This window comes from Urocampus carinirostris, chromosome 7, assembly GCF_059441175.1.
Source record: "Urocampus carinirostris isolate Australia breed hairy pipefish chromosome 7, RoL_Ucar_1.0, whole genome shotgun sequence".
NCBI classification, from domain to species: domain Eukaryota; kingdom Metazoa; phylum Chordata; class Actinopteri; order Syngnathiformes; family Syngnathidae; genus Urocampus; species Urocampus carinirostris.
Genome location: NC_142355.1, coordinates 35,996,760 through 36,221,407, shown reverse-complemented (window position 1 = coordinate 36,221,407; position 224,648 = coordinate 35,996,760). Strand labels below are relative to the sequence as shown.

At 42.2% G+C, this 224,648-nt stretch overlaps 14 protein-coding genes and 1 long non-coding RNA gene across 20 annotated transcripts in view; 11 read left to right on the top strand and 4 right to left on the bottom strand.

Annotated features, from left to right (window-relative positions):
- Window positions 1–4,018: 4,018 nt before the first annotated feature.
- On the top strand, window positions 4,019–23,063 carry dus2 (dihydrouridine synthase 2). Its single transcript, XM_088340757.1, has 15 exons — window positions 4,019–4,141; window positions 4,982–5,112; window positions 5,187–5,232; window positions 6,434–6,525; window positions 7,410–7,453; window positions 7,519–7,579; window positions 9,557–9,604; window positions 9,678–9,743; window positions 12,156–12,313; window positions 13,262–13,430; window positions 13,497–13,618; window positions 15,412–15,558; window positions 15,624–15,711; window positions 15,785–15,858; window positions 22,667–23,063. The coding sequence occupies exons 2-15, from the start codon at window positions 4,996–4,998 to the stop codon at window positions 22,869–22,871; spliced, it is 1,437 nt and encodes a 478-aa protein (XP_088196883.1). The 5' UTR covers window positions 4,019–4,141; window positions 4,982–4,995; the 3' UTR covers window positions 22,872–23,063.
- A 3,715-nt stretch (window positions 23,064–26,778) lies between these two features.
- On the bottom strand, window positions 26,779–29,392 carry pdcd2l (programmed cell death 2-like). The gene is made up of 2 exons (XM_088340758.1): window positions 28,877–29,392; window positions 26,779–27,503 (listed from the first exon to the last, which is right to left on the bottom strand). Exons 1-2 carry the CDS (start codon window positions 29,310–29,312, stop codon window positions 26,899–26,901), a joined length of 1,041 nt encoding a protein of 346 aa, XP_088196884.1. The 5' UTR covers window positions 29,313–29,392; the 3' UTR covers window positions 26,779–26,898.
- A 1,941-nt stretch (window positions 29,393–31,333) lies between these two features.
- immp2l (inner mitochondrial membrane peptidase subunit 2) lies at window positions 31,334–36,631 on the bottom strand. Of its 3 annotated transcripts, none has more exons than XM_088340753.1 (6): window positions 36,449–36,631; window positions 34,554–34,723; window positions 34,381–34,478; window positions 32,896–32,961; window positions 32,705–32,807; window positions 31,334–32,613 (listed from the first exon to the last, which is right to left on the bottom strand). In XM_088340753.1, exons 2-6 carry the CDS (start codon window positions 34,686–34,688, stop codon window positions 32,479–32,481), a joined length of 537 nt encoding a protein of 178 aa, XP_088196879.1. In that variant the 5' UTR covers window positions 34,689–34,723; window positions 36,449–36,631; the 3' UTR covers window positions 31,334–32,478. The 3 variants fall into 3 exon arrangements, with proteins under 3 accessions (XP_088196879.1, XP_088196880.1, XP_088196881.1); XM_088340754.1 differs by lacking the exon at window positions 36,449–36,631 and adding an exon at window positions 36,232–36,382; XM_088340755.1 differs by lacking the exon at window positions 36,449–36,631 and adding an exon at window positions 36,042–36,155.
- znf277 (zinc finger protein 277) lies at window positions 36,621–52,561 on the top strand. 2 transcript variants are annotated; one of them, XM_088340751.1, is made up of 12 exons: window positions 36,621–36,745; window positions 39,732–39,954; window positions 43,888–43,976; window positions 44,048–44,130; window positions 44,210–44,301; window positions 45,948–46,058; window positions 46,119–46,251; window positions 47,455–47,522; window positions 47,593–47,689; window positions 48,427–48,469; window positions 48,546–48,720; window positions 51,392–52,561. In XM_088340751.1, the coding sequence occupies exons 1-12, from the start codon at window positions 36,718–36,720 to the stop codon at window positions 51,573–51,575; spliced, it is 1,326 nt and encodes a 441-aa protein (XP_088196877.1). In that variant the 5' UTR covers window positions 36,621–36,717; the 3' UTR covers window positions 51,576–52,561. The 2 variants fall into 2 exon arrangements, with proteins under 2 accessions (XP_088196877.1, XP_088196878.1); XM_088340752.1 differs by lacking the exons at window positions 36,621–36,745; window positions 39,732–39,954 and adding an exon at window positions 42,682–43,632 and having other exon boundaries at window positions 43,775–43,976.
- An 87-nt stretch (window positions 52,562–52,648) lies between these two features.
- Window positions 52,649–91,559, top strand: ankrd27 (ankyrin repeat domain 27 (VPS9 domain)). Of its 2 annotated transcripts, XM_088340748.1 has the most exons (28): window positions 52,649–52,797; window positions 56,431–56,583; window positions 59,839–59,952; window positions 60,017–60,325; window positions 61,389–61,448; window positions 61,624–61,677; window positions 61,742–61,807; window positions 61,924–62,000; window positions 62,066–62,187; window positions 63,044–63,122; window positions 66,583–66,715; window positions 66,784–66,858; window positions 66,920–67,044; window positions 68,102–68,184; window positions 70,422–70,537; window positions 70,671–70,763; window positions 71,979–72,179; window positions 76,230–76,283; window positions 76,371–76,469; window positions 76,543–76,587; window positions 77,913–78,020; window positions 81,142–81,336; window positions 83,797–83,916; window positions 84,029–84,202; window positions 85,517–85,610; window positions 88,180–88,243; window positions 88,343–88,403; window positions 90,245–91,559. In XM_088340748.1, the coding sequence occupies exons 2-28, from the start codon at window positions 56,482–56,484 to the stop codon at window positions 90,740–90,742; spliced, it is 3,321 nt and encodes a 1,106-aa protein (XP_088196874.1). In that variant the 5' UTR covers window positions 52,649–52,797; window positions 56,431–56,481; the 3' UTR covers window positions 90,743–91,559. The 2 variants fall into 2 exon arrangements, with proteins under 2 accessions (XP_088196874.1, XP_088196875.1); XM_088340749.1 differs by lacking the exon at window positions 88,180–88,243 and having other exon boundaries at window positions 90,245–90,387.
- A 183-nt stretch (window positions 91,560–91,742) lies between these two features.
- tmed6 (transmembrane p24 trafficking protein 6) lies at window positions 91,743–98,313 on the top strand. The gene is made up of 4 exons (XM_088340750.1): window positions 91,743–92,821; window positions 92,895–93,021; window positions 93,890–94,041; window positions 97,182–98,313. Exons 1-4 carry the CDS (start codon window positions 92,606–92,608, stop codon window positions 97,407–97,409), a joined length of 723 nt encoding a protein of 240 aa, XP_088196876.1. The 5' UTR covers window positions 91,743–92,605; the 3' UTR covers window positions 97,410–98,313.
- A 3,835-nt stretch (window positions 98,314–102,148) lies between these two features.
- On the top strand, window positions 102,149–105,822 carry LOC148363168 (uncharacterized; the record flags this gene model as incomplete). The annotated part of the gene is made up of 3 exons (XM_088340611.1): window positions 102,149–103,984; window positions 105,099–105,375; window positions 105,476–105,822. Coding segments are annotated over exons 1-3 (2,460 nt in total), but the record flags the coding sequence as incomplete, so codon positions are not given.
- A 5-nt stretch (window positions 105,823–105,827) lies between these two features.
- LOC148363167 (receptor-type tyrosine-protein phosphatase beta-like) lies at window positions 105,828–110,608 on the top strand (the record flags this gene model as incomplete). The annotated part of the gene is made up of 8 exons (XM_088340610.1): window positions 105,828–106,077; window positions 106,260–106,526; window positions 106,596–106,859; window positions 106,927–107,190; window positions 107,256–107,519; window positions 108,157–108,420; window positions 108,483–108,773; window positions 110,340–110,608. Coding segments are annotated over 8 exons (2,133 nt in total), but the record flags the coding sequence as incomplete, so codon positions are not given.
- A 3,128-nt stretch (window positions 110,609–113,736) lies between these two features.
- LOC148363166 (receptor-type tyrosine-protein phosphatase beta-like) lies at window positions 113,737–123,960 on the top strand. The gene is made up of 8 exons (XM_088340609.1): window positions 113,737–114,058; window positions 116,985–117,266; window positions 118,513–118,791; window positions 120,075–120,233; window positions 120,291–120,516; window positions 122,235–122,338; window positions 122,420–122,519; window positions 123,793–123,960. The coding sequence occupies exons 1-8, from the start codon at window positions 113,737–113,739 to the stop codon at window positions 123,926–123,928; spliced, it is 1,608 nt and encodes a 535-aa protein (XP_088196735.1). The 3' UTR covers window positions 123,929–123,960.
- Window positions 123,961–126,192: 2,232 nt separating this feature from the next.
- LOC148363165 (uncharacterized) lies at window positions 126,193–128,500 on the bottom strand. Its single transcript, XR_015850962.1, has 2 exons — window positions 128,289–128,500; window positions 126,193–126,502 (listed from the first exon to the last, which is right to left on the bottom strand). It is a non-coding gene; the product is annotated as an uncharacterized LOC148363165 (long non-coding RNA).
- A 4,978-nt stretch (window positions 128,501–133,478) lies between these two features.
- On the top strand, window positions 133,479–143,473 carry LOC148363164 (fibroblast growth factor receptor substrate 2-like). The gene is made up of 6 exons (XM_088340746.1): window positions 133,479–133,952; window positions 136,371–136,459; window positions 137,219–137,315; window positions 137,400–137,586; window positions 139,667–139,804; window positions 142,278–143,473. The coding sequence occupies exons 3-6, from the start codon at window positions 137,247–137,249 to the stop codon at window positions 143,336–143,338; spliced, it is 1,455 nt and encodes a 484-aa protein (XP_088196872.1). The 5' UTR covers window positions 133,479–133,952; window positions 136,371–136,459; window positions 137,219–137,246; the 3' UTR covers window positions 143,339–143,473.
- Window positions 143,474–146,457: 2,984 nt separating this feature from the next.
- On the top strand, window positions 146,458–167,953 carry nt5dc3 (5'-nucleotidase domain containing 3). The gene is made up of 14 exons (XM_088340745.1): window positions 146,458–146,723; window positions 149,904–150,088; window positions 151,991–152,065; window positions 152,147–152,202; window positions 154,374–154,464; window positions 154,538–154,675; window positions 159,375–159,435; window positions 159,517–159,619; window positions 160,464–160,565; window positions 160,670–160,751; window positions 160,816–160,902; window positions 164,294–164,434; window positions 164,533–164,597; window positions 165,441–167,953. Exons 1-14 carry the CDS (start codon window positions 146,528–146,530, stop codon window positions 165,682–165,684), a joined length of 1,626 nt encoding a protein of 541 aa, XP_088196871.1. The 5' UTR covers window positions 146,458–146,527; the 3' UTR covers window positions 165,685–167,953.
- A 6,420-nt stretch (window positions 167,954–174,373) lies between these two features.
- On the top strand, window positions 174,374–184,287 carry parietopsin. Its single transcript, XM_088339376.1, has 4 exons — window positions 174,374–174,707; window positions 176,104–176,432; window positions 178,509–178,754; window positions 183,999–184,287. Exons 1-4 carry the CDS (start codon window positions 174,374–174,376, stop codon window positions 184,152–184,154), a joined length of 1,065 nt encoding a protein of 354 aa, XP_088195502.1. The 3' UTR covers window positions 184,155–184,287.
- On the top strand, window positions 184,186–191,721 carry LOC148363161 (dopamine receptor D2; the record flags this gene model as incomplete). Its single annotated transcript, XM_088340608.1, has 5 exons — window positions 184,186–184,265; window positions 187,086–187,458; window positions 188,186–188,673; window positions 189,147–189,450; window positions 191,578–191,721. Coding segments are annotated over 5 exons (1,389 nt in total), but the record flags the coding sequence as incomplete, so codon positions are not given.
- A 3,370-nt stretch (window positions 191,722–195,091) lies between these two features.
- Window positions 195,092–224,648, bottom strand: part of kcnd2 (potassium voltage-gated channel, Shal-related subfamily, member 2) — a 90,960-nt gene continuing 61,403 nt past the window's right edge. Inside the window, exons 3-7 of one of the 2 annotated variants that reach the window (XM_088340743.1) lie at window positions 211,238–211,400; window positions 210,500–210,598; window positions 208,333–208,431; window positions 201,264–201,487; window positions 195,092–197,750 (exon numbers count right to left, since the gene is read on the bottom strand). In XM_088340743.1, the coding sequence (XP_088196869.1) occupies window positions 197,573–197,750; window positions 201,264–201,487; window positions 208,333–208,431; window positions 210,500–210,598; window positions 211,238–211,400 (763 nt within the window). In that variant the 3' untranslated portion in view covers window positions 195,092–197,572. The remainder of the gene's footprint in view (window positions 197,751–201,263; window positions 201,488–208,332; window positions 208,432–210,499; window positions 210,599–211,237; window positions 211,401–224,648) is intronic. The other variant, XM_088340744.1, reaches the window with a different exon arrangement.

Genomic DNA, 224,648 nt, shown 5'->3' with positions numbered 1-224,648 from the left:
ATTGGTCAAGTCATGTTTATTTGTATAGCCCTTAATCACAAAGAGTCTTAAAGGGCTGCACAGACCACAGATTATTGCAAACCATAGACTGTTATGACACCATCTCCTGATCTAAAACCTACACGAGGGCAAGGAAAAACTCAAAACCTCAGCATGAGAAAAATGAAGAAACCTTGAGAAGGGAACGCTCATGAGGTAATCCCCCTTCCAGGATGACCAGGCTGCATTGGATGTCGCAATAACAATTAATACACAGATGTTGTCATCATAAAATATAGGTTATTCATATGTTATAGAATAGTAGTGTGTTTTAAGCTTAGATGTAAACATTTCCCCTGAGGTTGCGGATGTCCAAATTGAATATAATCCGTGAATAAGGTGGTAGGAAAAGAGTAATTTACATATTTACAGGTGTAGAGCATATATTTCGATGCATTTTTTAAATTATCAAGTAAATTGAAAAACGTTTTTTTTATTATTTTTTATGTCATAGAATATTTTTTCTATATGTCAAAAACTTCAATATTCGAATAAATATGGGGGAAATTAAAAATCAGATTCATTGATTTATCGAAAAAACAATTGACCGATTAATCAATAATGAAATGAATTGTTGTTGCAGCCCTTGTCCACAGAGTCAAAGGCAGCACTGAGATCCGGCAGCAGCAACAGGGATGACACGCCAGAGTCCATTGCCAGGAGATCATTGGTCACTTTAACCAGGGCTGTCTCTGTAGAGTGATTAGGCCTGAATCCTGACTGCATAAATTCAAAAAGATTATTCACAGATATAAAATAATTTAGCTGCCTTGTCGAAACTTTTTCAAGTAGAAAGAAACGGAAGGGTTGACACAATTACATGGGCTTTCCGGTTCAAGGTTGGGTCTTTTATGTGTAGGTTTAGCAAGCAGCGGACAAAGCTGCTGGAACAACACCTGAGGCCAGGGAAATGTTGATCTTTCAAACTGAAGGTCCAAGGACCCCGAAAATATCTTTAATCAGCTAAAACGGACGTGTGTCATGAACCAGAGCTGGATCAGGACCCAAACGCGTGATGTTCTCACACAAGCCTTTCATTTTACGGGAAATGGGGTGTCATGCACGTTAGGCAGCGGTCTGGCGTTGAAAGACAGGACCTTAAATAACCTTAATGTCAAACTGAATAAAACGACAGTAACCAAACCAGAGCCAGAGACCGACGAGATCGATACTAACTGCCCGAGTAGATATCAGACAGATGGGGTCGATACCGGACAGGATGGACAGACAGGATTGACAATGAAACAGGATATCAAAAATAAACAGGACAAACAAGACAGGAACGAAAACTGGAGAGAATAATAAACGGGAAAAAAATAGACGGGAACCAAACTGGCAATCGATAATAAATAGGACAACAACAAACGGGAACAATACCGGACAGGAAATACCAACAGGAAACCGGACTGAGTCAGAACCCACGTCTTGCGGGACAGAGGTTTGTTGGAGGACTGACAAAGGAAGAGTGAGAGCACTGAGCTTTAACAGACGGAAAGCCAATCTGTTAATGACCCGCAGCTGGCGCCACATGGGTGGGGCCAATTGCGTGCCATGGCAACCGTGACAAAGTGGGTCGAACAGGCTAGTCATCGGTTTGGCCGGAATCCCCTGCTGTGTACGATTGTCAGGTGACAAATCACTGAAATGCGAAAAAAATAATAATCGTTGAGCCACCATTTTCTAGAGCTTATATATGTGACATCCTTACATAGTCTTGTATCTTCTTATTAAAGAAGACCATAAAGCCGTGAGCAGAATGGGTAGAATTGTCTGAAATAATCTGCTGCCGTTAGCGATGGTGTCGATAAAGATTTTTGACTTATTTTTTTGGAGGAGTTACATATTTGCAAATATTGTTTGTTTTATTTAAGTATAAAAAAAGGTTAAAATTGTTATTTTTACATAGTATTGTTTTCTTTGTAGATTTATATATATTTTAATTCATGTTTTCTATGTTTTTCAGTGTCAAGAATTAAGTATTGATTTTGTTTTATTTTCCCCGTTTTTAACTCATTCATAATTAATACATAATAAATGGTAACATATGGATTAAACAGCAAAACAACATTAAAAGCCATTTGGGAACCGAAAGAGACGACTCTTTTTAGTGAGCCAAGCCGAAAAAGCCGGTTCTCTAAAAAGAGTCGGAATTTCCATCTGTACAACGGACCGTTAGAGTTACATTTGATTGATTAACTCACTTTAAATAGTTTACTTATGATATTTATTTTATTATATTGATTACTTTTTTTGTCCTTCAAGTATCGGATAAATATCTTGCTGGTGAGGTGCAATAAATATGAAAAGGTTCCATAACACAACTACCTGTTTGTTCTCTGTTCAACTGACTCGAATACTGCCCATAAAATTTCAAACGCTTCGACACACAACTTCTTTTTAAAGTAACGGAAATAGTTACTTTTTCTGGTAACTAGTTACTTTTACTATAGAGTAACTCAGTTACTTTTTGAAAGAAGTAATGAGGAACTACTACTAATTACCTTTTTAAATTAACGTGCCCAAAATTGGCTAACAGTAGCAAAAACAGTGAGCCTTAGCCTGTAGCAAGTGACTAACATTACTGCAGCTAACAAAAACAGTAGAGGCGAGGCATACCAAGTGGCTAAGCTGAGTGGCTAGAGAATGAAACAGTAGAGGGAGTAAGTGTCAGGTTGTTCGCTTGCATGACCAGCTGTGGAAGGACAAAAAGAGCAATATTCACACAGAGCAGCTAAAGATTGCAGCAAGCCATAGCCTGGTGATAAGTGACTAACATGAGTGGTTAGAGAATGAAACAATGGAAAATATGGCACCTCATGCCGAGATCACCGAAACAGATGTCTCCTTGTGTGACAAGATGTGAAATGACGAAGAAAGCATTGCTTACACAGAGCAGCTAAGAATTGTGGCTAGCGGCAAGCCATAGCCTGATGACAAGTGACTAACATGAGTGGTTAGAGAATGAAACAGTGGAAAATACAGCACTTCATCCCACGATCACAGAAATAGACATTTATTTGTGTGACAAGATGTGGAAGGATGAAGAAAGTATTACTTGCACACAGCAGCAAAGAATTGTGGCTAGCGGTGAGCCCTAGCCAGATGACAAGTGACCAACATGAGTGGTTAGAGAAGGAAACAGAGGAAAATATGGCACCACTTGTTGCGATCACCGAAATAGACGTTTCCTTGTGTGACAGGATGTGGAAGGACGAAGCAAGCTTTATATACACAGAGAAGCTCACAATAGCTTATAGTGGCAACCTGTACCCTGCAGCTAAATGGCTAACATGAGCGACTAGAGAAGGAAACAGTGGGGAAAATGGCAGCTATCAGCTAGTTTACAGCACGTGCCCGTTCAGTTTTTTTGGTTTGAACAAATTTATTGACACTAATAACAGAAAACAATCATGACAATCTCAACAGCAATTAAGCACATTCACAATATTATATTCCAATATGACGTTTTTAACAGCAAACACAATGTGAGGTTTGAACAACCCTTCTCAAAAATCTTATTAGCACTAAAATCACCACTGGGACGAGCTAGCTTTGCAAAAATTTTGTTCATGCTTCCATAGGAATTAAATGGCAGCTAAATACGTCGGAGACTTCAAGTTGTGTCATATATTTACATTTTCTTGTACTATGAGTCATGTTTATGAGATAGCACGTGTACTTTTGCTTATTATTTGAATCGATCGTCTTTTTAAAACAAGGATAATTAATTATTTTTGCACCGCTAGGGGTCACTACTTAACACACACTGGAGCTCTCAGAACCTCTGAAAACAATACCTCAAACCAACGTCGAACAAAGTGCATACAAATGTATTTTAAACATTTCCCATTGTGTTTGGAGTAATTCATACTCAACACAAATGCCAAATACATTGATTCAACACATTTAATTAATTGATCTGGTCCGATTATTTGAAAAGTTATCGCCCCAACTGTTTTTTTATGGAAAGTATTTCCCAGTGGCCACGCCCAGGCCCATGGCGTCACCCAACCAGGAAGTAAAGTCGCACGCGTCAGAAAGCTACACGAGGGCACCGTTCCACTTGGGTGTGATTTAACATTTTTTTTCCTTATAAATGTCGGTGAGTCTATATATCATCACATGCATTACTTTCTCTACGTGTGGGTGTGTCTCTTATCTATTTTATTTTTGCTAGCATTCCTGTACGACGAGCTAAAACAAACTCAAGTGCCTCAACTTAAGACTTATTGGACGCAGTAGTGTCTTTTTTTTCTCTTATTTTGTTTTCATTTCTTAACGTTATCGTATGCAGATCCAAACTTTTAATGTTGCCTTCGTAATTACATCCCTGCCTATAAAAATTTTATTTTCCCTATTCAGTACTCAAAAGTTGCGGTGCGTTCATGGACCATCAGGACATGGTTTGGAGCAAAGTAAACTTAGTCGGACATTCCATGTTCAATATTTACGTTCAATGTCTACAAAATGCTCTCCTAAATTGGTGCTATTGTCGTTTTTTGACTGTTAATGGCAGCTACAGTTGATCCCCATGATATTACATTAATCCGGGATATTAAATACTAGATAGTATTGCGGACTCGTAAATCACACGTAATTCTGAAATTGATGTAAAAAGATAATGGCATTTGGGGTGCAAGTTCAGCCAGTGCAATTAGGCATCTCCATGATGCAGTGATGCAAACCAATTGTAGACCAGCATCTTATATGATGTCAACCAATAGCAGGCAGGCAGATAAATCTTAGAGACGTAAGTCGTCATATGCACCAACACCACAAAGTTTAAAGTTTTTTGGGGCATGCAAAATAATTTGTTGTTCACGTTGAAAATGCCATCAAGAGGAGCTGGAAAAACGGTTTGTTCCAGAGTGTAAAGTGAAAATGGAGTAAGGCGGGACATCCACATCCTTGTAATAGGGTTTTGATGTACCGCTGCGTTCAGGGACCCATGCGGGCATGGCGGGCAGGCTGAGCTTCGCTAACATCACCGCATTGGCCCCCATGGTGCGGGTGGGCACGCTACCCATGAGGTTACTGGCCTTGGACTACGGGGCTGACGTGGTCTACTGTGAGGTGAGACGCGGGGTCAGAAGAAGTATTTAACTTGGTGTTGGGCTTCATCGTCAATTCTTGTTCTGGTCCTGCAGGAGCTGATTGACATCAAGATGGCGCAGTGTCACCGGGTGGAGAACGGTTAGTACACCAATACCAGCGACTGTCAGTGATTTTCCACGAGCACCGCATGTTTTAAAGCTTCTTCAGACTATGGATTTGGTGGCCCAATGTCAGAAATAATTAATAGTCGGGATTTCTATCCGCTAAAGAGAAAAAAGCCAATTCATCTTTGCATTGATTTCATCTCTTTGCTAAGCCTCTTGTTTTGAAATATGTTAAAAAGGAGTGGGTTATTGCTAAAAAATATATCTATTTGGTCAGACTTGATGTTAAGTGGCCAACATTTTAATCTCTCAGGAGAATCTATTCAGAAGGCCCGTAAAAATTGCAAGAAGAGGCTTTATTTTCACAGAGCAGCTCACAATAACAATACCGGCGAGACCTAGCCTGCAGCCAAGTGTCAAACATGAGTGGCTAGAGAGGGAAACAGTGCTGTAATCTCAGGACTCTGAGGCATTTGCATGACCTTTTGAAACGAGTTTTATTTACATGGAGCAGCTAACAACAACATAGCCCACGGCCAAGTGGCTAGAGAAGGATACAGTGCTGGAATCTCGGGACTCTGAGGCATTTGCATGAGCATTTGCAACAAACTTCATTTACATGGAGCAGCTAACAACCACATAGCCCACAGCCAAGTGGCTTGAGAAGAAACCTGTGAAAAAGTGGTAGTTGCATGAATCACTGGATTCCCCAACATTTTCATCCATAAGCAGCTATAAAAGGCAAGTGACACTGAGATACGAAGCAAAAGCAGCTACGAATAGAGGCGAGCTGTAGACTGGAGCTAAGTGGCTTACATAAGTGGCTAGAGAAGGAAATGGGGGGGAGGTTGTACCAAGCGTTGGAACTTAAGGATCTTGCGATGTTTGCTTGCGTGACCCGCCAACGAAAGTTAAAGTAAGCTTTATTTACACAGAGCAGCTGACAATAACAATGGCATTGAGGCCATAGCCTGCAGCTAAGTGGTTAGAGAAAGAAACAGTCGAAATAAACCACCAATTACCAAAATCTCGGGACTCTGCGTCATTCCCTTTGCGTAACCAGCTGTTGAAGGATGAAGCAAGCTTTACTTACATGGAACAACAACAAAAAATGCGACCAGTCAAGTGGTAAAAGCTAAGCTAAGAGAAGCTACATTCACAAAAACCTCCTTCGAGCTTCCGTTGTAGCAAGATGGCCACCAAACGTGTCAATTTGGTCTCCAATATAATTACAGAGCTTCTTCAGACGGTGGATTTTGTGGCCCCGGACGACCGCGTCATGTTCAGGACCTGCGAGAAGGAAAAGCAGAAAGTCGTCTTCCAGATGGTGCGTTCACAAGCATGTGCACGAGAGCGCTCATTGGATAATTATTCATTTTTTCTTACGTTTTGCATGAAGTCGATTTAATGACGTGGCAAATGATAAGGAAACGTACACAGTGAAAACATTACTGTTGATTTGTACATTTCAATAAAAATGCCCTCTTAAGAAGCACTTGGGCACACTGCTCGATCAGTAAAGACATAAAACCATCTATAAACATCGGTTCATTGTTAGGGACAGGCAAATAAATAATAAATAATTATCAAGTAAACATTTTTATCCCTGTAAACCAAAAAGCAGCTCATTAGCAGTAGAACTTAAATGAATACTATGAATAGAAATATGATGTACAGTTTGTGAATTACATTCAGTATTCAACTGTAAAGTATGTAACATAAGTACCATATTTTCCGGATTGAGGGAGAGCGAGATTGTGAGAGAGTGCTTATATTTTAAGACAAATTTCAACTCTACCCCTTAAAATCACTCTCCCTCCCGCTGTTACTTAGGAGTGTTGAAGTCAAGTTGGACCGTCATTTATGTCCTAAAGAATGGTTTCAAAATGAGGTGCGAGCAAAGTTCTTTAGTGAAAATGTCACAAAATACTGCAAACAAGAAGATTGCCTTGGGCGCAGGCAGTGCGAGGAGAGAAGAGAGTGCGGTCTGCTTGTAGGTCCGCCCATCCTTACCGCTCACCCAAATTGGTCTGGGTTCTTTACTGGCATTTTTGGGTGTTTTACAGGTTCTTGTGTGGGTTTTCATCATAAAGTGTCTCAATGGTGAACATAGGAAAAAGGATTCTGTAGCGACATACAGCCAAAACTGTGTCTGTTGGCTTTTTGACTGTAAACTGTAAATCAATTGAAATTTGCGTGGTTGTGTGGCAGGGAACGTCCGACCCGGAGCGGGCGCTCAGTGTGGCACGACTGGTGTGAGTTTTCGCCCTTTGTCTTGGTAAAAGCATCCAAATTTAAGCTAACTGGTGCACTCCTTTAGGGAAAAGGACGTGGCGGCCATTGACGTCAACATGGGCTGCCCCAAAGAATATTCCACAAAGGTAGGACTATTGGTTCAAAAAATAAGGAATAAAACACATGCACTATCTTATAAACATGATTTAAGGTTTCAAAATGACACAAGCAGACCTTTTTTGCTACTGTCTCTTAGCTAATGTCGTTTGGCACAGTGGTGCTTTTAGTACCTAATGGTCACTTACTGCACACAGCTAATTCCAACTCCCATTATTCGTGCATTTTCCACTTGTTTCCCCACTGTTTCCTTCTCCAGCCACCCATGTGAGCCACTTGACCACAGATTGTTACTCAATGATACTCGCTATTGTTAATGTAATGTTAGCTTTTCTGGCTTCTTCATTCAGTATCATTCGCTTTCCACAGATGCTCGTTCAAGTGAACATTGTTGAGTTCTGTCATTCAAGTCATTTTCAAGTCATTTTTATTTGTATAGCCCTTAATCACAATTAGTCTCTAAGGGCTTCACAAGTTATTACATATAAGAGGTTTAGGTTATTCGTATGCTATAGAGTAAAAGTGAGTTTTAAGCTTAGATTTAAACATTTCCACTGAGGTCGCAGATCGGATCTCAGGGGGAAGAGCATTCCACAACACCGGTGCCCGGATGGAGAACGCTCTCGAACCAGCGGAACACTTCTTGGCTCTTGGGATCACCAGAAGACCGGCGCTCTCGGAACGAAGGCTTCGGGCCGGGACATAGGGGGAGATCAGATTTGAAAGATATGAGGGGGAAAGTCCATGTATGATTTTGTATAGTAGTAGGAGAACCTTAAAATCGCATCTTAGGCTAACAGGGAGCCAATGCAGGTTAGCCAAAATTGGAGTGATGTGATCGTACTTTTTTGTCCTTGTTAGGCATCTGTTGCTCCCCCCCAATGTTTCGTTCTCTAGCCACTCAACGTTGGCCACTTGGCTGCAGGCTGTGACCCGCCACTAACTGTTTTTGTAAACTGTTCTGTGTCAATAAAATTTGCTTCATTAGGTGCCACGCGCCTTCCACGGCATAGCCCTGTTTGTGATGTGCACAGAGTGCCGTCATTCCAGCATAGTCTGCTTTTTTTTAACCACAGTTTCTTTCTCTGGCCATTCATGATAGCCTCTTGGCTGCAGGCTATGGATTGCCACAATTGTGTTTTTTAGCTGCTCCCGTTTCATCAGTCGGTGTCATTCGCCTTACACAGCTGTTCATGCAAGCAAACGTAGCTGGGGTCCGTCATTCAGGCATCTGTCGCTTTTTATCCACTGTTTCCTTCTCCCGCCATTCATGTTAGACACTTGGTTGCAGGTTATGGCTCTCTAATAACTTAATATTAGCTGATCTGTGTAAATAAAGCTTGCTTCGTCATAAAGTGTCACTTGCCTTCCACAGCTGAGCCCTGCATGTGATGTTTAGAGTTCTGCACTCCAGCATCTTCCGTTTTTTCAGTTTCCTTTTCTAGCCACTCACGTTAGCTACTCTGCTGTGGGCTGTGGTGCACTGCTATTGTAGTTAGCTGTACCCGCTTCAACTTTTAGTGTTACTCACCGTCCCTGCCTACTTAAGCGGCGAACATCATTGACTTCCGTGATCCAACCTTTTTACGGTTTCCTTTTTTAGCTATTCTCATCACTGAGTTCCATGATACACAATCCCGCTGCTTCATAAATACTTTCTTTTACTGGCCTTTTTATAAGCTTCTTCTGCTGAAGTTAGCTGCTTAAAAAGCTCTGACCAACTCGAGCTATTGGCTCTTTTCAGTTGCTCTGGGTTGGCTCAAACTTTTGTCGTAGCTTTCATGTTCTTTCACTGGCTAGATTTAAAAAAATATGAGACTTAGCTTGCAATTTTTGCTAAGTGGTCTTATACGGGCTTCCATACTGTCTACAACAACCTCTAGTGGTGAGTCATTACTCACCAAAAAATATTTCTGATATAAAAAATTTTTTAATTACTAAACGTGAGCCAAATTATATTCAGTTCTGATGAGATGATGATTAAAGTCAGGCCCTTTGCTCTTTAGGGCGGGATGGGCGCGGCTCTCCTCTCCAACCCCGACAAGATCGAAGCTGTGAGTTTCGCAGATGATCTGGTGCTGCCCGTCTTGACTGAGACTTTTTTTATAGCCGTGTGTTTGCCCCCAGATCCTCAGGACTTTGGTAGCCGGCGTGTCCCTTCCCGTCACCTGCAAGATTCGGATCCTGCCCTCGGTGAGCCGTATTAGATTTTGAATTTGTCTATATTGTCAGTTATATCAACGTTGTTAAAACATTGTATGCAACAAGATTAGATGTACACTCCAGGGTAATCAAGTCATGTTTATTTGTATAGACCTTAATCACAAAGAGTCTCAAAGGGCTGCACAGACCACAAATTATTGCATACTACAGACTAGTATTACCATCCCCTATCTGAAACCTACATGAAGGCGAGGGAAAACTAAAAAAGCTGAATATGACGTAAATGAAGAAATCTTGAGAAGGGACTGCACATGAGGTCATCCTCCTCCAGGATGACCGGGCCAAAATGGATGTTGTCATAACAATTAATACACAGATATTTTCAACATAAAATTTGCAACATATAACAAAGACTTTGAAAAGAAAAAGATCAAATAATAAAAGGACAAAAAAACAACAACCTAGTGCTTAGAAAAACTGGCCTACTTTATAATAATAATAATAGTGCAATGAAGAAGTATCATGTTTGTAACAATAGTTTATTTTTTTTTTTACCTTTTTTGCCATAGTATATATTTTTTCACTGATTAATTTGGCAACAATAAAGAGCGCCTTAAACCCAAAGTTGTTCACAGTTTAGTGTGTTCATTTAGGGTCTGTTTCTGAGCATGTTTATCCTAGTTTTGAGGCACCTTAGGCCTCAACCAACAAGTTAAAGAGGTGGTGGTCGGGGAGAGAACTGTCTTTTATGTTAATGTTCCTGCTACAGTATCGAGAGCTGGCAATGTCTTCAAGACGAGGCAGAGAGCTGATGTTCTTTTGGGCTGTGTTGATTACTCTCTGTATCTTTTTCCTGTCTGCTGCTCTGTTCCCAGCACACCACACGGTCATGCCATATGCCAGAATGCTTTCCACTGTGGCTTTGTAGAAGTACACCAAAGTGTTTAGTTCCAGGTTATTCCTCCTGAGGAGTCTCTGCTCTGCCTTCCCCACCACAGCCCTTGTGTTGGCACAGCAGGATAGGTCGTTGGAGATGTTCACGCCCAGCAGTTTGAAGTTGTGGACTCTCTCCACACATTTTCCGTTAATGATGAGTGGGGCTGGGTTTTTGAGTGCCCTCCTGAAGTCAAGCATAACTTCCTTTGATTTTGTGGTGTAAAGTATCTCCACCTTAGCGTTTCCACCTCCTTCCTGTATGCCTTCTTATCCCTGTCAGAGACGAGGTGGTGTCGTCAGCGAACTTTACAATCGTGTTTGTGGGGTGGGTTGGTGAACAGTCCGAGGTATACAGAGTGAATAGGAGAGGGTTCCGCACACATCCCTGGGGGGACCTGGTGCTCAGCGCCAGGGTGCGAGAAACGTGGCAGCCCAGTTGCACAGCCTGCTGGCGGTATGAGAGGAATTCCACTATCCAGCTGCAGATCGAGGAGTAGATTACCAGGTTTTAATTATTATACAATTTAGAGTTAATTACCAAGTCGCGTAATCACAGAGATACGTTTTTATAAGTCAGTTGCTTTGAGCGAAGGTTGAATTTTTTTGTTGCGGTTATGTTATGAAATATCTTTAGAAAAGAAACTCAATTTGTGGCTTAACAGGTTGAAACGTTATATCTAATGAGATTAAACATGCAACTACACCTGTAGACTATGAAGAGAAAAATAAAACATTGTCAGGATAAATGGGCAAAAATATTTACAAAGTAGTGCTTAGAGAGACTGGCCGAAGTTAGAATAGTGCATCGTAACAGTAGTGCAATAATATTTAGCAATCACAAAAATTCCCGAATATGTTTTCACGGTTTTTGGGCGCTTGTTTAAGCGGGTGATGGCCCTGGGGAAGAATATTGATCATGTATATGTGAGCCATGTATATTTGGGATGTTTGGTTGCGTTCTAAGGGATGGGCAGTGCACCTGTATGATGCGGCAGGGGTAAACCAGTGAAAGCTGTCGGGCCCTGCTGTTGAACAGAAGAGTGTGTTGTGTCACCCTGACCCGAGTGACATGGCTCCATTCTTGTGTGCTGTTTCATCTGGAGGGACGAAAGCATGACCAACTTGGATGCCGAGGTGCTTCACTTGTTTGGGCATTTGGGTTGGCCATGGTCCAAAAATGTTTGTGTGTTTTTTTGCTATTTTTTTCCCTTTTTTATTTTCTTTGTTATTGTATTTGTTTGTCTTTCTGTCGGTCACCCCTCTTGAGGGATATGACCAAGGTAGATAGATAGAGAAATAAATATGTGAGCTATTTTTAGATCTAGTCCGCTAGCTTCTCAGGTGGTACTTATGGGCTACCTCGGGTCCACGTGGCAAATGTCAGGGACCCTTGCGCTAGGATTTGAGTTTTTCCTTCCGTCCTTGAAAAACCACAAATTTGTGTTTGCGACGGGTGACTGCTATGTTAGAATTAGCATCTCATTTCCAGCGTCTCCTTTTTCCTAGCTAGAGGACACGCTGACTCTGGCACGTAGGATCGAGAAGACGGGTGTGGCTGCCATCGCCGTGCATGGCAGGTTCAAGGACGAGCGTCCTCGCCATCCGGTGCACGTGGACTACATCAGAGCAGTTTCTCAGGCTGTGTCCGTCCCAGTCATTGCCAAGTAAGAACAAAGATACAGTGAAAAGAAAAAACATGTTTGCAACCTATGTGTGACATTTGTAGGGTTAGCCAACAATTCCAATGCCCCAAATAGATATTATTTTAATCAGAATAAGATTAATTCAGCTATCAAATTTCTGTCAACTGATATATATATATATATATATATATATTTTTTTTTTTTTTTATCAAATACTTTTTACTGTTTTTCGTGATTTTCAGAATATTTCTTATTGTCGTTATTCTGAAAAGCTGAAAAAAAATCCGAGATAAAACTAAGAAAAGAGGACAAATGTTTTATTGGTATTATTGAATAACCTATTTCCACTTTTTTAACTACCGTATTTTCTGCACTATAAGGTGCACCGGATAATATAAGGCCCACACCCTTAAAATAGTCTTTTGTCATATATTTCCCTTACAAAAGGCGCACCAAACTATAAGGCACTACAATAGGATTGTTGTCAAAACAGTTAGAAAGGTCGGTCAAACTTAATTAAACCCTCTGCTTTCCGATGGCCCTGACTGTTGAGCACGTACAGACATAATGTCTGTATCATGTCACCAGTCACTAAAATACGTCATGCCACATATAATTGGAAAGCTTAAAATCTTGGGATTCAACACATGCCCATTTCAAATTGTATTCATAAAAGAAACAAAATTTTTATTTGCCACAGAAATTGTTGACGTGAACATTCTTTCAAAATTATTTTTAAAAAGGTGCTTATAATTTATATATGTTAATCACTCATTGCTTCTATCCAAGGCAGATGTTTCAGTAGTTGGCTGATCCCTTTTGAACCTTTCTAATAAGTACAACCTAGTAATAAAATGTTCTTCTCTTCGAAATGCATGGTACTTGACATATTGGTAAAAAAAAAAAAAAAGTATCTCTCAGCTTCAAAAAGCTCAACGACCCCTAGGCTTAACACCGGTTTTCTTTCAGCGGGGGCTCCCTGGACCTAGTGAAAACCCACGCCGACATCCAGGCCTTCAAGGAGGCCACGGGCGCCTCCTCCGTCATGTTGGCTCGAGCTGCCATGTGGAACCCGTCTGTTTTTCGCCGCGCCGGCGAGCTTCCCCTCCGTGACGTCATGATCCAGTACCTCAAATACGTGAGCGCTCGAGTATTAGGGGCCAATGGTGCGTTCGGAGGCATCACGTGAGCTTTGCACGTGCAGGCGCTGCGCTACGACAACCACGCCTTCAACAGCAAGTACTGCCTTTGCCAGATGCTGCGCGACAAAGTGGAATCGCCGATGGGGAAGAAACTGCAGGCCGCGCAGAGCAACCAGGAAATCAGGTAAACGCAAACCGGCATGCGGTGAGCAGGTAGAAACGACATAATACCTGGAGGAGGAGATTGGTTACATTTCATTACTCCATATAGAAAATAATCCTGTTTTCTTGGCACGTTATTATTTTTAAGTCATCATGTTTATTTGAGACACCCTTAATCACAAGTACTCTCAAAGGGCTGCACAGATTATTGCCAACTACAGACTATTATGACACCATCCCCTGATCTAAAACCTACATGAGGGCAAGGAAAAACTCAAAAACCTCAACATGAGGTAAATAAAGAAACCTTAAGAAGGGACTGCACATGAGGTAATCCCCCTTCCAGTATGACCAGGCTGCAACGGATGTTGCAATAAATGTTAATGGTCTGCATTTATATCGCACAATTTAAGTCAAGGAAGACCTCTCAAAGCGCTTTACAATGTGCTTCACACTTACCCATTCACACAACAATATCAGCGTCAGCCCTGCAAGGCAACTACCTGCTTATCCGGTGCATTCGGGATTCAATGTCTTGCCCAAAGACACTTCGAGGAGGAGCTGGGAATCGAAACTGCGACCTCTTGCTCCCAGGATGAGCGCTTTACCTCCTGAGCTACTGCCGACCAAAGGTCTTCTCTGGACTTCCCAGCACCAAAGCGAAGGCAATCATGATTAATAGTTAGCAGCCCCCAAGAGGATACAATTGTTGCAAGATAACAAATACTACACAGATATTGTCAACATAATATATAGGTTATTCATAAACCATAGAATAGAAGTGTAGAAATTCAAACTTTGCGGTGTTCGTGCATATGTCAAGTTATAAATTACATTATTTTGCGTGCCCAAAAACTAACATGGGCATGCCAACATGGGTTGGTCGATGTCATACAAGATGCTGCTTTGCTATTGGTTCGTGTCACGGCTTCATGGAAATGCCTTTATGCTATTGATTGAACCCTCTCCAATAATGCTTCATTTTCTCTACCAAATTCAAGTCAGAATCTTGTCTTATGTTTGAAAATTAGTTTATCTGTTGGTCACAAAACTTTCAGTGATGCTTTGTAGGTTTACGGGATTTTACACACATTATCAATCAGGCGTCTTAAAACATTTTTAAGCTAAGAGCTACTTTTTCACCAAGAGCACTTGTCTTGGGATCAAGAGGTCGCAGGTTTGATTCACGGCTCCTCCTTGTTATACGTCAGTGTCTTTGGGCAAGACACTGAATCCCTAATGCCCCCAATAAGCAGGTAGGCGCTTTGCATGGCTGACTCCCTATTGGTGTGAGTGTGTGTTTGAATGGGTACGTGAGAAGCACATTGTAAAAGCGCTTTGAGAGGTCTTCATTGATTTGAAAAGCGCTATAGAAATGCAGACCATTTACCATTGAATTGGTTCACAGGGCATCCAGTCTTATATGCATATCTGAAATAACACCTTATCATGTTATCAATATGTTGTTATCGGGTAAACTATTTGAAGTAAGGTTAAATAGACACAGTGAACCACACAATTTTTTATTTATTTTTTCAATAGAAAATCACAATTACCCAGCACTGGCTTGCTGTTTTCAGAATAGGTCTGTGGGCACCTCAACTATTATATAAGGGCATGATCGGGCAAAATGTTTTAGGCTATCCAGAATTCCAGATGCCAATTAGTGTCCTGCTAACATTTGTGCTCGCTTTCTGATGTCTACAGAAGAAAATATTTTCTTTATTTTGGGACTCATTTAAAACTTAAAACAGCAAATGGTGTTTTCTGCGAACAAAAACATCAAAAAAGGATGGTTGTTTGTGCGTTTTTCAGCGAGGCTTACGATCTGGAGGACTTGTGGAAGGAAACGCAGACCGAGCTGGAGGCTCGCCGCCGCGCCCTGCAGAGCTCCGATTGCCACGGTGACGACTTCATCACCATGGACGGGGACGTCACCACCATGGCACTCAAGTTTCAACGGTACCGTTGCACGAAATATCAAAAAATAATGGATAAATGAGAAGGTCACTGGACTTGTGGGACAGACGTGAATACCCGCCCCAGCTGACGCCAAAGATGTTCCTTCTGGAGTGGAGCAGACGGCAAAAGATGCAGCAGCCCACCTATCAAACGGTAAGACCCCCTCGCCCCCAAGCCGCCTTTTTTTGAATCCTCCAGGTCATTTTACCAGCACCTCTGTGTTCAGGTGCAGCGAGCGCAGGACCGAGCTTTCCAGTCCACAGTCACAGTGCAAGACAAGAAGTTCAGATCCTCGCTCTGGTCAGGGCCAAAACGCACATCCCATATGTTGCACAATTTCAGCTCAGAGAACCGTATTCTTTTGTAACACACACTTTTTTGTACCCCAAAAAAGAATTCAAAGTTTGGATGCGTGTTACACCCAAGGTTTTATGATAATACAGTACCGTAATAGGAAATGATTCATCAGCCGAGAAATATCGCTGACTGCATGTGCACATTTAATGCAACTGGATACTAACTGTCCCTGTGGTGAGGGGGCCTCTCCTTGTGAGAGGTAAGAGAATACTCCCACCATGGTCCACTGTGTGTCGTAAGAGGCGACTAAAGTGGAGGGAGCGAGGGGATTGGGGATCCTCTCCTCTCTATCTCTACTCCCTAAGGGCCCGGTCACACAGCCGTTTGCGTCTGAATCATGGCCAGAAATTTCTGCTTGTGAAGCAGACGCTGTTGGACGCTTTGAGATCGCCATACAGACGAGATACAGCAGTGCTTTACACGCGGTCGGAAATTCACACGCGGTTGGCAGTGCGAAAAAGTTTTGCGCTGCTCAAAACTTAAGGGCCCGGTCACCTAGCCTTTCACGGGGGTATCGAGGCTGAATCACGGCCAGAAAGTTTTGACCGTGAAGCAGACTATGTTGAACGCTTTGAGACTGCCATATAGACGAGATACAGCAGTGCTTTACACGCGGTCAGAAATTCACACGCGGTTGGCCGCGCGAAAAAGTTTTGCGCTGCTCAAAACTTTGAGCACGTGTTAACCGCGGGCGGCACTCGAGGTAATGACGCGGAAATGACGCGGAACGACGTGCTCTGGCCGCGGCCAGGGCGTGGTTACACATTTGTAGGACGGGAAATTTCACCGGGTAATCGTGGGTGGAGCACGGTCATAGCATGTTCTGCGCCTGTATCGCGGTGTTATTACGTGAAATTAGCGTGTTACGCGTGTGACGGTCAAACGCCTTTCTCCGCGTATATACAGCACCATTTGCCGAGCACACGTCAGTTGTGCTCGAGACGTCAAGGGGTGGACATGGATCCCCGTCACCGTAGTGACCTCGTCTTAATCCATTTTTATTTCTTGACATTTTTCATTTCATAACAAGATAATAAAATAAAAATGAAAAACGATTACAATAATAACATATTGGCTTCTTCGGTGCCAAAGCTTGAAATCTTGATCTTCACGGGACTGTGTCTTGAGCGGTTATGATTTCTACAGCCCGGTGTTATGCCGAGAAACTACAACCACTTTTACCTCGTTTTATCTTACTTTTAGGGAATGTAATGGCGAACATATAACCAAATCCACTTCGTCTTGCATTTGTTGGGAATGTAATACAACATAAACCATTCCGTTTTTGTTGTGAACGTAATCGAACGGTAATGGCACACCGTATATAAATCACTTTTGAGAACTGTTATGCACTCTACCGTAAAGCTTATTATGCAGAAATAAGCTTTATGGTAGAGTGTATAACAGTTTCAATATGAGCGATTTGAATAGAAAAAGGCAAAATAAACATGTTACCTGCTCAAAAGTGATTTGTATACGGCGTGCATTACCGTTCGATTACATTCACAACAAATACAAAGACGGAATGGTTTGAGTTGTATTACATTCCCAACAAATGCAAGACGAAGTGGTTTTGGTTATATGTTTGCCATTAAATTCCCTAAAAGTGATATAAAAGTTAGATAAAACGAGGTAAAGGTGGTTGTAGTAGCGAGGGGATGCAAATCTCGGCAAGGATGCATTTCTCGGCATAATGCCAGCTCGGCAGCTTTTATACCCGTGGTACACACGAGGAAATGACGCGATGAGGAAGCGGAACAGTCGCCGGCGTCTGTTTTGCGGGCATACCACCGATGAACAGCAGGTTGGCCAATTTTGCGCATTTTCCATCGCGGGCAACCACGGGCAAAAAAAAACCGCAAAATTTTACCCGCGATACAGTCGCAAACGGCTGTGTGACCGGGCCCTTAGAGACAGCAAGGCAAAAAAAAGGGGGTCGGGAGACCGAAAGGTCTCGCAAACCCTAGTAATAGGGTCACTAAATGTGAGAGGATGTGGAAGTAAAGCGACTGAGTGGAAGAAAGAGGAGATCGGAAGGATGATAACTAAAAGGATGGTTGACGTGTTAGCCTTGAGTGAAACAAAGATGAAAGGAAAGAGTTAATTACAGCTTTGAGGTATGTATGAATGAATGAATGAATGAATGAATGGTAGAAGGTCTGGAGTTACGGGTGGACACGCTAGAGAAGGAGTGGCTGTGCTTGTGAGTGAGAAAGCAAAGGAAAAACTGGTTTAGTGGAAAGGGATATCTTCCAGATTGATGTGGGTGAGGTTGAAGTGGGGTGTAGAAGTATGGATGTTTATAAGTGCATATGGACCTGGTTCAGGAAGAAGCGCTGAGGAGAGAGGAGTTCTGGAAGGACTTGTCTGAATGTGTGGCAAGTGCGAAAGAAGGATGGAAAGTGGTAACACTAGGTGACCTGAATGCTAGAGTGGGTGATGAAACGGTTGAGAATGTGATTGGTAGATATGGAGTACCAGGAAGAAATGAGAGTGGGAAGAAATTGATTGAGTTATGTGTGGAAAATGAGTTGGTGATTGTAAATACATTGTTTAAAAAGAGGGACGTAAATAAGTATACCTTTGTCAGAGTGGATAGTGGCAAGATGGTGGACAGAGCACTGATGGATTATGTAGTGGTTAAGAAAGGGATGTTAAGTAGATTGTTGGATGTGCATGTTTAGAGAGGTGAAATTAGTGGAATGTCTGATAATTTTTATGTGGAAGGAAAACTGAGAATAGATGGATCGTGGAGGGCTGGTTATAAGAAGAGTTTGAGGGAAGAGGTGAAAATGTCAGAGTTGAATAAGGCAGAAAAGGAAAGAGAGTTTAAAGAGAGGATAAGGGAAGAGTATGAACGGATTAGTAGAAGAGAAATGGAGGGTGTGGAAATTGAATGGAAGTGGTTTAAAGAGGCAGAGTTGAGGAGTGCAAAAGAAGTGTGTGGAATGAGAAAAGTTGGTCGAAGTATTAGGAAAGGAAGTGAATGGTGGCATGATGAGGTATCAGAGGCTGTGACAGAAAAGAGAAGTGCCTTTGAGGAGTGGCTGAACGATAAGTGTGGCGATGCGTATGAAAGATATAAAGTGAAGAAAAGGTTGGTAAAAGCGGCAGTGGAAGCAGCGAAAAGGGAAGCAAATGATGAATGGTGTCAAAAGATAGGAATGAACTTTGAGGAAAGGAGAAAAAGTGTTCTGGGTAGAAGTGATAAGAGTAAGAAACAGTGAGTCTGAAAAGGAAGAGAAAGTGAAAGATAAGGATGGTAGATTGCTTGTTTGCGGTAGTGCAGTCAGGACAAGATGGGAAGAGTATTTTGAGGAGTTGCTAATGGAGAGAAGTGAGAGTCTAGGCGATCGATGGTATGGAGAGAATGCCCGTGTTGGGTGATTTAAATGTGAAGCCTGTGGAAACATGGGAGGTGCAAGAGGCAGTGAAATAAATGAAAGGGGGGAAGGCACCTGTTGGATGGTTGTACTGCTGAATGCCTGAAAAAAGGTGGCACAGCTATGATTGACTGGTTAGCACGCTTTTTGAATGTATGCTTTTTAAGTGGTGTGGTTCCTGTTGATTGGTGTAGTGCATGTGTGGTGCCATTGTATAAGGGTAAAGGTGATAAGTATGAATGTAGCAATTCGAGAGGCATCAGTTTGTTGTCCGGGTAAGCTGTATGGAAGAGTCTTGATTAAGAGAGTGAGAGAAAGAACGAATGAAGTGGTGATGGAGGAGCAGAGTGGTTTCAGGAAAGGAAGAGGATGTGTGGATCAGGTGTTTGCAGTACGACAGGTGTGTGAGAAATATTTTGCAAAAGGTAAGGTTGTTTATTTGGTTTTCATGGACTTGGATAAGGCGTATGACAGAGTTGATAGCGAGGCGTTGTGGCAAGTGATGGTGATGTATGGAGTGGGTGGAAAGTTGTTGGAAGCATTGAAGAGTTTTTATATGAACAGCAGAGCATGTGTAAGAGTAGGGAGTGAGACAAGTGAGTGGTTCCCTGTGTTGACTGGTGTGAGACAGGGGTCTGTGATGTCACCATGGCTGTTTAATGTCTACATGGATGGGGTGGTGATAGATGTGAATGCAAGAGTATTTGGCAGAGGTGTAGAGATGATGGACAACAGTGGAACAGTGTGGCAGGTAAGTCAGTTGTTGTTTGCAGATGACACAGCGCTTGTGGCTGATTCTGAGGAAACATTGAGAAGGTTGGTAACGGAGTTTGGAAGAGTATGTGATAGGCGTAAGTTATGTGATAATGTTGGGAAGATTAAGGTGATGAAGTGTTCACGTGGTGGAGTGGGCGTGACGTTAGAAATCAGGTTGCATGGACGGGTGCTGGAAGAAGTTGAAAGCTTTAGGTACTTGGGTTGTGATGTGGCTGCAGTCGGTGGAATGGAGTGCGAGGTATTGCACAGAGTGAATCAAGGAAGCAAGGTTTTGGGTGCTCTGAGGAGAGTGGTGAACAACAAGAGTACTAGTATGGATATTAAAAGGGGACTGTATGAGAGTGATTGTGCTGACTGTGTTGTATGGTGCAGAGACTTGGAGCCTGAACGCAGACTTAAGAAGGAAATTGTATGTTTTTGAGATGAAGTGTTTGAGGACTATGTTAGGAGTGACAAGATTGGATATATTAAGAAATGAAATTGTGAGAGACAGAACTGGAGCAGTCGTGGAACTGAGGAAGCGTGTTGATAAGAGTACTCTGTTGGTTTGGACACATGGAGAGGATGGATGAGGAGCGAATGTTGAAGAGGATCTACAGAGCAGAAGTCAATGGAAGGAGACCAAGAGGAAGGCCGCGATTGACGTGGATGGATGGTTTTATGAGTGAACTGCAGGAAAGCTATCTAAATATAGTGGAAGCTAGAGCTCTTGCTGTTGATAGGAATGAGAGTAGAGGTGTTGTAAAATGATAGTGGGATGTTTAGACGCGTTTTAAGGGCACCCGTATGATGCGGCAGGGGTAAACCAGTGAAAGCTGTCGGGCCCTGCTGTTGAACAAAAGAGTGTGTTGTGTCACCCTGACCCGAGTGACATGGCCGCTTTCTGGTGTCCTGTTTCATTTGGAGGGACGAAAGCATGACCGACTTAGGTGCCGAGGTGCCTAACTTGTTTGAGTGTTTGGGCAATTGGGTTGGCCATGATAGGATACTAACTGGGATTCTTAATAGACCTCTAGGGTTAGAGATTACATAGGAAAAGGTTTTAGCCTTGATTTCATCACACTATTTACTCACGATACCACATTGTTTAATATGTGTGGCCAATATTAAAATTATTAATAGACAACAAAAACAACGGACACAATGACAAAATAAAATGCTCATGGTAATTGTTTAATTTATTTATACTGTAAGTCCATTTCAGTGTCAGTAAATGATTGTAATCACCCCTCTTGAGGGATATGACCCAGGTAGATAGATAGATTAGTGGGGAAAATGCAGAAAAAGCTGTTTTCAGGGTCACATAGTGCGGAAAATGCCGTAATGAATGGCAGAAAAAAATCTGATGTTGCTGTCATATTTTGGGGAAAATCCCATTGAGGACTAAAAAATGTATTATTGATGTGCTTTAGTGGGGAAAACATCTTAAAGAGGGATCTGTTTGCATAAAGTGGGGAAAATGTCGTAAAGCGAATCCCCAAAAATCTGTTGATGTCATCCAGTGGGGAAAAATGCTGATACGAGAGACTAAAAAACAATTGTTTTGTGGTTAAGTGGCAGAAATGGCCCCCTAACATCTGTTGTCATCGAGTTGAGAAAATGCTGTAGAGACTCAGTTAGTGTTATTTGGTCATCAAAATGCCCCAAAGAGGAGCCGAAAATAATCTATTCATCTATTTATCTACCTTGGTCGTATCCCTCAAGAGGGGTGACCGTCAGAAAGACAAACACATACAAAAACAAATAAAGTAAAAAAGGGAAAAAGTAGCAAAAAACACACACAAAAATGTTTGGACCACTTCCAACCCAAATGCCCAAATGCCCAAACAAGTTATGCATCTCGGCATCCAAGTCGGTCATGCTTTCGTCCCTCCAGATGAAACGGGACACAAGAAAGCGGCCATGTCACTCGGGTCACGGTAACACAACACACTCTTCTGTTCAACAGCAGGGCCCGGCAGCTTTCACTGGTTTACCCCTGCCGCATCATAGAGGTGCCCTGCCCATCCCTTAGAACGCGTCTAAACATCCCAATATCCTTTCACAATCATTCCTATCACCAACAAGAACTCTAGCTTCAGCTATATTTAGACCTCTTTCCTGCAGTGCACTGATAACACCATCCATCCATTTCAATAGCGGCCTTCCTCTTGGTCTCCTTCCATTGACTTCTGCTCTGTAGATCCTCTTCAACATTCCCTCCTCATCCATCCTCTCCATGTGTCCAAACCAACCGAGTACCCTCTTATCCACACGCTTGCTCAGTTCCACTACTACTCCAGTTCTGTCTCTCGCAATTTTATTTCTCAGTCTATCCAATCTTGTCACTCCTAACATACTCCTCAAACACTTCATCTCAAAAACATTTAATTTCCTTCTCATCTGGATGTGGTTGAGTGGGGAAAACACCTTAAAGGGACTGATAAACCATCTTATTCAACACATAATAAGGTGGGGCTGCCAAATTCCGGGCTTCTATTGTTAATAGGACACGTTGACAGAAAAGTCAAATTCGATGACAAAAAGATATTTCGTTGTTACCATTTCTTCAAGGGCATCATTCTAAAAGTGTCACCTCCTTCCCGCCTCAGGGAGAAGTCCAAGAAGTTTGCAGAGCAAGCATCGGCCGTGGTTTGTCTTCGCGTTCTGGGAATCGTGGACGAGCGCCTGGGCCAGGAGAACCAGAGCCGAGAGAACCAAAATGGTACGCCAAAAAGAAAGACTGAAGACGAGGGAGAAGGGCGTGTGGAGAAACGCAGCAAGCAATCTGTGGATGGCAACTTGGAGGTCTCTTGATCGTGACTTATGATTATCTTCTAATGAAAACCAAGAGAAACGTATTCTGTTTTGATCTTGTGAAGGATCGTGTGAGCTCATACGATGCTCTTTGATTTTATTGCAACTTTGAGTTGAGCGTTGGCTTTTGTTTGTGTAACTGGCATGGCAAATTGATTATATGATATCAATATTTTTATTTCAACGTCAAAATGTCTCTGTGTCTTTTGTTTCCTTGAAATATTGGATCCTCTTATGGTTCAGATCCTACCTCTCGGGACGCACTGTGTTAAATATGGTGAAATCATCTGAGACATTTAGTGTTACATGTGGTGTTCTGCAGGGTTCAGTACTTGGCCCCCTTCTTTTCAGCATTTTCATGCTTCCAGTAGGTGATATTATTCGCAAGTATAATATCAGTTTCCATTGCTATGCAGATGGCACTCAACTATATCTTCCGGTGGAGGAATCTGCCACACTAAACTGGAAATTTGGAGGCCTTCCTCACTGAGATAAAAGAATGAATGTCACTCAACTTCTTGCGCCTTAACTCTGAAAAGACCGAAATGCTAGTTATTGGTCCACCTAAATTCCGTGACTTCTTCTCAAAAACGGCTCTGAACATTGACAAATGTAATATCACCCAGAGTGACTCAGTCAAAAATGTAGATGTCATATTTCAAACACCCGTGAAGAATATTACTAGAACAGCTTTTTTCCATCTTCGCAACATTGCTAAAATTCACCCTATGCTGTCTCAGATGCGGAAATTATAATTCATGCGTTTGTTACTTCCCGTCTCGATTACTGTAATGTACTACTCATCGGTCTTCCCAAGTCCAAAATCAAGAGCCTTCAGCTGGTACAAATAAACATGACTTGATCGTTGTCTTGCAAATATTCTCATGAAGTGTTGTATTCAATCAAGTCCTCCCTTACATTTAGTCTTGCTCATGAAAAGGGATTCACTCCACAAATTTTGACTTGGGACTCGCACAGCTCAGCCACTTGACAATACATTTTCATGAAACCAACAGACTAGTGCTGCACCGAATTATCAGCGCTTAAAATGCATTATCGGTTTTGACTCTTAAGAAAAGATGCAAAGAATAAAAGTATCCCAAAAGAAAGTTGTCATGACATTAAGCAGTGTCTGAAACTCAGCAGTGTTCTCGTTTGCCTGCGTCCAGGACGCATCATTTTTGCTGGGGACGCATAGTGTCAAATCAACGTGCATCCCCGGGACGCAACTTTTTTGACACAAAATTACCAGATTATTTTTTTTTTAAGAAAGATTTACCGCACTCAACTTTTCGTCAGGCAGACATTGTTGTTTTGGTCTCGTGGTTGGAGTTTTCCTCTGCACGCCGATCTCGGCAAACGAGATCTCGTTGCTTGGAGATTACGTCATTGTTGTGGTGGTTGTCGTTGAATGAAAGATAAGTATGCCTGCAAAAAAACAGTATAAGGTGCAAATCAACACAAAATTGGTAATTTTTTCAGTGTCAGTAATAAGTCTAAACACAATGCAGAAAGTGATAACAACGGCAATAATTCTGGCACGAAAAAACGGAGAAATTCTTCAGAAGATCGCGAATGCAAGGAAAACGTGCGTTGAAGCGAACGATTCGAAGAAAGAAAAGAATACTCCGAGCAAGAAAAGGACTTTTCTGCCAAAATGGACTAAATTGTATTCCTGGTTACGCTATGAGGAGGATGATAATGGAGGTTACATGTTCGGTGATGCGTGTACCCTGCGTGACTAAAGACTGGATTGCAAGGATCATTTCACAATACGAAATTTCAGAAAAGCACATTGGATCGGCACAACGACAATGAAAACCACAAATTAGCGATGGAAATTCCGTTGCTGCAGGAAGAGAGAGGCAAGTATGAACGGATACGACATCAAAAAGATTTGACCATGCTTTCACTGCTGAAAATAATTAAGTGGATGGCAGTATTTTGTATAATGTACAATATTGTGAACTGAAAAATCTGAAGTGATAACTGCTTTGTATTACCAATTAACTGTGATGATTAAAACGGAATGATAATATAGATTTACATATTTCAGCAATATTATTTTGTATAATTTACAATATTGTGAACTAAAAATCTTGAAGTGATAACTGATATGTATTACCAATAAACTGATGATTAAAACTAAATAAATATATAGATTTATATATTTGTCGCCGATTTACAATTTCAACCTCGATAACACTAAATTTTGGGGACCCATAGGTCTCTGTTGGGACCCATAGATTTTTAAGCATGCGAGTCCCCGGGACCAATCACTTTTCAGAGGTAAAATGAACACTAAAACTCATGACAAAAGGTTACCAGACACCAGGGCAGACAACTCTGAAAAGTTGCCTGCCCCATTTTTTCTCAACTTGGAACACAATAAGACAATGAATCGCAAAAAAAGCCATCATTGCTAAGTATTAAGGATGATAATCAAAATGTATAACAGAACAATTTAAAATTAAGTTCATTATAAATCTACTTATAACATTCATTGCATGTATATGACATCACTCTTTTCCATCTGCCATCATGTTTACTCATCTTCATTCATGCAATGTTTGCTACAAGCCACGTGAACTCCTCTTTCCACGATGCTTTTAATTTACGTTTACGTTTTGTGGCGTCATAAATTTTGTTAGCTTCTTTTGAATCTTCTGATGCTGAGGTTTTGGCTTGATTCCTAACCACTTCTTTATTCTTCTTGTGTTCTCTGTGCATCTACTTTGGAAAATGATATGCAAATGCACGACCTTATAACGCTCGGGAAAGTCGGGAAGCACCAAGTTATTCAATGCAGGCTTCTGATCAGCTGCCGTGTATGCAAATTGTCAAACCGAACCGAAATTCCTACATTTCCAAAACGAACAAAAATTTTGAAATCGGAATAAAGCAAACGTTTGATTTGGAAAAAAATAACTTTCCATTTTTTTTACCCTTGAAAAAGTAGTCGACCACCCGGGCGGATACGTTGTCAGTTGTGCGCCTGATGTAAAAGATGCACATCCCGGGCGGCCGGGCAGACATTATTTCAGACACTGCATTAAGTCAGAAAATGAAGAGACCTTTAAGCTGGCCGTAAATGGAGGCAGTCAATCACCCCACCCCATGTTTAATTTTGAGAATTTTTCCCCTTTTTTGAAATAAAAGCAAAAATAAAATCAGAAAATTGGGAGGGAAAATTCTTAAAAAAAAAAAGTGATTCAACCAAACAAAATGGAAAACAAAAATATTTGTTTATAAAAGTGGATATGAATGTGGCCATTGGCGAAATATGAAAATTGTATTTTTTATGTTATTAAAAATTGGGGGAAAATTCTAGAAAACAATTTTAAAATTTGTTTTGAGAAATGGGAAAAGAATGGCATAACATTTTTTTTTTAAAACAAAATGGACCATTTAACAGAAAATGTTGAATTGCGGTGATCTTAACCATTTTAATTCAGGTTTCCAATATAAAGAGGTAGAAACAAATTCTGAAATGCAATTTATAAACACCAAATACTGAATTGTGGAAGTCCATTATTTTTTCTGTTTTTCAAAGTTAAAAATAGGGAAAAAAGGGCAGCACAGCGGCGCGCGCGTGTGCGGCAGTTCTAAGGTCATGATCGAACTTCCTGTGTAGAGTTTGCATGTTCTCCCGGTGCTTGCACGGGTTTCTTCCAGGCATTCCGGTTTCCTCCCAAGTTCCAAATACATGCATGTCAGGTTAATTGGCCGGTTCAAATTGCCCCTGGGTGCGAATGAGCGAGGGAATGGTTGTCTGTCCCTGCGTGCCCTGCGACTGGCTGGCAACCGTTTCAGGGTGTCCCCTGCCCACGGCCCGAAGATAGCTGGGATGTACTCCAGCACCCCGTGACCCGTGAGTATGTAGAGAAATGGGAAATTGCATTAAAAACAAGGGATTACAGTATTTTATTTTTTCGACCCCAAATTTTATTTCAGTGCATCCCTCAAACAACTAGAAACCTCACAAGTCCTGAGCGAAAGCAGAGTCTTATTTCCAAGGGTCTCCCCTTCACTTGAAGAGACCGTGGTCCGGGTCCATCTGGACGAAGCAGAACTCTGGAACCGGCCTCTTTTCCGAAGCAGTCCAGCAGCTCCCAACGCAGGTGTAGACCAGAACAGTCCCGAAATCCGGCAGCGAGTGCTCACCGTCGTCTTTCCAGCTCAACAGAGTGAGCAAGGCCGGCATGAGCTGAAACTCGAAAGACCTCGGACCCCCGCAGGAGCCGCACTCCCCCGCCGGCTGTCGAGTATCGCACGCCGGTTCCGAGATGAAGAGCGGCCGCCCGCCGCGACAGTAGCGCAGGATCTGCCCCGGACACGCAGCGATCCCCTTCCGGAACCTGAAGAAGGATCGGTCGCCGTGGCGCGCTCGACTCTCCTCGTACTCCTCTGCGTCATGGTTTTGGTGGTCCGTATGTCCGGCGACCGCTCCTTCTCTCTGCTCGTAGTCCTTCAGCAGCTGCTCGGCGTGGGACCGGTCTTCCTGGTCTTCGCAGCTCCATGCGTCTTGCTCGGACAGCACGCTTATGAAGAACGGACGCAGGACGGGGACGTCCGACGGGGGCTCCATCAGGTGGAGGGCGTCCAATTGGTTGCTGACCACATCCTCTGGGACTGGGAGGACATTATTTGATTTAGCGGGGAATACAACAGTACATCCTAAGGTAATGGTGTCACTAGCTTTCAAAATTTCCACTATCCAAAAAACCAATCTGTTTCTTTCTCCCCTTGTTATGACATTTTCCCCACCATAAGATAAAGTATTTCACATACCCAAAAACTTAGCAATCTTTCTACATATACGGGCGAGATACACCATAAAAGATGCTGGTCTTCGTCATGAAAATGATATGCTTTTGGCTGAACTACTACTCACAATGCTTTTCTCTTCAGTTCAGAATCTTGTGTTCTGTTATAACACACCAAGTGGCTCGATACTATACGGTTTTTTTTGCGGGAATTTTAACTGTAGGTCCACGGCTTGCAGATATGCTAAAGGGAGAAGCAAAAATCAAACCATGGAAACGAAGCCGGCGATTATCAAGAAATACGAAGAAGGCACTTGTATTGCTACCCCCTCTCGCAAAGTCTTTTGGTTCAGTCCAGAATTTTGTGTGCTTTGTAAAAAAAATTAGGTATCTTCTGTACTTCGATCAAATTCTTTTTTTGGTACTGTATTAGCTATGGGTCCAAGGCAGTGATGCTAAAAGAAGCAAAAACACAATTATCAAAACGTAGTCTGCAATTGGCAAAAAAGACAAAGTGCGCGCATCACTACCCTCACCAACAATTCCCTTTCTCTTGGTTTGGTTCAGAATTTATTTAGCTATGCATTCCAAGATTTGAAGTGATACTAAAGGGAGAAGCATAAACAACCATGGAAAGGAGGCTTACAATTATCAAACTACTAAGAAGGCATACACATAGTTAACTTCAATAAGTTACATGGCCGTAACCAATTGATGAGCAGGAGTATTACAAAAAAATGTGATGAAAGCACGGAAATAATCTAAGGGCATGACAATATTATAGAATGAAAGTAATAAAATCGGTTTTATCTTTCATATGCTGTCTACTCTGCCGTGTGCATCCACCAGCTACCCTACTTGCCCAGTTCAGGTCATGCCACTCGAAAAGTAAATAAGTATTCGATTTTCCTTTACATGTGTTCCAAAAACATGCATTTCAGGTGAATTGGCTGGTCCAAATTGACCCTAGGTGTGACTGAGCGAATGAGTTGTCTGTCCCTGTGTGCCCTGCGATTGGCTGGCAACCAGTTCCGGGTGTCCCCTGCCCACTGCCCGGAGATGGCTGGGATGGGCTCCAGCCCCCCTGCGACCCTAATGAGGATAAGCGGTACGGCTAATGAGATGAGATGACTTTAGGTGTCTATCCCCGGCTGTACGACTAATTCACCTCGAGACCACCACCCCAGAACCGATTTAAGACGTGTCCCGGGGGTATACGGTAGGTTGTAGTCTGGTTACCGTTGAGTTGGACAGGAATTGGCTCGGCAACGATCTCCTTCGCCTGCACGTTTTCCTCGTCTAGTCCCCAATCGTCGGCCGAGTCACACCAGTCAGTTGCCGACAAAGACTCATCCTTTGCCGGCTTGGCCTTGCCGCCGAGCTCCGGGCCCTGCAGGCCCTGCGAGCGCAGCACCGCCCAGCTCTCCGGCTGCCCCGCGCACCCCGCAGCGGGGCAAGCGAACACCTGAAGGCAGCGGTGGAAGTGCGCTGCCTCTAGGGGGCAGTATATCTGCACCACGTGCGCCAGCGAGGCCGAGCAGTGGCCACAGCTGGGCCACGTTAGCCGCACGCCCGGTACCGTGTCAGGAAGGCCGCCTACTTTGTTGGTGGTGAAGGAGGTTCGGTACCGGCGCTCATCCAGCTCCCCGTCGCTGACGCCCAGTAGGGTCGACATTTTATGGCCGCTCGCATTATACTCGTCAACAGCCTTTTGCGCAGGCGCACACTTACACTTCTTCTTCGTGTAAGGCTTAGCCTTGCTAAATGTTAACTGACGCCCTCTACCGTTCACTTTCGTCATTGCTTACGTGTTTGTGGCGTGCCGGGCCCGGAAACCCTTACTAATAGAAAATATGTATAAAAACAGTTCAATTAAGATTCCCAGTTCCCTCACTCAACCCAACTGAGGTGTTAGGAGTCATTAGGTGACCAAACCCCCCCAATTCCAACCCATAATGCTGAACGCCGAGCAGGGAGGCAACGGGTACCAATGTTTTAAGTCTTCGGTACGACTCGGCCAAGGCTTGAACCACAACCTCCCATATTTAAGAATAAATGATGCAATAATATTACATCCATATAAAATACCATTATAAATACACATGTGGAAAAAAAAAATTACCTTTGGTTCTACGTGACTTAAGATGGTTCATTGGAGTAGCTGGTGGATGCAGAGTGAGGAAGAGACAATGGCTTGAAAACAAAACGGATTAAAAGTTTCCACTAGTGAAAATTGTCATACCCTTAAAATATTTCCTAGCTTTAATTGCGACGTCATTTTTAATACGATTGGCGAGTGGTTATGGCCATATTCCTTTGCGAGGATAATGGCGCGTATGTCTACTTCGTTTTTGGTACTCGCAAGCTTCGTTTTCCTGGTCACAGAGTAAGTGAGCTAAGCGGCTGCTTAGGGCCTCGCAACCATTAGAGGGCCCCCGAGAGTGGTTAACTTTTTGGTGCCATCATTGTCCCCATTGGCACTGAGTGGCCACTCAAAAATACTACACAATAACTACAAAACTAAATATCAAATATAGTGCTTAAAAACAGGGACCACATATATTATTTTGCTTTCATCCTGAAAATAAAAAATAGCATAGAATTATTATGAAAATACTACTACAGTAAATCTGTATTACAAAATACTACTACAGAATGATTAACTCCAAAAATACTACAAAAATAATACTACAGTAATATAAAAAATACTAAAGCAATATGACAAAAATACTACTTTGGAAATATTAAAAAAATTCTCCAAAATACAATTAAAATACTGCTTTGAAATACTGAAAAACTAAAAAACTAAAACTACAACAGAAATGTTATCACAAAAATACCAAAACAAGAGGTTTACAAAAGTAATACTGCAAATTACACCTATAGCGATACTACAAAAATTCTATGGAAATATCACAAAAAAACTACAAAAATACCAGAAATTATAGATATACAATAAAAAATCTCATGTGGAAATTCTCAAAAATACAACAAAGTCCAAAAATACTAAAAAGAAAAACTACAGTAATACTACAATCAAAACTACTGTAAAACAAAAATACTACCAAAATACGACAGATATACAAAAAAAACTTTCAAATTACATTAAAAGTACTACATAAATACAAAAAAATACTACTATGGAAATACTGCATACAAATTACTGCAGAATAGTACAAAAATAAAACTACAGTAACACTACAGAAAACTGCAGAACTGCAATAAAAATATGAATGAAATAAATTAAATAATATGAATAAAATATAATAATTATATTAATTGAAATGATTTAAAAAACATACAGTAAAACTTCAAAACTAAATGACAAATGAAGTGTTTAAAACCCAAAATACTATTTTGCTCTAATTGTCGTTTCCAAACTAACTTGATAAAACTAATCTATTTCAAAACAAGTATAACATATCACATGCCTCCCCCGATTCCAAATAGTTGCCCATCACTGGAGTAGAAAATGGAATGAGTTCTAGTAGGTATGCAAATTTGTAAGTAATGGGGGGCGCCAAATATAATTTTGTTTAGGGCCCCATTAAGGCTTGGGCTGGTCCTGCCTGGTTTCCATGTTTTTGCTTCTCCGTTTAGCATCACCGCAAGCCTTGGACCCATAGCAAATACAGATGAAAACAATTCAGTAATTCTTAAAAAGCAAATAAATTCTCAAATGAAGAGATAAAGGAATTGTGGAAAGTATTTCAGTATTTAACAATGATGTGATGGAAAACAATAGCAGATAAGCATTTTAAAAGGCATCGAGAAATTCCAAACAGGCATGAAATGATTTGCATTTATACAGCGCTTTTTAAGTCAATGACTTCCCAAAGCGCTTTACAATGTGCTTCATATTTCCCAATAGCGGCCGTGCAGCCATGCAAGGCACTAACCTGCTTATTGGGGGCATTAGGGGTTCAGTGTCTTACCCAAGGAAACTTCGACATGTAACACGGAGGATTCGAACCTGCAATCTCTTGATCCACAGACGAGCGCTCTACCTCCTGAGCTAATGCCGCCCCCATACGTGCAAACACCCCAAAGTTAGAATTGTATATGTTCTTGGTCACACAAAAAAATCTTGTCATTGTTGTGTAGTAGGGGAGTTGTTGTAAGGAGGTGTCTTTTAAATCTTAGGTCTTCACTTTAAAGTTAAAATGCCATAAGGTGAGGTTGTTGTAAAATTTTAGCCATACAAAATACTTTGTTGAGGATATGGCATACTGTAGTGGGGAAAATTCTGGAAAGAGGGGCCGAATAAACATCTCATGCAATAAGGCGGGGGTGCTATATCGCGGGGTCTTCTCAAGATAATAGTTCACAGTAAATTAACACATCAAAGATTGTATTCATTATGTTGTGATAACTCCACTCTCTCCCAAAATATATATTACTTTCGAAAATATTTTCGTGAAAAATTCGGGCACAATTTGACATTTTCATTCAACTTCATTCATTATCGACAAGTGAAGTTAGGTGCTTTAAAAACAGATCAAATGCGTTTCATACATATGAGTAGAAACAGATGACAGCGATAGATGCAACATTTTCATCTTATAGATGTTTGTGATTTGTGCACCTGTCCACACAACCGCGGTATGTCATTTTTGTAAATTGTGACTCTTAAAAACGCAACTCAACATCCATGTCTACCCTCACTCTATTCAAACTCATGCTCCTACTTTTGCTGTTTTGGGTCAGCAATACGCACCCATCCTGTTAGCAGTTTCATGACGTGGTGATGCAAACAAATGCATCAATTTAAAATAAAGACTTGATTTGAATCGCCTGATGATCCTCCTGCCAGCAGGAGGCGCTCAACGTACACGATGCATTCACCGGTCCTCATCATCATCGCCGCTTGTGAAGAGCGGCGCTCGGTTTTCCGGTAGACGGGCTCGGATGCGCTGCCAGCGTTTTGGCGGCCAGATGATGTGCGAGGCTCGGCCGTGCAGGAGAGATATCGACACCTTCGAGATTTTACATAAAGAACTTTATTCCTGCTTTGGTGCAGTACCATGCCCCGCCACAGTAGGAACGGTGGCAGCACTGAGCTCTTACCGGGCCAAAGGTGTTGCTGTCCAGACTGTGGCCGTGGTGGTCCCCCTCGATCCACAAGTGACCGTCTGGAACGCGCACGTGTCGTTTCTTGTAGCTTAGCGTCCTGCATTGCGAAAAAATTTGTCAACTAATAAAAAATTTTTCATTGGGGTGTTGATTGTAGATGGAGTTTCATCGATTTTCCCATCTACCTGATGAAGTCTCCCTCCAGTCCGATGACACGTTTGATGATCTTCTGCTCGGGATTTCGCGGAGACCTGAGTGTTTTGGATTAATTTCAGCATTTGTGTTGAAAAAGAAAACAAGAGCATACTTTATACAACTACTGTATAGTAGACATCAGAGTACACAACTTTAATCCGTTCAGAGATGGGGATCATATGGTGAAATTGTTCTATGGCTGCTGATAACATTCTACGGTAAATAGCTAAAGCGTATATACAGTAATTAAAATAGTAACAATAGTCTACAGTAAATACTGCTAGAAAATGTAATATAAGCGTATATGTACTATATATACATGTAATGAAAAACCTCATTTTATTGACCTTTGGTGTGACTTGACTTAAGATGGTACATTGAAATAGCAAATGGATGCAGAGGGGGAGGAGATAGCAGGTTAAAACTAACAGATTTTAAAATTTCGATTTACAAAGATTGACTTTCCCTCAGAAATATTTATTGGCTTTAATCCTCCCTTTATTTTGGTAATCGTACTGATCGTCAATTGGTTACCGAACATTCCTTAGTGAGAGTAACGATGCAAGTGTTTTCTTTGTATTTCTTGAAAAACACTAGCTTCATTTCTATAGTTATGATTTTGCTTTTCCCTATAGCATCACTGCATGCATGGGACCGATATCAAATGGATACAATACAAAAAATACAGTATTACATCACCAATGTAAAAAGTCATAATAAAGAACACAAGATTCTGAACTGAAGAGAAAAGCATTGTGGGTTGGGAGTTCAGCTAATGACATATTGACATATTAGCATTTTCATGATGTGGGAATGCAAACAAATAGCAGACATGTTTTCTAGAGACCACTCTCGGCATGGGTTTGAATTTGAAGTTTTAGGCCATGCGAAATAACGTGCTGCCAATGTTGTATTGTGGGGCAAATGCCAAAAAGGGGTTGAAAAAGAACATCGTATTCTACATTAAGTGGAAACGCCGTAAGGCGGGTTTACTGTATACATTAATATAATATTTTGGCTACACTTTCTCAGGCCATCAGTCGCACTCAAACGTGTATCAAATGGTATGTGTGGCCTGAGTGTCACTACATTGCTTAGCTTTTATTTTGACGTTTTACCCTTTGGACAGGAATTTATGGCGATGTTGCCTTCTTATGTATGCTGTTATGTATTCTACAAGATAGCATATAACCTTTTTACAGTCTTGTTCCACGGACAGACTGAGGAGATCATTTCTTCCTCATGCCATGAAGATCTTTAACTCCACCCACACTAAACCCCACCCCTGCATTTGCATATTACCCTATTTTTATTACAGTGTGTATTTTCCGTAGCACTATTTAAATACTCTACAGCAAAACGTTGTATTGGGTATTTTTGTATTCTATATCTTATTTTATTATTTACTGGAAGTGTGAATTTCCCTACGGGGGATGAATAAAGTATCGATCTATCAATCTATCTAATAGCCTCACATGATGGAAACAATGTCGCCTCTCTCCACTTGGTAGTTCCTGACACTCCAGCGGTTCAGCAGAACCACATCAGAATTTCCTTCCGGGTTCAGGAACGGCTGTATCAAAACAAAAAACAAATGCACATTCATTTCCCCCGGGTGTGTCGTTTTGGCATTTTCCTCCCTGGTTACCTGCATGGACGCGCCCTCCACCCTGGCCACGTACGCCAAGCGGTCCAGGACGGTGACCGTGACGGGCACGGCCACAAAGAAGCCACTGACGAAAGCCCGCAAGCAACGCCCTCCTCGCGTGGCACCTTGTGCCATGCCCACCTTACAGATGGCAGCAGGCAGACAGGTAGCTAAGGGGGAATAAGCACAGATAATGACCTCACTGTTGGCAGGTTTGTAATGATTTGGCCTGTCCGGTATTAAAAAACCCTGTTCTTGCTTTGGCATTTCCAAATTTCCTAGCTAAAAGCACTCGTGCACACCTTAGCCAGTTTGAATCAGTTAGGATCATTGGACCTCACATTGGCACAAAGGTGAGGTTGAGTCGCACCCACACGTTGGTGGGCGGTTAAGACTATCTCTTCTCTGCTTCCCCTCATTTCTGCCGTTATCCATTCTTCACTTTTCGCCGGTACTGTCCACTGTCATGCCCGTTCTGAAAAAGCCCAGTTCAGACCCTGACAACTTCAATAACCTCTGCTCTATCTCCTTCATACCATTGTTATCCAAAATCCTTGAAAAGGTAGACTCCTTCTAACCATATGCTCATCTCATTACCCCATATTTATTCAAACCCTTTCAGTCCTGTTTCCGTCCGTGCCACAGCACTGAAACTGCACTTATCAAGATCACCAACGACCTCCTCATTGCAGTAGATTCTGCTTTACTTTCCATTCTCATCCTCCTCGACCCACGTGCCACCTTTGACTGGGAGGTCGCTGGTTCGCGCCTCGACCGAGACATACCTAATTGGTGTAATGGCGGCGCCCTCTGGCTGCGGCTGCACCGACTCGCTACAACGGGTCAGGTGTATCGACATTTCGTTCTATGTACATTGTTACAAAGAATGACAATACAAAGGAAATTATTATTATTATTATTATTATTATTGACGTTTCCCATTCCTCTAAGCATACTGTATAATGCTGCAGCGGGGCTTTAAACTAAGACAAGAAAGTTTGATCACATGACCCCGATTTTAGCTAACCTGCATTGGCTCCCTGTTAGCATAAGATGTGATTCAAGGTTCTTCTGGCAGTATACAAAATCATGCATGGACTTGCTCCCTCATATCTTTCAGATTTACTTTCCCCCTATGTTCTGGTCCGGAGCCTTCGCTCTGAAAATACTGGTCTACTAGTGATCCCAAGGGCCAAGAAGAGATCCGCAGGTTCGTGAGCGTTCTCCATTCGGGCCCGGTGCTGTGGAATGCTCTTCCCAATGAGATTCGATCTGCAACCTCAGTGGAAATGTTTAAATCTAAGCTTAAAACACTCTTTTGTCCTATAGCATATGAATAACCTATATTTTATGTTGATAATATCTGTGTATTATTTGCCCTCATGTAGGTTTTAGATCAAAGGATGGTGTCATAATAGTCTGTGCAGCCCTTTGAGACGCTTTGTGATTAATGGCTAGACCAATAAATATGACTTTACTTTGCCTAACCTGATAAGCGATGTTAGAAATGAACATCAAACTGGTGAGGTGATCAGACCTAAAAAAGTAGCTCTCCGCTTCAAAGAAACGAGGAACCCTTGGTCCAAAATAATGATAGAAGGCGGCAGAAAATAACAATTGTAATCATAAAAGATTATTTTTGTCCTATAATGTCAAAGTCAAGCAGCACTATACTTACGCAAGGCACGAGCCAATCCTAAAAAAAGACAACAAGCCACGTGGCTAACAAGAGACAAATGCAATGAAATAAACAGATCGAATAATCGAAAACAGATAGTTCGCTGTACGTTGATCGAGTTTGCCAGAGGAAAAAAAATCTGGGGGCGTAAAAGTTATTTTGAGTAGAACTAAATTGATGTTAATGCTAATATGAAATGATCTGCATTTATACTCACCAGCATAAACTCGATTTCTGATGCCGCAGGGAAATTTTACTCTCGTTGCTAAAACGGAACTGTTTTTATATTTTAATTAAAAAAGAAAGTCGTACAAGCGTTAAAAGAAACCAATTTTTATCACTCGTGACATTTCGTCCATCAAACCTTCGTTCATGACGTCACAAATGCTTCGCGGGATTTCTGTCCTCTGATTGGTCAAGCTGCTGCATGTCGTGCCCCCCAATTGGTTAATTCACCTAGACTTTTGAACCATGTGATATGACAAGATGGCTACCAGCGACAGTGGCGACCAAGGTGTGTTTTGTTTCTACTTTTTCGAATTATTTTAAATGTTTTCGTGTGTTTTGTATCATGTCGGCTTTAATAGGAATTAAGCCAATTTTTGAGGGAGTTGACAATTCAAAATATCGAATCATTTCTAAATGCCTTTTTTTGACGTATCGGTTGCTATGAATTAACGTCAGTATTTGTGCAGCCTAAGTATTGCATCCATCCATCCAATCCATTATCTGCACCACTTATCCTGAGTAGGGTCGTGGGGGTGCTGGAGCCCATCCCAGCTATCTTCAGGTAGTGGGCAGGGACAGCCAGTCACAGGGCACACAGAGACAGACAACTCACTCGCTTATTCACACCTGGGGACAATTTTGACCAGCCAATTAACCCGAAACTTATGCAAGCACGGGGAGAACATGCAAACTACGCACAGGGAAGTTCGATCTCATGACCCCAGAACTGTGCCGCACACGCGCTAACCACTGCTCCGCCGTGCTGCCCAAGTATTCATTTATTTTAAATGGTACCCGACCTCTCTCTTAAAAACAGCAATATCTTCTGAAATTGTTATCACACAGACCTGAAACCTGAAGAGTTAAATCAAGTTGAATAACATTTTTTTTTTTAAATAAATTAAAAGTATTATTGGACGGTCTGCAGAGCCTGCAAGTATCGGTTCTTTTACATCAATTTTACATAATATTTCGAGGTTAAAAAATTTGGTGGTCTAGTGAATTTAATTTAAAAACTGTTGTCATGGATTACAATTGAGTGTATTGGGTTCACAATGAACGTGGGAAAAAAAAACAATACGATAGAAAATAAATATTTAAAAAGTAGAGGTTATTGTGGCCTGGGCAAAGTTGTAAATGCATCATAAATAGCAGCAACATTTTGCAAAATAAAAGAATAAAAAAACTGGGAATATACATTTTTTTAACACATAGGTAAGTCTTGTGTGCTTTTTAAAAAAAAAACATTTTGATGGCCTGGTTTATGTTGGTATTGCTTTTCACTGAAAAACAACGGCGACCATATGAAGAGGGTGCTGTATCCAAGTCCGATCATGAGACTTCTCTAGCTACAGGCAACCATTGAAACAAGTACTATCTGTTCCACGTGGGGAAGAAACCCTAAAACCCCTACCCCCCAAAATCAGCCTGGAGAGGGATGGGTGCCTCCAGGCAGTATTTGCCCAAAACACACCACAGGAAGTGGTGACTCCACAACCTTAGTATTCACGGGATCCGTGAACTGTGAAGCATCAGCCAGAAGGCAGCACGTCAAAGAACATTTTCTTACATCAATATTTTGCATATTTTCCATGTTGTGCAGATTTTTCCACTTCCAAATTATTGAATCCATACCCCATTCCTTTCTTCAGTGACTGATACCAATGCCTCTCCATCCATATTTTTCATTTGATCCAGTCCAATATATAATGAATCATTATATTAATGTCTTCCACACTTCAATTCTTTTTCATCCTTGATCTCCTTACCACATTGTTGATGCCTTACCCTAGTGCGTCTCAATTATTTTCTGTCACGCACCCACTCGGAAAAGGAAAACGTCTCGCGTCCCCCCAAAAACGCAAGAATCTTATCAGTGTGATTTCTTATAATGTTGTTAATTGACAGCTTACTTTTTTGGCTTAATGCTGTGCACTGCCAACATTTTTAAACATAGCAAACACAACGGTATTTTTTCGTCTCACATGGCTGTCGTAGATGGCTACATATGCTTCGTTAAATGTCCTTGTCTTACCTTTTAGAAAACTCATTCTCTCCGCCTATCTTCTCATTCGTGTTAAATATTATTTAATGTATTGACTGGAGGGTTTGCAACACTTTGTGCCTACACATCATACTCATTCTCTCGGCTTTGTATGTACAAAGCGCGGCTGCTTTACCACCGAGCGCACGCTCGATGAGAGCGCCACTGCCCCCTAATGTAGTGGAAGTGCAATGCACCTTATTCTAGGACAGTAAAAAATAAAAAGGTTCCCGATATCAAAGGCAAAGCTTCACCCCACTTTTTGAGAACAACTTCTGTACCCTAATTCATTATTGATTCTTCTAAATTCATTTTTTTCAATAGCTTTACTATTTTAAATGTATTCAAATGTCACAAAGTTTGTTCTTTAACAAAAACATGAACGCCTTTAGTGTTGCAATATTGTATGATGTGATTAAGGATCAGTGAACCATTTCTTAAGGTTTTCATTCCAGTAAAAGTCCATCCATCCATCCATCATCTGCACCGCTTATCCTCAGTAGGGTCGCGTGGGTGCTGGAGCCCATCCCAGCCATCTTCGGGCAGTGGGCAGGGGACACCCTGAACTGGTTGCCAGCCAGTCGCAGGGCACACAGGGACAGACAATTCGCTCGCTCATTCACACCTAGGGACAATTTGGACCGGCTAATTAACCTGACATGCATGTTTTTAGAATGTGGGAGGAAACCAGAGTGCCCGGAGGAAACGAGGAGAACATGCAAACTCCACACAGTTAAAGTTGTTGTATATCAATCAATTTTTTTATTCATTTTTTCCGCATCCCATTTCAATTTTGACGCCTTACCCCAATCTATTATTGATTCGGTTGAATACACTCTTCAAAAACTTAAATAGTTTTTGATGGATTTGAACCATTCCTTCACGTTTTCATCCTAAATCAATCTTATTCACATAACCCCAATTCATTTTAACACTCCGTTTCATTCTTGATGCCTTACCCCATTCTTTTTTCCACTCTCTCTTATTTAATATTCAATAACGTTCCCATCGTTGGATGGATTCAAATTATTCCTCCAACAATTTCATCTATTTTTTTGTATTTACCAAAACATTGGGTACAGTGGGTATTAGCACGTCACACTGGGTATTTGTATATTGTATTCCTTTTGCCTTATTATTGTATTGTTCTCAGCGAAGGGATGCTGCTGGAAATGTGAATTTCCCTGCGGGGATGAATAAAGTATATCTATCTATCTATCATTTTCAGGCTTGGAGCGCATCCTGGAGCCGCTGTGCTTCCCAGAGCAGCCTCCAGTTCCTCATCTTGACAAGCCTGATCCGCATCCTCCTGGTCTGATCGATGCGACGCTGCCTTGTCTCTTTTGCTCTGAGGGGCATCCCCTCGCGCAGCAGGACCTTCTCCTCAAACATCTCCTGATCAAGCACAAGTTGGTCATCGCTGATGTCAAACTCATCGCGGACCTTCCAAAGTAAGTCTCATCATTGAAAGGGCTATTTGTCATTTATTTAAATCCCAAGTGTGTAATATTCAGTGTTGGGAATAACACCGTCATTGACGAGGCTATTACGTAATGGCGCTATTTTTTAGTAACTGGGTAATCCAACTTTTTTCCGCATTTACAGCGTAGTTTACCGTTACTGACGGCTAAAAGCGGTGCATCACTTTGGCTGTAGAACACAAACCTGACTGTGTTCAGCGGCGCAGTTTTCCACTCTCCTCCCAGATGTTCACGCCACGTCTTTTAGGATTAAGTCATCATTTAAAATAGCGACGACCATATAGTTTGATTGCGATTACAAATATATTATTTACGAATGTGCTGAAAGAAAAGGCCAAATGGTGACTGCGGCGGCAACCGACTCGTGTCGTTCCTGAATGAAACATCTCTGTAAGCTTTCTCATGGAAGTAAACGAAGGGAGACGGACGACTCCCCACAAATAGACAGCTGGTCCCTCCGAGAGGTCTTTTTTCTTTTGAGGATGGTCAATGTGCATTTTTGGGGGATTCTGTATCGTTGACTTTATATTTGTTTAGCATAAAAAGTTTAAATTTCTTTTGTGTTTTATTTTTTTTTTGTAGATTTTTAAATATTTTGATTTTATTTCCTGTGTTTTCCAGTGTTAAAGTGCTAATATAAAATGTAAAGTTTGTCATGCCTATCTTTTTTGAATTGTGAGAGACAGAACTGGAGTAGTAGTGGAACTGAGCAAGCGTGTGGATAAGAGAGTACTCTGTTGGTTTGGACACATGGAGAGGATGGATGAGGAGTGAATGTTGAAGAGGATCTACAGAGCAGAAGTAAATGGAAGGAGACCAACAGGAAGGCCGCGATTGACGCGGATGGACGGTGTTATGAGTGCACTGCAGGAAAGATGTCTAAATGTAGTGGAAGCTAGAGTTCTTGTTGGTGATAGGAATGAGTGGAGAGGTGTAAAAGGATAGTGGGATGCTTAGATGCGTTCTATGGGTTTGGCAGGGCACCTGTATGATGCAGCAGGGGTAAACCAGTGAAAGCTGTCGGGCCATGCTGTTGAACAGAAGAGTGAGTTGTGTCACCCTGACCCGAGTGACATGGCCGCTTTCTTGTGTCTCGTTTCATCTGGAGGGACGAAAGCATGACCAACTTGGGTGCAGAGGTGCTTAACTTGTTTGGGCATTTGGGTTGGCAATGGTCCAAATTTTTTTTATGTATTTTTTGCTACTTTTTCCCCATTGTTTTTAATTTTCTTTGTTTTTGTATGTGTTTGTCTTGCTGTCGGTCACCCCTCTCGAGGGATATGACCAGGCTAGATAGATGTATAGATCGATAGATTTTTTCCCTTTTTTCATTTCCTTTGCCCCTTTTAAGTCACTTGGTGTATGTTATATAATTGTTAACGTAAGGTTAAAGCAACAAAAACAACCCGAAGAGCCGTTTGGGGCCCGAAAAAGTTGGTTCATTTTACTGAGCCGAGCTTAAAAATCCGGTTATCTAAAAAGACCTTCCGAATTCATATCCCTACAAATAAAGGCAGTGCTTTGTATTTGCTCAGAACATTTCTAATTCTTTAACATACAACTACTTAGTTTAAAATGATCGGAATTTGTTACTTTCCCTGGTAACTAGTTTAAATATAGAGTTATTCAGTTACTAACCCGGTTACTCATTGGAAGAAATGGTGAATAACTATAATTAACGCCACTAGACCCACTACATCACACTGTATTGTCTAATGCGAACGAAAACCAGTGCTAATGAGCACAGCATAGCAGCAAGTTGCCAGACAAACATGGCTGCTACTTTTACGTAGGGATTCTGCAATGTAAGAGAAATTCAAATATCAAATCAGAGGTTTTTGTAAAGCACTTTTCAGTCCTAAATTGCATCTCAAACTTCTGTATAAAACTATTGAGCATACAGCAAGACAGGAAGCTGTTTATAATCCCTAATAACATTGAATTAGCTGAAAATACCTGGAGCGTCTGAAAAGAGCCAATTGCTGGAGTTGGTCTGAGTTGAACGTGGCTAACTTTAGGAAGCAGGAGGAGCTACCGAAAGGCGTGACCTGCTGTGAATGGCGAGTGAGTCTGAAAGACGTAGCAAGCTTTATTTATACAGAGCTGCTAAAGATAGCAATAGCAGTTAGCAGTGAGCCATAGCCTGCAGCCAGGTGGTTAATGTGTGGCCAGAGATGAAAACATTGGTAAAAGAAGCTGCCGTAAGTGTCCTGTAGGTGCTAAAAGCACCACCAGGACAATCTATTTTGGTCATTCAGGCTTTCGTAATAGTAAGATGACCGGCAAACATGTCACTTTCTTCAAGTTGTGTCATATTAACACTCCACTTATTGAAACATAAATATTTTGTTTGTTTGTTGTACATGATTCAATTGTTTGTTTGTTTGTACATGATTCAGATTGAATCGTTTCTTGTACATGATTCAATTGTTTGTTTGTTTGTACATGATTCAAATTGAATCGTTTCTCCGGCGCCGTCACGAATGGCAGCCACTCCAGCAGCTCCCGTGTTATTTTCGATTGTTCTCAGTTATTTTCGATTGTTCTCAGCTTAGGGATGCTGCTGGAAAAGTGAATTTCCCTTCGGGGATGAATAAAGTATCTATCTATCTATCTATCTATCTATCTATCTATCTATATATTACAGATTTCTGAATCTAAAATCATGCTATTAGATCATACATGTGTGACAGGGTGTGCCATCGACGATGGCTAAAGCAGCCCCACCACGTTGTTGGGTTTGATGAATGGTAAATACTAGGTGGAATGCAGATATTGGTCTTTTTATTTACAACTGGAAATACAGTGTGACAAACATGCAGGGTTGGATGAGTTTGTCTTCTTATGCTAGCTTTGTCACAACTGTTTCAGTGTGTCACTTCCACCATCATTTAATATTACACATATCACTCCGTTACACATGTGTTTTGCTCATATTTGAATACAATAATGTGTCATTTAAATGAACAAAGTATTTTTACTCCACTAGGGCTCATACAAAATGGCAAAGTGTAAAGAAGTCTGAATGTCTTATCATAAATTCGGGGAAATAGACATGTTAAAACAATTGAATTCTTATTAGTTGAATTCATAGCAAGTTAGTCAAACTAGGAATTTGATATCAATTCATTTAATTGGCCCTAATCAATGACCTGATGTGTATTTATACTGTCATAACATTGTTTTGGCGCTCAACAATCCGTGTTCCGACACGTTTTTAAGTTATGTCCAGAGTTCAGAGAGATATTTGGATGAAGAAACAAGAACTGAAGTGAGCAGTTCAGCTGAGTATTGTATTCCAAAATTAAAAAAATAAACAGAATATTCTGGGCGTATTAACGGGGCAAACAATACAAGCATCGACAAAATGGCTGACCATTGTTTTTTATAGGAAAGGGACGTGGACTGATGAAAATGAAATTAAACTGAAAAGGGATTTGCCAGACCAGGTAAGGAAGTCCAAGCTTCACAAGAGACCTCTGTGAAGACTGGATGTAACTGGATTTGGGCATTTTATGTGGGGGGAACTTTTTTTTTTTTAATTTAAAATTTATTTTTTGTTGTTTTATTTTATTTAAATACATTCCTCCCAAAAAATGCAACATTTTTTCCTTCTTAGTTATGCATTTTTTTTCGACTGGTGCAATTCGTCACGAATGGCAGCCACTCCAGCAGCTCCCGTGTTATTTTCGATTGTTCTCGATTGTTCTCAGCTCAGGGATGCTGCTGGAAATGTGAATTTCCCTTCGGGGATGAACAAAGTATCTATCTATCTATCTATCTATCTATTTATAATCCAGAGCGATTTATAGTCTGAAAAAGACAGCAAATGCGATGATATTTTAATAATCATAGCGACTGTATGCAGCCAGGTGTAAGTTGCAATGTTGCTAATGACGGCAGGTACCTGCTGTACTGGAAAGGCCGATTCTTGGAGCAGCCACTCACCGATTTCTGCAGCGAGATCAAGACCAATTCTACTGGGCCCGTCGGTGAGTCCTGGTGGGTGGGGCTTCTCATGCACGTGGGTGCATTTTCACTTAAACGTCCGATGACCCTTCAGAGAAACAAGAGCGCTACTTCCTGCTGTGCGACATGCTTCCTGAAGACCGCTCCCTTCGAGAGAAGCTCCAGCACAAGCGTCTGGTGAGAATCCCCACCACCTGATGGCGCACCCGAGCATCTGATCTTCCGATCGCCGACCACGCCCTTTTTGTGTCCTCAGGAGGAGGTTCTAGAACAACAGCAGCGGGAACGAGAAGATCGAAGCTTCCGACGCACCTGCATGTTCTGCAACGAGGAGTTCAGCGGCAACAGGTAAGGCCAAATTTCTCATTTGAAGATAGGTTGGATCTCCTTTGAAATTGGACAGTGTTAAGTACGGATTATGTGGATTAGAGAAACCAATTTAGAAAAACATTTTGCCTCAGTGTCTTCAAAATTTAAATATACAGTAGACCATGGCATACGACATGAATCCGTTCTGAGATCTCATCTCATCAGGTGCACCGCTTATCCTCAGTAGGGTCGCGGGGGTGCCAGAACCCATCCCAGCAATCATCGGGCAGTGGGCAGGGGACACCCCGAACTGGTTGCCAGCCAATCGCAGGGCCAACAGGGACAAACAACACGCTCACTCATTGACACCTAGGGACAATTTGGACCGGCCAATCCACCTGAAATGCATGTCTTTGGAATGTGGGAGGAAACCGGAGGAAACCCACGCAAGCACGGGGAGAACAAACAAACTCCGCACAGTAAGTCCGGTAGCTGGATTTGAACCCACACAGGAGGTTCCCAAGACCTTAGAACTGTGCCGCACACGCGCTAACCACTGTGCCGCTGTGGTGCCCCCTAAAGACAGCTGTGGTGCCCGCGGACTCTGAAATAGCTCACCGGTGCTGGTTCAGTGTGATTTTCTCGTACATTTTTTTGGGGTGGTTGAGTCTATTTAACCCTATCTACCTACCTTGGTCATAACCCTTAAGAGGGGTGACCTTAAACAATGTATTTCCAATCACCAACTCATTTTCCACTCATAACTCCCATCAATTTCTTCCCACTGTCATTTCTTCCCAGTACTCCATATCACATTTTCAACCATTCCATCACCCACTCTAGCATTCAGGTCACCTAGTATTACCACTTTCCACCCTTTTTTCGCACTTGCCACACAGACAGACAAATCCTTCCAGAACTCCTCTCTCACTTCTCAGCACTTCTTTCTGAACCAGGTCCATATGCACTTATAAACATCCATACTTCTACACCATACTTTCACCTCACCCACATCAATCTGGAAGATATCTCTTTCCACTCCACCAGTTTTTCCTTTGCTTTCTCACCCACAAGCACAGCACTCCTCCGCTAGCATGTCCACCCGCAACTCCAGACTTTCTACCATACATACCTCCAGGCTGTAATTCACACTTTCATCTTTGTTTCACTCAAGGCTAACACATCAACCTTCCTTTTAGTTATCATCCTTCCGAGCTCCTCTTTCTTCTACTCAGTCGCTTTACTTCCACATCCTCTCACATTTATGACCCTATAACTAGGGTTTGCGAGACCTTTCGGTCTCCCGCCCCCCTTTCTTTGCCTTGCTGTCTCTTAGGGAGTAGAGACAGAGAGGAGAGGATCCCCAGTCCACTCGCTCCCTCCACTTTAGTTGCCTCTTACGACACGCAGCGGACCACGGTGGGAGAATTCTTTTACCTCTCACGAGGAGAGGGCCCCTCACCACAGGGCACAACATTTTTAACCCTACTTCCAATAAATAATATGGTAATAACATGAAAAGTTTTTTTTTAAACTCTTATCAAATAGAGTACCCTTTGCACTAAACTGTGACATAAAGTAGCTTTCAGCATGAGACAGGTTGGAGATCCCTGGTGTAGTGGTTGAGTAATATTCTGGACTATCGTGTTTGCATATTGTGTAATGTGATGATGTGGTGTGTCCAGGTGCCATCTCCTCAACCACATGGCCCACGAGCATGCCTTCAGCATCGGGCTTCCCGATAATATAGTGTACTGCGATGAACTCCTGGACACGCTGCAGAGCAAAGTGGACAAGTGCGTGTTTGGGTCGGCTCAGGCGGACCACGTGGCGCTCTAACTGTGGTTCTCCTTCAGCTTGCAGTGTTTGTACTGCGAGAAGACGTTCAAGGACAAGATAACGCTGAAGGACCACATGAGGAAGAAAGCACACCGCCGGATCAATGCCTCCAACCGCCAATATGACCGATTTTACATCATCAACTATCTTGTAGGTTGAGCAAATTTTAATTATAATGAACAACTTGAGAAAATGACACCTTTTTACTAATAGGGAAGCCTGAATAACAATTTTGCTAATAAGCTCGTGCGGGTGGTTTCTTTTTAGCACTTTACTGCACATGGATGAACCCCAAATGTCATTCAAACAGTTTCCACTTTTTTGCCCACTGTTTCCTTCTTTTGCCAATCGTGTTAGCCACACGGCTGCAGAGAATGCCTCACTGCTATTGTTATAGTCATCGCCTTCCACAGTTGCTCATGAAAGCAAACGCCGCTGAATACCATGACATAGGCATATTTGCCTTTTTCCATTGTTTCCTTCTTTAGCCCGTCCTGTGAGCTTCTCAGCTACAGGGTATGGCTCGCCATTAGCTGCTATTGTTATTGTTAGCTGCTTCTGTTTTGTTTTTCAGTGCCACTTGCCTTCCACAGCTGCTTATGCAAAAACATCGCTTAGCTCTGGATTCAGGCATCTGGCACCATTTTCCACTGTTGCCTTCTCTAGTCACTCATGTTAGCTACTTGGTTGCAGGTTAAACTTGGCTGCTAGCCACTACTGTTAATGTTAGCTAGTCTGTATGAATCTTAGATTGTTCTTCAGTGCCACTCACCTTCCACTGCTGCCCATTCAATTTAGTCCCTTCTCCTGCTAGGCGCCAAAGTTAGCATCTTACGCCACTCCTGACCAACAGATATTGTCTCTTTTCAGCCTCTCCACGTGTATCCATCTTATTCGCTCTTTAGTTGTCGCTTGTAGGGATTACCACCAGCTTTTATGTGTTATGTGTGTTGTTGCTCGCTTGAACTGAACTTTACCAACGCAAGAAAATATAGAATTTTGCCAAGTATTATCCTTTGGGCTACCATAGTGTGTCTTAGATTGCACGGGCTCCATTTTAAGCTACAATGACCTCTATTGGTGAATTATTACACAGTGTCACTTCAAAGCAATATGTTCATCAGGTTTATAAAACTATCAATAAAAATGTTGCCCAATGCGATTTTTGCTATCGTTCAAAACCTATTGGTAAAGAAAAAATTATTTTACACACGATCCATATCAGGAATGCTTGGCCCAAAAACTGAAATGTGCGTGCTACCTGTATGGTTGCGCCTCTTAAGTTGAGATAGTGCATCAATGAAAGGTTCCTTCCATCGCAGAGTAATGGGTGACTTCTCTGTCCGTCTACAGGAGCTGGGGAAGACGTGGGAGGAAGTGCAGAGCGAGGACGACCGTGAGCTGTTGGACAACAAGGACGAGTAAGAATTAGAAGTATCTTTATTGTCATTGACATGGCGGCTTTACCTGATGCCGTTTTTTTCTCTGCAGCGATTGGTCCGACTGGCACGCTTGCCCCGTTTCTGCCGTCTGCTTGTTCTGTGAGCGCTGTTGTGACGGCATGGACGCCATCTACGCTCATATGAAGGTAAACCGTAGTAAGGATCGCAAAGTGAAATTACTGTAAAGCGGGGGAAAAAAAATCTATGGTCATTCTACCCGAGATAAAGTCATTACAAGAATGAGGTGGTATATTGTCCTTACTTCTAATGTGTAATATATGTGTATATGATTGAATTGAATTATAAATCTACATGTACAGGTAAAAACGTTTTATTTTTTATTTTTGGTGTGACGTGGCTTAAGCTGGTTGAGAGGAGTAACTGGTGGATGCATAGGAGGAAGGAGTCAACAGATTCATTTTAACATTTTGAACCTTCCACTTGCGATGATTGCCCTGCCTTTAGAATATATCCTTGTTAAAGTCGCCTCTTTATTTATAATAGTAGTCCGGATCGTCGATTAGTGTTGGCCTTGCTACTTTTATAAGGGTAACGATGCATGTGCCTTTTTCGTATTCCTCGATAAACAAGCTATGTTTCCATGGTTATCGTGTTTTTGTTTCTCCCTTTAGCATCACTGCAAGCCATGGACCCATAGTGAATTGATAGAGTACAAAAACAGTATTGGGACTCATAAAATCACTTGATTCTGAACTGAATAAAGAGAAAGGCATTGTGGGAGGTAGTTCAGCATTTTCATGATGAAAGTCAAACGTAAGGTGGGATCACCATATGCTGGGAGTCTACGGCAACAAGTTTTTTTTCTTGTTCTGAGTTGACTTGAACAAATTGCCAACACGTTCCTTTTGTCGGTCTGTCCTAGGAAAAGCATGACTTTGATCTTCAGCATTTGAGGGAGGATCTCAGTAAGTGGACAGTGACATCGAAGGCTACCTTCCCTCAGTCTTGTGTCCCAATGTTCTCCCTCCTTCCCATGCACAGACCTGAAGTTCTACCAGCAGGTGAAACTAGTCAACTTCATCCGGCGTCAAATCCATCAGAACCGCTGCCACGCCTGCCAGGACAAATTCGGCTCTCGGGCCGACGTCCTGCGACACCTGCGGGAGCGCCGACACGCCATGGCGCTGCCGCCTGCTCACACCTGGAACCAACCGCAGTGAGTCTAAACAAAAACTGATGTAGTGTTTCCCTTATCATAGGAAGAACGCTGGCAGGCTGCTGGGGTTTAATTAGTCCTGCCAGAGTCTCCTGAACTTTATTATTAGAAAATAAGATTTAGAGACTGATATTCAAAACTGTAATTTACCAAGTCACGGATATCATAGTATTGCATTTAATTATCGTATTTTCTGGACTAAAAGGTGCACCTAAAAACCCAAATTTGGCTAGATGATTGTTAGAGAATGGAAAAAACAAAGTCTTTCGACAAAGTACTATAAACATTATTTTATGTGATTGAATAAATATTAAATTGCAGCTTTATTGATGCACTGGTGTAGAAGTGAAGAGACTGTTTAACCAGGAAGCACCATGCCAGTCAATGTTTCTGGCATCCTGATTGAAAATAGTGTGACTAATGAGATAAGCTCTCCAGCATTTTCATATGTCATACATACCACTGGTGGTCTATTGGTAAAGTATGGGTGCTCTCACCGCCACTACTCAGGTTCACATACAATGTTTCGCAAATTTGGTCAGCAATTCCTTTCGACTGATCAATCTTTGCAATAACATGTACCGTAAGTGTATAAAGAGCCAAACGGTTATACACAATTGCTCACGGTAGCACTTACTGTCGTCTCAATTTCATGCGCCTTATAGTCTGGTGTGCCTAATGTTTGAAAAATATATGCGAACATACTTTTAGCTCGGTATGGTTTGTTGTGTGGAAAATATGCTAAATTTATCTCACACGTTTACTTTCCGATACAATACCTTCAAACGTTACAGCATCGGAACAACGCTAGTTATTTTTTGTCTATTAAGACGACGTGCATTAAACTGTTTTGTTTATCGTGCTTTAAGGTTGTGACCTGCTTGCTTCATCATTGCCTTTTACAACTAGTTTTATGATTCCATCATTTATAAGAGGACACATTCATTATGGATCTAGCTTCTTGAATTTGCTCCAAAAATGCATTTGAATTTAAAGTGTACAACATTTCCTTCCTTTTGAGAATGTCCCAGGAACCTTCTAGACCAGGGGTCAGCAACCTTTTTCGATGTGGAGTGCCACTTTCAAAATGTCCTTGTAAATCAGTGCGCCACACCAAGATCAATGACTCGCACACATTTTTTTTTTTCATATCCGAAAGACCTGTAATTTTTCACTAGTCCGAATATACAACATGAATAGACATTGAAATTGTATAACTGACCAATTTATCTTCCACTATTCTTATCCAACAAGAAACTAAAAAAATAATGTGAGTAACATGTGGAGAGGCCTGAAGACATCCATGACTTCAACTTTTTACCACAAGAATCAACCAGAATCAACCATTTTTCATCAACAATGAACTACAATCAAAAACAAGTGCTATGGACAGCTACCATACCATCCATCAATGAAATCTTATTGCAGAAAATATCATAACTTGAAATAACAGCAACAAGGCAAAAGGCTACTTGAAAAGAAGTGCAACAGAAATAACAGCTGATTTGGTCAGATATTAATGGTTTTCCGTGCTTTGCAGTAAGGTCTAAAGGGTCTTTGTTTGCCGTACATGGACACAGCGCGTTTTAATGTCTACGCCTTAAATTAACATTTCGTCTCGTAATGACGTATAACACTTGATGTGAGAGGTACAACGCTCTCGACGCATAACGCATAAACAGCACAGTCATTTTTTGCTCGAGCCCCCAGTCGTCAGTCAAAGAACGAGATTTTTTCGCTAAAGGAGCTGTCATTATCCATTCGTTTATCGTGCGCCAGTGTTTCTGTTGCTGGGTCAAAACGCTGATTTCTCCTGTTCTGCGAGTCGCCGTGCAGATGCACACGGAGCAGAAGAGGAGGGGCACTACCGTAAAGCCTCTAAACAACACGGCACGCAACTAAAAATGTCTAAATTTCAGGTAAAAATGCGCATTTAAAAAAAATAATCATTATTATTTTGCCGTGCACTCGCGTGCCACTGGTTAACCCTTCGTGTGACACTGCTGGCCCGCGTGTCATAGGTTGCGGACCCTTCTTCTAGACCATGGATGTCAAGCTCAGTTTGACTCTGGGGCCAGATCTAGACCTTGAGTTTGCAGGCGTGCCGAATCAGTACTATGTCAACTCCAAGTATTCAGCTTTGTTTTTTAGTACTATGCTTTATCATTAAGCTTATATTAGTAGCCTATATTATAATCGCAAATGATGAAGAATGTTTTCTAAGCAGAGCACATTTATTGGAAACATTGGGAAAAAAAAAAGGATTTTCACATGTTTGGCATTGAACGGTTCATTTTAACAGTTGAGCATTTGTAGTTTTACACCTGAACCAACTCACTACACTTTACTAACTTGAGTTTGCATTAACTGTCGCCCTGGTTTGTAATAAATGAAAAATAAATACAAAATACAAGTTTTAGCTGCGCAGGACGTCAGCTTTTACACATTTATTCCCTCTAGTGGCTAGAGGGAATATTTGGTTTGTTCATACCTGTATTTAAACAAAAATCAAAAGTTTTGATTGAACTGACCCAGAGACTCGCTTCTTCTTTTGATATACTCAGAAATTTATGGCGGGCTGGATTAAATCATCCAGTGCCCCAAAACATGTTATAGAAACACTGAGTTGGAAAAAAATGTAATTCTACTTGATGTTCCGTGCTGCGCCCAGGTACTACTTCCCCACCTACGAGAACGACGCCCTGCTGTGCACGCTGCCCGATAGCGACGGGGAGGAAAGCCCGGCGTTAACAGCGGAGGAGGGGGACGTCCCCGTCATCGCAGAGGACGTTTTGGATGCCAGGACTGTCAAACAGGGCAGCGTCCTCCGGAACTTGCTCAAAAACGCCTCGTGAGCCTTTGAACGTTGTCACGTCGGACGACATCATCCATCCATCCATCCATCCATTATCTGCACCTCTTATCGTCAGTAGGGTCGCGGGGGTGCTGGAGCGACACCATCCATAAACGCTTTTTTTGTCGCACAAATTTGAGCCTGGTAAATAAATACACAATTGTCATTTTTTTGCCAACCTCTTTAAAGCTGAAAGTCACTGGTTTGCACAAAGGAGGACCTGTTTGACATATATTTCTAAAATAATATTTCTAAAATAACATCCAATCATGTTATTAATATGTTATTGTGATGCTATTACCAGGTTGTAATATTAAGGAGTTGGGTTTAAATAGGTTCAGTCGACCACCAAAGGTTAGAAATATTTCCTAGGAAATCACAATGACCCATCACATAGCTACTTTTGGAACTGGTCCGCAGGCTCCTTAGCTGTTCTTATGGGACGTGAAAGAGAGAGAGGAGCGACCAGTCACGGCGATTGTAAACAAAGCTATTGGGAACGAAGAAAAGAATAAAAAGAAATGAAGCTCCAGCACCCCCGCGACCCTGCTGAGGATAAGCAGTGCAAAAAATGGATGGATGGAAGCTCCTGCACACCGGACTTCATGATAGTCCCCTATAGTTTGCAACATAAAAATGCTTTTAAATAAGATTGCAATCCTTCAGTGTAATTCTCTCTTTTTTTTTTTTTTTACAAAATGTACCTGTAATGGATTACGTCTTTTTTATGTAACTCCAATGGAATACAATTACATTTTTTTTGGTATCCTGATTACGTAACACCGTTACATGGATTGCATTTCTCCCCAAGCCTGCTTATTGACCAGTGTGCCTTATATATGAAAAATAGATCACAAAAGGCTTTTCTTGGGGAGGCGCCTTATGATTTGGTGGAGAGTGTTATACTGCATATTCTCTCCTGTAACTCCGACGAGTAAATTTGTTGAGTGTGTTTAATTGCCAATAAAAATATTCGAAGAGAAATAATTACAAGGGGTTTCTTTTCAAACCGGCGAAGTCCCTTAGTTGCCACGCACGCCGAGAGAGGGCGCGAGTGCTCCTGTAGTTTGACATGTTTTCATGGCGACTCCTGGGCGGGACAATGGCGGCTGTCACCCGAACCAAGCGGCGCCGCCACGGGACTGCCTGCGAGCTGTTCGCCGCTTTTAGGCTGCGAGCTGGCGTGTGACCTCCCGGAGGACTGCGGGACGCGGCCCAAGAAGGTAAAAAACGAGTGCCACATGTTTTACTTCCCTCCTTGGTCACATTTAGCTCCGCTAGCAGCTTATGCTAACGTCAGCTGTTCTTTTTGTTTTGCTTCCTGTTCGGGATGGTTGAGTCCCAGCAACGACCCACAACCTGTCGAATTTCGTGTCATCCAAATTAAGATTAGTTGAGATTATTATTTTACGAAGAGTTGCAAATCGTTTTCCGTCGTTTTTATACCAACTCTTAACCTCCCCCCATTTTACTGTTTTAAGAAAACCCCTTCCATCCATTATTTGCACCGCTTATCCTCAGTAGGGTCACGGGGGTGCTGGAGTACATCCCAGCTATCTTCGGGCCGTGGGCAGGGGGACACCCTGAACTGGTTGCCAACCAGTTGCAGGGCACACGGGGACAGACAATTCACTCGCTCATTCACACCTAGGGACGATTTGGACCGTCCATTTTACCTGACATGCATGTTTTTGGAATGTGGGAGGAAACCGGAGTACCCGGAAGAAACCCACGCAAGCACGGGGAGAATTTGAGAATTTGAAGAATTTAATTTCTCTTTTAATTTGATCTCTGCACTATTGTTACTTACAGTGTTATTACTTACAGTGTTATTGTTTACAATATTATGGTACTGTGTACCTGACTTGTTAACCTGACTGCCCATCTTGCACATCTGGTTAGCGTCTCTTCTTGCACTATCGGCACTATGGTAAATAACACAATACAGCTTTATTTATATCTGTACACTGAAGGACACTGAGGGAAACTGTGGGAGTCAGATCCATCGACATTTCGTTCTGTATACACGTGTACTAGAATGACAATAAAGTAGATCTGAATCTGAATCTGAATCTGAACATGCAAATTCCACACAGGAGGTCCGATCTGATGACCTCAGAACTGTGCCGCACACGCGCTAACCAGTGCACGGCCGTGCTGCCCACCTTCTAAGAAAACTCGAGTCATAGAAAAAGGGATCTGTGAGGCCGCGTATTATAAAGCGACCCTTAGTGATGTAAAAATACCTAATTGAATTTAAAACACCATTGATTCATACAAATAGCAAAAACACTTGTACAGTCTTCCGTACATGATTTTTCATTCAGTAATTTCTTAATACTGTGTATGTATGACAATAGGGTACCTTCCGCTTTTCCCACGGTTTCCTTCTCTAGCCACTCATGTAAGCTGCTTGGATGCAGGCCATGGCTCGATGCTGCTGTTTGCGGCTTCTGCTTCGTCTTTTAAGTGTCACTCGCCTTCCACAGCTGAGCCATGCATTTCATGATCGCCTAGGTTTGTTATTCAGGCACCTTCCTCTTATTCCACCGTTTCCTTCTCTAGCCTCTCACGTCACTGTTGCACAATTCAGGATCCCGTTCAAATTCTGGTCTGCTCTTGCAAACTTTTACTGGCTTTTTAAATATCTTGACCCACTTGCTGCTAAATTTAGCCACTTACACCAGCTCTGACCAACTCCAGATGTTAGCTCTTTGCAGCCGCCCAGGCTGTATACAGCTTGTTCATCCTTTTTGTTGTCGTTCATGGAGATTGACAGCATCTTTTATGTCCTGTCGCTGGCTGAATGAATGACTATTGTTTTCTTAGTTTTCTAATCTGACCTTCTGTTTTCATTGCACTTTTAAGGGACCGTGTGTAATATTTAGTGCCTCCTAGTGGTAAAAAAAACTTTAATTCAGTAAAAAAATATAATCTGAATAATCTTTTATATAGGAGCCATATCCCCCTAGTGGGAGGTGGCTAGGGTCAAGAACACATTCCTGACTCTTTTCTGGGAGTTTGATACAGAAGAGGGGATTCCCAGCCCCCTCGCTCAACCCAACTGATGTGTTGGGAGTCATTGGGTGACAACACCCCCCCAATTTCAACCTCTAATGCCGAGCGCCAAGCAGGGAGGCAATGAGTACCAATGTTGTAAGTCTTAGGTATGACTCGGCCGAGGCTTGAACCAGCAACCTCCTAGTCTCGGAGCGGGCTCCCTACTTCCAAGGCCACTGAGCTGGTATAATCTGAATACCAGGCAAAAAAAAACTTGAACTATTATACAAATGTTAGTAACTGAACAAAAACGTGAAAGACATCTCGGGATATGTTGGGACACTATCTCACTCCAACTGAACAAAACCTGGAAGGAAGACAAAACTCTAACTGCCCTTTTATCAGAGGTCAAGTCATGTTTATTTGTATACGATTAATCACAAGGAATCTCAAAGGGCTGCACAGACCAAGGGATTATTGCAAACTACAGACTATTATGACACCATCCCCTGATCTAAAACCTACATGAGGGCAGGGAAAAACTCAAAACCTCAGAATGAAGAAAATGAAGAAACCTTGAGAAGGGTTCCCATATGTCTTTTTTTTTTTAATTCTCTTATACTTTAGTACGGATTCAGTTTTTTGCTGAGGTTCACTAAAAACAAGTTTATAGACAAATACTATTTATAGTCAGGGGGAAAGAGGGTTTGGTTTTGAGGTTTTTTTTTCTTCTAGGGGAGCATGACAGAAAATGAATGAGAAGCATTGCTTTACTCAACGATGACTAATATTTTCCCGTGAACTAAAATGAACGACACAATCTGTTTCTGAGAGGCACTACACTTTCATTTTAAGGTGGGGGTCGTAATTGGGCCCCAGGCTTCAAGTGTATTACCCCTGCCTATGTACAAAATTCCACTGAAGCCACCCAGATACAGAAGATGATACTACAGAAAGTACAGCACATTACATTAAAATGTTTAGTAAATATATCAAAGGAGCTGTACGGAATTTGCAACTTTTTTTTACTCTCTGCCGCCATCTCCTGGCTTTAAGCCATAATCCCAGCATCAGTCAGCTCATTCATGATGCGCGTGCAAGTATGTGGATTTCTTAAAATTTTCTTAGATGCTTTTCTGGGGTTTGGGTTGGCGTTTGAACTCTACCTTCTCGAAGCAGGTTTTTTCTTTCACCATTTTCATACTGCACTGACAAAAAATAATATAAAATTTGCGGGTACAGGCAATAAGTCACTTTCCAGTACTCCCTCCCAGCATCCATTCCTCAAACCGAACGTGTTCCGCCCTGAACAGCTGTGATTAAAGTAATACGAAAGCAAGAACTAAATTGCGCATTGTTATAACATATACCGGTAACTAAAAGACATTTTTTTTTTAACTTTCAACTTTTTAAGGGCACCTCAAATGACGCACCCCGCCTTAAATAAGGTTCTGTAAACGTGTTAAAGATTCTCAACTTTGAGTTTCAAAGGGTCCAAAAGCCAAAATGCAAACACATTTGTTTACAATAACTACAAAACGAGTCGCATCAAATTCAATTTTGGAAGCTTCCGATGTGGTCACCCAGAGCTCACGTGGCGTTTACTGACAACGTGGTCATTCCAGCGCGTCCTGTCACGAGGGGAGGGGACATTCTTGGCCTGGCTTGGGGGGCTCGTCACAAGGACTGGAGGGGGTGTCACGTGACATCGCTCCCATCCCGTCGCCTCTCACTTTTAGGCCACTTCCTGTTTGCTTGCTTCCTCTTTGTGGCAAGTTGAGAAAATTGTGTGTTTCCTTTCAAATAGCTTTGTTTTATGCTCATTTTAGGTGTTTCATTTCTTCTTTTTTTCCTAGGCAAGCAAACTCAACCCCACGTGGATCGGCACCCCCTGGTGGCCACCGCCCATGGCAGGCTACGATGAGAATATTGCCAGGAATGCCTTCTTCGTGGCTTTGCAGAAGCTGAGACCGGACCTCTGCGAGCGTGTGGCCCAGCTGCACGGCATTGTAAGAAAATTTTGTCCTGCACAATCAAGTTCCATGTAGTCAAGTCAAGTCATGTTTATTTGTATAGCCCTTAATCACAAGAAATCTCAAAGGGCTGTACAGACTACTATTACACAATCCCCTGATCTAAAACCAACACAAGGGCAAGGAAAAATGCAAAACTCTCAGCATGAGAAGAATGAACAGACCGTACACAGTCATCATCCACACGAAATATAGGTAATAACAGAAAATCCGGTTGACAGCTTCCTGAGGTCAACCTCATTCTTATTAAAGTTCGTTTTTAAGCCTAGATTTAAAAACTTCCTCTAAGGTTGGAGATCGACACAGCACCAGGGCCCAAATGGAGAACAGTCCCTGAATTTGCAGATTTCTTCTTGGCTCTTGGAATCACTAGTAGGCCAGCGTTCTCCAAGCAGGAAAATAGGGGAAAATTAAAGCTATTAGGGGGCAAGTCTATGCAATAATTGTTATGCAGGTTTCTTGGGTTATTTTTATGTTCAGCAATAACCTTAGAGAAATAGGTGATTTGGGTGGGGCAAGAGCTGCTTTATAATTTTGTAAGCTGTCAAACCAGGTCTGTTGGAAAACCTGGTTGGGGGCTGTCATGGCAACCTTTGATGCGCACATGGGAGATAAAGTCCTTGCACCCTACATGCAAAATAACAAATATTGCGCCCCAGTGTTCTCAGATAACTCAGCCACTGTGAATAATTGAATTAAAGCATAGTATTTAATTTACATATTCTGACATTGCACAACGGAATCCTGACCTAATGTCTAATGCGCTACAGTTTTTACATCTATAGGAAATAAGATCTATTTTTGGGATGTAGTGTGGAGACACGAGCTAGTTATGCTACTACTTATGAAGGAAATCAAAATATATATTCTAATTATTAAGAGGTAGAGATGAGATGCAACCAAGTTATGGTACTATCCATCCATCCATTATCTTCACCACTTATCCCCAGTAGGGTCGTGGGGGTGCTGGAGCCTATCCCAGCCGTCCTTGGGCAGTGGGCAGGGGACACCCTGAACTGGTTGCCAGCCAGTCGCAGGGCACACAGAGACAGACAACTCACTCGCTCATTCACACCTAGGAACAATTTGTACCGGCCAATTAACCTGACATGCATGTTTTGGAAATGTGGGAGGAAACTCAAAGAAATCCCACTCAAGCATGGGAAGAACCTGCAAACTCCACACAGGAGGTTCGATCTCATGACCTCAGAACTGTGCCACACATGCGCTAACCACTGCCCCGCCGTGCTGCCTTATGGTACTACTTTTGTGGAAAATAAAATGTGTTGGAATTAGGGGAGGTAGAGAGGAGACACGACTAAGTAGTGCTAGTATTTTAAGAGAAAACCAAAATATATCGTAACGAGAAACATAAATGCTTTGAGTCCATCTAACATTTAGTGTTGGCTAGTTCAATATTAGTGTGGGGTCACGTGATTAGTTATCGTCTTTATTTCGGTCAGCATTTAACTATTAGCTCAAAAATAATTTGTGTATCCCTACTTTTTTTCTATGCATAATGACCAAGGAATCCGTCATTTTGCCCATATACAAAATACCTGAGCTCAAGTATACCCCAAGCCTTCAGGACCGGAAGAATCCACCCCGAGCCTGAGAAGAGAAGGCAAGGTTCAGGTTGAATAGGCAGGTGTTCTACCACTAAGGGAAGCATCCTATTAGCAAGGTTAATTTGCGACAATAATTTGTTCCAATTTCCCTTTGGTCTTCAAAGACGGCAGCTGATCTATCTGGCTACTTATATCTAATCAAATTAGGTGTAGTGGACGCGAGGCTGGGATATGATCCAAACCCGACTCGCTTTGGGCGCCACTTGAAAGATTGTGTGGGGATGTCGCATCCCATGATCCAGAAAGCCGCGCTCTGTGTCACCAGACGATGAGAGTCCCTGCCATTGATGGCTCATTGCGATCTACTTTGAAATGCTCGTTTGGAAAAAGGCGTTTTTGTTAAATGGGGACTTCCACAACGGCATTCATAAGTCACATAAGCGGATTTTATCGATCTCACTGACTTTGTTTCCATGCAGGCAGTAATCAATTGGAAAGGGAATATTGGATTTCTGGAGCAACTTAAATGAATCATTTATTTGCCTGGACTAGAGATAAACCAATAACACTTTATACGTGGCGTTTGCAAGTATTTCAAAGGCAACGAAGTAGCGACGTCATTTCACAAATAGATGTTATTTACGCATTTATGTTTCTACATTAAGAAAAGGATGATTTCATTAATGTCACTCACCAAATAAAGAACTGTGTTTGTTTTCTCTGCGCTCATTAATTTAGTCATTGATGCCTTTTGTCAGTTTACAAGATGTGGTCGTACGTGGCTTGTCAGAAGCATGGACTTGCACTATATGTGGATGGATACAACTGTGAACTTACACTATATTAGTGTGGAAGCATCTATGGAATAATACATGGATATGAAACATACATGGATGAATACAACTGTGGACTTACACTATTTATCCATGGATACAACTGTGGCATTCACCATATATGTATGAATACAATTGTGGAATTACACTATACCCAGGATACGCTGGAGGGACTACGCCCTATTGGATGAGTAAGATGAAGTGGTTCGGGTTAAGGACGTCTGGGCTCCCCTGCTAGTGCTGCTGCCCTGCGACTCAAACCCGGATAAACAAAAATGATGGACAGAAAGGCACAATATATGGATGGATACAACTGTATAATTATTGCCATTGGGTCAGAAAATAAAACCAAAATGTTCTAGAGAAATCAACCAATATCTATTTTTAGTGAGTAAACCAGAGTTGCAGTGAATCTTTCGCCTCTGCACTGCAAGTCCCACAGTATTTAGGGGTATAAAAACATCCCTGGTGAAGGAAACTGCAGTGCACGCAAGTAATCGGAAAATGAAACGGCTAACCCAACCATTGCTTTCTTAAAACCTGCCCTTCATTAAATTTCCTGCACGTTTACATGGTATTACATAATGTAATACTGGCAATATGCCTGTTTCCAATTGGATTATTGCCACTGTCAGTTTTTTTTTCCTCTGAGTTTGTGTTTACGTTTAGTTGTGCTAGCAGGGATAGCATACTTTGTGCTTTTCCTCGTTGGTGCTGCCATAAACAGCTACCAAGCTAGGTGCTAGCAAACCAGTAACATCATGTCAGGCTCGGACATTTGGAACTGTAAAGTCGATAAACTCCTTCTGGGGTTGTTGCTACTTGTGCAGGTCCTGGTTCCTTGCTGTGAAAGTCTGGAGGGCAGCGTGGTGTCGGAACTTCTCTTTGACAGCTACGTGCTTCTGCCAACTGAGGACGGCGGCTACAAGGCAGCAGATGGGAAGGTCAGCTTTTTCTTATTGCGTGCAAAATTGGAACCACCAGATAAACCCTCAGCATTTTTTGCAGGAGGCCAGGATCCAAGACCAGAAGGTCCTATTAGGCTCCGGCCTGCCGCCCCCAGTCTCCATCCCCATCTTGTTTGAGGAGACCTTTTACAATGCCAGGGAGGAAAGCTACAGTGTTTTATGCGTGGCCAGGCCCGTCGAGTCGCCAGCACCGGCCTCCACTGGGGCACTTAGGGTGCCGTGCTACCTGAGAAGCTTGGAGGAGGCCAAGGAGCTACTGGGCCGTCACAGCCACAAGCTGGACAAACTGGTGGCAAACTTCAGCCAATCTTTCAAGGAGCACGACAGGAAGGGCCTCCGGCACAACATAGTAGGACACGGCCACTCCTCGGTCTTAAGACCTTATATTCTTAGCCTTGTGGAAATCTCAGGAACCTTTTTTTAAAAAATTTTTTTAGCAAAAAAACGGTTCAAATATAATGATGTGTGACAAGTAATCATGCACACCCAAAAAATCTTATTGCACTGACACAACAAAAACAATAAATGCATTTTAGTGCTGCTAATGCTAATTCAGCTAGCGTCACAGCCCTGGCAGCTAATACCAGCTCAGCACCACTCCATGAGTGCTGTTCAGACTAGCGCCGCTGAAGCTTGCAGCTCTTTCATAATATTAAACCTTTTAAAATTATATACACAGTCGAGGCGGGTTGTCCCAGCCATCTGACGTTTTCCCTTTACGGCGTGAAATACGACTTTTTTTTCAGTGGTTCTTTAAAGCACTTTTCCACTGTACAACATACCCCCAAAATATAGTTCGCATGCCTAAAAATGTAAGTAAAATGCTTGTCTGCTATTGATTTGCATTATGAAAATGCCAAAATACTATTGGCTGAACTACCTCCCACAATGCCTTCCTTTCTATTCAGAATTTTGTGTGCTTTGTATAGACTTTGCGTCTCGGTGATACAATTATTTGTACTGTTTTCTCACTTTTGCAGTAATTCTTAAAGGAGAAGCAAAAGCATGATGATAATGAAAACAAAGCTTGGGATTATAATACGAAGAAGGCACACGGATCGCTACCCTCATAATGTACAAGGTTAATGCACATAAGTAGTGCAGTGATACCTTAACACACTAAATAACTGAGAACCAATGAGTCCGTTATCGGCCTCCCAAAGCATCCAAGTCAACCCTAAAACACATATTCCTGATCACTGAAAAAAATTCAAATTGTAATTTAACATAAAAATACCTTAATGAGATAAATAAGATTATAATAAAGTGACTTAAAAGTTTCAGTTTGCAAAAATCTGTTCATTCCATTGTGCATCTATTGCCAAATTTATTGCTAGTCATTGCATTGTGAGATATCAGTTATAGATATTGTTTAAGGCATTGTCCTCCTGATATTGTGTTTGTGACTGCAGGATTCTTTGCACGGCCTCTATGTGCGCTGTCTTCAATGTGTGCTCCGGGATGCCCGCTTGGTGAGTACTGGGGGAAAAATTTTGATTTTCGCACCGTCTCTTTTGATTTTGTAATCTTAGAAATGACGTGAAGCTATCCGACCGTCGTCTTGCTGACCGTATTTTGTCTAGTTTTCTGGACATATTGTGTTCTTCACGTTCCATGAGGTGTTAAGGATGTTCATTCTGTGTTTAGAAGGTGCTGGCCAAGCAGGATGTCCAAATGTGTCTTCTGAAACAAGCAGTGGAGGTAACCAGGAAATACAATCCACCAAGTGGGGCGTGTGACACAAACACTCTTCTTGCGTCTTCAGGTTTACGTCCATCACGGCATCCACTCGCTGATCTTCAACTTTGTGGGCATGCTGGAAGCCAGCCATGTGAGCGGAGTCTTACATGATTGAATAAATGAACGAATGAATGTTTTTTATTGCTACTATGCGATATACAATGCCTCCAAGACGGCAGTCAGATGTTTTGTCCATGTGTCCTCTAGGACGCCGCCTTCAACAAGACTACCAGGAGTCTTCAGGAGCTGCAGCACAAAGACCTCGGCGTCAAAAAGCAGTTTAGGTTGGATTCGGGTGCTTCGACAGGCACTTTGATCTTTCGAATGTGATTCCGACGTTTTTCTTCAGCATCAACTTACCGGGCGCCAAACGAGAACTGAGTCGGCTGAACCAGCAGACGTCACCGCTGCTCAAGCTTCTCTGCCTGCGCAAAGTGGCCCTGACTGCTGTCCACACGCAGTCTTCTGCAGGTAGCGTAGCGCCAGGCGGTGGCAAAAGCGCATGACCTCATGTGTAATAAACATGCATATGATTGAATAACGTGAAAAATATACATGTTAAGGAAAATTTAAAATTTGCTTTACCTTTTCTGTGATATGACTGGAACTGGTACTGTGGAGTTAACCATTGAATGTAGAGGGAGGAGTATAAGTCGTGCTAAAAATTAAACTGATTTAAACCCTTACACTTGTGAGGATTTTTATGCACTTAGATTATTTCCTTGCTTTAATGGCCTCCTATTTTCAATAATAGCCCTGATTGTCAATTGGTAACCAGCCATGCAACTTAGCAAGGGTAGCTATTATCGTGCTCGCTCTGCATTTCTTGGGAATCCCAAGCTGTGATTCCATGGTTATCATGTTTTTGCTTCTGCAAGCATTGTGACCATAGCGACTACATATCTTAGAAAAAGTGCAATATTGTTTCGTGCTAACTCACAGTCTTTACAAAGCACACAAAATTCTGGACTGTTGTAAAGAGGGAAAGGGAGCATAGTTGGATGGAGTTTAGCCAGTAACATATCTGAATCTTTATTACGACATGGTGCAAACTAAAAGAGAACCAGCATTTCATTTTACGTTGACCAATAGCATGCCTCATAGAGACAAAACTCATCAAACGCACAATCCCCGCATCGTTTTTGTTTTTCGGCACCCAAAATAATGTATCAGTAATGTCGTACAGTTTGAGAAAACGGCGTAAAGAGAGGCAGAAAAAAGTATATTATTCCATAAAGTGAAACAACGCAAGACGTATCACGGAGGTCAACTGTAGTATTGTTCCTATTGTACTTCCAAGAAGTCAATTCCTGCTGCTGTTTTGCAGTCAGCATGGAAACCGTCTGCGCTGATGACCTGCTGTCCGTCATCCTCTACCTGCTGGTCAAGATGGAAATCCCCAACTGGTAAGCGAGCAGAACACTGGAAGCACACACGTAAAAATAAACAAAAAACGTCATCTCTTTTTTCCCTATTTTCAAAAAATCATACGAGATGAGAGCCGATGGGTGGCTGGAAGTTCCTCTCAGATTTCTTTCCTCTCGCTTGAAAATCTTAAATCTCACACTTAATACACATTGCATCTGGAATGAATGCACTTCGGGGTCCATACGGACAGATAGAAAGCAATTATTATTGTGTAAACGCAAACTCAATCTGGAACTGATGCAGACCGTTGCGGTTCCTTTGCAGTCTGCATCAAGCTTCCTTTTTTTCCAAACATCGCATGTGACCTTTCAAGAAACTACACAAAGCTGGCATAAGTCAGACATCAATTGGAAAGGGATATCCACAATATGTCAAAAAAAAAGCTAGGATCTAAAAAAACTAACTGCATTGCTTGACATCAGTCGGAAATTGAAAAGTGGAAAAAACAAACTCCAATAAATTCAATTTGATAAGATTGCATGATTTTAAACCCAAAACGTACTTAACCAAATTCCCAGAAATAATATCCAGAAAGTGTTTTAGTGAACGGATAGAACCCTATTGTTTACAGGAAGTGTGAACCCGCCTCCATTTGTTTTTTTAAGTGTCAAGAACCAGAAGAGGATCAGGACCCAATCGCGTGACGTTCTCAAACAAGCCTTTATTTTACAGGAAATGGGGAGTCATGCACATTAGGCAGCCGGTCTGGCTTGGAAAGACAGGAAGCCAGAGACCGACGAGATCGATTCCAATTGCCCGAGTTGATATTGCACAGATGGGGTCGATACCGGACAGGACGGGACAGGACAGACAGACAGGATATCGAAAATAAACAGGACAAACAAGACGGGAATGAAAACTGGAGAGAATAATAAACGGGACAAAAATAGACAGGAACGAAACTGGAAACCGATGATGAACAGGAAAAAAATAAACGGGAACAATACCAACATGAAAACAGGACCGAGTCAGAACCCACGTCTTGCGGGCCAGAGGTTCGTTTACGGGCTAACAAAGGAAGCAAGAGAGTGCTGAGCTTAATATAGACAGAAAGCCAATCTCTCAATGAGCCGCTGCTGGTGCCACACGGGCGGGGCCGATTGGGCACCATGGCATCCGTGACACACACGGGCGCGGCCAATTGGGCGCCATGGCAACCATGACATTAAGTGGATTAAACCATCCAAGCAGGGGGGTACATGTTAATAGAAGTGAAAAAAATCAAAAATATTGATTAAAAAGCTTACCCAAATAGTTTTACATGTACTCTCGGATAGTGCTGGTGTAAAAAAAATTAAAAATATTGTTTGACATACTTGTTATACATAAAGAAATTAAATTAAGAGGATTAAATTATACAAACAGGGGTAAAACGTCACAAGCAAAAACTCTCCCTTACAAAAATGCATCAGGAAGCTCACACAATTTATTCAACTTGCACTTGCCTATTTGTGTGCAATCATTTTAAAATGCTGTTTGACATAATTGTTAAACATGGAGAAATTAAATCTTTGGGTCGTATTCGTGGAAATCCCCTCCACCCCTTGTGATCTTGTTGGTTTTTTCTTATTTTACGTATTGTTTCATTTTTCAAACACACCAGGAGTGGATAAATACCAGAAGGGCTTGGGAGTAATTTGTTGACCACACATATGTCATAGCCCTTTACAAATAAGTGTTTTTATTTTTAATAACTATTTTAAGAGGAACAATCTATTTAAGCAGAGTAGGAATAAATGTAACCGGGGAAAATATTTTCATATAAAAATACATCTCACAAAAAAGGTTTTGTTTGGTTTATCATGTGTGCAGTGTTCACTTTCAAAATGTTTTTAGTTTCATCGTGTTATTTTCGATTGTTCTCAGTTATTTTCGATTGTTCTCAGCTTAGGGATGCTGCTGGAAAAGTGAATTCCCCTTCGGGGATGAATAAAGTATCTATCTATCTATCTATCTATCTATCTATCTATCTATCTATCTATCTATCTATCTATCTATCTATCTATCTATCTATCTATCTATCTATCTATCTATCTATCTATCTATCTATCTATCTATCTATCTATCTATCTATCTATCTATCTATAACACCAAGCTAAACCATCAAAGGACTATGACCACAGTAATTGTAGATTTAATGCTTTTTTTGAATGGTGAAAACTGCAAAGTACATTAGCAGTGTCTGAAACTCGTGACAAAAAGTTACCGGACACCAGGGCAGACAACTCTGAAAAGTTGCCTGCCCAGCCATAAAGTTGCCTGCCCCACGACTAATCCCGAAAAAAAACATTATTGCAAAGTATTAAGGATTGATAATTAGAATGTATAACAGAACAACTCTTTAAAATTACGTTTATTATCAATCTATGTATATGACATCGCTGTATTCCATATGCCATCAGTATTTACTCATCTTCATTCATGCAATGTTTGCGTTGCGTCGTCTGCTACATGCCACATGAACTCCTCACGATACTTTTAATGTACGTTTACGTTTTGTCGCATCATAAATTTTGTCCGCTTCTTTTGAATTTTCTTCAGGGGCTGAGGTTTTGGCTTGATTCCTAAACACTTCTCAATTTTTCTTATGTTTTCTGTGCGTCTACTTTGGAAAATTATATGCAAATGCGCGACCTTATAACGCTCGGGGAAAGTCCGGAAGCACGAAGTTCTTCAATGCAGGCTTCTGATCGGCTGCCGTGTATGCAAATTGCCAAACGAACTGAAATTCCTAAATTTCCAAACCGAATGATGATTTCAAAATCGGAATAAAGCAAACGTTTGATTTGGAAAAAAAATCTTTTAATTTCTTTTTTTTTTTTCTTTAAAAAGTTGTCGGCCATCCGGGCGGAGACGTTTTGTAAGTTGTACGCCCGACGTAAAAGATACACCCCCCAGGCGTCCAGGTAGACGTTATTTCAGACACTGACATTAGAATGCACTGAATCATGTGCCAATTCATGACAATAAAGTACATAAACTGAACATCTGTCAAAACTATTACAAGATAATATTGTTTATACATCATATAAACACTTTCAGAAACGAATGGCCTTGCTTTGTTCTTCTTTCAACATGAATGGAGACGGATTAGAATTTGCACTTGTTATCTCAGCCTGTGTGTAAATACTGATGACAACTAGATCAAAGAACAGGAAGTAACACTGAAAACTCTGGAATACTATTACCCGGAAGTAGTATTATTTCACTTTAATCTTCCACTTAAACACAGTAACTTATTTATCCTACAAAAACGGTTGTTGTAAGGACAACAAAATGTTATTTGAAAGAAATTACCGGTTAAGTCTTGAATTCATTTTTTTTTTTTTTTTTAACAATTGCTCCGTGATGCTCCTTTTTCCCAATGCAGATTTCAAGACTTTGATATCGTCTCTAAAAAGCCATTTGGAAGAAGGTTTATTCTCAATGTATTTGCAGGATGGCCAACCTGAGCTACATGAAGAACTTCTGCTTCAGCCAGTCTAGCAAAGACGAGCTGAGCTACTTTCTGAGCACTTTCGAGGCGGCTGTGGAGTACATCAAGCTGGGGAAGCTGCATCATGCCCTCGCTGTGAGTCCGCTGCGCTACCTTCTGCTCGCTTGCCCCTATCGATAAACGCTCTGACATGTTGTGTTCAGGATCCCGTCGACAGCAAGGTGCAAATGAACGCCGACGTTCCCGGTGCTTCTACGCCAGTCAGCCGTTTGTTCCAGGTCCGCGAATACAATTTGCTCCAAAAATCAGCCTGCATCGCTAACAAGCCTATACCTGCAGCACATCGCCAACGGCAACCTGGCAGAGGTGGAGCTTCTACTGAGTCGAGACCAGAACCAAGAGGATGTGCGGATGCCATGTCACCCTTTGTGTTCGTGTGACCTCTGTGATATTCAACTTCCCGGGTTAGTTTTGCACTTTCTTGCTGCTTCCTCTTCATTTCCTCAAGTTGAATTCTTAATAGTCAAGTCATATTGGGTATTTTTGTATTCTATATCTTTGATTTTATTATTCTATTTTTCAACACAAGGATACTGCTGGAAGTGTGAATTTCCTTACGGGGATGAATAAAGTATCTATGTATCTATCTATCTAGCTAGACATCTATCTATCTAGACATCTATCTACAGTGGGACCTCGCTACTTCGCGGTTCCACGTTCGCGGGTTCAGAGCTTTTCAGGTCTAAAAAAAAAAATAATAATAAAATAAAATAATTAAAAAATATATATATAATAATATATATATATAATAATATACATATATATATATATATATATATATATTATTTTTTTAGCATTTTTGAAGGGGCGTCGCTACTTCGTGGATTTTCACTTTTCGCGGGGGGGGTTTTGGTCCCCATTAACCGCGATAACCGAGGGATTACTGTCTTCGTTTGTATGTATTTAATCACAAGAGTGGCAAGTCCAAGCAAACCTTTGTACATTAGCAACAGAATTTTCAAATCACATCTTAAACTTACAGGGGAGCCAGTGCAAATCAGCTTGAATCGGGGTAATATGATCAAACTTTCGTTTCATAGTCAAATGCACCTGCTGCAAACTTGATAGATATCGGGAGACCAGAGAGCAACAAACGCATTATTTATCATCTCCACATTAGACTGAGACAGCCGCAATCTAATCTTCATAATGTTGCTTGAGGTTTTCCTTCAGACCTGGTCTGATAGCTTGCTTATTTTAAAGCAGCTGAGTCCACTGCTACAGCTTGCTGCACATAAACATAACCCCAAATACTTGTTTGACACTGTAGCGTCTCCCACGCAACAGCAGGTTAATTCAGATGGCTCTACCCATTCATCTCATGACCTTGTGGTCCTCTTTAATACAAAGATTTACCTCATCCGGGAAGAGATTTGTAATAACCATTATGTAAATATGTCATTGAATATAATTGAATTATTGTGCCAGGTGTATTTGAGCCCAAAACACTTGTGTTCCCAGGAAACTGAATGACCCGTCGGTGGTGACAGCCTCATCCAGAGATGAGCGAGGATACACGCCTCTGCACGTGGCTGCTGTCTGGGGTCAGCACCACATCCTGTCACTTATTTGTGTTTGCATGTGGCCAGTATAGTACAGTTGACCCTGCAATACAGCGCCTCCTCCTTTCAATATCACTTTACAGTGTGAATAAGAAGTGAATTTTAGTCCCTCTTTACGGCATTTTCCCCACCATACGACATCAAAATCAAATAATTTCTCGTGCCCAAAACCTTACAAATTTCAAACTCTGTTGTGTTTGTGACTGCGAGTTAAGTCTTAATACTGGTCGAATGATTATTGGGCGGGTCGATTAGCGGCACCGATATTTGGGAAATTGACGGATATCGGTTTCGGCATATATTTAGCTTATAAAGCCATTTATTAAGCGCAACACTGAGCGACAGCCGGGTAGAACTTTTCTCTTCCTCTCCTGACTTATGTCTCAGATGCTACCCACCTCGCGCCTTCTGATTGGATATGCAACCGGGGCCGTAGCCACTGCCGGCAGTCGCTGACTGGAGCGAGAGTGGGGGCTGTCGCTAATATTTTTCATATTTGTAAATATTTTTTCACATTCGCATTTACTGTCTTTTATGTCTCCCCAACCCCATTTGTGACTACCCTTGAGTGAAGCAGACAAAACCGGTGTTTCACTCCCCTTCACGTGAATGCGTACTCGTGTTTTCCTATGCTTCTCAGCGCTGCTCTTCTGATAAAACGAGTGTTGCAATCATAGTTTGTACAATGCGTTTATTAAGAAATATTGATTAACATGATTGAAACAAAAAAAGCTATCATTTTCTATATAATGAGTTTATTAAGATATATTCCTGCGAATGTCACCAACACTGGAGGTGACCCAATGCAGCTAAACGCTAAAATATTTACGACCTCGACGAGTTGTACACAAGTAGGCTTTATAAATCATGTTTATAGTGTGCTTCTGTAGCCTTATTGTGAAGCATGTTTATTGTACAGTACTGATCGCTGTAACCAGAGAACCATTGTGAGTGTGACTCTGGTTTAATTGGATTTCTCAGTGTAAACAAATGTTTGAATTGAATTTAAAATCTGACCATCTATCTAGTTTTTGCAAAGTAAGACACACTTCAAACATATTGTGTTGTGTAGTTTTGGGGGACTACAGAGGTGCTTTTATAGCAAATGAATATCAGCTCCAAATATAGGTTATTGGCCTCCTGTTAACACTATTAATAGATATCGTATCGGCCCTGAAAAAACCCATATCTGTCCATCCTTAGTCTCTAATATGGTCTTCTGCTATTGCTCTACATTGTATAAAATGCTGGTTTGCTTTTGGCTTTGGTTACGGCGTCATGAAAATACTGATATCCTATTGGCTGAACTGCTTCAATCAATGCCTTTCTCTTATTTCAGTTCAGCATTTCAGACAGTTATGCTAAAAGGAGAAGGAAAAACGTGATCTCCATGAAAACAAAGCTTGCAATTATCAAGAAATACAAAGGCACACAAATGGCTACCCTTCCTAAGTTGCATGGGCGTAACCAATCGATGATTGCAAGATATGATCCAAAATTAGGAAGTGATTAAAGCAAAGAAATCTTCTAAGGGCATGACAATCCTCGCAAGTTATATTAATTCTATTAGTAATCCGCCTTCCCTCTCGCATCTACATCCATCTGCTACGTTACTGTACAAGCTCAAGCCTTGTCACAACAAAGGTCAATACAATTGAATTTTTCCTTCACAATTGTATTCATCCATCTATCTATCCTTTTTTTGCACCCCTTATCCTCACCAGGTTTGCGGGGGTGCTAGAGGCCATCCCAGCCATCTTCAGGCAGTGGGCAGGGGACACCCTGACTGTTTGCCAGCTAGTCGCTGTGCTCACAGAGACAGACAACTCAAATTTGACTGCCAATCAACCTAAAATGCATGTCTTTGGAATATGAGTGGAAACCGGATTGCCCGGAGGAAACCCACGCAGGCGCAGGGAGAACATGCAAACTCCGCACGGGGAGGCTGAGCACTAACCACCCAGCCGCCATGCCCATTCATATTTATTTATAATATTATTTGATCATATAGACTTATTTTAATGTCTTGGGTACCAGGGGTTCGCAGCTAATTAGCATATGTTTCTATTCCCCACCATGCAAGTTTCACTTTACAGTCCCCTCAGAATAGATATGCCGTATTCCAGGGGTCTACTGTACTTTTGTAAATTAAGTTATGATGTTTACATTTTGTTCCCTTTTTACCTTTGCTTTTCTTTGGTCCGCTTGCATTTTTTCAGGCCAGGCGCAGCTGATCGACCTCCTGGTGTCCAAAGGGGCGCCAGTGGACGCCACAGATTATCACGCCCTCACGCCGCTTCACCTGGCATGTCGAAAGGGATACCAGGGAGTCACGGTACTATACAGAGTTTCTCGCTAATTCCCACCACTGAGCATTACAGTAGCAATCATGGATTCATTTCAAATTAGAATTTTCCTCTTGGTAATTCTTGTTTTACCACAAATAATATTTTTTTTTGCAACGGCAGTTGCTACTATTGCACCACAAGGCCGATGCAGACACTCAAGACAACAACGGAAACACGCCACTGCACCTGGCGTGCATGTACGGCCATGAAGATGTGAGTAACCTTGAGTTCTAAATATTATAAACATATTACTCTCCTCAGGTGTAGTTCCAGCCGCTTTTAAGTCCGCTGTTATTAAACCTACACTGAAACGAGCTAACCTTGATCCAGAAAGCTTTTGTAATCAGAGACCTGTGTCAAACCTACCGTTTCTTTCTAAAGTACTTGAAAAAGTTGTGGCACAGCAGCTGAATGATTTTATATCCGAGAACAATCTTTTCGAATCTATGCAATCAGGATTAAGGCTAACCAGTCTACTGAGACAGTCCTGATTAAGGTAACCAATGATTTCCTACTGGCAATGGACTCCGGCGCTTCATTACTCTTCATTACTGGACTTTAGTGCTGCCTTTCACATTGTGGACCATAATATCTTACTAGAACAGTTGGAAAAATGGATTGGTCTCTCAGGAACCGTCCTCTTGTGATTCAGATCTTACCTCTCAGATAGGACGCACTGTGTTAAATATGATGGAATGACATCTGAGCCCTTTGGTGTTACCTGTGGTGTTCCGCTTCTTTTCAGCATTTACATGCTTCGGTGATATAATTCGCTAGTATGATATCAGTTTCCATTGCTACGCAGATGACACTCAACTATATCTTTCGATGGAGGAATCTGCCACACTAAACTGTGGAAATTTGGAGGCCTTCCTCACTGAGATAAAATAATGGATGTCACTCAATTTCTTGCGCCTTTACTCTGAAAAGACCAAATTGATAGTTATTGGTCCATCTAAAATTGGTCAATCAAAATCATGCATTTACTTGCTCCCTCATATCTTTCAGATTTAATTTCCCCCTATGTTTCGGTCTGGAGCCTTTGCTCTGAAAACGCTGGTCTACTAGTGATCCCAAGAGCCAAGAACAGATCCTCAGGTTCAAGAGCGTTCTCCATTCGGGCCCCGGTGCTGTGGGATGCTATTCCCCCTGAGATTCGGTCTGCAACCTCAGTGGAAATGTTTAAATCAAATTTAAAACACATTTCTATTCTATAGCATATGAATAACCTATATTTTATGTTGACAATATAAGGGGATGGTGTCATAATAGTCTGTAGCTTGCAATAATCTGTGGTCCATGCAGCCCTTTGAGACTCTTTGTGATTAAGGGCTATACAAATAAACATGACTTGACTTGACTAGTAGCCATCTTTGCACCTTCTTTATCCGGTGCATTAAGTGAAGAATGCGTGTGCTGTGCCCCAAGTGCGTGAAGGCGTTGGTGTACTACGACGTGCAGACCAGGCGGCGGCTGGACCTGGCTGACGACAGAGGTGACACGCCGTTGCACGTGGCGGCGCGTTGGGGCTACCAGGCCATTGTCGGCGTGCTGCTGGAAAACGGCGCCAGCGTGCACGCGCTCAACCACCGTTTCAGAACTCCTGCACACTGTGCACTCAACTCAAAGGTGATTGAATGCCTGCGCACTTTTTTGCTCCTTTTTTACTTAATACAATAACAAAAGAATATCATAGACAACAATTTTCATGTCTTTTTTTCTGTAAATGCTTATTTTTCTGAAATAAGGCAGTTGACTTAGACTGAGCTTTGGAATTATTATTTTTTGAATAACAGGTAAGATCAGAAAAAATATAATCATTGTAATTAGCTTAAAAATGCATTTGAAAATTACTGTATTTGGAAATATAGTATGAGTATCTCTAACTCATAAAAAAACCAAAAAAACAACTAGAATGAAGAGCCAATACCACCCTTAACTCCCTACTACAGTGTTCATGTTATCAAAGTTCTGTTTAACTGCTACAGAGAATATACACATATTTATTATATATCATTAACATTGCTTTTTTAAATTTTTTATGCTTTTGCAAATTTTAACCTTTTTAATTTGTTTTACTTGCTCTGAAAGGAGAAGCCTTTGATTTTGTTATACCATTATATATATGTATAATGTACAGTCGGACCTTGGTTATCGTGGTTAATGGGGACCAAAACCACCCGCGAAAAGTGAAAATCCGCAAAGTAGCGGCGCCCCTTCAACCCCCCCCATTTTTTTTTTCATTTATTTATCATTATTATTATTATTATTATTTTAGACCCGGTTAATGGGGACCAAAAACAACCCACAAAAAGTGAAAATCTACAAAGTAGCGACGCCCCTTCAAAAATGTTTAAAAAAAAATTTTTTTTTTTTTTTACAAATTTATTTTATTGTTGTTATTTTTTAGACCTGCGAAGCTCTGAACCCGCGAACGTGAAAACCACGAAGTAGCAACGCCCCTTCAAAAACGCTTAAAAAAATAAATAAATTATATATATATATACCAGTATATATATATATATATATATATATATATATATATATATATATTTATTTATTTTTAATTATTTTATTAATATTTTTCAGGCCCGCGAAGCTCTGAACCCGCGAAGGTCAAACCGCGAAGTAGCAACGCCCCCTCAAAAACGCTAAAAAGAAAAAAAAAGAAAAAAAAAAAATATATATATATATATATATATATATATAATTTTTTTTTTTTAATTATTATTATTTTTTTGATTATTTTATTTTATTATTATTTTTCAGGCCCGCGAAGCTCTGAACCCGCGTACGTCGAACCACGAAGTAGCGAGGTCCCACTGTATAATGACATTAAAAGATATTCATTCATTAAAACAAATATAAATAGAGATCATTTTAGAGGTATAACTGCTTAAGGGCCCGGTCACACAGCCGTTTGCGTCTGTATTGCGGGTAAAATTTTGCGTTTTTTTTTTGCCCGTGGTTGCCCGCGATGGAAAATGCGCAAAATTGGCCAACCCGCTGTTCATCGGTGGTATGCCCGCAAAACAGACGCCGGCAACTGTTCCGCTTCCTCATCGTGTAATTTCCGCGTCATTTTCTCGTGTGGACCACGGGTATAAAAGCTGCCGAGCCGGCGTTATGCCGAGAAATGCATCCTTGCCGAGATTTGCATCCCCTCGCTACTACAACCACTTTTACCTCGTTTTATCTCACTTTTATATCACTTTTAGGGAATTTAATGGCGAACATATAACCAAAACCACTTCGTCTTGCATTTGTTGGGAATGTAATACAACTTAAACCATTCCGTCTTTGTATTTGTTGTGAATGTAATCGAACGGTAATGCACGCCGTATACAAATCACTTTTGAGCAGGTAACATGTTTATTTTGCCTTTTTCTATTCAAATCGCTCGTATTGAAACTGTTATGCACTCTACCATAAAGCTTATTTCTGCATAATAAGCTTTACGGTAGAGTGCATAACAGTTCTCAAAAGTGATTTATATACGGTGTGCATTACCGTTCGATTACGTTCACAACAAAAACAAAGACGGAATGGTTTATGTTGTATTACATTCCCAACAAATGCAAGACGAAGTGGATTTGGTTATATGTTCGCCATTACATTCCCTAAAAGTGAGATAAAACGAGGTATAAGTGGTTGTAGTAGCGAGGGGATGCAAATCTCGGCAGGGATGCATTTCTCGGCATAACACCGGGCTGTAGAAATCATAACCGCTCAAGACACAGTCCCGTGAAGATCAAGATTTCAAGCTATGGCACCGAAGAAGCCAATATGTTATTTTTGTAGTCGTTTTTCATTTTTATTTTATTATCTTGTTATGAAATGAAAAATGTCAAGAAATAAAAATGGATTAAGACGAGGTCACCACGGTGACGGGGATCCATGTTCACCCCTTGACGTCTCGAGCACAACTGACGTGTGCTCGGCAAATCGCGCTGTATATACGCGGAGAAAGGCGTTTGACCGTCACACGCGTAACACGCTAATTTCACGTAATAACACCGCGATACAGGCGCAGAACATGCTATGACCGTACTCCACCCACGATTACCCGCTGAAATTTCACGCCCTACCCATGTGTAACCACGCCCTGCCCGCGGCCAGAGCACGTCGTTCCGCGTCATTTCCGCGTCATTACCTCGTGTGCCGCCCGCGGTTACACGTGGTGTAAAGTTTTGAGCAGCGCAAAACTTTTCCGCACGGCCAACCGCGTGCTAATTTCCGACCGCGTGTAAAGAACTGCTGTATCTCGTCTGTATGGCGATCTCAAAGCGTCCAACAGCGTCTGCTTCACAGGCAGAAATTTCTGGCCGTGATTCAGACGCAAACGGCTGTGTGACCGGGCCCTAAGGTGCAGCAAGTAAGAAATGCTGTTGAGTATAGTGGCTTGCAAAACTATTTGGCCCCCTTGAACGTTGTGACCTTTTGCCACATTTCAGACTTCAAACATCAAGATATAAAACTATAATTTCTTGTGAAGCATCAACAATAAGTGGGACACCATCATGAAGTGGAACACACTTTATTGGATATTTTAAACTTTATTAACAAATGAAAAACAAAAAAGTGGGTGTGCAAAATGATTCAGCCCCTTTACTTTCAGTGCAGCAAACTCTGTCCAGAAGTTCAGTGAGGATCTCTGAATGATTCAATGTTGATCTAAATGACTAACGATGAATAATCCTGTGTGTAATCGTGTCCCTGTATAAATGCACTTGCACTGTGATAGTCTCAGAGGTCTGTTTAAAGCGCAGAGAGCATCATGAAGAAAGAGGAACAACCAGGCAGGTCCGAGATACTGTTGTGGAGAAGTTAAAGCTGGATTTGGATTTGGATACAAAAAGACTCAAGGGGACCAAATAGTTTTGCAAGCCACTGTATCTGCTACTTGTAATAAATACAGTGCAAAATAGAAAAAAATAATTAAGGATTGGTTTACTTGTTTTACCATAGTTTTTTACTGATCTTCTAGTATGACTGATTATTTTCTTCCTAATTTTATCAATGGGTTATTTTTTCCCAATTTATATAAATTAACACAAATTATGTGACAGGGTAGATAGCATAACTTCTTTAAATTTTCTTTCAAGGATTAGATAAAAAGTACAGCCGTACTGAAAAACATTGATAATCTAATATTCCTGTATTTGATATTATATTGTCTCATCTCATCAGCCATACCGCTTATCCTCATTAAGGTCACGGGGGGGCTGGAGCCCATCCCAGCCATCTCCGGGCAGTGGGCAGGGGACACCCTGAACTGGTTGCCAGCCAATCGCAGGGCACACAGGGACAGACAACTCATTCGCTCATTCACACCTAGGGACAATTTGGACCGGCCAATTCACCTGAAATGCATGTTTTTGGAATGTGGGAGGAAACCGGGGTGCCCGGAGGAAACCCATACAAACTCCGCACAGGAAGTCTGGAGCTGGATTTGAACCCACGACAGGTTCCCATGACATGAACTGTGCCGCACAAGCGCTAACCACTGCGCTGCCGTGCTGCCCATATTATATTGTGTTCTTTTTAATTATAATATTTTAGTCTAACTAATGTTACAAATGATAAAAAACGTAACTTACAATGAGCAGCCAACAGAAGAATATGTATATTTTTTTCTTCATTTTAATGTAGTAATGTGACACCTTTTTTGGTGTGCAGGTGCTTACCCTGCTTCAGACGGACCGGCGACACTGTAGTAACGGCAGTACTCAGGTGAGGGCGCTGCGCTCAAGCGCGCAAAACCCACATTTCACGCCACATTTGATTCACATGCATCTATTTTCACCCCGTCCGCATCAGACTCCACCCCTGTCTCGGCGGTCTTCCTCATCTAGCTGCGCCTCGTCCTCGCCGGGCCGCGAAATCCCGGCCAATGAAGCGCCGGCGCAACATCGGCAGGTGACCCCCGCTCGGGTCCACTCTTGCGCTGATGGAACCTTCACTGTGATGACCGTTTGCATTTTATCCGCAGGTGGAGAAACTGCTGCGGGCAGTGGCGGACGCTGACGTGCAAATGGTTTTACATTATTTTTACTTCTAGTACATTTCGTCTTGTTTTTATGATCAGTGATGTAGTAGACCCCCGGGATACGACAATAATCCCTTCTGAGATAGAGATCGCAAAATAAAATGGTCATATAGTGGGGGATAGAACCCCCTGATAAAAAATTCAAACTACTAAATGGTTTATAGTTTGTTTTGACACACAGAGGTTTTTAAGTTTTTCCTTGCCCTCATCTAGGTTTTAGATCAGGGGATGGTGCCATAATAGGCTGTAGTTTGCAAGTATCTGTGGTCTGTGCAGCCCTGTGAGACTACTTGTGATTAAGGGCTATACAAATAAACATGACATGACAAAGGATGAAAAACCTGAACTAGACAAGATTTGGTGAATTTGTTTCCATTTCTCTTTGACGTCGGGGTGGCGAACACATGGCTCTAGAAAAGTCACACCTTTTATGTTCCTTGACACATGCCTAAACGTTAAGGTTGGCCAATAAGAATGCAGCTCTTTGCCTCATCATATTTTCTATATACTGTGGCTGTTTGCCTTGTTTTATGTTTAGTTTTTTTTGTGTGTATTGAGGGTGGACACTTTCCTTGAAATCAACACAAGAACAATATTTGTTGTATTGTAAGGAGAGGAGTGTGTTATGGGAAATAATATGTTTTTTATTGTTTGTGTGTGTGTGTCTGTCTGTCATGGCAGGTCAGTGCGGGGTGTGGCTCTTTGATTCTCACAGTTAAAAATTTAGGCTCTTTGTGTCAAACTTGTTCGCCACCCCTGCACTAAGAAAACATTGCTCATAGTAACATTAACATCAAATCTGTGATCTCCTTTTAATATTTTATCCCTCGGTTGATTCTATTTTTATATTGTAACTTGACTTGCCTACTATCGGTGTAAATTTCCAAGTTGTTGTAACTAGCACGGGCTTTGAGTAGTCACCCCTTTTATGTTCCTTGACACAAGCCTAAACGGTAAGGTTTATTCTGATTGAGTATATTTCTTCAGCTGGTCTTTTTCAAACGCCAGTTATCTTCCGAATATTTTTAAATAAACGGTAATGATAATGTACTTGTGAAGGAAAAATTTAATTTTATTAAGCTTTCATGTGACATGACATTCGCTGGTCAAGTGGAGTAGCGGGTGGATGCAGAGGGAGGATGAGATTAAAAATTAAACTAATTTGAAAATTTCCCTTTCCGAGGATTGTCATGCCCTTGTTATATTTCCTTACTTTAATTGCCCCTTTATTCTTAACAATTGTCTCTATCGTCAATTGGTCACAGCCATATTCCTCTTTTCTTCTTTGTTGACTGTCCTGAGCCTTTTTTTAGGTGCGCTACCTGTTGGAATGGCCAGACGATGAAGAGGCTGCGCGTGCCGAAGAGGCGTCTCTTTGCCATCCTCTATGCCAGTGCCCAACATGTGCGCCAGCACTCAAGGTAATGTGAAGAATGGAGCAGACTATCTGATAGTTAACGATTATTTTAAGTCAACTAGTCAACAAATATTGAAACGATTAGTCCAAATATCAGATAATTTAAATATATTTTTGTTCCTATATTTAGCATGATGTTTATTTAATGATGTGACAAATGGATTCTGAAGTGAAATTGCGCATGGTGGGAACAAATTGAACCAATAGCAGACAGATATCTTAAAATCAAATCACAGAGTAAATCAAGGAAGCAAGGTTTTGGGTGCTCTGAGGAGAGTGATGAACAACAAGAGTATGAGTATGGATGTTAAGAGGGGACTGTATGAGAGTGTGATTGTGCCAACTGACTTGTATGGTGCAGAGACCTGGAGCCTGAACGCAGATTTGAGAAGGCAATTAAATGTTTTGAGATGAAGTGTTTGAGGAGTATTTTAGGAGTGACAAGATTGGATCGATTGAGAAATGGAATTGTGAGAGCCAGAACTGGAGTAGTAGTGGAACTGAGCAAGCGTGTGGATAAGAGAGTACTCGTTTGGTTTGGACAACTGGAGAGGATGGATGAGGAGCGAATGTTGAAGAGTATCTACAGAGCAGAAGTAAATGGAAGGAGACCAACAGGAAGGCCGCGATTGACGCGGATGGATGGTGTTATGAGTGCACTGCAGGAAAGAGGTCTAAATATAGTGGAAGCTGTGATAGGAATGAGTGGAGAGGTGTTGTAAAAGGATAGTGGGATGTTTAGACGTGTTCTAAGGGATGGGCAGGGCACCTGTATGATGTGGCAGGGGTAAACCAGTGAAAGCTGTCAGGCCCTGCTGTTGAACAGAAGAGTGTGTTGTGTCACCCTGACCCGAGTGACATGGCCGCTTTCTTGTGTCCCCTTTCATCTGCAGGGACGAAAGCATGACCAACTTGGGTGCCGAGGTGCTTAACTTGTTTGGGTGTTTGGGCATTTGGGTTGGCCATGGTCAATTTTTTTGTGTGTTTTTTGCTACATTTTCCCTTTTCCTTTCTTTGTTTTTGTATACGTGTTTGTGTTGCTGTCGGTCACCCCTCTCGAGGGATATGACCTGGGTAGATAGATGGATAGATAGACAAATGGTGTAATCACATGAAAAATTTAACAGGCTCATTAGTGGCAGTTGTGCATTTTGTGAAGTACATTCTGGGGTCAGCAACAAAGTCTGTAAGGACAGAACTTATTATTCTCAACATTTTGAAATGAAACTGTTTTGAAGGGGTCCATGGTGACTCTTATTCAGACTACATGCATATAATTTCATATGTCTGTACAGTCTAGCATGAAGCTCAAGCCATCTTTAATAGCAAAATATCCATCCATCCATTATCTTCACTGCTTATCCTCAGTAGGGTCACGGGGGTGCTGGAGCCCATCCCAGCTATCTCCGGGCGGTGGGCTGGGGACACCCTGAACCGATTGCCATTCAGTCGCAGGGAACACAGAGACAGACAACTCACTCGCTCATTCACACCTAGGGACAATTTGGGACAATTAACCTAATATGTATGTTTTTGGAATGTGGGAGGAACCAGAGTGCCTGGAGGAAACCCACACAAGCACGGGAGAACATGCAAACTCCACACAGGAGGTTTGATCTCATGACCTCAGAACTGTGCCGCACACGTGTTAACCACTGCGCCGCCATGCTGGTATAGCAAAATATATGCGCATAAAATGTACAATACATGTCACCAAAACCATATTTGCTTGAATTTCACATGAATATTACCGAGGCAAGTCAGACTTTGTCCGATGTGCTTTTTCTTAAAATGATGGGCATTCACCCAGTTACTGGCATGATATCCAAGGTCTGCTTTGCAAGTGAATATTTTTATCTGCAGTTTCCAGGCTAAAATACTCCCAGACTTTATAAGTTTTGGTACATATACAGTGTTCATTTTACCTCTGAAAAGTGATTGGTCCCGGGGACTCGCATGCTCAAAAATCTATGGGTCCCAACAGAGATCTATGGGTCCCCAAAATTTAGTGTTATCGAGGTTGATATTGTAAATCGGCGACAAATATATTTAATAAATCTATATATTCATTCAATTTAAATCATCCTGGTTTATTGGTAATACAAAGCAGTTATCACTTCAGATTTTCCAGTTTACAAAAATATTGTACATTATACTACATAATATTGCTGAAATATTAGTCTATATATTCATGCAGTTTTAATCATAGCAGTTAATTGGTAATACAAAAGGAGTTATCACTTGAGATTTTTCAGTTTGGTTTGCTGTCCCGCCACAGTTGTAATGCCTTCTCAAGGTCCAATCCATTATCATCCTCCCCATAGCGTAACCAGGAATATAATTGAGTCAATTTTGGCAGAAAAGTCCTTTTCTTGCTAGGAGTTTTCTTTTGTTTATTTTCTTTCGTCGAACCGTTAGCTTCAACACACGTCTCTTGCCTCTGCAATTCTCTGAAGAATTTCTCCGCTGTTTTTCCATGCCGGAATTAATGCCGTTGTTATCACTCTCTGCATTATGTTTCGACTTATTACTGACACTGAAGAAATTGCCAATTCTGTGTTGATTTGCGCCTTATACTAACTGTATTTTCGGAGGCATACTTCTCTTTCACTCGACGACAAGCACCACAACAATGACGTAATCTTGAAACGAGAGCTCGTTTGCCGAGATCGGCGAAAACTCGAACCGCGAGACCAAACAACAATGGCGGATCTGCCCGACGAAAAGTTTGGAGTGCGGTAAATCTTTGTTTTAAAAAAAAAAAGTAATTGGGTAATAATGACAATTTTGTGTCAAAATAGTTGCGTCCCGGGGACGCACGTTGATTTGACACCATGCGTCCCCAGCAAAAATAATGCGTCTAGGACGCAGGGACGCGGGCAAACGAGAACACTGCATACACTTGATGATAACGCCGGCATTTATTTTTGTTACCACTCGAGACAGATGTTATTGCGCATGAGCAACTAAGCACAGATTATCATCATGTGAGGTGCCCCATTTATTGCAAAAATGTGTCTGGTGGCAATAGTTGAATAACGAATTAACGTTCGACTGTTTCTATTATCAGTTTTCGTCGACTAATTGTTGCAGCCCAACTGATGAATCCCCGTTATTTTGGTCAGGCACGTGGCGTTCCTTGCGGCGCTTTGTGCTCCAGGAGCGCCAACGTGGATGGCGTGACGCCCCTCCACGTGTCCTGTATGTATGGTCACCGGGAGCTGACGGCGCTTCTTATCCGGCACGGCGCCGAGGTGGACGCGCGCACCGATCACAAGGCCACCCCGCTTCACCTGGCCTGCCAGAACAACCACCTGCAGGTAGGTGGGGCTGGGTTTCTCACATTTTTTTAAAAATATCTAGACAATGTTATCTTTTTTTTCCGCACTACAAAAAGTAGTATTATTTTTCTCATTTAAGCTCTGAACAGTTTGACGGCCCACTTTTGGGCCGCCGGACTGTTACTGAACAAATAAGTATCGGTACGATGTCACCAGTCACTGAAATACGTCAAGCCAAGCAAACTCTTGGGATTCAATATATGATGACCATTGCAAAATAAATTCATCACAGAAACATCACGATCAGTCTTAAACTAGATACCCGAAAACTATATAGCCCAGGTGACTGATCAAATGAGTTAAATGTCTGCAAAATAGGCATCGTTGCATCGAGGACAATCCATAGAATCCAACCGTGTAAAATCATATCTCCAAAACACAATTCCAACAGATTAACAAAAAAGAAAATTCAACTAAATACATTTCTGCTTCGTTTAACATTCCTTGTAGTAAAATAACCAGACTTATAATATATAATATACAATATAGCCTCCAACCTTTTGATTGACACCACTCTCGGCCAATAGCAGGCTTGTTTTCACAGTCCGCATTAGCCTCTACGGGCCTGTTCGATAAAACGGAGATTGCCTCCTGTAGCTGCGAATATCTTGAGCCAGTAGCATCTAATTTGAATGATGAGTGACACATTGGTTAGCCCAAAAGCTTCCCAACACAATTTTATGCCATTTTCCGGGGCTGTATTCAAATCAGAGCCAAAAATAAACATGGTTCATTTCTATGCACCACTATTACGTGCCAGTGTGCACAATCATTGATTGACTTTTGGAAACGCCACAACCTACCTTTGAAAATGTGTAAAATACAATGTTTTACTTTTTCAGATTGTGATCAAATTTGACAAGGTACTAGGTAAAGCTACAAGCTATTGTCTCCCCTGTTTTCTAGCCAAGATACCCTAGCTACACTTATATGCAGGCATTTGATTGTTAAAAAAAAAGAAAAAATCAGCGGTGAATAAAACCCCTTCTCTTTCTGTGTGTTCCAACTCGGATTACTCAATGTTACCACAACTTGCAGGTTTTATTTCAGTTGGGAACGAAACTTCAGTGTGCTACCTTTATAGAGAGACCAAAACCGTCCATATTCTCCAAATGGTTCAAGAACAGTATTCTTTTTACTCTGGGTGCGTCTAGGATTGTGATTTTACTGGAACATAACCATATTATTATTTCATATTTTTATTGAACAAGAAAACAAAAACGAATTATTTGATAGAATACTACTTAGCTTACTTTTCCTTCTAGTGCGAATCTTCAAGGACACTAAACCAATGTGCAGTTTAAAATTTTAAAGCACCTGTGTGTATTATAACGCGACTTTAGTGACGTTAAAAATATGTATGGTTGCTATATTAGTATTACTATGATAGCTTGTCCCGTAGGTGCTTTTATCACTTAATGGCCACTCGGCGCACATAGCTGAGCCCTGCATGTGATGGTGGCCTACACCTTTTTTCCCCTCACTTTCCTTCTTTAACCACTAATGCTAGCCACTTGCCTGCAGGCTATTGTTGTTGTTAGCTGCACAATGTAAACAAAAATATTTATTCATACAGTCAAGTGATTTTATATTGTACAGAAGTCTGGGGCAATAATTACAAAAGTTCACTACAGCCCCCTTTTATCCTCCAAAAACGTGAAATTAGAATCATACACAGGGTAGGCTATCGAGATCATACTCATATTTTATTCCTGCAGTCTAAATTATTAGAATTGGATGATTTAGTAAAATTTTTCACTGCACAACTGCTATTTAAGGTCAACAAAAACATAGTGCCAGAAAACATCAATAAATTACTCATTCGGAAAGAGGGAAATTATAACTTAAGGGGCTGTCGTGAATTCATAATCCCAAAGGTGAGAACAACCAGGAAAAGTATGTGTGTGTCTGTGTGCGGAGTCAAACTTTGGAACAATTTACAAGACGAGATCAAACAATGTCCAGCTATTCACTTGTTCAAATTTAAATACAAAAAATCATTACTAGCAGAATACAGAGATGAAGAAAATGGGCTATGAGTGATACGAGAGGTTGGGAATAGTGCGTCTAGAACTATGGTTAATTTTGTTGTTATTGTTGCTATTGTTATATCATAACTGTTATTATTAATATTATTACTATTGTTATTATCATTGGTGTATTTAATAGGGAAGATGAAGGGGTAGGGAATATAAGCATCTGCTTCTTACTACCCCTTTTCGAACATATTATGTAACATTATTTTGTTGTTGAGTTATTGTTTTTGTTCTGTTTTTATTTTAATGTTTGAAATAGTTTTCAGTTTTCATTCATGTTAAAACCTGACTTCTAATGAGCTTGATTGTCTTACAACAGAATAACTCCTTTGATTTGTGAAGATTAATATTTGTATTTTTCTCTCCATTTCTTCCCAACTGTACTTTGTGTGTGTTTCTGGAGGTGGTGAAGCTGCTACTGGAGTGCAACGCCAAGCTAAACAAGAAGGATCGCTACGGCAACACTCCTTTGATGCACGCCTGTCTCCACGGCAACCTGGACACAGCCGCCACGCTCATACAGGTGACTGCAGTTGTGATTGTGACTTTCGAAAATGCAAAGTTTTTCGTTATTTAAATTACTTATTTTTACAAGAAAATACTAATATTGTGTATCAATGGCGCTTGTGGCATAGAGCGAGGCGCTGTTGGATGCCCGCAACCGTCAGGGTGACACGGCGCTGCATGTGGCAGCGCGGGCCGGCCACCGGGCCCTAGTGGACCTGCTGCTAAAGGCCGGCGCCTCACCACACCTGCGTGACAACATGCACAGGACACCTCTGGACGCCACGTACCAGCAGGGCGGCAAGGTGAAGCGGTGGGGGCGGGGCCAGGGCCGGGGATAGAGCCAGCACATGCCCGATATCGAAGACACGACCTGCAAATTGGACACGTCTCTTGTCCTAGATGCACCCCACAATTGGAATTGGCCTAGTTCAAGTATCCAAGTCACAGCCCAATGGCAGTGGCGTTAAAGACACTCCCCTTACCCGTGACCTGTCTTTCATCAAAGCTAAAACACGCACTCAAAGCATTGCCTGTGAGATATATCGATACCTCACGTATGCCCAACGTCCAAGACACAACCTCTAAAGCAAACACGTCAATTGTACAAGAAGCACCCAACAATTGGAACTCCCCCATTTCTAGTGACCATGTCCAAGACACTGCCACACCGAGACGGCCGCCTCAAAGACCCTTCATCTGTGATATGTCTCTTATCAAAGGTGAAACACACTCAAAGTAAGCCCATTTTAAATGATATTTCATACCATATTTCACCCGTGCCCTACATCAAAAACACAACCTCAAAAGTGGACACTTCTTTTGTCCAAAATACACACCATATAATTGGAACTCTCAAAATTCAAGAGTCCAAGACCTGGCCACTCTCAGGGAGAGCGGCGTCAAAGACACTGCCCTCACTTGCGACATGTCCCTTATCAAAAAACAGACACTCAAAGCACTTCTTTTTCAACTAATGTATCAGATATACCACCCATGCCCAACATCAAAGACAACCTCAAAATTTGGGTGCTTTTTTTTGTCCCAAGACACAGCCTACCATATAAACTCCAAATTCATGTGTCCAAGACCTGGCCAATCCCAAAGAGGCGCCGTCAAAAACACACTGCTTTCTTGTGACATTTCCCTTATCAAAGATGACACACATTCAAAGCACGCTTATTTTAAATGATATATCTGATAGACCACACCTGCTTGACATCAAAGACACAACCTCAAAAGTGGACACCTCACTTGTCAAGAACATACCTGTACCCCACAACTGGAACTCTACCAGTTCAATTGTCAAATACGCAGCAACTCTGTGTCACTGGCCTTCAAAAACACACTCCTAACCTGTGACACTCATCAAAGATTAAAACCATGCTTAAAGCACAGACATTTTAAATTTTATATCACATATCCCTCACATCCCTGATATCAAATACACAACCCCAAAAGCGGACATTTTTCTTGTCAGACTCTTCCCACACTTGGTACTCGCCCAGTTCAAGTGTCTAAGACACAGCCCCTCCCAGTGACAGCTGCATCAAAGACACATTCACCATTTTCACTCTCGTCTTACACTAAAAAACATGGCGTCAACTCCTTTTTTCCAGAACGGCGAGATTGTGAGAGCGCTGCAGAAAGCAGCGGGACTTTCCCCCGACGATGAGCCCATCAAACTTCTCTCCGTGCCCAAAGGAACTCTGGGTAAGCACCCAAACCGCTGCTCTTCTTCTTGCCTTTTCCATCCTCTCGTTCTTTATTGGAGCTCTTTTGCTTTTGCATACCTGTCAACCTCAGCCAACTGAAATTCCCCTTATTAAGCAATAATAAACCTTACAAACAACGGCGCCTATTTACTCACAGCAAGACAGACTATGTTGAATGAAAACAAATATAACTTGTGGAACTTGTCAGGACCAGAATGGAAACAGGACCCAATTGCGTTACGTTTCTCACAGGTTTAATTAAAGATGAGACGAAGGGCTGCGCCCATGATCCAGCGTTTGCTGGGCGCGGGAAGCAAATCGCTCTCGTACTCAGTTTTTGATCCAAACACGGAAGTGGATCTTCCGTAGTGAGCAATGGCGGTGTCAAGGACGGAAAAACAGGTCGTAAGCCGGGACGGAAGAACAGATGCTGTCGGGATCAAAAAATGGGTCATAAGTCGGGACAGGAGAGCAGACGTGGTCAGGATCAAAACGGGTCGTAGCCGGAGACAGACGGGAGCAAAAACATAACAGGTGGGAGTCAGGGTCGAAAAAGGCTTGCCTAGTATACACTAAGGCTCGCAGACAGACTGACAAAAAGGGGACAGATAGGAGTGGGTTTAAATAGGGACAGAGCCAATCAGAGTCCGAGGCAATTGCCGCCAAAGGAGTGGGTGCAGGTGCTTCACATCAGTAATCATGACAGTAAATGTTTACTTAATTTACCAAAAAAAAAAAACCCAACCCAAACAATTCTTTCAGCATCTTTCTTAGTTATTTTCCCACTTGCGGTAAATTTAGTGTTGCTTAATATATGTAGCAGTGCAGTGTCTCATATATACTTATCTGTTTCACAGATGGTTTTACTCTGTCACAATCTAGTTTATTATTATTATTTTTTTTTAATTATTATTTCAGTGTTTCCCCATCAGGGGGGCCCACACTGGTAGGATGGGGTTCAATGGCTTAAAACCCTAAAGTCATTTGCCATCTCTATCAGTGTGAATAAGGCTCCCCCCGGTCCCTTTCTTCACATGGTTAGTCTGTGCCATGGCATAATTATGTTTATTTTTATTTTATTTTTTCATTTTGCCCATTGTGTTTGTCCGTTTATCGGATGTTTCGGGCTGTTGGGTGGGAATAAGAAGCTGTTATTGTCTTATTAGACACTGAATGTTTTATATAGGACATTGAGTGGCAAGTCATTGCCTAAAAATTGCTCGACAATTAAATTTGATTGGATTTAAATTGCAACGAAGATATCAGAGTATGAGTCGCCATTGTCTCCTATACTCTGTATGTACTTTCCTTACATGTCTGTAAACTCTTTTACTGTCGGCATTAGAGTGAGAAAGTCAGTGTCATATACGCAAAAGGATAACATTTACTAGTGTACTATCAGTGTCTGAAACTCATGAGAAAAAGTTAGCAGACACCAGTGCAGACAACTCTGAAAGTTGCCTGCCCAGCCATAAAGTTGCCTGCCCCATTTTTCACAACTTGAAACACAATAAGATGACTCATCACAAAAAAAAACATTGTTGCAAAGAATTAAAGATATATAATCAGAATATATAACAGAACAGCACTTTAAAATTAAGTTTATTATAAATCTACTTATAACATTCATTGCATGTATATGACATGCTTTTTTCCATCTGTCATCAGTATGTACCTGTATTTACTCATCTTCATTCATGCAATATTTGCTACAAGCCACGTGAAATCCTCTTTCCATGATGCTTTTAATGTACGTTTACGTTTTGTAGCGTCATAAATTTTGTTAGCTTCTTTTGACTCTTTCTTCTGGGGCTGAAGTTTTGGCTCGATTCCTAACCACTTATCCATTTTTCTTATGTTCTCTGTGCATCCACTTTGGAAAATGATATGCAAATGCACGACCCTATAATGCTCAGGAAAGTCCGGAAGCACCAAGTTATTCGATTCAGGCTTCTGATTGGCTGCCGAGTATGCAAATTTCCAAACAAACCGAAAATTCCAAACTGAACGAAGATTTAATAAAGCAAACGTTGGATTTAAAAAAAAAAAAGAGAAATAAAAAAATAAAAAATGAAGGCTTTTTTTTATCTTGAAAAAGCTGTCGGCCACACAGGTAGAGACGTTGTGTAAGTTGTACGACCGACGTGAAAGATGCACGCCCTGGGCGTCCGGCCAGACGTTATTTCAGAGACTTGTACTATTTGACAACACCTGCCATGTACAATGCCTGTCGTCTGTCTGATCGATGCAATCCACATTAGAGCTGAAATGGGCAAGACAAGAACAATCTAACATATGACGCGTTTTTTTTTTCCCCTGTTCAGAAATTGTTATGTGGCGTACCCAATTTAAATGGATTAAAACTTGTACAAAATCCAGGGGGAATGTATAAATTGACAGGTATTCTATAGTGAGATCACTTGCTGAGGCACTGCCGTTAATACAAGTCAAGCACAAAAATGGAGGAAATTGTGTGTTGTGAGCTCTCAACCGGTAGATGACGTTAGACAGCCTTTCAGGATTTTGCAGGCTCTTCCTAAGTGTGTTTCTCTATTTCTCTTGCACAGCTCACTCCTTCGTTCAGTGCCTGAGGCTTAGCGACCCCGCTCGGCATAAATCAGCGGCCAGCAGGTGGCCGCCCTTTCCCTATTTCGCCTTCCTTTTTTTCGTCCTTGACCTTTACCTGTCTGTTCTATTGGATTCCTATTTTTTTCCTGTGCTTTTCGACAGGACTCAGCAGATGATGAACATTTCCTGCAGTCCCTCTCGGCCCTCGGATGCACCCGAGCAGGTCTGCCCTGTCGTCTTGTCCTTGCTAACATTCACCAAAGAATTCTGGTATACCGTGACCGTGTAATAATTCACCGATAGCGGTTATTCTAGCTTAGGAAGAAACTAAAGTGTTTAAAGAAGACCCATTACGGAAGCCTAAAGAATACCACATGGCAAAATTCCGTAGCCTACTTTATATTTTTACAGTAAGCTGAAATCATTTCCCACCATTGACAGAACATGAAAACTATTTTGAATCCCTACTAATGTCAACAAAAGACAGTAAGCTGGATCCACCCGCAGCGGCTGAAAAGAGACAATCACTGGAGTTGGTCAGAGCTGCTGTAAGAGGCTAACTTTAGCGGCTAGCGGGAGATGCTACTAAAATGCATGAGCAGCTGTGGAAGGCCAGTGAGACCGAAAGATGAAACTTTATTTAAATATAGAAGCTCACATTAATTATTGCAGCTAGTGGTTAGTCATAACCTGTTAACATGACTGTCTAGAGAAGGAAAAAGAGGTGTGCGTGGGTGGGGGGGTAATTGTGGAAGAGGCCTGAATGATAGGACTAAATCACCCTCACATGGCAATGCTCTCCTGTTAAGTGAAAAGCCAACTCTGGGACAAGCTAGCTTTGCAAAGTGGTAATTCGGTCTTCCGTAGTTGTAAAATGGCAGCGAAACGCGTCAGATTCTCCATGCTCTTGTATAATTACAAAATTCTAAACTTAATAGTAATTTCTAAAAGATAATCCATGTGTTTATGATATATATTTTTTAATCAGTAGTGTTTTATTTAAATTAATGAAGTATTTTTACATTTCAAGGTGTAACTATATACAGGATTCGTATGGGTGCTTGAAATCCTTGAAAATGCTTGAATTTTAATGTTGTGCATTCAAAGTCAGGGAAATGCTTGAATTTTGGGTGAAGTGCTTGAAAATGCTTGAAATTGCTACCAGCTCTGCTTAAAAAAACGGCTTAAAAAGTTTTTGGCCTGGCTCACTGAGAAGAGCAGGCGGCTCCTCAGATTTTTATTTTATTTTTTATGATATATAATCAATGATAATAACAAATTATGCAACAAGTTATATAGTAATTAGTAATTTTATATATTTTGCAGGGTTTTTTAGACACAAAACAGAATTCAAGTCAAAATGCAAAACAATGAAATAAAAATTAAGTGCTATTAATAAATGATCAAATGCAAAATATTTAACTATTTACAATTCTATTTTAACCAATTAAGACACAGATTCTCTCAAAAACACGCAACAAGATAAAAAATGAAATACGTAAGTCAATCAGTAAAGCTTAAGATTGAAAGATGGACTGCATTCTGCTTCGTAGAAATCAATATATTTAAAATGAGTCAAAATTTGGCTCATTTTTCTGATTTTTATATCGACAGTTCTTTCTTTCTGTATTGAACTCAATTATTACCCGACACCTTTAGAGCCCTTCCCGTGTTTGGAAAGAAGTGTGGCATAACCAAGCTGCGCATGCATTATTGATGCACAATGGCAGAAGTCATGTCAGTTTATAGCAGCCTATTGACACAAAAAGATCATATATTAAAGATAAGAACAGCTCAAAATAACACTAAGTATGTGCTAGCAACACGATAGCGACTTTATTTTAGTCATCAAAGGCAACAAAATAAACGTTCTTTTGATCTTTGCTGGATTAAGTTACTGGGAAAAATAAGCCTCAAAAGTGCTTAAAGTATTTGAAGATTGGCATGAAAAAGGTGTATGAACCCTGTATATAGTACACACTGGAACTTTAATTCTAGCTAGTAAAGCGTGTGGACATTAGCATCAGTGCAATAGTCATGAAAACAACATGTCTTGCATGGAAGGTGCCGGCAAGTCCTAATACAAGGAGGCAGCGGCTGCGACGCGGTGGAACTGTGGACACTGCTAACCCGTGCGTCGATGGCACACCCCGCTCCAGGGGCCGTGGGCTCGCCCGCCGGCACACGCTGGACTCCGGAGAGGGAGGTTCGGAGCCGGTCTCTGACGTGCACTCGTGGCGAAAATGTTGCCGTGACCTCGACGTGGCACCCCAAGTCCTGGCACTTCCTGGCTTTGTGATGATGTCATCATTAGAAGGGACACGACGCTTGTCGGACGCTGCAGACGTCAGGTTGCACTCACCTGAAAGCTCCCCTCAGCAAACGAACTTTGTGGAGAAGGACCAAGTTCGAGACACACCCGTTTCCGGTGACACACCAACCATCAAAGACTCGAATCTCATATTTGACGTCTCTTTTTGCAGCAAAAAATGCAACAGCAATGAAATGGTGCACATCCAAGACAGCAACATTTCTTGTGCCATGACTAACACCCTTCAATAATGAAACACACACTGAGAGCCCGCCTGTTTTCAATGGTGAATCCGCTCTTCCACACATGCCCAACATCATCGACACAACCTCATAAGCAGAAACATCTCTTGTCCAAGACACACCCCACAATTTTAACTCCCAATAAGAGTGACGACGTCCAAAATACACCCACTTCCAAGGACAGCGACCTCAAAGACCCTCACCAGTGACATGTCCCTTTTTAAAAGATGAAAGACTAACTAAAAGCACACCTATTTTAAACACTGTTTAGAGATCCCATACATGCCCAACATCAAAGACATATTTGGACCCTTCTCTTGTCCCAAAAAATAATTGCAGCTCTCCGGAATGGAGTGAAAACATCCAAGACAGCCAATCCCAAGGACGGTGGCCTCTAAAACACATGCCTGACCTGTGACATGCACTGATCAAAGATGATGTTGTAATGGTGATTGTTGTCATTGTGATTAAGGGCTATACAAATAAACATGACTTGACTATTTGAATGATATACATCAGATATCCCTTGTGTGCCCAACGTAAGAAAAACAACCTTAAAAACAGACACTTCATTTCAAAATTGCATTCGCTCCTTTCCAAGACACAGCGACTCTCAATCACAGCTGTGTCAAAGACACACCCCTGACCCGTCATATGTGCCTTATCAAAGATAAAACTACACTCCAATCAGGACTATCATAATATTTCAGGTATCCCACACGTTCCCAACATCAAAGACCCTCCTCCAAAAACTGACACATGACTTATCCAAGGCGCATACTACAATTTGAACTGGATATTTCCTTTATCGAAGATGAAACACACATTTAAATAATAATAATAATAATAATAATAATTTCCTTGTATTGTCATTCTGTGTAACAATGTACACAGAACGAAATGTCGATTGCACCTGACCCGATGCAGCCGCAGCCAAGAGAGGGCGCCGCCGACCACTTTTTAAGTCTTAGGAATGACTCGGCCGGGGCGCGAACCCGAACCTCCTGTTTTAAATAAATTATTGAATAGCATTTATTGTCACTATACAGTACAATGGAATTGGAGTACTTCTTCTTTCTGTGCAGGTAAAACAAATTAAAAAGGTAAAATATGCTAGAGGATTCAGATATCACATACATGCCCAACATCAAAGACACATCCAAGACACCATATTTTCAGTCCCATCTTACAGTTAAAACCCAGTGGGGTGATGTGTCCAGCAAGCCTTCTTATTGGAATGCATTTTGCTTACCAGTCACTGAAGACCTCTCAAAGCGCTTTTACAATGTACTTCACACTTACCCATTCACACACACACTCACACACCGATAGTGAGTCAGTCATGCAAGGCGCCTACCTGTTTATTGGGGGCATTAGGGATTCAGTGTCTTGCCCAAGGACACTTCGACACATAACATGGAGGAGCAGTGAATCAAACCTGCAACCTCTCGTTCCAAGAATAGCGCTCTACCTCCTGAGCCAATGCCGCCCCCAAAGCGCTCTACCTCCTGAGCCAATTCCGCCCCCAAATGAGTTGCTGGGCACCAGAAGAGAGTGCCGTCCTAAATCAGGATTCTGCTGACTTAGTAGCGTTTTCTAAGAGGACAAAAGGGACAGACATGTATTTTATTTCGCTTGACATCCTGGTGCCTTCAAGAACCCCTTTATTGTCATTTTGCCTGATTTTGATTCGGCTAACATTGTTGAAATTAAAAAGCGAAGGAATTCTTAATTTTAAATCGTGTCTCCACAAGATCTGATTTGCTGTCCGTTATCGCACCTGCCGGGGCGGCCGGCCTTCCCAGGCTGTTAATAATTTGCAGGGGGGAGGGCTCCTCTGCCACCGGCCAAATCGACAATCAGACGAACAAGATGAACCCAAACGTGCTAGTTTACTTTTTAGCTGCCCTCCTTTGTGCCATTGGGGCCCACGGAGGGCCCCTGAGCGGCCCCCGCCCCAACATGACGGACCAGGAACTCTTCTGGGGGGCCGACCAGTACGATTTCTCGGTGGTCTTGCCCGCCGCCGCAACCGACTGCTTCTGGCACTTTGCTCACCAAGGAGAGAAGTTTTACCTCAGCTTCATGGTGAGTTTTTGTGAGGACCGAGCGGTTCCTGTCACGCGGGAACCGAAAAGGTGAGTCGGTTTTGGTTTTGCAGGTGCAGTGGGTGACGGGCGTGGGCCATGACCGCCACCTGTCGGTCACCGTCAACGCCCCCAGCGGCCTGCTGGTTTCCACCGTGGACGACGCAAACGGACAGGTGGAGCTGGACGCCGGAGAGACGGGTAGGCTGCCCAACCGGAGACTTTTTAATTTATCAAAGGATGTGATGAAATTCAGCAATTTCAATGCATCATTGCACAAAAATAGCACAAGCAGTTTGATCAACTAAATTATTCCTTTATTTATTTATTTGATGCGTGGATGGAATGTTGACAATGGAAAAAAATTCCCCTATAAATTGAGAAACGTCTCGTGTATTCTTATTCGAAATGTTGTTCTCTCCATAACAAATAAAGAGACTGCCCTACTTACGTACGAGATGGAATCCGGACGATCATTTTTAAGTTGAATTTGTTTGGAAGTTGCTTCAGTGCTATATTTTGTATGTTTAAGGTAAGTATCTTTAAGGCTTGTATAAGTAACCTGTATTTTTTTGTACTAAAAAAATAAACATTTAATAATATAATATGCTCTATAAAGATAATGTGAAGTTTAACTTACTTTTGGAAGATGAGGTTCAAGACTTGGGCAACTTCGTCCTCCGTGGTAAAAAAAAATGGCAGAAAAAAAGCCATGCAACCATTTTCTCAACCGCATCGAGCTTTCTTATTTCACTTTCATTTCAAATGAAGCTGCTCGCCTCTTCTTTATTATTTACACCAACCATATTGGAATAGATGCACGACATTTTTAGTACCTCTGTGTTTGCCATCCCGAGTTCTATACTTTTCCATTTTGCAACATAACCATCTTTACACCAATAAATCAGTGGTCTAATTTGTGCCACGTAAAAGTTATCCCTCCAGGCTTGGCAATGCCAGCCTCCCTCTATTTGTGGGAAGCTGCAGAGTTTTGTATCGAATTCTAGGTTTTTCCCCACCTCAGGGAAAATAGATGAATCTTGATGCCCATTGAAGTTGTGTCGCTCAGGCTTCTACCAGATGTGCTTGAGCAACTTCCACAACCGCATGGGCAGCGTGCAAGTCTCCCTCAGCTTCGGTGTCTACTATGAAAAACGCACCGACGCCGGCGATCGTCACGCCGCCGCCATCAAGCTCAACGACACGCTGGGTATCATCCAGGTTTGTTTTCACACTTGTAAAAAATGTAAAATAATACTATCTTGATTCGTAGCTTTTAAGCAATAGTGGTGGACGATACCAGAATTTTTTTGTATCCGATCTGATATAAACAGTATAGTATGGATCGATACCGATCTGATACTGATACTTTCTGCTGGGAAATCTCACGGCAATTGAACTATTGAACTCTTCCCCCTTGAGTTACTTTAAAATTACGATAACGTCTGAAAATGGTCTATTTTTAATAAATATGTCAAGAACCGGAACAGGATCAGGACCCAAACACGTGACGTTTCTCACACAAGCCTTTTATTTTACGGGGAGTCACGCACATTAGGCAGAAGTCTGGCATGGAATGATGGGTAACCAGAGGCCCTACAAGATCTATACCAATTGCCCGAGCATATATCGGACAGGTGGGGTCGATACTGGATAGGACGGGACAGACAGGATATCAAAACAGGATATTGAAAATAAACAGGACGAACTAGATGGGAATGAAACTGCAAACCTATATTAAACAGCGGGACAGACAGGATTGATATCAAAGCAGGATATCGAAATTAAACAGGACAAGCTAGACGGGAACGAAACTGGAAACCGATATTAAACAGGACTAAATAAACGGGAACAATACCGGACAGGAAATACCAACAGGAAACAGGACCGAGTCAAAACCCACGTCTTGCGGGGCAGAGGTTCGTTGATGGGCTGACAAAGGAAGAGTGAGAGCACTCAGCTTAAATAGACGGAAAGCCAATCCGTCAAAGAGCCGCAGCTGGAGCCACACGGGCGGGGCCAAATGTGTGCCATGGCAACCGTGACAAAATAACTATGATTCAAACTTAAACAGGATAGTAATCTTTATAAATATTTGTGTTAGAACTGTTTTAGAACAAATTTCAAGAAATTCAAACATAAAAAACAGCAATGTAAGGAAAACACAAATTTAACCAAGTAAACATGACTATAGCACCTTCCATGTCACAATATTTTGAAAGTGAAGACAGATGCAAAAAGTGTAAAAAAATTGTATTTACTAACAGTATAAGAACTAAAATACTTCAACGACGACTGTTTCATAACAAAAGTCGAGAGTCAATAGAAAAAAAGCTACAATGTAATGAAAATATGAATTCTGAATACTGATGTCAACAAGAAAACTAGAATCTATTATTTCATAAATGATTACCGCATTTATTTCAGTTGTGAAACCAGATCCCTGAATACATCCGTAGTTATGTTTCCTGGGTTTACAGGGAGTGTCGGGTCTCACACATTGTAGACCCTCACCCAGGTGACCCAGCCGCGGGCTAGCAACCCTGCAACTTGTGTTCAGGTAGCATTTGCCTGTCTCAATGATTCTCCCCTTTGGATCCAGAGCCATCTTGAGGCTTTTAGAGCTGATTCGTTGGTGTTCTTGATGGCTCTGCTCCTTGCTTTTCCTGTTAAAGCTTTGTGGAGGGAATGCCCCACAAAACCACTGTTGCCAATTTCGATGGCCATACATTTTGCTTTGTAGGCTTAGTACTGACAGTCAATGACCAGCGGTTTCTACTTGGTCAACTTCTTTTCATATGCTTGCTCCAAAGCAGTTCTCCACTGTCAAATACCACAGCTGCTTTATTATTGTATTGTTCTCAGCTCAGGGATGCTGCTGGAAATGTGAATTCCCCTCCGGGGATGAATAAAGTATCTATCTATCTAGCACAAGTTTTTGGTGCTCTCTGAGACCAGTAGTGGCGCTTGTCCAATACATAGATCCAGTTCACCCCGCCACGGGTACCAAGTACTTTTCCGAGTCTTGTTTTCCATTCCACGGTAGTACCAAATGGTACTGTGGCTTGACATCAACACCATGCACAGGCGACATATTCCCTCTTGTGGTCAAATTCCCGACCTTCACTACATCAAATTGGCTTATGTTTTCTTAAAAACGACATACAAAATGTTGGTGTTGCTGCCAATGTGCTGGGGGGAACTGTAGCTTCTTCTCCAGGTCCACAGATCTGCCAGTCCTGGGCTATTGCCAAGAGCCCTGCTAGTGTCTTCTTTCACCTCATCTTTGGCTAGGGACCTTCGGATTCCTCGAGTCTGTACAGCAGCACCTCTGTGGTCTGAGACACCTTGAACTCCTTCTCCAGGGACTTTAAGGGTAACTGGAGCTTTATGGTGTTAGTCCGATGTGACTGAGGCTTCTGGGAAACCCCAACTATCTTCTGAAACAGGAACTAGTGTCTCCACTGTGAAGATGGGGACCTTATAAATAAGCAGCGGCCTGAGAACCTTAATATTTCTGTTCTAACGAATAAGTTGATTATCTTATGTTTTAACCTGATGTGCCCTGTAGTTCAATGTGTCATATAATCAGGTGTGCCATATAGTCCAAAGACACCATTGATCTCTAGACTATAGTATTGATTTGATCCATCCATTCATTATCTGCACCGCTTATCCTTAGTAGGGTCGCGGGGGTGCTGGAGCCCATTCCAGGTATCTTCAGGCAGTGGGCAGTGGACACCCTGAAGTGGTCGCAGAGCACACAAGGACAGACAATTTGCTCACTCGTTCAAACTAGGGACAATTTGGACCGGCCAATTAACATGCATGTTTTTGGAATATGGGAGGAAACCGTAGTGCCCGGAGGAAACCCACGCAAGCACGGGGAGAACATGCAAACTCCACACAGGAGGTTCGATCTCATGACCTCAGAAATGTGCCGCACCCGTGCTAACCACTGCCCCGCCGTGCTGCCCTGATTTGATACAAGTATTATAAAATTCGGACTATATATGATATGATTATAATTTGCACCCAGTACATTTTTAAAGCTAAAACTAGTTTTTACATACATAAGCCGCACCTGACTTTAAGCCGCATGTGCCCACATTGAAACATGCGATATTTACAAAGAAAGACATGGTACAGAAAGAGTTTTAATGATATACTTTACCTGAGCCTCTTTAAATTACGAGCCGGCGAGCTGCCTTCACTGCGCGGCCGCTCCCTTGTGGCCAATAGAAAAAAATGCAAAAATTAGCCGCATCATTGCGGCCTATCGTCTGAATTTTACGGTACTTGCTTCGCTTCGATATGGACCCGCCCACCCTTACCAAGTGGTCTTGGTTGTCTCTTTGCAGTCATCGACTCGTCGTGTGGAAAACGCGGCCTTCCACATGTTCCGTCACTACAACGCCGGACGCCTTCGCCACAGCGCTGACCACTACTCCATGGCGTCCGAGCGCCGCCGCGTCGGCCTCTGCTCGGCCGCGTTGTCCGCCCTCATTGTCGTCGCCGCCTACGCGCAACTGCGCTTCCTCAAAAGTCTCTTCTCGCAGCCCGAGCGCCGAGCGGAAACCACAGCGTAAGACAGGAAAGTCACGTCGGCCTTTCTCCCGTTTTGTTTATTTGGAAATTGTTCCTACATTTATTTTACAGTAGACCCCCGGGTATCCCAAACAAAAACAAAATGATACAGAATCTGTGTAATATGTGTAAATGATTAAATGACATAAATAAATATACATTCAAAGGAAAACTGAAATTTGATTTACATTTGGTGTTACATGACAGGAGCTGGTCGAGTGAAGTAGCAGGTGGATGCAGAGCGGGAAGAGACCGCAACTGCAAATTTAATTAAAACTTATTTTAAAAGAGTGTTGTCATGGTCTTAAAAGTTTTCTTTGCTTTAATCGCCTTCTTATTTTTAATAATAGTCCAGACTGTCCGTTGGTTACGTTTATGCTACTTAGAAAGGGTAACCATTCGTGGGCCTTCTTTGTATTTTTTGAGAACCACGAGCTTCATCTTCATGGTTATCATGTTTGTGCTCCTCACTTAAGCAGGACCAATAGGATAAACACAGTACAAAAAATACAGTATCGTATCACTGAATGAAACGCAAAGGCATTATGGGAGGGAGTTCAGCCAACAGCATATCTGCATTTTCATCATGCCATGACTCAAACCAATTGGGGACCAGCGTTTTATAGACAAATAGCAGAGTCATCTTAGAAACGTAACTCGTCATGTTTTTGGATTGTTGATGTATCTTGGTGCATAACTCTCTAGGACCAGAAAACACTTAATTCCTCACCATAAAGTGAAAACATCGTAAGGTGGGGACGATGCATCTTGGAGTCTACTGTACTTAAAAAAAATGTTTATTTGAAGGTGATAGCTGTTATAGTTGGAAATCACGACTGCCCATTTTATACACACGGCATCATCGAGAGATACTACGAGAGTTTTCGATCTAGAAGAGAAAAGCTGGATATGAAGTTGCCGAATGTTCAAATAAAGTTAAAAAAAAAAACCTTGTTTCAGGAACTTGGTGCCTTATTTTCCCAATGTTTTCCTCTCTAGCCACTCATGTCTGCAGGTTACAGCTCACCACTAATGTTATTGTTAGCTGCTCCATGTACTGTAAATAAAGCCTGCTTCATCCTTCCACAGATTGTCATGCAAGAGAACATTGTTGTGTCCTGTGATTCTGGACTCTTTTCCATTGTTTTCTTCTCTAGCCACCCATGTTAGCCAATTGGCTGCAGGTTTCTGCTTGCCGCCAGCCGCTAGTGTTATCGTTAGCTGCTCCTGCATTGTCCTTCAGTGTCAATTGCCTTCCACAGCTCATGGAAGCGGATGTCATAAAGTCCTGTGATTCAGGAATCTTTGACTTTTTTACACTGCTTCCCTCTCTGGCCACTCAAGTTAACAACCTATCTACAGGTTATGGCTTGCTGCCAGCCACTTTTGTTATTGTTAGCTGCTCCATGTCACTAAAGATGGCTTTGTCCTTTCACAGCTTGTTTTGCAAACTAATGTTTCTGAGTAATTGAGGAATTTTTCGACAGTTTCTCTTCTGTGTCCTTCTCTAGCCACTTATGTTTGCCACTTGGCTGCAGGCTATAGCTATTGTTATTGTTAGCTGCTTCTGCTTTGTCTCTCGGTGTCAATTGTCTTCAGCAGTTGGTGTTGCAATTGAGTCTCGTGATTCAGCTATCTTTGATTTTTCTTTTACACTGTTTCTTTTGCTAGCCACTCATGTTTACCGCTTGGCTAGCTACTGGGCCTGGCTGGAAGCAGCTATTGTTTTTGGTAGCTGCTATTGCTTCGTCTTTCAGTGTCACTAACCTTCCAGAGCTTGTCAGGCAAGCAAATGTTGCTGAATCCCGTGATTCCCACTTTACCGACTGTTTCCTTCTCTAGCTCTCCTATTATCAACATGGCTGCAGGCTATGGTTGTCAGACAGCCGTATTGTTATTGTTAGCTGCTCATGCTTTGTCCTTCAGCGTCAACCGCCTTCCAGAGCTTGTCATGCAAGCGAACATCACGGAGTCGTTTGATTCAGGACTTTTCCACGTTTTCCACTAGTTCCTTCTCAAGAAAATTACATTACCCACTTAGCTGCAGGTTCTGGCTGGCCCCATCCAGTATTGTTATTGTTAGCTGCGCATGCTTTGTCCTTCAGCATCAACCGACTTCCACAGCTTGTCATGCAAGCAAACATCACGGAGTCGTTTGATTCAGGACTTTTCCATGTTTTTCCACTGTTTCCTTCTTAAGCAACTTATAGTACCCACTTAGCTGCAGGTTCTGGCTGGCCCCATCCAGTATTGTTGTTGTTAGCTTCTTTTAAATGATATATTTTAATGGCTAACTTTTGAAAATTGTCTCAGCTGATGTATGTGACTGTAATCGAGTACTGAAGAGAATGTTTGTTCCTTGATCAAATATCCTGTTCCGTTAATGTTTTTCTTTTTGGGATACGGAGCCCAACGAAATCAACCCTGGCTTTCGGTTCGTGGGTGACTGTGCGGGCACCCACGTCAAACGTGATTGCAAAACGGAAGCCAGGGCAAATTTCGGGAAGTCGGGACGCATTTCCCTGTTCGGTGTGAAAACGACAACGCGGGCTGGAATTTCCTGGCGTTTCGCACAAGAATGGGAGGAAAGGCGGCCCGCCAGCCTTCTTCCTGTGGGCCCGAACGGGACGGGAGCAGAACTTTGGATGACAGCAAACTGGCGACATGGTTGCGGTTCTGCTCCTGCTTTCTATGTCGATTGCAAGAACGTCCGCTGATCGTAAGTATCTTTTCATTTAATTATCATTATAGACGAATAGCGGGACGGACCCGTTTCCAAAATTTGCGGATCTCGGGGAATACTCGGCTCTCGTCTTTTTGATGTAGGACCTTCCACTTTTTGGGATATGTTAAAAAAACAGGGTTCATACATGTGTTTGAAATCCTACAGAATGCTTGAATTTTAATTATGTCTTTTCAAGGTGAGAAAAGTGCTTGAATTTTGGTTGTAGTGCTTGTAAATGAAATTGTTGCCATGTCTTCAATTTAAATTTAAATAAAACCAAAGTAATATTCTCTGGTAATCGCAAGGCAAATCAAGATTTAGAAGTAAAAATGGATGGTGCTGCAATAGACATTGTATCAGAAATTAAGTTTTTAGGGGTCATAAAAGACAATAAATTAAGTTGGAAAACACGTATCAGACACATACAAACTAAGGTATCTAAAAGCATTTCAATAATTAATAAATACAAATTCATTTTAAACTATAATGCATTGTATTTATTATATTGTTCTCTAGTTCTGCCATACTTAACATATTGTGCAGAAGTCTGGGCCAATAATTTTAAAAGTTCACTACAGCCCCTTTTTATCCTCCAAAAACGTGCAATTAGAACCATTCACAGGGTAGGATATCGGGATCATACTCCTAGTTTATTCCTGCAGTCCAAATTATTAAAATTGGATAATTTTGTAGAATTTTTCACTTCACAACTGCTATTTAAGGTCAACAAAAACATGGTGCCAGAAAACATCCAAAAATGATTCATTCGGAAAGAGGGAAATTATAACTTGAGGGGCTGTAGTAAATTCAAAATCCCAATGGCGAGAACAACCAGGAAAAGTATTTGTGTGTCTGTGTGCAAAGTCAAACTTTGGAACAATTTACAAGACGAGATCAAACAATGACCAACTATTCACTTGTTCAAATTTAAATACAAAAAAACATTACTGGCGGAATACAGAAATGAAAAAAATGGGGTATGAGGGATACGAGAGATGGGAATAGTGCGTTTACAACTATGGTTAACTTGTTGTTATTGTTGCTATTGTTATATCATTAGCATGTATTCCGTTACTCCCCATGCCTGCACAAAATTTAGTAATTTTATTCATATTTAGTTTCTTTTGTCTTTTATTAGCATATTTGGTATTGGAGTAATCCAAAAGTAATTGAAAGTAATCCAGTTAAAGTAACCCTACCCAACACTGTAGATGGGAGACATTTGTCTTGAAAACAAATAGATTCGCGATTTAAGAAAAATTATATATGGGCAGCACGGCGGGGCAGTGGTTAGCGCATGTGCGGCACAGTCCTGAGGTCATGAGATCAAACCTCCTGTGTTGAGTTTGCATGTTCTCCCTGTGCTTGCGTGGGTTTCCTCTGGCCACTCCGGTTTCTTCCCACATTCCAAAAACATGCATGTCAGGTGAATCGGTCGGTCCAAATTGTCCCTAGGTGTGAATGTGCGAGCGAATTGTCTGTCGCTGTGTGCCCTGCGACAGGCTGGTAACCAGTTCAGGGTGGCCCCTGCCCACTGCCCAAAGATAGCTGGGATGGGCTCCGGCGACTCTATTGAGGATAAGCGGTCCAGATGATGGATGGAAAAAAATTATATATCTTAATAAATACCCACGCAAGATTAAAAATCGCACGTGTAAATCGCAGATATATTTGAGGCCCTACAAAATACATGATTCATGCCAGATGTCTTATTTCAATGGCACTGGAGGAATGAACCTAAGTGCTTAAGAAGCGCTTGAATTTGGCCATGAAAAAGATGTACTAACCCTGAAAAACATCTACCGCAAGAGTTACACAAAATGATCCGTGCCTAGCAATTAGTTTAAAAAGATAAAATTCTACAATTTAATGCGCATTTTTTTTCTTTCCTTCCATCCAGAACAAAATTCAACCTTCAGCGTTCCCTCAAAGACACAAGAAAGTTCAGAGGCAACAAGGTCAACATTGAGGTCATCCAAACCCCAATATGTGACCTTGGACTTCTTGCTGGCCAAGATGGCCACCGAGCACACGGACCCAACTCTGCCTGCGGCGGTGTCAGATCAGCCCCGATCATTAAAGACACAATCTGATTGGAAGAGAACATCTAGGTCTCCTTTTCCCGCTGGGTCTGATTGGCCGCAAACGTCAAACAATCCCCTGGGGGCCTCTGATTGGACGCAAACAGTGACAAAAACATCCCGGGCGCCGCCCCTTTCAGGGTCTGAATATCCGCCAATGGCTATAAAATCCGAGATCCCGCCTCCTTTTTCGTCATCAATATCACTGCCGACAAGCTCTGAAACTGCGCCTGCATCTGGGTCTGAAGATCCACAAACATCAATGCCGATAAAGTCTGAGACACCGCCTCCTTTTGGGTCTGATTGGTCACCAATATGCATGCCGACAAAATCAGAGACTCGGCCTTCTTCTGGATCTGATTGGCCGCAAATGTCAATGGCAACACAATCTGAAACTCCGCTTCCTTTTGGGTTTAATCGGTCACCAACATCAGTCCGGACCAAATCTGGGACTGGTTGGTCACTAACATCGATGCCGACAAAATCAGTGACTCCGCCTTTTTCAGAGTCTGAATGGCCGAAAACGTCAATAGCTACAATATCGGAGACTCCATCCTTGGCCGCATCTGATTGGCCGCGAACGTCAATGCCGACAAAATCTGAAACCCCGCCTCCTTTTGGGTCCAATTGGTCACCAACATCAATATCAACAAAATCTGAGACTCCGCCTTCTTCCAGGTCTCAATGGCCACACACATCAAAAGCAATAAAATCTGAGACTTCATCGCTGTTAGTATCTGATTGGCCGCAAACATCAATGCCGACACAATCTGAGACTCCTCCTCCTTTTGGGTCGAATTTTTCCCCAACATTACTACCGATTCAATCTGAGACTTTGTCTTCTTCTGGCTCTGAATGGCCGCAGAGGTCAAAACTGATAAGATCTGAAACTCCACCCCTGTTAACATCTAATTCGCTGCAACCGTCAAATTCAACACATTCTGAGACTCCGCCTTCCTCTGGGTCAGATTGGCCTCAAACTTTGATACCAACAATATCTGAAACTCATTCTGGATCTGTATGGCCTAAAACCTCAACGCCGTTAACATCTGAAACTCCACCCATGTTAGCATCTGATCGCCCACAAAAGTCAATAGCAATAACATCGGAGACTCTGCCTCATTTAGGGTCCCAAGAGCCACAAACGTCAATGACAACATCATCAGCTGCATCTGATTGGCCGCAGACATTAACAACAGAATCACAGACTCCCGATCTGGCCATTTCTACCTGGAAGCAAACTTCAAACACAGTAACATCGGAGACTCTGACACCATCATCAGGTGCGCTAACATCTGACACGCTTGCCAGGTCCAAATGGCAGCAAACAACAAAGATGCTACAGCAAGCGTTCAATTTTGACTCTACCATCTCCGACAACACCTTGATAACGTCAGCATACCCCACTGTGACCACCGGCGCTTTTTTGGCTTCACCTATCACCGCCCCCACAGACTCCAAAACTGCCTCGAGTCCTGGCGTAACCCCCTCCGCCAGGGGTCCTGGCTCCACTTCAGTCCGTGCTATAACTGCGACCAATCAGGCCACCACTTCTACCAACACACCTCTCCCGAGCTCTACCGTTTCTCGCGCTGGCAGTACAGCCGCCGGCATTCCTGCCAGTTCCACTACCATCTCTACGGCAGCCTCCAATCCTGGTGTCCTACCAACGCCTTTGACCCAGCCTTCCACGACATCTGCATCTCCGCCCACAAGCTCCAAGGGCCATGCGCTGGGAACAACAATCCGTCCCATACCGACTGCAGAAAAGGTATAGTACAGTACCTCTGTGGGTTCTTGGACTTTGCCATACAGTAGACCCCCAGGGATACTGCCCCCATCTTTCAATGGTTTAACTTTACAGTGTGGAATAGGCCCTTCTTAGCGGCATTTTACCCTCCAAAAAACATCCACAGCAAATTGTTTTGCGTGCCCAAAGATATCTAAGATTCAAACTTGTGTAAGGCTCATAGCTTAAACGTTTCTAAGATGCTTGTATGTTAGTGGTCCACGTAATTTAGGGTGCGAGTTGGCTATCGGATATTGTCATGGCGTCATGAAAATGCAGATATGCTATTGGCCGAACTACCTCCCACAATGCCTCTGCGTCTTCATCTAGATCAGAATATCATGTGCCTCCTAAAGATGTCAAAGACTGCAATACAATACTGTATTTTTCGTACTGCAATTATTCAAAATGTCTTTTAGTATTCCTAAAGTAAAGAGCAAAAACATGGAAAAAAAGCTTGCATTTATAAAGAAATACCAAGTAGGCACATAAATCGCTAACCTTGCTTAGTTGCATGTCTGTAACCAATCAACAATTAGGATAAAATTTAAAATAAGGAGGCGATTTAAGCAAAAAAAGAGTATCTAAGGGTATGACAGTCCAAGTAAGTGAAAGTTAGAAAATCGATTTCATTTTTAATCTGCCGTTTTTGTCTCCTCCCCCTTCTCCATCCACTCGCCACTCCCCTGAACCAGTTTTTCACGAAACACCATAGGTAAATGAAATGTCCTTATTCTTTTTATGTATTTTTATTTATTTAATTTAATAATATGCACATGTATTATATATATTTAGTACTATTTTGTTCATTTTATTGTTTTTACCTCAGAAACAGACACGCTTGAGCTAATAACCTTAGGTTTCTATCGCCGCTGTACGGCAATTTGAGAACCCCACTTCACAACTGATTCATAATGTATCCCCGGGTTTACTGTATCTAATCTGTATCACTGATTCTAGTATTGGTAAGGACCAATCCTAGTCCAACCTGCGGCCTTTTTGTTAACGGGGCTATCGTCATTTTAGGGGTGGGGAGTTCCAGGCCTTTAGTTAACAGTCCTCAAAATTCTCTAAGATTTTGTAATTGTACTTTCAGAAACAGCCCGGCTGCTCAGTGTCCTTCACAGAGGTGAAAGTCGCCGTTGATCGGGTGGTTCTCACCTTTAGCACCCAACCACTGTGCGCTAACTTTGTGGCGACGGCAGTTGCCAACCACGGCGGGCGCCACATTAGCATCGGTGACTGCCACCCGCTAATACCACATGGCAAAAGCTTTACGTGTACCGTCCAAGCACTCAGGGCGGGTACCAGCTACCGCGTCAGCATCGCCTGGAGCCATTACGGACTACGGGGACGACTTGAGGTGCACACGGGTAAGCGCACCATGTTAGAGCACCGATTCGAGTTTTCATTTTGTCATAAATCTAAGCAAGAAGGCAGCGGCTAAGTAAAATTTTTATCTGTGTCTTTTAGTTCCGAAATCAGTGTCAACGTTGTACGCCGTGGCGCTTCCCGACGCCTTGCGTCTAACCTGGACGCCCCCCGGTGGCAACTGGGAGAAATACAGCGTGCTACTATGGAACGGTTCTTCAATTCTGTTCAACGACAGTATCAGCAAGCTGAGTCAGAGCCACGTGTTCTCCACCAGCGAGCTGGGCCTCCTGCCAGGCAGAGTTTACAATGCAGAGGTTACGGTCCACAGTGGCGAGCTAGCTAGCACAGCGCGCTGTCAAGCGCAATTGGGTCGGTTTGTTTTTGGCTCCATGACACACTCATCCAATGTGTTCTCAAGTTTTTTTGCTCCTCAGCCCCCGACCCCGTTCAGCAACTTGGCATCCGTCGCTCGGACGAGTCGGCTGTGCACGTCCAGTGGCGTCCCCCGTGGGGGGAGTGGGACGGCTTCAAGGCGCTTATCAAAGCAGTCCAGTCCGACTCAGTCGAGGCCCGCAAGCTCCTCCCTCCGGAGGCTGTCGGCTGCGTCTTCAATGACCTTGCCTCTGGATGCCTGTATACTGTCACTGTGACAACCCACAGTGGCAACCTGAGTAGCTCGGCCTCAGTTGACACTTGGACCTGTAAGATTTTTCACGAAGTTTCTTATGGGATCAGGTATTTAGTTCGTGAAACCCCAGACTTTTAGACTGGTGTTTACAGTGTTTTACAATGAACCCTCGGTTCCCCAGTTATTTCATTTTTAGGTGGAGAACGCAAAGTGAAATTGCCGTTTTGTGTTTTTCTGACCTTGTGTCTCCCTTAGCACCGTCCCGGGTAAGCAGGCTTCAGCTTATGAATCTGGGAAGCACCGAGAGCCTCCTAGCTCAGTGGGAACGGACCAGTGGTGGCGTGGACATGTACCTTGTCCTGCTAGTTTGCGAGGGTAGTGTGATCAGGAACCAAAGCGTTCCGGCAGACGACACCAACCTGAGTTTCAGTGATCTGAAGCCTGGCAGGCTCTACAGGGTGGTGGTGACGACTGTCCATGCAGGACACCCGTCTAGGCAGGTAGTAGCCGAGGGCCGTACAGGTAAGGCTGTCAAAGAGACCAATGCCAAATCACTTTCTGTTGACGCCTCCATCCCCGCCCTTCCTCCAGTTCCAGCTGCTGTCGGCGAGATAACCGTCAGCAACAACGGGCGCACTGACTTCCTCAGCGTGTCCTGGGAACCAGCTCGGTGGGAGGTGGACAGTTACCTGGTAGCCCTGAGTCACCGAGACAAGATGGTCCACACTATTGCGGTCTCCAAATCCAATCACCAATGCACCTTCAGTTCTTTGGTGCCTGGACGCCTCTACGTTATTTGTGTCAGCACTCGCAGCGGAATTTTTCAAAACCGCACCTGTGTCCAGGAAAGGACGCGTAAGTGCAACTGACGGCAGGTTGAAAACTCGCTACACAAAGTTCTTACTCTGTTGGTGTTGCACAGAGCCGTCAAAGGTCCAGAATCCCACAGCGACACACGGCGCCCGCGACAACTTCCTCAAGGTGTACTGGCGTCCGGCTTCCGGAGACGTGGATTTGTACCGCGTGGTCATCGAGCATGACAATGAACCGCTTCAGAACCGGACCGTGTCCCGGTTGCGCAACGACTGCGTCTTTAAAGACCTGCTTCCGGGACGGCTCTACGCGGTGGTGGTCATTACCTGGAGTGGCAGCTACCAGGCCAGCGCCTCAACCCACGCTCATACCCGTGAGTATTTTGAAACCGTTTTTGGCTCTTGAGAACTGAGTTTACTCTGCGTTTTCTTTGTCCAGTCCCGGCTGCAGTGGGTTCCTTGCATGTGGCCCATCGATCTCCGCAAGCTCTTGTAGTGGCATGGACCTCTGCCCTTGGCGATGTGGATCACTACGAGGTGCAGCTGCTCTTCAATGACGTGAAAGTTTTCCCTCCGCTCACCGTGGGCGGTGACACAGGGGAGTGCCCGTTAACTTCATTGACGCCCGGACGACTCTACAAGGTCTTGGTCTCCACTTTCAGCGGACCAAACCAGAGAACCTGCTTCATTGAGGCCCGCACAGGTTGGGCACACACTGAAAAAACCTGGCTGTCTTTGGAAGGTGTGTTGCACCACCTAGTGAAGATTCCATCCTACATTAGTTGTGTCATTGACCCACAGGGGGTGGTGCTGAATCACACTGCAGAAACTCATATTAGTGCAAATAACAGTGGTCTTTATTCCGACAAGGTTCTGTACGCAGGAAGTCACGTAGCGACAGACGTGGTCCAAGATGCAGACGGAGGTTTGTTGGTCCAGTAAACTTGATCAGCGAAAGTGTCAGTCCAAGAGGTTGTCAGGCAGGCTGGTGATCTGGAAAAGCAGGCAGAGGTTTGGTACACTGGAAAGACGAGCCTGAAACAAGTGCTTAGGATTTGACAAGGAAGGCCACGAACTAGCATAGAGCCAAGGGCAAAGAGGGATTAAATAATGATGAGGAGAGTCACGATTGGAGAGAAATTAGGACATAGAAGCAAGAGGGAGGGAAAGAGAGGGAACCTACATAGACATAGGAATCACAATGCAGGAATGTGACAACTTTTTTGGCAGCTTTGCTGGTGCCGGTGACTGTTCCACAGCACGGGCAGCTTCCCCTTTCAAAACGCCAGCCACCGTCTCATCTTTTTGTGCTCCATTGTCAATGACTGTTGCTCGTTTAGTCCCAAGCCAGGTGCAGAACATCCACGTAAGCAATGGCGGACGCACGAGCAGTTTGACGGTGAGCTGGACGCCAGGGCAGGGCGATGTGGACCGGTACACTGTGTTCCTGCATAGGCTGGACCGCCAGCTGGACGCACGGACCATCCTCAGACACCAGAACCAGGTGGAGTTTGGCTCGCTCCAGCCGGGTCAGTTGTACCACGTGATGGTTCAGGCACACAGCGGTGACTTTTCCAGCAATCTAACCTCCAGCGGACGCACAGGTGAGCCTGCTTTCCCAAGAGAATTCCAACTTTTTCTCTAAAATGAACTGTGCTGTGCTTAGTCCCGGCGGCTGTCACAGGGCTGGTGGCAGAGAACCCGGTCGGCTCACGCAGCCTGCAGGCTAGTTGGAAGGAAGCTGCCGGAGTGTGGGATGGCTACTTCCTGCAGCTTCTAGACGAGCAGGGCATCGTTCTCAACGTATCACTTAACTCCACCCTCAATGCCTCACTGAGCTTCAGCCCAACCCGACACAATTTCGATGGCCTCACCCCAGGCCGGCTCTACGAGATCTTGGTCCGAACCACCAGTGGCGGATTACAAAGCGAGGCGCTGACCACACGGGCTCGCACACGTAAGTTTTTCTCTAAGAGAGGGCTTCTTAACTTGGGTTCAATCAAACCCTAAGGGTTTGATGAGGCAGTCTCAGGGGTTCTGTGGTACCTCTGCGGAAGTAAAGACCCACCGACTTATGTCTATACATCATGACACAGGCCACTTGGCCATCACTGGTTGCGAAAAATCACGTGACATTGCTTTGCCAATAAATGCACGCGGAATTTAGCTCGCTCAGGAGCGATAGGACATGGGAATTTTTGTAGTACTCACCGGCAAAACTCAAGGGACACTTCAATAAGCTGCATGGGGGGGTCAGATTCAGCTCGTTCCTGTTATGTCTTTTGCACTCTCATGCAGTTATGTACCAAATATCACCTAGCTTTACCGCTTGATTTTCTATTTGCACATACTACGGCAGTGAACCGCATTTCTTTTTTTACTTTGGCTTGGTGAGTTGATCTGTCGCTGCCCGTTTGTTTCATCATTTTATCGGTTCGCATTTGCGTCTCTTAACTCCGCTGCAGTGGCTGAACTTTTAATTTGCTAGCCTGCGTACGTGCACAACACGTTTAGGCTGGGCAATACTCAAACAATGTCAATACTATTTCTGAAGGAGTTTTGCCCAATACGAAACTACTGAGATATCTATACGCCCGGTTGAGCTAGGCTGACGCCCGAGATGTTACTTGAAGTGACCGAGGATACTTATAATTGATTTAAAGTGATCTAAAGTAATGACGCTGGGAACGGTCTGCAAGTTAAAGAAAACATATGTCTTTATTCTAGTTGACTTCCATTAAATTCCAATTACTACATTAAACACGGGCCATGAGAAACGAGAACCAACCAGCTTACAGTAGCATAGCCTAGCGTAGCATAGCCTAGCTAAGCATAGCCTCGCTTAGCATAGCCTAGCGTAGCGGTCAAAACCTTATAATAATAATAATTTCCTTTGTATTGTCATTCTTTGTAACAATGTACACAGAACGAAATGTCGATACACCTGACCCGTTGTAGCGAGCCGATGCAGCCGCAGCCAACAGAGGGCGCCGCCATTTTACCAATGTTATAAGTCTTAGGTATGACTCGGCCGAGGCGCGAATGCCATTCTGGGTCAGATATCTGTCTGACAACACATCAATCCTACCATTATACACTTACTTATTAATGTGCGCCACCCCATGGAATAAACAAAAATAACAGTCAATGACACCAATACATTTTGTCTCGTCATCTTATCTATGATTGGCTGGACGTTCACCATGCTATTTGACAATTAATTTGTTTATTTTACTGAAAAAAATTATTTTATTTGCTGAATCGATTTTTTTTTTTGTGTGTGCAAAGATGTAAGACTACCGCGCAATTGGGCAGACATGGAGCTTTGATGGAACATCGGTCTTAAAAAACAAACACATTTTAGATTACAGGTCGTTGGCTCTAACAGAGTTAAGAACCACTGCTCTAAAACCTTTGAGACTTTTTGTGATTATACAAAAAATTTCCCTAAACCCATGATTTGACTTGACTATGACCACGTGACTTGGTGCCAAGGATAACTTCCTCTTCCCACCCCTGTCAGGACCGGCGGCCGCCACCCAGCTGTCGGTCTTTGGGAACACCAGCACTAGTCTGGCCCTCCGCTGGTCTCGTCCAGCCGGTGACCTGGACTCATACGCTGTCCTCCTGTACGGCGCCGACCAGGTTCTCAGGGCTCAGCGCCGAGTCGGCCCGTTGAACTTGGACTGTTCCTTCCAGGGACTGCGGCCTGGTTCTGCTTATAAGATTGTGGTGGTAACACGCAGTGGAGAGATGAGTAACCAGTCCAGCATTTGGGCCGCTACAGGTTAGTGCACGATTTGGTGGTATGGCAATTCCATGGTAACGTCGTCCTCATGCAGTATTAATCCTGCTAGATGTAGAAATAATTGTATAATGAAATAATTACTTACAGATGTATACTATATAAATAAATAAACACAAAAATAGATATTGTAATACCGAGATCAGTGATAAACAAATCAGCTATTAATGTTTTGCTTCTTCTTACCTGGGGGAAGAAAGGCATTGCAGTTGATTAGGGTACTTGTTCATTAACCAATAGGTGAAAAATTCAACCAGTTCGACCCGCCCACTTATTTGAATAGAATTCTGTTGAAATAGATGCACACAGAAAAATAAACAAAGAGAAACATGACGGAATAATTGGCAAAACACACAACAACATAAATACCCGAAATAAAAAAATGAAAAAATAAACAACAAATAAAGAAGTAAATGCCAACATACAGAACAAAATAAACAAAAAAACTACACAAAAAATATACACGACAAAGAACATGACAAAATAAAAAATGGTAAAATGATTGACAAATTCCTGACAAACTACACAATGAAATACAGGATAAAATACTTGACAAAACACACATCAAGATAAAATACACGAAAAAACAAAATACACAACAAAATAAAATACATGACGAGACAAGACCAAATGCTCAACAAAATACACGACACAATAAAATGTACAACAAAATACACAATGAAATACAGAATATAATGAAATATACCACAAATACTTGATAAAATAAAAACAAAATACAGTCATACCTCTACTTACGAATTTAATTTATTCCGGGATGTCAAGACCAGAACGGAGACAGGACCCACTTGCGTTACGTTATTCTCAGTTTTATTGGGAAGAAAGGAAAGGATTGCACCCATGATCCGGTGATCGCGGGAAGCAGGTCGCTCTGAACGCGGAAGTGGCACTTCCGTGGCGAGCGATGGCGGTGTCGGGAATGCAAAAAACGTGGTCGGGATCAGCAACGAGTCGAAAGCCAGGAGAGGAAAGAGGACGTGGTCAAGATCAAAAAATGGGTTGAAGCCGGTGAACAGACGGGAGCAAAAACAGTAGTGAGTCAGGGTCGAAAAAGCTTGCCTAGAGTAAACTGGGGTTCGCAGATGGACTGACAACAGGTGACAGATAGATGTGGGTTTAAATAGTGACAGGGAGCCAATCAGAGTCTGAGGCAGTTAGCGCCAGAGGAGCGGGCACAGGTGCATCACATCGGAAATCATGACACGGGAGCAGATTTGTTACATGAAAAATTAGTAAGTAGAGGCGCCTTTTCAATGTAAATTTGCTAATCCGTTCCAAGAAATGCAAAACTATGATTTTTTGTTAATAAATCATAAAAAAAAGAATCAGAACATAAAACAAGTTACAAAAAAATACAATAGTAAACAAAAAACTTAAAACGAGAGGCACACAATGAACAAAATCAAGAAAGGGAATAACAAAAATATTTTCTTATTTTTTAACTGGCCTCTTTGTTTACTAGTCCTCAGCAGTGTAATTTTGGGAACTTATTTTCTTTTAATCCACAGAAGTAACAACTTCTCCATCTCATCATTCTCAGGCGATCTTTTCCTCGAAATGACAGAGAGGCCTTTGGAAGGAGCTGTACATTTAAGCGCTTCCTTCTGTTTAATAATCGTGGCGATCGTAGATGTATTATGGTCATATACTTTGGCGACATCACAAATACGCATACCCCTTCCATACCGTTCAATTATTTCCTGCTTGGTTGCAATGTCCAGAAAAACTCTTTTCTGTTTCTTGCTGCTCACTTTTCCTAATGTCGTTAATGTTTTGTATCGCTAGCATATAGTAGAGCACAGCAGTGTCTGAAATTCATGACAAAAAGTTAGCGGACACCAGGGCAGACAACTCTGAAAAGTTGCCTGCCCAGCCATAAAGTTGCCTGCCCCATTTTCACAACTTGAAACACAGTAAGACGATTAATTGCAAAAAAAAAAAAAAAAAAAAAAAAAAAAAACATTATTGCAAAATTAAACACTTATTAAGGATTGATCATCAGAATATATAACATAACAACACTTTAAAATTAAGTTTATTATAAATATTCTTATAACATCATTGCATGTTTATGACATCGCTGTTTTTCATCTGCCATCAGTATGTATTGACTGATCTTCATTCATGCAATGTTTGCGTTGCGTCGTCTGCTACAAGCCACGTAAACTCCTCTTTCCGCGATGCTTTTCATGTACGTTTACGATTTGTAGCGTCATAAATTATGTTAGTTTCTTTTGAATTTTTTTTCTGGGGCTGTGGTTTTGGCTTGATTCCTAACCACTTATCCATTTTTCTTGTTCTATGCGTCTACTTTGGAAAATAATATGGAAATGCATGACCGTATAACGCTCGGGAAAGTCCGGAAGCAGGAAGTTATTCGATGCGGGCTTCTGATTGGCTGACGAGTATGCAAATTGACAAACGAACCGAAATTCCCAAATTTCTTTCTCGAAAAAGTTGTCTGCCACCCGGGCAGAGACATTATGTAAGTTGTACGCCCGACGTAAAAGATGCATGCCCCGGCGTCCGGGCAGACGTTATTTCAGACACTGAGTACAGTACTGTTGACAGCGGGAATGGGATCGGAAGTGGACACAAAGAATAAGCGGTAGACACAAGAACATGCGGGCGCTCACGCATACGAATCGGATTGCCAGGTACAGTAATGCGTAGCACCGAAAGGCATCGCGCACGGTACTGGTCTTGTTTTCGTATCCTGAAAAATCGTACCGTGAGGACATTTTTTTACGCTCAGTTTGCTCGTAACCTGAAAAAAATCGTATGTAGAGACGTTCGTAAGGAGAGGTATGACTGTACATGACAAAACACCCAACAAAATCAATGACAAAATAAATGTCGAAATGAAAAAAATGACTCAATACGCAATTTAAAAAACTAAAACATGCAAAAAAAGACACATACGCAATAAAAAATGACCAGGTAAAGGACATAACACACAACAAACTACATGACAAAATACACAACAAAAGAATTAATGAACAAATTGCCTTCAAGTTGTATGTTTAAGTATCAGATGATTTATCTAGATGTTCATTTATTTATACAGCATATAGTTGTCTCCTCATTTCCGTCAGGAATGGTCCTCTGTATAACCTCCACTTCCTCAACCCCGTCGTGTTTTCTACCGCCAGTCCCGTCTGCCGTCACGTCTCTTCACATCGATGGCGGAATCCAATGCGATCGTCTTCGGGTTTATTGGTCTCGAGGCCCGGGCGACCTGGAAGGGTACCGGCTATCGCTGTCCGCCCCGAACGGCTCGCTACGAGCACAAACGCAGCTCGGTTCTGAAGTCACCGAGTTCACTTTTAGCAGCCTGACACCCGGTCGCCTTTACTGGGTCAACATACTCAGTCTGAGCAACAATCTTGCCAATGGTGTCAGCGCACAAGCCAGGACAGGTAGAGTCGCTTATTCAACCTAGAACCTCCCGCATCATTGTAGTTATAGTTTTTAAGGAAAGAGTCTGTTGGTTTAAGGCGGGGGTCAGCAACCAGAAACTCTGGAGCCACATATGGCTCTTTGTCACCCCCTAGTGGCACCATGGCGCCTTTACATATTATGATTTTGGGTTAAGAAAAACATGACACAAACATTCTTAACCTTTTCCAATTTTCTAACCCCTGGTTAAAGGTTAAGCCAACCCTAGTTAACGTTGACAAACATAATTGTGTCGATTCTTAAGGCTTTGATAAACCCAGACCCCTGGGACACAACATTGATCTGTTTTGAGGATGTAAATCGCTAAATAAAATTGCCATATAGCAGGGTATAGAAGCCTAAGGTAATTAGCTAAAGCGTGACAACCGAACCCCTGGTACCCCAGGTAATAAACATTAAAATAATAGATATAGCACACAAAAAATACTGCTTATGTGTAGTATACTGTATTTTCCGGACTGTAAGGCACGCCTAAAAACCCTAAGCAAGCCAGATATTATAAATGCGCCTTTTAACTCGGTGAGCCTTATAACCCTCAGAATAAGGCAGATGTGATTTGAAATGCTTACAATAATTCTAAGTATGTGTTACCATTTAAGGTTCTGCTGTAATATCGTTTTTGAGCAATGATTGATCAAATCAATTAACAACACTTGTATGATCCAGGAATCAAACCCGAGTGGTGGTAGAGCGTCTGCACTTTTCCACTAGGCCACGGGTCGGGAACCTTTTTTGACTCAGAGAGCCATAAAAGCACAATTTTTGGATTTTTTTTTCAGTGAGAGCCATATAATATATTTTAAGACTGAATTCAATTAAATGTGAGCATAACAAGCATCTTAATTTATTATTTTAAATAATGTTGTTATAATACTCACCATTAATGCGACTTCTGGTGCTGCATGGATTTGCTGATGGTTTTGTAGTCTGGTTGGTACTTAGTGAGTTTAAGCTTCATGCAGGCATTGAAATGATCTGAAATGATCTGCATTTATATAGCGCTTTTCAAGTGAATGACTTCCCAAAGCGCTTTACATTGTGCTTCACATTTCCCAATAGCGGCCGTGATCTGTGCAGCCATGTAAGGTGCTAACCTGCTTATTGGGGGTAATTGGGGGTTCAATGTCTTACCCAAGGACACTTCGACATGTAACACGGACAAGCCGGGATTCGAACTGGGATCCCTTAATCCTTAAACGATCGCTCTACCTCCTGAGCTACTGCCGCATTGAGACTTTCAGCCGTTAAACGAGGTCGTAGGTTGGACTTGATGTTTTTGAGATGTGAAAATGACTGCTCACATGAATACGTCGATCCAAACATTGTCAATACACCAATACTCACACGCCTCAGTGTGTGGTATGTGACTGGAAGCGCCTTCCAAGTTTTGAGAATCAGCTCGTCTTCGGGTTGAAGTTTGTTCATTTCTGTCCACATGTGCTTGCTCGCCAACTCCGCTTTCTGCCGTGCGATTCTTTCCAACTCTTCATTCAATGATTTGAACTTGTTCAACCTCATCTCTGAGGCCTTCAGGTCAACCACTTCTGCTTCAAAATCTACCAGGGAGACAACAGGAATGCAACTCAGGTCGGCTGTGTTCAGTGAACACTCGTTTGGATGGGTTTTGAACTTAAAAAGACCAGAGTGCTCACGAAATTCTCCAAAGCGCGCTTTGAACGACTGGAGGAGACCGGATGTAAAGCCAGCTAGCTGTTGCCTCTGTAAACTCTGTTTTTCAAAATGTAGTAAGCGACCTGTTTCAAGATCCTTGATGAAGAGCTCCAGCTTGTTTTCAAAAGCAAACACAGCGTGTTGAAGGGATAACACTGTATTTCCAACACCTTGCATTTTAACGTTGAGCTGGTTCAGATTTTCGGTAATATCCACGAGATAATATAACTTGAGGGGCCACTCAGTTTTTGCTAGCTCAGGATGCTCGTTGCTTTTCATTTCAAGGAAAGTCCGTATTTCGTTGAGGCAAGCCGCAAAACGGCTGAGCACCTTTCCTCTTGACAACCAGTGCACATTGCTGTGGAAAAGTAGACCGTGCAAAGGCGGCATGGCGTGTGTCGAAGGGCCGCTTTACATCCCAACGTTTCATTGATGCAATTTTGTCATTGCAAATTAGGCATACCTCTCCACGAAGACAAATTCTTCGGTCCATTCGTCCTGAAATGTACGATATTCATCATCTTTTTTTTCGTTTCGCCATCTTCTCTGTCAAAGGGTTAGCTTTGAGCTAATGACCAACGGCCAAGTGCCAAAGGACGCAAAATGGGGCGTGGAGCTGTGCCCCCAGCAACGGCCCAGTAACGGCCAATGTAGGGTATTATCATCCAATTAAAATAATAGACAATCTCTCATGCACTGCAACTCTGCACAAGACATGAGCAGTAGAAAATCAATGGATGGATTTAAACAAACAATCATTTTTTTAAACCCAAATCTGCGAGCCAGATTTGCGAGCCAGATGTTATCATCAAAAGAGCCACATCTGGCTCGCGAGCCATAGGTTCCCGACCCCTGCACTAGACCATCAGTGGTACACTGACACACGACAAAGAATTACACCTGATCATCATCACACAATTTTTACTGACAGTGAGAGGAACACTGATTTGCATAGTGCATTCTGATAGGTTAAACAGTATCTCCACTTCTTCACCAACGAATGGAGCAAGCTGTCTTTCAACAAAATACTAAACAAGCTCGTTTTCGTTTGCACAAGTATTAAGCTGAAATCTTATCTACACACAGGTATAAAGATCATCTCAGGGGCCATAGAAAATATTCTCGCGGGCCCCGTCCGACTCCGGGTCTTGACTTTGACATATATGGCTATGTATTGCTGTAGGTGTATTCACATGTTTTTTTTTCGATTTTCAGCCCCTAGGCCGCCAAGCGGGCTCATGTTGGGAGGAGTGACCAACACATCCCTGGAGGTGACCTGGACCGCCCCGCCCGACTGCGACTACGATGATTTCGACGTGCGTTGGACGCCAACCGACCAAGGCGTGGTGCTCAACCCTTACGGGAGCAACCGCTCGACCGGCCGCATCGTGAGAGGAATGTTCCCCGGACGGCTCTACAACTTCAGCTTGCGCACCGTTAGCGGGTGCCAGGGCGTGCCCTCCTACAGCCAGACTATCCAGCGCAGCATCCGTACCAGTGAGTGCGTCCGAGGACAAATATAGCTGCAACTAACGATGATTTAAATAGTCGAGTAGTCTTCTTCTACTGAAATGATTAGTTGGATAATCACATTCTTATTTTTTTCTTAAATTTAGCATGAAGTTGATTTAATTATGTGGAAAATGATAATGAACACAAGAAGAATGGGTACAATGAAAAATACATCTTTGGTATTTTTCTAGTTGCTGGTTTTTTGGGGGGGGGGGGTGTTTACAGTTTGTTCTGTGGGTTTTCATCATAAAGTGTCTTAACAGTGAAAATTCATTGATTAACGAGCGTTCATATACAAGATTCTGTGGAGATGTACAGCCAAATCGGTGTCTGTAGGTGAAACACCGGGACTGTAAACTACTTGAGACTGTGGCATTTATATTCTCGACCAAAACCATTCTTTTCTAGCATTGCTACAACTTCAAATATACTAAATCGAAACGTTTTGCAGGGGAGATCTTTCATCTTCAGGCCAGATATACTCATGAAAAGAGGCATATCTGGCTCCTGAGCCATACGTTCCCGACCCCTGCTATAAACCAAGAACAGGCTCATTACAGCAATAAAACAGTAAATAAAACAAATATGATCTGTATTTTGTGAAGTACAGTCAGTAATCTACTGCAAGGTCTTTTACCAAATTACTTCATGATTGTCAACAGTTGGAAATCAAATGGTTTTAACAACTGACGTTGGTCGTTTTTACCGTTTCCTCAACTGAAGTTTTTCTCTGCAGACTGCATGCATTTAATTTAAAATAAGTTTGTCAGCTAAAGTCTGGCATAATGCTCATGCTCTCTTTTATAGTGAAATATACACACATAAAATGTACAATGAATGTCATCAAAAGCGTATTGGCTTGAACCTTACTTGAATTTTCACCGAGGCGAGTCAGACTCCGTTTTTTTCAACTGTCTGACATGCATTTTACTGCCATGATACAGGAGGTCTGCTTTGCGTACAATGCAAGTGCTCTTTTTTTGTTGTATCCAGGCTAAAAGGATCCTAAACTTTTGAAGTTTTTTACGAGTACTGGATGTTGACGCTCACATTTCTGCATGTTTATGTTACTGTTCGAGACTGAGACGCTATTGACGCATGAATGACTCTCAGCAGTGATTATATTGAGAGATGCCTCACTCTGTTGGAAAAATGTGTCTGGCAACAATAGTTTTTGTCGGAAACGTCGACTAATCGACTCGGATTTTAAACTTTGCCTTATCTTCCACAGAACCGTCCCCCGTCCTGGGACTCCGCTGCCGTCCTCACAGCGCCACCTCAGTTTCCTGCTCTTGGGCGCCCCCAGAGGCCGACTTCGACTCCTACACCGTGGAGTGCGAGCACGAGGCTGACGGGCGCCTGGCGTACTCGCGTCGACGGGACCGGGGTTCGAACTCTCACATCATCGGCCCACTGGAGCCGCACAAGCGCTATCGCGTTTGCGTCAAAGTCGTCTCTGACAAAAGTGTCAGCGACCCGGCGAGGGACAGCGTGCTTACCATGATCGACCGTGAGTACCTGACCATTCCTGGGGGGCGTCAAAACAAGGCATGCTGGGAAAGAAATAATGCTTGTTACGGAAAATTGTAGACTGTCACGAACAACTTGGTCTGCTTGTTGACTTTCACAGTTCTAGAAAATCAATTTTAGGTCTGGTGAAAAGAAAAGGACGTAACGTCACTGCCACTGAGGGTTTTTTTTTTACGAATTTATGAAAGTAATGCAATGCGTATGTGATACTCAACATTTTGAAAAAAAAAATGGTATACCCCAGTGATTAAGGATCTAGGACCCCGAGGTCCGAAATGAAATGAAAAATGAAATGATCTGCATTTCCATAGCGCTTTTCAAGTCAATGACTTCCCAAAGCGCTTTACAGTGTGCTTCACATTTCCCAATAGCAGCCTAGTATTGCAGCCATGTAAGACGCTAACCATGCTTATTGGGGTTATTAGGAGTTCAGTGTCTTACCCAAGGACACTTCGACATGTAACACGGACAAGCCAGGAGAAGTACCAATGTTTAAGTCTTAGGTATGACAGAACCAGCGACCTCCCAGTCTCGGAGCGGGCGCCCTACCATCTAGGCTACCGAGCTGGTCTTGACACATCTCTGACGAGAGGGATGACGCTTTACAACGAAACGGTGACCAGAAGATGAAAGTGCTGCAACTAAGTCAGCTCAGGAGGTGTATCCTGCTACTGGTAACCATGGAAACCAGGATGATCTGTTTTATTTGGGGGAGCAAACCCTGTCCAAGAAAGCCCACAGAAAGGATTAGATTAGAAATCTCATTTTAAAACTCCTAGTTTCGAGGATTGTCATGCCCGTAACAGATTTCCTTGCTTTAAATGCCTTATCTTTCATAACTATCCACTTGTGAAGATTGTCATCCACTTAGAAGACCCATCCACTTTAAGCCCATCCTTATATTTGTTTATAGTCTGACCTTTGAATTGTTGAAATGATTCATGTGCCTTCTTCCTATTTCTTGATCATTGCAAGCTTTGTTTCCATAGTTATCATGTTTTTGATTCTTCAGCATCATCGCAAGCCTTGGATTCTAGTGAATAGTGAAAATTACTGCGTTGTAATCGCAGATCCGCAGTCTTTACAAAGCATACAATATTCTGGACTGAATAAAGAAAGACAATGACATTGTGGGAGGTAGTTCAGCTAATTGCCCATTGTTTTGTTCGTGATTCTGTGACACAAACCAATGGAATCATATATGACGTCGACCAATAGCAGACAGGAATTTTAAAGATGTAATTCGTCCTGTTTTCTGTTCAGGTCCTCCGGCGCCCCCTGTTAGCGCACGAGTGGATGGGGCTACGGCACTGGTCACCACCTCGTCCATCACCTTCGCCTTCAACTGCAGCTGGTTCAGCGACGCACATGGCGCTGTCCGCTTTTTCAGCGTGCTCATCACCGAGTCCCACGGCAGGAAAAGTCACTTATGCAATAATGCTTGTTTTCAACTGAGGCCACTAATCTTTTTCTGTTCAGGTGAGGGGGCGGCCCTCCCCGAACAGCGCCACCCTCTGCCCTCGTACGTCGACTACCTAGCCAACGTGTCCGTCAAGTCCTACCAGACGGCTCTGTTCACGGGTGGAGACACGTGCGACCGGCAGCTGGCCGTGGGAACGGGCACGGACGCCCTGGGGGGGTCATGCCAGAAGAAGCCCGGACCGCGCTTCTGCGACGGACCCCTGAAAGCTGCCACCGCTTACAGGTACATTACATAGGACAGAATTTCAGATCGGGGCCAGGAAACTTTCAAAGTACTGACCCCAATTTTTTTTACACAAATGGCGATACTTAATCTCCAATCAATACCATTACAGTAGGTCCCAAGGATACAACATTTGTCCAGTTTGAGGTGGGGATTGTAAGGTGAAATGGTCGTATGGTTGGGTATAAAAACCCATGCTAATTAGCTTATTCCTTCCGATAATAAGAAAGAAATAAAAAATTCATATAGCAAGTACTACTTGTGTTTAATATCCTTGTAGTATCCATGTAAAGGCAATAAAAATTGTTTCTACCTTTGATGTGATGTGACTTGAGCTGGTACAGTGGAGTTAATGGGTGGATGCAGAGTAGGGAGAAGACGGATTCAATGCCCTTAGAAGATTTCCTTGCTTTAATCACCCCATTTTAATAACATTTTCGATCGTCGATTGGTTACAAACATGCAACGTAGCGAGGGTAAAGATGTGCCTTCTTTGTACTGCTTGATATTCCCAAGCTTTGGTTCCCTTCGTTATCAACTTCTTGCTTCTCCTCTTAGCATCAATGCAAACCTTGGACCCATAGCCAATGAATGCAGTATAAAAAATACAGTATTGTATTGCGTATCATCCCCAAAACCCCCTCTCGCCATCACATCACCCCTGTCTTTCAGCAACTCCACTGGCTCCCAATCAACCATAGAATCAACTGCAAAATCCTCCTCTACACCTACATGGCCATTCGAAACCTTGCCCTCCCTACCTCTCCGACCTCTTTCACATTGCCATGCCCTCATACCATCCTCCTCCCTCTATCTCACTATACCCGCTGTCCGTCTCAGCTCCATGGGGAGCAGAGCTTTCAGCCGCTCTGCCCCCCAGCTCTGGAACTCATGACTGTCTGACCTCCGCAATTCTGCCACCCGTCCACCTTCAAATCCGGACTCAAAACCCACCTCTTCAGACTTGCTTTTTCATGATCATTTGCCTCACATACTGCCCCCTTTATAACTCCACTGTGTTTTTATTTGCTTTTTACTACTTACTTGTTTTATTCTTGCTTTATTCTTGCTGTTGTTTGTTACTATATGTACAGCGACCTTGGGTGTCTGTTGGGTCTAAAGAGACCACTGATGTGTGGTAGAGCTATGCAAATTAGCTAACTCTAAAAGGAAATTCAGGCAAAAACTTGTTTTGTTTTTTAACAACTGCAGCTAGAGAAGCGCGGGAGGAAAGGATAATTTACTCGCTCTCGTATCGCTGGCCACGCTCCTTCTGGCTTTTCTCCAGTCTGCCTTTGTGTTTTATTGAAATAAGAAGACATGGAAAAGTACTGGTATGTTGAGACAAATGGCAAAAGACCACCCGCCCCTGGAAAAATACCAACACCTTCAAACAAAGAAAGTAAGACTAAGGGACGCAAAAAAGGAACATCAAACTGATTAGAAATACACACCTTGAGCAAATACGTTTAAGCCTACTTTACAATGTCCTGAAAGGTGCTTTGAATCACAATGTATTATCGTGAGCTCGGGATGCTGTAACCCGGGGGTCTAACTGTACCAGTACCGCTGCCACCAATGAATGAAACCAACCTCCCTAAACAAAAGGGGAGGTAGTAGTTACTGGTATCAACAAATAGTACCTAAAATGGCCCCGATGTCAGCAAGGTGTGGCCTTTGAAGCCGATGGTGGTTAGTGTTTTTTCCTCTTTTTGCAGGTTGAGCGTGCGAGCATTCACGCGAGTGTACGAAGGCGCTCCGGAGGCGGAGGGGGCGCTCTTCACCGATACCCTAATGTCGTTGCCGGTGCGCACTGCAGCAGGTAAGCCTGCAGCCGCTCGCCTCCGTCAGGGGACCCCTCACTTTTCCCCGTGACCGCTCACATTTGCCTTCCTGCCCACAGAGCCTAGCGCTGCCTTAGCTGGAGGGATCAGTGCCGGTGTCTTCGCAGCGGTCGTTGTGGTGACTCTGGCCGCATTCCTTGTCCGCAAGCGGACCAAAACGTGAGTTGTCCCCACCCGACACTTGTTCTCGCTTAAATTTTGATGCTGTGTTTTTCAACTGGCGTGTCGCGACCGAAAAGTGGTTCATGGAGCCTTTTTTACAGTGGGTCACAGGCCTTTGTCTTGTGGGTTGAGGTTTTTGAGTTTTTCCTTGCCCTTATGTAGGTTTTAGATCAAGGGATGGGGGAATGTGGTTTGCAATAATCTGTGGTCTGTGAAACACTTTGAGACTCCTTATGATGAAGGGCTATCAAAATAAACATGACTTGACTTGACTTGCCAAAGTAATTATAAGGAAAGAAAACAAATTGAAGGTCAATTAAAATTGAATTTGATTGGATTGTCCCCCACATGTATTGTAACTGTTATCATGGCACTCCAGGGTAATAAGTCAAGTCAAGTCATGTTTATTTGAGACGCCCTTAATCACAAGGAGTCTCAAAGGACTGCACAGACCAAATATTATTGCAAACCACGGACTATTAGGACACTATCCCCTGATCTAAAACCTACACGAGGGCAAGGAAAAACTCTAAAACCTCAACATGAGGAAAATAAAGAAACCTTGAGAAGGGGCCGCACATGAGATAATCCCTCTTCCAGGATGACCAGGCTGCAATGGATTTTGCAATAACAAATAACTCATCAGAATATGGGTCATTCATAAGCTAAAGAATAGAAATAAAAGATTTAAATTAAGTAACACACATACAAAAATACATAATCCAATAAAATAGTTTCATTAAAAAGTAAATTTTATGTGGAAACAGTTCCATTAAATTTTAAATGTATACAATAAAAAATAAATTAATAGAAAACCTATTAAAAAATAGAAAACTAAATGGTGATGTCTAATTTGGGACTAAACCATGTCTACAATGCCTTTTTGCATGTCATCTGTGCCACTGGTGGTCCAGTGGAAAAGTGTCAGCACCCTCTATGGCGCGACCCGCAGTCAATTCCTGCTACAAATGACTTTTTGTGATTTTAATTAGTGATTCTAAATGACGGAATAATCATTTCACTGTACGCCGTAACACTATAACTTATATACACAAATATACACGGTAGCTCTTACTGTAGTCTCAATTTTATAGTCAATTTTATGCTCCAGTGTGCTATATGTATGAAAAATATATGACAAGACTATTGTTCATATGCCTTTTATAAACTGACGAATCTTATAGTGTGGAAAATACGGTATTACGTGTATTTTTGCTGAATATTTAAATCAATATTCTTTTTTTAATGAATGAATTTTTTTTACTTCTAGGATCTGCTCAGATCTACACACGGGAATATTAGTACTCGTCTTGGTTTTACAGGTCTTTTTTTTCTTATCAAAAAAACGTAATTATATGATACTATTACTGGTTTTAACTGGGGCAGCACGGCGACGCAGTGGTTAGCGCGTGTGCGGCACAGTTCTGAGGTCATGAGATCAAACCTCCTGTGTGGAGTCTGCATGTTCTCCCCGTGCTTGCATGGGTTTCCTCCGGCACTCCGGTTCCCTCCCACATTCCAAAAACATGCATGTCAGGTTAATTGGCTGTTTCAAATTGTCCCTGGGTACGAATGAGCGAGTGAATGAGTTGTCTGTCCCTATGTGGCCTGCGACTGGCTGGCAACCAGATTAGGGTGTGCCCTGCCCACTGCCCTATGATAGCTTGGATGGGCTGCAGCACGCCTGCAACCCGACTGAGGATAAGCGGTGCAGATAATGGATGGATGTATAGTTTTAACCGGACAAGTATTTCATTCAATACATTTGAAAAGTGGATCCTCAGTCGGGTTGCAGGCGTGCTGCAGCCCATCCCAGCTATCTCCGGGCAGTGGGCAGGGGACACCCTGAACTGGTAGCCAGCCAGTCGCAGGGCACACAGAGACAGACAACTCGCTCGCTCAGTCACACCTAGGGACAATTTGGACCGGCCAATTAAACTGACGCGCGTGTTTTTGAAATGTGGGAGGAAACCGGAGTGCCCGGAGGAAACCTACGCAAGCACGGGGAGAACATGCAAACTCCTCACAGGAAGGCTGGTAGATGGATTTGAATCCATGACCTCAGGACTGTGCTACGCACGCGCTAACCAATGTGCCGCCGTGCCGCCGGTCATTATACAAGTATAGTCAAATTTGAGGGCTTCTCATTTCCGTGGAGGTCATATAAAATAAAAAGGTAAACATGTGCAAACGGATAAAGTGTGCAGGAGGGCGTGTCCGTGCCCATGTGCGTGAGGGGGGAGCGCGCTTCGCCGAGAGGTCTTCCGGGGTTCCGAAGGTAAGGTCACCTGAAAGCAAACAAATTCACAATTTCTTGCACGGGTTCCACTTTCAAATTCTTTCTAACGTGTCTGTTTCCTGTGCTGACTTGTCACTTCCATGCAGCAGCGCCATCGCCGTGGCCGACTTCGGCCGCTACTACGACAAACTTCAGGCCGACGCCCACTTTCTGCTTTCCGAGCAATTCGAGGTGATCATGCCTTCTTCTTCATCCTACATCTTCTCTGTCACACTTGTATTGACATCGCATGGCCCATAGTCCTCTATAAATCTAACATAAGATGCATTATCAATATGAAAGTGTGAAAAATTGAGTTATTGATTGAAATACAGTATCGCAAGCCAGCAATGCCCTCTGAACTGGGCAGAGAGCAGCCAATGATCTTTTGGGCAGTGTTGGTAACAACAATTCCTCCTTAACAGAAGAGGGTGATAATGCCCTGCAGTATCGCAAGCCAGATCAAAACAACGTTTTTTTTGTTTTTGTCTTTTTGTATTTTTACTTTTTGTTCAGCATTTGATAAATACAATATTGTCATCATCCATCATGGGGAGAAAAACGAGTCCCACCAACGTAAACGCAACAAGAGATTTTTTAATAGATTTATAAAGAGAAAAGGCATTTATGACTGATGTACGGAAAGAGAACTACTCGGATCTTCCGAATTCAAAGACATCAATGTCATGATTACTGATGTGAATCACCTGTGCCCGCTCCTTTTGCGCCAACTGCCTCGGACTCTGATTGGCTCCCTGTACCTATTTAAACCCACTCCTTTCTGTCCCCGTTTATCAGTCCGTCTGCGAATCTCCGTGATACAAGGCAAGCCTTTTTTGACCCTGACTCTCGCCTGTCACTGTTTTGGTCCTGTTTGTCTCCCGCTACGACTTGTTTTGATCTCGACCACGTCTGCTCTCCCGTCCCGAATTACGATCTGGTTTTTTTATCCCGACCACGTCTTCTCTCCTTTCCTGTCTAACGACTCGCTACCGACCCCGACCACGTTTTTGCTCTCCTGTTCCGGCTACTGACTCGTCTTTCCGTTCCCGACACCGCCATCGCTCGCTACAGAAGATCCACTGCCGTGTTCAGATCACAACTCGAGTACGAGAGCGATCACCAGATCAGATAGTGGGTGCACCCCTTCCTCGTTCCTTCAATAAAACTTGTGGTAAACGTTACGCGAATGCGTTGTTTCCGTTCTGGTCCTGACAATCACAGCTGCTTTAACACAGGCTCGACTACGCTTACCTGCTGCATAATGTTAAAACACCAACTGGATCCAAATGAACCAAAGATTAAATAAAAAAGAGTGGATATGTTGGAAAACAAACTAGCTTTAACTGGGGAAACCCTGAAAAGTAGGAGATTATTGAGCCAGGCGACGAGTGTAGTCCACATATCAATTTATTTTAGCCGAATCAAAGAGTTGAACAAATCGGATCTTTCTTCCTTGCCAATTACAATCGTGTGGAGAAAGACGATGAGGTTTCGGGGTCTCCTCATCTTGTAACCCATGCCGATGAAATGTTCACGCTCCATGACTAAGCCTCTGGCTGATTGGGCCACGGTCGTTGATGCAAATTTCCCAACCATGATTTGAAGAATGGGAGGAGGGGTCATAGCTTATCACCCTCCCGAGAGAATGGTACCAGGCACAGACTCCACCACTCCAGTCGCGGTGATAAGTCATTGTTATCTGCACAGAATGGAAGAAAAGGCACATTCCAAGGCAAAGCGCGGTTCACGACACCCTTCTCTCAGAGTTTGCCCTCAAATACTGAAGTCGGATTTTAGAACCAGTATATTTGACTTTACATAAGATAAACAGTGCATAAAATAGTATATAACTTCACAACCAGCTCTAACAGAACAAAACATGGAGATGAGACACCACATGATGTGCCGGAACACTGACCAGCTCTAACTGAACCCAACATGAAAACTTACACGAGGATAGCACACTTTCGACAGTGCCGCGAGGGTGAGACTATGAAACTTAATGTTGAATTAACTGGCTCTAACTGAACAAAACATAAAAGTAAGATAACGCGTGATAAGCTGGAACATTAACTAGCCTTAACTGAACAAAACATGAAAACTACACTTGGATTGAACAATAACGAGAGTGACGATGACAACATAATGTTGTCTGCATCTGAACAAATCATTTGGATGGGGGGTAGTAGAGGAATTTCCCGCACGTGGTTGCGGTTTTCTATTATTTAAGGATGAAAATGGCGAAAGTAAGAAAAGTACAGTCTAAATGCCAACCCAAATCCCCCAAAACAAGAAAAGGAAGAATTTATTCAAGCGCCTAAGAATTTCACATCCTTGCACGCGCAACAAAGGGTGCTTTGCAGAAGCCAGAAAATAACATCAGCTGTCAGGACCAGAACGGAAACAGGACCCACTTGCATAATGTTTTACCACAAGTTTTATTGAAGGAACGAGGAAGGGCTGCGCCCACGATGAAATGATCTGCATTTATATAGCGCTTTTCAAGTCAATGACTTCCCAAAGCGCTTTACATTGTGCTTCACATTTCCCAATAGCGGCCGTGATCTGTGCAGCCATTTAAGGCGCTAACCTGCTTATTGGGGGTATTGGGGGTTCAGTGTCTTACCCAAGGACACTTCGGCATGTTACACGGACAAGCCGGGATTCGAACTGGGATCCCTTAATCCTAAAACGATCGCTCTACCTCCTGAGCTACTGCCGCCCGAGCCAGTGTTTGCCCTCGTTATCGGCTTGTGATCCGAACAAGGAAGTAGGACTTCCGTGGCGAGCGATGGCGGTGTCGGGGACGGAAAAAACAGGTCGGTAGCCGGGACAGGAGAGCAAAAACGTGGTTGGGGTCTGAAGCGAGTCTGAAGCCAGGAGAGAAGAGTAGACATGGTTGGAGACAAAAGAGGTCGAAAGCCGGGACGGGAGAGTAGACGTGGTCAGGATCAAAACGGGCTGAAGCAGGAGACAAACGGGAGCAAGACGGGAGAGGCAGGGGTCAGGGTCAAAAAAGGCTTGCCTTGTATACACGGAAACTCGCAGACGGACTGACAAAAGGGGACAGATAGGAGTGGGTTTAAATAGGGACAGGGAGCCAATCCGAGTCCGAGACAGTTGGCGCCAAAGGAGCGGGCACAGGTGATTACATCAGTAATCATGACATCAGCAAGTGAAATATTTTGAAGTTACGGACACAACCTTGGTTTTTGATTGACATTCTTAGATTTATGGATACAAATTAGAGTTAGGAAATACCTTATTCAAAATGCGCCATCTTCTCTTCCCCCCCCCCCCCCCCCCCCCCCCCCCGAGTTCGTTTTGAGTGGTCTCCTCTTTTCCCCAATTAGAGTTTAAAGGAAGTCGGGCGCTCGCAGCCCACCGACACCGCCCTGCTGCCCGAGAACCGCGGCAAGAACCGTTACAACAATATCCTCCCCTGTAAGGCGGACTTTCTTTATCACCCACGTCGGCACACTCACCACAATAGTCCCCCCTTTTTTTGCAGACGACGCCACCAGAGTGAAATTATTTTACGTGGATGACGACCTATGCTCCGACTACATCAACGCCAGCTACATTCCTGTGAGAAGTGAAAAAAAACATGCGACGTGTGAAACTCTGTGTGCAATAAAGGTTCCCCACATTGTGTTATCAGGGCAACAACTCCCGCCGCGAGTATATCGCCACCCAGGGGCCGCTGCCGGGAACTAAAGACGACTTCTGGAAGATGGCTTGGGAGCAGAACGTGCGCAACGTGGTCATGCTGACGCAATGTGTGGAGAAAGGACGGGTGCGTACGCTAACTCCCGCACAAGACACTTTTTGTTTTTTAATACTTTCATAATTTCTGGTGAAATGATTGAACCGGAGGCCGGAATTTTTTTTAGGACACATTTAGTTTTTAAAAAATCGCCAAGGCAGGAAAAAATGTAAAAGGGAAAACTGGGGTCAAAACTAAAATAACGTGTCAATATTTTTATGGAGGAGGTGACAAAATGGGACACTAGGCATAAATTCAAAACTCCTATTCTTAATTTGTTTTACTTGTTTTCCAAAACGTTTTCGGCAGGAAATGTCAGGTTGCCAGTTCAGAGTGTTCCCTGCCCACTGCTCGAAGATAGCTGGGGTGGGCTCCAGCACCTCTGCGACCCTACTGAGGATAAGTGGTGCAGATAATGGATGGATGGATGGATTCTGCACTGCATAGTGTCAAATAATGTAAACGTCCATCAATCCATTTATCTGCACCGCTTATCCTCAGTAGGGTCGCGGGGGTGCTGGAGCCTATCCCAGCTATCTTCGGGCAGTGGGCAGGGGACACCGTCAACTGGTTGCCAGCCAGTCGCAGGGCACACAGGGACAGAAAACTCACTTTCTTATTCACACCTAGGGACAATTTGGACCGGCCAATTAAGAATGTCTTGCTTTAATGAATGCATTCGATTTCAGTTTTGGTAAAAGGGTTCCACTTCCCCTTTCAAACTAGCGCATTATTGTTTTTTTTTTGTTTCTTCTAATATTCTGCAGACAGTTTGTCTTTGGAACACAATATCATCTAGCGCTTTTTAAAGTCAAAAGGTTGAATTTGTCACGTGTCGCCATCAGGTGAAGTGCGACCGGTACTGGCCCGCGGAACGGGAACCTATCTACTACGGCGACCTGATCGTCCACATGACCTCCGAATCGGTTCTTCCCGAGTGGACCATCCGCGAATTCCGACTCTGCCGCGTAGGCCGCAACACACGCCTGTTTTTTTGTTGTTTTTTTACGATTTTCTTATTCATTCTCATGCATTTCTGCGTTCCAGGAAGACGACCTAAGGGATGTTCGCGTTCTCCGCCACTTCCACTTCACGGTGTGGCCGGATCACGGCGTTCCAGATGGTACACACTCGCTGGTCCACTTTGTGCGCACAGTCCGGGATTTCGTCAACAGGAGTCCGGAAAGCGGGCCCGTGCTGGTGCACTGCAGGTAGCCCGTTATTATATAAAATATACAATAATCATATTGTTAATAATCTTATTACTATTTTTATTATTATTATTATTATCATAAATCATCTACTAGCTAGCACCAGTAGTAGCAAACTAAAGGTTTATAATTGGCATTGGTAGCAAAAAATTAGCATGTCTCCGACACTTACCATACTTACTTACTAAGGCATTCGGCATTCAAGTAAATCTAAACCAGATCGCCTCGATAGCATACCAAATATCAAATGGACCCCGCAAACCCTAATGATGTACTCTTTTAGGTCAGTTATTTTAATGGATTGCAGCATTTTGAAAAGGCCCCTTTCCTTTGGAAATTGCAAAGTACGGGGTTCCTTAAAATTGTGATTTGTGCACCTGTACACACAATAGCTGTTCTTGTCATTTTTGTAAATTGTGACTCTTAAAAACACAACTCAACATGCATGTCTTCCCTCGCTCTATTCAAACTCTTGCTCCCACTTTAGCTGTTTTGGGTCAGCAATATGCGCCCATCCTGTGGTGATCCGGTTACAGTTACTAGTTACTCAATTTAAAATAAAATTAATTGTGTTGTGCCCCAGATTACCGACACCCAAAAGAAGCTCATTACTCTGACAGTAACTTGTCACAAATTACCATTTACACTCACATTGAAGTTGACTCCCTAAAACTGCTTAAAAATAGCCACATAAGAAAGGAAATGGAAGAAAACGTGTACACCAACCTGTGGATGTGGCAAATCTTTCATATGTCTTCTCTTGTGCAATCTTGAGAGCATGCAAACTAACACAGCCGACACACTCTATATCCGTTTTGGATTTGTCTTCAAACCACATGAAGACTTCCTTCTCTGTTTCTGCGTAATGTCCTTTTATTGCAACCGGTGAGAATATCTCAATATCAATGGGGAGAAATTCAGCAGCCCTTATACACTGTGCTTCAGATGGCGCCACCTTAACTGTATATAGTTGTACTTTTTACGTACATATAAACAAACCCACACTTTGAAAATGGGATCAGCGTTGTTTTGCTGGTGCATTGAAGGTCGAATGCTACTTCGGGAGCGAAGAAGGACGGTCAAAGAATGGAAAACAGCTGAGTCAGTGGCGCTACCAGGTGGTGGTCATGGGCGGCACACCCTGTAAATTTGTTAGCCACCCCAGTTTGTTAGATTTCATTCCAATGCACAGCCAGGTAAGCTATTGGAACTCAAAATATTGACTGAGAAATTATGAACTATGCACATTAAAGGAGTAGCCGTATCCTTAAGTCTTTCTGATCCCTCTGACCTTACTTCAATAACCTGAAATTATGGCTTTTACTTTGGGTGTGCCACTGTAGGAGAAAATGCAGGTTCGATATCTTTTAAGTCTTCTTACGTGATTTAATAAAGTACACCGGGGCTTGCCATGAGGGGGAGCTCTTTATTTTGTCATCCCAAAGAAACTCAGAGAACTCCAGACATAACAACGCTTTTATAGCTTCAGTTTGAGTACAACCCAAAAGTCCTCAGTAACAACAAGGAAGATGCTGTCGTACCCTTATTAGGACATGTTGTTCGCCTCAGTTTGCTCAGAGAGTCCTTGAAGGCTCCAAGGACCTTCCCGAAATGATGTCAACATTCCATCACACTGTAAGCAAGTCTTTCTACATTTCTTTCTAAATGTATGCAACTCTATTCTACAAATGCAAGTCTATTTTCCACAACACCACCCCAAGATTTTAAGGGGCCCCATCTGGTCACCCTGATCAACGGTGTAACACACCATGTTGTACAACGATTGAGTAATAAAGTTGTATTAATAACGTAACAGTTCCCTTGCAACACGTTACTCCCATCACTGGAGATAACGTAGGCGAAGTTACCTGATTTTTATAACGCGCTTTCAGCGCCGGCGTGGGTCGAACCGGTACCTTTGTGGCGCTGGATCGCCTCCTGCAGCAGTTAGACACGTCAGACACGCTCGACGTGTACGCGTGCGTGCGCCAGTTGCGCCTGCACCGCGCACACATGCTGCAGACGGAGGTAAGTGACGTTTTGGTCATCGGATGTCTTTGGCGTCCTCTAGTGGTGATGAGCCGCGTGTGCTTGCAGCGCCAGTACGCCTTCGTGCATCATTGCGTGGCAGATGTCCTGAGGGCCAGGAGCGCCCTGGTCTTGGAAAACTGGAGCCGGACGGGTGAGGGAGAGTGAGCGAGGGTGTGTGGGAGAGAGAGAGAGGGTGAGTCAGTAATTGAGCAACGGAGGATTTATGTGAGAGTGAGTCATGTAATTAGAACGAAATAATCGTGTGCTTTGAGATGATGGAGGTTGTGTTTTCTCATGTGTCCTCAGACGCCGTCAGATCGTAACGTGCCATCGAAACGACAAGTCTGAATGGGGAAATCCAAAAACGATGAACTCGTTTGATGTGAATTTCAATTTTGGTGCTAACGATTTATTTGTTAAAGATGCACCGCCATCATAGTCATGTACATTAAACCCCGGGATACGGCGTCCCTGTCTTCCGACGTTTTCTCATTACCAACGTAGAGTAAGATGTTTTTCTCTACTACTCTTTATGGCGAATCACATGCTTCGTAAAGAGTTATCCAGTCGCCAATGCAATAATATCTTTCTTATTTATTTGCCACGGGTGAAACGTCTTGTTGTGATGATAAAGAAAGAAGTGAAAACGTGATAACAATGGAAACTAAAATTGTGATTACGAAGAAATACAATTAAAACACAAGACTCGCTACCTTAGCTAAGTTGCATGACCATAACAAGGCTCCCCCTTTCTTTCGCTCTTTCTATCCATACCTTTTTTTCTTTTTCTCCATTTGTCTCTCTATTCCCTCCCTTTGCAACTCATTCACCCTCTTGCTTACCTTTTCTCTCTTTCTTGCAGTGTCTATCTCTGTCTCTTTCTCTCTCTCGCTCTTTCCTCATCTCTTTCTTTCTCCTATTTGTTTCTGTCTTTTCCATCTGTCTTTTTAGCTCTAACTCTTTTTCACCCTCTTTCTTTCCTTTTTTCTCTCTTTCTTTCTCTCTCGTTCTTTTATTTTCTTTCTCTTTAATCTTCTGGTCTGGCCCATGTGAATGTTTTTTTTCTACTATGTGGCCCTGAGCTATGAGTTTGACGTCCCTGAGCGATGTATTCCTTACTGCATCACAATTCACGGATCCCTAACCGCCTGAGTCGTCCAGGCACCAATGAGGACGCAACTCTGGACAGCTTTCTTCACTGTTTACGGTCCCTGGCAAATTTGGCACCCGTCCATTCCTACGTTGTTTTCAGTCTGATCGATAGGACCTTTACTACATACTACTTTGTTATTTTAATGCTTTTATCTGGGGTACCGGGGTTCAGAAGGCATTCGCTAAACACCATAGGTTTCTATCCCTCGCTATATGGTAATATCCATTCATGACCCCCACCTCAGAACAGATTCATGCCGTATCCAGGGGTGGGGGTTTACTGTACCATGCATGAAGTTGTATTTATTCTATTTTATTAATCCTGTAATAACTAAATGTGTCGTTTCATTTCTATCATCAAGAGTTGAATTATTTTGTCCTTTAACTATTTTAAAATGAAAAATATATTTTCCATGGACTCGAAAAAAAAACAAGGCGTCTTTCTTTCGTCTTCTTTGACAAGTGGGCAGAGCGCTAAACTGGCGCACGCGCAGTGAGTTTTTTGACGAGTAAATCGCTGGGCTGCCTGGCAGTAAGCTGACTCATGATTAGCTGCTTGGATCGTAAGTGCTCCCTTATTGGCTGATTCCGCTTCGTCTGAAAGTCTGGGGTGAAGTTGAAGCTAGCTAGCTTGCTAAGCTAACGACGGCGGACGAGAGGCCAGCAAACTTTGTCTTTTTTTCCCCTTTTTTTTTTTCTTCTTTTTACTTTTCTCACCTAACACCCCCGCGTCTTTCCCTGGACGGCGTCAACATCTCGCACGGTCGGCTTTTAGGCGCCGACGCGCGCTGGCGTTTTTCAGTGACTTTTTGGTGCTCTTCGGACGAGTTTGGAACAAGTTACGCGAGTTGTTTGGAAGATGCTCGTTGGAATGCTAATGATAATCACGCTAAGCTAACTGGCGCTAATGTTAGCGCCAAGCGTCGGTCAGATCTGCCCAGCGGGACGCCGCGCGAGGATTGTGGCCGCCTCCGAATGGGCGTCGTGAGGTGAGTTATTTTTTTCGTTATATGTTTTGCGTCTCTTTTCTGTTTTCGTACGAGCTCGGCTACGTTAACCTAGCTTAGCTACGCTAGCTAAGCGAGCAAAATGGCATCACAACACAAACTTGCGGACGAGTCAAATTAAATAAGATTCATGCTGTCGCATGTTGAGTTTTTATTCTGACGTTTGTTCTTCTTGCTGGTTAATAAAACTAACATCTGCTTTTTATTTCGCGATTTTTATCTAATTATTGACGTAAACTTAATAAAAAACAGTCCACCCTCGTCTTTCGCGGATATTACGTTCCCACAAGAACCAATGAAAAGCTAAATCCTTGAAATTGAAAACTTCATTGTTTGTAGTCAAGTCAAGTCAAATTTATTTATATAGCCCTTAATCACAAAAATGTCTCAAAGGACTGCACAGGATTACAGTTACAAAATTACACAATTACCTGATCTTAAATCAGCATGCGGGCAAGGAAAACTCAAAAACCTCAGTGTGAGGAGAAAAGAGAAACCTTGAGAAAGGACCTCACATGTGGTAATCCCCCTTCCAGGATTGACCAGGGTGAATTACAATTAGCATTACTGTACACATAATAGTAAACATAAGGTAAGATGTTGAAAATGTCCGGAAAGTGCATGACATCAACGACGCCCCCAGCCTGCAAACCAGTCCAGAAAGTCTATGACGGCCACGACGCTGCCTCCCGTCTCTGCCAGCCGGTAAATGCAGGGGTTGACATGCTGCAGGTCAGACGCCGGTCCGCTGACCCATCCCAAATCATCCTTCTTCGTATCAGCCAGGCAGGCGTCGGAAAAAGACAGGACATTAAATACAATATCAGGTATACTAATCACAGATTAAACGGTTTAAATCAAAAAAGGGCAATAAAACACACAAAATCACAATTAATTCTCGACTTAATTAAATCATGATGGAGCAAAAACCTTACATAAATGAATTTCCAAATTCTGAAACGTACTAAATGAGAGAAAATAGGACATGTTGTTTACAATTCTGTCATTGGCATATTTTAATTATGACATATATTGGAGATGAGATTATGTAAACAACATGTGACAGGTGAGTCATTGGCATATTCTAATTATGACAGATATTTATTTGATAAATCATGACTGGTTTCAAAAAGGAGAAGGGGGGGAAATAAAGGATAACACCGAGAACGATAGCATATGAATAAGTTATATTTAATGTTAATAAAAGCTGTGTTATTGCAACATCCATTGCAGCCTGGTCATCGTGTAAGGGTTTCTTAATTTTCCTCTAATTATTCTAATTATTTTCAAAGATAAATGTATTTTGAAGACACTCTGTCTCGTCTTTGATTTCCTGAGGTCTGACATCATGTAAAGCACACCACTATCCTAGTAAACCAGTCACCTTATTGGTTTACATGGTAACTAGTCGAAAAGGCTTTGAGTGTTTTATGCCAAGTTTTGGTAGTTTTTGTGGAGAATGGCTCGGTGTTGCGTCGCAGATGGATGCAGCAATGGTACAACAAATAGGCGAGTATCCAAAATGGGGAGAACTGGCAAAATAACATAGAGCTAACAGGGGCTGAAACAGCCGGAACACGACAGGCTATCGGGCAAAAAACGTGAGGCTGGCTGATCGAAAACATGCAGTAAGAAGCCAGAATAACTGCGAGCCAGCAACAAAATACGACCACGCTAACAAACATGAACCCAGCTGGGAGAAAAAACAATGAGCACGGCATACTGGTGGGCTAGCCGACTGCTAACAGGGCTAACCTAGACCAAACAAAACTGGAAGCTTTAGTGAGTCCCCATGCTCACTGTCAAAAAAATGAACGCACGCTGTACACAGCGACAGGTAAATTTGCCCTTTGATGATCAACTAGGGCAAAACCGACAGAAGTCCCCCAGCGACACAGTAAGCAAAGTTCCAATTTCTCCAGCCATAAATGAGCTTTATGCGTTTGCTGATTACTACGTTTGTTTTGCTTTTGGATGTCATCCGGTGACTTCTCGGGATAAGAGTTCAAACTATCAACTCTTAAGATTTATTTCTCGAGACCCATGGCGCGTGGAAGGTTTTGGAACATATCTGCATGATTTTGGGGAGGACGACACGTTCTGTGCCACTTGACCAACCCCACAAGTGCTCAGGCCCCCTACGTGAGGAAACAATAGGGGACCCCAAAATAGAAAGTAAAATAAACTAACAGTAAAGTTAGAAATAAAAAACAATCAATCAAAAGCCATATTAAAAGGCGTTTTTCTCTTTAAACAAAATAAACACATTAATGCATTTGTAATAATGAGTTTGCATTTACAATAAAGTATTTGATCCATAGTTTATGGTATCTATTTGCATTTTGCATGATTATTGTTACTGAATGCTGATTGATTCAACTGTTTCTATTTTATGTGTAGTTGATTGGAACTTTCTCATTCTCATCATCTGCCAATGCAATGACTCGCTAGCAGATGGTTGCGCCGCTAATCATGGAGGACGACCTGAGGTGAGTCGGGAAGGGCTGCATGTCTGACTTGAGGATGATTTTCAGGGAAGAAGGAGACGGCGACTTAGAAATGCAACTGACTTTAAAAATACCACTTTTGAAGATTATCATGCCCTAGAAGACTTTTTTTGCCTTATTCGTCTCCTTATTTTTAAATATAGACCTAATTGTCAATTTACCTGTGGCTAATCCTACCCTCCAATTTCGATGAGCCAATCACAGTGTACGTAGAAAACCCACTGCACATTTGGACATTCTGAGTTCCCCTCATTGCTAAAAATACACTAGTTCGTCAGGATTTATTTTTTTTTGTATCACTGATTTGCCAAAAGCTATATGAAGCACACAAGATTCTAAACTCAATTAGGAAAAGGGCATTGTTGGAGGTAGTTCAGCCAATAGCAAATTAGCATTTTCATGATGCTGTGACGCAGTGCAAACCTGTAGCAGACCATCATCTTACAGTATATGGCGTTGGCCTATAGCAACATCATACATAACTTGACATTCAAACGAACCCAGCCATGTTTAAATTTTAAGTAAGTTACTGGGCACTTACTGTTTATGTTGTATAGCAGAAGAGAGGCCCCCAAAACGTCTCAATTCAAACCATGAAGCAAAAAAATCTAATGGTCTTCTGTATCCTGGTATTTTGTGATTTCACAAAGACCGCATAAGTTGATCTTACAGAGGCCGGCGATCAGCTCATTCTTCATGATCATTGACATTCGCCCCTTTCCTCTTGTTTTTTTTCTGCAGACTAGGCAAGCAGGTGCAGTGAAGCATCATGGGTAGTAGCTGTTCAAGCTGTCCAGAGAAAGAGTTGATTGCAGACAATCATCAAAGTAAATTCAAGGTGTGTCCCCTTCACGTTATGTCTGCACTTGCGCGCAAATTTGGCCACTCGAGGCGTAAATCTAATGCTAAGTACTCCTGGTAGGTGATCAACGTGGACGACGATGGGAACGAGCTTGGTGCCGGCGTGATGGAGCTGACGGACGGCGAGCTGGTCCTGCACACGCATCGCCGTGACGATGTTAGGTGGCCCTATTTGTGCCTGCGGCGATACGGCTACGATTCCAACCTCTTCTCCTTCGAAAGCGGGCGCCGCTGTCAGACCGGTCAAGGTTTGTAAAAGGATACGTGCCTCTAAACCAGACACTACATTGACATTCGGAATAGAATAGATTTATCAATGTGCAAAAACGTTCACAGTGACATCTCATTATCTCATCTCATTAGCTGCACTGCTTATCCTCAGTAGGTTCGCGGGGCCCATCCCAGCAGTCATCGGGCAGCGGGCATGGGACACCCTGAACTGGTTGCCAGCCAATCGCAGGGCACACAGGGACAGACAACTCGCCCGCTCATTCACACCTAGGGACAATTTGGACCAGCCAATCCACCTGAAATGCATGTCTTTGGAATGTGGGAGGAAACCCACGCAAGCACGGGGAGAACAAACAAACTCCGCACAGGAAGTCCGGTAGCTGGATTTGAACCCACACAGGAGGTTCCCAAGACCTTAGCCGTACACGCGCTAACCACTGCGCCGCCATGCTGCGCTTCACAGTGACACATAGTTACAAAATATTTAACTTATCCACACAGAACTATTTATCTTATATGAATATATTGCTTGAATTGTTCTTGTATGTTATTTAGTGCCTCTGATGGTAAGTTTATAGTTGGGTAGACATTCAAAATGAGGAAAGAAGACTTAAATTATTTTTAACTTGCAAGGAGAACAGGATAAGACTGCACCAAAACATTCAAAAAATTCCAATCTGTTCTTAAGGTCCTTCTATGAACCCTCTTTTTATTCAATCTACTAGGTTACAAAAACAGATCTGCCTTAAAGCATGAGCAAATCAGAGAAGAGCAAAATGATTGACCAATAGTGACAGGGATGTAAACAATGCATAATGGTCAAAATAACGAACAGTAAGCGATAATGAATGAATGAATGAATGACCGAATTAAAACTTTGTTTCGAACATTATCAAATAAAAACAGGACAAAAACAATGACTCAACAACAAAAATAAGGTTAACATAACATGTTCGAAAAGGGGTAGTAAGAAGCAGACACTTATTTTTCCTACCCCTTCATCTTTCCTATTAATTACATTATAGATGGTTCGTCCTTTGTGTCTAAACATAACACAATCTCACGGATTTACATATTACATAGGTCAGATATCAATAATTATGATAATAACAATAGTCAGATATTTTATACACTAATCATCATAGTACCCATCTATTAACGTTAGAATGCTACGAGTCACTAAATATCATTGTGACACCAATGATAATAACAACAATAGCAATAATAACAGTTATGATATACTAATAGTAACAATAACAACAAAGTTAACTATAGTTGTAAACGCAGTATTTCCAATCTTTCGTATCACTCATACCCCATTTTCTTCATCTCTGTATTCCGCCAGTAATGTTTTTTTTTTTTGTATTTAAATTTGAACAAGTGAATGTTTGGACATTGTTTGATCTCGTCTTGTAGATTGTTCCAAAGTTTGACTCCGCACACAAACACATATACTTTTCCTGGTGGTTCTCACATTTGGGATTTTGAATTTACTACAGCCCCTTAAGTTATAATTTCCCTCTTTCTGAATGAATCATTTTTTGATGTTTTCTGGCACTATGTTTTTGTTGACCTTAAATAGCAGTTGTTACGTGAAAACTTTTATTAAATCATCCACTTTTTATAATTTGGACTGCAGGAATAAACTAGGAGTATGATCCCGATATCCTACCATGTGTATGGTTTCAATTGTATGTTTTTTTACTCAATTTAACACACAACAATGGTGTCCTATGCATGCATCTTTGCAGGTGTTCAATAGTAAAAAGGAGAACTGCATTATCTATTGTAAACAAGCAAATAAAACTTGATAAGTGGTGAAAAAGATAATTAAAACAAAACAAACATCATCAATTTGAATAATAATCGAAAATACATTAACTATCATAGAAAAGTGCAATTTTTTCACAACTAGTCAATGGAGAAATTTGGTCACAAAGATCTGGTCCCTTGCTTCCTCTGTAGTTTGTATTGTGGTTTGTAGCACTTCTTTTTATTTGTACGACACATCAGAATCTCTTAGTCAAATATAACACGGTGTTCTCTTAATAACCATTGTAATGCACTCTTGTCATTTTTTGTGTTGTGTGCAACCAGGCATCTTTGCGTTTAAGTGCACACGTGCAGAGGAAATCTTTAACATGCTGCAGGAAATCATGCACAGTCACAGCATCAGTGTGGTGGAGGAAGCCGTGCTGGACGCCGGCCACCAGGGGGCTGTGCTCTCGCCTGCAGGTACCAACTCAATTCAAGTGTCGCGTGATCGAGGTGTTTAACGCGCACCCAAAAATCTGGACGGTATAACATTTTCTTTTTCACTTTTTCTGCCCAAACCAAGTACCGTATTTTCCGCACTATAGGGCGCACCCCCAAAAAATAGTTTTTGGTCCTATATCTTCCATAGATAAGGCGCACCGGATTATAAGGCGCTACAATGGGAACGTCGACAAAACAGTCAGATGATTCAGTCCAACTGATTACCCCCTTAACATTCCCAAAGCTTGCAAAGAAGCAAATACGTGTCGCAGACACGTGCGGATGCGGTGTCCGTACGATGTCACTCAAATGCATCATTTCAAATATCATTCGGAAGGTTAAAGTCTTGGGATTCAAGAAATGCCAACCATTCCTTAGTTTCTATTTTCTTTTTCGCTCGCAACTTTACTCTGCATATGACAATAAACACTTGGAATTGAGTTTAATTCACTCAACTCATCACAGCAACATCAAGATCGTTCTAAAACAAGATACCGGGAAAATATAAAGCCGCATAGCTCACCTAAGTTCTCACGTTCAATAATGATACACAATCATGGTCTTCTTACAACCGTCAGTGTAGTAAATCCAGGAGAGTAAAATGTTTACAAATACAGACTAATGAAACATGTTTCTTTATGGCGTAGTTTAGCAAGCTTGCTATTCAGTCATCTATTTCGGCCAATTGCAGGGTTTGTTTTTGCCCTCTAGCCTATCCGAGGCTCAGAATAACTTCAGCCAATAGCGATCGATTTAACGGATGATTGACACATCTTTTTCGGCCAATTGCAGGGTTTGTTTCGGCCCTCTAGCCTATCCGAGGCACCGGATAACTTTAGCCAATAGCGATCGATTCAAATGATGATTGACACATTGGTTAGCCAATGAAACGCCAGTATATAAATCCCAGCATACACTGCGGACTACTCCACGTTCGGGGGAAAATCGAGTCGGCGGCTGTTGCGTAAGTTGCGAGACCTTGCGATTTAATATTGAGCCATTTATAAGGCGCACTGTATTATAAGGCGCATGGTCAGCGTTTGAAAAAAATTAAGACTTTTAAGTGCGCCTTATAGTGCGGAAAATACGCTACGTTGAGGCAAAATGGCATGGTGTTAGAGGAAGTGTGATACGGCCAAATGTGCCGCGTTTGTGTGCACACCTGAAGCCGTTAACAGCCGTGGCCGACCGATTGCGCTGTTTTCAGCTCACCCCCGGGTCGCTTAGGTCCTGTGGTTTTATAATTGATCATAGCGCGGTTATCCACAAAGCATTATTGTCTTATAAACCTCATTGCTACAGTTGAGCACAAATCTGGGATTCCTAATCTCATAGTAGACGGGCTCGAAGTGTCTAGTCTCACATTTTTGTCTGTAAGGGCAGGACATTAGGCGCAATAGTGGCAATCTTACTTGAATCATTATACGTCTTATTAAATCGACCTCAATAGTGACCACCACAGAATTAGATATCAATTAAAAAGAACAGCACTTATTTACTACTGTGCCGAAAGAATACGCAAATGAGGGCTGCGTTACGTCAAATGTAACCGCTATATTTGACTGCTAGTGTTGTTGTCATCGGTAGTTGCAGAGGTAAAAGACAAAATTCCTTTCGCTTGTCATTGTGAGGATTAGAGGAAACCCTGGTCAGATATGTCACTGTGGTGTTTTGTATCTGGAGCGCATGCGTTTTGCATCCAAGCGTGTCACCCTAACTAGATTATAGCATGCACCAGAACTAACATCGTAACTGCAGAGCCTTGAAAAGTTTTAAAAGGCACTAAAATTATTAGTCTAAAAATAAGTTGCCATTGGCATTAAAACGTCTTATGTCCCGTTTTCGATATTAAGAGAAATGTGAACACATTAGTACGATTTATATTTGTTTGAACAAAATAGATTTAGTAACACTTATCAATCGTCTTTTTTAATAATTCACTGATTTAACTGAACTATCAAAATGGTGATGTGGTTTCAGTTGGGCCTTTCAGAGCAGACCTATGTCTTTGGTCTATCACAATACACATAGAAACTTTGGACTGGTACGTTTGCTTTGGACTATTGGAAAGTGTAAATTTAATGAGAAGGGGCTGTCCGACAAACTTTTTTTACCATGACTAAAAGCTTTGCCAGGTAATGTGTTCAAGGCACGCTGTATTGTGTGCAAGAAATAGTTGTGGGTTGTCTAGTTTGTAACAACTGTTTTTTTTTTGGCAACTTCAATTTGATTTCAAAAATTCAAAAAAAGTCTTGAATTTAACTTCCCTTAAGCTGTAGGAACCCTGTATAGGATAAAAAAAATAGCGCCTTATACCCTTAGTGAATACGGTCGTTTTGTAACAGCTAAAGGGAGCGTGGCCTCACCCGCAAATAGACAACCTTCGTGTTTTACATTAATAATGAATATTAAACGTTGCCATCTAAAAAACACACAAAACAATTTGTTTCAGCCCTGGGCTACTCTGTGCCAACGGTGCCCAACGGCGTGGCACTGGCGCCATCGGCGGCAGGCGAGCTCCCCTCCCGCCCGTCCAGCCGCCACCCATCGGTGGCCAGCTCCCGACTCCCTTCGGTGGGTGAAGAGTCCACGCACCCCCTGCTGGTGGCCGAGGAGAGCGCGGGTCCGCCGCACGCCCTCGCCAGCCCGGTGCCGCCTGACGATGGCTTCCAGGGGCACACGTACGTGAACACGGCGCGCCTGCTGGAGGAGGCGCAGAGCCCGCCGGAGAGCCCCGCCTCTGCGGGGCCGCCCTCACCCGCGCCCCCTCTACCGGAGCCCCGGGTGATGCTGGAACCGCAGGGCGCACGCTTTGTGCTGGGCCCCACGCCGGTGCAGAGACGCCTAAGGGAAGCGGGAGAAACCCGGGGACGTGACGGCGAGCAGAACGATGCTGTGCCGCGCTGCCGCCGGCCGCCGCCGCTTACCCCTGATTTGCAGAACGTCAATAACTCGGCACAACGGCGCACGGCGCTGCTGGACTACGAGAACTTGCCGGCGTTGCCGCCTGTGTGGGAGACACGAAAGCCGAGCTGGGAGGATGAAGAGAGCGGGGCCCGGCTGACCTCGCCCTCTCTTAACGGCTTCAACTCGCACGGTTTGTTGGAAGCCTCGCACAACTACGTCAACACGGAGAACGTGGCGCCGCTGAGCGCCCACCGGCCCGACACGGCCCGGCGCCGGACGGACGGGCCCTCCGTCTTTAACTTTGACTTCCGGCGGGGGCCGAACGCGGGCGAGGCACCCAAGACGCTCAACTACATCGAGGTGGAGACGGACAGCGGCAACCGCGGCGCCTCGGACGGCAGCGACCCGCACACGCCCCGCACGCCTACCTCGCCCCCGCCGCCTGGCACGCCCACGCGGCGCACCGAGCTCTACTCGCTGATCGACATCGAGCGCACGGCCGCCATGTCCAATCTGCAGAAGGCGAGGCCGCGCGACGACGGCACCTCGCGCAAAACCCGCCACAACAGCACCGAGCTGCCCAACAAGAGCGCCGCCGCCTTGTGACGCTTCGCCACGCCTCGGCGCTCGGAACCAATCAGTATTACATTCCATTGGGCTCTCCTCATGCTGCTCTCGCTTCCTGGTACGACGCTTCCTTGGCGGCTTTTTGCGCCCACATTAAAGTACTTTATCTTTGTATTTGGTCTTTGTTTGCTTGTGGCAGGGATGGGGGACATATGTCCTTAAAAAGTTGAATATTTTCCATTAAGTATGTGTTAACAATCCCCAACTGAGTTCAAAGAGCCTTTTTCTTTATTTTTCATTGCACTTATCTGCTTTCATCTTACATTCATCAGACCTGTTCTGGGCGGAACCCATTGAGTTTGAGGAAAGGTGGCTTGGGAAAGAGATATCATGCCCATGCATCATGTGCTTTTTGTCAGTGGAGCACATAAATGGTGAAATGGTAAATGAAAATGGTCCGCATTTATATAGCGCTTTTCAAGTCAATGAAGACCGCCCAAAGCGCTTTACAATGTGCTTCACACTTACCCATTCACACAGACTCACACACCAATGGTGGCCATGCAGCCATGCAAGGCGCTGACCTGCTTATTGGGGGCATTAGGGATTTAGTGTCTTGCCCACGGACACTTCGACATATAACACGGAGGAGCCGGGATTTGAACCTGCGGGCTCAGTAGCCTAGATGGTAGTGCGCCCGCTTTGAGACTGGGAGGTCGCTGTTTCGCGCCTTGGCCGAGACATACCTATTTGGTATAATGGCGGCGCCCTCTGTTGGCTGCGGCTGCATCGACTCGCTACAACGGGTCAGGTGTATCGACATTTCGTTCTGTGTACATTGTTACAAAGAATGACAATACAAAGGAAATTATTATTATTATTATTATTATTGATCCCAAGAAGAGCGCTATATTGAGTCAAAGTACCAACCCAAAGCCCCCAAAAGATATAAATATATATCAATCAGGTGTGGGACAAAAACATCGATTGATGCATATTCCGTGCTTTTTGTTGTTGCCGATATTTAAAACCAACGTTTCTGGCCCGAATCAGTTTTTGTGATGTCGTATCCGGTTCGTAAGAATTTGGGAAAGCAAACGAAAGTAGAAAATGAAGGTAGAAAGCGAGCAACGTAACCTAAAGCAAGCGCTTATACATTTGAAATCCAAAGTATGGACACATTTTGTTTCTTATACAGCGCCGGGGAATATGGTTTATTGTTCCAGAAATTGGATTTAAGTTTCTTGTTTTTTAGGAAAGAAAATTAAATCACTGTCACTAAACCTATCGAATTAAGCACCGTAGTATCGAGATGCAATCGAATTGTGACCAAAGTGTTTCGTCCCACTCCTATAAATCCTGTTTTATTCTCTGCTGCCATCTCCTGGTTAAACTAATGATTGCAGCCTTATGTCTTCAAATCATGCACCCCACCTTTAAGGTTATTTATACATAGAGAACCCCCGGGATACGGCAACTGCCTAACAATACACAAGGGACCGTGTGTGTTATTTAACCAATGGATGTTGCTGTAGGGCATGTATCTCCCAACCTGGTTCCCGCAGGCACCAGGTAGCCCCTTCTGGACAGCTGAGTAGTCCACAGATGGGTTCTGAAAATAGATCACCAGTCATTGAGATTTTCTAGTAAAATATATTTTTAAAGTGGTTTACTGAGTTTATTGCACCCTACTTTCAATAATGAACCTGATAACGTAGTAACAACCTAATAATAACATGATTTGATGCTACTGTAAGCTTCTTTGCCCTAATTAGTAACAAACAATAGGAAAACATTCTTGTTTCGTGTAGTTCACCAAAAACAAATGCTAAAAAGCACAAGGAAGAATATAAACTATAGAGACTCAAAGTAGCCATAAATCACCATTTCACTTCTCATTGTTTTGCCCAGACTTTTTGAAGTTTTTATTGTCAACTCACTTTAGGTGAGTGTAATTTTATGTAAAAGGGGAATGTTTATATGATAGTTCATATATTTTGCATACTTTTTATATATATATATAATTTTTCCATCGCTAGGAAGCGCTTAATACACTGTTCAGTTAAGGTGTGGACTCCTTTGTCTTTTGGGTCCTTTTGATATTTGCCCCAGTATGTCACATTAGCAACATACAACCTTCAAACTTTGAAGTCCTTATGACTGCGAGTTACATGCTTCATAAGTTTCTGAAGATGCCTGTCTGCTATTGGTCAGCGTCATGGCATTATGAAAATGGCGATATGCTAATAGGTGAACTACCTCCCACAATGTCTCTCCCTCTGTTCATTTAAGAACTTGTGTGCTTCCCAAAGCTTTAACAAGTCATTATAGAATACTGTATTCGCTTTGGGTCCCAAAACTTGCGTTGATGCCAAAGGGAGAAACAAAAACGTGAAAACCATGGAAACGAAGCTGGACATTTCGAAGTGTTATTATAAATGGAGGTGATTAAAGCAAGCAAATCTTAGAGCAGCCATAATCGTCCAATGGGTCCGTGAGTTTGAGACCTCGGGTGTAAAAATGGCTACTTCCCATCCATCACGTTTGAGTTGCCAGGACGTGGATCACGTGATCGTCACTCTCAAACGGATTTGAAAGTGGGCGGGACTATAAAAGTTCTCGTTTGCTTAATGGACACATCGGAAGGCGTGCAATTCCACAAAGAAAAAAATCAAATTACAAAGCAGAAATTCGCCTGTAATGTGATTTTGGAGTATCATTGTGATCAGGTAAACGAACAGAATGGTGTCCATCCCCATTTATCAGCGACAGAAATAACATTGCAAAACAAAGTGATGTTTTTATTGCCCTTGTGTCTGTTCCCATCATCGAAGAAGATATATTTTGCTGTGGAGTCTGCGATATTCATAATATTATCGTCACCACGAACAAGAATAGCTCCCTGTCTCAGGACAACTTATTATTTGCAATTTATTTGCATAGCCTTTTCGGACGTTTTTCCTATGATGATCTTAAAAGATTTGGTAAATTCTGATGGCAGAACCTGCGGAGGGTTAGGGCTGTTGTGCTGCAATTCTAACCGGAAGTCCCTGTCTCAATAAAATGATTACTGTATAGCTTATTACATTTCCTTATCCTAGAAAACTAATCGTGTATTGGTCGAAGCCTGATCACGTGTCCAAACACGGAAGTGACGTCAGCCCACCCCAAGAGATTGACATCTAACAGTCGGCACTTTTCGTCTGGCCTCCTTGAAGAGAAACAACAATGTCGCCTTTTTCGGCGCCCTTGTTGTGTCTCCTGACGCGGGGCAAGACGAACCTTTTCCGGCGTCACGTTTTGGAGACTCTGCTCCTTCGTCCTCGGTTCTTCTCGCCCTCGACCATCTGCGCCTCGTGTGCGCGTAGCAGCTCGTCGGAGAGGTTGTGGAGTGTCTACCATCAAACTAAAAGACACACTCAAGGTAGGAAAGTTATTCATTTAAATAAGAAGAAATGAATCGTATTTTGGAGTATTAATGGAGAAAATGTTTCTTAGGGATACAAGTAGTCTATTGTACCCAAGATACGACATTTGTCCGTTCTAAGGTGAAAGTCATCAAATCAAATTGCCGTGTAGCGGGGGAAAACTATGGGGATGAGCTAATGCGTTCTTAACCATTGGTACCCCAGATAAAAACATTAATACAACATCTAAGCACTTCATATACCGACCAAATTATATTATTAATAAATATACAAGAAAATGATTCATGACATTTTTGTTAACCTTTGGTGTGACCTGGTGGAGTGGAGAAGCAGGTGGATGCAGAGAGAGATTAGAGACGACGGATTTGAAGTAAAACTGATTTTTAAGCTACCACTTGCGAGGACTGTCATGCCATTAGATTTATTTGTTTTAATTGACCCCTTAATTTTAATTATTGCCTCAATGGTTAAGGCCCTCACAATCTCTGTTACCATGGTTATGATGTTTTTGTATTTTCTTTAAGCATCACTTCACGTTTTGGGACCTCTACAGAGAGAGGATGGTATTGTGGGAGTCATTTCAGCCAACAGCATATCTGCATTTTAATGATGCCGTGACGCAAACCAATATCAGATCAAAATATTATCTTGGAGAAGTAAATTGTAAGTTACATGTTTTTGGGCATGTGAAAATGTTGGCGTTGATGTCTTTAGTGGGGAAAATGCTGTAAAGAAGCCCCAAAACACCCTTAGTCCACACTATCAAGTGAAAACTTCATAAGGTGGAATCGCTTTATCCCGGGGGCCTCGTGATTATCTATTCAAAAGTTTTTTTTTTTTTTTTTTTAGGCAATACATGCTAGCTTTAGCAAAAATATTTTTAAATTTATAGGCATATGAAAAATGTTTGTTGTTGATGTCGTGTAGTGGGGAAAATGGCATAAATAGGGGCTGGAAAACCCCTTAATCCACACTGTAAAGTGAAAATGTCATAGGCAGGGATGCTGTATCTTGGGGGTCTACTATGGATATTGAAAGAATCAATGAGAGTAAACTCTTAGGAGTGATTTTTGATAACAAAACATCGCTGGAAGCAAAAAATTGGTTGAAAAGACGTTGAGAAGATGCCTCGGCTCGGTTCCTTCCAAAGGACGTCCTTATTTGGTCGAAAAGTGAAAGTTGATGACCGTAGTGTGAACGGGGCCCTTTATTTGCGCAGGGCAATTGTGCAATCATCTATGAAAACTCGTTGTCCCAGTAGAACTAGTTGAAGTGATTTGACTACTTGGAGACCAGCATGACGAGTAGTTAATGTTTCAGGGATCTCTTAACCACCTAGGCTGTTGGGGGACAAATGAGGCCGCAACTCTGGACAGCCATCTCCACAGTTGACAGTCCTCGGCCTGTTCTTGGGTCGTTCCAAAGTTAATTTTGTGAGCCTAGTTCTTCTTCTGCCCACTTGGACTGGGCCCTGAAGAATGATCTTGGCCAGTAGTAATGGTATTTTAACGTGACCATACCACTGAAGTTTCCGTCTGTGCAGAGTTGAAAACAGTTTGGAGGTTCCAATGTGCCCTCGGGTTGTGTTGCACACCGTTTTATTTGTCACATGGGCTAAGTCGCTGATGCCTAGAAGATTCCTGTAGTTTTCTCCATGGCCTGGATTTTCTTTTCCATTTTTTTGTGAGGGTCCATGTCTCACAAGCGTAGAGGAACATGGAAGTAACCAGCGCTTGCATGAGTCTTATCTTTGATTTCACTGCTATGATCTTGTTCCTTTCAGATGGGTTGAAGTCTGGCAAGTGCGGCTGCGGTTTGAGCTATCCTCGCCACGATGTCTGTTTTTGACCCCTCTTCTGATATGACAGCTCCAAGATATTCAAGTTTCAAGCTTTTGGTGTTTGTGGTGATACCTTGGGGATTGTTGTTAAAGTTATATACTATTTTATACACTGTTTTATTTCACTTCTACTCAAAATACTTGTCCTAAGTTTGACCTCAGCCTGAGTGGAACTTTTTAGAAGGATGTCGTAAAAACGCCTGTGCTTTGGAATGTGTTTTTGGGTTTCAGTCTGTACAGATAACAATGACTTATCTCCTCACCTGGACTGTTGGGAATAGGTGCCTGGCACATCCTATCACCCCTCCTCCCATTCTTCAATCATGGTTGGAAAATTTGCATCGACGACCGCGCACCAATCAGCCAGCGGCTTGGTCCTGGGGCGTGAACATTTCATCGCCATGTGTCATAAGAATGGGCAACCCTGGAAGACCCCGTCATCTCCTGCACACGATCGTAATATTGGCACGGGAGAAAATATCTGATTTGTTCAACTCTCTGATTAGGCTAAATAAATGTATATGTGGACTATACTCGTCATTCAGCTGATTACATTTCCCTGGCTTTTGAATATGCTCCAACTGTAAGGGTTCAGACACACGAAGTGTCTTCGGAGTCAGACTTCAGTTTAATAAATGCTACAACCTTACATTGGTCATTAGTTTTGTTTTTTTCAGTGCTGGTTTCCATCCCATATTGATGCATTCTCCAGGAGAATGACCAGATCTTCGAGTTCCGGTTCTTCTCTTGCCAATACGGCAATATCATCAACAAAACAAATTATGGTGACGTTGTGTCCCCCAATACTGACCATACCTTCATATTGTTTGGTTCAATGGGGCTCCTTCCATCCATAAACCTGCCTATTCTTTGGTCTCAGTCTGGTTTCAGTCTGTCCAGTGGAACATTTAGCATGGCTGGTGAGACTGATGGTTCTGTAGATGGAGGTTTCGTTTCATGAGTAGCACAATCGCTAGCAATTTGTCCATGCAGATGGTTACTGTCCTGTCGGCCAGATCTTTCTGCAAATCTTTATCAAGATGTCTAGTTTGCTCACCACCGTTTTGTAAGAGTTTTGGCGGGATGTTGTAGATTCTTAGAAACTTTCTGCTCTCCGGCGAGTTAATTGATTCCTCTACTTCTTCCCTGAGGATAGTGAAGTCCTCACTTCCCCCTGGTCTGGAAATTCTAGGGACCTCAGGGTTTTCCTTCAGTTAGTTTATTCCCTGCCTCATCTTGAATGCTGCTGACTTTTGCTCGTTTCGTCCGCTAGAGGTTCTTTACAATCTGATTCCCTGTCCTTGACTCTACAATATTGTGTTCGTATGCGGTCCAGATCAGATGCCGTCGGCGTCGAGCACCGCGGTGGACCCTGATACCATCTTCGCCAACAACGAGATGAGTCTCCGGGACACCGAAGTTTACGGTTTCGACTACGATTACACGTTGGCCTTCTACTCCGATCACCTCCACACGCTCATATTCGACCATGCCAGGGACATCCTCATTAGCAAGCACAGGGTGAGTCTCGGTTGTTTATGTCGCCTTTCAACTGATCATAATTGGAATATTTCTCCTCTGTGTGTCTCAGTAATTAGACTCCTTTTCTATTTTCTATACAGTAGTAACAAAAGGTGTTTGCGTCTCTTCCCGATCTCTCTTATCTTTTATTCATATCATGTGTAGAAATAGCCGTACAACTTAATAAAAAATATTAAATTGATCCATTGTTAGACCTATAAAAACAATTTTTTGCTTCTACCATATAAGAATTTAAAAAAGTCGAAATAATTGTCAATCAGTATTGAAATTATGCGGTAATAAAAGATTCATTTAATAATCTATTAAATCATTAAAATTAATTTAAATCAATTGAAATTGATTAACATTTAAACTGAAATCATAAATGAATGAAATTAAATTATATGTCATGATTACTGATTAGTATCACCTGTGCCCGCTCATTTGGCGCCAGCCGCTGCTGGCTACCCGATTGGTTCCCTGCCCAGTCCTGTCACTCTCCGGTTGTCAGTCCGTCAGCAAACCTCTTTTTCTACAAGGCAAGACTTGACTCTGACTCTCGTCGCTCCCGCTTTTTGCACCCGTTTTTCCAACTGTCCGTTCCTGATCTCCCCGTTTGTCCCCGGCTACGCCATCTCCCGCTCCGGAAGATCCACTTCCGTATTCGGATCACGATCCGATTGTGTGAGCGGCTTGCTTCTCGCGTTCAGCGAGCACCGGATCGCGGGGGCTGCCCCCTTCCTCTTTCTATCAAATCAAGTCAAGTCACGCCCTTAATCACAAAGAGTCTCAAAGGGCTGCACAGATCAAAGACTATTGCAAACTACAGACTATTATGACAGCATCCCCCCATCTAAAACCTACATGAGGGTAAATAATAAATGAAATATTATCATCATAAAATATAGGTTATTCATATGCTATAGAGTAGAAGTGTGTTTTAAGCTTAGATTTCAACATTTCCACTGAGGTTGCGGATCCAATCTCAGGGGGAAGAAAATTCCACAGCACCGGGGCCCGAATGGAGAACGCTCTCGAACATGCAAATCTCTTCTTGGCTCTTGGGATCACTAGTAGACCGGCATTTTCAGAGCGAAGGGTCTCAGGACTGGAACATAGGGGGAAATTAAATCTGAAAGATACTAGGGAGCAAGCCCATGCGTGATTTTGTATAATAAACTTGTGGTTGGGTCTTGATTCCGTTCTGGTCGTGACATTATATATAGTTTAAATTACATTAATTTCGATAATAATCACGAATTAATTCAAATAATACGATAAGATAAACAGATTTCAATAAGAATAAAGTTAAACAGATTTTTGAAAAATAAAACATTTCAAATTAATGTAATTTCCTGTAATAATTAACAACAATTGTATTTGTATTGGGCAGTACAGCGGCACAGTGGTTAGCGCGTGTGCGGCACAGTTCTGAGGTCATGGGTTCAAATCCAGCTACCAGCCTTCCTGTGCGGAGTTTGTATGTTCTCCAAGTGCTTGCGTGGGTTTCTCCGGGCACTACGGTTTCATCCCACATTCCAAAGACATGCATTTCAGGTGGATTGACTAGTCCAAATTGTCCCTAGGTGTGAATGAGCAAGCGAGTTGTCTGTCCCTGTGTGCCCTGCGATTGGCTGGCAACCAGTTAAGGGTGTCCCATGCTCACTGCCCGGAGATAGCTGGGATGGGCTCCAGCGCCCCCGCGACCCTACTGAGGATAAGCGGTGCAGATAATGGATGCATGGATTCTAAAAAAATAAGAATGTAAATTAAGTAAAACTCAATTTTTAGAATAAAAATTAAAACGCTTTTATTGAAACATACAGTAATTTTATGATTTTAAAACGTATTAATCTGTATTGCTTAATTAATCTATCGATTAATGGCTTCAACTTGTTCCAGTATCCAGAAGGTCTTCGGAAATACGAGTACATTCCCAATTTTGCCGTGCGAGGACTTCACTACGATGTTCAGAAAGTAAGACGATATTGTCACTATAAACTACTTCATTTTGCAATTAAAATATTGTAAATATTCACTCTTTTCCTTTTTTTCTAGGCTCTGCTGATGAAGATTGACGCCTTCCACTATATTCAACTGGGGACTGTATACAGGTCTGGTGGACAAATTGAATTCATGACATTGTTTTATAAGCACTTGAACCATGCACAAAACGCCTAAAGGGCCACTGTGTTTTAAGTAGCGCCCTCTCGTGGTGTAAAAATATCTCATTCATTCAAATAAAACACTACTAATCTGAATAAAAGGCAAAAACACTGGTACCGCTTTCTAAAAACGACGATTCGTAGGTTTAAAAATTGTCCCATGATACAGGCATCTGCTTTTTTTCCACTGTTTCCTTCTGTAGCCACTCGGCTGCCGGTTATGGATCGCAACCAGCCGCTGTTGTTATTGTTAGTTGCTCAGCGTAAAGTTTACTTTGTCCGTCAGTGTCACTTGCCTTTCGCAGCTGAGCTCTGATTCAGACAGCTGTCACTTTTATTGTTATTGTTAGCTGCTCTTGCCGTCACTTGCATTCTGTTGCCGGTCAGGCAAGCTAACGTTGCCGAGTGCCACGATATAGACATTTGGTGATTTCTTTCCCCACTGTTTCTTTCTCTAGCCACTCATGTTAGACAGCTGTTGAAAGCCAGCTGAATGTGGCCCAGTCCCGTAATTTGGGCTTCTTGTGTTTATTTTCCTCACTAGACACGCATGTTAGCCACTGGCATTATTCTTTTGCTGCTCCTGCTGTGTTCTTCGATGTCACACGCCTTCCACAAGCCAATATTGCCTATTCCCTTGATTCTCGTCTTCCTCTTTTTCAGTTTTCTTCTTTAGTCACCCATGTAAGACACTTAGCTGCAGACTATGTTCTCACCACTAGCCGCTATTGTGATTGGTATTTGCTCCTGCTTTGTCCTTCAGTATCGTCCGCTATCAACAGCTGCGTTCTATAATTCAGGCACCTGGCACTTGCAATCATTGACTTTTTTCCCCACTGTTTCTTTTTCTAGCCGTTCATGTTAGTCACTTAGCTGCAGCCTACAGCTCCTGTGTTGTCAATTAGTTTCGCTGGCTTTCAACAGCTGTTTTTCGTGATTCAGGCATCCTTGACTTTTTCCTCTTTTTCCTTCTCTAGGCACTCATGTTGGCCACTTAGCTGCAGGATTATGGCTCACCGCTGGGCGCTATATCAGATTGAATCCCCCTATGTTTCTGTTCGGAGCCTTCACTCAGAAAACGCTGGTCTACTAGTGATCCCAAGAGCCAAGAAGAAATCTGCAAGTTTGAAAGCATTGGGAATACCCCATGTTCAGCCCCTTAACAAGGTTTCTTCATTTCCTCATGCTGATGTTTTTGACTTTTTCCTTGCCCTTATGTCGGTTTTAGATCAAGGGATGGTATAACAGTTGTCTGTTGTCGGTACAGCCCTTTGAGATTTCTTGTGATTAAAGGATATTAAGGGACATACAAATAAACTTGATTTGACTATTGTGATAGGTATTTGCTCCTGCTTTGTCTTTCATTGTCGTGCCTTTCCACAGCTGAGTTCCATGATTCAGGCATCTGCCGTTTGTCTTCTTTGACATTTTTTTCACAAGTTCCTTCTCTAGCCGCTCATTTCAGTATATTTGCTGCAAGGTGTGTCATTTAATGGTACCCGCTTCCCACAGCTGACTTCGGTGATTCAGTCATTTTTGCCTGTTTTCCTAAATATTTTCTTCTTTAGCTACTCATGTTAGCCATTTGGCTGCAGGCCATGGCTCCTGTTTTGTACTTTAGCATCACGTTTCCTACATCTGAGTTCTTTGATTCAGGCATCTTCAACTTTTTCACTGTTTCCCTCTCTAGCCAATCATGTTAGTCACTTAGCTGCATTCAACGGGTCCTGCTTCGTTCTTAAGTGTTGCATGCTTTCCACAGCTGTGTTCCGTGACTCAGCCGTCCGGCCCTGGTTTATGACTTATTTTCTCACTGTTTCCTTCTCTAGCAGCTCATATCGTTCAGTTTTGGGGGTCAGAGTCACGATAATTGCTTTTGCAATATTCTACTGGCCTCTTTTAGTAACTTTTCCTGCCATCTGCTAAAATTAGCCACTCTCACCAGCTAGGCCCAACTCCAGCTATTGGCTATTTTCAACTGATCCGGGCGTACCCAGTTTGTTTAGTCTTTTATTCTCACTCACATGGATTAATAGGTTTTCCTATCCTGTTGCTAGCTGAAATTCATGTTACTTTTTCTAGATTGAAACAAAATAATCTTTGTTTTTATCTTCCTTCAGGGGTCTTCACCCAGTCCCTGATGAGGAAGTTATCGCTATGTACGACGGCTGCCACGTTCCTCTGGAGATTATGAGCGACTTCTACGGAAAGGTGAAGCTTAATTTAGCTAATGTGGTCCTAGCTAAACATGCTCCAGTTTATTGATTTTTTTTTCTTTTTGCAGAGTTCTCACAGCAACTCAATGAAACAATTCATGGACATCTTTTCGCTGCCCGAGATGAGTCTCCTCTCCTGCGTGAACGACTTCTTCATGAAGCATAACATTGACTACGAACCCGTTCACCTCTATAAAGATGTCAAGGTCATATCATTTTCTCAATTTGTCACTTTTAACAAGGACAGGTGAAACGAGTTTCAAATATCGCTTTGGTATAGTTGTGGCGTATACTCAAAACATTGATTTATTAGTGTCCTTGAAGGCCATGTCGATGAGGACTGTCCTTTGGCGCCACCTAGTGGTCAATTGGCCATATAAGCCCTGAAAGACATTCGCTTCAATGGTACTTAAATTATCCATCTCTCTCTCTATATCTTTCTATCTCTCTCTATCTCTTCCTCTCTCTTTTTATATATGTTTCTCACCTCTTTCATTCTCTTTCTCCAAACTTCTTTTTCTATCTCTCTCGTGCCATCCCAACCACTACCCCCGTTCCTTCTCTTTCCAACTCTGTTCTTCCACCTCTCCCCTCTCTCGCTCTCTTTCAACATTTCTCTCTCTTTCTCTTTTTCTTTCCTTTGAACCCTTTTTTTGATCTATCTTATTCTCTTTCACTCTCTTTCTCTTCATCGTCGCCACCTTTTTCTCCTTTTTCCCTACATCTCTCTCGCTCTTGCTAGCTCTCTTGCTAGCTCTCATTCTCTAATGTTCTTTCCCGCAACCTTTTTTTCCTCTCTTCACCCCTTTTCACTTCTATTCTCTCTGTTGACTTCTTTCTCTCTCCTTCTCTATATCTTTCTTTCCAACTTTTGACCTCAATACTGTTCTCTCTCATTCTCTCCCACTCTTTCCCTCCACCTTTTCTCCCTCTCCATCCATTTCCTTTTTTGCTATTTTTTCTCTGGGGCCACCTCTCTCTCCCATTTTCTCTACATGGTTTTCTATCCAACTCCCTATTTCTCTCTTCCTCTCTCTTTTGACCTCTCTCTCATTCTATCTCACTCTTTTCCACCATCTCTTTCTCTCCATCTCTTTCGCTTTTCACCTCTACTCTGTCACCACCTCTACTCTCCCACTTTCTCCACATCCGTCTCTATCCAACTCTCTCCCTCTCTCTCTCTCTCTCTACCTCCCTCTCTTTTTCTCCACCTCTTTCTCTTTTCAGCTCTACTCTGTCACCACCTCTACTCTCTCATTTGCTCCACATCTGTCTCCATCCAACTCTCTCCCTCTTTCTTTCTCTTTCTCTTTCTCTCTACCTCCATCTCTTTCTCTCCACCTCTTTCTCTTTTCAGCTCTACTCTGTCACCACCTATACTCTTTAAAATTTCCACATCTGTCTCTATCCAACTCTCTTTCTCTTTACCTCCATCTCTTTCTCTCTCTCTACCTCCATCTCTTTCTCTCTACCTCCTTCTCTTTTCAGCTCTACTCCGTCACCACCTCTACTATATCATATTCTTCACATCTGTCTCTAACCATCTCTCTCTCTCTCTCTACGCCTCTCTCTATCTCGTTCTGTCTCTCTTGCCGACTATCGCTTCTTTACTTATTTATTTGAGTGCAGTTCACCCAGGGACATACTTTTCAGCAGAGTCTACCTATTTTATGAACCGATATTTATTAAATTCCTAGTAATTAGGTGAATAATTTGTATCAAAATCAAAAATCAAGTTAAAAATATTCTTGAAAATAGATAACGTTTAAATTAACAAAGGAAAAGGGCTAAAAACATTGCAACCATCTATTGTTTTGTGGCAACAGGCTGACTTTGCTGCCCTCTTATGGTTCTTACACGATATTACAATCACCTCAATCGGCCTTCAATACACGTAGAATAAAATAAACGACCGCTCCAGATTGTGATAATCTCCTTTCAAATTCTCATCAATCTCCATCAAAATTCTCATCTGCTCTTCGATCCATTTGGACCGGAGTTGTGCCGCTGGCGTGACTGTTGTTTAGCCAGCTTCCAATTTGAGCGCTTTCCCATTTTCAAACGTTCTCATGGACATCTGTGCCGCCGGCTCCCCAAAAAGAGAAAGTGACAGCGTCGGTCCTCCTCTGAAGCTAGCCATGGCACTCGCTCTGTCATTCTGTCCGACGTCCCGTCATCTTTGACGGATGGCTGTCATTAAAAGCTTTTCACGCGCCGTCACAAGGACTTTTCAAGGTCGCCGTTCGGAACGGTCCTCAATCCAGATATGAACTCGCAAATTGATTCGAAGTGATGTCTTTCAGTTAGCCGCTTGAGCCGTGACATAATGGTTTTGTATAGCGATGTATGATAATTATTCGGCCGATGATTATGAAACTGATACCAGTCTAATATGACGTGACAGCTTTCGACCCTGTAGGGAAAAAAATGACCGGATAATTAGTCATTTGAGGCCAAACAAAACTTGTTAGATTGATTCTAAGCATTTATGTCCCTTAATAGATTTTGTTTTTGTTTTTCTATAGAAGTAATAGCACAATTTGGTCGTGTCTCCTCTCCACCACATCATAATAAAAATTACTTCTGAATTTTTATATAAATCGCAACACAACATGGTCGTATATCCTCTCAACCTCTCCGTAATTAGAATATATATTATTATTTTCTATTGAAGTAGTAGCTCAACCTGGTTATGTCTCCTCCCTACCGCTCCTCATTTAGAACACCTTTTTTAAAATTTTATATTGAAAGTAGTAGAACAAGTTTGACATGTCTCCGCTCTAACCCTCCATTGTTAGAATCCATTTTGATTTTCAATTGAAATAGTAACACTACTTGATTGTGTCTCCTCTCTACCTCTCCTTAACTAGATTATGTTGTGATTTTCAATAGAAGTAGGAACACAACTTGGTCTTGTGTCCTCTCGACCTCTTAGTGTTGGAATATTTTTAGATTTTTCAATAAAACTAGCAGTGCGAGATGGTCATTTTTCCTCTCAACCTCTCATTAATTAGAACATATATCATTATGTTCTATTGAAGTAGTAGCACAACCTGGTCTTGTCTTCTCCCTACCGCTCCTCATTTAGAATACATTTTTATTTTCTATTAAAAGTAGTAGAACAAGTTTGCCATGCCTCCACTCTACCGCTCCATAGTTACAATTTATTTTGACTTTCAATAGAAGTAGGAGCACAACTTGGTCTTGTGTTTTTTTGACCTCTTGAGAGTTGGAATATTTTTAGATTTTTCAATAAAACTAGTAGTGTGAGTTGGTCATTTTTCCTCTCAACCTCTCGTTAATTAGATAGATAGATAGATAGATACTTTATTCATCCCTGTAGGGAAATTCACACTTCCAGCAGTCTACCCCGTTGTTTATTAACAGATTAACATGATGCCCTGGGGTGCTTGTAGCGGAGTGGATGACGTCACGCCAGTCCAAAATTTAGACCATAAATCATAATTTTCTGTTGAGTAGTCGCTAAACCAGGTCTCCTCCCTACATCTCCTCATTTAGAACACATTTTTTATTTTCTATTGAAAGTAGTCGAACAAGTTTGCCATGTCTCTACTCCACTGCTCCATAGTTAGAATAGAAGTAGTCTCACAACTTGGTCGTGTCCCCTCTCTACCTCTCTTTAACTAGAACATATTTTGATTTTTAATAGAAGTAGGAACACAACTTGGCTTTGTGTCCTCTCGACCTCTTAGAGTTAGAATATTTTTAGATTTTTCAATAAAACTAGTAGTTGGTCATTTTTCCCCTCGACCTCTCGTTAATTAGAACATATATAATTATTTCTATTGAAGTAGTAGCGCAACCTGGTCATGTCTCCTTATTTAGAACACATTTCTCTTTACTATTGTAAGTAGTAAAACAAGTTTTCCATGACTCCACTCTACTGCTCCATAATTAGAATATATTTGGAATTTTTATAGAAATAATAACACTTTGGTTGTGTCTCCTCACTACCTCTCCTTAACTAGAATGTATTTTAAAGTTCTATAGAAGTAGGAGCACAACTTGGTCGTGTATCCTTGCTACCTCTCTGAAATTTGAATATATTTTGACTTTCTATTGAAGTAGTATCACAATTGGGTTGTGTCTCCTCTCTGCCTCTCTGTAATTATACTATATTTTGAATTTCTTTCAAAGTCGTTGCACAACTTGCTTATGTCTCATCTCCTGCCACCCATGTTTTATTATGGAACTGCCAAGATTTTGAATGGTCCCATGTCATGATTAATGATGTGACTCAGTTGTGCCCGCTCATTTGGCGCGGGTTCTGATTGGCTCCCTGTCACTATCACCTGTGGTCAGTCCATCTGCGAACCTTAGTTAACACTAGGCAAGCCTTTTTCGACCCTGACTCCGACCTGTACAGTTTTTTGCTCCCGTCTGTCCCCCAGCTACGACCTGTTTTTGATCCTGACCACGTCTACTCTCCCATCCTGGCTTTCGACCTTTTTTGTCCCTGACCACGTTTACTCTCCTTTCCTGGCTTACGACTCGCTTACGACCCCTGTCCCGGGGACTGACCCGCTTTTTCCATTCCCGACACCGCCATCGCTCGCCCCGAAAGATCCACTTACGCGTTCAGAGCCACCTGTTTCCCACATCCAGCAATCAACGAATCTTGGGCGCAACCCTTTCCCTTTCTTCCAGTAAAACTGGTGAGAAACGTAACGCAATTGGGTCCTGTTTCTGTTCTGGTCCTGACATCCCACTCCACTGCTTTTTTTTGGCCGTGGAATAAAAAAATCACAAAAACACATTGCCACAGTTAACAAGGGCTTTGAAGTAGCTGCTTTTTCTCCCTTTTTCTCAAGTTAGCATTTACCGCGCCGAATGCTAAAGCCACACTACAGAAGTTGACTGTTTCTTTTCCGTTTTTTTTTTCAGGAAGCCATCAGAGACGTTCATGTCAAGGGCATAATGTACCGGGCTGTGGAGGCCGATATCGGTAGATTGACTTTTTTCAATTTCTACAAACGCTCAAAGAGAGCAAGATGGAGTAAAAAAGTCTGATCTATTTCGAACCCAGGGAAATACATTTGCTACGGCGATCAAAGCCACGCGGTGCTGAAGAAGTTGCACGAGCAGGGCAAGAAAATGTTCCTCATCACCAACAGCCCCTTGGATTTTGTGTGAGCTTTGTTTTTTTTCCTCACTTCGATGACATCATCCGGATCCGGATCATTGATGTCTTAGAGACATCAGTGGCAGCTAATGAGTTAAAGAGAACTCTTTCTTTCTTACTAACTCCTGTTTTTTCTTCTTTCTGGGGATCGCATGCTGAATCTCTTTTTCTATTTCTCCGTCTCCTTTTTTGTTTTGTCGGTTTCAATCAGGGGATGGTGTCATTGTTTCTGTTTCCTTTCTCTTTCTCTCTCTTTCTCCTACTCTCTCTCTGTGCTTTTCTATCGTATTCACTCCCCCCTCCCTCTCTGTCTCTTTCACCATTTCCTCATTTTCTCTCTCTCTCTCTCTCTATTTTCTTCTTTCTCATTTGTCCTCTCTAACTCTCTCTTCTTCTTACCAACTCTCTAAGGGTATCTCCTTTTCTCTGCATTTCTTCTTTCTCCTTCAATCAGTCTTTCTCTTTCTCTCTCGCTCTATTTTTCTATTTTCCTCTTCTACTTTCTTTCTCACTCTAACTCTCTCCCCCTCTCCATTTCTCACTCTCTCTCTCTCTCCTTTCTCACTTCTTTCATTTCTCCTATTATATGTTTCCCCCCTTTTTACCTTTCCCTCACTTTATTTTCCACTCCCTTTCACTTCTCACTGTCTGATTTCCTCTTTCATTTCAATTATTGTACCACTCTCTCCTTTTCCTTTCTCTCCATGTTTAACACCCTGTCCCTTTCTTTAGCTTTTGCTCTTTCAACATTTTTTTCCCCAAAAATTTGTTAGATTATTACAAAAAGCCCGTCTACGACGTGTGTGTTAGCCTCCGTTACAAAACAAATATTTTCCGCCCCCCCTCCTTAGGGACCGGGGCATGAACTACATCGTGGGGAGGGACTGGCGAGACCTTTTCGACGTGGTCATCGTTCAAGCCGACAAACCAGGTTTCTTCAACGACAAGAGAAAGTGAGTGAGGCCCCGCTTTGGGGAACCATGGCCCCGTTTCGGGGAGCCGTGGCCCCAATGTGTTGGACGGCGTGATTAAAAAGCACGGCGCTTTGCGCTCGCAGGCCTTTTCGGCGCGTCACTGACAAAGGCGCCCTGCTGTGGGACAGAATTCACAAGCTAGAAAAAGGAAAGATTTATAAACAGGTGAGAGAGGAGATGACAGATGATGCCTTTTGGCCAATTAATCCTCTTTTGGGGGGTTCTCTAGGGAAACCTGTACGAGTTCTTGAGGCTGACTGGCTGGAGAGGATCCAAAGTGCTCTACTTTGGAGATCACATCTACAGCGACTTGGCGGTAAGAAGCAGTCCATTATCGCATATTGCTGCGAGCGGGCACAGGCAGAGCACACTTTTGTTGAATTTGCGGTCGTGATCCATTATCCCCAATCCCACATTACTGCTAGTGGTGAGCAGCAAAAGGCATTTTCGGCATGTGGCGTGCCGTTCTGGCCCGCATTAAATGAAATGCACGGCTGTGGCCTCGATCCACTATCCCTATTGGCTCAAGCAGAGTGCACTTTGGTTGGGCCCGGCGATTTTTGTCTTACTGTTATCTACGTGTAATAGTAACAACACTTGTGCAACTGCGATCCATTACCCCCAACCCTGTATTGGTGGGAACGGGGACCAACTGAAGACTCTTTTGTCAGGAGGTGTGGCATTCTGGCCCACCTCAAATTAAATTCAAGGCAGTGGCTGCGATCCATTATCCTCTGTAAACTATTGCTGCAAGCAGGAACCAGCTATGCGCACTTTTGACAGACATGACGGCTCTTTTTTGCTGTTATATCCACTTAAGATGAACTGCACTCATGCAACCACAATCCATTATCCCCCTATCTCTTATTGTTGCAAGCAGTAACCAGCAGAAGGCCCTTTTTTGGAAGGAGTACCTTTCTGGCCCGCCTAAAAGGAAATGCACGGTTGTGGCTTCGAATCCATTTTTTCCCCTTTTTTCGGGTCTGGCCTGTGAAGCATGCGATCATGGCCCACCTAAAATTAACTGCACTGTTTTGACTGCAATCCATTATCCACAGCTGAGACAGAGAGAGCAAGTTTGTGTCATTCGTGGCAACTCTTTTTGTCTTTTTTCTGCATTAAATGAACAGCACCTGTGCGGCTGTGATCTTTTATCCCCGGTCGACAATTGCTGTGAGAAGGGGGCGAGAGCAAATTAGTGTCATGTGTGGAGACTCTTTTTTTTTTTTTTTTTTTCTCTTTTTTTTTCTTTTTTTTTTCTCGTTCTTTCTCTCTGAAATGAACAACACCCTTGAGGCTCCCATCAATTATACCTGATTAACTATAGCTGCGAGCAGGGGCAGGCCTTTTAAAAATGGGAGGGGATCTACTTGTTGGATTTTCAGATATAACCGGGGTTTTTAATCCCCATTAAACGCGATAAACGGGGATCATATGGTAAACGAGTATAGTATTTTCTATACCTTTTCAGCTTCCATTTTGCTGTTTTTTATAGTCGAAATAAATCTATAAATAACAAATGAGATCACACATTTGGACTTCAAACGGCCTTCAATAAAGACATGCATAACTCACATTACATTTTCTGCCTTCACATCATTTTTTCCGCACCCTGGACGCTGGCCAGCAGCGCCCCAAAGTGGCCGCCATTAGTTTAGCGGTATTATGAATAAGTGAACGAGCGCTAAGTGATGTTAATGAACGGCCCGGTTAACATCCCTGGCACGATGCTGCTTGCTGGGTGGCGGCCAGCTTTCAAATACGACGCAGACGCCTGGCTCATTAAGTAAAATGGAGCCATCGTCGTTTCAACTTCAATTTTACTTTCGGACCAACGACAGCTCCAAAAACGAAGATCAGAGAGTGAATAGTATTTATTCGATTCGATGCTATGAAACACATTTATAGGTTTCCATTTGCAAACAATGACACAAGAGGGGGGGAGGGGGTAAGTAACTGAACCCTCTAAAGTTACACAGATGAAAGAAAGTATCTGCTTTAACTCAAGCCACCAGAACATTTATAGGTTTCCACATTTATACGAAGATAGCATGCAAACATCGTCAGAAGAGTGAGGAATAAGTATACCCGAACCGTCCGAAATCGAACATTTATTGGTTTCCATATTTGTATGAGAATAGCATGCAAAAGGAAACAAGGACAGAAGGGGGCGGAATAAATCAACAAACTGTCCAAGATCACACAGATGAATCAACAGTGTCTGTTTTAATTCAAAACACCCAGACATTTATTGGTTTCCCTATTTTTACGAAGATAGCATACAAACAAGAATAGAAGGAGGAGGATTAAGTAACAGGACCATCCAAACTCACACAGTTGAAAAAACAGCGTCTTGTTCTAACTAATACTACGCAAACTCGATATACTTGGGAGTGGTCGAAGCTTGGGTGCCGATGAAGTTCAGGCCGAATCGGGTCTTCCACCAGAAAACCTCTGATAGAAAATTTTGCACTATTGGACTTTTACCAAAGAATGATACACAAATTAAAATCTAGAAAATTATGAAATAAATCAATCAATCATTAACAAATTATTCCATAATTTGTGTGGGCTGCACTTATGTAAAGCAGGCAGTGTGTATTATCTGACCACTAGATGTCGATGTATTGTACAAAGCAACACAAATAGCGCTATAAAGCACAAGGAAGAACCCAAACTACTGAGACTCAAAGTGACCAAAAAGCACCATTTTCTTCCCATATTTCCAGCCTTTGAAAAAAAATAAATAAAAGAGAAGATAAAATGGAAGAAGACTGGCCCCAATTGGCCCTCGGCCGCAAGTTTTAGACCCCAGATTTACAGGTCCCATATGTTAATGAGGATAATGTGAGAACAAGAACAGAATGGTGAGGAATAAGTTACTTAACCTTACACAATTACATAGAAAACAAAAACTTTCCAAACATTTATAAAGCTCGCATGCAGACAGGGACAGACGGAATAAATAACGTAGTTGTTCAAAATCTCACAAATAAAAAAACCTTGTCTGATTTAACTAAATATACTTACACATTTAGAGGTTTCCATATTTTTATAAAGATAGCATGCAGACTAGGACAGAAGGGGGAGGAACAAATAACTTTGTTTTCCAAAATCACACAAATGAAAAAACATTATCTGATTCAACTAAATATACCCACAGATTTAAAGGTTTCCATATTTTTTATAAAGATAGCATGTAGGCAAGGACAGAAGGGGCAGTAACAAATATCTTAGTTGTCCAAAATCACACAAATAAAAAAAAACATTGTCTGATTCAACTAAATACAGTATACCCACACATTTATGAGTTTCCATATATTTATAAAGATAGCATGCAGACAAGGCCAAAAGGGGGAGGAATAGATAACTTAGCTGTCCAAAATCACACAAATGAAAAAAAACGTCCGATTTAACTAAATATACCCACACACATATAGGTTTCCATATTTTTGTGAAGATGGCGTGCAATCAAGGACAGAAGGGTGAGGAATAAGAAACGGAACAATCCAAAAAACAGTGTTGGCTTCAACCAAAACCACCCTAACCTTGATAAGTTTCCATATTTTTGGAGCATATCATGCAAAAATTACGTGTCACCTAAACAGGAAGACAAGATTAATCAGAATCTTTCCATCATCGGTACCGAATTGAAAGTGCTAAGTCAGATAGCAACCGCCATCCGATTCGTCTCATTTCCCATCCAGGACCTGACCCTGAAGCACGGCTGGAGGACGGGCGCCATTATCCCCGAGCTGAGGAAGGAGATCAAAATCATGAACACGGAAGAGTACGTTCGAACCGTCTGCTGGATGCAAGCCCTCACCGACCTCATACAGCGCATGCAGGTAGAGACCGAGGCCACGCCTTCTTTTCCCCGAGGCCATGCCTTCTTTTCCTCTGCAAGCTCAAGGTGGCAACCTAAAGGTGGCAATCTCCTGCGCAGGTTCGCAAGGATCCAGCCTCTCAGGCCGTGGTAGAAGAGTGGATACGGGAGCGAGAGGCCATGCGGTACGTTGACTTTTCACTTTTATTTAAACTATGATTTGTTTTTTTTATTTATGCAGCCATCCATCTTCACTAGGGTCGCAGGTTTATTCATCCATTTTATTTTCAGTTTACATTTTATTTCATTATAATTTTATATTGTTTTATTTCGGTTTTATTTTATTAACTAATTTATTTACGTGTTTATAATTTGTGATGTTTTCATTTATATATCTCATCTCATCTCATTAGCTGCACCGCTTATCCTCAGTAGGGTCGCGGGGGTGCTGCAGCCCATCCCAGCAATCAACGGGCAGTGGGCAGGAGACACCCTGAACTGGTTGCCAGCCAGTCGCAGTCATTTATTTATATATATATATATATATATATATATATATATATGTTTTTTTTTTTTCGAAAGTATGTTTTCTTTGTAGTCCGATTTTTGTTTTAGTTGCTTAATTTTTTTTATTATTTTTTTTTTAATTTAATCTTGTTTTTACTTCATTTTTATTTATTTTATTTATGAATAGTGTGATGAGGACATAAAACCTAATGACTTTTCATGTGTCGTCTCTGTCCCTAGTGGACTATTCTTTTAATTCATTTTGTATTTTTTATTTTAGTTGTATTTATTCATTAGGGTTTAATTTTGTTTTTACTTTTGTTTATTTTTTGAATCTTTTAATTTTATTTTGTTGGTATTTTATTTTATTTTTGATGTATTTAATCTTTCAAATTTTGGGTTTAATGTTACTTTATAATCTATCAAATACAACTTGGTAATAACACTGTAATAACATAGTAATAGCACATTATCTCCGTAGCTTGGTAAATATAGCGGGGACGTATGGTTCCTGTTTTCAGACCGCACACCAAGGAGATGTTCAACCGGCAGTTCGGGAGCCTTTTCCGCACCTACCAGAATCCCACCTACTTTTCTCGCCGCCTCTCGCGTTTCGCCGACATCTACATGGCCTCCATTAGTTGCCTCCTCAACTACGACTTCCAGCACATTTTCTTCCCACGACGGACGCCGCTGCAGCACGAATCACCGTTCACGCAAATCAACGTCCGACCGGAACAAAACAGCAATCGGACCGCGGACTGAAAGCGACCGTGAGTCACCGGAACAATACAGAGATCCCTCGGTTATCGCGGTTAATGGGAACCAGAACCCCCAGCTAAAAGTGAAAATCCGTGAAGTAGTCCCAAGGGGCAAACTTAACTCGAGCTGACGTTATTACCGACTAATAGTACACCACGGTAACAAGATTGCAACTATAGATCTACAAATAAATACGTAAAACACAGAATTGCAGGTGAATAAATGGTCTTTATTGCCATCGACCATAGGTACAACAAAATTAAGAGGGCTTCTTTGAGTGTAAGAAAGCGATTTAAAGAGCAACTGCCAAGCTGCATGTAACAACCGTCTCGACTGTAACGGTTTTTCACGGGTTGTAGCCCCAGGTCATCCGTTTCATGGTATTGGTGACTATCTAGGTTCAGGATGGGTTTCTCAAGAGAGTTAGATAGATGGATAGATACTTTATTCATCCCCGTAGGGAAATTCACACTTCCAGCAGTATCCTTGTGTTGAAAAATAAATAATAAAGAAAGCAGGCGGTGTTGTATCCAGTCACGTGATTGAAGTCCCCAGACATTAACAGGATAGCTTCAGGGTGCTGTGTTTTTAGTTTAGCAACAGCAGAGTGGATGACGTCACACGCTAGGCCAAAAGTTTGACGTCCCTGCAGCAGATGTAAATCTTTGTGTTTACATGCCCAGGGTAACACCACCTCGTGTTCACGTAGATAGCGAGTCCACCTCCTCTCCGCTTCCCGCAGGCTTTTGTGTCTCTGTCTGCCCTAACAGCGCTGAAGCCAGGTAGCAGGGTTGCTCCACGTTAGCGTCTGGGATGCTAGACATGAGCCATGTTTCCGTAAAACACAGCAAACTGCACTCCATGTACGCTTTGATGTTTTTCATCAGCACAGCCAGTTCGTCGGTCTTATTGGTAGAGAGTTCACATTTCCCATGATTACGGACGGTACCAAAGGCTTTTATTGTTGCTAGCCGCTTAGCCCTTACCTTAGCTCCGGCTCTGCAGCCACGTTAGGGTCCCCTAATCTTGTCCGGTGAATGGGGAATCACGCCGGCACGAGAATTCTTCAGGGCAAGGAGTTGATTCCTTGAATAAACCTAGGTGTAGAAGTAGGCCAGACCTGCGACCTCGCTATTGCTTTCTCTCCAGAGGCTGCCTCGGCCCCTTCTCGGACACGATAACAATCCACGGAGCACTGGCTTTTCAACACTGTTTCTTTTCGCTTTTCTGACTTTCCTTAAAGTTTATTGAATACATTTCCTTTCATTGTAACGACCCGCTAAAAGCTAGCGGCCGCTTCCCAGTTGGTTTTGCCTCGGAGACGTTGACTTGTGCGCCCGCCCACCCGTACCCATACCGTAGCCTATCACTATCGCTCACACACACATACAACCTGCCCATCGTGATAGCTGTGTGCTCTGTCTGACAAAAAAAATGAACGCTACGTTGATATCAATAACAATAAAGACCAGTGAACCAGCGATAACCGAAGTAGCGAGGGGTCTCTGTATACATCCTTTCATTTCCTGTACTGTGCAGTAACTTCAACCGTAAGCTATGTTGCTTTTCAATCCCTGACTACATTATACTGTTTTTCACTCAATCTTTGACAATATGAAGTACTTCAACTGAAAATACTGTATTTAAAAAAAAAAAAATCTACGAATAGCGTTTTCAATGAATCAATCAAATGAGTCGAGATATAAATAGAAAATAGAGTCAAGGCATTGAGAAGGTTAGAAATGATGATTAATAATAAGGATTTTTATTTGAAAAATAATAATATTTTATGTTTATGTTATTCATTAAAAGAGGAGCTAATAAATTACCTTATTTTAATTCATGTAATTTATTTAAATAACCTTATACCTCAGTTAAATAATTTACTAATTAATTTGATATCTTCTTTTGATGAATACATACATTATTTTATCATTTGCTTTTGTTAAAAAATGAAATTTTCTACGCAACATGAAATGTAGTGCATTATTTTTTTTAATTATTTTTTTTACAAAGATGCAGATTAATAAATTAGATTAATTAATCTAGTATTCACCTATTTATCTAGCTAGATAGATAGATAGATTGATTGATTGATTGATACTTTATTCATCCCCGTGGAGAAATTCACACCAGCAGTATCCTTGTGTTGAAAAATAAAATAATAAAATATATAAGATATAGAATACAAAAATACCCAATATAAGGTTTTAAATAGTGCTACAGAAAATACACACTGTAATAAAAATAGGGTAATATGCAAATGTGGGGGTTTAATATGGGCTTTTACTCCCCTGGGTGGAATTAAAGAGCCTCATGGCATGAGGAAGAAACGATCTGCTCAGTCTGTCCGCGGAACAAGACTAATTAATTAATTAATTTATTCGTTATTTTATTTAAAATATTGCCAATAAAGTAAGTTATTGATTAAAAGAGTAGCCAATTAATACACTTTTTAATTAGTGTAAATTTTTAAGATTATCGAATACCTCAGTTAAGTAATTTATGAATTAATTGGAAATATTTTTTGATAAATACATACAATAATTGATTAATGAGGTCATAAATTGGCTATCTTTGGAACAAATAAACCATTTTAATTAAATAATTAAAAAAACACATTGTTTTTAATTTATGAAAAAGAATTGATTTAGAAAAAAAAAATATTCAAATGGTGTATTATTAGATCATAAAATAATGTCATCAACTCATGATTAATTGCTTTATTGATCAACTAATTAGGTAACTATTGGCGATCATTTTAATACATGAATATATTAGGTAAGCGACGATTAGTTAAACAATTAGATATTATACGTATATTGTCATTAAAATAATCAATTCAAAGGATTTATTTAATAATTCAAATGAATGAATGAACGATCGATTAGACGCTTGATTCCTCAATTGAATAATTATTGTTGAGCTTTTTTCATAAATAAATGCAAGGATTAAACAATTAATATGATTATTTTCTATTTACTGCATACTATTATCACTTTACTAATCAATCATATTAAATAGATTATTTTTAAGTAATTAAAGTAATCAGAAATGAAAGAATCATGTAAATGATTCATTCACTGCAATTGATTTACAGCTTATATTCATGTTGAAAATCAAAATGTTATTATGAATAAATTACTCATTTATTAAATATAATTATTTTGGCCCACAGAACATTGATATTATCAGTGTTATATTATTTTAATTTAGTCAATTCCACCATTATTTTTCCTCCTCCTAATGTAGTTGTTCCAGTCTTGGTCCACGGACAGACTGAGGAGATCATTTCCTCCTCCTGCCATGAGGCTCTTTAACTCCACCCGGGAGAGTAAAGGTCCACATTAAACCCCACCCCCACATTTGCATATTACCCTATTTTAATTACATCTATCTAGACAACTATCTAGACATATGTTTGTCTATCTATCTCTAAAATATGAGAAAGCGCCCTATATTTTTGTTTTTAAATTCAATATAATATTCTCAAAAAATCAATTATTTTATAAAAAAAAAATCATTTTTAGAGTAATGTAATCAATGTATTTTTGGAAACTAAAGTTCATTATGCCTACAAATGTATTCATAAAATTTGGTTTAGAAATTAGAGACACAACCGCAGTCTTTAAATAAGGGAGCATTGCGTGCTGCTGATGTTGTTTATTTTTATTTCTTTCTAACCTCTCTTTACTGTTGTAATATTCATGCACATCGTTTTGCATTACAGTCTGCTGCCTTAATGACACTTGCAATTAGCTTGATCCCAAATACACTACAACCCCCGGGATACAGCATGAATCCGTCCTGAGGTAGGGGTCGTGAAGTGAAATTGATGTATGCCGGGGGATAGACACCCATTCTTCTTAGCTAGTTAAGTACTTCTTTTATTTCTGTGCAAATGATTAAATACCATTGTAAAGAAAAAACTGAAATTGTATTGACTTTTAGGGTGGGGTGAATTGAGCTGGTGCAGTGAAGATGTGGGTGAATGCAAAAGAGGAGGACACGGCAGATCAGAATTCAAACTGATTTTTAAGCATTTATGCACAGAGATGGTTTTTGGTGATATTTTTCTGTTATTTATTTGTATTTCTTTATTATGTCAAACTTCGTTTTAGACAGTTATCATGTTGTTGCTTCTTCATTTAGCATCCGTGCAAGCCTTGCGACCCATAGAGAATAAATACACTACATAAGAACAGTATCTCATCGCCAGCTTGCAATGAAAGATTTTTTTATTTTAAGGAAATGAAAACGAATTACACAGAAAATAAGCAAAATTGTCCAAACTCACTAGAAAATATCTTTAAAATTGTCAAAAATTTCGACGGTCTGATAGATTAAAACAATGCTCATTATAAGGATGGTTTTTATTTTGTTAAGCAAAAAAAAACAAAGGATATCTTGAAAAAATATAAATATAAAATGAGAAAAGTTTACTGCCTAAGGGATTTTCCCCTTTTTCCCCAGAAATTATATAGAAATATACTTAAAATAAACCAAAGTGTCTAAACTAGTTAAAAATAATTTCTAAAAATGAGAAAAGTTATCCATCTGTTAGATAAGAATATTTTTTCTAATTTTTAAGAAGAATTTTATAATTTTATTTAAAGAATATTAGGAAATTTACCTTTAATAAACAACAAAAATATGAATATTCTGCCAATGGAAATTAAAAAAGTTAACACAAAATGATTACAAAAATGTATTCATAGTTTTTTTTGTTCTACATGAAAGAAAATATACCTTAAAATTAAAATAAATGACTCCAAATAAGCCAAATATTCTGCCAATGCAATAAGAAAGTTTCTTCTATACATAAAGTGTCTTGCGAAACTATTTGGCCCCCTTGAACTTTGTAACCTTTTGCCACATTTCAGACTTCAAACATAAAGATATAAAACTGTAATTTCCTGTGAAGCATCAACAATAAGTGGGACACAATCATGAAGTGGAACACACTTATTTGGATATTTTAAACTTTTTTAACAAATTAACGAAAAAGTGGGTGGAAAATGATTCAGCCCCTTTACTTTCAGTACAGCAGACTCTGTCCAGAGGTTCAGTGAGGATCTCTGAATGATTCAATGTTAATCTATATGACTGACGATGATAAATGGAATCCACCTGTGCGTAATCAAGTCTCTGTATAAATGCACCTGCCCTGTGATAGTCTCAGAGGTGTGTTAAAAGCGCAGAGAGCATCATGAAGAACGAGGAACACACCAGGCAGGTCCGAGATACTGTTGTGTAGAAGTTTAAAGCTGGATTTGGATACAAAAAGATTTCTCAAGCTTTAAACATCCCACGTAGCACTGTAAAAGCAATAATATTGCAATGGAAGGAGTATCAGACCACTGCAAATCTACCAAGATCGGGCCATCCCCCTAAACTTTCAGCTAATACAAGGAGAAAACTGATCAGAGATGCAGCCAAGAGGCCCATGATCACTCTGGATGAACTGCAGAGGTCTACAGCTGAGGTGGAAGAATCTGTCCATAGGACAACAATCAGTCGTGCACTGCACAAACCTGGCCTTTATGGAAAAGTGGCAAGAATGAAGCCATTTCTTCAAGATATCCATAAAAAGTGTTGTTTCAAGTTTGCCACAAGCCACCTGGGAGACACACCAAACACGTGGAAGAAGGAGTTCTGGTCAGATGAGACCAAAATCTTTTTGGCAACAATGCAAGACGTTATGTTATGGCGTAAAAGCAGCACATCTCATCACCCTCAACACACCATCCCCACAGTCAAACATGGTGGTGGCACAGCATCATGGTTTGGGCCTGCTTTTCTTCAGCAGGGACAGGGAAGATGGTTAAAATGGATGGGAAGATGGATGGAGCCAAACACAGGACCATTCTGGAAGAAAACCTGAACAGACAATGATCCAAAACATAAAGCAAAAGCTACAATGGAATGATTCACCCAACAACATATCAAGGTGTTCGAATGGCCAAGTCAAAGTACAGACCTCAATCCAATTGAGAATCTGTGGAAAGAACCGAAAACTGCTGTTCACAAACGCTTTCCATCCAACCTCACTGAGCTCGAGCTGTTTTGCATGGAGGAATGGGCCAAAATATCAGTTTCCCCATGTGCAAAACTGATAGAGACATACCCCAAGCGACTTGCAGCTGTAATCACTGCAAAAGGTGGAGCTACAAAGTATTAACTCAATGGGGCTGAATAATTTTGCACAGCCACGTTTTCGTTTTTTTATTTGTTAAAAAAGTTTAAAATTTCATGATTGAGTCCCACTTATTGTTGATGCTTTACAAGAAATTACAGTTTTTAAAGTCTGAAATGTGGCAAAAGGTCACAAAGTTCTATGGGGCCAAATAGTTTCGCAAGCCACTGTAGTTACAGAGTGGGAAAATACTCAAAATCATTATATACCACACCGTAAAGTAAAAAAGTCATAAGGCGGGGACGCCATATCCTGGGGGTCTACTGTCATGTTTTAATTGTATTTTGTTACTGACTAAATTCCCACAATGTTTTTTTGTGTGTGTGTTTGAATTTCCTGTTACTTAAACTGGCAGTCGACCATCCCTTGAAAGCAGCACTGACTCTTGTCCTCGTGTTTACTTTTGCAAGAAGCACTGGTTTCATTATATATGCACAAAATAGCCATGAAATATTCAGTATTATTCGTCAAGAGGTCCTATTTTATTTGTGTCGTTGTCCATTTCGGTTTTTGAAAGTTAGTTTGATCGCTAGGATATTTAAAAGGGACTTTTTCGGGACGTTGTTTTCCTCATCGACTCCTTTCTCATTAAACTTTTTAATGAAATAAGTGTTTTGTGTTTCTGCGTATCTGGAGTATTTTTTTAAGAATGTGCACGAAAAGAAATGTCCTGATTCAGTCTTTCTCGTGACAAGGGAGGCTTGGTATTACATTTTACGCAGATAACTACCACGATGCACAAAAAATAATGGAAATTGTCCCTTTGGAAGAAAATCCTTTTTTCTCATTTTAGTGGCAGTGCATTAATTCACCACTAGAGGTTGTGGTAGTTTAAAATCAAGCTGTATTGTCTGTCAAATCAATTAAAGTTTATTTGTATAGCCTTTTACCACAAGGAGTCTCAAAGGGCTGCACAGACCACAGATTATTGCAAACCACAGACTATTATGACACCATACCCAGATCTAAAACCTACGTGAGGGCAAGGAAAAACTCAAAACCTCAACATGAGGTAAATGAAGAAACCTTGAGAAGGACCACACATGATGTCATCCCCTTTAATAAACTTAGTGAGCATTGTCTGTGAAACACATTTAATACTTAAAATTCCTTTGGGTTCTCCTCATCCAGTAAAATAGTCATAAAACAGTAACTTCAAGTTTTGTCCCTCCTACAGAGCTTAAAGGGCATGAAGTGGGCCATGAACATTTATACGATCAGTAGCCTCCGGGTACAGTGCTAAAATATGTTCAAAAAGTCTCAGGTCTGCAACAAAATCAGTCAAGGGACACTGGAGGTCGAAGCAGAAGTAGCTAACGATAGCGGTGAGCCAACGTTTGCAGCTAAGCGGCAAACATTAGTGGCTAGAGAAGGAAACGCTAGTAGAAATAGTGGAAGTTCATCTAAATCACATGGAAGGCGAGTGACACTTTGGGACGAAGCGTGAGAAAGTCACAACAACAATAGCGGCTAGTCATAACCTGCAGCCAAGTGGCTAACAAGGCTGGCTAAAGATGGAAACAGTAGGAAAAAAGTGCCTAATGCGTGAATCACAGGATTTTAATGAGCATAAAATGTCCTGAACTATGCACACAGAAGAACTATCCATGCCGAAATACAGTATATTTTCTTCAAAATAGCTACCAATAACAGCTAGCGGCGAGCCATAGCCACAGCCAAGTGGTTAATATCGGTGGCTAGAGTAGGAAACAGTGGAATCGGTGTTCGATGCCAGTGTTTACATGAGTTGCGAGAGAAGGAAACCGTGGGACACAAAGTGCCAGTTGCCTGAATCACATGACTTGGCAAACGATAGCCTGCAGCCAAGTAGCTAACATGATTAGCTAGAGAAGAAAACTGGAATAAACTGGCAGATGCCTGAATCACAGGACTCAGTAAGCCATAGCTTACAGCCCAAGTGGCTAACATGAGTGGCTCGCGAAGGAAAAAGTTGGAGCATGCCTGAATCACGGTACTTGGTAAGTCAAACCCTACAGCCAAGTTGGTCACATGAGTGACTAGAGAAGGAAACCGTGGGAAAAATTGCCGGATGCCTTAATCCCGTGACTTGGGTGGGTGGCCTTAGCCTGTAGAGTGGCTAACATAAGTGGTTAGAGAAGGAAACAGTGGAACAAGTGCCAGAGGCCTGAATCACGGGACTTAGTGATGATACATTTCCAGAAGAATGTGCACAAAATAATCCCAATAGATGCTGAAGTATATATTTTTCTCAAAATGCATGTAATAAACTGGTTTGCCATCCCAGAATAAGGAGATATTCGTATAGCGTGAACAAAATATCACCCTGACAATCACTTTCAGCGACCTTATCATTCAAACGGCTCAACTTTCCAATTAGCATTATAGTTAATACCCCAAATCCTGTTAGCATCCAATTTATCATATTGAGCCGAGCAGGCGGATCAGAAACGATAAGATCAAGCGCGGGCAGGATCTGAGCGCCTGATTTTCTGGTGCCGGTGGCCATTCTCACCCATGGAAGCCAACAGCACAGCGTGGAGTCCCGAGGCAGTCCCGGCCCCCAGCCAGGGGCCCACAATCTTCCCTCGAGTGGGGTACAGCATCCTGGCCTTTCTCATGTTCATCAACACGGTGCTGACCGTCTTCAACAACGGCCTGGTGATCGCCGTGTCTTTGAGGAACCCGGCTCTGCTGCACCCCATGAACGTCTTCATACTCAGCCTGGCAGTGTCGGACCTCATGATCGGTCTCTGCGGGTCCTTGGTGGTCACCATCACCAACTACCAGGGATACTACTTCATCGGGCACGCTGCCTGCGTCTTCCAGGGTTTTGCCGTCAATTATTTTGGTGAGTGGGAAGTATTTTTGTTTAAACTTTGAGGTCATTCGAAAGTATCACATCCTCTCTGGAGCAGCATGGTAGCTAACAGCCTTGCAGTTAAAAAGTCCCAGGTTCCCTTCCAGCTAGGCCTTCCTGTGTTGAGTATATGCTCTTCCTTTGCCTGAGGGGGTTTTCCCGGGCACCCTGGTTTCCCCCCAGTTTACCAAAACGAGCATGACTGCCTTATTGACTGGTCCAAATTGCCACTAAGTATGGGTGGGAGTGTGATGGGTCGTCTGATTTGTGTGCCCTGGCAGCCAGTAGCCGGATGGTCCCCTGCCCAATGTACAAAACCAGCTGGAATGGAGACAATTAAGCTGGAATATTAATGAAAATACCCCATCTCAAGCTGGTACGTACCCCCTGAGTGCCAGTCCGGGGTGTCCCCTTCCCACTGTCCAAAGTCAGCTGGAATGGGCTTCAGCACTCCTGCAAAACATGTTAAACCAAGCGGCTGGAGAATGAATGAATGAACGAACGTACCCCCTGGCAGCTAGTAGATACCCCTTAGCAGCAAGTCCGGGGATGGACTCCAGCCTCCCTACGACGCTAGTAATGGAAAATGAATGCAGGAAGTACGTACCCCCTGAAGCCAGTCCGGGGTTTTCCCAATGTTCAAAGTCATCCGAGTGCAACTCTAGTGAGGAGGAGCTGCTGGAAAATGAATGAATGAACGTACCCCTGGCAACCAGTAGATACCCCTTGGCAGCTAGTCCGGGGATAGGCTCCAGCACCCCTAAGACCCTGGTGATGAAAAATGAATGCAGCAAGTACGTAACCCCTGAAGCCAGTCCGGGGTTTTCCCTGCCCAATGTTCAAAGTCATCCGAGTGCAACTCTAGTGAGGAGGAGCTGCTGGAAAATGAATGAATGAACGTACCCCTGGCAGCCAGTAGATACCCCTTGGCAGCCAGTCCAGGGATGGGCTCCAGCACCCCTAAGACCCTGGTGATGAAAAATGAATGCAGCAAGTACGTAACCCCTGAAGCCAGTCCGGGGTTTTCCCTGCCCAATGTCCAAAGTCATCCGAGTGCAACTCTAGTGAGGAGGAGCTGCTGGAAAATGAATGAATGAACGTACCCCTGGCAGCCCCTACTTACGACCTGACAGCCAGTCTGGTGGGATGGGCTCCGGCCCCCGTCCACCCCTCGCTATGATAAACGACTGGGTGAATGAAATTATTGAGTGTTACTTAGGTCGGGTGTCCTTTGTCCAGTTCTCACTGTCTGATGGCAGGTGGGAGGGGCTCTGGAACTCCTGCGACCCTTTTGAGGACAACCGGCTGGAAAATGAATGAACGTATCCCCATATATCCTTCCCGTACCCCCAGGTGTACAGCTACCCCATTGCCTTTCCTTCCACAGGCCTGGTGTCCCTCTGCACTTTGACCCTTCTGTCGTACGAGCGCTACAAGGTGGTTTGCGAGCCGGGCGCTGGCCGCGAGCTGAGCATGCGTCGCAGCCTTTCAGGTCTCCTGGCCGTCTGGCTCTTCTGTCTGTTCTGGGCGGTGGCGCCCCTGCTGGGCTGGAGCGGCTACAGCCCCGAGGGGGTGCAGACGTCTTGCTCACTGGCCTGGGAGGAAAGGTCCTGGAGCAACTACAGCTACCTCATCCTCTACACGCTCATGTGCTTCATCTTCCCCGTAGCTGTCATCATCTACTGCTACACCAAAGTTCTGGCGTCTATGCGGAAGGTAGCTTATTGTGTAAATTCCGAAATTCAAATGTTTGTGTAAAAGAAAAAAAAACTGGTGGAACTAGACCTAAGAGTACTGAACCCCAAAACATGCTTTAAGGTGGCCAATGAAGGTGAAATTGTTGTATTGTGAGGAATAAAAACCTATGGCAATCACCTAATGCGTCTCAAACCTCCCAGTATGCCAGGTGAAAATATAAAGATACACAAAATAGTATATAGTAAGTACTACTTATGTGTCATACATGCGCATTTACCATTATGAAATAATATACTTTTGAGGGAAAGATTCAATTGTATTTACCTGTAGTGCGACGTGACAAGCTGGTTGTGTGGAGTAGCGGGTGAATGCAAAGGGGAAACTATTTAAACTGATTTAGCCGCCATCTTGCTACTACAGGGACCCCTACAGAACTCCCCGACATACTCCAGCAAAAATTAGAAGATAATGGGTGCGGTTTGTTCACTTTAAGTCATCGTTTGTATTCCTCCGTGTGTTTTGTAGCACTAACGTTCTGTTGTACTACACAATCTATAGTTGAACTTTTACTCAGTCTTTTTGATTTTCATATTTAGGCAGGAATCTAACGTTATCATCTCGGGCACCACAATTTTGCTCAGTATATGAGTACGAGACCCCTGATTTAAAGCAAAGAAAAGCAGGGTTGGGTAGGGTTACTTTAACTTGATTACTTTCAATTACTTTTGGATTACTCCAATACCAAATATGCTAATAAAAAACAAAAGAAACTAAATATGAATAAAATGACAAAATTTTGTGCAGGCTTGGGGAGTAACCGAATACACGGAACGGCAAAAATGATGTTGGCAAGCTGTTTGGATTTATTTTCATTTTGTTTCTGTCGCATTTTATGTTAGTTTTGCTGGAGATCAAAGCCAGGAGAGAAAGCTTACCACGTGTTGTGAGTCATAATTTTGTTCAAATTTAGTTTATTTTGTCTTTTATTAGCATATTTGCTATTGGAGTAATCCAAAAGTAATTGAAAGTAATCCAGTTAAAGTAACCCTACCCAACTCTGAAGAAAAGCTATAGAACAATCTACACTATAGTTTAGTGTAACATCTAGTGGTTTGCGATTCTTGTGCCTTCTTCATATTCCTTGATAATGGCAAGCTCCGTTTTCCGTAGTTATCATGTTTCTCTTTCTCCGTTAGCATCACTGCAAGCCTTGGGAGTCATAGCAAATCAATAAAATACAAAATGTGCAGTATAGTATCGCTAACTCACAAAGTCTTTACACGCGCTTCTGAAATGAACAAAGGAAGAGAGAGGCTTTGTGGGAGAAGGAGATCAGCCAATAGCATATCGGCATACTCATGATGCCCTTATATGAACTCGACCAATAGTAGACGGGTATCTTACAGAGGGAACTCATCATACAAAGAGACCACGCCTATCTCTATAAGTATTTACTTTTTACCGTAATTTCAGGACTATAAAGGATATCTAAAAAACAAAGAAATCCTGGAAACTGATTTGCGATCTGGTGGGCCTTATAGACCAGACATACTGTAAATAAAATTATAAAATGCATGTAATGCCCGTTAATACCAAACCCTATATCAATGAATCAAGCTGATTTTATTTGTGAAACCAAATTTCTTAATATTAATATAATTCAATTTGAATGTGCCTTATGGTCTGTTATGCCTATAGAATAGAATATACCTTTATTGTCATTGTTACAAAATTGGTTAACTTAATGTGACAACAAAATTGGGCACGACACTCAAGGTTCACACATTCACAGTGAGGTAAAAAACCCAAGAAGATAAAGGAACAGAGAAGATAAGGTTATAAAACAAGGAGGATAAGGTTATAGTTATAATTAACACAAAATTTACCCAAGAAATGTCGGCATATAGGGTGATACATACAGTTTGGTATCGTAGGGTTTGTGCAATATGCATTTGGTGCAAAAATAGACATCATAGTGCAAAAAAGGGTCAACATATGCATTTGGTGCGAAAATAGTCATCTGAGGGTGCGCCTTATATTCAGGTGCTCTATCGTCCGTAAAATAGGATACATATCAAGTCTTTCCTTCCTCAGTTGAACAAGAGCGTGGAGATGCAGGTGGGCCGTTCTTTGCAGAAGGAAACGGACCACGCCATCATGATGGTCCTGGCCATGGTCATTTCCTTCTTCTTGTGCTGGCTGCCCTACACGGCTTTGTCGGTGGTGGTGGTGCTACACCCGCAACTTGACATACCCCCACTTCTGGCCACCATGCCCATGTACTTTGCCAAGACCAGCCCGGTGTACAACCCAATCATCTACTTCTTGTCGAACAAGCAGGTACGAGCGGTGATCAAATTGATGATATTTATGTCAAATCAGAAATTTCATCGGTTGTTTGTGGCTTTACTTCGCAAAATGAATATTCGAATTGAAACTCACATGGGGCGCCATTTATTTTTTGGGAAACAGCAAATATGGTTTAACTCATTTGCTAATTCATAATCACATTTCAGAGAGAATAGAGTAAAGTTGTACCTCAATCAAGGCAACAATTCCGCAGTAGATTTTTAAAGTTGATCCTCACACGGGGCACCAATCGTTCTGAATCAATTCATTTAGAATTGTGCCTGACACGGGGCAACAATAAGCAAAACGTTGAATTCAAATTGTTCCTCAAATGGGGCACCAAGGAATTGTAATATATTTAGATTGTTGTCTCACGCGGGGACCGTTAGTGTTTTTCTTTTTTCTCCAAAATTGAAATTCCAATGATTATATCAGTGTCTGAAACTCGTGAGAAAAAGTTAGCGGACACCAGGGCAGACAACTCTGAAAAGTTGCCTGCCCGACCATAAAGTTGCCTGCCCCATTTTTCACAACTTGAAATGCAATAAGACGACTCATCGCAAAAAAAAAAAACGTTGTTCCAAAGTATTAAGGGTTGATAACGTAAATTCCAGACTATAGAGCGCACCCGATTATAAGCCGCACCCACCATTTTTTGGGTGATCTGCTACTTTTGTTCTCACACAAGCCGCACCCATATATAAGCCGCGTGCGCCCGCACTAAAACTTGTGACCCAATTACAAGCTTAACCCAGACCAGGCTGTAGGCTCCACGATTGTAACTGCGGGGGGGAGGGATTTTTTAAGGGTTATTGATCTATCTTCTTTATTCATTATCTATTATCTGTTATCGGTCAGTTCATAATACGCTACAAAGCCTACATAGATTGTACACAATTCTAGAATCACGGTTGGCATCATAAATGGAAAATGATGCCCGTAATTAAGGTATGATGCAGACTTGTAAAGTCCGGGTCCCGTTGAAAGTAATCCAAGGAAACAAAATGTATATTTCCAAAGTTAAGGGTGGGAAAAATATATATCCACTATTTTCCGCTGCGACAACAGACAATTCTACCGGAAACTCGGCTTTACCCCAATTCCCATCAGCCCGCGTGTGCTCCGCCCCTTCTTTTTGATTCGTCTGTAGAACACACAACAGAATTAATCTCTAAAATAAATACATTACAAAATTATACAGTTGCAAATACATATTATACATGGTTACACGTATTTACGAAGAAAGACGGTAAACCGAGAGAGTTTTCAAAGCTTTAATAATAATAATATAACTTTCATCCCAAACCGTGCCTTTGAAAGGTACCAATACGCTAGTAGGATCACGCTCGCAATGTATCAAACGTGCCTGTTAAAAAAAGCATCTTGTAATTGTGAAATTCACAGAAGTTCGTACTCAACTTCCCCCTCATAACTATCGCCATCAAGGGAGTCTTCCTCATTATCGGAACGTACATTACCTTTACGGACAATGTATGCTCAAACTTAAATGTTGTAGTCTTTCTTGGCGCCCATATTATACTGGTCTTAATCTTACCTTTTATACTCTAGCGTCGCTGGTGGCCGTTAGAAAATTTCCATAAATTGGCCGCTTCACTGAATAAGCCGCAGGGCTGAACATTTGGGGAAAAAGTAGCGGCTTAGAGTCTGGAATTTACGGTAATCAGAATATATAACAGAACGACACTTTAAAATTAAGTTTATTATAAATCTACTTATAACATTCATTTCAAGTATATGACATCGCTTTTCTCCATCTACCATCAGTATGTCCATGCAATGTTTGCGTTGCGTCATCTGCTACAAGCCTTGTGAACTCCTCTTTCCACGATGCTTTACGTTTTGTAGCGTCATAAATTTTGTTAGCTTCTTTTGAATATTTCTTCTGGGGCTGAGGTTTTGCCTTGATTCCTAACCACTTCTCCGTCTCTGTGTGTCCACTTTGGAAAATGATATGCAAATGCATGACCTTATAGCACTCTGGAGAGTCCGGAAGCACGGACTTATTCGATGCAGACTTCCGATTGGCTGCCGAGTATGAAAATTGCCTAACGAACCGAAATTTCCAAACCGAATGAAGATTTTGAAATCGGGATAAGGCAAACGTTTGATTTGAAAAAAAAAATACAAAATAAAAACGAAAGATTTTTATTTTTTTCTTGAAATAGTTGTCAACCACCTGGGCAGAGACGTTGTGTTCTACGCCCGACCTATAAGATGCACGCCCCGGGCGTCCGGGCAGACGTTTTTTCAGACACTGATTACATTTTGATCAGTAAAAGGAACAATGACTGAATGAATGAAAACTTTATTCGGACATTAAAATAAAAACAGAACAAAAACAATAACTCAACAACAAAATAATGTTACATAATATGTTCGAAAAGGGGTAGTAAGAAGCAGGTGCTTATAATCCCTACCCCTTCATCTTCCCTATTAAATACACCTATGATAATAACAATAGTAATAATATTAATAATAACAGTTATGATATAAAAATAGCAACAATAACAACAAAGTTAACCATAGTTCTAAATGCAGTATTTCCAATCTTTCGGACCACTCATACACCATTTTCTTCATCTCTGTATTACGCCAGTAATGTTTCTTTGTATTTAAAATTGAACAAGTGAATAGTTGGACATTGTTTGATCTTGTCTTGTAAATTGTTCCAAAGGTTGACTCCACACACAGACACACACATACTTTTCGTGGTTGTTCTCACCTTTGGGATTGTGAATTTACTACAGCCCCTTAAGTTATAATTTCCCTCTTTCCGAATGAGTAATTTATGGATGTTTTCTGGAACTATGTTTTTAAATTGCAGTTGTGCAGTGAAAAATTTTACTAAATCATCCAATTTTGATCATTTGGACAGCAGGAATAAAATATGAGTATGATCTCGATATCCTACCCTGTGTATGGTTCTAATTGCACGTTTTTGGAGGATAAAAAGGGGCTGTAGTGAACTTTTGTAATTATTGCCCCAGACTTCTACACAATTGTTCCTCAAATGGGGCAACAAGGAATTGTAATATATTTAGATTGTTGTCTCACGTGGGCACCGTTGGTGTTTTTCTTTTTTCTCCAAAATTGAAATTGCAATAATTATTTCATCATTTTGATCAGGAAAATAAACAAAGAAATGAAGATTCAAAACTGCCTCACACAGAGAACAAATGAAATGAAGATTGTAATTAGGGCCTCATACTGGGCACCAATTAGGCAACATACAGATTAGAAGTCGCCCCTCATACGGGGCACCAATTAAGCAAAATTAAATTTCTAACTTGAGCCTCACGCAGTGCATCCGGCAGATTCGAACGACTGACACATTTCCTCCCCTATAAACGGATTGAAGGTGATTTATAAAACTGTTTTTCTTAACGAGGGACATATTTATAGTTATACCCCACACAAGGCACCAATCGAGCGAAATACATTTTTCAAATCGTGTGCACACGGCATTGATATTTTTTTTAAATTGCACAAGTTTATTATGAAACAAATAGTGGTGCCACATTTTCTTACCTAGAAATTGATTTAGAATCCTTAATGGGGGAAATTGTTTTGCAGGCATTACATAAGGTATGACTGCTTTGTGATGGTATAAAACGAAGATTCAAATTTGGCCCTGTCGCAAAACATGGATTAAGAAAAATCAAGATTAAATGTTGTTCCTTGTATTCGACATCAATTAAGTGACATACAGATTCATGATTTTGTCTCAAGTTCATTCAGGATTCTGTGTTTTGCCTCATACAGGGCACCAATTTAATTTGAATTATTATTTTAAACGACCCCTCATGCGGGTCACGGAGTGTTTTTAACCCCGAAACCAAAATGACACAAAATTATCATTTTAATATTTTATTTGTTCAAAATTAACTTAAAACTGATATTTTTGTGCCTTGCGTGGGTCACCATTTAGTGAAAGTTAGATTATAAGTTTGAAATTTTACTCTAGCCCATACACAAAATGGCAAAAAATATGGTTTCACTATATTTATCGTTCAAAATAAAACACCTTTGCCATGTTTCCTCCCCTATACACTGATTTAAGACCCTAGAAAAGGTTCCGAAAATGAAGGATTAGGTTCTGCAAGGGTTTACGCTGAAGCAAAATAAAGATTCAAAACTGCTTTTGGATTGATTGATTTGACCCTCTAGAGCAGCGGTCGGAACCCTTTTTGAGGGATAGAAGCAAAAATATTTAGATTTTAAGAAAAAATTTACAAAACTGCCAAACCCACTCTTAATTCTTAAGTGCATTTTATTTTACTGTGTGACATATGACGATTTGACACAATTAATGAAATGATAGTAATACCGCCTGTGTCCCATTGCCCCCCTCTTCCTCCAGAGTTACTCAAAATCGTTTAGGCTAATTTGGACCACCACTTTTTCGTAAAGAATGGTTTTAAACCAAAGTGCATGCAAAACCTTTTGTAAAAATGTCACAAAATACTGCCAACGAGGACACCGACGTATTTACCGTTGGCGTAGACAACGCTGGGCAAGAGGGAGATGGGAGTATGTGTGCTATAGGTGCATAGCTCTGCCCATCCTTATCACTGACCCAACCAAATTGCAATGTGTGCTTTGCTGGCGTTTAGGGGTTTCTACAGTTTGTTCTGTAGGTTTTCATTATTAAGTGTCTCAACAGTGAACATCCATTGTTTAGTGAGCTTCCTCCATATATAGGATTCTTTAGTGCCCAAAACTGTGTCTGTTGGTGTGACACCTTGACTGTAACTGTATTTGGCGGCGCAGTGGTTAGAACGTGTGTGGCACAGTTCTGAGGTCATAAGATCGAACCTTCCTGTGTGGAGTTTGCATGTTCTCCCCGTGCTCGCGTGGGTTTCCTCCGGGAACTCCGGTTTCCTCCCACGTTCCAAAAACATGCATGTCAGGTTAATTGGCCGGTCCAAATTGTCCCTAGGTATCAATGAGCAACCAGTTCAGGGTGTCCCCTGCCCACTGCCGGAAGATAGCTGGGCTTGGCTCCAGAACCCTCGCGACCCTACTGAGGATAAGCGGCACAGAAAATTGATGGATGAATGGTTTTGCAGGGATTACACTGTGCTTTAATGATGCGAAATGAAGATTTAAAGTTGTGTCTCAAAAAAAGATTTAAAAGTTCAAAATACTAAAGTTCAAAGTACTTCAGACAAAGCCCCATTTTCTTCCCCTCAATTGTTTTGCCCTCCCCGCCAGTTTCGAGACGCCGCCCTAGAGATGCTATCCTGCGGCCGCTACATCCCCCGCCGGGCGGCCCCCGTGGTCAGCTTCAGCATGGGGCCCGTAAGTAGGCATCGGCAAGCCAGCTGCTCCAGCAGGATAAGCCGGCACAGCAGAGTTTTACCCCTGTGAGCGATCGCCGGGGTCCGAACGGACTTGATTGACAGCTGAGGAGCAGAAGGGGGACAAAAGAAACCAGGCGAGTCCTTCTGCTGCACACTCGAGCGATCCAAGACAGGCTGGGTGTTGTTTTCCTCACTTTGTCTCGTCCGTGAGATGCTCTCATGGGCCACATCATTAGGTACACCGACGCTACATTATTATTACTGTATTAGAGATGAGTAAAAGAATCCTGCTTCTGGCGATATATACTAAATGATAAAAACACAAGCAAATATCATTTATTTTTATGTGTGTCTTAAATATATATACGATTACAAAAACATTATACAGCTTTGGTTACCACACAAAATACAGGAGTGCTATAAAAAGAAAAATATATACTGCTGTATCTTATTCTTTCCTGCTTGCCATCTGTTTTTGAGTTTTCCCTTGTCTTCATGTAGGTTTTAGATCAGGGGATGGTGTCATAATAGTCTGTGTTCTCTTCAGCCCTTTGAGACTCCTTGTGATTAAGGGTGTCACAAATAAGTATGACTTGGCTTGAAACTCTGTACTCGCTAAAGTTCAAAAGCCGGTACAATCGCCCTGCAATGCCTCAAGCATATCATGAGTTTAGAAAGAAGATATGACCAAATTATGCTATTACTTCGATAAAAAAATCCAAATGTAAAGTAATTAAGGAAAAGTAAAAAGGAGAAACTACTTCGATAGAAAATCAAAATGTATTGTATTTACGGTGAGGCGACACGACCAAAATGTGTTACTACTTCCATAGAAAAGGCAACTATTATTCTAATCACAGAGAGGTAGAGACAGAGATGTGCTAATACTGTTGAAGAAAATCTATATTCCATTATATATATATATAATATATATATATATTCGCATTACGAAGAGGTAAAGAGGAGAAACAACCAATTTGTTCTCCCACTTCTTAAAAAAATCGAAATAAATCCTCTTTATGGAAAGGAAGAGAGGATACACGACCAAATTGTCCTACTACTACTAAGAGAACATCAAATTATTATCTTATCATGGAAAGGTAAATAGGAAACACTACTAAAGTGTGCTATCAAAATATATTTTCTCATTATGGCAAGGTTGAGAGGAGAAACAACCAAATTGTTCTCCTACTTCTTAAAAATCAAAATAAATCCTTTTTATGGAGAGGAAGAGAGGATACACGACCAAATTGACCTACTACTTCAATAGAACATCAATTTATAATCTTATCATAGAGAGGTTAATAGGAAACACTACTAAAGTGTGCTATCAAAATATATTTTCCCATTACGGCAAGGTTGAGAGGAGACATGACCAAATTGCGCTACTACTTCAAGATGAAATCAGTATTTAACTGAGCAACATAAATGCTTAGAATTCAATTTTCATTTTTTTTATCATCTGTGGCGCAAGAGCTTTTAGGTTATGTTAGTTTGCTTTGTATTCCTATGTATTTGTCACTTTTTTGTCAATAAAACGTATAATTAGACCTCTGCTACAAATCATCTGATTTCTTTTCTTATTCACTTCTCTTTTTTCCCCTGTACGTGTTCGGAATAAATGACGCCTGGCATTAATCTAATCCCGGATTTCTGGCGGACTCGGGAGCAAAGAGCGTTTCACACTCAAACAGGATTACGCAACGTCACGCTTATAAATCCTCCGGACCGGCTCGCCTCGGTTACCCCGGACCGATTCGACAAGTCCCATCTGGTGCGGTTTCTCACCCTCCGACCGCCAAATGGGACCGGAAGCTGTTGGCACGTGACGCCTTTAAGGGTCTACTCGAAATCGGTTCTGTTTATGGGGAGCCAATCGAAGGAATCTGATGTTTTTATTCGGTTTTTGGAACCTGAGCAGTTTTTGGAACCTGAGCCGAGAAAAACTTACAATAGAAAGAGTATTAAAAACACACTCTATATTTTTTATGAATGACCGCTATAATGCCATGAGGCTCTTTAATTACACCCGGGGGAGTAAAAGTCCACATTAAACCCCACCCCCACATTTGCATATTACCTTATTCTTATGACAGTGTGTATTTTCCGTAGCACTATTTAAATACTTTATAGCAAAACGTTTTATTGTTTTTTTTGTATTCTCTATCTTTATGTTATTATGTTATTTTCAACACAAGGATACTGCTGGAAGTGTGAATTTCCCTACAGGGATGAAAAAAGTTTCTATCTATCTATCTAATATTGATACCCATAACTACCTTCATGGTTTGTTCATTTATGTGGTATTAGTTTTTCGGCTGCTCTATCAGCTGTGTAGCCAGAAAATGGCCTCCTCATATCCTGTTAGAACCGATTCAGAAAACTACTCCCCGTTTTGGGGAATTTCCACTTCCACTTTCTTTCGAAGATTTTCCATGACCTGCCTTCCCTGTATAAAAGTAATTGTCAGCCATTTTAAGGGCGCACTCGTGAATCCTACAAAACATTTTCCTGCAGTTTATTTGGGCCCAGATTATTCTCCAAACATAGAACTTTGAAGAAGTTGCTCATTGCAGGAGAAAAAATGGCCTCCCTTCTTCAGCTTTGAAACATTGGTTGTAACAGACATCATAATCACACCAGGAAGAGAACCTTTTACTACCGTGTTAAATCCGGTCTGTTTTTTTTCACAACTTACAAAACAAAGTCAGAGTTATTAGTCCAAAGTTTTTATGCAAATAGCCAAGGGGCGAATACACGTCCGGTTCGGGGTTAAGTACGCTCCGCTTGTGTTGAAGTGGGGGCCATAAACTTGATTTGTACAAGCAGTTCACATCCCCATTTGCATTACCCTGGTTTGATCATATATATGAATGATGTTGCAATCACTTTTTACGCAGGAGCTACGAAAAATAGTCTTAAAACAGCCAGCCGGCCGTTTATTTTTCCGTCCTCTCCTGCTGTTTTAATTGAGGGAGTCCCGTGTGGCCGCTGGCAGAGGGTGTTCAAGAAAGGGGGGCAGGGTTTTCGTCAAGGAAGCCTTACCGCGGGAAGAGGATCCCGTCGAACTGATGTCGGCGTCCGGAGGCAACTGCAGCTGGTGCGGGGTGCAGGTCCAAGCGGTGTTCCTGGTGGCGGAATGCCTGATCCTGAGCACTACGTCGGTGGGGGGTCTGGGGGCCAACGTTTTGGTGCTTCTGGCGGTGTTCCGACAAAAGAAGCTGAGGACGTGGACCAACGCGTTGTTGGTCAACTTGGCGGTGGTCGATGTGTTGCGATGCGGCTGCGACTGCCCGGTGCTGCTCGCCGCCCTGGTTTTTGAAAGGGGCCGAGGTTGGGACCGTCTTCCCCGGAGTTTGTGCGACATCCAGGTGGGTCGAATGTTTCTTTCCTAGGTCCATTGGACGTCCACATTGTCTGTCTGTCCATACCTTTGTTTGCGGACCTGTTGTCCAGTCCTTCTGTCAACCCTTTATGCTTTTTCTCTATCACACTCCATCATTCTCTTGACCTGTCTAGTCATTAGTCCCTATACACGCCATTCATTTGTTTACTGTTTTGCCAGTATGCATACGTTCACTTTTGCCTTTCTAACTTGTCCTCACTAATTCATAAACCAATTTTACCGATTGCTATTCCTTCTTCCGCTGATTCTTATTTCCAAGTCTTCCAGCCATTCATTTGTATCTTTTTGCTACATTTCATACGTTAATTCGTTCATTAAAAATCCATCCTCCCGTTCTTGTATTTTTCCATTCATCATCCGTTCATGATGTATTTTAAATGCATTAATTCATTCAGCAACCTTATTCTTTTCTTCATTCTTCTATTCATTTATCCACCCATCCATCACTCATGCTATTTTTCATTCTAGCTACATATGGATTGCTTTCATTCATTTATTCATTTCTGTTTTGTCTTTTTTGACAAAACGTCCTCAAGAGACCCTGGCAGATGTACACATTCTACCAAAAAGTTGTCTTTTATACTCGTTGTCTCCTGTTTCATCCTTCTTGTCCAATTTTTTATTTTTCATACTTTCACCCACGCAGTCTTTGGTCCAGCTTCTGATCTGTCCTCCCTCGCGTCCGTCCCCAGGTGGCCTCCTTCTCCTTTATCTGCTGCGTCCAGCTGTCCACACTGGCCTGCATCGGAGCCGAGCGCTACCAGGCGGTGGCGCGTCCCTTCGACAGCGCCGAAAGACGACGACGCGTCCTGGTTTCCGTCCCTCTCACGTGGTTGTCGGCCGTACTTGTGGTCTTCCTGTGCCTGACCTACGCCAAGGACTCGCCGGTCCATGTGAGGTGCATCGATTCGTTTGAGACGGCGTCCTACGACACTTTCGGCCTTTACATCCTCCTTCCGCTGTGGGTGTCCTGCTTCTGTGTCATCGTCTGGTTCTACACGAGGATCTTCGTCCTTGTCCGAGCTCACAATAGGAAGATCTTCGATAATGGTGTCTTCCCTATGTCCAAGGATGAGAAGACGGATGAGAGACTCGCAGAGATGCGTGTAGTCCAGCTGCAGAAACCTGAGGCTGATTCATCTGTGGTTGATACCAATTGTGTTAGGACAAAAGTGCCAAGGTATGTCCCTAGGAATGATAAATCCAAGTTTCTTGTGAGCATTTAATTCTTTTTTTGTTATTTTGGTGAGTTCCACCCATTAAGAATGGAACTGTTGTGCCAAGGTGTTCCGAGGATCTATTGGGTTCAAGTCCCTAGAACAGTTGAGTTCCGGTATCTGGTGAGGTTGAGAGTTTCGGATTCTGTCTCGGTTCAAATACCTCGTGATGTTGAGCATTTTAATCCCGTCTCGGTTGTTGCGTAGCGTTTCACCACTCAGCCAAGGTGTGTCCCTAGAACAGTTCCATTACAGTGAGTTGTGGAACTTAATGTAAGAACTAAGACAGAATCAAAAAAGCCCAGTTCCAGGTTTCATTGGGACTGTAGTTCTCTGGACTGTTTCAAGCTCCCAATTCCAAAACACATCCTAAATAACCGGCAGTTCTGAAAGAACGTACACTCCCTGACCTCGGGTTTTGGAAATGTTTCATCAGAAACGAGACATGTGTTCCTGGAGTTGGAGTTTACGGACCCCAGACTGGAGCAACAGTTGAACAAAGTTCGTCGGTGGTGGCGGAGAATCCGGAAGCCGACCACAAACCTTCAGCAGAGCCCAACATTCAGGGCGCCGTCTGTATGATGCCTGCCGCTGCAGCCAGGGAGCGTTACAGTAAGAGGAAGGAGAGCGCCATGGCCATAAGGGCCGGTTATATTGTTCTCACCTACCTGGTCTTCTGGATGCCACTCGTGGTCACCATACTTGTCAACTGCGTAGTGTACAGAAATAGGAACTCCCAGGTGAGGCGTGAAGAAGGACAGCCGACATGTTTAAGAACCTTTCTTTCAATCATTTTGTCTTTATTTTCTTATTTCTTTTGTTACATCCTTATTCTCTCCATACGTAATGTGTCAACCCATCTTTCTTTCCTTACTTGTTTGCGTTGGCTTCCTTCAATCTTTATTTTTTCTTCCTTCTGTTGTACTTTTTTCCCCCCTTTCTTCCTTCTGTTCTTCTTTCATGTTGTCCTTCTGTCCTACTCTCTTCCCTTCCTTCCTTTTTTCTACATCTTTTGTCCTTCTTTCCTTTCCACGTTCTTCCCTTTTTTCCCTTCCTTTTTTCGTTTTTGTTCCTTCCTTCTTTCCTTCCTTCCTACATTACTTATTTTTAAATATTATTCCTTCCTTCTGGGCAGCACCGCGGCGCAGTGGTTAGCGCGTGTGCGGCACAGTTCTAAGGTCTTGGGAACCTCCTGTGTGGGTTCAAATCCAGCTACCGAACTTACTGTGTGGAGTTTGCATGTTCTCCCCGTGCTTGCGTGGGTTTCCTCCGGGCACTCCGGTTTCCTCCCACATTCCAAAAACATGCATTTCAGGTGGATTGGCCGGTCCAAATTGTCCCTAGGTGTGAATGGGCGAGCGAGTTGTCTGTCCCTGTGTGCCCTGCGATTGGCTGGCAACCAGTTCAGGGTGTCCCCTGCCCACTGCCCGATGATTGCTGGGATGGGCTCCAGCACCCCCGCGACCCTACTGAGGATAAGCGGTGCAGCTAATAAGATGAGATGAGATGAGATTCCTTCCTTCTTTTGTTTTTTTTTCCCCCTTGTTCCTCCCTTCTTTATTGTTTCCCTTCCCTTTTTTCCTTCCTTCTTTTTCACTTTTTCTTTCACATGTTGATCCAATCTTTCTTCATTCTATCCTCCCAATCTTTGCATCCACCCTTAGGTCCTTTGTTCCTTCTTTCCTGCCTTTCTTCCTTCCTTTCCTAATCGTAACATCGATTGTAACATCATTCCTTCCTTTTTTTAACAATCATTCTAACATGCTATCTACTTCCCTTCTTACATTTCACCCATCTATCCATCCATTCATTCCGCTTATCCGGGGTCGGGTCTTCGGGGCAGCAGCCTTAACAGGGAAGCCCAGATGTCCCTATCCCCAGCCACTTCCTTCAGCTCATCCGACAGGATCACGAGGCGTTCCCAGGCCAGCCGAGAGAAATAGTCTCTCCAGTGTGTCCTGCGTCGCCCCCGGGGCCTCCTGCTGGTGGGACATGCCTGGAACACCTCCCGAGGGAGGCGTCCAGGAGGCATCCTTATCAGATGCCCGAGCCACCTCAACTGGCTCCTCTCAACGCGGAGGAGCAGTGGCTCAACACAGAGTCCCTCCCGGATGACTGAGCTTCTCACCTTATCTCTAAGGGAGAACCCAGACACCGTGCGGCGGAAACTCATTTCGGCCACTTGTATCCGGGATCGTGTTATTTCGGTCATGACCCACATTCCGTGAACATACGTGAGGGTAGGAACGTAGATTGACCGGTAGATCGAGAGCTTTGCCTTTCGGCTCAGCTCCCTCTTCCTGAATGACTGCAGACGCTGCACCGACCCGTCTGTCGATCTCTCGTTCCATCTTACCCTCACTTGTGAACAAGACCCCAAGATACTTGAACTCCTCCACTTGGGGTAAGATCTCATCCCCAACCCGGAGGGAGCAGGCCACCCTTTCCCGACTGAGTACCATGGTCTCGGACTTAGAGGTGCTGATCCTTCACACTCAGCTGCGAATCGCACCAGCGAGAGCTGAAGATCACAGCCTGAGGAAGCCAACAGCACCACGTCATCTGCAAAAAGCAGTGACGTAATCCTGAGGCCCCCAAACTGGACTCCTTCCCCACCAAGGCTGCTCTCTTTCACCCATCTTCTCATCCACTAATCCGTGCTTTGTCTGTCCGTCCGATGTCTCCTTTGCTTCTTCTGAGGTTCCTCAAGATGTGTAGATGTAAAGTGACCTGGGCAGTTCTATTTTATATTCTGCTAACACACATTCGTGATAAAATCTCCGTCTCCCACTTGTACATTAATACTACATCAAGAGAAGCACTCCAAATGAACACACAAAATCCAAATTCTTGTTTTTTGGTCCCAGGACAAAATGATGGAGGACTTGGAGATCCTGTCCGTGTCCATCGCCTGCATGTCCTCACTGAGTAACCCCATAACGTATGCCACCGTCAACCCTCACTTTCGGACCGAGTTCCGTCGGCTCAAGTCCTTCGTCATCCGACAATGACGTCAGTCCTCCTTGGGTTCCCGTACCCCGTTATCCGACGAGGCTGTCCCAATTGTTTCCTCACGTCCTCCGTCAACCGACGATGAAGTCCGTCCTCGTAATCCCACGTTTTTTGTCATCCAACCATGATGCCTGTTCTCGTTCTCCGTCCTCCGACCGTGAGATTTGTCCTGGTCGTCTCACGTCTTCTGCTATCCGACCCTGACGTCCGTCCTGGTTGCCTCATGTCAACTATGATGTCATTCTCTTTCGGCTTACGGCCTTTGTCATCCGACCATGAGGCCTGTCCTTGTTAGGCTCTCGTTCTCCGTCATCGAACCATGATGTCATCCTGATCGGCTCACGTCCTTCGTCTTCATCTCCTCATGTCCTTATTCATCCCACCGTGACATCCGTCCTCATCACCTCACATCTTCTGTTATCCGACTATGAGGTCTGTCCTTGTGGCCTCATGTCTTCCATCAATCGACGATGATGTCGTCCTATCCCGCCTCACGTCCTACATCATCCTACCATTATGTTTGTCCCCGTCGACTCATGTCCTCTGTCATCCGACAATTGTTTCCCTGTCGGCCTCGCCCCCCCGCCCCCAGAGAGACCCAGGCCCGGACTACCTGCCGGGCTGCTCAGGTCCAAACTTGATCTCCATCCGACGAGCACCTCGTTAATCATGTGATTATAACACGTTCACCCTGGAGCTTTCTCCACTCCGAGCTGACAGCTCGTTAGTGGACGAGCTCGTTATTGAAAATATCCCGATTTAATGAGATCCCCAATTGCAGGAAAAGTCGTCGAAAGCAACAAATCTAATACTATTCAGACATAGAAAAGACTTTTCCCAATCTTATATGTTCTGGTCATCTAAGACATCCAATTCTGGCTTCGGCAAAAATAGCTCTGCCTGAATGTTCAGCATTTGGAGGAATTTGTAAAAATATATCTATTTTTATCAAATAATATTTTGGATTTAGTCGTTTTCTTTCTCTCCACTTATCTTTGTTTCTCCACTTCCCTTACTCTTTTTTCACTCCATCTTTTCTCTGTCTTTTATGCTATCTCTCTCTCTTTTCACCATTTTTTAACTTCTCTCTCTTGCACTCTCTCTTGCACTCTCTCTTTCTCTTCACCTCTTTCTCTCTCTCTCTTTTTCCTCCCTCTCTCAACGTTTCTCTCTCTCTCTCTCTCTCTCTACCGTATCACCAGAGCTCTTTCTTCTCTGTTTCTTTCGCTACTCTTTTTTTGCCAATTTATCTTATCCATTCTCTCTCTCTCTCCCTAACATCCTCTCTCTCTTTCTCTACCACTCTTCAGCTTTCATCTCTCTCTTCTCGCTCTTTTCTCTCTATTTTTTTATATCTTTCTGTCTCCCTCTCAATTTTTTCATCTTTCTTTTCTTTTCTCTTTTGCTCTCTCTATTCTCTCTTACACGTTCTCTCTCTCTCTCTCTCTCTCTCTCTCTCTCTCTCTCTCACTCACTCTCTTTCTCTCTCAGAAGTACAAGTTGAAAAAGTTTTCAGTCAAGCTAGGCGGCGTCATGACTCCTTGCGATTGGCGCTAAATCAGCATCAAATCATCTGGAAGAAAACACATTCTTCTATTTACTGCCTGGGGGTTGAACTCCCTTCTTTTTGCTCGTTACTCACCGGTATTAATTTCCGTTTGGTTTGTTTATGAGATTTTGCAGCGAGCCTCACATATTGATTTTTCAAAATGTGCTCTCAGTAGCACCGCATTTTTTTTTCTTTTTTTCCCTTTCAGCTTCAGTTCGAACGGCGACGGCATCATTCATTCGCTTGGACAGAGCGCCCCGAGCCATCGAAAGCCTCTCTCGCAGGAAAAAAAAAACGGAAACAAAAAACAAAAACCGAGACCATTATGTGAAACTACTCCCTTGCTCAAATAGAAATAATGATGCAATCGGCCAGGAAAGTAAAAGAGAAGGGGAAAAAACAAACACCAAGACTTGAGTGCGCATTGAAAGCTTTTCAAGGCAAACTCAACGATTGCTTCTGATTGGATGATTTGTAATGATGACTAAATAGAGGAACATTTCGTCGGATGCTACATGCTAATAGTTTAGCGATTCTTTTCATCGATTCTTGTTTTACATGACTGACAGAAAAAATGAAACAAAACGTTGTGACATTATTTTTCATGTTCTTCCTTCTTTTCTTATTTGTGTAGAACTGTAGAACCTTAAGTCTGTTCTTCTTTTTTGACTTATTTCCTTCCTCTCTGTCTTTCCTTCCTTTCTTCCTTCTTTCCTCCTTCCATCCTTTTTTGTTTCCTTGTTTCTGTGCTTTACTACTTATTTCTTTCTTTTCTCCTTTCATTTATTCATTCCTTGCCTCCTGTCTGTAATTTATTGTGTCCTTCTTTTTTTCTTTCCTTTCTTCACTCCCCCACACTTCCCCCTTTCTTCATGTGTTCTGTCTGCACTTTTTATGTAACCCTTTCCTTCCTTCCTTCTGTCCTTCTTTCCTTCTTTCCTTCCTCACACCCTTTCTTTCACCTACGTTTGCTCCTTTCCCTATCTTCTTTCCTCCTTTTCTTCATTTATTTCTTCACTTTCCTTCCTCCCTTAGGCCTTACCTACCTTCTTTCTGTCCTTCTTTCCGTGCTTTCCGTCTGTATTTCCTTTTTTTACTCCCTCCATTTCTTCCTTGCTGCCTCCCATCCTTATTTTCTTCCATCCTTTTTCCTTGCTACCTTTCCTCCCTTCCCTGCTTCTTTCCCTCCTTTATTTCTTCTTTTTCTATATTTTCCTTCCTTTAGCTATTTTCTTAAATCATTCCCCCATACCTACTTCCTTCCCTTCTTCACTTACTCCTTCCTCACTGCGTTTTATCCATCCAACCTCCTCCGTTGCTTGCTTCCTACTTTTTCCTTCCTTTATTTTTTCTTTCTTTTCTATATTCTTTTCTTCGCTTTCCCTCCTTTAGCTATTTCCTTAAAGCATTCCCCCATACCTACTTCCTTCGTTCAATCTGTACTTCCTTCCCTTCTTCACTTACTCCTTCCTCACTGCGTTCCATCCATCCACCCTCCTCCGTTGCTTGCTTCCTACTTTTTTTCCCGTTTCCTTCCGTGTTCCCTTTCTTCCTTCAAACACTTCCTCCTTTCCTTGCGTCTTGCCTTGCATCCTTGATTGTTTTTTGATATGTTTGCACATATCTCCGTATTCTTTGATGACTGCATCATTTCTAAACATCTTCACCACATTCTGATGTTGTTCATCTCGACCACTCACAGTTTCTCCATGATATATTTTCTCAAAGGTGTTGCAGGGTTTTGCGTCAGAACTCACACACATACACACGCACGGGCCCTTTTTCCCCCCTTTCTTTTCTTTACAGACAAACAAGCCTGCTACAGGAGGCAGAGACAAACTTTAATAGAACCCAATGTTTGTGATGACAGCATGCAAATCCTTAATTCAACCAATCAACAGACAGAAAGAGAAAAAACTAAATCTAGAAAGAAGAAGATCCCATTTCCGCATCCGTCCATCTAGTCTCCTAAATATTTACATCGTTAAACATGTACAAAATGGGTCTTGGACACAGCTCGGGAACGTTCCGGCGCTTGAATTACGACACTTTTATTTTGGCGGCATTGCACGTTTTGTTTTTTTCTACACGTTAAAAAAAATGGCTGGAGGACGATTTTCGCGGGTCACGACAAGTTGCGATTTCGGGGTGTGAATTTACAAGAGTGCCAGAGACGATTTTTTTCTAAAAATGGCGCTTTGACGCCGGAGCCGACGGTGGTACCTTGACTTACCGATTTTTAAACGTTTTTTTATTTTAATATTCATAAATAAGTCGACTTGCTAAAACATACAATACATTTTTGAGAACGGTCCCTTCTCAAAGATTCTTCATTTTCCTCATTCTGTGTTCTTTTGAGTTTTCCCTTGCCCTCATGTAGGTTTTAGATCAGGGGATGGTGTCATAATAGTCTGTAGTGTGCAATAATCGGTAGTCTGTGCAGCCCTTTGAGACTCCTTGTGATTAAGGGTGTCACAGAGAAACTTGACTTGAGGTTTTTGAGTTTTTCCTCGCCCTCATGTCGGTCTTAGATCAGGGGATGGCGTCATACTAGTCTGTAGTGTGCAATAATCGGTGGTCTGTGCAGACCTTTGAGACTCCCTGTGATTAAGGGCATCACAAAGAAACATGACTTGACTTATATACCCTTAAAAAGGATGAGAAAGGATAATATTAATTTATATTATTTAAGTACTATCATATTGTTTTAAGTCAAATCCATTTATTCGTAAATCAAGAAATCACAAAAAAAAAACATCAGAATTTCCAACAAAACATATTTTTTGTTTATTTTTGTTACATTAATGCACTAATGCTTCGGATTAAGATTTTCCCAGGTTTTCAATACCAATAATTTATTCATCTATTTATTTATTACTCAATACTTTTGCAATGCACTGTACAAATAAAAAGTAGCATTTGGAACTTTTGTACGCCTGACACTCAAAAATAAGACTAAGAAACAGAATCCCATTCACCCAAAAATGGTTAAAAACACCTTTAAAAGACTGCTTTGGCAAATAAAACAGTGCCATCGGGTTCTAATTACCCCCAAGGACAAGAGAACTGTTTGGAAATGCTCTAGAAAGGCTTTCTAAACTTGGAAGAATTAAAGAAGGATACTATATTTGGGGAATGTAACCGAATGCCTGTTGTCGTGTTTTGGATGAATTGAGCCGGATAAGAAACATTTAGATCAGTGTTTCTCAAACGGTGGGTCCGGACTAAAACTGGGTCCCAGACTAGATTTCCCCTGGCAAAATAATGCTAAACAGGAGAAAAAAATGGAGGGCCAATTACACTCCTTCACAGTAGATAATGCCCTACCCAATCTCTTCTACCTGTTCAGTCAATTGGCACCAGAGGGACCCCATCTCATTTTATTGTGATTTCGTTGGTTTTTGTTCCTTTTTCTCCCCATGATAATGGATCCTAAGAAAATAGAAATTAGTACATCTTTTTACCAGTATATTCATTTTATCGACACAATTAAGTCATTGTCATTATGCACACCATTTTATAATATTATGGATACAACATCTGTTAGTATTTGGCTATTTTAAAACAGTTTTAGAGGGTCGTTTATGGAAGTATATATGGTACAGTTTTTTTGGTTTTTCTGGTCATTTTGTTTTTTAAAGAAAAACAGAAATACTCTTCTATCTCTGTTTTAAACTGCAAAATCCTTTCCTTAGATAGATATGAGAAGTGGAATTTCTCGATTTGGGTTGCAGCTTGCCATTAAGGTGGAATGGTTGGTTTAGATGACAATGACATGAAATTTTAAAGTACTGTGGTCTTGTGGTTGACGGTTAGAATCTAAAATCGCCCTTCGCCCCAAAGGAAATAAATAGAAATCATCCAAGGACCAAGTGATCCCTCGCTGCAGAAGAAAAAGGAAGTCAAGGTACCACTCTTGAATAAAAATGTCCTTTCACAGGGAGAGGAATGATTGCGTGTGCTTTTTGTCTTCAAAATAAGAGCGTGAAGCATATTCCAAAATAAAGTATTTGTCAGTATGTTTAGGCCACGGCGATTTTCTGGCGTTCCCTCGGCGTTGCTGTGCTTGACGGGGCGAGATGTCCTCCAAAAAAGGGAAAACCATGCAGAAAAACTTTGACATCACATGGTCCTCCATGGCGGGCTGTCCTCCAGCATGGGGGGTGAAGATAGGGGAGGAATCGGGAGGAATGGGGGAGGTCTACAAGGCCGACACTCGCACATCAGATGGTCCTCCATGGCGGGCTGTCCTCCAGCATGGGGGTGAAGATAGGGGAGGAATCGGGAGGAACAAGGGAGGTCTACAAGGCCGACACTCGCACAATGTTGCTCTGGGAGTAGGCGGAGGCGGAGGAGGATCCGTCTTGGTCGGGCGATCCGGCCAAGGGGGGCCCTAAACTGACCATGCAGGGGCCCACGTAAGGTTGATCGCATTTAAGAGGGACCGTCTCGTCCAATCTGGCGTTCAGGCTGGAGCGGCTGCAGAAGGGGCGGAGAAAGATATGCAAATAAGATGACATTAAGTGCAACATACTGATTTTTTGGGGGGAGAATTTTCATCAAATTACACCAATTTAAAAAAAAGTTAAAAACAAGTTTGGGGAATTATTATTTTTAATTACATATAGGGAAATGTTTTAAAAATGTCTTTGTTTTTCTTTATTCTTTTCGTAAAGTGAATAAAAAAAGGAATACATTGGTGGAATCATCTGATACTACAGATTTATTTAGGTATTATTTTTAAATTATTTTATGAAAATTAACTATTATATGAAAATAATATTATTTCTTGATTTTTAAAGGTTTTTTTCCTTGTTTGTAATTAATATTATGATTTTGCAAAATAAAATAAATTATAAAATTGGGCAGCAAAAAGCACACGCAATGATTTCTCTCCCCTGTGTATTATTTCCCTTATTTTATTAAAATCACTGATCTAAATAGATTGTGATTATTTTTTAATTTGTTAAGAATATTGTGATTAGAACTACTATTAATATGATTTATTTTTGGCAACTTTTTAAAGTACTCTTTCTTTTAATATGATCATTTTAAAATAAACTCAGATCAGAAAATAATAAAATAATATTATTGCTTAATTATTTTAATGCTATTATTTTTCTTATTCTATAAAAAGTAAATAAAGAAAAAAGAAAAAAAAGAAAAAAAGACTTTTTAAAAGAATATTTGTATCATTATTATTATTATTTTAATTATTATTATTATTATTGTTTTAATTTTTTTTGTAAAATTAAATACCGTATTTTCCGCACTATAGGGCGCACCGGGTTATAGGGCGCACCCCCAAAAAATAGTTTTTGGTCCTATATCTTCCATGGATAAGGCGCACCGGATTATAAGGCGTTACAATGGGAACGTCGACAAAACAGTCAGATGTTTCAGTCCAACTTATTACCCCCTTAACATTCCCAAAGCTTGCAAAGAAACAAATACGTGTCGTAGACACGTGCGGATGCGGTGTCCGTACGATGCCACTCCAATGCATCGTTTCAAATATCATTCGGAAGGTTAAAGTCTTGGGATTCAAGAAATGCCAACCATTCCTTAGTTTCTATTTTCTTTCTCGCTCGCAACTTTACTGTGCATATGACAATAAACACTTGGAATTGAGTTTAATTCACTCAACTCATCACAGCAACATCAAGATCGTTCTAAAACAAGATACCGGGAAAATATAAAGCCGCATAGCTCACCTAAGTTCTCACGTTCAATAATGATACGCAATCATGGTCTTCTTACAACTGTGAGTGTAGTAAATCCAGGAGAGTAAAATATTTACAAATACAGACTAATGAAACATGTTTCTTTATGGCGTAGTTTAGCAAGCTTGCTATTCAGTCATCTTTTTCGGCCAATTGCAGGGTTTGTTTTGGCCCTCTAGCCAATCCGAGGCTCCGAATAACTTCAGCCAATAGCGATCGATTCAACTAAAGATTGACACATCTTTTTCGGCCAATTGCAGGGTTTGTTTCGGCCCTCTAGCCTATCCGAGGCTCCGAATAACTTTAGCCAACAGCGATCGATTCCAATGATGATTGACACATTGGTTAGCCAATGAAACGCCGGTATATAAATCCCAGCATACACCGCGGACTACTCCACGTTGGGGGGAAAATCGAGTCGGCGGCTGTTGCGTAAGTTGCGAGACCTTGCGATTTAATATTGACCCATATATAAGGCGCACTGTATTATAAGGCGCATGGTCAGCTTTTGAAAAAAAATAAGACTTTTAGGTGCGCCTTATAGTGCGGAAAATACGGTACATTACATTGAGCAGGATTACTTAAAATGGCAGCTTCTTTCCGATATTCTATTCCTTTTTTAAAAACAAAAAAAAAGTTAAAAGGGGTTCCAATATCAAATAAAATATTTACTGCAGTTTTTAGTTTTAGCTATACCGCATTTTTAATCTCTAGATGACATTGTTGTTTTCGGTTTGGATGGATGCCCACGAGTGCCAAATGTCAATAAATATAAAATATGTATTTTTTTGGTAGTGTTTGTATTTTATATTTGTAACCATACACACTACAAATGTAATACAAATATATTTCCCATTGGCATAAAATTCTGCTCATATTAAGTATTATATTGTTTAGCATTTTTTTTCTTAAAAATGTACAACGCTATGAACCAGCAGAATTTGCTCGTTTTTAAGAAATATTTTCTAACTTAAATCAATTACTTCATTACAAATAAGTGTTAATATAGTATCTTAAAGGGACAGTGTTCATAGTTTGACCACTATATGTATGATGTATTGCAATGGAAAACGAGTGTTAAAAAGCCCTAGCAAGAACACAAACTATGGAGATTGAAAGTGAACAAAACACACAACTTTACATCTTTTACATTATTTTGCCCGGCTTATGTGAGCCTACCCGTAGCAGCAAGATGTCTGATAATTATGTCTGCTCCCTCATGCTAGGTAAAATAAATGCTACCTTCTTGTCCTACAAGTGATTTCATGAATGGATGCAGTGTTTCCTGTGGAATTTTGTGGGACCCTGGTGGGTGGACAGTTTAGGAGGGGGGGACTCCGGAGGCATGATCCCTCGAAAGAAAATTTTGTTCAATTTAAATACAAAACCATCAATCTGGTGGATTTTTAGAGCAAAATCAAGAAGCTAGATCTATGGTCAACGTGTGCCCTTCTATTCTTCTATTCCATGCATCTGAAGTGACAAATTTAACACGTGAAACACATATGGGAAGTAACATTTGTTTCTGGTACCATGACTAAAAATAACTTGATCTCGAGATAAAATCAACGTATTTTCGCATAACATATACGAAGTGGCCCGCCAGAATCTGGAAAACAGTGGAATGTTTGTATGACAGTTCATGTATTTTTGCTCATTATTTAAACCTATAGTGTTGCTTTTTAATTACCACTAGGTGGTGCTGAATAATACACACTGTCCCTGCAAAACTAGGAAAATGATATTTTTAAATAAGCTAATTTTGGGATAGGATTTTTTTCCTAGCAAAACAAAAAAAAAACAAATATTTAAAAGAGCCAAATGATCATTCTAAGGTTTCCTTTTTCACTGATGATAATAAAGGGAGTAGGGCAGCACGGCGGCGCAGTGGTTAGCGCTTGTGCGGCACAGTTCATGTCATGGGAACCTGTCGTGGGTTCAAATCCAGCTCCAGACTTTCTGTGCGGAGTTTGTATGTTCTCCCCGTGCTTGCGTGGGTTTCCCCCGGGCACTCCGGTTTCCTCCCACATTCCAAAGACATGCATTTCAGGTGAATTGGCCGGTCCAAATTGTCCCTAGGTGTGAATGGGCGAGCGAGTTGTCTGTCCCTGTGTGCCCTGCGATTGGCTGGCAACCAGTTCAGGGTGTCCCCTGCCCACTGCCCGAAGATGGCTGGGATGGGCTCCAGCCCCCCCGCGACCCTAATGAGGATAAGCGGTACGGCTAATGAGATGAGATGAGATAATAAAGGGAAGGGGGCGGGGCTTACCTGTTGGCAAGAGGCCGCTCCCGGATCTGTATGGTGCTGAGCTCCTGGTTGTTGGCGCTGGGCAGGCTGAAACTATTTTTCTTGCGGTTTCGTCGTGAGCAACACGATCCAAAACCGTGCGGCGAAGAAGACGAGAGAGAGGACGAGCGAGAGCCCGATTTCTTGATCACTGAAATCTCCATGCAGTTGGCCTGGAACGTCTGCTCGTCCACAAACTCGTGGTTCTGCCCCATTAAAACACACACACACACACACACACACAAAAAGAAACTTTCAGGTTCTTTACTCATTACAAATTATGTTCGGTACATTAGGGACAGTCTTTTCTGAGAAATTTGATGTTTTCAAGATCAGTGTTGGGAATAAAGCCGATATAATTAACTCTCTTATGTAATGGCGTTATTTTTTTTTTAGTAACTGAGTAAGCTAACAAGAAAACCATAACATACAATTGTAAACATTAAGGGGGGCAACACACATGCTCAGTTACAATGTGGCATTAAGGGTAATGTAGTTCTTATGTTATTAAGCACATAACATCACATAGAGAGAGGGATTAGATAGTCACTTTATATTGTTGAAGATGTTTTTTGTTGGGTGAAAGTACAGTGGCATATGTCTACTTGACCAGTTGTCTGACAAGATATTGTGTCTTATTTTAGAGTGAAACTCACTTTATATTGTTGACTTTTGTTGTGAACAAAATACTTTAAGCACAGTAGGATATGTCTACTTGACCAGTTGTCGCTGGTTGTGAGAGTACTTACTGTTTACTGTTTTTTGTTGTTGGATTTCAAGTGTAGGATAAATGTGATGCTGGTCAGGTACAGTAAATATAGCAAAGTCCTATAACCTGTCTGTTCTTCTCTATTGAACTGACTCAATACTTCTCAGAAAACCTCACATTCTTTGACAAAAACCTATACGGAAATTGTTGCATTACCCGGTAACTAGTTACTTTTACTATAGAGTTATTCAGTTACAAATTCAGTTACCTTTTGAAAGATGTAGTGAATAACTATAACTAATTGCTTGTTGAAAGTAAAGTGCCCAACACTGTTCAAGATATGACGTCTCAAAGAGTTCTTGGAGGGTGAAGTCTTACTTTCGTGTTGTGTTCAGTTAGAGTTAGAGTTAGTGTTCCACCATATCCTCTGTCTGCATATTTTCTTGTTTTGTTCATTTAGATCTTGTTATTGTTTCAACATTGTGAAGTGAGGATGTACAGTGGAGCCTGTGGTAGAGAATCTTTGAGTTTTGGAGATCCTAGGTAACTTCCTTGTTCTGTTTCTGTACACTTTTTCTGTGTATTTTGATTTTTCTCATTATAAAGCCTTTTAGAAAATCCAATTTTTGGGGATCTGCTTGTCCAGCCTCGCCTGATCTTGACGGAATCCAGATACATCGAGATACTTCCTGGCATTCAACGATACGCGTTTAATAATCGGAAAAATGAATCATGGCGGGAGGTGGGATGTATGGGGGTCGGGGGGTGGGGTGGTGTTTGCAGATGTCGGCGTTAAGTGCCATCTGTGCAAACATTGGTCGCTGACAAATGAGCGGGACTTGAAGGTCGAGCTCGCCGGCTGTTTTCGGGCTCCGGCAGTGGGGGGGAACAAGGTGGGGTCCCCACGCTAGCACCTGTCTGATTTTTGGCTTATTTTTAATTCTGTGCTAAAAAACGAGAGCGAGAAGTAAGCAATAGAGAGAAAAAGGTTGTGTGTGAGGGAGAACCGTAAGTGGGAGAGAATGAGAGAAAAAAGAGGGAGAGAGGTAGTTAGATGGGAAGCGAGGTGGCGGGGGTGAAAGAAAATGATAGAGAGATAAATGAAGCGACAGAAAAGGAGGGGGAGAAGAGAAATTGAGAGAGGGAGATGAAGAGACAGATACAAAGTGGGAGAAAAATAGAGAAAAAAATGAAGTGAAAAAAAGAGAGCGATGGGAGAGGGGGATAGGGATAGATCGAGAGGGAAATGGCAAAAGGGAAAGCGAGGTTGGTGGGGTAAGAGATGGAAAGATACAGATGGAGAAGGAAAGGAAAAGTGTGATTAGAGAGATAAAAGATGGAGGGAAGGAGAAAGAAAATGATAGATGAGAGAGATAGAGCAATGGAGAGACAGAAACAGAAAAGGAAGGAGAAATGAAGAGAGAGAGAGAGAAACAGAGAGGGAGAAAGATGTCAAAGAGAGAGAGGGGGGAGAGGAATGGATGGAGAGGAAAATGGAGAAAGGGAGGGAGAGGGTGATGAGAGAGAAAGGGTGATGGAGTGAGAGATGGAGGGATACAGATGGAGAGAGAGAAAGGATGAAAGTGATCAGAGAGTGAGATGGAGGGAGGGAGATGGAGAGAAATGGGGAGGGATGGCGAGAGAGAGAGAGAGAGAGAGAGATGAATAAGGAAAGAGAGAGGAAGCAGGAAAGACAGAGAAGAGACAAAGCAGAAAGAGAAGGAAAGATAGATAGCTCATAACATAAAGAGAAATAAAGAGATTAAAAAGGAGAGCGATAGAGAAAAAGAGAAACGAGAGAGATATAGAGAGAGAGGAACAGAGCGATTGAAAAAGAGAAAGACATGAAAAGAGAGTTAGAGGAAAAGTGAAAGCAGAGAGAGTGACAAAATTGCTACCTACACCCTAACAATAAACACCTCTGTATTATTGTCGAAGGCATTTCTTCGACATTTTTCTAGGGAGCGTCAAAAACTCGATCTGATGGGCCACCGTGATTTAGTGGGCGGGGCCCGCATAATACTTGTCTTGTCCTGGCATTTAAAAGCCTCTTAAGGCCCTAAATTATAAATTGAGTAAAATCAAGCGTGCCTCCCGTGTTATCATGTCGTTGACAGCGGGAGGAATGGGGAAGGTTGCTAGGTAGGCGGGAAAGGGGAGGAAGGCAATATTCCCCATCCCCATTCGCAGCTATTTTTAAACCGCCGCCTCATATGAATAGATTCCACATTTAGCGCTCGGATGAAAAACGGCGCACGAGTTCTATTTGCGGCGCTGCCGTTAATCCCACTTTGCATGGACGACCTGCTTTCTATTTGCAGATCTGTAAACAAAAGAGGAGGAAGCGATCGGGACGGAAAATAAAATCAGGAATATGGACATTTGGTCGATTCCAGAATATTCCGATAAAACACATGTCGGTCTTGTAAATGTTTTTTCACGTCTGATTATGCATTTTAAATCGAGTTAAACCATTAAAAGTAGATTTAGATTTTATTAGGAAATTAAAATATTAGATAGATGGATAGATACCGTATTTTCCGCACTATAAGGCGCACCTAAAAGTCTTGTTTTTTTTCAAAAGCTGACCATGCGCCTTATAACACAGTGCGCCTTATATATGGCTCAATATTAAATTCGCAAGGTCTCGCAACTACGAGAAACAGCCGCCGACTCCATTTTTCGCGCTGTGCATACTGGGAAATATTAAACGATTGGTAGTTGCCGGGGCTCGTGTTGTATTTGTTTACTAAGTGGCAAAATGGCTACCCCATTAAACTGCTTAATTCATATTCAACAAATACAGTATTTGTCTGAATCCAGGGTTATGACTGGTGAAGATGTAAAGCACAATTTACCTTAAACAAACGCAGAATTATTCAGAATGTCACGTTTGAGAGAGAGAGAGAGCGAGAGAGAGAGAGAGAGAGAGCGAGATTCTCTTTCATACGTGCATTTGTATAAGAAAATGGCTCCTGTTAAGAGACACGCGTACAACGCCGAGTTTAAACTCAAAGCGATCAGTCACGCAGCACAACACGGCAATAGAGCGGCAGCGAGAGAGTTAAACTTAAATGAATCGATGGTACGGAAGTGGAGAAAGGATGAAGATAAGCTCCGCCAAGTAAGGAAAACTCAACAAAGTTTCCGTGGCAATAAAGCAAGATGGCCAGAGTTAGAGGAGACACTTGAACAGTGGGTTGTTCAACAAAGAGCGGCAAGCAGAAGTGTCAGTACGATAACTATACGTATGAAGGCAACAGCGCTGGCACAAAAACACCGGACGTGTTGGATGGCCCATTCACTGAGATATGGTCAATTCGAACACAGCAGAAGAAGAATTCGAGGGATTCGTCGATGAGGAGCTTATAGAGTGATCTTTGTTTTTCTTTTGTGTGTTTACGTTTTACATTTTACAGTTATTATGTTATTGCTTTGCACTCGTTGTTTTTGCACATTACGAGTGTCACTTTATTGCGATTGCACTAACGTTTCATTTAAAATAACAGTATCAGACGTTTTTTTCTTTGCGTGTTGACTAAATGGACAAAAAATAAAATGATATGTCGATGTTGTTCAAAGATGTCAAAGATGTGTCACGAAAATGCTTTACCTCAGAGAAAATAATAAAACGGCTGTTTATTTATTTTGGGAGTGAATGGAGTTGTGGAAAGCTTGTTTGTTAATAAAGTTTGACCTTTTTGAATATTTTGTTGACATTCCCTTGAGCGTGGCAACATCTAGAGGTTGCATAAAGTAACTACATTCTCTACTGTAGTCAAGTCGTCACATTTATTTACCGTAAATAGCCCTTAATCCCAAAAATGTCTCGAAGGACTGCACAGGATTACAATTACAAAATTGCACAATTACCTGATCTTAAACCAGCATGCACTTATAGCGCCTTATAATGGGGTGCGTCTTATGTATGGCATAAGTTTTAAAATATATCATTCATTGAAGGTGCGCCTTATAACATGGTGCGCCATATAGTGCGGAAAATACGGTACTCGAAGTGTCCTTGGGTAAGACACTGAACCCCTAATACCCCCAATAAGCAGGTTAGCGCCTTACATGGCTGCACGGCCGCTATTGGGAAATGTGAAGCACACTGTAAAGCGCTTTGGGAAGTCTTGACTTGAAAAGCGCTATATAAATGCAGATCAAATGCAGATCATACTTTATTTATCCCCGTAAGGAAATTCACACTTCCAGCAGTATCCTTGTGTTGAAAATAAAACAATAATAAAGGAAAAAGAATATAATACATAAATACCCAATGTAACGTGTTGATATAGAGCATTTAAACAGTGCTACATAAAATACACACTGTAATAAAAATACGGCAATGTGCAATGTGGGGGTGTGGTTTAATGTAGTCTTTTACTCCCCTGGGTGGAGTTAAAGAACCTCATGGCACGAGGAAGAAATGATCGCCTCAGACTCTGACAGCAGTCTGTCGCTGAAGCTGCTCTTCAGTTTGGAGATGATTCTGTGTAGTGGATGTAATGAATTGTCGATGTTTGACCGCAGCTTATTCAGTGCCTGTCTCTCAGATAAGATTCAAATATCTAATTCCTACAATGAATTCAGTTAAAAATATTATTGAAAAAAAAAAACATAAAAAAAACCCTTTAGGAAATAAATGAATATGATAAATCAAATAAATTCATAATATAACCTAAAATATGCGCAATAGTACCAAAAATCAAGTTCAAAATATGAAAATATATATAAAAGACAGCTTTATATGAAATAGTATTTTATTTTGATTATAAATGATTAATTCATGTTAAGTAGTTGAAATAATTTTTAAAACGAGCAACGCTATTGAATGCAACAAAAAATTAATTTGGAAAGATCACTTTTATACACATTTTACAATTTTTTTTCCCAACGCAGTTTGTCTTTTTCAAGATGTTGCAAAGACATCCTTTCCGAAGGCAACTTTGGACCAACTCTTGACTAACAGTTAAACATTCTTTGGGTCCTAAATGGTGTCCACATGGAATAAGCCAAATGAGCCATTTAAAATAAATCTCCATTTAAGGGCTAAATCACTACCAAAAGGGACTAAGCCACAAATTAGATGTCCAGAAACTGTCTGGTGCCGGATGGTGGCATTCTCGAGTCTTTCTGGACAACTTAAACATTGCGCTTAACAAGATCTTATAGGCTCTACAAAACGCCACAAAATGGCTGCTATTTTATGCTAGGATTGTCGTGTAATTATACAAAAATTGAACATTGAACATCTCCAAACAGAAGAGCAGCTTCAGCGACAGACTGCTGTCACAGTCTTGTTTCACGGACAGACTGAGGAGATAATTTCTATCTCATGCCATGAGGCTCTTTAACCCCACCCGGGGGAGTAAAAGCCCACAATAAACCCCACCCCCACATTTGCTTATTACCCTATTTTTATTACGGTGTGTATTTTCCGTAGTACTATTTAAATACTCAATATCAACACGTTATATTGGGTATTTTTGTATTCTATTTATTTTATTTATTATTTTATTTTTCAACACAAGGATACTGCTGGAAGAGTGAATTTCCCTACGGAGATGAATAAAGTATCTATCCATCTATCTATCTCTATCTATCATTCTGCTTTTAATCATGCCCTACAAAACCCTATACAAACTGGACAAAAACTGCTAAAAATAAGTTTAAAATATGTCAATAAATCTGCAAGAATCTGGCCCTCACTAGACAAGGTAAACGCAACACTGATCATTTTTATAATAGGTTGTGTGTTTACTTCATCTAACTTGAATAATAATAATAATAATAATAATAATAATAATAATAATTTCCTTGTATTGTCATTCTGTGTAACAATGTACACAGAACGAAATGTCGATTGCACCTGACCCGTTGTAGCGAGCCGATGCAGCCGCAGCCAACAGAGGGCGCCGCCGACCACTTTTTAAGTCTTAGGAATGACTCGGCCAGGGCGCGAACCACCGACCTAATCAAACCCCAGATGTCGATTTTTGGACTACATCACGCCCTAAATGGACCAGACCAGATTTAGGCCAAAATCCGACGCCAGAAAAACGTACGGCGTTAGGTGGGATTGTTGCGTCATTCCAGAAGACTTGTACATTGTGCTCGAAATTGTTTTAATAAATAGGGCCCTACAAAACCCCAACAAAAAGGCGGTTATCTTAAAACTAAGTCACTGGACAAAAACTGGTTGAAATGAGTTGGACCAAATTGTTTCCATATTGGATGGGTTGAACACCATTTCGTTTTAGTCGTCCAAATTTGGACTAAATCACGGCCGGACAGCATCCGGACCAGATACAGCCCAAAATCTGTGCCGGGTGGTCTTACCGTGGTCTTCTCCAGGCAGTGCAGCAGATGATGGTGTTGGCTCTCGAAAGGGGGGCTGGCCGACTTCCCCACCAGGGCTTGTCCGGCCTCCTTTGATGCCTTGGATCATACAAAGCGAGAAAGAAACCAGACAGGCTGTGAGCATGTGGAGACAACGGGGCGCTCTACGTCGGAATGCAAACGAGCGTCAGGCAACATCTAGCGTCAGATGTAACGCAGAGGACACGGATGCTGATCTGTAGCACGGCGGCCATTCTTCTATGGGAATTTTGGGGGTCTTTTTTTCGTGGAGAGTGGGAAATTTCCAAATTGAGGGAAGAATTGTGGCACGCTCGGGACACAGATCCATTCACAGCACGGGAAACCGCAAAACCACATCACGAGGACACGCACACACATACTCTCACAGCTTTTGGATGAAGCTCTCGCGGATCTGGGATGGAAGGTGTTAGTCGGCGTTCACAGCCTCAGGAAACCTTTTCCAAATTATACACAGCGGCTCGGGAACAGAGTTTAGAGGAGATGCCAGACAGCCTCCAGAAGGCGACCCGTTAACCGGGAAGCCTATGCCCCTCCCAAGCCCCAAAAACCAAAACCCCAACCCCTCCAAACGCTGTCGGGCGGACATGCAGAGCTAGCTCATGAGTCAGAGTGACTGTAATGACTGCTGTTGGCCAAAAGGCGAGAACTACCCCTGCAAGGTGGACGGGGCAAAGGCCGACCGACAACCATGTCAGAGGTGCGATGAGAGAGGTAGAGACAACTGTGAGTGAAAAAAGATATACAGAGAGAGGGGATTATTGAGAGAGTAGGAGAGAACAGAGCATGAGAGAGATGGAACAGAGGGAGTAAGAGGGTCTGGGAGAGACAAGGAAAAAAGAAGAGAAAATGGAGTGAATATAAGAAAAATAGAATGTGAGAGAGATTACAATCGAAACAGAAGGAGAAAATAAAGGGATAAAAAGAAAGGGTGAGAAGAACTAGACAAAAAGAAAGAGAAAAAACACAACGAAAGATGGAGTAGGGAGAAAAAAGAAGAGCAAGATAAAACAGAGTAAGCAAAAGCAAAGCAAGAGATAAAAACAGAGTGGGAGAGAATGAGAGAAGAGAACAAACAAGAAAGGAGAATAAGGAAGAGAGAAAAAGTAGAGAAGAGATAGGAAACAGGGAAAGAGAACGGAGTGAAAAGGGAGAGAACATAGAGAGAGAACAAAATGAGAGAGAAGAGAGGGAGAGAGAGAGAGAGAAAGTGTAATTAGAGAGAGATAACATGGAGAAAGAGCAGGAACAGAGAGAGAGCGGGGGAACAAAAAGGGGCCATAGAGAGAGGGAGAGCAGAGAGGGCGGAAAGGCAAATGTGAGGAAATGTGAAAGAACAAAGAAAATAGAGCGAGAAATCAGAGAGAGAGAGAGAGAGAGAGAGAGAGAGAGAGAGAGAGAGAGAGAGAGAGAGAGAGAGAGAGAGTAAGAGAACAAAGCGTGAAATCATAGAGAAATGGAGACAGAGATCAGAGAGAGACAGACAACAGATAGACAGAGAGACAGAAATGACTGAGAGAGAACAGAACAGAGAGAGAAAGAGAAATGAGAGAGAACAGGGGGAAAGATCAGAGAGAGAGAAACAAATAGAGAGAAGGAACAGAGGGTGAGAATAGAAATAGATAAAGAGAGAACAGGCAGAGGGAAGACAAAGAGAGAACAGGAAGGGAGATTAGAAAGAGAGAATAGAAAGCGAGAATAGATGTAGGGAGAAAGAGAGAGAACAGGGTGACAAGACAGAAAGAGTAAATCGAAAGAGGTAACAGAGAGCCGGATCAGAGAGAGAACAGAAAGGAAGATTAGAAACAGAGAACAGAAAAGGAGAGAGAGAGAGAGAGAGAGAGAGAGAGAGAGAGAGATAGCAGAAGACAGAAGTCAGAGAGAGTCATAGATAAAAAGAAAAAAGACTATCACACAGAAGCACTGGAATGACAGCAGCCCCGCCCCTTTGCGCGTGCAGAGGCATGACTCGGCCCCAAAAACCTGCTTTTGCCCTCCGCATGCAGGCGTCAGTTCCCCGAGCCACCTCATTGGCCCCGCCCCAAATTGGCCCCGCCCCAAATTGGCCCCGCCCCCTCGCCCCCGCTTCAAATGCCCCCGCCCACATCGGCCCAGCCTCCTGCGTTACCTCCTCCAGTGAGTCGATCAGCATCCCGTTTTGTTTGTAGCGCATATATGCATTAGTGCCACGAATCTTCGCCGCACGGATTCGCGCGAGACGAGTTTTCTGTTTGAACAAACACACCCGCCTTTTAGCCTAGCATTGCTCGGGTACACCATCCAAATCATGCACCTGGCTTTGGCGACGTTAATTGGACATATTTCAACCTGCAGCTCGTTTTTCTCTTGCACTTCTTCAGCCTTGTTTCGCGAGCCGGATTTAATCCCTTAGCGGGGCTAATGCAGCTTGCGGGCCTTTGGTTTGACACCCCTGTTTTAAAGCATGGGTCACCAACCTTTTTGAAGCAGAAAGCTACATTTTATTTACTGATAAGTATGAAGGGCTAGCAGTTTTATATTTCATTAAAAAAAAAAACTCCAAAAACATGTTATTACTTTGCTACTACTGTGTTATAACTATGTTATTACCAGGTTGTAATTATTAAACACCATGCGAGTTGGACATCCAATTTCCTAGAGAATCACAATAATAACTGCTGATCTTTTATCAAAACTGATCCGCAGGCTACTCAGGGGATCTCATGGAGCTACCTGGGGCTCACGGGAACTACGTTGGTGACCCCTGATTTAAAGCATGTGTATAAAACACAAACATGAATACAATCGCCATCGTTTGGAACCCCCCCATTATACAAAATGTGCTTTTTGGGGGGTATTAAGTGTGTGGGGTACGGGTCGGGGGTACCCTTTGTGCTCGGCGTTTCTCGGCCCGTTGGCTTTGGTGGTAAATTCTGCTAAAGTTGGAGACGATGACGGGCACGGGGAGGGCGATGACCAGCACGCCGCTCAGCGAGCAGATGGAGCCGAAGACTTTCCCCACGATGGTTTTGGGCACCATGTCGCCGTACCTGAGGGTCACAGAGCAAAAGACACATTTTAGAAGGGAAAAATGCCGGGAATCTTCAATGCCAGGTTTAGAATCGCTGCACATTAAACTAAAAACCCGAAAGAATGGACATTACGTGTCTGGAACGCGATTCATTCATTCATTCGTCGAAATGGGTGTAAATCACCACAAAAGGCGGTCCTAGACAGATTTCGACACAAGGGATTCAAGGATGATTTGATTTGGAAAGTGGAGTGATTGGATTTAGTCTGATTTGTTGGAATTATGATTTGATTAATGTGGTGGGACACTCTATGAAATATGTGTTCGGAACACAATTCATTCATTCATTCGTCGAAATGGCTGTAAATCTCCACAAAAGGCGGTCCGATACATCTGTCGATACAAGTGATTCAAAGATGATTCGATTTGGAAAGTGGAGTGATTGGATTTAGTCTGATTTGTTGGAATTATGATTTGATTAATGTGGTGGGACACTGTATGAAATATGTGTTCGGAACACAATTCATTCATTCATTCGTCGAAATGGGTGTAAATCTCCACAAAAGGCGGTCCGATACATCTGTCGATACAAGTGATTCAAAGATGATTCGATTTGGAAAGTGGAGTGATTGAATGTAGGTTGATTCTTCTTAATTATGATTGGATTTATTGTGGTAGTACTCTGTTAGCAGTACTTGTTTGGAACAAAATTCATTCATTCATTCATTCATTCATTCGTTTATCGAAATGAGTGTAAATCTCCACAAAAGGTGGTCCGATACAGATTTCGATACAAGTGATTCAAGGATGATTCGATTTGGAAAGAGCAGTAATTGGATGTAGATTGTTTCTTCTGAATTATGATTGGATTTATTGTGGCAGTAGTATTCTGTTAGCAGTACGTGTTCGGTACAAAAATTATTCATTCATTCATTCTTCGAAATAGGTGTCAATTTCCACAAAAGGCGATCCGATACAGCTTTCGATACTGAATGATTCATGGATGATTCGATTTGGAAAGCCGAGTGATTGAGTTTGATTAATTGGAATTATGATTTAATTAATGTAGTAATACTTTGTTTGCGATATGTGTTCGGAACAAAATTCAATTATTCATCCATTCATCAAAAGAGGTGAAAAACTCCACAAAAGGCGATCTGATACAGCTTTCGATACTAAACGATTCAAGGATGATTCTATTTCGAAAGAAGAGTGATTGGATTCAATTTGATCCTTTGCGGTAGGACTCCATTTGCAATACATGTTCAGGACAAAATGAATTCAATCGTTCATTGAGATGGGTGTAAAACTCCAGAATAAGGTTGTCTAATGCAAAAACGATTCAACAACAATTCGATCTGACACTGTGTGATTCATTGGAATTATGATTCGATATGTGGCAGTTGAACTCATCTCATCTCATTAGCTGCACCGCTTATCCTCAGTAGGGTCGCGGGGGCAGTTGAACTCTTTTCGTAATATTTGGTCAGGACAAAAATTCATTCATTCATATGAAATTGTGTAAAACATTAATACAGTTTTGATACACGGCTTGATAACGGTTTGAGGATGATTCACTTTGGAAAGAGAAGCGATTCAATGCTGTTCGAATTTTTGCGGTACGATTCCGATCGCAGATTGTGTTCGGAGCAAAATGAATTCATTCATTCATAGAAATGCTGTAAAACTCCAGAAACATGTGGTCAGATGCCGTTTTGGCTAAAAACAGACACGGACAATTTGATCAAAAACGATTTCATTCAGTGTGTTTCATTGGGATTATGATTTGATTTGTGGGGTAGGACTCTGCGATTGTCAGGACCAGAACGGAGACAGGACCCGCTCGCGTAACATTTCTCACTGGTGCCCAAGGCCGGGCCGATTGGGCGCCATGGTAACCGTGACAGCCGTACTTGTCCAGATCTAAACTCATTCATTAAATAATTGAAATTAGTGTAAAACTTTACACAAGGTGGTTTAATACAGTTTTGAATACAACATTTTCAAGAATGATTCAATTTGGGAAAAGGAGTGATCTGATTAAATGCGAACAGTTGCGGTGCAACAGTTATTTGATGGATCTACAAATCCACAAAGGGTGGTCCAAGTTTTAAAAACAATTTGAAGACGATTCAAATGGAAAGAGTAACGATTCGATTCAGTCTGAATCACTGGGATTACGATTCAATTTGTAGTGGTACGTCTCCAAAATACATGTTCGGAATACAATTTATCTATTCATTTAAATATATTCAACATGCGTGTAAAACACCACAAAAATTCTCCTATACAATTTTCTATACTAAACGATTCTAGAATGATTCGATTCAGTCTGAATCAGTGGGATTATGATTCAAATTGTTGTGACATGACTCATGTCTTTTGTAGACATGACTCTTTTCACGTATCTTAACAAAATGTATTCTCTTATTAAAATGTATTCACCATGGGCGTAAATATCCACAAAAGGCGGACGATGAACTTTTTAGATGCAAATATTTCAAAGATTATTTGCTCATAAAGAGGAACGATTGGACTGAGTTCAACTATTTGTTATTACGATTTGATTTGTTGTGGAAGGACTCAGTTTGCAACACATCTTCTGAAAAAAAATCCTCTTTCATCATTGAAAGGGGGATAAAACTCCATGATAAGTAGTCCAATAAAGTTTTCCATACGAAGTGATTCGAATATGATTCAATATGGAAATAGGAACTCTTTGAATTAGTTGGGATCGGTGAGACTAGGGGTAAAATGTCAAATCATAAAGAAAAAAATCCCATTTTTACTAGAAAAATTGATCAATAGCGAAGTATTCTTGGGACTGGTCCTTGAGCCTCCACTTGGTCTTTTGAGCCTGATTCCAACCCTCACTATTCTTATCTATTGAGCTGAAAATGTGTATAAATCTTTTTTAAACCCTCCTATAATAATAAATATAGTTTGGCTGCTTGAAGACCATACGCGCTCCCCCCCGCCCCCCCTCCAAGGGTAAAAAAAATATTTTAACAATGTCTAAATCAAATTCGAAAAATGTCAGCGAACAAAAGCAAAACAGTTTTAAATAGTCCAAATTTTTCTGGCTAGCGTTTCATGACATTTTTTGGCGATCCCTTAATAGTGATGTTGACCTTGAAGCTTAAAAAAATAAAAGTATAAAGAATGAAACAACACATTTTTACTAGAAAAATAATTCAGTGCTGTACTCTTTTGAGGAATGGTCCATGGGCTACCACTTGATCTTTCAGGCCTGATTTTGACCTTGTCCATTTATCTTTTTTTTACTGTGCTGGTATCTATGTATATTTGCACTTTGTTTTTTTACTTTCTTGTAATAATAAGTATAATTTGGCATCTTGAAGAGGATACGCCTCCTCTAAGATTGAAAATTTCATAGCTACGCCATCCGAATTGAATACAAAGAACAGCAGTGAATATAAACAAAACACCTTGAAATAATCCACATTATTTTGGCCAGCACTTATAACGCTATTTTTCGATGGTCCCAAAAGAGCAGCGGAGACCTTGGAGTGTATTTATTTGATATTTCTAAATATATTTCCACTTTTTTGACTCTCTTGTAATAATGAGTATAATTCGGCATCCTAAAAAATATCATAGTAACCCGCAATTAAATCCAGCAAAATGTCAGAAAAGCACCTTCAAATAATCCAAACTTTGTTGCTGGCGTTTCATGCTATTTTTTGATGATCCCTAAATATCCGTGGCGACCTCATAGATGAAAAAAGTGAAGTTATTCCTCTCCCATTTGAAGCGGGAGAGGAATAAATAGGAATCGTGTGAAGTCTGTCGTCAGCAGGGAGATATTGTGATGTTCCTTTTATCGGAAATTACGGGTTTACAGGCTGCGACTAATTCCGGCTAGCGGAGGTCAGGCGGATGACGTCTTCGTTTGTATAGGAGGAGGGGCAGACAAGTAGATAGAAAAGAAAGGAGGGAAGAAAGTTAGAAAAATAAAAAAGAAAGAAGGGAGGTAGGGAGGGAGGGACAAAGAGAAAGACAACATGGGAGAGAGAGAAGTGAGAAAAAGTCAGAGCAGAAGAGAGTGAAAGAAAGATAATTAGAAAGAAAGTAAATCAGAAAATGAGACAAAGAACGAGAGAGAACTAAAGAGTAAGAAAGAAAGAAAGGTGTCAGGTTCTGGACGGTTGCCATGGCGCCCAGCTGGCACCGCCCCTTGACACCGGCTGACTCGCATTTTCTGATTACTCCTGTGAGTACTTATACGTGCTCTTTTGAACTGCGCTTTGCCAGATCGTTGTTGAAAACTTGTTCATACTTGTTGATACCTGTTTATACTTGTTGTGTTTATTGGACTTTGTTGCACTTCGGTGTGGTTCTGATTAATTCTGGAAATGCCTAGTTTGTAGTTTTGCCTGTGTTTGATCCGTTTTGTTTTTTGGTCTGGTCCGTTTGTGTTTTGGACAACTTTTCTTTCTCATTTAAAGTGTGAGGACGTCTACGCAAATGAGTTCCTTCTTCCTGCTTCCCGATCCGTTTTGTGTCAGAACGATCTGGCCAAACGATGAGAACTCAGCGAACGATCCCAACAGAGCATACAACGGCAGATGGAGCAATTAGCTCAGCGGACTGAGTTCATGTCGCGTCGGCTGAATGAGCTTCTATCGGCAACGGCCCCGCCTCCCGGGGCTCCTTCTACGGCCGCGTCGTCACGTTTCCTGCCCACTCGAACCACGCCCCCGCCCGTCGTGGCAATTGCTGTGCCTCGAATGGGGTTTCCGGAAAGACTTGGCGCCGAGCTGTCTGAGGTCCTCGTCGACCTCAACGCCAGCCTGTCTCGACGTCCGTCCGTCCGCCTGCCTTCCCACCAGACACGAGATCTGCCCATTCGCCTGTCTCGCCGTCCGCCCGTCCGCCTGCCTTCCCACCAGTCTCGAGATCCGTCCTTCCGCCCGTCTCGACGTCCGCCCGTTCGCCTGCCTTCCCACCAGTCTCGAAATCCGCCCGTCCCGACGTCCGCCTGCCTTCCCACTGGTCTTGAGGTTCGTCCTTCCGCCTGTCTCGACGTCCGCCCGTCCGCCCGTCCGCCCGTCCGCCTGTCTCGATGTCCGCCTGCCATGCCTGTTTGTCGACCTGTCTGCCTGCCTGATTCACCCGTCCACACGTCTGATTCGTCTGCTCGCCACTCGGATTCGTCTGCCTGCCATTCCGACTCTTCGACTCGCCCGTTCGACTCTGAGGTTCCCACCTGCTTGCCTGATTCACCCGTCCGCCTGTCTGATTCTTCTACCCACCAGTCTGACCCGTCTGCTTGCTGCTCTTATTCGTCCGCCTGCTGCCCCTGCCTCTCCCCGTTCATGGGTTTTGGGGGGAGGGAGTGGGGTTGCCCTCTTCGGGAACGTCGACCCATTCTGGGGGGCGAGGTATTTGGCCTTTTTTGGGACATCAGGGGCTGTCCCTTGAAGGGGTGGTTCTGTCAGGTTCTGGATGGTTGCCATGGCGCCCAGCTGGCACCGCCCCTTGACTGACTCGCATTTTCTGATTACTCCTGTGGGTACTTAAACGTGGTCTTTTGAACTGCGCTTTGCCAGATTGTTGTTGAAAACTTGTTCATACTTGTAGATACCTGTCTATACTTGTTGTGCTTATTGGACTTTGTTGCACTTCGGTGTAACATTCTGAGAGATTCTTGCAAGTTCTGATTAATTCTGGAAATGCCTAGTTTGTAGTTTTGCCTGTGTTTGATCCGTTTTGTTTTTTGGTCTGATCCGTTTGTGTTTTGGAGAACTTTTCTTTCTCAATTAAAGTGTGAGGATGTCTACGCAAATGAGTTTCTTCTTCCTGCTTTCCGATCCGCTTAGCGACAAAAGGAAGAGAGAAAAAAATGAGATCGAGAGGAATAAAGGGAGAAAGAGAAAGAATAAAGGAAAAGAGAGAGAGCGATAAAGAGAAAGAACAAGAGATACAGATGGAGAACAAGAGCGAGCGAGAGAGAGTTGGATAGACTGATGTGCAGAAAATTAGAATAGATGTTGCGACAGAATAAAGGTGAAAGGAGAAAGAGGTGGAGGGAAAGATTATAAGAGAATGAGAGGGTCAAAAGAGAGGGAGAAAAAGGAAATTGGATATTGAGCAATGGGGAGAAAATAAGAGAAAGAGGTAGCAGCAGAGGAACTAGAGGTGAAGAGAGAAAGATGAGGAAAGGGAGAAAGAGGTAGAGGGAAAGAGTGAGAGATAATGAGAGAGAGCAGTAGAGAGGCCGAAAGAGACCGAAAGAGGGAGAGTTGGAAAAAGAGATTTGGAGAAAGAAATTTAAAGACAGAGAAAGAGGTGTCGACAGAGAAAATAAAAGTGAAAAGAGGTGGAGAAGGATAGATGATATTATGAGAGATAACAAGAGAGAGAGAGAGAGAAGGAAAGAGAGAATAAAAAAGAGAGAAGAGAAAGGGACAATGAAAAAGGGAGAACAAGAGAGAGAAGGAAAGGGAGTATGTAAAAGAGAGATCAAAGGAGAGCAAAAAAAGGAAAGGGAGAATAAAAAAGAGAGAACAAAAGCAAGCGAGACGGAAAAGAAGGATAAAAAAGAGAGAACAAGGGAGATCGAGAGAAGGAAAAGGAGAATGAAAAAAGAGAATAAAAGGGAGAGAGCAAGAAAGGAAAGGGTGAATGAGAAAGAGAGAACAAGAGAGAGAAAAAAAGAACAAGAGAGAAAGGGTAATATGCAAATATAGAGAGAAAGAGAAAGAAAAAGATAAGGAAAAAGAGAGATAAAAAGAAAGAGAGAGAGAAAAAGAAAAAGAGAGAGTGAGAAAGAGAGAAATAAATAATGCTCAAGTTGCTTTGTAAGAGTGTCGCCTGGCTTTGGCGACATCAACTGGACATATTTCCATCTGCAGCTCATTTTTTCCCCTTGTGCTTTTTTTGGCGTTGTCTCGCGGGACAGTTTCAAACCCTTGGTGGGCCTGATCTGCCCCGCGGGTCTGATGTTTGATACCCCTGCACTAAGATGTGTAGATTCAGGCAATGTGGAGCGTTCCATTAAGATAACGGGCATTTTATCGGCATGGAGGCGGAGACAATAGTGCCGACATCGGCTCCTTTTCGATACGCGTTAGCGCTCGGCGCCTTCAGTTAATGGACTACGTTGGCTTCATTATTCTACCATAGTAAACACATTTTTTTTCTCTTTGCTGTTTCAATTGGAATTAAGCTGACAGTCTCATCGAATCCAATGTTGTGGTCCTGATTGATATTGTTACATGATGCTTATTGTCAGTTCATTTCACACCACAGCAAAAAATCTCTTCTAGACCCAGGTCACGAAAACGTCCGCTCGGAACTCTGTTAGTGATGCCTTGAATAAAAAACCTTTGCCAGTTCTCCTGCTGCTCAATGACAGTTCATTCCACACCAAAAACAAAAAGTAAATAATCTCGTCTTCTCAACCCAGATCACAAAAATGTCTGCTCTGAACTCTGTCATTAATGCCTTTAAAAACTCATATGCTGGTTCTCAGATCCAATCTCGCTGCTCATTGTAGCTACATTCCAGAAAACAAAGCAGAATACAATATCATCATCTAAACCTAGATCACAAAAATGTTTGCTCTGAACTCTGTTATGAATGCCTTGAAAAAACTCATTTGCTACGTCTCAGATTTGATCTCCTGCTCATTGTCAGTTGATCCAGAACAACAAAAATGTATACGATTTCTTATTCTCAACCCAGTTCACAAAAATGTCTGCTTGGAACTCTGTTATTGATGCCTTAAACACTCCTTTGCGACTTCTCAAATCCAACCTTGCTGCTTATTGTCAGTTCGTACCAGAAAACAAAAGAGTATACCATCTCGTCTTCTCAACCCGGATCCCGAACATGTCTGCTCGGAACTCTGTTATTGATGCCTTAAACACTCCTTTGCAACTTCTCGGATCCAATCTCGCTGCTCATCGTCAGTTCATTCCAGAAAACAGAACAGAATACGATCTCATCTTCTCAACCCAGATCACGAAAATGTCTGTTCTGAACTCTGTTATTGATGCCTTGAAAAAAACTCCTGTGCTGGTTCTTAGAACCGATCCTGCTGCTTATTGTCAGTTGTTCCGGAACGTCAAAAAAAAGAATGCGTTTCATATTCTCAGCCCACATCCCGAACATGTCTGCTCTGAACTCTGTTATTGATGCCTTAAAAAAAACTCTTCTCAGATCCAATCTCGCTGCTCATTGTCAGTTCATTGCAAGGTAACGTTCCAATTAAATCTCTCTATAATCACTCTCTCTCTAGTGTCCTTTTTTGTCCAATCAACGCACGGCTAGCGAAGCAAAACAAACGCCGCTAGCGCAGCTAGCGCCACACACAGGGGCGATTATCATTCCGCATCATAACGCAATTAGCGAGCGAGGCTCTGTTTTTTGGATTGACAGATGCAGGAGGCCCGAGCTAATTGTTTGTGGGGTGGGGGCGGGGGTATTATTTTATGTATCTATTTTTACCCACCGAATACGAGGGAAACGCGGCTGGCGCTGGATGAACGATGGGGCCCCGAATGCGCTAATGACCTGAGGAAACCATTATCTCCGGAGAGGAAGAAGGATGCTAGCCGATAGGTGGTGCAGGGGTTTTGGAGGATGGGGCTGTGCCCCTTAAATAATCCCATGAAACTCTACTTCATCAGGGCGAATTGATACCATTGACTACCCCCTATGTTCACCTGACCCAAACCCAATAGAGCAGGGGTCGGGAACCTTTTTGACCCAAAGAGCCATAAAAGCAAAAATATCTATATCTATATATCTATTATTTTTTATTTTCGAGTGAGGCGCACCATATATTTTAAGAAAAAAGTCAACAAAACTGCCATTAGCTAATTATTTAGCGCATTTTATTTCACTGTGTGTGTCATGATTACTGATGTGCTAACTACGTCGGACTCTGATTGGCTCCCTGTCCCTATTTAAACCCACTCCGATCTATCCCCTTTTGTCAGTCCGTCTGCGAACCTCAGTTAACACTAGGCAAGCCTTTTTTGACCCTGACTCCCACCGGTCCGTCACAGCTTTTGACCTCTTTTTGTCCTCGACCAACTGCTTCTCTCCAGCTGTATTTTTCTTCGTCCCCGGGACATGGTCTGGTCCTAGAAAATGAACATGTAGAGTTGCGCTGATTGTCTAAGGCCCAAACACCTTTAACATAAGAATTCCAACAACATTTTCTTTGCAACCCCAGTGTACAAAGTAAATAAAAGAAGGTTAACAAAAGAAGTTTAAAATGGGCTGCGCTTATTTTTAAATGTCATATTCAATTTGGTGTCGGTAACTTCGAAATGTTCTACCTGCTGTCGCCATCTTCTGGCTGAAATCATAATTGCACCCTCTGTCAAGTTGATTGTTTTGCGCTTGCAAGTAAGTGCCTCTCTTAGATCGGTCGAATAAATTCTTTTTTCATTTTCTATTCGGTTTGGGTTAGCATTTGAACTGTATTCGAAACAGTCCCGCTCTTACTTTCACCATTTTCCTCCTAAAATGAAAGAAAACCGCAAGCACACCTGTGAAATCACTCTCCACCCAGGGCAAAAGATTATTATTTAAAACTGACTTCAAACTACGCCACCCACCTCAAAGCAGGGGCCTCAAACTATAATCATGGGGTGTCAAGTTTGAGACCCTTGCCTTAAACCATTAGTCCACGGGTGTCCGCACGAGTCAGCCATTTTTTTGGCTAGGTAATGTAAATGCAGACGTTTTAATATCACGCTTGACGGGGCTCCGTGTCCGAACGGAGTCGTCTGCCGGATGTCGTTAGTTTTACACTTCATTACGGGTCAGGCCGTTTGGCGGTCTCGGAAGCAGGTGTCGGTTACGCGTTCCGCCGAGGCTATTAATGCGAGAGAACCGTCTCGATTCCTGCAAATCGCCTGTCGGGTTTGTGAAAAAGCTTTCTTTCTTCGATCCGCCTATCCAATATTGTGAGGTGAGGAAAGACGAAACGGCAAATAGAGAATTGATCTGAAACAATCGACAGACCTACAATCGTAAGTGAGGGAATGGGAGAGAGACAGAAAAGAGAGTGAAAGAGGGAGAGGTAGAAAGGAGATTGACAAAGAGGAAGTGCGAGGACAGAGGGAAGAAGAGGCTATAGGGGGAGACAGAGAAGGAGCGATACAGTTAGGAGGACAGAGGAGGGAAAAGGGTTGAGGGAGGAGAGAGAGAGAGAGATAGAGAGAGAGGGAGAAGGTGTAGAAGGAGAGAGTGAGAGAAGGTATAGAAGGAGAGAGAGAGAGAGAATGAGAGGGTGCAGAAGGAGAGAGAGAGAGAGAGAGGGTGTAGAAGGAGAGAGAAAAGACAAAAAGAGAGAGACTGAGAGAGGGGGTGTAGAAGGAGAGAGAGAGAGAGAGAGAGAGAGAGAAGGTGTAGAAGGAGAGAGAGAGAGAGAGAGAGAGAGTAGAAGGAGAGAGAAAGAGCTAGAGAAGGTGTAGAAGGAGAGAGGGAGAGAGAAAAGGTGTAGAAGGAGTGAGAGAGAGAGAAGTTGTAGAAGGAGAGAGAGAGAGAGTGAGAGTAGATTGAGAGGAAAGAGAGAGAGAAGGTGTAGAAGGAGAGCGAGAGAGAGAGAGGGAGAGAGAAAAAGAGAGAGAGAGAGAGGGTGTAGAAGGAGAGAGAGAGAAAAGGTGTAGAAGGAGAGAGAGAGAGGAGAGAGTAGATTGAGAATGAAAGAGAGAGAGAGAGAGAGAGAGAGAGAAGGTGTAGAAGGAGAGCAAGAGAGAGAGAGAAAAGGTGTAGAAGGAGAGAGAGAGAGGGTGTAAAAGGAGAGAGAGAGAAGGTGTAGAAGAGAGAGAGAGAGAGAGAGAGAGAGAGTGAGGGAAAAGTGAGAGAGTAAAAGAGGGATCAAGAAAATGAGGTAGATGGATGATAAAGAGAGAGAGGGAGGTATGGGGGAAAGAGAACAAGGGTATATAGAGGGTGAGGGGGATAAGGGGATATTATGGGTGGGAGAAAGAAATAGATGGTGTTGAGGAAAAAATAGAGAAATAAAGAAGGATTGAGGGAGAGAGGAAGATAGGAAGAGGGAGAGAGAGTGAGAAAGTGATGGTGTGAGGTACGGGTAGGGAAGCAGAGCTACAGTATAGAGCGAAAGAAATAGAGGGATGGAGAGGTATAGGGGTAGTAGAAAGAAAGTAATGGCATTGAGGGGAAAGAGATAAATAAAAAAGGATAGAGGGAGAGAGGAAGATGGGAAGATGGAGAGAGAGTGAGAGAGATAGAGGGATGGGGAGAGATGCGGGTGGTAAAAAGAAAGATCGGGTGTAGAAGCAGAAAGAGAGAGATAAGGAAGGATGGAGAATAAGAGTGACAGAGAATGGGGAGTAAAGAAATTGATAGACGTGGGAGAAAGAGGCGGATGGAGTGAGAAAGAAGAATGACTGAGGGGCATGGATTAGATAAGGACAGATAGAGAAAGAGAGATAGAGAGAGAGAGAGAGAGAGAGAGAGAGAGAGAGAGAGAAGAGAGAGAGAGAGAGAGAGAGAGAGAGAGAGAGAGAGAGAGAGAGAGAGAGGGTATAAAGGCTATTATTTTACTTATTTGTTTTTATCGATTTATTTTTTTTACAACTGACATCCTTTATTCCGTGTACAGCAACCTTGGGTGTCCTGAAAGGAGCTTTGAAATAAAATGTGTCATTATTATTATCATTATTATTATTATAAGAAGAGGAAAAGAGAGAAGAACAGAGGGAGAGAAGGAGTTTGGGGAAAGGAGAGTGAGAAATAGAAAGAGGTTAATGTAGTGAGAAAGAGGGAGAGAGAGTCGGAGGAATTGAGAAAGGTAGGGTAAGTGGGAGCTTGAGAAAGAGGGATATCAGTAGAGGGAGGGGAATAGAGGGACAGTTAGAGAGAGGGAGGGAGAGAGAGAGAAAGGGGAAGGATAGAGACAGAGAGAGAGACAGATACAGAGAGGTTAGAGGGAGGGGGAAAGAGAGGGGTTAGAGAGAGGGAAAGAAGTATAGAGAGAGGGCGATACAGAGTGAGAGTGATAAAGGGAGGGCGAGAGAAAGATGAATAGGGAAGTAAAACGGCAAAGAGAGGGATCAATAGCAAGTGGGACGGAGAGAAAAAGGGTCGGGAGAGTGACGAGGGGATTTAGTTTAAAGAGGAAAGGAAGAGGAAGAGAGCCAAAGTAAAACGGAGGGGATGTTAGGAGTAGAGAGAGTGGGGTATAGAAAGAGAAGATAAAACAGAGGGTTGATGGGGGAGAGTGAGGAGGGGGGAAAGGTGGGAGAGATTAGGAGTGCCGAAGTTAAAGAGTGAGGAGGGAGAAGTAAAAGGGCCTTCATCTTGTTTGATTATCTTATCACAAATTGTGAAGTGAGGAACAACTTCATAGCAAATCGGAAATTGATCCGGCAATCGTAAAGGCTCAATTTAATCTGTGTTTACAAGTCAATAAGAAATCGACATTGTCACATAATTTCTACTACAAATTTCCCAACAGACTTCATGTTAACTAGATGATACCCGCTTCCTTCTCCACCTGATCTGTAAATCTTCTGACCTGCAATCGTAAATTGTAAAGCTGTTGGGTTTTATATGATTCCCCTGGGATTGGGACATAACCCACAACGACTGCCAACTAGGAGACTGTGTAAATCTTTCGAAAGATAGGGTAGGGAATGAAAAACAGATGTGGGTTGAAAGTGGCATTCTACCGAGGCAGGGTCAGTTTTTGCCCTTTTGTCAAAGTAGGAACTGGATGAGCACTGGCAGAGTTCTATTAAATGAGCTGCAGCAGACCGCTGGTATTAAGGTTCTGACCAAGCAGCCAGAAACAGGCTGCATGCGGGTCACCTAAAGGCTCTACAACCTGTAGATGGCACTCTGCTCACAGCCCAGGACTGTAGCACTGTATTGGCATTCGGCATAAACCACCAGAACTGGCAACTGCTCAAGCATATTCGAGCATACCATGAAAGAGGCTTGAGGATTTGAAGAACACTGCCTACATTCAGTGTAATCCATTTGCCTTTGAGTTCTGGGGAGGCATATGCCTGAAAGACCTCTCCAGTTCAGATAATCGTAGACTGTCTATTAGGTACTGGTATGTATCCTTGGACCTTTTACTGGTGGTCATTGGTCCGTTTTGGTCCATAACAATCCTTAATCTCAGGTAGCTACAATGTGCAGGATAAAGAGGAATTGATTCCACTGATTAGTCCCTTGTTCACCTAACCCAGCTAGAAGAGTTTGGTTCCTCCTGGTCAACAACAACTCCAAACTTCACGTGGCTAGAGTA

Coding starts and splice junctions, on each gene's coding strand:
- dus2 (XM_088340757.1), top strand. CDS start 4,996: ATGGCGGGCAGGCTGAGCTTCGCTAACATCACCGCATTGGCCCCCATG. Junction 5,233..6,433: donor GTGTCACCGGGTGGAGAACG/GTTAGTACACCA, acceptor ATATAATTACAG/AGCTTCTTCAGACGGTGGAT. Junction 7,454..7,518: donor CTCAGTGTGGCACGACTGGT/GTGAGTTTTCGC, acceptor GCACTCCTTTAG/GGAAAAGGACGTGGCGGCCA.
- pdcd2l (XM_088340758.1), bottom strand. CDS start 29,312: ATGTCGACCCTACTGGGCGTCAGCGACGGGGAGCTGGATGAGCGCCGG. Junction 27,504..28,876: donor AATTCCTGTCCAACTCAACG/GTAACCAGACTA, acceptor ATGTCCTCCCAG/TCCCAGAGGATGTGGTCAGC.
- immp2l (XM_088340753.1), bottom strand. CDS start 34,688: ATGGCACAAGGTGCCACGCGAGGAGGGCGTTGCTTGCGGGCTTTCGTC. Junction 34,479..34,553: donor TGGAGGGCGCGTCCATGCAG/GTAACCAGGGAG, acceptor GTTTTGATACAG/CCGTTCCTGAACCCGGAAGG. Junction 32,962..34,380: donor GGCGACATTGTTTCCATCAT/GTGAGGCTATTA, acceptor CAAAACACTCAG/GTCTCCGCGAAATCCCGAGC.
- znf277 (XM_088340751.1), top strand. CDS start 36,718: ATGGCTACCAGCGACAGTGGCGACCAAG. Junction 43,977..44,047: donor CAATTCTACTGGGCCCGTCG/GTGAGTCCTGGT, acceptor ATGACCCTTCAG/AGAAACAAGAGCGCTACTTC. Junction 48,470..48,545: donor GCATTTGAGGGAGGATCTCA/GTAAGTGGACAG, acceptor TCCCATGCACAG/ACCTGAAGTTCTACCAGCAG.
- ankrd27 (XM_088340748.1), top strand. CDS start 56,482: ATGGCAGGCTACGATGAGAATATTGCCAGGAATGCCTTCTTCGTGGCT. Junction 61,678..61,741: donor TTCTGAAACAAGCAGTGGAG/GTAACCAGGAAA, acceptor TTGCGTCTTCAG/GTTTACGTCCATCACGGCAT. Junction 67,045..68,101: donor TGTGATATTCAACTTCCCGG/GTTAGTTTTGCA, acceptor TTGTGTTCCCAG/GAAACTGAATGACCCGTCGG.
- tmed6 (XM_088340750.1), top strand. CDS start 92,606: ATGAACCCAAACGTGCTAGTTTACTTTTTAGCTGCCCTCCTTTGTGCC. Junction 93,022..93,889: donor GCTGGACGCCGGAGAGACGG/GTAGGCTGCCCA, acceptor TGTGTCGCTCAG/GCTTCTACCAGATGTGCTTG. Junction 94,042..97,181: donor ACACGCTGGGTATCATCCAG/GTTTGTTTTCAC, acceptor GTCTCTTTGCAG/TCATCGACTCGTCGTGTGGA.
- LOC148363166 (XM_088340609.1), top strand. CDS start 113,737: ATGGTCCTCTGTATAACCTCCACTTCCTCAACCCCGTCGTGTTTTCTA. Junction 114,059..116,984: donor CAGCGCACAAGCCAGGACAG/GTAGAGTCGCTT, acceptor TTCGATTTTCAG/CCCCTAGGCCGCCAAGCGGG. Junction 117,267..118,512: donor CCAGCGCAGCATCCGTACCA/GTGAGTGCGTCC, acceptor TATCTTCCACAG/AACCGTCCCCCGTCCTGGGA.
- LOC148363164 (XM_088340746.1), top strand. CDS start 137,247: ATGGGTAGTAGCTGTTCAAGCTGTCCAGAGAAAGAGTTGATTGCAGAC. Junction 137,316..137,399: donor ATCATCAAAGTAAATTCAAG/GTGTGTCCCCTT, acceptor TACTCCTGGTAG/GTGATCAACGTGGACGACGA. Junction 137,587..139,666: donor CCGCTGTCAGACCGGTCAAG/GTTTGTAAAAGG, acceptor GTGTGCAACCAG/GCATCTTTGCGTTTAAGTGC.
- nt5dc3 (XM_088340745.1), top strand. CDS start 146,528: ATGTCGCCTTTTTCGGCGCCCTTGTTGTGTCTCCTGACGCGGGGCAAG. Junction 146,724..149,903: donor AACTAAAAGACACACTCAAG/GTAGGAAAGTTA, acceptor TATGCGGTCCAG/ATCAGATGCCGTCGGCGTCG. Junction 152,203..154,373: donor CAACTGGGGACTGTATACAG/GTCTGGTGGACA, acceptor ATCTTCCTTCAG/GGGTCTTCACCCAGTCCCTG.
- parietopsin (XM_088339376.1), top strand. CDS start 174,374: ATGGAAGCCAACAGCACAGCGTGGAGTCCCGAGGCAGTCCCGGCCCCC. Junction 174,708..176,103: donor TTTTGCCGTCAATTATTTTG/GTGAGTGGGAAG, acceptor TTCCTTCCACAG/GCCTGGTGTCCCTCTGCACT. Junction 176,433..178,508: donor TTCTGGCGTCTATGCGGAAG/GTAGCTTATTGT, acceptor TTCCTTCCTCAG/TTGAACAAGAGCGTGGAGAT.